Source organism: Grampus griseus (assembly GCF_964374135.1).
Source record: "Grampus griseus genome assembly, chromosome: 18".
NCBI lineage: Eukaryota > Metazoa > Chordata > Mammalia > Artiodactyla > Delphinidae > Grampus > Grampus griseus.
The window spans coordinates 7422100-7710457 of record NC_139012.1 but is presented as its reverse complement, the minus strand read 5'-3'; positions in this window follow the sequence as shown (position 1 = coordinate 7710457).

Here is a 288358-nt window from a genome sequence, read left to right as displayed (position 1 = left end):
CTTTAGTCTTTTCTCAAGAGGGGATTTGGACTTTGCACAGAGCGCACAGGGCCATGGAACACTATGAAACTGACGATTAACAGCAGCTTTAGCAAAGAGTGGATCATGGCTTTGTCCTCCTAGGACACCTTGAAATGATGAATTCGCATGTACTATGTATATTACACACACACTTTTTTATGGTTTGTTAGCTATAAACATTGATGGAGTGAAAGTAAGGAAGTAACGGAAGTTTTTTCAGTTTTTGTTCTCCAGTGGGGAGATCGCTTTAGCTAATATGTTTCATTTAGCTAAATTCATATCAACTGTTTATCTCGAGTTTAATTTTTGCTCAGCTTTTGTGTAGCTTCATTTGCTGTGGTTGTAGCATGTAACTCTCTAAGAGTTTGGGTATACGACTCACGTGTAATAAACAGTGTCCAATCCTGCTACATCTGTGAGGATGCTATATCAGTGAATTTTGAAGTGAAATAAAGATTGACGGGAAAAGCCACTCTTTGTATGATATCAAGTAGCTTGGCACAAACATCATGATAATCTGGCTGTAGGCAGAGATTCACCATCCTTTCCTGTCCAGTGATGCCCTTCTGTGCACTCAAGGAGAATCAGTGAAACAAACATTTGGCTTCTCTGTGCTTGCAAGGGCAACAGGATGGAAATTCTGATGAGAATAGCACAAACTGGTAGTAGTTGGAAATTGGTAGTTGCACTCACCACATTTTTGGGAAACACAGCAGCCATTTTATATTTAACCTCCATAGAGCTGGGGATAACAGATGCTTATCCACTAGGGTCTCGTAATGTTGTTTACCATTATTCTCTGGGCACTGAATTCACTTGGACAATATCCCACAAAAAGACTGATTCAACAGAGAAACGCCGTCCACTGGGAAAACACTTCCCCAATAGACCTTGGGACTTATTTTCTATCTCACACTTCACTTCTGCACTCAGATGAAATCCACATGACGTTGACTCTCTTATATGGGGTGGTTGGGTTCTAAAATCAGCATGGAAAGTGAGAGTGTATACCATCAAGATAACCTAACCAGTGAACTGAGGCCCTGGATCTGTGAGAGGCAGTCGGAAATGAAGACTGCCTGGGACGAGAGCACATCAAATATCTCCTTTCATCATCTCACGCTTCTCTGCAGGGCTTATCGAGCTGCTATTTATATGACACTTGATAATTTAAAAGTGCTGTTACACAGATCATTTTTTATAATTTATACGGGACCTACATGTGGCATTATCCCTATTTTAAAGATTAAAAAACATACTTGCCTAAAGACCTCCCTTAGGACTCATATTTCACAGTAGCTATATTTTGGTTCTAATTTCTTTTCACTAGGATGTTGTAGTTTTTTTCTTTTCTTTTCTTTTCTTAGCTAGACATACCCATGTGAACACACGCTGATTGTGGAGCTCTGAGCTCATGTTCATACTCGTTTGTTTCTTTGGGGTCTCCGTGTCCTTCACAGATCTTTCCTTCTTACTGATTCTAGAAATTGACCAGTCTGTTCCTCCAAGATGCTCCTCCCCATTGGGTAGACAGCAGATGTTTCAGGATTATAAGTCACCGTGCCCTGCTTCTGTGGCTATAAAATTGAAAGAGTTATACGGGTTACCCATTTATTCTCAGCTTGTTTGTTGCCATCAGTTTAAATGTCTGTCAGCCAGAATCAAAAATGTGAGGATAAACAACACTTCTAATCTCTTCTGGTACCATCACGCTGTCATTTCAGGCTTAAAACCCAGCATCATTTTTCTTCTCATTTCTTTCCCTCTTTAATAAATTCTTGACAGCTCAAGCATTGTGTTATGTAACATTGGAGATAGATTAAAAAATATCTATTCCCACTCAGCCTCTCCTAATCTTCATCTACATGTGGAATTGTCACTAACTTTTCTTAGCGTTCTTACTGTTCCTAATTTTTACATTAAAAAAACGCTTGACTACCTGAGTGTCCATTGACAGATGAACCGATAAAGAAGATGTGGCACATATATACAATGGAATATTACTCAGCCATAAAAAGAAATGAAACTTGAGTTATTTGTAGTGAGGTGGATGGACCTAGAGTCTGTCATACAGAGTGACGTAAGTCAGAAAGAGAAAAACAAATACCGTATGCTAACACCTATATATGGAATCTAAAAAAAAAGGTTCTGAAGAACCTAGGGGCAGGACAGGAATAAAGATGCAGACGTAGAGAATGGACTTGAAGACACGGGGAGGGGGAAGGGTAAGCTGGGACAAAGTGAGAGAGTGGCATGGACATTACACTCCCAAATGTAAAACAGATAGCTAGTGGGAAGCAGCCGCATAGCACAGGGAGATCAGCTCAGTGCTTTGTGACCACCTAGAGGGGTGGGATAGGGAGGGTGGGAGGGAGATGCAAGAGGGAGGGGACATGGGGACATATGTATATGTATAGCTGATTCACTTTGTTATACAGCAGCAACTGACACAACATTGTAAGCAATTATACTCCAATAAAGAAGTTTAAAAAAACAAAACAAAACAAAAAAACGCTTGAGACTTTATTTGAAGTACAATTCTATTTAAAATATTCTGATGAGGTACAACAGCATTTGACAAGTAATTTGCTAAAATGGATAGATAGCCTGATCTCAAATGGAGTGTTTCATAATCTTAACACTTAGAATGGAAAATCTTTGTTATTGCAAATATACATCAGATAAGGTCAAGTTACCTTAATTGTGAACAACTCATGTAATAGTAACATTTCTCAGGAGAAAATTGGCGAAACTGTGTGCTCAAAGTTTGATTGGATGGGGAAGGTAATGTAGAATAGAATATTCGTTTGTGGTTAAAAAGTTTGTGACAATATTTATGAAATGACTTTTATTACATTATGAATGATGGATTAAAAAGTATATTTTTATTTTTTTGAAGTACATGTGTTAATCTAACATAATTTTTATTATTTTCTTATTACATAATTGTGAAACATTAGAATATGAAAAATGTCTGAGATAGATTATCAAAGTAACATTTAACATTCTTTACAGTGTTGAAGTGCATCTATACAATTAGTAACACCCATGCTATAAATTCTTCCTCATAAATGTGAAGAAGAGGTATATACTTTTATTTGACAATGAAAGAAAAGCATTTCTGGATTTCTCTCTCTGCTGAAATTATTTTAATTTTTATAAATAAAGTGTGAATCTTCCCAATTGTTTTACTATCCCAATTGCTGCTTTTTAATTTATTCCTGATTTTAGGAACTAACACTAGGTTGTGAGTTTATATCTCAGTTGTTATTGCTAATTATTCCTTGGATGTAATTAATTCTTTCTTGGTCTACTCATAGTTGATAAAATCCGGAGGATTTAAACTGACCCTGATTTTAAAGTCCTTTTTTCTCAAAATTCTTGATTATTATAATTTCTTACTTGACTAAAGGGGAAATTTGTTAAGGAAATATAGATTCTCCATCATGGCTATTTATTGCCTCTAAGATTTTTTTTTGTAATTTTTATTGAAGTATAGTTGACTTACAATGTATTATTTTCAGGTGTACAGCAGTGTGATTTGGAGATATAGATATATATATATATAGATATATATATATATATTCTTTTTCAGATTCTTTTCCATTATAGATTATTATAAGATATTGAGTATAGTTCCCTGTGCTATAAGTGGGTCCTTGTTGGTTATCTGTTTTAGATATAGTGGTGTGTATATGTTCATCCCAGACTCCTAGTTTATCCCTCTCCCTTTTCCCTCTTGGTGACCATAAGTTTGTTTTCTATGTCTGTGAGTCTATGTCTGTTTTGTAAATAAGTTCATTTGTATCATCTTTTTAGATTCCTCATATAAGTGATATCATAAGGTATTTGTTTCTCTCTGCCAGACTTACTTCACTTAGTATGATAATCTCTAGGCCCATCCATGTTGCCACAAATGGCATTATTTCATTCTTTATTCATGGCTGAGTAATGCCTCTAAGATTTTAAATGTGAGGTGTATGTGTGCCTGTACCTGAGCCCCTATGAGCATATGAGATGCAAGAGGGTAAGAGAGAAATTTTATAAAAATGAATCTATATATTTCATGGCTATATAATTCAACAAATTTATACTTTTAACGTGAACCATGAAAAGAAACCTGCAGTATCAAAGAGCCTCAAACATGTTTCCTGAATCAAGATTGTATTATCTGTAATCTACCAACAGGGGAATTTTCCATGAACCTAAAGTACCTTAAGCTCCAGGGCCCTCCTCACTTGCACGGGCCTTTCTAAGACCCTGGACAAGTGACGTATTCCCATGTTCATATGTCTGTAAAATCTGCAAAAGCAAGATATTTTGTTAGGATCACTCTTTCTTTCCATTTAAATTTCCCCTCCGTCACGTTTTCCCTAGGGTGACTGGAGTAGATAGGAGTGGATACAGGCTTTTCTGGATCCTCTTACGGAGAAGCTGAGTGAGAATACATGTAATGGATATAGCTTTGTGGTTTATATCACTTAGGTGTACAGCTCACTTATTGCCAGCTGCTCTGGGGTGGAAATAATTTCCAAGAATATTCCTGCTTCTCCCTATCCGGCAATAAATACTCTGTGTCTCAACTCAAAGGTCCAGGGCCTGCAGTCAATGGATTTGAAGGTATTCTAGAACTATATCCTCAAAGCATGTAGGCCTAGGAGGAAAAACAAGGTCGACAATGTATGGAGCCAAAATCTAATCTGTAGAAGAATTCTCAAAACGTCATGTGGAGACTGTTGTTATTGTGCTCATGGGTAACTTGTCAACTGGAAGTTCTTTCTCGTCAGTGACATTCTTTTTTTTTTTTTTGCGGTACGCGGGCCTCTCACTGTTGTGGCCTCTTCCGTTGTGGAGCACAGGCTCCGGGCGCGCAGGCTCAGCGGCCGTGGCTCACGGGCCCAGCCGCTCCGCGGCATGTGGGATCTTCCCAGAACCGGGGCACGAACCCGCGTCCCCTGCATCGGCAGGCGGACACTCCACCACTGCGCCACCAGGGAAGCCCTAGTCAGTGACATTCTTAATAAGGCATTGAACAAAATAATATATTTGATGTACGTTTTATTTTTTCTTTGATGAGTATCATGCAAAATAGAATTTATCAGAATTCTTACGTCTGCAGAGCATAACCTGTGGCAGCATTACAAAAAGTGGATATATTTGGAACAGCTCAGGTACGGGAGAATCTGACTGAAATATCCCCAAATTAGATAAAAATCCTACAATTGTGAAGCTGAAAGCAACTTTTCTGAACTTTTTAAAATCAATAATGCAAAGCAAAATTTAATTAGTTGGGCTAAAAGGAAGACTGAATTATCTTTTTCTTGTCTCTACAGAAAATAGTGCAAATATTATTCTGTCATATGAAAGGTGATCTAAATATAAGTAACTGAAAGCTAAGGAAGTATTATAGTTTGTCAAGTAGTCAGTTAATGAAAATGCGTTTTTTTTCCTAGATTTTGTAATTTGAGATTTTTTCATTAATTTTTTGTTGCGATTTTTTTTCATTCTGATTGTGCTTATTTTTTAACAACTTTATTGAGATATCCTTGACATATAAAATTGTATATATCTAAGATGTACTTTTGATGATATGTCTACACTGTGAAAGGATCAACACACTCAAGCTAAACAATATACCCATCACCTCACATGATTACCAAGTATGTGTGTATGTTTTGAGATTTAATTTAAGAACTATCCTCTTAGCAAATTTCCAGTATACAATATGTATTGTTAGCTATCGTCATCATGCTGTACATGAGATCTGCTTTTTACACACAGTTTTATTCATGAGTTTGTGTCATCTTTCTTAAAATGGGACCCTAAATTGTGTAAGCAGCAGACCCCACTCAACTCTGATTGTACCTGCATTTATTCTTTGATTTTCACTCTCTTTCTCTTTTTTATTTGTAGTTATTTTGAAGATAAGTTTTATTTTTTTTTAACAAATAAAATTAGGAAATCATAAGATTCTTATGATTTCTTAAGCATCATAACATTCTTATGTTATTGTTGCCTGGTGAATAAGGACAATAAATTCATTTTTTGGAAAAAAATAATACAAAGTAACTAAAAAAGCTACTTGAGTAGAACAATGCATTAAATACTATAAAATATTTATTAAAATTATCTCATATTAAAAATTTATGAGGAGAAGCAATATATATATATTTTGTCTGTGTGAGGTAATAAGTTCCAAATAAAATGAAAATCCTCAAGTAATTTTTAATACATTTTAAAGTATATCTTATCATTTAAGGAAAAGCATAATATTGGAAAAGGTACAAAAATTATAAAAACAAATATGTCATGTATATATAATGGCATACATTACATATTAAAACATGATTTTTATAAAACTTTCATTAAATTTAAAATAATTAAATAATGCCCACTTTTGATTTTTTAGTAGGTAAATAGTATTGATCACTGGTTAAATATGTATTCATTGAATTGTCATGATTATCCAATTAAAATACAATAAGCTAATTTTATTTTCATGGTGTGTTTGTGTAAAATTCTAAAAACTTTAAATCATTGTCATTTCAAGGAATTCTGAATGCATGCTATTATAGAACATATCTCGAGTTCTTTAACACATTTTATTAGATTATACATGATTTGGGTGCATGTTCTGTGAAGGAATGAAACATGTTAAAATGAGATTATTTAGTAAAATGAATCCAAGGATTTGAAGAAAGATGAGAACTTAAGAACATTTTCAGTTAAAAGAATCCAGTCTTCGTCCAGATCATTGTTTCAGATTTAAGAACCCACCACTTATTTCAACAGGGAAAGTAGTATTGGGAAAACAGGCATTGGAAAGAAATCTAACAAATTTCCGTATAATTCTTACCATATAAAAGATAGGCAAACGGTCAATTCTTTCATGTAGGTATGCTTTGTACAAATTCAACTACATTGTTGCAAAATGCCATTGGAATTGTACATACACATTTAGAAATAAAACTTGTGGAGTTCTCTGTTGAAACCATCTGAACTGTCAGTTTAGCTAACCTTTGTTTGCCTGTCACTGAGTTCCCATGATTAAATATGAAGATTATAATCATTAACCATGCCAGGGGTTCTCTGTGGGTGGAATTTGATGTGTGGATGACATTCTGTTTATATGATGAAGTCAAAATCAGACTTCGTTTTTTCTAGCTCGGCACCCAGAGGTCTCTAGGTTAGCTATCAAGGGCCTGCAGCACTTACATTTCCTGACTTTATATTAAATATTGTATTCATATTGGCTGGGGAATATTCCCCTACATCCTGTAATCGCTGCCTCCCCTTTAACTGGGGCACATAGCATATTTGACATCACAGGGGAAACAATTTAATAATTTTCAGTCATTTAAAAATATTAACTTATAAACATTTTTTAGCCAATAAGCAACTTTAATGAATACGCATCTGCAACTTGATGTCTCATGTTAGTTTATCATTATACAGGGTAGTAATAACAAGAATGTTAAATATGGCTGAAATTATTCAGCTACAAATGAAAATAGAGCATACATAGTTTTAATAGACTAAGTGATAAAGTGATTTTTCCAAGAGTATGCTAGTCTTTAACACCTTTCTCTAGCTGTTGTTATTCGAAATAACTCTGAATATGTTTCTTCACGATGTGTGAAAGAAATTTTACTTAGCAATTAAAGTGCTTAGTAATTTGAATTCAAATAAAAGTTTGTTTTTGTTCTTTTATATTGACTTAAACTCTGTTGAAGAGAACAAAGCCATTCTGCATTTTGGTTAAGACTTCATATTTGAAAGAATACTAAATTGAAGGGATATAATATTTTCATATTTATATTCTTTTACTATTTATAACTTTTACTTTTTTTTTTGCTTATTTTAAATTGAGAACAGATTTGTAATTTGTAGTTCTAAGTCTCTATAATAGATGAAAGCTTTATCCTAAATATCTGAATTTCCCAGTCAGCTTCCTTCAAAAGTTATATCTTTTGTCCCTGATAGAAATGGTTAGATCCATTGATTTACTGACTATCTAAATTTGTAAGCCCCAAGGTACATAATCACTAATTTAGTCATGTTTCAAGGAGAATAAGTCAATCTTCTCTATAAGCTACCTCTCATTTAAAATCACTTTCCTAGATTCCAGTAAGTTTCAGTAATTGATACAGGAAATAGCCAAAATCAAATTACACATTAATAACTTTCCTAAAAAACAAAAAAACCACAAAACTTTCCTTTTGATTGTTAATCAGTGAAAACAATTATTATTTACCATCAAATCCTAACTTATCCACAGCAAATAACATCCTAAACATTTCTGGAAATATGAATTTCATGTGAAAAGTAACCACAACTTTAGGCTATATGAATTCAAAGAACTGTAGATATAGTTCTCATAAGAGAAACCTGAGACCCTTTATCACATATACGCTGATCTTTATTAAAATTCAGATGAGATTTTTAAAAATATCTGGAATGATGACTTACTAAGTCAGACTACAAGGGTGTTCAATTAAAATGTAATCTGTTTATTGTGAGTTCGGGTACCCATCAAGGCAAAAGCCCTTGAAGAAATACTGATAATACTTGAAATCGGGTAAATTATGGAGCCACACATTAATTAAAGCCTGCAGATGAATCGTAAGATAAGACAACTTGAACACAGCATTTAGTGGGCTTATTTGCCAATGCCTTGTGGGGCTGTCCGGCTGCTAAGTATCCTCCAACGTTCTTTGTTGTTTTCATTAATGTTATAGCGATTTTTCCATTGGACGCCTGCAGTGGGACTGCCTTCTTCCCTCTACTCATCCGCAGCGTAGGGAGGGGGGCGAGGAGGCGGGTTGCAGGCCCCATAAGGGCTCCGCAGGTGCTCCCCAATACTGCCCTTTTGGGTAAACTCGCGAGTGGAGTTAGGGTCAAGGGAGACCTAGTGCAAAATGCCTATAACCAAGACGGGTGCTCTCTTATGAAATGAAACTCTGACCTGTGACATCATCTCATGGGGCCACGATTATTCCAACAAAACTTTGATGGACAAAGATACCACACCCTTCTCACCCCACCACCTGAACGTATATGGTACATCATAAAAGAGATCCTTGGGTACTTCAGGGACATACAAACATAGCCAAGGTCAAGTGGGAGTTACACACGGTTCTAGAGTGAAGAATGGAATAGTAATAACTCTGGTAAATACAATAATAGCAGTAAACAAAAAATGAGGGTTTTGGGCTTCCCTGGTGGCGCAGTGGTTGAGAGTCTGCCTGCCGATGCAGGGGACACGGGTTCGTGCCCCGGTCCGGGAAGATCCCACATGCTGCGGAGCGGCTGCACCCGTGAGCCATGGCCGCTGAGCCTGCGCGACTGGAGCCTGTGCTCCGCAACGGGGAGAGGCCACAACAGTGAGAGGCCCGCGTACCACAAAAAAAAAAAAAAAAAAAAAAAAAAATGAGGGTTTTGTTTCGTTTTTTCCTGCATTGAGTACCAAGCATAATTCAAATCGCTTTACATGTATTAACCAGTGTAATTCCCAAACCGCTCCATAACCTTTTATTTTTACCCTTATTTTTAGATGATGAAACTGAAACACAGAGAGGTTAAGTAACTGCTCAGCATCACACAGCTAGAAATAAAAAAGAATAATCAGGACACAAATGCAAACAGGTTATCTCTGGAGCCAGCCTTCAGAGTCACTCCAACATACTGTCACTCTAATGCATTTGAACATAGTATCAAATATTACAATCAAATGTTATTTGTCTGCCCCAGGTTATTTTCATTTTATTTTTGTTATTTCTATCTGATAAAGACAAAAATTGTTTGGCCTGAAAATCTAACTTTCTCAACTAATATTTTGAAATTTTCAGTGCAAAACTTCTTAGAAAGCAGACCCATCTGGTTGTTACCGTTGCTTGTAGGGCCTTGGGTGTTGGTATAAGGAGTGGATGAGGGGATAACAAGGTAAATAAAAATAAAACAAGCAGAACACAGCTAATAAGAACACTTTTAACTGTGCTGTAGTGACAGCCTATGCACGATAGGTTTCCATGTTCTTGCAAGAGATATGGGGAAAGATTGTTGCAGATCAACAGTGGCTGTTTCAGAATGATTGGAAGTCTGGTGGACATTTTTAAATATATTTCTTTCCTTTGACTTTTGGGTTTTACAAAGGCCCTTAAGCCATACAAAGAGCCCATATATTAGCTTGGAAACCCTAGTCTAGATGGCTCAACTAGAAAATCTAGATCCAGATCCTGCAAAGTAGATCTGAGCAAATATTGGGGCTCGAATACTAGCGGCATGGCTTCTTAGGTTGGAACCACACGCCCAAACGTAAAGAAGACTCAGTACTTAATTGGCTTGGCGTGATTCCTACCCTATGTTAACTGCATAAGTCCACAGATTTCATGAATACAAATGGCTCCCTAAGGGAGGAGTAAAGTCATTCCTTACCATGAGTGTTTCCTTTGTCCTATTTAGCTGAGCTCCAAATTAAGCAAACATTTGCCAATAATTTCAGCAGGACTTGTATTCAGAGAATAACGCTTGTATGGCCATATTGGTTGTCTATAGATATATATTTTTTCTCATAGGTTGGAACACCTGCCACAGAGGGTTTTCAGTGTGTTGAATGTCACCCTTCACATGTCTCTTACATGTCTAGTTTCTTATTTCTGTTGATTGTAACTGCTAATTTACAACTGACCTGACTTCAGTTGGCTGGGGTTCCCATTCATACCCTGAGGATAACTTCTACTTTTTGCTATTCATTACTTAATCCCCCTATTTTCCTATTATATAGACCCAAATATTAAATTTAGCTCCTCCTAAATTTAATACATATACAGATACTTGGCATACAGATACATTGACGTAGTAGAACTTTCACATCAGCCTTTGTATGTAAAGCAAGCTTAACAAGAGACATCTGTGATCCTAAAAATGGAACCGTCCAGTATTCCATGTTGCTGTACCTTTACTCATTTTCTCCGGCTCCCCCCTCTCCTCTTTGCACTGCCTCGCCATGATTTTCCTGACCATTTCTAAAGCAGAGCAAACACTTCCTTTTTTTTAAATTCACATGCTCAGGGTCTTACTTCCCATTCAAATTCAAGTATCTTACTAAATTTTTTTCCAAGGCTCCCCTCAACCCAGGTGAATGTTTAATTTATTTTTTTTTTTTGCTCCAATGCCCAAACATGCACACTAATCTCAGATAACATACTTGATGCAAAACGACATTAAATCACCATATGTTTTCTTAATTCCAGTTCCCATCAAGTCTGTCCTCTCTTAATCGATTCCCTTGGTGTAATGTAGCCCCCGAACACCAGCACTAGAACGGTCTTTCAAAACTGCCGGAGTGATCACTTTATTCCCTCCTTCCAGGGCTCCACCATCATCTGAAGAGCAAAGTCCAACCTCCTGGACATCAGACATGTAGGCTCATTTCTCAACAAAATCCAGTTCACAACTTACACAGTAGTAGTTCATCCTGAACTACTTGTATGTTTGTCAAAGATATTCCTGCCTTTTAGCCCATCCCTTTGTTTACCGTGGTGCCTTCCCCTGGGATTTATTCCAACCAGCTTTTTCACATAGTAACCATCTACTCTATTCATCTGAAGCTTCATACCTTGTTTGAAGGATTCAACCTCATTGCAAGTTGAATTGAATCTCTCTTTTTGTGTCCATTGAATCTTCTGTGCTTCTAAAATACAGCTAACAATGAACCTTGATACTTTTTATCTTCATGCCTCTGTTTTCTGAGCCAAATCAGAGGCATGATAATACAACTAACAATGAACTTCTAAAATACAGCTAACAGTGAACCTTGATACTCTTTATCTTCATGCCTCTGTTTACTGAGCCACATCAGAGGCCTTTTTAAACCCTATAACTAAAATAATATCTAGCATCTCTTAAACACTCAATAAACATTAATAAATGAATAACTAAAACTTAGCAATAATGTAAACATGCTGAAATTCAAGATTATTAATAAACATGAAAAAGTGACATCAATTTAACAACTTTCATATAAACCATATAAACATAAATCAATAGATTTTTGCTTTGCCCTAATACTGAATTTATATAACATCGTAATGCTAGTATTAGAGCATTCAGCCTAGATTTATCAAAATTGCTAGCAAATCAACACTTTGAAAACGTAAGCTTTATATATCCAAGTATTTCATTACATTGATATGTGTGGTCTAATCATTATCCAATATGTGAAATCAGAGGTATCCTGAAAAACGCAGGATATATGATTTCATTTGCGGGGAGCTAATAGCACTTCCTTTTCTGAAGGCGTGACTCGGGTCTGGCGAGTAGGAGTCAGTTCTGGTTTCAGTCTACCTTGCATAAGTCAGCACCTGAAGTGGAAAATGAGGGGTTGGGAGCAGATAATTCGTAAAGCTATTTCAGTTCACATTTTGATATGGGTTGGTTTTTGTTTTTGATTCCTAATTTGGCCACAGTCTGGCCATGTCTGGGCAACTTAATCCTCTGCCTCTGTCCAAGACAGCAGGTAGCCAGCCTTCCCATCACAGACCCCCAGCAGGTGCTCTGTGATAGAGGCGGCAACTCTCTTTGTATTTGCGTACTTTCTGGCTCATTCCACGTCTGGAGTGCCCGTCATTGGTTCTGCTTATCGTCTTGTGTTGCTTCACGAGACGGTTTTAGTTTGGTGCTCTTCAAACTTTAACGTAGATGAGAATCACCTGGAGATCTTGTTACAATGCAGATTCTGCTTCTGTGGTTCTGGCGGGGGGTGTGAACCTTTCATTTCCAACGAGCTCCCACATGAAGACACTGCTGGTCCCAAGACACAGATCAGTCTGTGGAGGAAGAATTTAGTTGACAAACCACGGATTATTGAGTGAGTTTGTTTGCATTTTGGACTCTGGTTTCACTACTTACTGGCAGGGGAACCTTGGATAACCTATATAAATGCTCTCAGATTCAAGGAACTTTTCCTATAAAATGGGCCATTAATACTTCATAAGGTTCATGGGAGGACATGGGATAATAAACTTTACAGTCCAGTGCCTTTCAAATGGGAGGTGGCTCCGTAATGGAAGCGCTTTCCTTGCCTCTCCCTCTTCCCTTGAACTTTCAACCTGATTCACTTATTGAAAGAGTCACTCACTTTAGCCTGCCACCAGGTGCCCCTTTTCTGGCTTTTAGTTTCATCTCTGTGGTCTGTCCATTAACTAACTGATCATTCATGGCCATCTTTCACACCCACGTCTTTGCTCACAGGCAGACCCTCCTAAGACCCCAAGGACCCACAGTGGTGAAGCCTTCATCATTTTAGCACTCTGTTGGTGAAATAAAATGTTTTCCCCTAAATCTATAGTTAGCATTCCTCCAGCACATTTTGTGAAATTCATTGAAGTTGATGAAATTCAATAAGAGTCTCTATTGGGCTGTTTAATTTCAATATAGTACGTGCTCAGTAAAGGTCAACACCTTCCTTCCCCACGTAAATTTCTTTCCTAATAAATTGGTATGTAATAAAGGGCTGTTTGGCTAATGTGCTTAATTACATATGTGGCTTCCCTGAATTGAGTTTGATGGAAATGTTTAATTTCAATAAAACGAGGTTTTTTAAATTATTTATATGATCCAGAATAATCAGTTTTCAGAAAGATCCATTTTAGCTGATTTAAAAAGCTTTTTTTCAACAACTGTTTAATGTCAATTAAAAGGCGACATAGAGCACAAACTAGAAATTACCATCATCATTGTGGCATTGGGTATATAAACAATTAGATGCATTTGATCCCCAAATTAAACAAGTGGGGAAATATTAGATCAAATCTACTGCAAACCAAAATAACATGACAGGTATGATTTATACATGAAGGTTATGGGAGGTGACATATTTTTAAAATTGTCTGTTATTGATGCTATATTAAATAAAAACGTGTTATTTGTGGTATTTTAATCTTTTATACATTTTATTCCAACTATTGTTTTGACATTCAATTTTTTAATTTTTTAAAATATTTGTTGAAATATAGTGGATTTAAAATATTTTGTTATCACTGGTGAATTCTATCAAACAATTAGAGAAGAGCTAACACCCATCCTTCTCAAGCTCTTCCCAAAAATTGCAGAGGAAGACACACGCCCAAACTCATTCTACGAGGCCACCATCACCCTGATACCAAAACCAGACAAAGATACTACAAAAAAGGAAAAGTACAGACCAATATCACTGATGAATACAGATGCAAAAATCCTCAACAAAATACTAGGAAACAGAATCCAACAACACATTAAAAGAATCATACACCATGATCAAGTGGGATTTACCCCAGGGATGCAAGGATTCTTCAATATATGCAAATCAATCAATGTGATACACCATATTAACAAATGGAAGAAGAAAAACCATATGATCATCTCAATAGATGCAGGAAAAGCTTTTGACAAAATTCAACACCCATTTATGATAAAAACTCTCCAGAAACTGGGCATAGAGGGAACCTACCTCAACATAATAAAGGGCATATATGACAAACCCACAGCCAACATTGTTCTCAACGGTGAAAAACTGAAAGCATTTCCTCTAAGATCAGCAAGAAGACAAGGATGGCCACTCTTGCCACTATTATTCAACATACTTTTGGAAGTCCTAGCCAGGGCAATCAGAGATAAAAAAGAAATAAAAGGAATACAAGTTGGAAAAGAAGAAGTAAAACTGTTACTGTTTGCAGATGACGATACTATACATAGAGAATCCTAAAGAGACCACCAGAAAACTACTAGAGCTAATCAATGGATTTGGTAAAGTTGCAGGATACAAAATTAATGCACAGAAATCTCTTGTGTTCCTATACACTAACAACGAAAGATCAGAAAGAGAAATTAAGGAAACAATCCCATTCACCATTGCAACAAAAAGAATAAAATACCTAGGAATAAACCTGCCTAAGGAGGTAAAAGACCTGTACTCAGAAACTATAAGACACTGATGAAAGAAATCAAAGATGACACAAACAGATGGAGAGATATACCATGTTCTCGGGTTGGAAGAATCAATATTGTGAAAATGACTATACTACCCAAAGCAATCTACAGATTCAATGCAATCCGTGTCAAATTACCAGTGGCATTTTTTACAGAACTAGAACAAAAAATCTTAGAATTTGTATGATCTTTCAGATCTTACAGATCTTTCTGTATTCATTCTTATTAAATGAAATGCTGTGTTTCCTTCCAGGAATTAATACTTACCTGAACTAGCCTCTGTCAAGTAACTAATCAGAGAAGAAACACATTTGTTATGTCTTTTCTTTCTCTCTGTCCAGATTCCAGAGGTGAAATGGAAACAGAGCTGGGTATATAGGTGGGTAGATAAATGTCAGTCTTAAAATAATGAGATTAATAGTGTTACATGAATAGATTCATTACCCCAAATTTACATTTTTTTATAATTATTTGGAGAAATAGATCCAATCTCAATTCCTATTCTTCTTGGAATTACATATCAGCCTTTCCAATCTCATTCTATTTCCTTCTCAAGGAGGAAAAGTCACCCAAATTCAGTGACCTAACATTCTAGATATTCTAATAGCCACATTTACACTCAGTGATCTAAATAAAAGCGTTCAAATTAAAATGTATTAGCAACTACCATCCCTTAATCTGGATGTGTAGGCTAAAATTTAATCACATAGAGTTAATAAACATGTCTACTTTTGTTTCCTAACTTTGCATTTCATGGAAAAATCCAAAAACCAGCACAGTGTTTTAATTTCAATTATTTTATCCAAACTTCCAGCAATGAAATGTATCAAAAATAAAATCATGCCATAATTAACACATTTTATGACCACATAAAATATGAACAAATGTGGCACACCTATATAAATCAATATTTCGATTAGTTATATACCTATGATATTTCTATTGAATTAATGTCCACATATCATTAAATTTATATTTAACCAACTAATACTCATGAAGAAGTCAACTCAATTAAATGCCAATTGCAATATGAGTGTATAGAATAAGACAATTTTGTTGAGTGAATTAAATGTAATATAAACTCCTAACCCATTATTTTCTCTCTAAAGATTGTCTCAATCCAGATTTCTTGTAGTAAAGTCTCTACCCAGAAAACTTATCTAATAATGAATATACTTATCAAGATTCATAGTAGGCCTTACTGTAAAATATTTAGAACTATGACCACTAGCATTCTTATTCAATACACAAATCTGTAATGAAACAGTGTAGATAATTTATAATATAAATATCAATTCAATAATCCCTAGATTTTAAAAAATACTTAATTTCAGAGTAAGTAGCTTTATTACTTTTCTTTGTATTGAAACTATTTTTTAATTTCTGACTTTCCAGAACAAATTCTAGAGCCTCGAATATGTTTAAATGTAATGTTACTCAAAGCATACCTAAATACTGTTACTACACACACACACACACACACACACACACACACACATACACACACACTCTTCAAGTTGAACTTAGCCCGTAATGAGCTATTGTACCTATTGTCAAAATTAAGGCAACCATCCATATTAGCATACATCTGTATAGTTCCTTACCATTTTTTAAAAATAGAGAAATATTTTGAACTAAATGTCTTTTTCAGTGTTTTCTGCTCTTTTTAACAAAGCTAGTTCTTAGGATTGATATAATTATTCAATTTCTCATCTACAATAGTTACTTAAAATTTCTGAATCTAGATAATGCTTTCAGTAACTGCAAAACTCAATTTCAGCATCCTTAACAAGTGTGCCCCTCTCTTTCCAGGGTTATATGCCTCTTCAGAATTCACATGGCATTTTGCATTTCTAATCCATTCATAATATAAGCTATACACTACAAACTGTAAGTTATAATTAAACTTTTTCTTCCTAGATCCAAAGACCTAAACATGAATTGTTGCCTGTAGACCTCACTTCCTTTGCAGCTCTCTCATTGCTGTTCTAAACCATTTATTCATTTCTTTATTCACAAATCTCAATACCGTTGAAGTACCTTCCATGGGATCATTCTTGCCATTACCTGTGATAGTGAGCATTACCGAATGGCCTCCCAGATACTAGTTCTTTTGAGCTATCAGCTTTAGCACAAGGGTACTCTCCTCCTTCCTCTTCCCTGCAGCTTTGCATCCTTCTTGGAAACCTCAACATCCACAAGGATCATCCACCAACAGGTGTCACTGGCTCATCAGTTTCTTGACCTACTTTGCTCTATCTTTTTTCTCAAATTCGCTCTAGTCATTCTACTGTATATCTTCTCATGACCACTATCTATGTCACCTTTAAATCGTGATTTGAAATGTTTGTTTTTATTAATCTGTCTCTGTTTATTTCCCGCTGACTTACTTTACTGCCCATAACAACCTCCAATGAATGCATCAAACCCTACCTCATTTTTACTCTATCCTCACCCTCTTATTGTCCCAACCTCCTTTGTATTTTCCCACTTAGCACTGTAATCACTCTCTTACAAATATCATTAACTTGCTTGTCCTTCCGGGGTTTTTTTTGTTGGCGGGGTGGGGGGGTCAGGGGGCATACTCACATGTCAAAATACCACTGCTTCAGAAGCTCCACCCACTGCACAGACTCAAGCAGCTGAACGTTGATGGAGAAAAAAATCCCACAAACTTGCTGGATGGACTCAGTTCACATTTATGATCACTGATCTCAAATAGGCTCTCAACACTCTAGGATAATGCGACTCCATTTCTCTGCTAAATGACCTTTTCTGCTTTCTGGGATGACAATCTCACTTCAATATGTCATTCTGACAATGAAAATCATAAGGCAGTGTTACAATAAAGTATCACAAAATAATAGGGCAAATACTTGCCAATTTAGAAACTCATAAATAAAAAGATTTATATCAATACTTTAAATTGCAATATGTACATGTGAAAATTTATAAATTCTGAGAAATAAACATTTCAATCATTGAATCATTTACATATTAATCTAGAAAAATACTGTCATATTGCAACTTGAATCAATTGTAATGATATTTCTGTATTTTATTATCTTTATTTTACCTCTTACCATTTGTGTGTAAATACTATATGTTTAAATATATGTAACTTTAGGTATTCCAGCTAATATATAATTAACCTTCTTTTAATTATGGAAATATAATTTTTTCTTAACAATACAGAATGAATTTTACTCAAGTGTTAAACTGTTCAACTACAATAATGGAAATGTAAATATACAGAGGCCAAAATGCCTATAATTATTGTTCCATCTATTTTGCTTGTAGCTAATATGTAACATTTGGTAGGCATTGCAGGAGAAAAATTATTTTAAGAGAATTATGTCCATATGTAAAACTCTTGAAGTTAGAGATTTTTTTCTTCTAATATCCCAAGTATTATTTAAGTGCATAAAGAATTATAAAACCTATATAGATGCTAAGAGAAAATGGTTTTGTAACTGACAAATTTCTTATTTGGTAAGATTTTTATTGTTATTATTACTGCTTAGTTTCAGCTTGTTCGAGAACAGTATTCTCCCACTTTTTTGATATTTGGGTATTTTATTAAATTCATTCAGGTGAATTTAAGGAGACTTTCTCCATATAGTACTTTTAATCCCATGTATTTTGTTTAACTGAAATACGTTGGGAAAAGATAACTGGTTTTATTAACATATTGAGTGAAAATGACCTTAGGTAAATTATTTCAAGATTTAATTTAAAGTAACAGTTCTATCTAATCTGAGAATTAACCAAAAATGACTTCACAACTGTAGCTGTGTTTCATAACCATCTCCTGTTATCACTGGTGGAATTTACAGTCTGAGATGTGTAACTGTGGGTAGACATGCATATGTATGATTATGTGTGGAGTAATTTTTAAATGTATCAAGAAAAAAACAAGTTCAGATGCAAATGCAAGGTTCCAGAAATGCCCTCTTGCCTCTCATGATAGCAGAATCAGAAAGGACCAGCAGATGTAGTCATCAAAGAGATAGATCATCAAGTCAGCCAAAGCTCCTGATTCCTGGATCCTCTGAACTCCAGCTCAGGAAACACATTCCTCAAGCCCTACCCTCTGGGAAGCCCCTGAGGGTCTCCTCAACCCAAGTTTCTATTATAAATGTAACCACAAAAGTAATGAAATCATAACAACAAGTTATGAGAACTTGTTTTTTCCTATCCATGTACACCATATAAAGATTTTGGGTGATCCTGAGTGCCCTGACCACATCTAGAAGTGCTAAGAAAAAACATTCTTTCTTTCCTGCAGTATCAGACATTATGCAGAGGAAGAAAACCCCAAACCAGCCCACACACATGTGGTCTGTGACGTACACGTAATAGAAAGAGCAATCTGGTTTTTGAGGTTAAGTTATTCTATCACACTGACATTTCACAGTGACCATCAGACTAGTCCAGGCCGAGGTTATCAATTGTAAGAATCTCTAAATACTAACGATAAAACACAGGTTTTGTTCAATCTTTTTTTTCAAATTTTAGAAATCTGGAACAATCTCAAACCCTCCCTGAACTGTCTGAACTTGAAAAGCTACAAAAGACGTCAAGGAAAAATAACAATTTCATGAACAATTGTTTTTGTATGTTACATTCTGTTTGGCATTAGCACATCACTCAAATATCTGAAAAATGTCTAAGATCAGCTACTTCTATCACCTGCCCTGGGAAGGTGGCAAATAGAACTCAGAACAGAGGGTCCCTCCTGTGAGTACAGCACAGACTGGTGGCTTGTGGGCCACACAGGCTGCAGAGAGATTAACACTGGCATTTTGAGGGAGGAGGTCAGGGCCAGGGAACTCTGCTTACATAAAACTTGACCTCACATCAAATCCATCTCTTCTCTATAATCTAAACTTCAACCTGTTGAACTGAGATGCAAAAAGATGCTACATGCAACTAACCGATGGCTTAAAAACCCATTACTTCCTAACTAGTATTCTTTATATTATCCTCTTCCTAAGGTGAATTACTATCTCAAGCAAATAAGACTGCTGAAAAGGTATTAGTTTCAGGATTCCAGATAAAAACATGAGAGTAACCTTAGAAAATTCTCTAGAGTCGGAAAAAGAAAGTATAACACATTTGCATAAAAAGCAATAATGATGTGTTTAAAGGTAAGCATCTTTGGGGGAATATTTGCTCAAAACTTTGAGTAAATTCCTGATAAATGTCCTGGATTTATCGTGATGGGTAAATGTATATACACACATGAATGGATCCAGGAAGTATATGAGAATTTATGCTAATATGATAGCAATCATCCTCTTATAAAATGATTAGTAGTTTTTTTAATAGTGTTCATCTGTGACAGATACTAAACAATAGTCTTAGTTATATTTACAAAGATGGTTTTATTGAAAAAATACTTCAGAACGTTTCACACATATTGTATACTTTATTGGTCATTTGCCTTGCTATTTCTCACACAATAATATTTTAAAACACCCTCCAATGGTAATTTTTCATGTTTCTTAGCTGATTTGTTTAGTGTCTAGTTGGCAAGAACCTGGGTTTCAAGGTGCCAAGAAAAAACACTGCATCCAATATGTTTAGAAATCAAATATTTATGATTGCAGTCATGGTAATTTCACTCTTGCAAAAGTTTTCTCCCCTAAATTCAAATGAAACAAAGTTCCACGCGTGGTTAGAAAGAATGGCAAAGCTAGAACCAGGTCCCCTGAAACAATAGAGTCATCAGGCAACTTTGTAGCCCGGTCTAATTCGATGTGTCAGACCCTAATCAGCTCTGTTTCACAGCGCTTTGCTCCATAAAAGCAGATTTGTTTAAAGGCAACCTGTGTATTTCAGCATGACTGGGGCCAAAGAATAACGGCTGAAAGCTGGCAGATCTCGTGGGTTAGATGGTGGGGATAAAGTGAATCCATCATGTGCTGGAGAGGCAGAGAAAAAGTGACAGGCTCATTCATGCCTTCGAGACATTTTTAGGTCTACTGAAAATTTTAATCTGTGCACTCTAGATGAGCCCCTGCACTCCCTAATTTAGAACATGTAGCCATGTGCGGAATCTGTCCGCCTCAGATAGGGCAGGTGGGATGCTGTAGGACAGCCAGCCCTCCAAGCGGTTTTCTCCTCTAAATGCATCCTGCCTTGAACTTTACACACAACGCATAAGTTCCATTTACAGGAGGATTTCAGAGTTAATTAAACGCGGAATTTGTTTCTTTAGAAATCATGTACGCCTAGGGGTTAAGTAATAGCATTTCAGCAACTACTTTAATTTAGGATTAAGCCTACTGTACGTTTTCCAAGGGAGTTTTATTTTTATAAGGACACATCTATAGAGATGGGGAAATTTGGCTCTTCTGTTACTATAAAAGGTTTTAAAAATAGCTTTTAAAAAAGACACCACACACTAAGAGATGCTGCAAATCAGCAAATTCAAAATCATCCCTTGCGTAAAAAGCACTGGAAACAGACAAATAAAGGAGGGTGCTGGTAAAATTGTTGCTTTGCTGATAAGGCCGTCAAATGACTTCCACCAAAGGCTGCCAGGTTTGAGTTCTCTTTGCTCTGGATTTGCTCTTTGCACGCCACAGTAATAATCCCAGAAGCATAATATTTACAAATATTTGGGTCAAAGATGACAGGTCAGATTTTTATGATCAAACTAGCAAGTCAGTGCCAATATATATCATCATTTAGTAGGAACTCCGACTAAAGTTCCTACATAGAATAGTACATATTATCATTCTTAATTTTCTTAAAGGTGGAGCCTTAACAGGGGACAAAATGTGAGCAAATGAAGAACAGAGCAATCTAGGAAGTTAGTATTTTCTTCAGTGGATTTACTTTGGAAACACCATGCAATAAAAGCTTCACAGTAAATGTAGGACTTGAGTTCATGTTCATTGATGTTTTTGAGCATCGTTTGCAAGAATGTTGCACGTTAGCAAAATGCCCGATCTATTAGGTTGTAGATTTACAAGAAGCCAGAGAATATTTTTCAAAATAAAATTTAGAAAAATACAGAAAAATAAAGTGCATTTAAAGTTTGGGAACACCCACAACCTTTTTCTATTTCTGTTTAGTTTAAATTATTAATGAGACTTCGTGTGTTCTCAGCATACAGTGCTTCTTTCCTTTCCTGAGCTTTTGCACTGGCCATAAAGTTTGAGATGAAAATAACCGGTTACCGGTTTTAAGGTAGAAATACGATTAGGCAGCATTTGGCATTTTCTGTGGTCCACTGAGCGAGCATATGGACTCTTGGAGGTAAAAAGTTCAATTCATGAGGAAGAGCAGAGACAACGGAAGGCTAGAATGACTACAGTAAAATAAAACAGCCCCAAAGCCCCACCGAATAAGCACCCGTCCATAAATCTTGTTAATCCTCAAAATAAAGTGAGTAAGGGAGAGAAGTATGCCCTCCTTCAGACTGGCCCAGATTCTTTATTACTTAATGAAAGGCTTGAAAAAAATGATTAGGAGAATGAAAGAGGTAATTAGATCAAGAAAAATTGAAACTTTTGTAGTTTGTAGAATATAAGCCATGGATAGTACTGTGAGGAAGTATAAATATCCTGTATTGAATGTGTCAAAGTTGATATTGGCATCTGTGCAGATTTCTGTTGGTTGTGTGAAAGATTCTCATTTTAAAGCGATGCATCTATATGGCATGTGATCTCCATTGTTTGACCTGTTAAAATAATAATCATATTGTTCTAAATGTATCCCCTGTCCAAATACCCTGTCCAGAGTTTTAATTCTGGAACACTTCCTGTTTCAGTTCTTATTCATTTGAACAATAATTATATATTCCTGAGTTCTAAAAATAGACATTGGAAAAGGAAGTTAAATAAAGCAAACAGAGATCATCTAACCGTGACTAAAGGCCTCAGCAAGAATTGTAATTTGGAAACTTTATCTTAATGTCTGTGGGGAATCTGCTATTAAAATAAACCTTTGGTCTTGAGAAAAATAATGCAGATATAATAATGCAAACATTTAAGATAACTTAATTAGCCCATTTTTGGATACAAGATAATGAATTTAATTGATTTGCATGATTATTGTTTGGTAATTATAAAACAACAATTTTATAAAGCTTCAAATCTATGTAGTAAAAATGATTTTTTAATGATTTTTACTTTCAAATAATTTGTTAATTATAAAACGGCATAATGATTTTCTAAAAAGACAATTCTACATACATACGTAGTAAAGAAGGAAAAATAATCCTATCACAGGCTACTTATAGATCCTAACGTTTTGCTGTGTATCTTTCCGAGTTGGATTGCTGTCAGTGAACCACATAGTATAGACACAGTTATATAGACAGCGGTAAATACAAATGGGAGATTTTGCTGCTTATTTTTGAATCTGTTTTATGCTATCACATAAGATCATATCTTGAATATTTACCATGTCAGCTAGTACCCTTTGGAAAGTCTCCATGTTATAGATACAGCACAGTCTAGTTGATCGATAAGGGTTTTTGAGTATTTAGGTTATTTCCTTTATCCTCTTAATACAACAGCCCTAAGCTGTTTATTTATTTATTCTGTTTATAAAGTTGATGCATGGTAATTTTTTAATCTGTCCATTTCACAGAATCTAATACAAATGTCTTAAATAAAATTTCTCAAATTATAAGAAAAATGTATTTTCAATGTTTTAAATTGCATTTTTGGACTCTTCTAAGAATAACAATCATAAATAAATATTTATATGATTTTTAAGCATAAATTCTATTTTTATGTTTTTTCCAATTAAGAAAATTCTGTTTTTATGTTTTTTTCCAATTAAGATTACTATCTTTTATATAATCACTCATCATATATTACCAATATTTTTCTTTTTATATTTTTAGCAAGCTTAAAAGATTCATTTTTTGCATATGTATAATTCCAAATGTATAAAATTAAATGTAACATTCTGTTATAGTTTATGCCTTTGTGTGAGTGCTTACAAAATCTCTTTAAGTTATGGAAATATCTACCTGTATTTTTTGTTCTCTTTGTTTTGAATATTATCTCATATTATCTATATGTAATATGTTTGAACACATGGTAGGGTAGAAGAACTAATTTTATTTTATTTTTTTAGTAAACAGTTACCCTGGAACTATTATTAAATAATGTCTCTCTTCCATTGATTTCAGAGTGTCATCTTTAGCATGTATGTACTAAAAACTAGACACTAAAGTCTATTTCTGTTCTTTGGCTCTGTTTGATTAAATTCTGTCTTTCCAACTCAAGAGGACACCGTTTCAATCACATGGCTATTTAAAATGTATTTTAATTTTTAGCACAGCAAGTTCTCTCGTTATAATTTAATTAAATTAAAAGAAATTGACAAATTTTCTCCCAGTATTGCTTCCCAAACCATTCATCATACTTCTGTTAAGTAGCCCAAAGTAATATCGTTATTTACATTTATATTTTACTTAGGGATAAGTTGCATTTAAAAATATTTTTATGTTTATTCATACAACTTTAGAAAAATTGTCTCTCTCTCTCTAGAGATAGATACATACATACATACATACTTACATAGATACATAGATGCATACGTAGATGCATAGATAGATAGAGATATACATACATACCAAGTTAATTTTTAGATGATGTGCATTTTTATGGTAGGTGTAAATGAAGGCTTTGCATCCATATGCTTCTTAGTTACTATTGCTAGATTTTGGAAATTTTGGAATTTGATTTCTATGATTCTTAATATATATTAATTGTATTCCCTTGGCTTATCTACGTAGTAAATTAAATCTGCAAAGATAATTTTTTCACAGGCTTTTATATCAGTTAAAGAAAATCTACAATCAAAATAGAGTTTTCACTAAACTCTAATCACATCACTTTTCAAAGTGCCGGAGAAACAGCACTAAAACACCACATCCGCATCATAGAGTACATGGTCTTATTTTATACCATATTTATTCCTATGTTTGATAGTTCTGATTTAGTCTTTTATTCTTTAAAAAATCTATTAAATATTATTTTAGAGGATGAATTTTATTGTTTATAGTTTTTATTTTTTCAGTTACCTATATCAATATGAGTCTTATTCTTTATTAATTTATTTTTCTGTTGTTGGGATGTTGTAGGCCTTTTCATTCTTACTTACTGATTTTACGCCTAGTTTATTTTAATTCTGTCCAGATGGCTTTGCTGTATGTAGATCGAGATCTTTCTGGGGGGGCTTCAAGATTGTGTTAAATATTATGCTTTGAATTTTAATTTTTTTCCATAACTATCTATCTATCTATATTTATATCTTGTATTAATAGATATAAATTGATTTTATATAACTATATCAAGATATAGAGAGAGATATTGGTAGATACAGATACTGATACTGGTACAGATACAGATATAGAATAAATAGATCAGAAGCAACCTGAATCTGTTTTGACGTCTTTCCTCGGACAATGCAATTAATTCCTCTCCTCCACTCCCTCCTTTTATTTATTTTTGGGGCCAGTGGCTTGAGGTCAACTTGTTAAAATAAGAAGTTAACAAGGTGTTGAATGAAGGGCCTCCAGCCTGTCCTCCCCAAGTTCCCCTAGTGTCATGTGAGCAGGCTTCTGTCGCGCTAAAGCCCTGGAGGCCGCCCTTCGGTCCCAGAACCCTGGTAAAGGACGGCGTGACTTTAAGGGTCAGACATGTGAGCCTCTGGATGCAGCCAAGTGAGAAATCGGCTCCAGTGGATGACCTTGGACAGACCAACTGAGTAATCTCCTTCCAAACTGGTCTGGGAATTTGTGCTCATGAATTCTTCCAAGTTTGAAGGAGGAGAGAATGGGTGCTTAAAAGGTAAGGGGCGCCTTCATTCCTGTCCTGCCCCTAGGTTCTTCAGAAAGCAGAAACTTAACACAGCATTGTAAAACAACTATACCCCAATACAAAATTTTTTTAAAAAAAAAGAAGGGAAGGGCAGAAACAAACAAAAAACCCCTGAAACCCCCAGGCATCAGATATTTCCAGTTGTGGACAAATGCTCTATTTCTGGATAACAAGTTTGATTAATTTAAACATGGTTAGATGAATTTAAGGTTGGAGTTGAGCTTCCTGTCTTCCAGAGCAACATAGAGGAAAGCAGTGATCCCAGGAGCTGTACCATCTCTCATCAGGATTAGCATGGGTGTACCAACTCACATTCCCACCAGCAGTGCAAGAGTGTTCCCTTTTCTCCACACCCTCTCCAGCATTTATTGTTTGTAGGTTTTTTGATGATGGCCATTCTGACAGGTGTGAGATGATATCTCATTGTAGTTTTGATTTGCATTTCTCTAATGATTAGTGATGTTGAGCATTCTTTCATGTGTTTGTTGGCAGTCTGTATATCTTCTTTGGAGAAATGTCTATTTAGGTCTTCTGCCCATTTTTGGATTGGGTTGTTTGATTTTTTGTTTTTGAGCTGCATGAGCTGCTTATAAATTTTGGAGATTAATCCTTTGTCAGTTGCTTCATTTGCAAATATTTTCTCCCATTCTGAGGGCTGTCTTTTGGTCTTGTTTATGGTTTCCTTTGCTGTGCAAATCTTTGAAGTTTCATTAGGTCCCATTTGTTTATTTTCGTTTTTATTTCCATTTCTCTAGGAGGTGGGTCAAAAAGGATCTTGCTGTGATTTATGTCATAGAGTTGTGGAGAACAGTATAGAGGTTCCTTAAAAAACTACAAATAGAACTACCATATGACCCAGCAATCCCACTACTGGGCAAATACCCTGAGAAAACCATAATTCAAAAAGAGTCATGTACCAAAATGTTCACTGCAGCTCTATTGACAATAGCCAGAAGATGGAAACAACCTAAGTGTCCATCATCGGATGAATGGATAAAGAAGATGTTGCACATATATACAATGGAATATTACTCAGCCATAAAAAGAAACAAAATTGAGTTATTTGTAGTGAGGTGGATGGACCTAGAGTCTGTCATACAGAGTGAAGTAAGTCAGAAAGAGAAAGACAAATACCGTATGCTAACACATGTATATGGAATCTAAGAAAAAAAAAGTCATGAAGAACCTAGGGGTAAGACAGGAATAAAGACACAGACCTACTAGAGAATGGACTTGAGGATATGGGGAGGGGGAAGGGTAAGCTGTGACAAAGTGAGAGAGTGGCATGGACATATATACACTACCAAACGTAGAATAGATAGCTAGTGGGAAGCAGTCGCATAGCACAGGGAGATAAGCTCGGTGCTTTGTGACCACCTAGAGAGGTGGGATAGGGAGGGTGGGAGGCAGGGAGATGCAAGAGGGAAGATATATGGGAACATATGTATATGTATAACTGACTCACTTTGTTAAAAAGCAGAAACTGGGCTTCCCTGGTGGCGCAGTGGTTGAGAGTCCACCTGCCGATGCAGGGGACAAGGGTTCGTGCCCCGGTCCGGGAAGATCCCATATGCCGTGGAGCGGCTGGGCCCGTGAGCCGTGGCCGCAGAGCCTGCCCGTCCGGAGCCTGTGCTCCGCAACGGGAGAGGCCACAGCAGTGAGAGGCCCGCGTAGGGCAAAATAAATAAGTAAAATAAAAACCAACTACTGGAATATGGCATATTTATCTGGAACTGGAGTGAATGTCTTCTTTGTGCAGGAGTGCAGGGTACAGAGAGCATGCATCCCTGACAGCATTCCTTAGCAGAGCTCTGGAAGCCAGAATTCTAAACACAGCTGGGTTATGATGTTGTCCTATAGGGAAAAAAAAAGGCTCATCTTTATTTTGAATGTGTTGTGCTTCTATAAATAACAAGTTGAACTAAGCATTGTTTCTGCTTCACTTTACAAAACCTAACTGGTGGATTTGTTTTTTGGTGCTTCATTACTGTGGCTAATTAAGTGGTTAAGGACACGAAAAGTTCACTCCCAGCCTGCAGGTCTTTAAGCATTTATTTCCTTGTCAGTATTATTATGTCAGCAAGTATATGGGGGGGGGGGGGGTAAGAGGCGCTCTGGAAACTGTTCACCCAATTAAAATAAAATACTGCAAAAATTATATAAATGAAGATATGAAGGTGTTATCAATGAATCCCAATATTCTGGCTTTAAAAATTAAAGGGTTTTTTTCATAAAATAATCCAGTAATACATACATAAATGTGTATGGCCGAGTTTGTCACATTTTCCACAGGGAGAGTTAAAGCAATGTAATGCCTTATCTTTGAATATGCTTTGATCTGGTGGAACCAACAGGCTGGGCTATCGAGAGAGGAAACACAGACATCTACGGCTGGCTGCCTCTTACATGAGTAGTTGTAAGTAGCATATTAAGTGAGTTGACTCCAAAGAACGGATTGTGTTTTGTAAGCATTTGGTAAACAGAATTGGCGAAACCCATTGAAAAATAGTAATCCCTGAGAACTGGAGTGATGTATGTGTCCACTCAAGAGGAATGTGGTGTCAGCCCTGTGGTTCTGGAACATCGTGACCTGTTTTCTAGGAAGCATAACTTTAGGATCAGGCTATGATTTATAAAATCATCTCCCAGGTGAAGGTTTAAGATGGATAAAACAGGGCCATTTGATGTTAATGAAATGTTTAAGGGGAAGCCAACCTAATGATGTGTTTCTGTTTGAGTGTTCTTGTGCCTTCATTCATATTTTCTAAAGAAAGCAGAACAATGTGGGGAGTACATTAATCATGTTACTACTCTGGTCGGAATAACTTATTTAACAGTATCATAGTTTCCTGGAAGATTTACTAAGGCTCTTCAATTACTTAAGTCTTGTAGGATAATTTTCATAGTGACAAGAGCTGATGAGAAAAAAATACATGAATGAGGTCATTAGCCTAGAATGTTTCAGAAGCACCTGGATGAATAAAATGTTTTCATTCCTCAGTTTATCAGGAAATAATGTTTTCTATGTATCAACTTTTCAAAAAACCTTTATTTTACTTCATCTTTTTCAATATTGTGGATAAATGGCAAATATTTACTAATGAAGAAACTAAGTAAATATTTTGACATCAGTTTGCTTGCTTGTGGAATAAATGTCCTACTCCAATTTTCTGAGAGGTCAGACACCAGTCAAAATTGCATGAATCTTTTTTCATAAGGACCTCTGTACTTCCTCTTAGTATTTTCCATTTCCTCCCAATATTCTAAGCATTACTTGTGTGTACCTGCTTGCAGAAGCCTTTAGGTCAATCCAGTGAAGTATTTTCTTATACAACTTACATTGAACAAAGCGCTTAAAAGTCTAAATAATGGAATTGCAGGCTGTGTGGTAGATATAAAAAGATATTGTTTTCACTCAAATCCGACAAGCCATTGATTATTAAATGTACTTAAACGTACCGCTGTTTTATGTACCACTCAGACAGAAAATAAAATTATAAACTATAATGCATGCTTAGGAATAATTTACACAGCATATATATTCATCACACTAGCCTTTGGAAACTTGAAAATATCTTTAATATGTTTCAAGGAAGATGTCATCTTTTTTCTTTTTTATTGTTTGCAGGTGATGGGCAATCATTTTGCACATAACTCACTTGCAAAATGGAACACATGGTGATCTACCTGTGGGTTTTTCCCATTCTTAGGTACAATAAAGCACTTTATTTTTGCTTTGCAAGAAAATCAATGGAATTGCAGTCATTCCTCCAATGGCTAACATTTGCTGGCAGAGATTGAAAGATGCCATCAATTCCTAGATGATGTGTCTTGAACTTAGAGTTGATATACTGGGGGAAATGTGCTTCTAGAATAGCTGAAATGTAGTACTTGGGGAAGGATTCCATTCCTAAAGCCATTTAATTTGTTTGCTCAGAAGAATGAACTGTCTGCCACTGTTATCCATCTATGGTTATCAATCCTAGAACTTCAGTGGCATTAGTAGTGTATTTATTAAGAGATGGACCATGTAGAGGTATACTATGAAATATAGCCTATGTTTTCGTTAACTATTCTCTGTATTAAAATTCAACAATTAGTTATTAATATCCTTAATTTACCTTAATCATTAAAGTATATATTTATAAATAAACAAATATTTATTCTTGGAAATATTACAAACTAGTTGACAGAGAATGCAAGCATATATGAAATGAAGTTAAAATCATTTCAAAATGGAGCTTTAAAAATTAGATAATTTTGTACACCCTGATGTACACATATTACACCAAGATGTTTATTGACACATTATATGTTTAAATTTGTAATGCAATTTTCAGAACAGTTAATAGTTTCCTCCTTGATATTTTGCTAAAATTTTGAACATGCTCCTAGCAGGTAAAAAATGGCCCAGGGTCTTATCTGAATAATTAAATGTATGGGAGTGGTTACTTGAGAGTAGCATATTTTTTCACTTTATTTATTGAAAACTATTAAAACTATAGGCATACATTTCCTGTGTTATGAAGCGCTGAATTTAAGAAAATATCTGTATGCAGCTAGATGGTACAGAAACAAATACCTAGATAGTTATTTATATTTACACACTAATGTGCAGCAGCTTTCAAATTTTTTACTTTATCACTTCAAAATTTAAAGAAATAACATTTTATTATTTTTCTCATTTTAAAATATTCTTCTGATAAAAATCTTCATTACACATGACATCTTTAGAGTTTCAATTTCTCTTTTTAATATTAAAATGCAAACATATTCAAACCTATGGCTATGTGACCTAAGAGTCTCTTTTTGAAATGCTGAAAGGAAAAATATACAGGCTTTTGGGTTTGACAGAACTAGGGAGAAAATATTTGCAAATGATGTGACTGACAAGGGGTTAATATCCAAAATATACTAACAGCTCATACAACTCAATATCAAAAACAAACAACCCAATCAAAAAATGGGCAGAAGAGTTAAGTAGACATTTTTCCAAAGAAAACAAACAGATGACCAAAAAAAAAGGACATGAAAAGATGTTCAACATCGCTAATTATTAGAGAAATGTAATTCAAAACTATAGTAAGGTATCACCTCAAGCCAGTCAGAATGGCCATCATCAAAAAGTCTACAAATAATACATTCTGGAGGGAGTGCAGAAAGAAGGGAACCCTTGTACACTGTTGGTAAGAAGGTAAATTGGTGCAGCTTCTATAGAAAACAGTATGGAGTTTCTCAAAAACTAAAATTAGAGCTACCATATGATCTAGCAATCCCACTCTTGGATATATATCTGGAAAAAATGAAAACTTTAATTCAAAAAGATACATGCACCACAATATTTCATATAGAGGCCTAGAGAATATTATACTTAGTGAAGTAAATCAGAGAAATACAGGTATTTTATGATATCACTTATATGTGAAATCTAAGAAATAATGCAAATGAATCTATGTACAAAACAGAAACAGACTCACAGACATAAAAACAAGCTTACATTACCAAAGGGGAGAGAGGGAGGGAAAATTAGGAATATGGGATTAACAGATACAAACTACTATACATAAAATAGATAAGCAAGAAGGATTTACTATATGGCACAGGGAAATTTATTCAATACCTTGTAATAACCTACGATGGAATATAATCTGAAAAAATATATAATGGAATCACTTTGCTGTACACCTGAAATTAACACAATATTGTAAATCAACTATACTTCAATAAAAAAATGTAGAGTAAAAAAAAAAACACTAGGTCCCAATTCCAGCACTGACCCTGATCACATACATTTCCCATTCTGTAAAATGGGGCAATAAGACATGATTATTGTGAAATTTGCCTGGGCTGTTACATACAGATCATGGTGCATGGTTTATAAGAGATAATCAACTATTTAACCCTCCTTAACCACAGTTATATACAATAAAGGGAAAACAATATGAAAATACTTATTAAAATATGAATAGCCATAACATTTATACAAATTAACATCTTGAATACAAATATCTGATGCCCAGAACGTTTTGTAAACTGAAAAGAAATTGAAGAAGAAGGAAAAAGAGTAGAAAAGGAAGACAAGGAGCAGTAAGGAGAGATTGAAAAAAAGAGGATGGGAGGAAGGAAGGATGGAGGGAGGAGAGAGGGGAGGAGGCAGGAAGGAAGGAAGGAAGGAAGGAAGAAAGGATGGAAGGAAGGAAGGAGGAAGGAAGGAAGGAGGAAGGAAGGATGGAAGGAAGGAAGGGAGGAAGGAAGGAAGGAAGAAGGAAGGAAGGAGGAAGGAAGGGAGGAAGGAAGGAAGGATGGAAGAAAGGAAGGAGGAAGGAAGGAAGGAGGAAGGAAGGGAGGAAGGAAGGAAGGGAGGAAGGAAGGAGGAAGGAACTAGTCTTCTTTCATTAAGTAAAATAGTTGATGTAGTATCAATCAGTGTTTAGGATTTTTATTCCATTTTTATTTATCAGTTTGCTACATTAAGTATAATTGTCAATCTTAACATCATTCATAAACGAAAGGCTATTGTTATTTTATAACTATTAAAGTTATGAAATGCCTACTACATTTCATTCCCTGAGCTATGCTTGTGGACAGTGTCTTATTCAAATATGAAGCAAACCCAATGAGTTTGGCTTAATTATTTTTATTTTACTGGTGAGATGACAGAAGTTGCGATTTACTGACCAAACTAAAGTTACTTGAAAACACAAACTTACTTGTTAATGTAGACCTGAACCCATATTGTAAACCATAACATTTCCTTTCAAAAATATGCAAGTTACAGGTTATTTCTCAGGAGCCTAGAACCAAAAACAGAAAGTAAAACCATACTAGTTGTTAATAAATTCCCTTGAGGAAACATTGTGGAATAAGAAATAACAGTGCATGAGCACCTCTATTAATGCTACCAAGTCCAAGCTCATACTGCTTCTCACACGACAGGTCAATAAAGCAGGAGACAAGATGTAGGGGCAAGGACTAGGGACTTTATTTGGAAAGCCGGGAGACCGAGAAGATGGCGTACTAGCGTCCTAAAGAACCATCTTGTCAAGGTCTGGATGCTAATTTCTTTTACAGAACAAAGAGGATATAATGTAAAAGGACCATAAATTGTTGCCAGTATTTCCTGGTTTTGGCCAGTCTCTGGATAGGATATGTTAATTTCTTTTCTCCTGCAGCCATTCACAGGTGGGCTGGGTCAGGATGTTTCCTGTGAGCTGAACAAAGGTATTTAATATTCAGGTATGGGAGGCAGGGTTCTAGGATATGGGCCACTATGTACCCTTGAAGTTATAGGCAACATCCCTTTAGTGATTAACTTGTAGCAAAAGCAGTAGAATACAAAGGTTAAAGTAAAAGAAACAGATCCAATATGGAGTCAGATTTGTTCTTTCCTATTACATTAATGGAGAATCCGAAACACCTGGGCTGTCCATTTGCTAGCTGGGTATAATCTTTGGCAAATCCCTTAATATCTTGAACTTAAAATTTTTCTTGTGCATAAAATGGAAATAATAACACCAAATCATAAATTTTATAAGGAGATTAAATGAGATACTGTGTACAGTATGTAGTCCAACTGCAAGTAAAATTGTTTTTGATTGTGATCACCAAAAGGATAACTGTTTTGATTATATAATCATTTGAAAATGTTTCTCATAACATTGTTATGTCCACAAAGAGATCACAGAACCATACTTTATTTTTTCAACTCTGGAAAACTCTAAGCAGTAAGAGAGACTATAAAGAAATGAAAATGTCTTCAGTGGCATATTGTTATTGAACACTTTAATTTTTTATAAATGTTACTTAATAAAATATACACAATTATGATGTTTCAAGAGAGATTATAAAATGGCTTGTCACAAGGAACTATTTAATATATGAGTCATGAACAAGGTGTGCAAACTTACCAAGGAAGTCATTCAAATAAGGTTAAATGGCCTGAATCCTGAAAACGTATACATAATATGACATCTTTGGATAAAGAGCCAACTTTAGTGTGAATTTGCTTTAACTTTGGAGGAGCAACATATAGTCTGATTTCTCCTAAAACTGAGAGCACAGAATTGCTGCAACAGAAAAAAAGGATTCAAATATTACTTGATCATTTGTCCACAGAGAATGTGAAACTTTATTCTAAGAGTTTGAATTAAACACAGTGTGAAAATGTGAACACTTTTTTGGGGGGTGGGGGACTTGGTGAACAAGGGAGAGGCAGGATGAAAATGGTGCTAGCCTTTTGTCCTAATAGGTAGATTACACATTTGAGAAAAGCAGAAGTGAGAGCAGTTGTTTTCATGCATGTTCTTACATCACAGTGAGTTAGGCTAGAGACTAGAAATAAAGGGAAAAAAGTTGATCCTGCAAAAGGCTACATATCAGCATCAAAGGAAAAAATGAGATTAAAACGTAACTCAGCTGGCCCATTAGAAGGATGTTAATACCGTCAGTAGTACTTCAGTGTGATGTACATTTTTAATTTGGGAGGAGTGGAGAGTTATAAAGGTTCCCTTTCATCTTAAATATCCGTTTTCAGCAGTGATCAAAGAGAAGGTTGATATTTCTTGGTCAGTCACACATATACTCACATTTATATTTATGACACAAAACACACTGCTGACACCTCCCCTAAAATACACCCAAATGTGCACACTATCTGTATATGTATATATTAATGACATAAATACTGTGTTATTTAGGCCCTGACTTAACCTATATAAGGAATGCAAATCTAAGGAAATGCCTCATAATGCATCATAAAATTCTATGATATTATATTAAAAGCCCTTATTAAAAACTTATAAAAACCTATATTCAATATATTCAATAAGAATATGTTGAACCTATATGAACCTATATTCAATAAGAAACCTATACTAAAACTTTAAACTTTTCCTCCTACCAACTATCTTAGAGTTAGGTTTTATTTTTATTTCTAAAACCCAATTATTTATATATATATATATGTGTGTGTGTACACAGGCATATATGTGTAGAAATATATGCATACATATACATATATTATATATATATATAGAGAGAGAGAGAGAGAGAGAGAGTGACAGAGAGACAAAAAGACAGATTTTCAATTGCATATGTGAAATTGCTTTAAGATTCTCATATAGTATCAACTCAAACATTTACTCTGTTAGAGTTAAATAAAATTAGAAATTGTCCTTGTGCTACGTAGATGTAATAGAAATCAGATCATATTATAATGATTATGTTATTCAGGAGGCAAGAAGATGTGACTAAAAGAATCTAACAAACTTACAAAAATCGTATAATCAGAGGGACATATGGACAAGACCTAGATCTTCTGGTTTTCAGCTTGGGTATCTTTCTTTCTGCTTTGTAAGAGGCAAAAATATTAATCTATTTGTATGAGTCTTCCAAAAATGAAGGTATTGATAGTATATCCTGTGGCTTATTGTGTCATTGAAACATAAAAATAAGATATTGCTGTGTGACTTTTGAAATCGAAAACCTTTTAAAAAGTGTTTCGTTTTATATTATGCTTACCAAAATTTTTAAAAATACATTTTTTTCAAAAATCAACTTAAACTCCATATTTTCTTGAAAACTTAAAATACTGTGTAATGAATTTGAGCTTTTATATTAAAGAAACTACTTGTTTTATTTCACTTTGCCAAGATTTATAAGAACTGGTATTTATTACCATGAGGTTCAAAGTATATACCTTTATAACAAGTTGTATATCTTAGGTATTATAGGGTATTTACTTATCTCTCTCTTATTCTAGGCTATGAGATGTGATATATCTGCTCATTAAGATTACAATCTATTTGGAGCAAAAAAATAGGCACGTAAGACAAGATAAGAATCATTACAAAGTTTTTGTACATCAAAATAGCAGAACTGTCAATACACTGTATGCCTAAGTATTGAGGGTGTAATATTTATTGCTATCTTATAGGTTTGATGTCAGAAAATATGTACAATTGAAAATATGTTCAGAATATAAACTCATGTGATTTTATTGCCATTTTACTTGGAATAATTTTATCTTCTGCTTATTGAACATTTTCTCAGAAGAAATGACGGTCTGAATGAAGATGTCTAGTTCTCCTTGATCATATAGATTCTGCTTTGGAAATTTTGAGAAAAATCAACTGAACACGTTGTGTTTCTTTCAAAAATTAGGTTGGCAGAAATAAGTGAAACAAAATACCTGAGCATCTCTGCATTATTTTTCTGCTAAAGTGTGAAAGCACATGCACTGCAATTCCTCATCTGTATCAGCTTCACGGATGCCATATTGAGTTGGGTTTCATCTGTCATATTGTGTCATGTCAAGTTGCATGGTGCCTTATAATGGATGCTGACACGGGGTAGCAAGCTGCCCTCACACCTATGAAAACACATTCAGAATGAAAGCAGATGGTAAATTGTTTGCTGCACTAACTATTGTGGCAGGTAAAATATTCTGCCCCAATCGTGGAAAAGGATATCATATTGCTAAACCTTACAGTCTGAACTGCATACATGTCCTGATATAAAGGATAAATGTTATTTGACCTAATAGATGCTTTCTCTTGAGTCATGGGATAAAAGAGAAATCAGGCTAAAAAAATGTTTTCTTAATATTGCACTGAATATTAAACTAGAAATTATAATGCCACCATGCTCCACGCTATCATGATTAATTTAAAAATTTTTTTTCAGAAACACTATCACTAGAGCTTTTGTGGTTATATGCAGGAACACTGAAGCTAAAATGATTTAATAGTCAATTCTTGTTTTGAAGAAAGTGATAGTAACCATTTTTTTTTTTTGCCACTGATCACTTCAGCTTCCTAAACTGTGGCAAAGTGTTGCCGATGCAGATGTCAGCAAAAGTTTCAGGGCTGATAACCATCCTAATAGGACACAGAGCGAACAACTGCTTCTAAGTAAGGCCAAGTGTAGCTAAACTCTTCCTGTATTACCTTAAATTTCAGGCCAGGTCAGTGAACACTGAAAATAAAACCTAATTATTCTCAGTTGAAAAGTTCAGTATCACCATTATGATCTGACCTATTTCAGAAGCTCTTGAAGTTTTTTTGCTACAACGAGTAGCAGGTCATCTAAACTATTTTGAAACATTCAGCTGCTGTGAGCTACATCATAGCTATGATTAGAAGCCTGATATTTTATATTATGAAATTAATTATGAGAACAGAGAATTTATAATTTGGTAAATCTCTGTAATTGTAGGTTTAAAGGTATTCTGTTACAATCAATATAATATTTCAAGAGAAATACAATTAAATAGATCAATTAACCTAATGAATTAAAATGAACACGTCACTAATTTCTTAGTTTATATAGACTTTTAAGATGTTGTTATTTCATATAAATGTTTATTTCATACTAGGCCTCATGAGAATATGTGTTTATTTTGGTTTTAATTTAAAAAGTCGTTATATGAAAAATTAGTTTTATTACATAGGTCGGTTGATCAGTTCAAAATTTAAACCATAAAAATAAATGAACTGATGCAGTATGTTCAAAAACTCGTTCTCCTGGATGCTTGACTGAAATATCTCAATATTATCTTTTTTTATAACAAAATACATCCATATTCAAGCGGTTTTGTTTTTCTATGTGAAAGTGTCCTGTAAAATGAACGAAGAAGAAGATGATATGTTAATGTCTTTTAGGAATACAGTAATTAAATTGAATATATATATATATATATACACACACACACATATATACACAACACACTTATCTCAGGCACTAGTCTGTCTAGTATGAGATCGCAGAGGTCCAGGTTGCATAATATTAGGTTATTTTCCTGGTTTGAACTTTAGCTGTAAAAGAACATTCATTCTCAGTATATCGTTTAGGTTTTTTTTTTTTTTTAGTTTTTTGGCCACGCCTGTGCAGCATGTGGGATCTTAGTTCCCTGACCAGGGATCGAACCCCTGCCCCCTGCATTGGGAGTGCAGAGCCCTAACCACTGGATGGCCAGGGAATTCCCAGTTTGGGTTATTTTAATTGTCTCTGTCCCTGTGTATATCCTATAAATGCTTCATAAAAAGAGCAAGGAGTACTAAACTAACTACATAAATAGATGATTAGATAAATGATAGAGAGGTAAATAGATAGATAATCTGCTATTCTTGCTACAGAACTGCCAGTGCTTTGCTCACCCTAGTTATCACCTTTCAACCATGATTTCTGTCTTTATTGCTTCTTTAAACAAACTCAGCCTTTTCTCAGTCTTCATCCTCTAGATCTCCCCTCAACATCTGAAACCCTTAACCAACTCCTTTCCCATTGAAATTCTCGTCTATCTCCTTGGGTGCCACTCAAATATCTCTCTTAATTAACAACCTATCTTCAGGATACCTGATTGATAATTACAACCGCCTAATGGGTAATGTTGGTTCAACTAATCATTCATTTATTCATTCAACAAACATTATTCTTTCCTAGCTACAGGGGCTATTGGACTAGAAAACCAAATGCAATACAGTATCTACCCTGTATTGAGGGAAACACCGGTGAAAACATTGAATTCAACTCTGTTATGAGAAAAACATATAGGGGATGTATTCAGAACATGTAAAATTAATTTGTGATTTGATCTTGAGGGTGGGGATGCTTGGGAGAAAGAAAAAAATTTAAAACTTCAGAGTAAGAGTAAGTGACTGTTAGTGTGAATCCTGATAAATAAGGGTTCAGCCTACCTGAGGTGAGTACTTTTCTTGTAGAAGAAGCAACTTTGCAAAAGGAGATATGAAATAAACAAGGCAGAACATTTAGGTATGGCTAAAGGAAGTCATGAAGATAGGCCGTTGATGCTCACAGAGAGATGAGAGTGCGGTCATATTTAGAGACTGTTAGCACATACGCTGGACTTTGAGAACAATGGAAAGATTAATAATGGTTTTTTTTCCTGGGAAGTATGATGACCAGGTATTCATCTATAAAATGGTTATTCTTCAGAGCAGCCAGTATGTCCTGTAGATACCCTATCTGTCCAAAGCATGATATTTACTTTCTAACTTTGTTTCTTGTAATTTCTTTCAGCATATTTCTCTCTGGCTGTCTCCACAATGGAAACCCCAGTAGTCTTGGAGTTTAGCCACTACTTCTCCCCCATCTACATTGCTTACCATAGTTAAGTCAGTTCTACCTCAAAATGTCTCTTTAATCTATGCCTTCCTCTCTAGTCCCAGTGAAATTTTCCTATCTCAGCCTCTCAAAAATCCCTTACCCAGAAGATTGTACTATTTTTTTTAACTTCACTCATGTCTTAATCCCTTCTAATTTATCACCTACCTTGTCACCAAGGTTGCTGTTTTAAATTAATTTTATCAGGACAGCTCCCTGTTGGCTCATTACTGGACAAAATCCAAACTCATCAGCATGGAGTCAAAATTTGTTTTCTATCTGACCCCAACATTCCGGTTCTTGAACCACAGTGTTGGCCTTGCTGCAAAACGTTCTGTGATACAAGCAGGTAGAAATGGGATTTGGCACTTTATTTGTGCCTGATATATAAAAAAAATCTATGCAAGTCTATGGTATTTGCTATTATAATTATGGAAATCCACAGATGTTGAAACCCAGAGAGTAAATTAAATGGAGATTCAAACACAAAGCTAAGGTTAATGAACTGGAAAATAGATTCAGAACACATCTACAGGACTGAGGTTTCTGAAACACATAAAGACACAGGATGCATATACAAAAATTAGGAATCCCAGAAGAATGTAATGTATGGAGCAATGGATAGCACTAGAATATGGCAATAATGCAACTGTTTGGAATCCTTTGCCCACAAGCAATTTTGATAGCTGAGTCCTGAAACAGGTTAAATTCCATTTAAGCTACCCTATCACTATCTTATTGTCTTCCCCCTTTTCATGGGCAACCCATATTTAAGACTAAGTTTATTTAGTTGAGGTTGGTGAGAAACAGCCTACTCCCCCATAAATAGTGCAGTGATACTTCTTCAGCATATTATCCTGATTAGCAATGAAAAGAGAAACCCTTGATTTACACACAAGGAGAAGTCAAACAGGTTATATCCTCAAGATGTAATGACAATTTCACTTGTCTTAATTTTTATCTGTTGCCAGCTTATCCAATTTGAATTTCCACTCACCTGTGTCCAGTGAAGTCTTGCTTTACCAGCTCAAGCAAGAGCTGAGTGGCAGCTTTTCCCCGGCAGATGTAAGAGTCTTTAATAGAGAGCAAATACATTAAGTCTCAGACCTTCCAATCTGAGTCTTCTCAACCACAACTAAGCGCTTGGCACTGGGTTGCTCTCTATCCTGGGTAAATATGGTTTGTTTTGGAACAAAATCTTACTTAGCTGTTTCCAAGTTCTGGTCAGCAAACCAGTCTTCCTCCATAATGAGATTTTATTGGGCCATGTCAAAATGTAAGAAACAAGGTTAATGCAGTAAAATTTTCCTAAAGCCAAATTTCTTCATTGTTAAGGATTTTAAATTGAGTTGAGGTTATTTCTTTCCTAATTTTTGGTATTGAAATACTGTTCCTTTCATGAAATGACTTGAGGAAAAGTTCTACTTTGGGTGGTAAAGTCTAGTTTTGTTTTGACTTTTTATACCCTTATTAGAAAAAAAAATGACAACCCAATTACAATTCTCCTATATATATTTTGAATTGTACTGTTCTGTGAAATCCAAATATATATGAATTCTTCCAGTATACGTTAACAATGACCCTGACCCTATTATTTTAGAGAAGCATTTTAACATTAACCCTAGCCTGCAGAGGACAGCAGTCTCTGAACTTGGGTATCTTTCTCACCACAGCATTCTTTCTGGCCTTGATGAATGGTACATTCTCTTTGTGGCTCTAGGGAACATAATCCTCGAGTGGGTCCTCTGGCATCACATAATATATCTATTCCATCATGTCCCCCTCTGTCAGCCTCTATCTACCTTCCACTACCATCTGTTACAACAACTCGGATTTGTATATCTTACTAAGCATTGGCCCCCACTTTCACCAAGTTTCTAATAGCCATGCTACCAGTGTGTCAGGCTCATCCTTAGGGCCTTTGTCAGGTTGTAAAATCCTGTGTCCTAAGAAACTGCCACCAGGTCAATGAATTGTTACTTTTCGAGTCTTCAGTTTCAGACCTCTTAAGCATACTCAAAATTTAACCCCAATGATTCTCCTGCAAGTACACGCTCAATAGTTCTTGTAGCTCCTTTTGTTGTATAATTTTATTCCTCTTTTAGCAGTCCCAGCATGCCCCTAGCCAGATTATACTTGCTGGGGTTAAATCATGGTTATCAGCTTGTGGGCTCCTGCGGTGGGGTTCCGTTCCCTTGTACATTATCTTTCATCACAGGGGAAGGATTTGCTAAGGAGAGGTGGGCCACTTCTGTAAGCCATGACAGCTCAGGGGATCTGCAAAGACAACCCACTGGGGCATCCATCCAGATGGCCTACTCCATGTTTCCAGTTCTCAGGTTTTTCTAAGCAGGGTCCTAAACTTAGTCCAAAGACTGGCTTTGACTGAATATTTAAATATCTCTTGGAGATCTATGAATTTTAGGTTCTAAGTCTGCTCTTCATCTTCCCCCCCCCACCCCCGTCTCACTAAAGGAGATAAGGGTCTCTTAATGAATTTCCAAAGAGGACTTCTAGTTTTCAAGGTCAGGCTTTAAGTACTTGGTAATGGCACTCAGTTTCTCATTGTCTCTCTCTAGAGAGACCACATTCAGTCTTTTGGATGGAATGTTTGTGTCTTTCCCCTTGCTCAAATTCACTTGTTGAAGCCCTAATATTTGAAGGTAGGGTCTATGAGATGATGGAGGTTAAATGAGGTCATAAGGATGACACCCTAATCCAGTAGGGCTGGTACTCTTCTAAGAAGAGGAAGGGATACCAGAGCTCTCTCTAACTCTGTCATGTGATGACACAGCAAGAAGGAGGTCATTTGCGAACCAGGAAGGAAGTTTTCATCAGGAACAATATCAGCTGGCACCTTGATCTTGGACTTCCCAGCTTCCAGAGCTGTGAGACAGAAATTTCTGTGCAAGTCACCCAGTCCATGGTGTTCTGTTGTGACAGCCTGAGCTGACTAAGATAGGAGGTTACCACACTTTTTCAATACCCAGTCAACTCCTTGGATACATTGTTTCTTGCATAGATTTCAAATGCCTAAATCACCTGTTTCTCTCCACCAAAATGTTTCCCAGGTCACTATAAGTGAAATATTCATTAGTAAGGCTGCCATCGTATGCCAGCAACTATCTCTTCCCGGACATCCCTCAACATGTGGTCCTCTTTGCTTACCAAGTGACCAGCTGACAGGTGTGCCACATCTTACCTCCTGTTTTATTACTCTTGATTTCACACATGTTTGTGTTCTCTGAGAACACACCAAGAAGGGATTAGACATTCGAAGGAAGTGCGAGTGACTCATTGTCACGGCCTTCATAGAGCTTATGTGCCACTTTCCTAATACTACAGGAAGATCATGGAGGGTAGGAATTTTTTTTTTTTTAACATCTTTATTGGAGTATAATTGCTTTACAATGGTGTGTTAGTTTCTGCTTTATAACAAAGTGAATCAGTTATACATATACATATGTTCCCATATCTCTTCCCTCTTGCATCTCCCTCCCTCCCACCCTCCCTATCCCACCACTCCAGGCGGTCACACATAGCTCCCTGTGCTATGTGGCTGCTTCCCACTAGCTATCTACCTTACGTTTGGTAGTGTATATATGTCCATGCCTCTCTCTTGCTTTGTCACAGCTTACCCTTCTGCCTCCCCATATCCTCAAGTCCATTCTCTAGTAGGTCTGTGTCTTTATTCCTGTCTAACCCCTAGGATCTTCATGACATTTTTTTTCTTAGATTCCATATATATGTGTTAGCATACGGTATTTGTCTTTCTCTTTCTGACTTACTTCACTCTGTATGACAGACTCTAGGTCTATCCACCTCATTACAAATAGCTCAATTTCGTTTCTTTTTATGGCTGAGTAATATTCCATTGTATATATGTGCCACATCTTCTTTATCCATTCATCTGATGATGGACACTTAGGTTGTTTCCATCTCCGGGCTATTGTAAATAGAGCTGCAATGAATATTTTGGTACATGACTCTTTTTGAATTATGGTTTTCTCAGGGTATATGCCCAGTAGTGGGATTGCTGGGTCATATGGTAGTTCTATTTGTAGTTTTTTAAGGAACCTCCATACTGTTCTCCACAGTGGCTGTATCAATTTACATTCCCACCAGCAGTGCAAGAGTGTTCCCTTTTCTCCACACCCTCTCCAGCATTTATTGTTTCTAGATTTTTTGATGATGGCCATTCTGACCGGTGTGAGATGATATCTCATTGTAGTTTTGATTTGCATTTCTCTAATGATTAATGATGTTGAGCATTCTTTCATGTGTTTGTTGGCAGTCTGTATATCTTCTTTGAAGAAATGTCTGTTTAGGTCTTCTGCCCATTTTTGGATTGGGTTGTTGTTTTTTTGTTTTTGAGCTGCATGAGCTGCTTATAAATTTTGGAGATTAATCCTTTGTCAGTTGCTTCATTTGCAAATATTTTCTCCCATTCTGAGGGTTGTCTTTTGGTCTTGTTTATGGTTTCCTTTGCTGTGCAAAAGCTTTGAAGTTTCATTAGGTCCCATTTGTTTATTTTTGGAGGGTAGGAATTATGTCTAATATTGATCTTGGATTATCAATGACACAGAGGGGCTCCAAATGAGTGAATAAAATTGTATGCTGGATTGAATTGCTATACATTGAAAATGCCCTCATTTGTTTGGACACTCCACGGACTACTTCAGAGGTCAATAGCACTAAGGAATATAAAGAGGGCTACAGATATTGATCAAGAAACTCCAGTTATCTTCCTAAGTAACATGGTCTAAAATCAATGTCATGTTATCTCTACTATTTTTCCCAGATCAAATACTCTATAGCTCTCCTATATTTTCTTAAACTCACCAAACATCATTATAAGGTAATGCTTTGTGATCTCGTTTTCCTTATAATATTTTGTCTCCACTTCCCCCATTTTGTTTGCTGAATGAAAATAAATTGGTGTCATTCTGTTCAACTAATAATGGCCTTGGGGGAAGGGTGGGCAGATTAGAGAAGTGGGTGTCATCCAAGCCCTAAATATTTAGCTGAATTGGATATTTCATAAGGGTAATTGGCCACTTAGAGAAATAGAAGAGATATCAGGATCAATATCTGACACCTTGAAGCAAGGAGTCACCAGAGAGTATAATAAATTATTTCTTTTAAATCTAAAAATTTTAAATGATTAAAATTTATTTAGAGAAAATGGGAAGAAACTCACTTTGTATTGATACGTATTACTTCTAATTTATTTTTTAATCATTATATTATTTTCTATCACTACTTATTTATGAATTATTACATTATATACTATATTTTAATTCCAAATAAAACCAGATTTCTTTACACTAACAAAAGTAGACAATGATAAAAAAAAATTGATAAGTCTTTCTCCATTTTACCTAATTGTAATTCTGTTCAGTTTGTTTTACTTTTTCTTTTTTTTTCTAAAATGGACAAATTGTTATGAGATCTTTGAAGGATTTAAAGTTTAAATTAAATATAACTTATTCTGGGAAATAGCATTAGGCCCTGCATTCCTCTGTTACAGAATTTTCAACCACTGAGACTGCATTATGTAAATGGAAAAGTATTCCATAAATATAGATGTGTATACATGAGAGTGCTTGTTTGGGACTGATTTATATTACACCGATGTATTTGGTATAATGTTTCAGGCCTCCTTACAAATTGACTGCCTGCTCTTATATCTCTTGATGTGATGCTCTATTATCTTGGTTGTGGAGAAAGAGGGAGAAGAAGCTTTCATTGGGAGTAGGAGAGGGTATTATAAAATGTTGTAAAGGAATAGAGGTTTTTGTCTTCTCTTTCTTATAAAATATAAAATGTCACTTTTTGAAACTAAGACAAGGAAAAAAATAAAAGAAAACCTCCATGACCTAGCTTCCAGGATGTGGCAGGCAGAGTGAGATTAATAAAATATTTTTAAGATACTTTTAGCAAAAGCCACAAAACAAGAGAGGGTAGCCGTTATTGAAAATTAGACTTTGGAAAAGTCCCACAAGAACTGACACGCCAGAAGTTTAGAGACAGAAAATTAGCTTGCTGAATTTTCAAAGTCCAAAATAAATACTAATAGTTTGGTTTAATTGCATAAAGAAGTTCAAAGGAGAGAACTTTTTACATTGGATTTCATATGGACAAGTTACAGTGGTCTCAGTGTATAAGAAAGGAGTACTAGGAGGTAGAATAATTCTGTTATATATAAGGCTTTAATGTCATGAAATCCAATAATGAATGCATTTCAGATGACTTTCATTGATTTATTTTTTAATCCCCTGATTGTGTTCATTTGCTCGACTGAAATTTTAGTCTTATGCTCCTAATTTCACAGCCGAAATTTAACCCCATCTTTGTCACTTATGTGACTGAAACACTAGAGGTCATCAGAAATGACATCCTCCAACTTACTGCAGTTTCAAAAGTTCCCAGGATCCGTATTTGTCTTTGCTACTTCCTGCTGATCTCAGAGTAAGAGATGCTCCTCTTTCTGTCCATAGAAAAACCCTTAATCTATGCTCTCGATCTGGTGCCCTCTCCCCTTCTCTCATTAACTAAAGAGGGAAGGAAGGAAGGAAAAAAGGAAGGAAGGAAGGATGGAAGGAAGGAAGGAAGGGAGGAAGGAAGGAAAGAAAAAAATCCATTCTTCTTTGGATATTTTCCCAGAGAAAATATGCTTCCTCCCTTTCATTCTCAGTTCACCTACTTAATGGATGATGCTAGAATGACCCTCTCTACTTTATCATTCCTTATTTCATCCACAGTCAACTAAAATCTTGCCCACAGCAAAGGTCACCAGTGATTGCCCACTGATGCTTGCCCAAATTAAAAACTAAATCCAACCAATATTTTTAAGCATTATTTTTCTGGATTCCATGAAACATTTTGACAATATTGACTGTGCACGAACACATAGGACCTTATTGTCAAATCAGACTAATAGGATCAGGTATTTTCCTGATAATGTTTAGTATTACCAGTAATATCAGTGCTTAGTTGAAGTAGAGAGGAGTCTGGGACTTCAAGGGCAGCTCCTTGGGGTCCTGTCTTCCTGCATCAGTCATGCACCTCTGATTCAGAGTAATAGATGAGGTCTCTAATGAGGTCCGTGGTCACCTAGCAGAGTGGGATTATTTAAATTATAAATATCTCCATTTTATAACCAGTTAAGTGTTGTGCAGCTTATGTCACATTCTCTAGGCTGCTATTCCTCCTAGATACTGGATCCAATTGCCTATAGGTTATCTTAGCCATCAACATCCTGCTAAGGGTATCTCAGAGATGAGGTCTTCCTCAGGGCAGATATCAGAGGACCAGGTGACAAAGAGAGTAGACCAGGCCACCTGCCCATCTGCATCCTTTTCTTTCTCCCGAGTTGAATCTCTGATGAAAGGAATGACTAGGTTACAAGCCAACTTTAACATTTCCCTCCCATCCCTTCACTTTCCTTTGTCTCTTCCTTTGCTTCCATAGCATCGTTCTCTCAGAGATCTCCTTCTAACCTCTGGATACATCTCCAATGTCCTTTATTGAAACTTTTCCTTTACCTTTCCTCAAATGTCAATCCATAGCATCTGTTCATTCTTTTCTGTGCTTTTCTCTTCTCACTCAATATTCTCTTCATATATGACTTTTACTTTGTCTTATGTTTTTAATTATTACCCTATATTGTGACTCAAAATACATTTTTAAAAGCTAGATCCCACATGTACGCTACAACTAAAAGTTCACATGCCCCAACTAAGGAACCTGCGAGTTGCAACTAAGACCTGGCACAACCAAATAAATAAATAAAATAACTATTAAAAAATAAATAAGTAAAACATAAAAACAGAGAGTCATGAGCAGGAAGATGTCAAGACTTCAAAAGTCTGGGCTCTGGAACTTCTTACAGGTCTGCGTATTTTGAAAGTTTGGAGTAAGCAACAGGGAGTTATGAGGTGGAAATGTTACCAAGGTACCTCGTGACCAGGGAGAAAAACAGGCAAGATTGGTCTAGGTGACCACTCTATAATTAATCTAGTAGTTAGGGTTCAAAGTAAGAATCCTTTAGGTCTTCAAACAAAAGAAGCTCAAAATCCAATGAATTAAACAAAATGGAAGTTTACTACTCTCTCAGGTTTATTCCCAAACTGTTCAGGAGGGCAGGATTTCTCTGCCATTCTCAATATAATGGCTTTCACCTCTGGGTCCATGTTAGCGACTCCAGTTTTGCCATTTTCTAGTTAACAGGAATAAGAAAAAAAGATGAAGGGAAGGCAACTTTCTTTTTAAGAATATAAACAAAGAGTGCACAAATTACCTTTACTCACATGACATCTCAACAAATTTAATCACTTATTTTTAATGAAAGGAAATAATCAACCCAGAAATACAAACTCATTTGCTCAGACACAATTATAGACCCAGGTGTATGGGCCACTCAAACAATACGTGTGTCCTTGACAAGCTTGCCTTTCATATCTCACCCTAAGAAAACCTACCCAGAGAACACAGACTGAACACACTACATCTCCAAACCCATAAGCAGACTTGGTTCCAGGCTTACTCTTTATTGGCACGGGTTTGGTTCTGTTCATGGTCACCAATTAGATCTCTGTATAACAATAATGCCTAACACACTGACCATCCCATATGCATTTCTTCTTGAAATTTATCTGGGCATGACCCATATATGACATGTACATGCATCTAGACATCTTGTATAAACCATGATTGTTGTTTTAGAGATGTTGAAATTGACAGGTAATCAGGTATTTGAGACAATTTACAAGAATTGTATAAACTTATGACCACTTGTTTACATAATACATTTCCATCCATCTTGTATAAATTGCTGTGTAAAAAATTAACAAAACTTAGTAGCTTAAAGCAACAAACATTTATTTTCTCGTTTCTGTGGGAGAGCAGTTGGGCATATGCTCAGGGTCTCACAGGCTATAATCTAAACGTAGGTTAGGTGGCATTTGTGTTTGGGAGCCTGTCTGGTGAAGAATCAGCTTTTAAGCTTATTCAGGTTGTTGGCAGAATTTATTTCCTGAGGTTATATGACCAAAGTCCCCCCCTCCTTTTTTTTTGCCAGCTGTTGGTTAACAACTGAACTCCGCTCATAGAAGCTGCCCATGTGTCCTTTCAAAACATGGTGGCTTCTCCAAGTCCAGCAGGAGAGTCTCTCTTTCTCAAGACCGCTAAGACAAAGTGTTACATATAATATATTCTGTGAGTAATTATTCCATCACCTTTGCCATATAAGATAAGGAAGAAAGTAACTACTCCTTACCTTTCCATACTCTATTGGCTAGGATCAAGGTTCTACCCACACTCAAGGGGAGCAGTTTATTCAAGAGTGTGGGATGCAGGTCATCTTAGAATTCTGCCTAGTGTAAATCTTAAAATTTTACTTCATAAGATTTAGTATAGTGATAAAGTACATAAAACTGATTGTAATAATATTATGAGCTTGTGGGCATGTGACAAAATCAGTCTTCCAAGGGAATCTGGTTATACATTTTGATACCTGTACTGAATCATATGTACGTACATATATGTATGTCTGGCATACATATGTGTGTATACTTATATACACTCTTCTTGTCCCCAAACTATATGGTTTTAATTGTTTTAGTATGCTTCATTATTCACATATGTTACATAGAATATCCAGATATGGCATAAAATAAATGTAAATGATTAATCATTTTTGTAAGTGGAAATTAATATCAATCCAAGAACAACTGGGAACCAAGTACTCCTATCTCCTTTTGCATATTTTTCTTTCATTTCTCAGTACTTCAAGAAATTCCTTGGTCTACTGATATAAAATTTCTATGCAAAAAGCAATAAATAAATACATGAGTGAAACTTGAAGCAGAAATAAGCATACAATGTCCAAAGAGAAAACTTAGAAAAAAAGCAAAATAATACAATTAATTCTCCTGAAGGGATATTTCATCTCTGCCTGCCTCTGTCATGTTCAGATGGTACCTGGACCAGTGTGAGTGCAGCATCCTATAATATCAGTGAGAGGATCTGTCTGTGCCTGGTGCACAGCAGGGTGGAGGTGATGTCAACCCTGGGCTGGGAACTGGCTACCTAATCCTTACCCTTTTTGGCTAGTCCATAGGTAGACATTACGCTCTGACTCTTGGTTATATTCTAGACTCACTCAAAGACATATGGATGGACAAGGACACAGGTGTGTCATGGGCAAAACTATTTCGAGGACGTGCTGGGGTTCTGATTTGTTCATAATCTCTCCTGTGGCAGAAATGGCAGATATTTTAAAAAATACACTTAGGGAATATAGCCAGTATTTTCTAATAATTCCAATGGAGTGTAGCCTTTAAAATTAGATTAAAAATTTAAAGACTACACTTACAGATGTTCTCTTGAGGCTTGAGAAGAAAGGGTGTGTGTGTCCTTCGCTTTCTATTTTTTAATAGAAACATCAAGATACTAAGCATACAAAATTTCTGGATAGAGAAAGATATCATAGGAATTTTGCAAAGTAGTACTGGTTTCTGGCACCTTTCCTTCTTGTCATCAGATGGAATGTTATAGCCTTGTACTACAAAGCTTCGGGAAAAAATGGTGATGGTTCATCAAAGTCATCTCTTCCCAGGAGAGGAAAACATTCCACATGACTGATACTATCTGGCCTCAAAGAACACTTTATTAGTCCTTACCTCCTTTTGCAATTGACTTTTTTTTTCTTTACGATACGCGGGCCTCTCACTGCTGTGGCCTCTCCCGTTGCGGAGCACAGACTCCGGACGCGCAGGCTCAGCGGCCATGGCTCACGGGCCCAGCCGCCTCGCGGCATGTGGGATCTTCCCGGACCGGGGACCGGGCCACGAACCCGCGTCCCCTGCATCGGCAGGCGGACTCTCAACCACTGCGCCACAAGGGAAGCCCTGCAATTGACTTTTTAATGAACCAATCCACATAAGTTTGTGTACATTTTCCTTTGATTTCCTTAACTTTTAAGAATTTATTTTAAAATATGTATCAATTGTATAGGTATGTCATAGGGAAAGGGAAAGGAATAATGAAACCAATGAGAGGAAGAGCAGTAAAAGGAGGAGAGAAGACAGGAAGGAAGGCAGAGAAGGAAAGAAGAGTGAACAGTAAGAGGGGAATTCTTAGGAAGAGACACATTAGGGGGAGAGACATTGTTTGACTTTTCAGATTAACCCAGGACTTGAATTCAGGTTGGAATGTTTATGCACGTGCATACAAATGAATTTTAGTCGTTGACACTTCTGACATTTGTCCTTTAATACATCATTATTTGCAGTATTCTCTGAGGGCAGTTGAGTTTCTCTTCTAGCCTCATCATCTTTTTCAAAATTACTCTTAAATACAGTCTGTCCTCACTGACTCAATTTCTGGTCTACCGTCTATGCTTTGAAATTTGACTCCTGCCCACAGCACGCTACTAAAACTGCCTTTTCTCATTTGGCCCCCTACTTGTTGGGTGCAATGGCTTTTTCAGTTTCTTTTTCTTTCTTTTTTTCTTCAGTCTATCCTTTGTTAAAGATCTCTGGGTGGGAAGGAGATGCAAGAGGGAGGAGATGTTGGGATATATGTCATCTGTTTTGTAAACTGTATTGTAAAGCTCTGTTCCTTGGGTTTCCTCAGAAGCGTTCTGGTCATATTTAGGACTTTATCACTGTTTCTTTCAGACTAGTTCCTGAGTGACTCCCTTTAGCTGCTTCAGGAATTCACAAGGTGGTGTCCTAATTTTCCACTCTTTCCTCCTGACCCATCATCTCTCAATCATCCCATCTGTTTATACCTTTCAATCAACCACTTTTATGCTAGAGACTGGCAAGTCTCTGTTTCCAAGCTAAGCAGCTTATTTGAGCTTCTGAATCATGTACTTGACCACCTGTTGAATACAGCCCTTGATGTTCCACGAACATCTCAAGTTCCATATGTCAAAACCCAAATCCATCCTTTTCTTGTATAAACCTGCTCATCGTTTTTTCTCTGTCTGATACCTCCATTTAGCATTTGTCACCTTACCCCCTACCTCCAGGCAATTTCTAAATTTTGTGTTACTTCCTAAGGTTTAACAAATTGGCCCTTATTCTCTACCCTTGCTAATGACAGCTGTAGCACCCACATTCTCTTATCATCTTATTTCTGTGCTACTGTTATAAAGTACTGAACAGCCATCCTGCATGCATTGACAAGTCTCTTGAGTCAACCACTTGCACATATACTCGAGATTTATGGAAGATATGAAGCTCACCCCATTAACTACCTGTAGAACGCTTTCACAGCTTCTTATGACCAGGAGAACACAGTCTAAGCTTCGTAAAATGGCATCTGGTATCTGGGACTATCTCCCTTTCCAGAATTACTTCTAGGCACTTCTTTCCTTCTGAATTTAAGCTGTAATGATCCCAATCTGTTTACGGTTCCCTTTATCACAAAATGTGGTTTCCATGTGCAGACCTTCTTCTCGGGAATTCTCCTTTTCTGGAATCCCATTTTTTCCTTTTAAAATCAATTCCTAGAGTTTTCCCTGAGTGCTGGAGACTGGGGTGAATGTCCCTTCTCTGTGCTACCATCAACCCATTCTTGCTATTAAAAGGTTGTATTATAGTTGTGTACCTGTGCCTGCCACAGACTGAAAGATTGGGAATATGAAGAGCAGGAAAGTATTGCCCATCCCGTTACCACAGGAAAAATGGGGGGGGGGCAAGCTTTAAGGAATCAACAAGTTGTAATTAAGTAATTCTTAATTAAGTAATCAACTTTCCTTGAAACCAACAAATAATTGAGATCTCAGGGCAATCAAATATCCCTAAATCTTGAGAGTCACACTCCTGCAGGGAGAAGCAAGACCTGAGCATTTGCTTATCTGGGAGAGACACCCCTGAACACCATAAAAGCTGGTAAGATTCAGCTAGAAAGTTACAGTGCACTGTAGAAGGCCAACTATGGGCTAGAGAGAGAGGATGAAACCCTTGAGGGCCGCAGACCTAGGGAGCTTGGCACCCTATTGTAGATTTTACACCAGATGCTCAAAGGGAAGATCAGGGAGAATTCTGAAAGCTCACGCTTTGTAGTGCCTGGGGTTGGGGAACAGCTGCCTCTGCCTAAATCTGCCCAGACATATTTTCCCTGTCTGCCCTATGGGGAAAAAAAAGACTTAAATAAAACATAAGAATAAGAAAAATTGCCGCCTAAGGGCATAAATGGATTGTCACATCACTCAAGTTGATTCTGTTAAAAAATGGAGAAGGAAAACCTTGAGGATGCATTCCAGATATTTGTACGTAAGAGAAAACATGGTCTCGAAAAAGCAAAGGAATTGAAATCTAAAGACTGAAACTGCAATTTACGTATAATTAGTTGTAGAATTTTTCGAGTTATTGCATCATAAATGGAACGCGCATTGATTATGAACCTATGTTAAATGGGTAGGTGGTTGAACATGTTGCATTACTTGGAATACTGAGATCATAAAAGAAGAATTTGTTTTCCCCTGGGATCTACCTCTTCCAGAAGTGACTGGGACCAAGACAGTATTTCAAAATCACAGTGTGTCTTTACTTCCTTTCACTCTTCATTTAGCATAAGAAAGCATTTTCCTGAATGTAGTGGGAAGTTGCTACATGGTGTCCAAGGAAGTGAACATCTAGGCAATTGCTCCAACATTGGCAGTCTTACCTCAAATATATTCTTATTTGCACAGTCTAAATGATAGTCCATAGCTGACAACAACTAAAATTAGGAGAGCAGAAAGGAGTAACAAACTACACATCTCTATTAGGATGGTCAAGTAGCAGGGTGGCTTTGGAACTAGTTATTTCTGGTCTCCAAATGTGACTTTGCTTTGATTAATCCTGTGACTCTTTCAAAAGTAATTAATTTCCTTGAAATTTAGTCTCCACAATTGTAAGAAGGGAAATAATACCTACACAGAGAGTTACTGTGAGGTTTAGTGTCTTGAAGTACGCCAGTCTTCCGTTTAACGTAAGTATTCCATAAGGACACCTGCTACTGCTACTACTACTGGTCCTACTACTACTATATTTTAAAATAAATACCACTGACTTTATGTTTTTATGCTTTATTTGATTGAATGGATTTTTATATTGGATGTCTATAAATATATAATAAGGGTTTGATATAAGTGCTACTGTTTTATTTTAATTTTCTGTGATCTTTAAATTAGAAGAGGAAATACATTTGTTTTGACTAGGAGAGCCTTGTCCTAGGTGAAATAGTTCATAGTTTATCAAATGCTAATGCTAAAAACCCATTAAGAGTTTTTTCAAAGAGTAACTGTCTAGACTTGAAAACTACAGATGCAAGAGTTGATGTGCTTATAATGGACTCTCAGTATATGACATTTCATCAGGCATTCAATGAGCTAAATTTAGAGCAGCAGCTAGTGTAATGGTACTATGGAGTCAAATAAAATCTGTGCTATCATGGCAACCTGCAACATTCAGAGACGTTTGCAGTGTTAATGCATTTGATTTATTAATCTTTACCACTCAGCATCTTATTAGGTTTTAAATGGTCAATATTTAGCATCACATTTCTGGAGAGAAACTGAATCCCTGTCATATACTAAATTTAAGATAAAAGGCTTATACTTGGTGACTAGAACTGACCCAGTTTGCATTCGTTATGGACGAAGAAAATGCAGTACAGAGACCATTTTCTCTGTCATTGAATTCACTTGAGATGGAGACATTTTTAGATGTGTTTGTGTCTGTAGAATTCAGCCACATAAATATGGTCTGGTAAGAACTAGATAATACATGGGACAGAAAGACTGTACATTCCAAAGTCTCACCTTACACACACACACACACACACACACACACACACACACACCTCAAGTAATTACAGATGGTTGTGCAAAAACTACCAGGAGGTATCTGAGTAAAATTAGCATGCAACTGAGAATCTTACATTCCGAATTTTCCTCCTGAACTTATAGGACTTGCCTTTCACCCCTTCCCTATCCTCCCATTCCACAATTTGTATAATAGGCATCAGAACAAAAAATCACAGTGCCTCTGAGGAAACTCCCTTAGTTCTGAGAAACAAGACTTGCAAATGAAAAGATCTGTATTATAATCAATTTGATATTTGACATCATCTGTCTGTGTTGTATTTTATGTATACATAAAGCTAATTACTGTATTTAAGAGCTCAGACTTTGTCCTCAGAGGATCTTTAGGTAAACCACTGTCAGAACCAATATTTTTAACCTAGATGTTGAATAAATGAGTAAAAAGAAAACGTCTTATTTAAGAAAATTGTTAATCTACAGTCTTTTTATCCCTTCTCGACTGTAGATAAAGCTGGTTTAATTGGACATGTGAAGAAGTAAACATTAATGTCTTTTAAATTTCAAACTTTTTCATTATTACTATATTTGTTAGAGTCATCTGTGATTGGTGATCTTTGACGTTACTATTGTAGTTGTTTTGGTGGGGGGACGTGCCAACTGAGTGCATCTAAGACAGCGAACTTAGTCAGTAAATGTGTGTGTTGTGATTGCTCCACCAACCTGCCTTTCCCCATTTCCATCTTTCTTCTTGGGCCTCCCTATTTCCTGAAACACAGCAATATTGAAATTAAGCCAATTAATAACCCTAAAATGACCTCCAAGTGTTCAAGTGAAAGGAGGAGCCACCTGATGTGCAAACTTTATTGCTGTCGTCTTTTAAGAAATTGCTACAGTCACCCCAAGCTTCAGCAGCCCCGACTAGTCAGCAGCCATCAGCAAAGAGGCAAGACCCTCCACCAGCTAAAGATTACAATGCACTGAAGGCTCAGATGATGAGAAGCAGTAAAGTATTTTTAAATTAAGGTATATACATTTTTTTAGACATAATGCTATCACACATGTAATAGTCTACAGTATAACGTAAACAGAACTTTTTTATGCCCTGGGAAAGCAAAAAATGCATGTGACTCATTTTATTGTGACGGTCTGGAACCAAGCTTTATTGCCAAGCTTTATCGCTTTATTGTCACGGTCTGGAACCAAGCTCAAAATACCTGCAAAATATGCCTCTGCCAATCCTGCTGTTCTGCAAGATTTGAATCCCAATCCACCTATTTCACCTCGTGTACCATTACCAGCTAGGCTTCGGAGGCAAGAATGCTTATTATTGGCAGTACAGCCACAACACAATTATTGGACTAATAAAACATGATAGTAGTTTTAGGTATTAATCCTGTAAACCAAGAATATAAATAAACTATATGGACTATTTGAACCTAGGGATGTTTTCTAAGCATGGACTTTTTGACAGGACCAAATATCAAGGACATTTGGACATGGATCAAATGTCTCAAAGGATGTTTGAACAGGACCAAATTCAACTAATCATTATATGGCTATATAGTACTTCCATATATCCTATCTCATTGAATTCTGGATATTTTAATTAGCTTTGTTTGCCTAAAGGTCACGACACATGAAGTTACTGTTGTTCCCTTTGGGTCAAACAGAGTTTTATTAATGATGTATTTACATGTAGTAGATCTTGTATTTTCCAAGACAATGAATGAGTCAATAATACCAACACAAATCACAATAGAAACATATTCATCTTCTGTTGAATGTCTTATGTTAACTCTTTCATTTTTGCCTATTAGTAAATGCGTTTTTAATATCAGTACTGAAACCTTTCATATTATCTGTATGTCAGTTGACCTCAGTCAATAGTCTCCTTTTAGGCTCAAACTGTCTCAAATTTGGCCTGTGGCAGGTTCTCGTAGATTGGCTTTTTTGTCAGTTTAATATGTACCATTAATCTTTGAAAGCTGACAAGTTTTCTGACTAAAGATGTTTCACATTTAGTTTGTATATTCCTCCCCAAGACATGAAACTAGCTATTTCTCCAAGGAACTCTTTTTCCTTTTGGTGAAAAATTATATTAGAGACCGGAATTTTGTTGCAAGAATAACATTGTGTAAGTGGCATTTCTTCTGTGCATTTCAGTGGATGAGGTTAGGCTATATATTTACTCTTGAATTATAAATCTTAAATCTATATTAATGACTTTAATCCAGATTTAACATGACAGTGATCCCACTTAAATTCTTGATTCAATCATTACATTTTTTTACTATTATATAAAACGTCTAGATTCCTCAAAATAAATATATGTTGCATCACAACATACTGACATATTATCAACACACAATACAATTATTGAGTAAAGCCAACTTATTTTAGACTACATCCGTCTAAGGGTATGCTGTAGAGTTAAATGGCAAAATTTAGATTATAAAATGGTATCATTCTCATATAGTAAGCCAGATGAATAGATAGAAAAAAGACAGATAGATAGATAGATAGATAAGAGACAGATGATAGATGATTGATTGATAGACTAGATAGATAGATGATAGATGCATAGATAGATAGATAAATGATAGATAGGCAGAGAGAAGTAGAGGGATATATAGAAAATATGCCCAGATACACACTGTAGTGGGATTATGATCACAATTAAATCTTTTCGCTAATCTGCATTCTTACTTACTTTTTAGAGCTAACATATATTGCCTTTCACACATGTAGGGGTAGAATTTCTGGTGATGTCTCCATTTTGAAAATACTAAATTATTAACCATACTAAACAATCTTTGAGCAATATTGTCTTCCTTAACTACTTAAAATATCTGTTTTCTCTTTAATAAACTTTAATCCTATTCCTCTTTTCAATTTAAAAAATCTTGAAAAAATATTTAAATTATTCAGAACACTCTCCGTGCTAATTTTCTACACTTTAGTGACTTAGTCAAATAAGCATCTGAAATTTAACAGCATAAGACTTCATAAGAGAAATCAAAGTTTAAGGCCCAAAGAAAAATAACAAACCATTGATCACAGGTTATTTTTATTTTATTTCTTTGCGGTACGCGGGCCTCTCACCGTTGTGGCCTCTTCCGTTGTGGAGCACAGGCTCCGGACGCGCAGGCTCAGCGGCCATGGCTCACGGGCCCAGCCGCTCCGTGGCATGTGGGATCTTCCCGGACTGGGGCACGAACCCGCGTCCCCGGCAACGGCAGGTGGACTCTCAACCACTGCGCCACCAGGGAAGCCCCACAGGTTATTTTTTAAATCCTATTTCTTGTTTGAAAATACAAAGCTCCTTTTTCTTCCCAACGTTCCATCATGCAGTGTTTGCTTCTAATGGGCCTTTGTAAACTTCCTGCTGAGCGTTTCAGAAAAGATTAGATGACAAATTCACCGAAGCTGAATTGAAAAAGATACGTACGCCACATCTGAGATTTTAAACTATTTGTTTTCTTTTTCGACTCACATCGTTTTTGATTGTTGCTTTTAGATGGGATTAAAATTATAGCAGTTGAAAGTCAGTGCTACTGAAATAAATATAAAATATTATCCACTATATGAATCTAAGAAGTTGCCTCAATTTCCATAGTAATTTTACAAAGTTCAAATATGAAACACAAAATAATATATTAGAAAGAGGAAAAATAGGTTCTAATTCTTGAAAATAATTTGCATGTGTCTGTAATTCAAATGATCAAAACTGCATACACACTAGAACAACCACTAAAAGGAAGCTATAAACAATATAGAATTAGTGAAAGAAGGGCAAATCTAATTTTATGGCATTGTAAGTAAAATATTAGGATTACTTTGGCCAGAAGGATGCGCATCGGCTTGCAGAAAGAGTTTAAAAGAATTCTTTTTCTTTTTTTATGTGATATTTTCGTATACATGTTAAGACTGAATTTGAACGGTGTTAGAAATGGCTAATGCCATTGAAATACCACATCTGACAGCATCATCTGTACTATTATGAGCCTTCCTAGGTAGAAAGATAGAATGGTATCGAAAGAATATAAGGAGAATTTTCATGCCATATGTTATTTCTGTAAGCTAAATAACAATAACTTTGATTATAGACTAAATCGTTTGTTTATCCAGGGGAATGTTCCAAAGTCACTGCGATCTCAGTGTAGATTGAGAATACATTAATATTTTAGAGAAACAGAATATTTATGTTCTGTTTCATATATATGTGAAACATAAATATATTATATATATATTTAACATATAAAACATATATTACATAAATATATATGATTTATGTCAGCTCACATATGATGAGAAATAAAGGAGAAAACTTTATTCACAGATGACACAGCATTGTAACCACAGCCAGCAAGCAACAGAGGGTTTCTCTCAACCAAGTTGGAGTGTGCTCCTTATTGGAGCATGGGAAGAAAATATTACACATTCTATTTATATACTTACATAATGATGAAAGAATTAATAGTCACTAATAGATATTTGAATTGGTGGCAATCTATTTGTAAGTGTGTAACTAAATATACAACGATTGTTCAAATTCTTATTTACTGATAGTGCAGGGACCACGTAAATTCTGTTTATGTCCTGCTGTGGTGACAGGACCAAGTTGTTTCTGGTTTTTTTTTTTTTTTGCGCTACGCGGGCCTCTCACTGCTGTGGTCTCTCCCGTTGCGGAGCACAGGCTCCGGACGTGCAGGCCCAGCGGCCATGGGTCACGGGCCCAGCCACTCTGCGGCATGTGGGATCTTCCCAGACCGGGGCACGAACCCGTGTCCCCTGCATCGGCAGGCAGACTCTCAACCACTGTGCCACCAGGGAAGCCCTGGGACCAAGTTGTTTTAAGACTACTTCTGTAAGCAATGGGAAGCGGCATATGTTAATATTTCACTGAGTACCCTGTCTTCAATTTCTTTTCAGTAACGTTTCTTAAGCTTGACTGCACTGTAGTACATCCCCTGCTGCCACATCTACTAGCAGAATTTTATTGCAGGAATGTTGCAGAACAAACACTAAGGAAAAAAAGCCCTTGTTCTGCACTCAAAAGATCTACAAAATTTGTGTGTCAACAAAAACAGATAAACAAACAAAGCAACCCACAGCAACAAAAGAAAGGACAGTAAAAAGTAATTTCAATTAAATAATAAAATATTTTGCAAAGAACCCAGTATTTTGCACCACCCAATGGTGGTGCTTGGTACATAGCGTATACAATCAATTCCCTTCCTTTTCCTGAAATTTAACATTTAAAATGCTTGGTAATAGAGCACAGCGGTCAGCTTGTGTAAACTGATGAGATACAAAGAAGGTTGCTGGCAGGGGACAGAAAAGATCAATGAGGAATGTGGTGATGGAAGAAAAGATTCTGCAAAAACTCAGAAGTATTTCTCCAGCCACACCCAGCAGAAAATTTTACCAGTGCTTATAACATTATAAACCTTGTGATACATGCTTATATAGTAGTATGTGTTATATATAAGTGATATGTAGCATATATCGCATGTTAAAATTGGTATTGGCTTGGTGGTACTGCATGGAACATCAGCTGAGACACCTCCCCTGAAGGCTGGAGGGTCCATTTCCAAGAGGGTCCATTTCTCACATGGCTGTAGAGTTTTGGCTGGCTGTTAGGCAGGAAAACAGCTAAAGGTGAGGGCTGAGAATTCAGTTCCTCCCCCCATGGGTTTCTCCATGTGTCTTAAACTTCACAAGGAATATAAGAGACAGAGAGAAAAGTTCTATCCCATTTTATTGTCTAGCTTCAATCACATAGCATCATTTCTTTCTTATTCTATTAGTTGTAGCAATCAGACTCACCACGTTCAAGAAGAGGAGACATAGATTCCACCACTTGATGGAGGAGTGACAAGGTTCTGGAAGTAAAGGAGGGATGACAAAATGCTGAGAACATTTAAAAAATATATATTCTTTCACAACTCGTTTGGGTTTGGAGGGTTTTGTTTTGTTGTGTTGTGTTTTTAGTTTTTTTGTTTCCTTTCATATGTGCCACTAGGTGAGTATTTGCTTACTGAACATGTGACAGAGGCTAAGTCAGCTTTTTGAATAGACAGGTGGTAAAATAAAATGACCCAATTAATTCAAGGAAGTCGAGAGTACACGTAACTTAAAAGTGTTACCTAATTAACTGGTGATTTTCAGGTTTGTGGCTTTAATACGATAAGAGTGAAATAGGAGACAAAGCTTAGATCCTACCATTTTTAGTTATAAATACAATATTGGAACCATCTCTTTATAATTTCATTAAAAACAACTCAATGATGTGGCATGAAAATAGTGCATGGGACGATTACTCCACACATCATATTTTATTTTAAAATTATGACTGCGCCTGTAAAAACTCAACAAACTACTTTAAGAGTGAAAACTGCAGTGACTCAAACTAACTGGATTTTGTTGTTGATTCATCATTAACTTATTGAAATCTTCCTCCTTATTCCTTATTAACTCTTGGGTGTGATGGTGAAGTTTGGTGCCACAGTGACCCAAATCAAGGTCTTGGGAATATGTTTGTCCCTTTAAAGTCTTACCATCAATGTATGAAGGAGCAGTGCTTACATAAACATTATGAGCTAATTAGTACGACTTTTAGATCCCACCTTTTATAACTATAGGAACTCAGTGGCAGTGACTCTTGGTGGTTCCGCATAATCTCTGAGAGTTGCTGGGGATACTTCCATGTGTTTCCAGTAATTTCCACACAGTTTCATCTGCTCTGGCTTCTTCATCGAGGTACCTTCCTCTGCCTCTCCTGGGAACATATATGAGCCCTCAGAGTACAGAAGTCCATGAAGCACAGTGGCAGTGTTTCTGAGATGGAGAAAAGAAGCATTGACCCCCCAACCTGAATTTAGATTTCACTTGTTCTTGTAATCTTGACCTAACATCTTCTGAAAAGGTTTTTCAGTTGTTAATTACAGCTATTAGAATGACTTCTTTAGCTTCTGATTCTAACACCACTGTGGTTAATTTTATGTGTCAACATAATTGGCCATGAAGTACACAGATTAAACATTATTTCTGGGTGTGCTTGTGAGGGATTTTTCTAGATTAGATTAGCATCTGCATCTGTGGACTCAGTAGATTGCCTTCTCCGATGTGGGTGGGTATCATTTAATCTGTTGAGAATATGAATGGAACAAAAGTTAGAGGAAGGCTGATTTAATCCCTTTTTGCTTCCTGCCTACCTGTTTTAATTGGGACATCTTGTCTCACCTTCTCTGGTTCTTGGACTTGGATGTAAACCATTGGCTTGCTGGCCCTTAGGACTTTGGACTCAGACTGAATCACAGCACTGGCTTCCCTGCGTCTTCATCTTGCAGACAGCAGTTCAGGGAACTTCGCAGTCTCCAAACTTGCAAGAGCCAATTCTCTGGAGAACCTTAATACATCAACTCTCACTGCTCAGCTCTCTCAAAAGGAATCTTCCATGTGGGCAGTCAAAAGCCATTTCATCACTTTCTTCTCTCTCTGCCTCTCTCTGTCTCTGCTTGGTTATCTCTCTGTTCTCCCACCCACTCTCATCTCCATCTGTTTCTACCCCTACATCCAACAAACACTCCTAAAAGCCCTCGAGAAAATCACAAAAACATATGCCAGATAGATGCACAGCCTACCAGTTTCACAAACATTCAAACGGAATCTTGGTTTGAGCTCAACTGGGATGCCCTGCCGCATTGACAGAAAGTAGAGGGGAGCCTAGAATTAAAGACTCATTCTTTTGAATCAGCGATGCTTCTTTAGGGCTGTTTGAATCTATCAAATGACAAATTAGGAACACGTAATGACAAGTGATCTTTAAAATATCAGAGGAGCGTACGTACATCATTTAAAAAGTCAGAATGAAATTCAAAGATGCTGAATGAATTATCCCTCTGTGCCGACTGTAGAGTTAGTTCTTCAGAGGCTCTTCTCTGATCAAAGGAAGACACAGTGCATTTATCTTTCACACAGCCAAAACGTGTATGTTCTTCCAAATGTGCAATTCCCATTTGATTTGCTTCTTAAAATTTATAGATCTTCTTATAAAAGCAGGACTCAATAAAGGAAAGTGTGTCCATGGAGTAGTGTAGAGGTCTGAAGAAACAGCAGCTTCTCGTTGCAGAATGTTCAATCGTGCCCTCTCAATGCAGGTGGGAGTGGGATATATAGAACTCTCTCTTTTCATTTTTAAATTCTGACCATCGAGTGAATGACTTGGAAGAATTTTGAATGAAGATAAGGGCATTTTGTATTTTAGCATGTGCTCTAAAACAGAACGATTCAAGGACCTAGCGTGTGGCAGGATGCTCATTTGGGTATTTATGTGGTTACTTACCTGTCACTTTCTGAGAGAGGCCTTCCCTGATTTTTTTTTTTTGGCGTTACGCGGGCCTCTCACTGTTGTGGCCTCTCCCGCTGCGGAGCACAGGCTCCGGACGCGCAGGCTCAGCGGCCATGGCTCACAGGCCCAGCCGCTCCGCGGCATGTGGGATCTTCCCGGACCAGGGCACGAACCCGTGTCCCCTGCATCGGCAGGCGGACTCTCAATCACTGCGCCACCAGGGAAGCCCCTTCCCTGATTTTTGAAACTACATTAAATGTTGTCCTTACTTCCAGCTTCACGTTCTCATTTTTGTTTTACTCAGAGTCCTTATGAAAATCAGAAATTATGTATTTGTTTATGCCCTGATTTCTTTATTTTTGTCTCTTCACTGAATTGTTACGGAAATCATGTCTATTTTGCACATTCAGCAAGTACCTGATACAGAGTAGGCATGTCATAAATATATATAAATTGAGTTAATTATCTGATATTATCCTTCAGAAATCATGCTTATTGAGAGACATTTCTCCGTTGAGGGCTCTTGCTCTCACACACCTTTCATGCCAAGAATGCAAGGCCCTTATCTCGGTTTGCCCCAACCATTTCTCAGGGTTGGATTCACAGCAAAGCCAACTCAAACCAAACCACTGCTTCTTCATGGTGGCACACACATGCAACAAGCTGAATTAGATAAAAAAATATATCCCTTTGCCAGTTAAGTCACCATCAGCAATGGAGCAAATCAGACCAGCAGAGTTCAGGCTAAAATTTCAGCAACGCATGATAAATCCAAGTATAGACAAAAAAGAGTCAGCTATTGCTAGGAGGAGATAATAATAATAGCTACCGTTATTTGAGGACTTACTAAGTCCTAGGCACTGTATTTTGTAGATGTAATTTTATTGAGATTTAACAGCAAACTTGTAAGACAGAGTCAGTGTAAGACAGAGTCAGTGATCAACTACATTTTCTAAAATACAGTGCTAGGAACCATACTAGAAAAAGGTCCATCAGTGGCAGTGACTCTTGGTGGTTCCACATAACCTTCTCTGAGAGTTGCTGGGGATACGTCAAGCAAGGGAAGCTTGTCTGAGATTACCTAAGCAAACTGCAGAACATAATGAAAGACCAAAGGCAGAGATGTTAGGTAAACTAAAAGATCTTGGGAACTTGGTGCTCTGGCCTTCTGGACTCTCCACAGAGAATTTCCAGATCAAACAGGATTCCTCTACTGGCCCCTACTCCATCAATTTTGTCCAAGATCCAAATAATAACAGATAACAAAGATAACAATGGCTTTTAAAGCTGGCTTGGAAATTGTGTGCTGCTTGTGTTAGCAAGGAGAAAGGCCCTGCCAATGTTTAATGTTTAAAAGCATCTTATCTCAAAGACAGGCTACCTAGTAGAGGTCAGTTCTCCCTTCTCCCCCTTGTTTTATTATCAGGGTGAAACGCAGTTCCTGGTGTCATGAGCCTAATCTGAGTCCCATTTTAAGGTGGTGTCTCTGCAGCTGTTGCCTCGTTCTGGCAGTTCTTTGTTTTGTCCAGGAGAGAGCCTGCTTGTCCAGGGTCACTTCCCCGAGCTGCACAAAAACAAGCCCAGCCGGAGTCTCCTGGGCCGAGCAAACCTGCTGGTCGGAGACTGCCCAACCACGCTCGATGGGGTCCCCACCTGCCGTCCCCTTGCCCTGATCACACACACTGCCCAGGCTGCCCTGCGTGGGCTCCAACATCTCCTGATTTCCCTACAGGAGGAATTTATAGGGAACCAGGCTTTTGCCTAATTCGCACATCTAAAAAGTAATAGTTATAGAATTCAAGACCAGGTATATCTTGATCAAAAACCCATGCCCATAACCATTGCCCACTGCAGCTTCCCAGGCAATGTTTACTGTAGACCCCAACAGACAGAATGTAAAATCCGGCAAAACGGAGGCAACATCAGTGGCTCTAGAGGTCAGAGGTGAAATTCCGTTATTTTCTCCCTGCTATGTTTAATGTAATCTGGTACGCATGGCAAAATGTAGCCCTATTGGTACTAACTGTGGCCCTCTGTCTTGCCAGTCTCCATGCAACTTCAACATGACTTTTTGTCGTTTCCAGTGCATGGCATTCCCCTACCTCCAGATCTTCAGTCTTTCCATTTCTACATTGGAGGTGATTTCATCATCTGACACCTCACTCCGCATTGGGTCTTGCTTCAGTTTTATTCCAAAAAATGTATGTACTTTCATGACTGCCACTTGGCTTGTATCACTCACTCTGCTGAAGCCATTCCTGCCTTTGCTGCTCGCACTGCATAGCTGCCACCAGGTGCCATCTCTCCTGTGACGTAGCCTTCACTACTACCCCCTACTTCCCTAAGCCAAGTTAGTTTCACCTGCCTTTCCAGGTTGCATTTATCCCAATGCATTATCATTTATCAGTATATACCTCCTGGACTATAGACTCAACTAGAATAAAGATGAGGACTAAAGTCATAATCCATGTGAAAAATCCCTGGTACATAGTATGTGCTTCAATAAACATTCCTTGTTATATAAGTGGGTGAAATATCTCTGTACCAAGGAATTAATTCCTATTGACACAGAAGACGGTCTCACATCTACTCTAGGGACATGTGAAAAGTAAAGTGAAACCTATTTAATTATAGCATTCAATTTCATGGATTTTGAATGGTTTTATATTGAGGACCAATTTTATAGTTCTAAGATAAATTATAAGTACATATTAGATTGCTTTTTGGATTCTGTTTTATGAAAAAATAATCTGCATATAATTTTGCATTTTTATTATATCTGGGCTCAGAAAACTACGCATGTTTTAACTATGTAAGTCAGTCTTCTCATCAGACCATCTTAGGGTGGTATTTGATTCGATAATTCAAAAGGATGATTAATGTCGTGAGTCATAAAAATACATAAATATACATTAAATATTTTATTTTAACTAAAAATATAAACACATAGGAGTTCTCTCATCAACTGATGTGTGAGCCAACAAAGAATCTGAAGCACAAACTGTGGATCCTGGTGTCCTGGGTTCAAACCTCATAATAAACCATGATATTATCAGCTCTGTGACTTAGAGAAATTTACTCATTTCTCTGTCTCTTAATGTTCCTCATGTGTAAAACTGGGAAGAAGAATTTTAAATGAGTTAGCTTTTTAAAAGTTTTCCTAGGGCTTCCCTGGTGGCGCAGTGGTTGAGAGTTCACCTGCCGATGCAGGGAACACGGGTTCGTGCCCCGGTCCGGGAAGATCCCACATGCCGCAGAGCAGCTGGGCCCGTGAGCCATGGCCGCTGAGCCTGCGCGTCCGGAAAAAAAGTTTTCCTAGAACCCTGCCTGGCTCATGTTACATAAATTTGTTAAAATAAATATGGCCATCACAGCCGCTCTGTGGCTATGAAAGGGGATTTTTGTGATGGAAACGCCCTGTATCTTGATTGCGATGGTTACCACAAAAATCTACACGTGATAAAATTGCATACAGCTAAGTGCACATACAAACAAGCATGTCTGCTTGCTTTTGAAATGTGAATCGGGTCAGTGCATTGTATCAATGTCATAATCCTCGTTATGATCGCGTGCTGTAGTTGTACAAAATGGCTGGGGGAAAATACGTGTTGGGCGCAGGGGGATCTCTCTGTATTATTTCATACACTGCATGTAAATTTCCAATTATCACAAAACATATAGTTTTAAAAAACATATGCAGGATTTTGCTAGTGGGGGATGCAGTGCACATGTGAGGACTGGGGCTATATGAGAAATATGTACTTTCAGCTCAATTTTGCTATGACTGCTAAAAACTAAACTGTATCATAAATGAATAAATAAATAACCAGCATAATCTGTTGGGGGCGGGGAATGCAACCAATTTACATTTTTAATACATTTATTTATGACTAATTTCCTGATGGTTTTAGTTGGATAAAATCTATAACACATACTCTGTAATTGTGTTTCTATTCTTTAGAGTAAGAATTTGATGACATTTGAAAAGCCAAGTGTGTGTAAAACCTATTCGATTATGATTTTTCCACATTTTTTACCGCCACCTTACATATACCTAATTCCCTGGTAGCTTCTGTTGTTAGTTTTAGAGATTCAACTTCAAATCTCAGCAAACATTGTCAACTCTCTTTTGAAAACATCTGTTTTCTTTCCTTTCGTATGTACATGTTATCAATTATTAAAGGTTTTTAAATTATATAATTAAAGTGACAACTGGCACAGCCTTAAACATTTGGAAAGCATAGGTGAAAGTACTCTGGCAGTGGGAATGGGTGTCCAATAGGGGGGCCACCTACCAGTGAGGAACTGGTTCCCCAGCATTCCCCAGAGTATGATTTAGAATAGGAATGGAAAGGATGGTTAATCCAGGGATTGGGCAAGTTGGGATAAGAGCCATCTTCATCCTGCCAGCTGCAATCCATTAAACTCAGTGACTTGATAACTCGGTATTGCTCTGACTGGTCAGACACTTTTCTGATCTCCTCTGGTCTCTGAATATATTTCTCTAGTTCTGTTTTAATAGATGTTGTACAAGCCCCAAAGACATAAAGACATAGAGTAAGCAGATACTTGTATGCATGAGAAAAGGAAAACTTGGAAGGATTAGAAAAGCTTCAGTAACCTAATGTTTTCCTACCATAAGAGTTAACACATACGTGTGATTTACTATGTACTAAGTACTGTTCTAATAACTTATATTCACTCACTAATCCTCACAGATACTCTTTGAAATAGGTATACTGTTACCATCACTTCATTTTATAAATGAGGAAAGGAGAAAATAGGCTAAATAATTTGCCCAAGGTTATACACCTAGCGTGTGACACAACTGAGTTTGTAACACAGGTAAACTGAGTAGACAGTGCAGTTAAGCTCTCTACTATATTGCTTCGTGCTCTGTTAAATTATCAAAATACACATATAGAGTATACGTATCAAGGGCATTATTAACCAGGGAGTTATTAAATGAATGTCAGTTCAATATCATTCAGTGTTTCCACTGTATTAAAATAGTCAATGTATTCAGTACCCCATTTCAAAATTAAAATAAGTTATCTTTTTGAAATTTCTAAACTTTTTCTTAAAATATTAAGTTATATGTTTTATAATTATAATTAGATTTATGACTAAGTATGTGCACTAATTGTAATTTATAATAGCGAGTTGGACATAAGTTAAACTTGAAGTAATAAGAAATTTTATAAATCATGAAGCATTTATATAAATATCATGCCACCATTAAGAATAAAGTTGAAGAACAGCCTCTGAAAACATGTGCAAATGGTTTTCATATATAGTTTCCACATACAGAAAGAGTTTCAGTGTGTAACCAGTAAAGGGAAAAGACCACAAGTAGCTTTGCTAATAAGTTGTTAGAATCTCTAGATGGTGGGAAATGTTTGTAATTTTTTCTACCACTACAAACATATTTTCCTATGGTGAGATCATATTAACTAATTAAAATGTTAACATTGCAAACATTTATGAACATTACATTTTAAAAAGAAAGAAAATTGGGCTTTATAATTTATTTATAATTATAATGATAGAGATTATCTGAGTTTGGGAGAGGGCAGGAAATCCTGCATTTTTTGTTGTAAGTTACTGATCACCAGAGCAAGTGTTTATAACCTGCAACACATGTTCCGTTTCTTCTGAGTGAAATTCTAATGAGGGATGCTTTAAACAATTATGTTTCCAGAAAAATAATCAAATAGAGAAGTAAACAGAGAGTGAAGCTTGTATGTATTTGCGTTAGCCTATTTCTGGACTCCATGTGTGGAGAATTAGAGTCCCTATTTAATTTTCTCCTGAAAATATCAAGTTTGAAAATATTAATAATTATCATGGGGTGTTACTCAGTGATCTTTCTTATTTAATTAAGAGATGGAATTTTGACCTGTGATATTGTTTTGCCTCAAACTGGATAACTGGTTCAAAATAATTTTTAAAACAGTGAAATATAAATTTATATATATATATATGTATATATATATAAAATATTGGTTTTGGCGCCTCCAAGTATTTTGGTATTTAGTTTTCTCCCGTGTTCGCAAAGGAATATATATAACTGAAGGTCTTGTTAGTAATCCATTGTGCAAATATTTATGCTTTGTGAGAGAATATCATAGGGTTTCTCCCAAAGTTTAGGTTAAAATTAGTACCATGCCCTTTTCCCTTCACTGGTAAAACATTTTGGTTGGAATATGAAAATGTTTAATAAATCCTCTGACATTTTGGTGACTGCCTTAAAGTACCAAGGGAATAATATAATAATAGAGAAATGAAAAAAACACGACAGCAAAACAGCTCATCTAAAGTTTTGCTTGGCTATAAAATTTATAATCCTGTAAGAACATATCTCTATTGGCAATCATAGGGACTTGGGAGAAACGTTTCCACAGAATGTGCCTAGTATAAGATCAATGCTTCTTTATACACACACACACACACACACACACACACACACACACACACACACAAACAAATGGTTTTCTTTATAATTATAACGGTTAACAGCATTTTTCAAACTGGAGCTTATACCAAATTGGACTTGTGGATTATACCTGCATTCACCTTCTTCTCTGGTGATGTCAATAGGAAGAACATCTTTACTTTTTTTAATGAAAAAATAAACTTAAAGCACAACTCTGTATGTTTTTTTAAATTTTTAATTTTTGTCCTATTTTCCAAAAACTTCAAGCCTAATTCTTTTTTATTCAATATCAGGGTTATTTATTTTAGACTACTGATTCTTAGGATGTGCATATATTTTTAAAAAATTCTTAATGTAGAGCACACAGCACTGTGACATACATAATTTATTGAATATTTTTGATGGCAAAGATAATTAACTTTATTTTCAATAAGCACATTTTTGTTTCCTTTATGTTGAAAGAATGCTGTTTAAAGGTCATTGTGAGAAAGGAGATTCCTCAATATATTGGTAGTTGTTGCAGGTGCTTCAAAGATATCACACCTAAGATGAAATACCATAATGTAGAATTTTAAAAAATAAGGAATGGGAAATCAGGCATCATACCCACATTGTACACTCTTAATTTGTCTGTGAATGTTGTTTCCTTATAGACAAAGTAAACAGGAAATTTCAAACATCTTTTCTTTCTTTCTTGTGTCTTTTCTTTAATCTTTTATTGTTTATTCCTTTCCCAAAACATTTACTGTGCGCACTGTCCTGCATTATACACTACACTTTAAAGAATAAACTTAATATATTTTAAATTATTATGACTTGATATCTATAGCAGCAGTGTTTGAATCTAGGCCAGGTGACAAGGAGGAAAGAAAGTTGTTATTTTAAACATTGTTCTTTGCATGTATATTGGTTTAATGTATGTCTTTAAGTTAATACCACTTTTAAAATAAGAAAAATCTAGTTTGTGCGGAAGTATGTTACTTTAATAAAATATAAATGGCATACTTGACCCCAAAGAAAGACTAGCTGGTAATGAGATGTAATCTGTGTCTGACCAAGCTACCTATTTTTACATTAATTGTTGGGGATTTCCATTATTCTGAGTGCCTTTGGATGAAATTGATTTAATTTCAAATCAAGGGAACTTGTTGGAACCTTGAAATATAGGTTTATGAAGAACTTTGTCAGTAGCAATTGTTCAAATTATGTACTGTCACTAATTAGCACTTTCTCCATGCGGTGAAGATCTGAGAAAAATCTTACATTAGCTCCTGTGCTTTTCCTGGAGTGATGTAATACATGTTCTTTAAACAAGGGCATGTTTAATAAAACATGCTTTGTTTCCTTGAAAAATGACTAAAGCCTCTTTGAGAGGATTCAAGGAGTCTCTAGGATACACAAGAAAAATCCAGTGACCATGCATTCCTCAAGGTATAATAAGTGTTAGGTGGAAGCATATGACATTGCCATTTTGAAGGTCATCATGGTTTTAAGTGTATGCAATTCTTACAGTTCAAACTATTATTACTTGATGTCATAAAACCAGTCTTTTTCTAATTTGACAAAATTATTTTCCTCAAGCCTTAAGCTTCAATGTACAGCATTTTTTTTTTCAAAAAGAGCTCTTCAAGGAAGTAAAAATAATTTCAAAACAACAATCTGTGCAAAATCATAAAAATGTGTATTGGCTAATGATACAAAACAAAAATAACACTTTGCCTTTCATGGATAATTCTTTTTAAGATTTAAATAAAGGGAACTTCTTTAGTAGTTTAGATTTTTCTACTTTAACCATAGACTCACTTTTTGACTATAAATTCACCATAATAGACTTTTTATTAATAATGAGTCTTTCTTAATATGATATGAGATAAAGACTTTTGGAGGTGATGGATATGTTTCTGGGATAGACTATAGTGATGATTATATGGGTATATACATATTTCCAAACCCATTAAGTTGTATACACTAAATATGTACAGCTTTTTGTATGTCAGTAGTACCTCAATATAGTGGTTTCAAAAGTAACACATGTGGCAAAGAACAAATCAAAAGGAAATTGGAAAATATTTAGAAATGAATAGAAATAAAATCATGGCATATTTGAATGAATGAGATGCAGATAAAGTGGTACTTAAATTTATAACATTATTGCCCATACTAGAAATGAAAATCAATGATCTCAGATTCCACCCTAAGAAATTAGAAAAAAAAAAGAAACAAACTAAACCAAAAGTAAGGGGAAAAAATAATAAGGATTAGATTGGAACTGGAATTGATGAAATAGAAAACAGGAAAATCAATAAATCTGGTTCTTTGAGAAGACTAATAAATTTTTAATCCTCTACCTATAATAATCATGAAAACTACAGACAGCACGCTACTCATAATTTCTATAACTTAGGATAAGCTGAACAAAAATGACCAAATCTCAAAAAGCATATGATCATTTTGATAGACTATAAAAGCATTTCTCAAAATCTAGCATCCATTACTAATAAAAACTCTTAAAAAACTAGGTATTAAAGTCAACTTCCTCATCCTGGAAATAGCATCTGCAAAATCCCTGCATCACAAATCATACATAATAGTGAAAAACTAAACGCTTTCTAAAATCAGGAACAAGATAATGATGTTAATTTCTCTGTATCTTTCAGCATTGGACTGTGTATCTAGCCAGTGAAATAAGGCAAGAAAATGAAATAAAAGTCAGCCAGATTGCAAATTAAGAGGTTCTCTGTAGTCACACAATATGATTATCTATTAGCAAATTCTATGAAGTGCACAAAAAAACCTTCCAGAACCAATAGAAGAGTTTACCAACAATGGAAGATAAAAGGTCAATACATGAAAATTAATTGCATTCTTATATGTTAGTGATAAGCAATCAAATATGTAAATAAAAATGTAATTTAGAGTAGCATCAAAACTAAATAATATTTAGGGACAACTCTGACAAAAGATGGGAATGCATCTATCCTGAAATCTGTAAAGCACTGATAATAGAAAGTACATATGTAAATAAATGGAGAAATGTATTGTGCTTATTTAATTGAGAAACTCAATATTGCTAACTTTCCCCATAATCATCTCTAAGCTCAATATAATCTCAGTCAAAATCCTAGCACAAATTTTTGTGAAAATTGACAAGCTCCTTCTAAAATACATATTAAGGGGGTGGACCTTCAAGATGGCAGAGGAGTAAGACGTGGAGATCACCTTCCTCCCCACAAATACATCAAAACTACATCTAAATGTGGAACTACTCCTACAGAACACCTACTGGAAGCTGGCAGAAGACCTCAGACCTCCCAAAAGGCAAGAAACTCCCCACGTACCTGGGTAGGGCAAAAGAAAAAATAGAGACAAAAGAATAGGGATGGGACCTGCACCTCTGGGAGGGAGCCGTGAAGGAGGAAAGGTTTCCACACACTAGGAAGCCCCTTCACTGGTGGAGACAGAAGGGTGGCAGAGGGGGAAGCTTCAGAGCCACAGAGGAGAGCACAGCAACAGGGATGCAGAGGGCAAAGCAGAGAGATTCCTGCAAAGAGGATTGGTGCTGACTGGCACTCACCAGCCTGAGAGGCTTGTCTGCTCACCCACTGGGGCGGGTGGGGACTGAGAGCTGAGGCTTGGGCTTCGGAGGTCAAATCCCAGGGATCGGACTAGGGTTGGCTGCATGAACACAGCCTGAAGGGGGCTAGTGCACCACAGCTAGCTGGGAGGGAGTCCAGGAAAAAGTCTGGAAATGCCGAAGAGACAAGAGACCATTGTTTCAGAGTGTGCGAGGAGAAGGGATTCCTTCCCCATCTGCCCACAGGAGACAGAGCACTGCCTAAACGAGCTCCAGAGATGGGTGCAAGCCGTGGCTATCAACTTGGATTCCAGAGACAGGCATAAAACGGTAATGCTGCTGCTGCAGCCACCAAGAACCCTGTGTGCAAGCACAGGTCACTATCCACACACCACCACCTCTGGGACCCTGTGCAGCCCGCCACTGCCGGGTTCCCGTGATGCAGGGACAACTTCCCCGGGAGAGCACAGGGCATGCCTCAGGCTGTTGCAACGTCACACTGGCCTCTGCTGCCACAGGCTGGCCCTGCATTCCAAGTATAAATACCATAATTCTCCCTCCCCGTGGCTCCCCTGAATCAGCCGCTGCTTTAACCCCCTCCTGTCTGGGACTTGATGTACCTGCATCTGTGGAATACCTGAATAGACAACGAATCATCCTAAATTGAGGAGGTGGACTTTGAGAGCAAGATTTATGATTTTTTTCCCCTTTTCCTCTTTTTGTGAGTGTGTATGTGTATGCTTCTCTGTGAGATTTTGTCTGTATAGCTTTGCTTCCACCATTTGTCCTAGGATTCTATCCGTCCATTTTTTTGTTTTTTAATTTTTTTTCTTAATAAGTATTTTTTTATTGTAATAACTTTATTATATTTTATCTTACTTTATTTTATTTTACTTTATCTTCTTTCTTTCTTTTTTTCCTTCCTTCCCTCCTTCCTCCCTCCCTCCCTCCCTCCCTTCTTTCTTTCTTTCTTTCTACTTCTACTAATTCTTTCTTTCTAATTTTTCTCCCTTTTATTCTGAGTTTGGAACACTCCCAAACTCATTCTACGAGGCCACCATCACCCTGATACCAAAAACAGAGATGTCACAAAGAAAGAAAACTACAGGCCAATATCACTGATGAACATAGATGCAAAAATCCTCAACAAAATACTAGAAAACAGAATCCAACAGCACATTAAAAGGATCATACACCATGATCAAGTGGGATTTATTCCAGGAATTCAAGGATTCTTCAATATATACTAATCAATCAATGTTATACACCATATTAACAAACTGAAGGATAAAAACCCTATGATATTCTCAATAGATACAGAAAAAGCTTTCAACAAAATTCAACACCCATTTATGATAAAAACCCACCAGAAAGTAGGCACAGATGGAACTTACCTCAACATAATAAAGGCCATATATGATAAACCCACAGCCAACATCGTTCTCAGTGGTGAAAAGCTGAAACCATTTCCTCTGAGATCAGGAATAAGACAAGGTTGCTCTCTCTCACCACTATTATTCAACATTGTTTTGGAAGTTTTAGTCGCAGCAATCAGAGAAGAAAAAGAAATAAAAGGAATCCAAATCAGAAAAGAAGAAGTAAATCTGTCACTGTTTGCAGATTGCAGATGGAAGCAACCTAAGTGTCCATCGACAGATGAATGGATAAAGAAGATGTGGCAGATATATACAATGGAATATTACTCAGCCATAAAAAGAAATGAAATTGTGTTATTTGTAGTGAGGTGGATGGACCTAGATAGAGTCTGTCATACAGAGCGAAGTAAGTCAGAAAGACAAAAACAAATACTGTATGCTAACACATATATATGGAATCTAAAAAAAAAAAAAAAGGTCACGGAAAACCTAGGGGCAAGATGGGTATAAAGATGCAGACCTACTAGAGAATGGACTTGAGGACATGGGGAGGGGAAAAGTTAAGGTGGGACAAAGTGAGAGAGTAGCATGGACATATATACACTACCAAATGTAAAATAGCTAGCTAGTGGGAAACAGTTGCATAGCACGGGGAGATCAGCTCAGTGCTTTGTGGCCACCTAGAGGGGTGGGATAGGGAGGCTGGGAGGGAGGGAGATGCACGATGGTAGAGATATGGGGATATATGTATATGTATAACTGATTCACTTTGTTATAAAGCAGAAACTAACACACCATTGTGAAGCAATTATACTCCAATAAAGATATTAAAAAAATAAAATACATGTTAAAATGCAACTAACCTAAAATGGTCAAAACAAATTCGAATATGAAGAATGAAGTTTGAGGAGTTGCAGGACCTGACTTCAGCACTACTATAAAGCTGCAGAATCACTAGAGTGAGGTGTCCAGAGAGGCCAGTTGGTGTCCAGAGAGGCCAATGGGTAATCGAAGTGTTTCTAGATGCAAACATATGTAGTCATTTGATTTTTGACAAACGTGTAAGGGCAATTCAGTGAATAGTCTTGTCAGTAAATGACACTGAAACAATGGTATATCTTATTTAAGAAAACAAAATTTTATCAATAGCATGTACCATGCACACACATGATCTCAATAAAATACAAAGAGCCAAGTATAAAGCTTAAAATTCTAAAATTTCTAGTGAAAGAAATCTCTAGGACTTTTGGTTAGGCAAATATTTCTTGGACATTTCCATCAAAAGAATGATCCATAAGAGAAGGTATTGATGAACTGATCTTCATTAAAATTAAAACCTTCTGCTCCTCAGAAGACACTAGTAAAATTATGGAAAGAAAATGAACAGAATGGGAGAAATTTTGCAAATAAAATATCTGATAAAGGGTTTTTTTCCAGGATATATAAAGAATTGTCAAAGTGTAATCCACTAAAAAAAAAAAAAAAAAGAAAGCGAAGAATTCAATAGAAATAAGTGGTTAAAAGATCCAGACACTTCCTCAAAGGTATTTGGATGGCGTATTAGCAAATGAAAACAAATGTTCTGGGGCGACGGACATTTTCTACTTTTATAGATACACATTTGTAAAAAATACTAACAAGGGAATGTTATGGTGTGGGTTGTGTGTGGTGGTATAATGAAACAGGAATGGCAGAACTTAAGAACAACTGTCCAAAATTAGTGTGGATCAATGAGGGATTAGTTATACTATTCTATTTAATTCGTATGCTTTTGAAAGCTTTCCTGATAAAAAGATTTGAAATACACGGGATTGGGTATGCTAGCTCTGGCACCTACTTCTTGAGTGTTTATGAGAAAGACATGTACTTATATACTTTAAACCAATGCTTTTAAAAATGCTGGCTTAATTTTGCTTTCTCTATCCAGCAAGAAATTATAATAATTAAATATATGTAATCATATAAAATTAAATGGAATATATTTTAAGTACACCCTCATAGTTAAACATATTTTCTGTTATTTTTAACAAACACAGATCTCTGCATCAAGATACCTTTAGCACTCTCTCTCTTTGCCAATAAATTTGAGACATTAAGAAAGCCTTTTTTCCCCTCTCTTTATCCCAATCCACTTCCCAATACTAGGGATTTGTTCACCTGGTTTATTAGCTTTGGACTTTTGTGAAGTTTTCTTTGCAGAATGTTGCTGTAAAAAAACTTAACTTAGCACTTACATAACAAGTTCCATTCATTCTATTTACTCTTCACTTAATATTCATGTATAATGCAGAAATATTATCTATAAAAAATATACGTGATATAAGTACAGTTTCATCTCAACCTTACTTTTCTTTTGTAAATTTACTCAACTAAATACAATCAACAAAACCTGTCAATACATTTACTTTATTTGTGTGTGGTTCATAGTTTTCAATTCTATCCCTCTAGAAACATTCTCCTTGGATTAGTGATCCTTAATTTCCTAATTTAATAACTCAACACTATATTGCTATTTCAAAAATGTTAATTGAATACTTTTAAAAAACATTCTATGTTAGAACACAAAAAGGAAAATAAACTATATATAAGGTATTGTATCAGTGAAAAAAATTGTATGAGTTTTGTTTTGAAAATCATACCCATAGTCTGAGTTTCTTCATTGTTTAGAATTTCACAAGAAATATTGATTGGTAGCAAAAATAATCTAGGCAAATGACCTTGATTATTATTTAATATGAGGGAAGACACACAGCCACTTTATGCCATGTATAGTTTCATCAGATGTCTCATGAGTTATGGAAAAAAATCATAAATGAGAAGAGAAGGAAACATTAAGTATTATAGTACGGATTTCCTGGAGTGAAAAATATTTTTTAAACTATGCTAGTAGTTTGTGAAGCAGATATTCAGTGACTGTTTATCCTCGTAGCATGCTCTTGTATAAAGAAAAAATAAAGACTTTTCTTGGCACTCTTCTTGCTTTATATAAATCATGTCACAATTAAATATGCTTTGAGATCCTCTGTTGGAAAGATCCTATATGCAAATAAATGTTTTTTTAATTTACAGCTTCAAAGATGATTTTTACTAATGAGACTCTTTAAATTCATATCTGTGCCTACTTGCTACACTTGGGAACTTTACAATTGCGTTTATAGACAGTTCAAGTGTATAAAATAGAAGTCAATAGAAAATACCATTCGTTAAATTTCCTAATTGTGTAGATACATTTTATCCATATTTGTGTGCCTCATTTCTGTTTTATGAATATGAGTTGTTTAGAATATTCTGTCGAAAGGGTGAAAGAAAATCTATAAGATAATGTGGAAAATACAGTTCCTTTTTATGCAATAATAAACCATTTAGCTTGAAAAGTTCTAATAATGTATGACAATCACATTACCAGAATGGTAATATATATTTCCAAGTTTTTTTTTTTATCTTCACAAAGAAAACCTTCACAAAGGAAGCATTAGAACAATGATGTATTTTTTTAATGTGTCTCTTCTTTCCCAGTTAATTTCTTATATCACATGTACCCATAGTATAGGAAAAGTATCTTTGTATCTATAATCGACTGTTAGGGGAATTCAGTGATTAAAAATCACCCAATAAAAGAAATCTGAACAGCAGAGGAAGGGCCTCCTGACTGCCACAGCACAGTCATACAATTGTTTAGATCGTTAAACTCCCAGGGGCCTCGCTTGTCTTATGTATAAAATACCATAGTTGGAAAGAATGATCCTTAAGGTCATTGCCAGATCTAATATACTCTGGTTAAATCTCAGTTTGAGGGTAACAAAAACACGTGTGGAGGCTATAGGACTAAAGGGACTTTGTAAAGTAGTGAGAATTACTACACAGATCCTCACTCCTGCTTATAGAACAAGAACAAGAATAGTATTCGTATCTTGTTTCAGTGTTGTTCAAACTTTGTTTCTCCTCTAGGTCCTAAAATTACAAAACTCCCTCATTAACAATCTTATTATTTGGCTCTAGAAAGATTGTTTTTCCACTCTACCAGACAAATATTTCTTTCTGTCTCTTTTCTTCCCATATCTCAATAAAAACATTCTCCCATTTCTGAAAACCTTGCTTATGAATCACTAGGATATAAAAATCAATCTTATAGGAACTCCATCAATATTTCACCCTTAAAACTCCAAACCTTCTGCAAACTCTGTTTGTATTCTAAGTCTTTTCTCAATGGTGCAACCGAAAGCACATCTTTGGTAAAATGTCATCCTCCCATGTACACTCCGGATTCTTTCTTATCTGGGTTACTCAATGCTGTTTCAGTTTTTTGCTATTATTTAACATATTTACCAATTGGTTATGACACAAGCATGGATCATAAAAGTGGACGCCAAACACTGAGTATCCGTCTTGCTTTTTCTTATCATCAATTTCTCTCTCTCTTTCTTTCATACCGTGTTATCTGTCTACAAACTCTACATGAACTCATTCTTTTCTTTGCTTTCAGAAAGGCTCCACACACTGACGATTACAGAATTTACATCCCTGACATTTATCTTTCCTCTAAACTCCAAAAGCATATATCCTTTTTGACATCTCCACTTGAGTGTTTCACATATATGTCAAATGCAACATGTCCGAAACTGACCTCTTGTTCTCCTGCTCTGTATTTGTTCTTCCTACATTCTTTCTAATCACAGTAAGTGACACTATTATTTACCCAATTCCTCAAACCAAAAATCTTTTACTCAGACTCTCTTTTTCTCATCCTCCATATTCAATCTATCAACAAATATAGCCAAGTCTTCTTGCCATATATTTTCAAGATTCACCCACCCATCTCATTCCTTAAGGCCATGTATACTATCATTTATAACTCTCACTGGTGTACGGCCTAGCTTCTTCTTATTCTACAGATCTCATCTCAAACTTCATCTTCTCAGAAGCTTCCCATGAGTACACTGTTTACAGTAACTGCACCCCATCAAACAGCTAATCCACTCAGTTATGTACTCCTCAGAAGGTCTGGTGACCATCATTGCACTTTTCACCATCAAGATACATCAGCTCTATTTGTGTGCTTGTCTATTGTCTATTTTGTGTGTGTGTGTGTGTGTGTGTGTGTGTGTGCTTGTCTATAATCTATTGTCTATTTTTATCCTTTAGAATGTTAGCTACTGGAAAGTAAGTATCTAATCAATAAAAACAATACTTAATAAGACAATCAGTAATTATAACTCACCTCTAGAGAACTCAATGGAGTGGTTAGGAGCTGGACTTCTGCCTTCCTGGTCGGTCAATTGTCAATTATTGATACTTTGTACATAGATAAATGCTTTAAAGTTTTAAAATCACTGTACTATTATTATTATTATTATATCTGATCATAAAACAATCCTTCAATGTCAGCAAGATCAGATATTACTGTACCCAATATATATATAGACAAAACTAATATCAGAAAATTTAAGTGACTTGTCGAACATCACATAAGAAACATTTGGTTTGAACAATACCAGAATTTGTCTCTAATCCTTCTTACTTAGTCATTGTTTACTCAAAGCACATATATACTCAAAAAAAGCCTGAAGATTGATTTATGAATCATGTACTATGTTCAGAAGTAAACTTATTTTCCTCCAACTTAATATACTAAATATGATTATCTAGAGTTTATTGATAATGTGCGTATTAAATATGTCTACCATTATCTTATTATCTTATTGAGCCACTCCTTAATTATTTATGGCCTGTCTGATCATACTCACTCTCTTTTAAAATTAAGATATGTTCATTTAAAATAATAACACAAAATATTTCAAAGAGTGCTCAATAAATTATATTATCTAGAATATACAGGATAATATTAGATTTATTTTTTCTAACTTCTGAAAAGGTACATTAGTTATAGATAGAGACTTTGGAGGTAGACACAGATATTTAGGAAAAGGAAACTATAAAAGGAACTATAAAAAATTGTCTTTAAATCATGACAGCTGAAAAAGCTATCTCATTTCCCATTTTAGAAGAAGTATTTTAAGCATCAAAAGCAACACACACACACAAAATGGTTTGAAGGAAATAGTGACATAATAATAGATCATGCCTAAAAAAAGCATTCAGCAATTTTTGCAGAATTTACTTTCATTTTATGGTTAATTATATAACGAAGTGGAAAATCCTAATAGCTTCTCTTGTAAATAATGTCACAGACTATATATTTTCTAAAAATAACTGAGTAAAAAATAAAAACAGCTCCTTTTTTTAAGTTTAATTTCTCAGTACTAACAAATTGATGACCTCTATTTCTGTTTGGGAAGTAACTTGTGTTAGCAAGTGTGATAATTTAAACTACTGGAGTCTAGTGTTATAGAGTTGTTGTTATTTAACAGTTCCATCTTGATCCATTTTTCCATTCCTTCCATATTTATGAAGTAGCTACTATGTGCTATGTAATCTGTTAGATGCCTGCCACCAAGGCAGCCTCCAAATGAAAGTTAAAGTCTGTAAGTCACTAGACGTCTATATGAAGTGGTCTAATTATAGACAGAAGAAGTGTGATGCTTTTAGGCAAACAGGTCTTTGGGGAGACCTCAGATGGCAACAACTTGGTTGCTTTTTTGGCCTGCCTGCACGCTTAGCTAGAAATGGAATTAAAGGTCGCCAAATAGACATTCTGGTTAATTCAAATGAGATTCCTGATAAACTGAGCTCTACTATATTTTAGAATAAGAGGATTAGGGTACTCTATAGTAAAGACCTGGGGACAACTTTTAATTTTTGTTTAACTTTATAGCTGAGAAATTTAAAGACTAAACAAACGAGAATCTAACTCAAGGCTCCAGATTCCTACAGCAAGCCTCCTCCTTGTTTGATGACAGCTGGTCAACCTGGACCACTTGCTAGGCCAGGAAAGCTACCAGTGTCCTGGTGTTGACTGAACACCTTCCCACTGGTGCTCCCTCTGCCAATAAAGGTAAATATACCATCAAACTAGTTAATGAAATATTTCAGAGGAGAATATCCAATTCTTACTAAAGAAAAACGCAAGTCAAAAATGTATATTTTCCTCTAAAACATCTGCTTGTCATTGTGTAGCTATGTACTAATGGCAAAATAAAATTTGGAGAAAAATTTGCAGCTTTGTGCCCATGAGATTCTTATCATCTAGAAGACGAAAAAGTAGTTTAGAAAGCACAGAATGAATGTTCTACCTCCCAAGAAATTTCAGGAAGTTAAACAATGATTTAGGAATAATATTGAAACATATTCTTAGGATTTATAATCCTATATTTATGTAGGAAGATTTAAATGAGCTACTGTATGCAACATGAGAAGACTCACAAGCCAAAAACCTTGATTATTAAGATGTATACAATATGGAATATAATATATATTACCTTTATATATGGTTACCTTTTTACCACCTTGGACATCGGAACGGCTGGAAAGAAAATTACAAATCTTTGATGGCAACCAACCTAGACTAAATGTTGGGGCAAACAATTGGCTAAAACTACAAAAATCCCAATGACTTGATATTTACAAAATTAATTTCTCTTGGGTGAGAAATGATGGTATTGACGGTGCTGCTGTTGGTGGTGGTGATGACAATGATAAGAGCTAAGCCACTTTTAGTTCTTATGATGTGCTAGGCATTGCTTTAAATGTGTGACAAGTACTTATTCATTCATTGCTCTCATCAACACAGCGAGGTCAGTATTTTAATACCTTCATTTTCTAAATGAAAACTGAGACATAGAGAGGTAAAGTCTCTTATAGTCAGGAAGCCCCAGTAAGTGCGAGAGCTGAATTAGAACACAGAGAGCTACTGAGGATCTACATGAATGCAAATAATTGTATGATAATAATCTGAACTCTGTTCAGTGATACGGGACTCTTGCCAATCCTAGACCCCATGAAGCACACTCCTGACACAGGAATTTTGCTCCAATCACTCCTTCTGAGAAATGTCTTTCACTAGCTATGTTTTTTAACTTCCTCATTCCATCAGTCTTTTTCTTTCCTCCAATCTTAACTTTTCAATAAAACCACCCTGAAGACCCTATTTAACACTGCCAACTGATCCTTCCTACTTGAATATGCTTGAACACTTCAGATGTTCTTTAAACTGCTCTACTTTTTATCTTCCTTTTAGTATGGGTCAAATTCTGACATACTCAAAGATTTGTGTATTCTATTTATTTTTTATTTTCTCTCTAGAGAAAATGTCTGTTGTGCTAGAATGGAAACTCCATGTGGCCAGAAATCTTTGACTCTGGTTCACTAAGAATATAGAACTGTGCCTGCCACAAGGGTGGCACCCAAACACAAATTTGCTTAATGAACAAATGGATAAATGAAAAATAAGTAAAATGTAAAGGAAAATAGGACAACATATATGACCCAAGAAGTAATAGGAAAATACTAGCGTGTTTCTAGTAGCTTTGAGAAAAATAGAGTTCTCTGAGAATTACTCCACATAATAGTAGTTTAGATAGGATTAAAGGTAATTAAACTATTTCAAACCTTCAGTAATCACATATTCTCTATAAGTAAAACATTACACATTATAGAAGAATGGATGTTACTGCATATTACTAAATATTATATTTAGAAAACCAGAATAATAATGACATCAATGTCAGTAATAATGATGTCATGACCTTTGTTACCTGTTTTAGCATATACCCTGTGTTTGTATATGTGTGTACATAAAACAAATTATTGCCCACAGTATGAAATATGGAAGTTTATTTTCATATTCGCTCCTGATAGAGAAGTTTGGCAATACATCAAATTTAAATGAGCAATGAGCATACCTTTTAACCCAGCAATCTTACTCTTATTATTGCAAGAAGCCCATTGGACAAGGTGCATAAAGATGTTAATGCAAAGTTATTAATTATACTGTCTTTAAAACTATTGAAATATTTAGAAACCATCTGTACTTCCATCATTAAGTAGCATTAAAATGTATGATACACTGGTGCATGAAACTACACTATATGTTAATGACCTGAATAAAAAATACACCTTGTGAGCATATTTTTTACATACACATATATATGAATGTGTGTGTGTATATATATATATATATAGAGAGAGAGAGAGAGAGAGAGAGAGAGAGGGAGAGAGTTTGACAATTACACCTGTGCGGAGATAGAGACAGACTGAAAGGTAATCAAAAGTTTTGTTTCTGGGGTTTGGGGCATTTGGAGGATATTCACTTTCATACTCTTTTTGAATTGGATTACATTTTCTACAGCAAGTAGTAAAAACCTTTGGACAAAATTTTAAAAGCCAAATTATAAGAAAGAGAGAGGGAGGGAAGTTAGAAGAGATGGAATAAGTGGGAAATGGAAGAGGCGAGAGGAGATATTTTAGCTGCCTAGAAGAAATCTAACTAACTCAGGTTTGAAAGATTATTTTTTTAAGACAAGCAGTGCTTTCACATATTCCTGCTTTCCATTGTAATTTTACTTAAATTTATAATTTTGTAATTCTGTCTTTCTGCAGAAGCCACTAGAACTAAGCTCATTTCTGATCACTTGGAATAGGGAACCCCTAGTCTACCCCACCCCAGGGAAGCATGGCAGTGACTATGGAAAAACTCCAGTGTTGGTTCCTACAGCAATAACTTTAGAAACAGACAGATCTGAATTCAAATCACTGTCTTTCCTTTACCAGCAATTTAAGCTTGGTTATGACTCTTAATTGCTCTGAAGTTATATCTTATCTTCAAGTAGAAAATGTAGTGCAGAGTGAAAGTGTTCATGGGAGGAATAAATGGGCTATGATTCCAGAGTCACATCACAGGCACTCAACAAATACCTGTTCTCTTTACACATCATTCTTTCCTCAGCATGATTCTAATTGAACTAGAATTTAAAAGAAATGACAACATTATTGCTATTTCTCTTCCAACAGCAGTTTTTGCCTTCATTTGTGAAATGATTCACCATGAACCTATATCCTGACACTGTAACTCTTTAATTCTACATTGTCAAAATATTTTTAATCTTCATTATACTTCTCCTTCAACCCAAGAGTCCTATTTCAACTTGCCATCACTTTTTTTCCCTCCTGACAACATCAGGTATTTGAACCACAACAAAAAATCCCTTTACTTTTGAATAACTAAAATAAGTGAACAAATTTTTAAAATGAGGAAAGGGAAATTAGGGTAGCCAACTCATGCCAATTTGCCTGGGGATTCCCAGATGTAGTCCCGCATCTTGGGAAAACTCTCATTTGGAGCAAACCCGAATAGTTGGTCAGCATTAATAGTGGCAAACATATGTGTAATACCAGAAAATACCCAATAGACAGTCTTAGGTTGTTACACATAGACTATTTTGTGTATTATTATCTGTATATTATTTTAACCCAGAGGCTCTATATGTTCATTTACAAACTAAGTATGATTTTTGGATTCTATTTCTGATACCATGGTGATAAGTATAAATAAATAAACAAAATGATGCCCAGTGCAGAGGTGAGTATACTGTGGTAGTATAACATGAAGATTATTGGATTTGGGTCTCATAGACTCGGGAAAATGCAAGGAGAAACAAAACAAAAACAAAATCAAAACAAAAAACTGTCTCGCCTTAACTCTTCTGCAAGGTCTTTTAGAACAGCAGAGTCAAGGTCACACTGAATTGTCACAGCTGAACTCAATGCCGCCATCACACCCATCTGGCCTTGGAGTCCTGTTATGCCAGGTCATTCAGTGAATGGTGCCTACCTGCCACTCTTGACAACCATTGCTCTCACTTTTAGAAAGCATCCCTCTCTCCTTTGCCTGGATTTCAAGGAACTGCAAAAATTACTCCATATTCCCTTTGTTGTTGGCTTTCATTTTATTTCCCCCAAAGTGAGCAGGGTCAAATAAAATAGGGTAATTTTTGTCAGCAGTTATTCACTGTTAACATGGCTAATGAGGAGACATTTTCCTCTGTGAAAAGGGGCCACAGGGCTTCCCTGGTGGCGCAGTGGTTGAGAGTCTGCCTGCCGATGCAGGGGACTCGGGTTCGTGCCCCGGTCCGGGAAGATCCCACATGCCGCGGAGCGGCTGGGCCCGTGAGCCATGGCCGCTGGGCCTGCGTGTTCGGAGCCTGTGCTCCGCAGCGGGAGAGGCCGCAACGGTGAGAGGTCCGCGTACCGCAAAAAAAAAAAAATTAAAAGGGGCCACAGACCGGCCAGTGTGAGCCTGCACAAGTAGACCAGTCACAGAAAGAACTGTGAACCCAGGGATCTCAGATTGCTGAGGTCAGGTTACAACTCAAACTGGGGCTAAACCTAATACTGTGATTTGTCTTATGATATCCTGACTGCTTCTGCTTAACACACATGCAATTTAGTTTTAATGGGTATTTTACTGTGATTAATAAATGTCCATTCATTGTGTTATCTCCACATTATAGCGTATTCAGAGACTTTATCTACACCAAGAGTATTTTTATTGGACTTTATGTTTGAGGGAATTGTAGCACTGTTGACAATAATTTCATGGTTTATGTATTCTGTAAGGCTCATTTTTAATGGAAATTCTTTGTGAACTTATGGACGTGGTTGGCTGATAATAAAAGAGTTAAGAAATATAGAAAGGGGTTCGGCAGTGCTGGTGTCATTTACTGGATAAATTAGTTTTCAGATTTGTCGCTAATAAAAATATCTTGATATTTTTTAATATCATGGGAGATGATTCAGGCTGCATAATTCAGTCAGACTTCTTTTTCTTTCAAATTCACATCCCCTTAACTTTATTCAGAACAACTTACACACAATGCTACAAAGCTTATGACTTCTAATAAGTAGATGATATTACTTCTAATAAATGTAGGAAAAAAAGGTTAATTTTTGACAAGTAGTTTTAACAATAAAAATTTCCCATGGTGACACAAGGCTTCTGTAGCTTTCACTTTATTTCATGACTTAAAGCCCAAGTTTAGAAATCTCACTTTACTTTTGCAGAGCTATTTCAATAATCTTTAAATTATGGTTATAGAAAAACAGGGTGCAGGCGGGAGACAGCAGACAGCGTTCCAAGGTACCCTCTTCACCCTCGTGTATCTTAAAATAGAGAGCTTAGTTTATATGTATATACACGCACACACACACCTATGTGTGTGTGTATACATATATATTTTAATACTGGGCTTCCTTTACAGCTATTATTTGAAGAAAGAGTTTCCAATTTAAGAATTGTATTTTTATTTATTTGTTTATTATTTTAAAATGAAATATAGTTGATTTACAACGTTGTGCTGGTTTCAGGTGTATGGCAAAGTGATTCAGATATAAATATATATATGTGTACATATATATATATTTTTTCAGATTCTTTTCCCTTATAGGTTATTAAAAAATATTGAGTATAGTTCCCTATACAGTAGGTCCTTGTTTGTTATCTATTTTATATATAGTAGTGTATATATATTAGTCCCAGGATTATGACACTGCAGTAAAAGCACTTGAATTTTAAAACTATGACATTTTTATAGGTGCATATGAATATGCATGGGATAAGTCTATCTGTGGCCTCAGGCTTTTTAAAAATGTAAGTTTTCATGCATTTTTTTTCTCTTATAATTACTTGTCTTAATTTATCTAGGAGATATCCTAAAATGCTATAGAAACTACTTATTTAACCTGATAATGTTGCCTTCTTTTTACCTGCCGGTTTTTGTATAAAAGCATCCATAACATGAAAAGAGAAGACAGGTATTTATAGTAGCAAAAAGGAAAGAAAGAAATAACGAGTCTGTGTCATTGTCCTTGATTTTCTTTAACTTGCTGAGTAGCGCCAGCAACTTGTGTATTCATTCCATCTAGGAAGACCAGGTGTGAGCCACCAAACAATGTTCTATGATGTTTTAGCATTAGTTTTTCATTCTACACGTTGAGGAAGAAGCCATTTTTTCAAGTGCTATCTCAGAAGACCTTTCCAACAACTTCTTATTCAAAATCTCAAGACCCAGGTGATTGGTGAGAATTTTTGTTCAGTCACTATTGGAGATCATGGCACTTGGTTCCTGTAGCACTCAGCTCTCTCCTTTACAGAAAGCTTCATACTTACAAAGTCCTTTTGCACATGTTGCACATGTATTATTTCCATCCCAAACATATAAGGTAGAGATTTTTTTCTCTCTTAGGGAATTTTAGGGATTCTTTTCACAGTTTTCCAACCATGAAAACTTTTTCTTTCTCCTTCTTTCTTCCTGTCCTTTTTCTCTCTTATTTCCTATAAATATGAATAAAAATGTTTAATTCCCTTTTAACGTATCTCGTAATGATTCTTGCTAGACATTAGTTTAATGTTACGTACTTAAAATTCCTTAGAAGTCAAATAGAGAAGTAAAATCAATGCAGAGTCACGTAACATAGGTCAGAAAGGGCTTTGATAATAGCTGGACAGGCTCTTTTTCTTCCCACTACCAAGTAAGAATGCTTCTGGTTTATGAGGACCAACTGAAAAATGCATTCCTTTTGTGATTTAAATCAAAGCGATTGAAACCATATCAGTGTTTTCCCAAAACATTAATGACATACAAATCACTCACAAAAAAATGAGACGGGTAGATAAAGCCCTTTTCATGAGTTCACTGGATTTCAATCCTCATCTGTTTAATCTGCTCATAAAAAAGTATTTACTATAATGATCTTTATTGCCCACCAAAAAAAAAGTACTTTTTAAAAAAATGTCATAAAATTCTGTAACCTGGTTAAACTATCACTGATAAACATTTTAATCAGAAAATCTTAAAATGGACCAAACAAGATAAAGATGTTGATTTTAAAAGAAGAGAAAAGAAAAAAGTGCCAACTCAGAGCTTTCAAGGCAGCTCAGTATGAATGCAGAAAAATCTTGACCTCGGTCATTACCTCAGGTGGCATTAAAACAAGCGCGTCAAGGAGCTCAGGTAATGAAAGAATTGTCAATATCAGTACCACACACTTTCTCATTCCCTGGTGACTAGTGTCACTGAGTAACAGTTAGAGAAAGGGCATCCTTTATAACCTTGTCCAGCTGATGCTTCTGCTATGCCCTGAAATGGTACCTACAGGCCCAGTCCTAACAGCCTCCACAGGGCATCCATAAAATGAAGCTACCTTAATTGAGGAGGAATAATTCCTTTCTAATGTATGATATTCATCTCTTCCAGTAATTTGTTTGCTAATATGCCAGCAATTGATAGATGACAGCAGAGAAGAAATTGGTTTTCAAAAGCACTCTTCATTAAATCACACTGGCCTCACACACTGCAACTGTAGTTAGTTTCATTACTCAAGACCACTTTCATATCCCATGTGTGTGGCTTTCATTATTACAGATCATTTTTCCTTAGGATGTGTGATTTAATTTTAATGCCTGAATCTAAATCAAAATCCTTTGCTACTTAGAAGCTCTCTGGTGTAATAAGAAAGTGAGGTTTATTCTGCTTTTGTGTTTGGGAGTGTTTGGCTCTGTTTCTAAATTATGATAAAAAATCAATATGAACAAATGGACAGTGAAAATGAGGCATCAAGTTTTCATTTCCTAGATAAATATGTGATTTAATCTCCTCCTAAAACAATGCTGATACCTCTGGGTAGCTTCCTAATTCTTGGTTGATACGATCACTTAAGTGATGTTTTCAGTGTGAGAGGTACGGTTATACTTCTCAAACATTTCCTTTTGGAATATTTCACACGCTTTGCAGTGGAGAGCCAGTGTGTTATTTGTCATTGTTCTTTTAATTCCTGAATCGCCCGTGCACACAGTACCGTCTTTCACTGATGATCTCTTCAGAATGCTGGCAGATATTAAGCTGGATTATTTCCAAGACAAGCCATGATCTAATCGAGCAAATTATTTTCTTTGTTTCCACTAGGAAGCCAGTCAGTTCAAAGCCATCTTCCCAGCCCACCTTCCCAGCTCCCGCAGGTGCGGGCTTTGGCAGCTGTGTCCCCACTCAAGGCCCACGTGTGCCACTGGAGGGAGAACCAGTTCATTCATCTCTGAGCGAGTTTTTGAATTAGTGTTCATAAGAGGCACGATGAAAACATTTCTCATTTCACAAAATTTACATTTTAAATATGGAGCTGGAGCAGAAGTGAAAATATTAGGTTAAACCATGAGCCTCAAAATACTGTTACAAGGCAAAATAATAATAATAATAATGTGTTTGAAATCAAGTAAGAAATCTTTACATTTAGAAAATAGTGTTATTATGGGTTCCATGTTTCACACATAGACTCCAAAATTTACTGTTTCCCTGCTTTTAAGGAATACCCCTCACTACATGGGGGGAAATGGACATGGAGTTGTTCCATATTGGCTCCTGGCTTGTCCAGTTCGTTGTTTCTCTACTTCGTCTGATACTCTTCTCAATCCCTCCATGGGCATCTCTTCCTATCCTGGGGGCTCCCCCCAGGGGTCCTGGATACAGGTCTTGAAAAGAGGTCCTGGCCATGGACATTAAGTGAGAGGGAGAGAGAGAGAGAGAGAGAAAGAAAGACAGAAAGAGAGGTCACCCTTTCTCCTTCTTTTCTTTTTTGTTTCCTACAATACCACCCACAAAACTATGTGAGTTTGTCAGATTTTACTTTTCAAAGTAAAAGATTATGAAGATGAAATGAAAGATGTTTATTCATTTGCTATGGAGAACTTTTCCCACACACCATGGAGGAAGCATCTATGGAAAGACATCCTTCAAATGGAATTCTCTGGGGAAACCACCAGTTTCTGACTGGACTACCCTGCCCTCTGCTCCCTAGCTCTTTGAGAAAACACTTTTTTTTCTCTTAAAGTCAATCATATGGCATTCAACCCACCTTTTTGGAAACCCACTAGGTCACCATACTTCATTTCCTGAGTCCCTGTAGGTGTGAGATGTGTATAGAGGTTACCTGGCTTTGGCAAGAAGGCCTGTAGGAGCCTTCAGCATCCCAAGTTCTGGAGAAGGGCACCTCTGTTGTTGGACCTGCAGTTCCTCGAAGCAGTCTAGTGAGTGTGGCCGCATTAGAAGTTCTCCATCAGTGTGTATATTGCAGACTCACTATTTTGTTATTTTGCCTGATGTGTAACTGTTGAATAAGATATGTACATGCATGCTTGCAAACACACAAACACACATACACACACCCTTTCTAAAATACCAACTTTCAGATACACAGTATGTACTATAAACGTAATAGGTAAACAACAAGGTCCTTCTGTAAAGCACCGGAAACTATATTCAATACCTTGTAATAACCTATAATGGAAAAGAATCCGAATATATATATATATATATATATATATATATATACACACACACGTGTATATATATACATATGCATATGTATAACTGAATTACTTTGCTGTACGCCTGAATCAACTATACTTCATATAAGAAAATAAATGAAAAGTAAAATAAAATACAAACCCTCAGTACTAGTACTGTCTAAATGGTTTGGAAAAATAGAATTTTTCCCCAATGCCATCACAATTTGAAAATCTGCAGTTAACACTTCAAACATACTTCCTTTCAACTATTCCCTCTCGAACTTTCAGGTTACACCCTCTCGGTCCTTCCAAAATGAAAAAATGGGTCCATTCCTGAGGCATAAATCTCTCAATGACTAGTTCACATTATTCAAAATTGTTCACAGTCCCTGCAAGAAAAAAATGTATTTATATAACATTATTACTTGTAAGAACATAATTTAATTATTAGGTTTTGTTGTTTTTCAGTTTGACTCACTTCTGAGAATAGTAACAAGGCATGGGAGGAGCCTCCCATAGCATTAAGGAAGCTACTTTGACTTTTGAGAAACTAGAGGCGATACACAGACAAGCTTTTCCAAATGAGTGATTTAAGAAAGGTCTTCACAGCTAACAGATATTTGTGATCCACGATCTGAGTAGTTTAAGGAACTTCTACGTGCGACCAAGAGCAGGCCTTTGAAACAGCTGAATGTTTCAAAGACACATCTCATATTGCAGGAGGAAAAATAAGGCAGACATCAGTGAATTCTGATCCATGTCAGTCAGGAGCTCTGTTTACATCTAGCTTCAGTCTATAGCCATCACTTTATATCCGTGAGGGATTGGTTCCAGGACCCTCCAGGGACACTCGAATCCTTGGATACGCAAGTTCCGTATTCAGCCTTGCATATTTTGGGTTCCAAATCCATGGATTCACTCAACCTCAGATCACGTAGTACTGTATTTATTGGAAAAAATCCACTGATAAGTGGACCTTCGCAGTTCAAACCCATGTTGTTCAGGGTCAACTGTACTCAGACGGAGAGGTGATCCAAAGGCATACGATCATCATGTAATGAGTCAGTACAGCCAGTAGTCTTTGTGGTGAAAATTTCAATTATGAGGGAGGAAAACAACATTTGATATAATAAAGATTGAAATAGATTAAAATCCATTGGCACAGAGGGCCATGGTGTCTAAGACAATATTTTCTGAAATCACTTGAAAAAATATTTAGTTGTGATATTTTAATGATTGATACTAGTGATTTCATAAGTCCATGATGCATGTTGAGTCTGCGCTCCCTCTTCAGAATTCTACATCAGTTTCATTCGAAAATGTTCAATTGTTGTGACTGGCTAAATAGAGCAGGAGTTCAGTATTGTCCCAAAGGAAAGTTTAATTAGAAATATTCTAATCTGTTGAGAGTATATTTCACGTGAATCCCATTTTTCTTCAGATAAAGACACTTTACATACTCTAACTTTCTGAGATTTAGAAACAAGATTTCTAATGCAAGCATTGTATGTAGGCATTTACACACAATTTTTGTGTTTATTTTTTGCTATCATAAATGTTTTAGGTATATCAAAACTACAGATCACAGCATAATAGACGTGTACATTATTATATTGATTGATATCAACAGATGAGACCCAGGTGTGTCTCTCCCTCCCTCATGTGCTCTACTTTTAAGATTATTTTTCAAATAAAGTTTAGAAATGCCAAAGGTAATCTTATTATTCATGAAATTGCCTGAAGCTTCTGATTCGAAACTGTTTCCTCCCAGAGTTTTAGAAATATATTTGTATTAAATATTTCTATCCTATAATGATTAATTATTATTATAACCAGATTATCACTTGGTGGATTTGAAGAGTGAAAAGGAGACAATAAGAGAGACTAGACACCGAAAAAGTTCAAATGTTTGAACTTGACATCCGCATATCTTATAATTACAGAATATCGATCTTTTTATGTTGCAACATAGAATATGGTAAAACTTTGGATATACCTAAAATTAGTATAAGCCTGGAGAGAATGGCCTTCATTAAACCTGTAAGCTTTGAATATTATGAAAGATTGACACAAGAAGAGGCCAGCTTAAGAAAATCTATGCTTTCCTTTTGTTCTCTTCAATTCCATTTATTTATTTATTTATTTTTGTCTGCTTTGGGTCTTCGTTGCTGTGCGCAGGTGTCTCATTGTGGTGGCTTCTCTTGGTGCGGAGCACGGGCTCTAGGCATGCGGACTTCAGTAGTTGTGGCACGCAGGGTCATTAGTTGTGGTGCATGGGCTTAGTTGCTCCGCGGCACGTGGGATCTTCTGGCACCACGGCTCGAACCCGTGTCCCCTTCATCGGCAGGCGGATTCTTAACCACTGCGCCACCAGGGAAGTCCCAATCTATGCTCCTCTGTAAACTACTTTTGACTACTCTGCAAACTACTATTTCCCACTAATTAATTAGTATCTAATATAGGGACCTATAGTGACAAATTCCTTTAGGAATTTAAATCCAGGAAAACCTAATCTGTTTTGATATAAACAGCATATTTGGTATTAATTAATGATACTCTATACAGTGTGATACTTTTGCTTTGTCTTTTTTTTACCTTGGGTAACAGAAGTCTCCAAGATAAATTTGATATTCGGTTGAATAATAATTGCAGAAACAAATTGTATTTTCGCTTCACCTTTGATACACGTTTTTAATTATTTAATCTTGAGACCCCTCTATTATGCTCATATAAAGCATAAGAAATCATTATTTCTGTTTAGAGTCCTTTTTTTCCCGTGGAGATGTTTTTGTAAATGGAGTCAGATGACATTAGACCTATAGGCATCATTCAGATACACATAGCGAAATCAAAATGAAATTTGGGTCAGTGAAAGGATTTTATTCCTGAATGATTAGCTTTAATGAAATATAGTATAAAAACGTTCACATTTCAGAAAACACATATAAACAAGGTTGACGTGACAGGACGCACAAAGTAAAGCCCCGAAAGAAAGATTCCTTTCATCCGTTTTTTGACAGACCCAATTCCCTCATCATTGCCTTGTTCTGTCTTTCTCTCACTTGCGTGCTCTGTCTCATTCTCCCTGCCCCCTAGCCCTTATCAGAGGAGTTATCATATAAAGTACCTCTTTACAAATCGTATGGATTTTATAGGCTATATTGAGTTCAGTACAAGGGCATTTTACTACCTACATCTTATCTGAGGCTTTGAGGAAGGGGTGGTATGAGAGCATTGAACTCTTCATGTTTTATTTTTGCAAGCTTTTGTCAGGGCTTTCAAAATACATCATATCTGCAAGGCAACACCCTGTCTACGTTTCTCCACATTGTTTGTGTACAAGACTCAGAACTGCCATTTCACATCACAGTACATTGGTTTTTAATGCTCTTCTAATTTAGGCTAAAGATGCAGAAACCTTAGCTCAGTTAGGCTGCATGCTGACCTGTGTTTGAACTTTCTCCCAGCTGCTCCTGGGTCCCTTCAGCATTGTTTTAAGCTGTCTAATTTGGATGAAGCAATCACAACACTAAAAATGCAGAGAGATTATGATTTCTTTTTAATCCCTGAGGGCAGTTGATAATAAAGATGAAATTCGGAGACGGCTGTTACTTTGCTGGATTTAAGCATATACGTACTGTTGGTCCCTGGTCTGAATGGCTCTTTGGAAATACTGCTATTATTTCTTCCCTAAGACATTGCAGTTGGTGTGTCTTTTTGGAATAGCACTGAACTTAGTGCACACTAAGTTCTGAGTAGCCCACATATATGGCAAAAACGCTACTCAGGGTTTTTTATGGGATTTGATTGGTGAAATTATTGTGGAAAAGTAGGGTAATGCAGCCTCCATTGACATAGGTATGTCCAAAGAGTTAATCTTGGAATTTTAAAAGAGGGGAGGGAAGTTTAGCAAGTTTACAGTAAGAACTTTTAGTAGAGATTGTAACAAGTGGGGAGGGAGAGATGCACTATATAGAAAGCATTTGTTGAGCATAGGAACAAATGGAATGACAAGTGTTTTGAACTTTCCTAAGTGTCTTATTTGAATTTCATAGGTGCTAATGTGGTAAATTTATTTTTTTCATTACTCTGCTGCTTCTCAAGCCAATTAGTTTGGTAAGGCAAGGTAGAATAAGAACGTTCGTAAGGTAAAACAATTCTACCCAGGATATAACATTTACATTGCATGAATAAGAACTTTTTAAAATTTCTATAAAGCTATCATTTCTTAAATTCTATTTTCATTTAGAATTTTCATTTCTTCAATTCTATTCTGTAGTTTGGAAGAGTAAAAAAAATAACGTGTTAAGTTTTTCTATCAATTTTTGTCTTCTTATTGGTATGCTATGTACTGCTTTGGTTCGTTTCCTACAAGACATTTAAAATAACCATAGGTTAGATATGAAATATTGTGTGATGATGGCACCTAGAGCAAAAAAATAATTCAAAGGAACTGTATTCACCCTTAAAGAATTAAAGTCCTGTACTATACAACATGAATATTTCTCATTTTTGGGATTTTTCATTACTATATAAACAAACCTTAGATATGAATTCATTGGCAAACAAACCTTAGATACGAATTCATTGGCAATGTGTAAATTTTTGGTGCTTGACTTAGACATTGAAAATATTCTTTTAAATATTATATTTTCTGTTTTAAGGTGTCATTTATATATAACAGAATCAAAATGTTCAATGAATTTTGATAAGTGAACACTCTCTGTGTAACCACCACCCCAGTCAAGATATACAACAGCAGCCAGAAAATTTGCCTTGGCCTTTTTCTCTGTCAGTCTCTCACCATTTATCATCTGTTCTGATTTCTATCACTCAAGATTGGTTTTGCTTTTTCTGGGATATTATAAAAATAGAATCATACTATATATATATATATATATATATATATTTTTTTTTTTTTCCGCGGTGCGCGGACTTCTCATTGTTGTGGCCTCTCCCTGGCAGAGCACAGGCTCCGGACGCACAGGCTCAGCGGCCATGGCTCACGGGCCCACCCGCTCCGCGGCATGTGGGATCTTCCCGGACCGGGGCACGAACCCGTGGCCCCTGCATCGGCAGGCAGACTCTCAACCACTGTGCCATCAGGGAAGCCCATATTTAGAGAGTCATTTTGCTCAGTATAATGCTTGTGAGATCATCCATGATTTTGGTTGGATTAGTAGCTATTTTTTTTAAAATTCTTTAGTGGTATTTCATTGTATAAAATATAGGACAATTTGATTATTCATTTATATATTGATGGACATTTGGGTTCTTTCCAGTCTGGGGCTAATATGCACTAGGCCACCAAGAACGTTCTTGTACAGACTTTATTTTAGAACATATGTTTTCATTTTTCTTGAATAAATACCTAGTAGTGAAGTCGTAGGGTCACAGGTAGATGTATGGTTAACTTTCCGCAAAACCACATACAGTTCTCCAAGGTTGATGTAATTTATTTTACAAACACATCACCAGTGTCTATGTCCTCACCAACATTTATTATTTTCAAACATTTTAAATTTAGTTATTCTAGCCATTGAAAAATTATATTTTATTTTGGTTTGAACTTACATTTCCCAGATGATAAAGATGTTGAGCATTGATATTTTTGTGTGCTGACCATTTGTATAACTTCTTTTTTGAGGTATCTGTTTGAGTCTTTTGCCCACTTTTAATTGGACTGTTATATTTCCTTTATATATTCTGGATGCAAGGTTTGCAGATACTTTTCCCCAGCTGATGGTTTGCCTATAATACTGATGTCATTTTCTAATAAGTAGAACATATGAGTTTTAATGAAGTTTAATCAATTTTTACATGGTTTGTGCTTTTTACAAACTCTAAAAAATCTTTGCCTACCTCAAGATCACAAAAATATTCTCCTATGTTTTCTTCTGGAATGTCTACAGTTTTATCTTTTATATTTATGTCTATGCTCCAGCTCAGATCAATTTATGAGTAAGGAAAGAGGTACTGTTTTTTTCATGTGGAGATGTCCAGTTGTTCTAGCATCACTTGATGAAAAGACAATTCTTTTTTTCCATTGAATTACTTTGGCACATTTTCAAAAATAATTGGCCTTATGTGTGTGAGTCTATTCTCAGGGATGTTTTATAATTTTTAGTGCAGATGTCTTACATGTCATTTGATATTTTTTCCTAAGAAAATTATGTTTTTATTGTAAGTGGTCATTTATTTTAGTGTCCCATTGTTTGCTTTCTGTATTTAGAAATGCTGTTGAGTTTTCTCCATAGACCTTGGATTGAACAGCTCTAGTAAATGCACTTATTAGCTCTAGAATTATTTCCTAGGTAGGTTCTTTAGGATCTTTGCCTAAGTAATCACGTCATTTGTGAATGGAGACAGTTTTATTTCTTACCTTTGATTCTTTTTTTATAGTTTTTGTATCAGCGCTGAAATTTCCCATGTGTTCAAACATGTTGTTTATCTTCTACATCAGATTTTTTAATATATTTATAATTATTACTTTAAAATATTTTTATTACTATTTTAATATCTTGGTGATCTCTGGCTTTGCTTGTAGTGACTTTTTTTTTTTTTTTTGATCATAGGTCACATTTCCTGCTTCTTCACTTGTATTTTTTTTTTTTAGTAGTACATACAAAACACTTTGGATAAAAGAACAGTAAAAGTACACAAAGTATTAAGAATCTGATATTTATACCAGAAGAGGCCCCAGGGCTCCTTCTGTTGTTATCCCAGGGGGGAATTGAGTGAATTCATTTTCCAGACGAGCTAGTTTGGAAGTTTGTTGCAGCATTTTTAGATTCAGCTCAGTAACAACTCCAAATATTCTGAAGGCAGAATCAGGACATTCTCTTCAACACTGCTTGAAACTGAAGCCCCAGCAAAACTGGAGATGCCATTGAGATGTAGAGGGCAGCTTTTCAAACCATTTGAGACTTTTCCTTAAAATAAGGCTGCCAGCATTTTGCATCATTGGGGAGTTCTCTTTGCTCTCTCGCTTTTTTTGCCTCAAGAAAGCTCTGCTTTCCCTGCCCTCATGCAGTCTTTCTTTTTTTAAAAAAATAATTAATTAATTAATTAATGGCTGTGTTGGGTCTTCGTTGCTGCTTACGGGCTTTCTCTAGTTGTGGCAAGCAGGGGCTACTCTTCCTTGCAGAGCGCGGGTTTCTCTTTGCGGTGGCTTCTTTTGTTGCGGAGCACTGGCTCCAGGCGCGCGGGCTTCAGTAGCTGTGGCACATGGGCTCAGTAGTTGTGGCGCACGGGCTGAGTTGCTCTGTGGCATGTGGGATCTTCCCGGGCCAGGGCTTGAACCCGTGTCCCCTGCATTGGCAGGCGGATTCGTAACCACTGAGCCACCAGGGAAGCCCCCTCATGCAGTCTTTGCAGTTACCCTGTGTCAACAAAGTCCTCAAAGAGATGTCCCACAGCCCCTGTTCCCTACGCCCAGGGTCAACAGCACTGCTTTACACATAGAGCACGTCCTAAGCAATCCTGACTCATCCTTAATTTTTTAGATTTTTTAGAAGAGTGCCCCAATACACTTGATGGAGGTCAGTGGTAAGATCTGGGTGTGGGTGTGAATGGATTGTGGTGGAACTAGCACTTCTCTGGGTATTAATCTCACAAGCCAGTCTTTGCAAGGCTGATAACTCTGTATTCCCAAAGATTCTGGTTCTCCTTCCTCTCATCTATGGCACATTCCTTGTCTAGCAGTGGTACAAACAGTGATGGGTCTTCTCTATCTGAAAAGGGCTCTTCACCGTCTGCATTATAGTTCATTTAGATTTCCGGTACTTGCTTCTCTCTGACGGGTTAAACAAATATATACATATATATAAAGCCTACCTAGATTTCCTGGTCTTGGAATGACGGTGGGAACAACAGTCCTTGTGATCTTTGTACCCTAACTGCAAGTGAAAGTCATCATGACTGACTTTTCAACAAATTCTTATTGTTTGTTTTTTGTATTTTGGGCTATAGAAAATTATATTTATCTGTATCAGGTAAAATGGTGTCTTGAAGGACAAATTAATTATAACTATAGCCAGAACCTAAGAAAGATAAGTATATTTTTCAACAGATGCTATACCATATGGCTAAATTTTAAGACAGAACACAGTCAAGGATAGAAAAAAAAATAGAGTTTAATAAATGCAATCTTCCATGTTATGTTCCATAGAAAAAGAATTATATGAATATGGACTGAAAAAAGTATAGATTCACTATAGAAGGAACCTCAAATTCATAATTTTGTAGTCTTCTAAAATTAGAAATCTGATTGTATTGCCCATATGTTTTTCCTTCTTTTCCTACATCCATTGGACTTTTAAAAATATAAAATTGGAAATAAAACTCTAAGGACAATAATATAAAATAAAAGAGCACAAGTCCAGAATGTTGAGCTAATTAGACTTGAACCTCTAATATTTGTGCAACTATAATAGTATTTATATTGTTAAATATATTGCAACTAGAAGCACAAAAACAATGTTTAAGTACTCCTGTAGCAACATAAGCATGCTACATGCCTTTTTAAGTTTTCTGATTTACTAAGGGATATTTGGAGTTCATCTATTTTTATGGTTACCTAGAAGGAAGCTCTGTTAATAAATATCAGGCTATGTTGACATACAGTACAGGGAGAATCACACCAGGTATATGAATTTCAGCAGAAGCTGAGCAGCAAAACCAATTTCCATAACGGCTTCTTCCCCTCCAGGCCTAGTCAATAGCATGATGACCAAAATGGGAGAAAACAAGTGTGACACTAAGTTTTCTATCCAACTGCTAGAACACCAGGAGGAAATCGCAATTGCCAACTAGACCCAGTGGGACAGTAGTGGCAAAACAGTAAATCAAGTGTCCTAACCCAGCTTTTCCCATAGAGTCACATGAAGGAAGTAGCAGAACCAAAGTGTGATCTTGTGTAACAAGATATATAGAAATAAATTATATCTGATTGGGTATTCATGGAATACCAATAACTTTCCTATGAGAGTATGTGAATACACATGCAAAAGGAACTCAAAACACTTTAAAAAATGAAATGTTATTAATATGAAGCATATAAAACATCAATTTAATGATAATAGCTTGATATTAGAGCAGATTGAGCCTGTTATTCTTATATCCAATGAAGTTATTTCTTCATTTTATTTTATTTTTCAAATAAGACAATATTTTAAAGGAAAGGAAAGGAAAAAAAAAATGGACTCAGGCTTTGGAAGTCCCAATCAGGCCTATTTTTTAATTCCCTGATTGCTTCATTTTGTCTTATAACATCTCCGGGCGGGTGGAGGATAGATATCTTTATTCTGTCCTACTGTATTTTATTGGTAGGATACCTTTGGCCCTGAAAAGCTGAGCAATCACGATTGTTGCAGGGTGCAGCTTGGACCCTATTCTAAGCCTTTCTACCTCATAGATTCAGCTGATAGTAGTACAGAATATGGCGGCCTTCTGATATAGATTCTAAAAAGAGGGAGAAATCCTATAAATTTCCCCAAAGGAATGAACATCTACTTAGAGAAGTGTACCAATTTCCAAATACAGTAAAGTAAAAAACACATTAACTAATTAAATTCAATATGACACTTAAAGGCTTTTCAGTATTTGTATTTACATATAGGAAATGATTCCTCCCTGCAAATGTCAGGATCGTCTTGCTATAAATGCCAACCACTTCCCAACCATCCTTTCCACATGGCCGACCTACCGAGATGATTTCAGCTGTATGAATGGTCATTTTCAGAGCCTCTCACTTAAGACTCTTGCAAGATCTAAATCAGTGTCTCTCCTGAATTTTACATGCCATTGTTATGGGCAGAAAAATCTCTAACCTTCTCTTCCTGCAAGACCTAATTAAAACATTAATTTTTTTCTATTAAACGTGAAATGTTTCTGAACTCCAGACTTCTCTCCATATTCATATTCTCTAGTATTTTCTTTATTTCATGTGTTATAGGTCTTATCATTTTCTATTGGAATTCTTTTTCACATGTATTTTACTAACTAGGCTTAGAAATTCTGGGTTAAACTAACTCATTAACTAAAAGCCAGCTAAATATCTGACACATAGGCATTGTTTATTTTAAGATTATTAAACAAGTGACTGAAAAAATGAATGGCCCTTTTAAATGAAGTATCTGGATACCATGATGTAGCAAATTTGAGTCTAAATGATCTCACAACTAATACTGAAATATTCTATGAGGTTCAGAGTGATTTTTAACGTGGGGTCTGTTGTTTTCAACCTTTGGCTCTCGACCACCAGCACTGAGGGTGACCTATATTTATTCTTTCTCTTACAAATAATCAATTTGCTCTGCTTTTGATATAGATATGGTGAGATTATTTGTACAGAGTCTTTAGTAATAAACCATCTCAGTTAAAGTGCAGCTTCATGTAATATAGTGGTGGATATAATTGAATAATAAATAATGTTGTGAAACCTATATTTTTATGTCACTGAGATAAAGTAAATAATTACCACATACCAAAAAGAAGGAAAGGAATATATAATGTTTGCCAGCAAAGTCAGGAAACATAAAGGAAAGTTTCTTTTTCCACACTAGAAATAAGACAGAATTTAAAAACTGGCAAATATTAACAGTAAAATATTAAGAAACCAATAGGATCATAAAAATGTTTATATACTTAGGTATATTAGAGCTTTTGTATATTAATTACCAGTATTTATACAATCTAGCTTAAGTTGACATGTGATATTTGGGTTTTGCTAAGTTTAAATGAGGATAATTAATATAAGCACTAGAGAATGCAAGTAAAAACATCAATTCACCCAAAATTATTACGATGAGATTATCAGAAAATTTAGTATTACAATATAGAAGAGGTCTTCACATTATTTTAACTTCCTAATAGCTATGAGATTAATAGTTAACAAAAATGCATAAGTAAGAAGAGTTTTGGGTAGATTGACCAAGATCTCATATTTGGTAACTGCTAGTACAGAATACAAATATTTTTAATTTAGTGCTCATGTCTCCATTACATTGATTAGTAATGCACTTTTTCAAGAACAGGGAGATTAGTATCCATATGAATTACATGATTTTTTGAAGTATATCATTAATTAAATAATAGAGCTGGGGACTTCCCTGGTAGCGCAGTGGTTAAGAATCCACCTGCCAACGCAGGAAACACGGGTTCGAGTCCTGGTCCAGGAAGATCCCACATGCCGCAGAGCAACTAAGCCTGTGCGCCACAACTACTGAGCCCACATGCCACAACTACTGAGGCCTGCTCGCCTAGAGCCCGTGCTCCGCAACGAGAGAAGCCACCGCAATGAGAAGCCAGCGCACCGCAACGAAGAGTAGCCCCTGCTCACCGCAGCTAGAGAAAGCCCGCATGCAGCAACGAAGACCCAACACAGCCAAAAGCAAATAAATTAATTAAAAAAATAATAATAATGCTAAGTGTCATATTCTGGTCTTCTATATCTTATTTCAGTCTACTACATAACCCAAGTGAGGATGTAACAAGTAATAATATTAAAATATCAAACTCCATCAGATCAATAATTAGTCAATCCAGTGTCTGGGTATCTTAGTGGTATCTGGAAAATTTTAGAAGAAAACAGTGACTTTCATTGGTTAATGTATTCACTATTGTATTACTTGATATCTATATCATAAATAAGTTCATAATTATAAGTAAAGCTCATGTTAGTTAATTTATGGGAAAATCACTTTGAAACTTACAAAGATTTGTATTAACATTAGTAATGTAATTGATGAGATGCGAGAGGTAGGTTAAGACCAGTGTCACAGAGAAATAGCTCAAGGAGGAGATGTAAAACTAAGAATCGCTCAAGCAGGATTCTGCAACATGGGGAAACAAGAAGTCCAGCACAGGGGAGAAGGGATAGTGTGATCAGTGGGTGGTGAATGTAAAGATTTTACTTCTACTAGAGCAAACAATATTTTCATACGGGAGTGGTAGGACACAGTATTTCATGTCTTTGTTTTAAGAAAAACAAATTGTCATACCTTAGATCTTGTCATTACAAGGGTTGCAAACCCTCCATAACCTTAATTTAAGGCCCCTACTCTCTACAGACTCACTCACAATTGCATGATGACTCTTCACGTATTTCATACCTAATAAGATCCACCATTTTTTCACTGCTCCTTACCTCCCTCTTGTCCTAACTTCCTTCCCTCTTCTACCCAACTTTAACTCAGTGGTCAATCATTATAATAACTCAGTTGCATTAGCTTTTACCCTGCTCTCACTTTGTCAAACTCCCCTGGTTAACAACCCTGGTTAAATAAAATTTCCACTACTTCATACTCTATACTCTGCGTTCTTCCAGCTCAACTTAACATGGCTGGAACGGGTCCTGGGGCTTGTCACCATCCTACTTGATAAACTAAGAGAAATTTTGCGCCTTATAGTGTTCAACCTCAGAATGTTTCAACAGTTATTTTTTTCAGAACCCATTAGGAACCTAATATTTTTCAGGTTATAAAAGTAGTATTGTATGCATAAACATACCATAACGATTATGGCAGTGAGATTCTATAGCCAGTTGTTATACTTAGAAAGTTGTTTCCCATTCTGTAAAGTTTGCCTAATGTTGACCATGTTAATCATAAAATTTTCAATGTCAAGCCAGTATAAAACATGTCAAATGACAAACACTCGAGAGCATACATATTTAACTAATAAATTATTCACATCATATATTAAACTATATTTGAAATATGTTTAGGTCTTTTGTTAACAATCTCCCAACTTGTTTTCATTGAGTATTTTCTCAAATCATAATTACCTGATAATTTCTCAAAAATGAAGGATAAATAAAAGCTGTTACTGCTCTCACTTGAGAGACTATTTTTCATGATGACATTATTTCAATACAAATTTTATTAAGATATTACTTAATAACTTACACTGTACAAATATTCCTAATATTGCTAGGCAATTGAAATTCTGTTTGAGAGTTTCTCTCTGCTACAAACCGTATGGGCACATCACATATTTCAGAAGCCCTCAATGTGTACATGATCTTAGCCAAGATGAACATGTGAGTTGAAAAGTTCAGGATTTGGACTAAGGCCTTTAGTGACATAACATGGAAATACCACTACATTAGCTTAGAGGGAAAATTCACCTTTTTTTTTAAAGTTGATAACATATCAGTTATATCCAGAGACAATATAACTTTTAAAGACAATAATCCTTGAAATATTTCTTTTATGAGTAAGTGGCTTTTTAAAGGCATTAATTTATAGCAGTATTGTACCAGTTTAGAGATAAGATTTCTTTTTTAAGAATTTTATAAATATGGTTTTAAATGATGGATTATTTTAATATTCAAGTACTGAATATATATATAAATTTATTTAATAAATTTATGTATTTATATATGTATTCATTTATTCATGTTATTTCTGCAGACTAGTATCTTCTAAATATAAAAAAGCATTAGGAGGTTTTATGCAAATATCTTAAATGTTATTTAACATTATATACTTCCCAAGACACTTGTAATTCTATGAAGCATACAATAAAGCTTTGTGTCAGATTCTGTATTATTTCATCAGAACTCTGTTGCAAAGCATAGAAGATTAGATTGTAATGAGATATAATATACTAGGACCACACCAAACAGATCTAATGTAAAAAATTATTCAGGAAAAAATTTTGTGACATGAGATAATTTTTATAATCATAAAATTGTTTTTTTTAACCTTAAAATTATTGAAACTCTGAAAAAGTCTACTGTCCATTGGAGCAATTTTTTCTACCTCTCTATATTGTATTCCTACTAATAATTTGGAAAATTTATTTCCTTTTTTTAAAATAACAATAACAATTTTTATAAAACCTGGAGAGAAGCATCTCTATATGTTCATCTAAACTAGCATTGACTGCTTCCCCTTCTGCCCAACTAAAAACCTATGGAAATAATGCATTAAAAATATATTTGTAGGGGCTTCCCTGGTGGCGCAGTGGTTGAGAGTCTGCCTGCCGATGCGGGGGACACGGGTTCGTGCCCCGGTCTGGGAGGATCCCACATGCCGCGGAGCGGCTGGGCCCGTGAGCCATGGCCGCTGAGCCTGCGCGTCCGGAGCCTGTGCTCCACGGCGGGAGAGGCTACAACAGTGAGAAGCCCGTGTACTGCAAAAAAAAATATATATATATATACATATATATGTAAAGTTAAAAGAAAAAGTTTATAGTCCTTCTTGGAAACAAGTATGTTTCATGGTAGGGATCCTTTTTCAAAGCCTGAAATATGCAAGAATTTCTGTGTTTAGAAAAGTTCTGCCCATCAGCATAGAAAAGCTGCAAAGATGCTCACTTTCTGCCTAGGGTCATGGTTAGAGAAAAGAACAATAACAGTAAACATTCAACTACAAACAATGAAAACCCAAGCCCTGTTTCAGCCGTGCTCAGTGATTCTACTGATGCTTTATACATGTCTGCGACCTTAAACCAAGAAATCAACATGAGCAGGGAAATCCTTTGTCAACGGAGGCAGAAACAAACAAACAAAACCACAAAAAACCTTCTATTTAGATACTTTGACAATATAGGGCAAATGGTACACAATACTCTGGGGGGGAGAATACCCCCCCCACCGCCCCTGGAAAGAAAATGAAATTGCAGGAAAAAGGATACTCAAGAGGTTTAATTATAAGATGTAACAGAATATTTTGCATTCCCATAAGTGGAGATAAAAAAATAATAACAAGAAGAATATAATATAAGTAAATTCAAAATTATCAAAGGGATAAAAGAAGACAAAGAAACAATAATTTAAAAAACCCTGTATTTAGAGAAAAAAAAGATGCCATCATCCAATCAAAAACAGAATTTAAGGAACTGCCTTTTTTGTATTACATGGTGCTCGATGCTGTGAGAAATACAGACATTTGAGACAACGTTTAATATATTATCAAAACTTAGTATATTATCAAGACATTTTCATAAACGTAAAAGGAGAGGGTTGATTTACAAACAAGAGCTTCTATAAAGCTGTATTGTCTGACAAATTCAATGGTGCACAGCATTCAGAAATCTTTGGTATAAGAGGAATTTCATACTTCAGAAGTCCAGTGTGTTCTTACGAAAGAGGGTGTCATTCTTCCTTAAAAATCAGATCTAATTATGTTGGCACCGTTAGTTTGCTTTTACTTTATCGTGGCATTAATACTATCCCAAATACCTGAACACAGATATAATCTGTAAAACCATATTATATTATCCACAGAGTAGAATTCCTGCTCTTTGACAACATTTTTTAAAGTAAAGTAACTTAAGTCCATTCTCTTGTTTTTATTGTACATGATGAAAATGATCTGGATAACACTGAAGATTTCAGTAAGTGCAAACACATTCAAAATGTAGTCTGAGAAGTTTTGCCTGAGGCTTCCGTGAAATAAAATTGATTTCTTCTGAGAATAAAGTACAAAAATATTTATATAATACCGTTTTTTTACAAAGCATTGTCTTGTGATATCCCATCTCATTTTTACAACAGGGCAGTGTTCGTTGGTTCAAATTAGATGGTAAAATAATGCTATTATTGAAAATAAATGGCGGATTGTATGGAGATAAGGGGAAAGCCAGGAGGCCTGTTAGAAACTCCAGTAGCATGCTACTGGAGTAGCATCTGGTACCATGGTGGCAAATTGAGTAAGTAGAGAAGACCAGAAGTAGATAGTTAAGAAAATTTGGGGGTTAGAGTCTTAACTCTTAGAATACATTAGATATGGCAGCTAGGTGACTGAAATACTTAAAGATTACTCCAGACTTTCATCTTGAGCAACTCATTGCCTAGTTCATGTTATTCTTTATCCTCCCTGTTCTTTCTTCACCCATGCTACACAATACTGTGACTCACCAAAAGGAACGTGTCATCATGTCATTCAAGACAGGGGTCTCTGAGGAACCACAATATCATGAAAAGGAACGTGCACGGAAGCGTGTAGGATGTTATGCCTTGACATTCTCCCTATAACCTCATGTAGAGATTTTTTATTAACTACCAAAGGGAAAATAGGCACATGGGTCTAATTTCAATAGGATTAGAGAACACGAATGTCAAGTATGGAGACTCATTCTTTCTTTAGCACCATAGAGAAAGTAAAAGAAGAAAGAAGGATTATGTATAGAGTCAAAAAACTCTGAGTATATGTGTATAAAGTGAATAACCCATTGTGGAAATATTGATAAATCAAGGATATATGACTCACTTGAAATTTTTTTTAATTAATTTTTATTGCAATATAGGTGATTTACAATGTTGTGTTAGTTTCAGGTGTACAACAAAGTGAATCAGTTATACATATACAAATACCCACTCTTTAGATTCTTTTCCCATATAGGTCATTACAGAGTATTGAATAGAGTTCCCTGTGCTACACAGTAGGTTCTTATTAGTTATCTATTTTATATATAGTAGTGTGTATATGTCAATCCCAATCTCCCAGTTTATCTCTCCATCCCCTTCCCCTGGTAACCATGTTTGTTTTCTACATCTCTAGCTCTGTTTCTGTCTTGTAAATAAGTTCATTTGTACCACTTTTTCAGATTCCACATATAAGCAATATCATATGATATTTGTCTTTTTCTGTCTGATTTACTTCACTCGGTAGGACAATCTCTAGGTCCATCCATGTTGCTGTAAATGGCATTAGACTCACTTGAAATTGACAATAAAAATTCTTTAGTAGCTGGAACCCAACTGAATTTAAAATGTAACTCAAGCTCACATAATTAATTGAAATAAATATTCAGGGGCTTATTTAGGTATGTTCCATGAGCAATGTTAGTGAGAGCTCACAAAAACACAGAATTATAGTCCCTGTTTAATCTCTTTGCTGATGGAAATATTACACGTGGGATTAAATTTTCAAATTGTTGCAAAACCCAAGTTTTGAAGTGAATGGATGGAAAGTGAAAATTGGTAGTTTCAGACAGCTCTAAACATTGGGGTTTTCATTGAGGGCAAAGGACAAGAAACAGGTTCCCGCTCTGTGATCATCTGCACATTCATCATCTGTCTTGTCTGCATCTTCCTCAAAGCACCCTACAGAGGACTGTATAACTAAAAGCTTTTCCACTGTATGTAATTTTAAAGAGCACAAATGGTATGTAATCATATACAATGTGAGAAAAATTATGACCATCACCATCTTGTCTCCAGAGAGATTCACACTTAGCCTCAATTTTCTCCCAGAAAGCCCGGGACAGATATTCTCGGCAGTTTTCTGAGGGTCATGGGTGGAGAGAGGGCAAGCTTCCCACTACTCCAACGGGATTATGTCAGTCTTCTGCTGACGGCACATGTTTCATGCCCACACATGGTAGATGTAACTGGCAGGGAAGCAAAGCACCAATAATACAAAGACCTTGCTTATCTTCCTATTATATTGTCCCCTGCTTATCTTAGATTTCTAGACATTTCTGAATTTCTAGACATTTTCTGGCTTCCATTTGCAGGGAGATATATGAATGGGCTTAAAAAGTGAGCCATTCACAGGAAGCCTAGTGTTTTAGAAAAGTTTTCTGGGTGCAAGGAAGAGAGACACACTCAGGATGTTCTAAGAGAAACGTGGATGGAGGATTTAGTTTAAAGAGACAGCATTGTTTATTACCAGACTCTTGAGAAACTTGCTTTCTCTTTTGGGTTTTCTCATGGTATCTATGTCAGCCTCACAGGCCAAAATACTACCTCTTCCTGCAATTTCACTGTCCCTGCTGGTCTTGTGGGTGGGGCTTCTTTTGTTATTGAGCTGACATTGAGGCTGCTGTGGGCAGAAAGGTCAGTCTGGAAGGTCAGTGGGAGGAGAGTTCCTGGGAAGCTCTAGACACATGGCTCTGGTCTCTGACTTTCTCTTTCAGTTTTCCTGTCCTTGCCATTTGTCTTCTCATTTCCTCCTGGGATGTAGGCAGTCCTGAAAGTTAACTTTACATGTCTCAGTCTCAAGACAGCAAACTTTTTGAGTGGATCCCTTGCTTTCTAACCTGCTTTCTTCCTGTGGCTTTCGAGGCTTCAGTTAATTTCCACTCAGAAATTATTATTAGGCATAATCCATCATTGTGTATTCAGTATTGGTTGTGTGCCTGTCACTGTTTGAGGCACTGGGAAACAGTAGTGAACATGACAGATGAAACCCTGCCTTGTTGGACCTAAATTTCTAACAGATGATAATTAATAAGTAACATGTATCATTTCAGGCAGTGATTAATATAAAAGGGAAAAGCACTCATGTGAGCGCAGGGAATCTATCCTGCATAATGAAGACAAAATGTCCCTGTATGTTTAAAATATGTTTTGGTGGTATTTAATAGTCAGTCTAATATTTCAGTAAGCTTGAGCTTTTAGTTGGAAAATCCATATGATAACTGTCAAATCTCTACTAGAGAAGAGGATGCAAAATGCAAATGAGTGGGGTTTCCCTGGTGGCGCAGTGGTTGAGAGTCCGCCTGCCGATGCAGGGGACGCGGGTTCGTGCCCTGGTCCGGGAGGATCCCACATGCCGTGGAGCGGCTGGGCCCGTGAGCCATGGCCGCTGAGCCTGCGCGTCCGGAGCCTGTGCTCCGCAACGGGAGAGGCCACAAGAGTGAGAGGCCCGCGTACCGCAAAAAAAAAAAAATGCAAATGAGTTCCTGATCAGGAAGGAGAGGTGTGGCCCTGAAACCCAGACACCTCAGGTCCCAAGGTAACAGAGCATTTTCTGTTGGGTTTTGTGAAAAAAATGGCTAAAGCAGTTATGATGGGCTGTATTGTTTTCTATTGGTGTGAAATAATTTCCTAGAAAGCTAGTGACTTAAAACAGCACCTGCTTATGATTTCATAGTTCCTGTGTATCAGCGGGACATGGCTTAGCTGCGTGCTCTGCTTGGTGTCTCCCAAGGCTGCAGTCACGTTATTGCCAGTCCACATTCTCGTCTAGCACTAGGGTCCTCTTCCAAACTCTGGTTCTTTTATCAGAATTCAGTTCCACGTGGCAGCTGTAAGGCTGAGGCCCTCAGCCCATGGAGGCTGCCTGCTCAGAGCTCCTTACCATGAGGGACTCTCCATGGGCAGTCACATCACAGCAGTTTGATCATGAGGTCAACAAAGGAATCTTTCATGCTAGTCCAAAGTCTGCAGTCTAAGAGGATGGAATCATGTAAGGAGCCTCTCTTAACTGTTTCCGTATAACGTACCATACGTACGCTCCATATAATGTACCTCATCAAAGGGGTGATACCCATCACCTTTTGCCAAGTTCTATTAGAAGCAGATCACAGGTCCCACCTGCAATCCAGAAGAGGGGATGCCACAGAAGCCTGAACACTTGGGGCGGGAATTATTGGAGGTCACTCTTGCGTCTTTCTGCCACATGGCGTATCTGGGAAAAATAGAGGAAAGTGATCTTTCTTTTTGTAATTATAACTCAACTGAACCCATGCAGTTAGATGCTAAAATACCACAGTTCTTCAGTCTGTGTCCAGTTGTTCTAGCTCACATGTTACAGAGCAGATGCTGCATGAAAGATCCTTAGCTTAGCTTGAGTGTTTGTTTCTTTTCCTTCCCTAGACCTCATTAAAAAATATGAAGTGAGGAATCACAGCCAAGGAAAAGAGAGGGGACCTTGTGGTTAACAAAGAGGTTTCAACAGACATCTGAGTGAGCATGAGAGCTTATGGGTGGATGGTACAGATCATGAAGTGGGGGCCTGGAATGTAAAGATGTGGGCGGACATGGACCTGAGGGCTCAAAAGTGTTTCTAGGCTGTGTGTGCACAGGTCAGAGATGCCAAGGAAACAGTGGGTCCATCAACAGAGGCAGGAGACTGCTGTCAATGGGAATCCTGTTTGTAGAGGGGTGCAAACTCCACCAGGGCGGGAATTGCTGCTTGTTTGGGATTGTTGATTGATATCATGGTAAGGTACTAGAACTGCGCCCACATGATAAGTGGTCCATCAGTATTTCTGGGACACACATATGAATTTAAACACTGACAAATGATGTGTAATCGATTCACAGTTCTCTGTAATATAGGGGCTGCATGGAGTATACCGCCTGTTCGGTGGTAATGGGCGCTGGAAACTTTTGTTAGTGAAGAAATGAATCTACAAGTGAATGAAGGTTTTTGGATACACCTCTGATTCCCCTGATGATGGCGTTCATTACCTAGGCCTTTACCCTAATAACCCAAGACTATCTGGTGTTTGTTACAACAATTTCAAGTACAAGTTACCTAGAAATAATAAACTGCTTATCCTGGCTATACGTTTCCAACTGAATAAAATGAAAAGTACCTCCAAATGTCAGAAACATAGCAGAAAAAATTAAACACTTTTTTCACTGAAATTTCCTGACTTACATTTTCATTTAAAAAACTTTCATGTCAAATGGGAATCTTTTGCATACTCGGTTTACTATTTTTTTCATTAAAAAGAAAACGTGCAAACACATTTCAAAAGTGAAGTAGGAAGATGATGTCCTTGGGCTGCCGGTGGGGAGGCCTCTGGGCTATGACCATGTGCCTGCAAAGAAAGACAATCAATTTGCAGATTTGTTCCTGCAGAACCTCGAGAATTTATTTCGAGAGCTGAGCAAGCCGGCTTCGCCATTCCAGCAGTTCTGTTTCCAGTTCTGACTTTCTCAAGTCAAGATTCTGCAGATTTGCTACCCCAGGATGTGCAAGTCTTATGCTACTTGGGGTTTGATGTGAAAAAGAATCCTACTATTCAGAAGCGAAGGCCTGTCAGAACAGGACCGGCATGTTTTTCCATCTTTCTCTGTAGAATAACTAAGACTGGGGGGGGAAAGCTACTTTTTCCTCATGAGGAAAAAAAGCAATCAAAGCACTCGAAATTCCTCAGTGATATTTGGAGCTCTGGCAGCATTTCGGGGCTTCCACGCTGCTGCTACTTGCTTTTCTTGATCGAGGTTGCATTTCCTAATACCCTCTGCATTGCCAGAGCCATACCTTCTGAAAATTCAATAGAGATGGAGGAGGTGATTCTTTCTAACACTTAAGTAGTAAACAATTCAAATTGTCATCATAAAGGCACGTTTATATGTGCCTTTAGGTCATTCTCAGGAACGTTTTGTACATCCTTGTAGTAAAGTTAAGACTCTAGGGGACTTATGAAAACTATGAGTGTGCTACAGCCCTTATCTGCAGAAAGTTGCCTTCTTCTAAGACAATTTTTTCTTCCTTGGTGGCCAGCCTCTTCATGGGTGTACACACGTGTGCATGTGTGTGCATGTGTGTGCGTGCCCAGTGACAAAGCAATCCGATAGATCTGGTAGATACAGCAAAAAGAAAGAGTCGTTCCTCTTTAGAGTTTGACTATGCAAAACAAGGTGTAAGGCAATTATTAAGTCATCTCAGAAACAAGATAACGGGTGCCTTAAAACAGAGAGGAAACTTCTCTTTCTCATAATTTATTATAATTAGTTAGAAAAATAATAACACCTTCTATGTTTATTTCAGCTGAGTGCATGTGGTCCTCATAGCAAGCTATTGCCTTGAAAAAAGCTACTGGGAAAGTAGGAGACCAGAGGTTCATCATTCTCATTATGGGTTATGTCCTCTTAAAAGTGTTATTTGTGTAAAGTGAGAAAACTTCCACTTTTTGCATAGTGTGTGTTTACTTCTTTTCATAGAGAGGACTCAGAGCCCTAACGAAAGAGCCTGCGTGAGCCCTCACATTTCCTGCCTAGGCTGCTCAGTGGCATCTCGAGCCCATATCCTGCCACTGGGCTCCATGGGGAACACTTCAATATTACTTTCCACCCCTTAGTAACACTAGGCAACCACCTGGTGTGAAATGTTTCCGAAAAATCTTACACAGGAAGAAAAATTTAAGGCTCCTTCTAGTCTTTTCTTACCTATGGATGTATTAGAAACAAATATTTTGGCAAATATCTCTTTAAAAACTGAAATGAAAGAATCTCTGCTCTCCTTGCTTTGGGGAGCGTATTTGTTTGACAGTGACATTTGCTGCAAGGTTTTCCCAAAATGGATGCGAATAATCATAGATGTGGCTAAATATAGATGTTAACCAGCTTAATAGTAGTTGGTGAATCTGGATTCTCCCAGAATATACAGATGTAAGCTGAAATAGCATAGAATAAAAGAAAACAATCTAACTATATAAAGCATCTGCCAACATTCTATCAACTTGGTAAAACCAAGATAAATTGACTTATAATTACTCATACGTTGAATAAAGCATTTCCTTTTTAAAGCTTCAGTGAAATCCTGCAAAGAGTAGCACAATTTCCAGGATCATTTTTTATCTTGCTTCTCTTGCTAAAGCACTTCTTTTTTTTTTTTAACATCTTTATTGGAGTATAATTGCTTTACAATGGTGTGTTAGTTTCTGCTTTGTAACAAAGTGAACCAGCTATACATATATATACATCCCCATTTCCCCTTCCTCTTGTGTCTCTCTCCCACCGTCCCTATCCCACCCCTCTAGGTGGTCACAAAGCACCGAGCTGATCTCCCTGTGCTATGCGGCTGCTTCCCACTAGCTATCTGTTTTCCATTTGGTAGTGTATATATGTCCATGCCACTCTCTCACTTCGTCCCAGCTTCCCCTTCCCCCTCCCCGTGTCCTCAAGTCCATTCTCTACATCTGTGTCTTTATTCCTGTTGTTCCCCTAGGCTCTTCAGAACCTTTGTTTTTTTTTTTTAGATTCCATATATATATGTTGGCATATGGTATTAGTTTTTCCCTTTCTGACTTACTTCACTCTGTATGACAGACTCTAGGTCCATCTGCCTCATTACAAATACCTCAATTTCATTTCTTTTTATGGCTGAGTAATATTCCATTGTATATATGTGCCACATCTTTATCCATTCATCCGATGATGGACACTGGGGTTGTTTCCATCTCTGGGCTATTGTAAATAGAGCTGCAATGAACATTGAGGTACATGACTCTTTTGGAATTATGGTTTTCTCAGGGTATATGACCAGTAGTGGGATTGCTGGGTCGTATGGTAGTTCTATTTTTAGTTTTATAAGGAAACTCCATACTGTTCTCCATAGTGGCTGCATCAATTTACATTCCCACCAACAGTGCAAGAGGGTTCCCTTTTCTCCACACCCTCTCCAGCATTTATTGTTTGTAGATTTTTTTGATGATGGCCATTCTGACTGGTGTGAGGTGATACCTCATTGTAGTTTTGATTTGCATTTCTCTAATGATTAGTGATGTTGAGCATTCTTTCATGTGTTTGTTGGCAATCTGTATATCTTCTTTGGAAAAATGTCTATTTAGGTCTTCTGCCCATTTTTGGATTGGGTTTTTTGTTTTCTTGAGCGGCATGTGCTGCTTGTAAATTTTGGAGGTTAATCCTTTGTCAGTTGCTTCATTTGCAAATATTTTCTCCCATTCTGAGGGTTGTCTTTTCATCTTGTTAATGGTTTCCTTTGCTGTGCAAAAGCTTTGACGTTTCATTAGGTCCCATTTGTTTATTTTTGGTTTTATTTCCATTTCTCTAGGAAGTGGGTCAAAAAGGATCTTGCTGTGATTTATGTCAAAGAGTGTTCTGCCTATGTTTTCCTCTAAGGGTTTTGTAGTGTCTGGCCTTACATTTAGGTCTTTAAGCCATTTTGAGTTTATTTTTTGTACGGTGTTAGGGAGTGTTCTAATTTCATTCCTTTACGTGTAGCTGTCCAGTTTTCCCAGCACCACTTACTGAAGAGGCTGTCTTTTCTCCATTGTCTATTCTTGCCTCCTCTATCAAAAATAAGGTGACCATATGTTCATGGGTTTATCTCTGGGCTTTCTATCCTTTTCCATTGATCTATATGTCTGTTTTTGTGCCAGTACCATACTATCTTGATTACTGTAGCTTTGTAGTATAGTCTGAAGTCTGGAGCCATATTCCTCCAGCTCCGTTTTTCTTTCTCAAGATTGCTTTGGCTGTTCAGGGTCTTTTGTGTTTCCCTACAAATTGTGAAATTTTTTGTTCTAGCTCTGTGAAAAATGCAATTGGTAGTTTGATAGGGATTGCATTGAATCTGTAGATTGCTTCGGATAGTGTAGTCATTTTCACGGTGTTGATTCTACCAATCCAAGAACATGGTATATCTCTCCATCTGTTTTTATCATCTTTAACTTCTTTCATCAGTGTCTTAAAATTTTCTGCCTATAGGTCTTTTGTCTCCTTAGGTAGGTTTATTCCTAGGTATTTTATTCTTTTTGTTGCAATGGTAAATGGGAGTGTTTCCTTAATTTCTCTTTCATATTTTTCATCATTAGTGTATAGGAATGCAAGAGAGTTCTGTGCATTAATTTTGTATCCTGCTACTTTACCAAATTCGTTGATTAGCTCTAGTATTTTTCTGGTAGCCTCTTTAGCATTCTCTATGTACAGTATCACATCATCTGCAAAGAGTGACAGCTTTACTTTTTCTTTTCCGATTTAGAATCCTTTTGTTTCTTTTTCTTCTCTGATTGCATTTGCTAAAACTTCCAAAACTATGTTGAATAACAGTGGTGAGAGTGGACAACCTTGTCTCGTTCCTGATCTTAGTGGAAATGCTTTCAGTTTTTCACCATTGAGAATGGTGTTGGCTGTGGGTTTGGCATATATGGCCTTTATTATGTTGAGGTAAGTTCCCTCTATGCCTACTTCTGGAAGATTTTTATCATAAATGGGTGATAAAATTTGTCAAAAGCTTTTTCGGCATTTACTGAGATGGTCATATGGTTTTTCTCCGTCAATTTGTTAATTTGGTTTATCACATAGATCGATTTGCATATATTGAAGAATCCTTGCATTCCTGGGATAAACCCCACTTGATCTTGGTGTATGATCCTTTTAATGTGCTGTTGGATTCTGTTTGCCAGTATTTTGTTGAGGATATTTGCATGTATGTTCATCAGTGATATTTGTCTGTAGTTTTCTTTCATTGTGACACCTTTGTCTGGTTTTGGTATCAGGGTGATGGTGGCCTCATAGAATGAGTTTGGGAGTGTTCCTCCGTCTGCTATATTTTGGAAGAGTTTGAGAAGGATAGGTATTAAATCTTCTCTAAATATTTGATAGAATTCGCATGTGAAGCCATCTGGTCCTGGGCTTTTGTTTGAAGATTTTTAATCACAGTCTCAATTTCAGTGCTTGTGATTGCTCTGTTTATATTTTCTATCCTGGTTCGTTCTTGGAACATTGTGTTTTTCTAAGAATTTGTCCACTTCTTCCAGGTTGTCCATTTTATTGGCATAGAGTTGCTTGAGGTAATCTCTCATAAGCCTTTGTATTTCTGCAGTGTCAGTTGTTACTTCTCCTTTTTCATTGCTAGTTCTATTGATTTGAGTCTCCTTTTTTTTCTTATGAGTCTGGCTAATGGTTAGTCAATTTTGTTTATCTTCTCAAAGAACCAGCTTTTAGTTTTATTCATCTTTGTTATTGTTTCCTTCATTTCTTTTTCATTTTTTTCTGATCTGATCTTTATGATTTCTTTCCTTCTGCTAACTTTGGGGTGTTTTTGTTCTTCTTTCTCTAATTGCTTTAGGTATAAGGTTAGGTTGTTTATTTGGGATGTTTCTTGTTTCTTGAGGTAGGATTGTATTGCTATAAACTTCCCTCTTACAACTGCTTTTGCTGCATCCCATAGTTTTTGGGTCGTCGTATTTTCATTGTTATTTGTTTCTAGGTAATTTTTGATTTCCTCTTTGATTTCTTCAGTGATCTCTTGGTTACTAAGTAGTGTACTGTTTAGCCTCCCTATTTTTGTATTTTTTACAGATTTTTTTCCTGTAGCTGATATCTAGTGTCATAGCGTTGTGGTCGGAAAAGATACTTGATACGATTTCAGTTTTCTTAAATTTACCAAGGCTTTATTTGTGACCCAAGATATGATCTATCCTGGAGAATGATCCATGAGCACTTGAGAAGAAAGTGTATTCTGTTGTTTTTGGATGGAATATCCTATAAATATCAATGAAGTCCTTTTTGTTTATCATTTAAAGGTTGTGTTTCCTTATTTATTTTCATTTTGGATGATCTGTCCAATGGTGAAGTGGGGTGTTGAAGTCCCCTACTTTGTGTTACTGTTAACTTTCCCTATTATGGCTGTTAGCATTTGCCTTATGTATTGAGGTGCTCCTATGTTGGATACATAAATATTTACAATTGTTATATCGTTTTCTTGGATTGATTCCTTGATCATTATGTAGTGTCTTTCTTTGTCTCTTGTAATTGTCTTTATTTTAAAGTGTATTTTGTCTGATATGAGAATTGTTACTCCTGCTTTCTTTTGATTTCCATTTGCCTGGAATATCTTTTTCCATCCTCTAACTTTCAGTCTGTATGTGTCACTAGGTCTGAAGTGGTTCTCTTGTAGACAGCATATATAGGATCTTGTTTTTGTATCCATTCAGCCAGTCTGTGTCTTTTGGTGGGAGCATTTAGTCCATTTACATTTAAGGTAGTTATTGATATGTATGTTCCTATTACCATTTTCTTAATTGTTTTGGGTTTGTTATTGTAGGTCTTTTGCTTCTCTTGTGTTTCCTGCCTGGAGAACTTCCTTTAGCATTTGTTGTAAAGCTGGTTTGGTGGTGCTGGATGCTCTTAGCTTTGGCTTGTCTGTGAAGTTTTATTTTCTCCATCAAATCCTTGCTGGATCGAGTAAGATTCATTGTAGGTTTTTTCCTTTCATCGCTTTACATATGTCCTGTCACTCTCTTCTGCCTTGCAGAGTTTCTGCTGCAAGATCAGCTGTTAACCTTATGGGGATTCCCTTGTTTGTAATTTGTTGTTTTTCCCTTACTGCTTTTAATATCTTTTCTTTGTATTTAATTTTTGATAGTTTGAGTAATATGTGTCTTGCTGTGTTTCTACTTGGATTTATCCTGTATGGGACTCTCTGCACTTCCTGGACTTTATTGACTATTTCCTTTCCCATATTAGAGAAGTTTTCAGCTATAATCTTTTCTAATAGTTTCTCAGTCCCTTTCTTTTTCTCTTCTTCTTCTAGGACCCCTATAATTCGAATGTTTGTGCGTTTAATGTTGTCCCAGAGGTCTCTGAGACTGTTCTCAATCCTTTTCATTCTTTTTTCCTTATTCTGCTCTGCAGTAGTTATTTCCACTATTTTATCTTCCAGGTCCCTTATCCGTTCTTCTGTCTCAGTTATTCTGCTATTGATTCCTTCTAGAGAATTTTAAATTTCATTTATTGTGTTGTTCATCATTGTTTGTTTCCTTTTTCGTTCTTCTAGCTCCTTGTTAAACGTTTCTTGTATTTTTTCCATTCTATTTCCAAGATTTTGGATCATCTTTACTATTATTACTCTGAATTCTTTTTCAGGTAGACTGCCTATTTCCTCTTCATTTGTTTGGTCTGGTGGGTTTTTATCTTGCTCCTTCATCTGCTGTGTGTTTCTCTGTCTTCTCATTTTCTTAACTTACTGTGCTTGGGGTTTCCTTTTCGCAGGCTGCAGGTTCGTAGCTCCCGTTGTTTTTGGTGTCTGTCCCCAGTGTGTAAGGTTGGTTCAGTGGGTTGTGTAGGCTTCCTGGTGGATGGGACTGGTGCCTGTGTTCTGGTGGATGAGGCTGGATCTTGTTTTTCTGGTGGGCAGGACCACATCCGGTGGTGTGTTTTGGGGTGTTTGTGACCTTATTATGATTTTAGAATAGAATGTTGTGAATTGTGATTCTTTCTAAATTAAATCACAGTGTATATTTCGTATATTTGTGGGGAGGAAGGTGATCTCCATGTCTGACTCCTCTGCCATCTTGAAGATCTCCCCCGGCACTTTCTTTTAAAAGGATTGACTTCAGTTTTCTTGTAAAAGTTTAATTTTATTTTGACATTTTGGATTGAATTCAAGGGTTTTAAATGGTAATTGTTTCTTGTGGTGTTATTTTTGGAAGAAATATAGAAAAAGTAACAATTCTTGCGTTAATTGCAGGATGTAGTGAGAGAGTTATTAATTGTAAATGTTACAAATCTGAAGAGACACATCTACCGATGAAAGCTGGACAAAAACTATTCATGTCTGATTTAACACTTAAAATTATGTCTTAAAATTGATAGTGTTATAATTAATCACAACCTTACCTTGCCATAAGGACTTCTATATTCGTAGAGGAAAAATATGTAAAAATTTTTTAAAAAATTTATGCAAGCTAATTATTTATTTTCTTTCTAAATTAGTGGTATATTTGGAGAGAACTGTAATGTTTACTCCATTATGGCTTTTAAAGAGATTATTTTATTTTTGGTCTGATCATACTAGTTCTCTTCTTGTGATACCTCTCATAGATAAATCAAATTGACTCTCTTATTATTAAATATTCCCATTTATGTTCCATTTTGAATTAGTTATTGGACATGGAATTAAAGAATAAAATGTTGTGAATTGTGATTCTTTCTAAATTAAATCACAATATGATGAAGACTATTAAATATCAATGAGCTATATCTGATATCAGTAGGGGACATGATATCAGTAGGGGACAGCTTCGGAATGGTGTCAGTGATTTCAGCCCAATGGGCAATATATTTCATTTTGTTGTATTACAAAGAACACTAATTAGGCATGAGTATTTAAGCCATTAGATCAATGTTTTCAATTGTTTTCCACTGCTCAGTGATTAACTTAATACGCAATTCAGATAATTGTAAAAAATCTAATATAGATTACTTTTATCAAACCTCAGGAGTCAGCCAGTATCATTTTAAAACTCTGCTAAAGCATTTTCAAATATTGCTCAAAGTAATTTAAAGCCCTGAAGAGGATTTCTTCAGAAATGTCATCTGCCCATAATTTTTCCCATTGATATTAAACTTAATTTTTACATGTGTACACCATGAGAGGCCTACGTGTATATTTATGAAATCATTGCCTGTGGATAGTGTGTGCGGCATATTCAACAGCTTAAAGTTCAAAGTTCTCTTACCTGAATCTGATATACTTGTTTGCTCTCCTATGCTTCAGCCTCTTTTAGGTGGAAATCAAAAAATGTCTTCATTCTGCTCTTTCCTATTTGTGCTGGAAGCAGATGTTAATATTTAATACACAATTTTCGTTAACCAGTAATTGGTAATAAAGACAAAATAATTTACTGTTTCAGGATTCCTCAGTGTTAACTAATTAAACCAGCCGCAGACCTGGAGCACAGGACAATGGCAAACTTTCAGATGAATTAATTTTATGGGAGACCAGCTGAGTAATTGGACTCCAATTACAGGCAGTTTAGTTCCATCATCACCTTCATATATAATTAAATTCAATTGGTTGATACAGCTTCTATTTTTATGAGGCCACTTACCAGCTTTTTGAACCCCACTGTGACTTTGGATTCAGGCCAATCAATTATTAGTCATTTCTCTTTCAGATGGAAATGCTCTGGATTAGTCATATCTTCCATTATGGCCACATTTAAAATATCTCTCTTTTAGTACATTGTGGTATATTTGGATCTCTCTTTTTGTTTCTACACCAAAAGGATATTCATTTATGCTGAAATGTAATAAGATGAACACCCATAGGGCACGGCCATATGAATTTGAAGCCTGGCTGACATAACATCCTGTATCATCTTGTTTGCAAATGAATCTTGACCTTTTGGAAAACAGCAGGACAGGTCTCTCTCTCTCTCTTTATATATATATGTATATATATATATTTCTTTTTTCTTTGCCAAAACTCATCTGGAAATCACTTTCGCTTAGTATTCCAAAGCTCAGGTTATTTAATTCTCTTGAAAGTGACTTTTCTTGTGTTTTAGGAAATATATACCAATGCTACAACAAAACTGTTAAACATTTCTGTAAAAAATCCATGTATATATTCTGATAGATGGATTGGTCATAAGGTTTTGATGTGTGTGTGTGTAAATTTCCAATGTTTATGATTGTAAATGTTGAAAGCATTTTTTAGGACAATGATTCTTGAGGACATATTTATTGGCACTTATTAATTATTCTAAAAGTTTAGATTTGCTTTATTTGTCTAGAAACAAATTCTTGGTAAAATGGAAAACACTTCTTTAAAAATCAGAATTATTTATGGGGAATAGTTTTGTTCATTCTAATCTAATCTGTTAAAATGATATAATTTATTGAACGAACAAGAAATGAATTATTTCTAAGATCTTATTATCAATCATAATTAAGTACACATTACTACACTGATAAGGCAGTTCTGACTACACTATGGATCGTGTACTTGTCCTTCCATAGTGATTTTTAAACATAGTAATATATTATCAGTGGTGAAATAAAATTTAGCAGTTGTGAGGTGGTACCAGTAATAACCCTTCAAAATTAACTAAGATGACAAAATTACTTCCATTTCCATCTATGCAAAAGGAAGGCCATCACTTCACAAGAAAATAAATTGGAGAATCAAGGGAATGGTCTGAGATCAATTAAAGAAAACAATTTATTTTGACCAAACAACGCAAATAATGGAAATAGAAGCACTTCATTTTGTTGCCTTGTGTTTAGTTTGAAAGATTTTGAGTATTACTTGAAGTTTCCTTTTCTACCCTCTCTTTCTGGCTTCAAATTTATGAGCAAGATGCAGAGATCATACAGGCTCTACATGACCCCAAACAGGTAGATTTATGGTTGACCTATAATAAACTTTCTGAAAACTGGAGTATCAATAACAAGGGAAATGATTAAGCATCCCTCAATTTTTAATATGAAGTTAATTTTAACTTTTACTTCCTGAATTATATTATAAATCTTGTCTTTGTTGCATTGTGTTGCATGGGTTAAACAGGGCATTAGAAGTGATATAGTTAAACCATTTTACAAATAAGAAAACTGCACACTCAAAAGGTAAAGAACACATCGATATTTAGTCAGAAAACAGTCTCATTCAGATTTTTACAAACGGTAGTGTTCATTCTACCATATTTTGTGTGACTCCAAATCTCATGAGTATTTTCTGCTTTGTGTTCATATCTGCATTGCAATGCATAATATTCATATATCTAGTTAAATATTAGCCTATTATGGTAAAGACTTTTACATAGAATTTTAAAAAATAACTGGGAACTCCATTTTGAAGATATCCTTGTTTTCTTTAAATCTGTCTTTTTTCGTGGGGGGCATAAAATAGTGAAAATGCCAAAGGACATTTTCACGTAGTCAGCAATGCTATCTAAATTTTTCTAAAATACGTAATCAATTTCCACTTTGATATTTGTTTTTTTTTTCCTATGAGAAACCAAAAAGGATGACTGGATAAATGCCTGTTCAATCTAAACAAAACTAAGAGCAATATTTATCATTATGTAAGACAGGAAACACAATTAATAATGTAAATTTTCATTTGCTGTTTAATCAAGGCAGAGTTGTTTTTACTTTGGGAGTCGTCTTAAGTCACCAGTCTCATATTATAATATATAAAAAGGGCTCCTGATCATAGGCAAGCATTGACCTTTGCCTTCCCTCAGAACAGAATCAGCTTTCAGGTATCATCTGAATAAAGAGAATGTGTAATAAGACGTCTGTCTGTCTCTCTCGCTTCTCTAAGAAGAGTTTAACTGTGCTAATCAGCATCCCCCTCCAAACAGTACAACAAAAGCCTGTGTGTGCCCTGGTGTCAGCTTAACAAAGGGCTTTGAGAGCGCTGGCCTCCTGGGCAAAGAAGCACATCAATAACCCAGTGGGAAGTGGCACCGACAGAAGGTAAACATGGGTCAGTCCGGGAAAGCCTGGTGGGTGGTGGAGCACAGTTCTGCAGACACAATAAAGAGAATGACATCAGAGGGATCCGTCCTTCTTTTCAACCTGAATTCTCCGTTATTAACTACGGCATAACATCATACAGGCACAACAAAGGAAGACTCAGCCACTTTCAGCTGCACACAGATGGCAGACTCAGGGCTCCTGTGAGAACGGTTCAGTGCCCATTGTGTTGTGAGTTATTCAGCTCGGGGGGAAAAAAGGGACACATAAATGTTCTGGTTTAAGTAAATATTATTCAGTCATGTATACCACTAGGTTTGCCCAATTCTCTGTCATTATTTATTAGGGACATGTGAACCCCAGGCGAGATTTCCAAAATTCTGGGCATAATTTTTCTGTCAAGAGTTGGCAAAAGAAAATAATATTATGTAGACATTGCATGTATGTCAAGGCATTTTTTTTTTTAACAGCTTAGCAGGAAATCATTAGTTTTTACTTCAACTGGATTTAATAAGACTCTATTGCAAGATAGTTCTTTTGATATTCATATTAAGTCAAAGAAATACACCTTTATTATTTTCCTATGTTAACTATAAAATAGAGGAAAACATAATTGGGAAATGATGATTCAATAGGTTGAATGACATTCCATGACATCAGCAAAGTATCATATGGGGAATCATTTCTGTGAGAATTCCAGCCTCTTTTTTTTTTTTTGGATTTTACTTAGCCAGGCAAGTGGTGTAACTCTTTAGACATTTGTGGATAATAAACAAAAGGTTTGGGGTAATGTCATCATACACAAAGCATCATTGTACCACATAAATTGAAAGCTCCACCCTGAGTATTAATTTGAATGTTTAAAACACATAAACATTTACTTTGAAGTGTTTATTAAAATTGTATATTTTAGTAACATAATTTAGTAACCTAATCAAATACATTTACCTCCGTGAAATCTACAAATTTAATATATTCCATTTTTGCCACTTCTATTCACTTAACAGGTAAAGAATAAACCAACTGACCTCCCTATACATCTAATAAATATTTTTTATTTTAAAAAATTTTTATTGGCGTTTACTCACTTTACAACAACTGTACATCTAATAAATTATTTTTTTTAATTTAATTTAAAAAAATTTTTATTGGAGTATAGTTGCTTTACAATATTGTGTTAGTTTCTACTGTACCGCAAAGTGAATCAGCTATATGTATACATATATCCCCTCTTTCTGGATTTCCTTCCCATTTAGGTCACCACAGAGCATTGAGTAGAGTTCCCTGTGCTATACAGTATGTTCTCATTAGTTATCTATTTTATACATAGTATCAATAGTGTATATATGTCAATCCCAATCTCCCAGTTCATCCCAACCCCCTTTCCCCCTTGGTATCCATACGCTTGTTCTCTATATATTTTTAATGAAATCATGCTTGACTGCATGTTTATTTTCTTTATACTGAAATAAATATCATTTTGGTTCCTATTGTATTTTTAAATATAGTGAAGTATTATAGTCATACTATGTTTTCAGGGCATCATGGCTATTATTTGATAGAACAATCTTGTCCCATCAATTTTTGTTTACTGTGGCAAGTGAATAAAATATCCCATGTTATATTTAAATGCATATCACAGCATAAATCTTAATAACCTAGCTCTACCTTGTAAAATCTACATAGGATATTTGAAAAATAGAATTTCAGAAGTGAGAAATAAATTCACGGCAGGTTTTAAGGAAACTGTGAGTAGTTATCATTGTTAAATTTAAGTAATAAAATGAAACTTATGGAAATGTATGAATATGTTCAGAAGTATAGAAATATGAATATGTATTGAGATTTCCTACCAATTCAATTACTCTTTCCACCTCATCAATTAGGTAAAAGCTTAACTAAACAAATTAATATTGAGTAGTTTCCCGAAGGCCAAGGACCTTAGCTTTGTTGTAATGAAGAGGAAATGAGTTCCAGATAAGTGTGTCCTTTGGGGAAAACGGCAGAAGTTCAACTCTGAGATCAGACAGGAGTGCCCTATTGATCTCTTTCCTCCAAAGGTGGATATCATGAAGGTAAGTAAGTAGTCTCTGAAGTAACTAGGGATTTAACTATCTTACAGGCCAAAATCAATATCTTTGAATTCTATAGTCAAGCAAATATGAGGTTCAACAGTAATATACAGATGCAGTCAGCTCATTAAGTAGAAAAAGAAGAATTATCTTAAAGTTTCAGTGAGAGACAGGGAGAAATGTTTTTTCCAATTATAATTTATGAGATATTTTGAAAACATAATTACTGTCATGTAGAAATTGTTCAAAGCAGATGCTAGACTTCAAGGTAATGAGAAAGTGTCATTCTGTATTTTTACCATTGCCTCCTTTAAAGGTCTTCTTAAAAACGAAAGCAGCACCATTAACTCACCGCTGCACTCCCCTTGCTTATTGCAACTGGAGAAAATGGTTGTCTACAATTTTGAGAAATCCAATTAGTGGAATGTTTTCAGTTTGAAAACCTTTGAGACCTATTACTTTCATTTCTTTATTTGTTCATTCATTTATTCATTAAATATTTATAGGAGTGAATAATATTTGCCAAGAATTGCCCAGACAATAGGAGTACAATATTGAATAAAATAAGAAATCCTCCATTTATGTGAAGAGGCAATTAGACGTGATACAAGATGAGCTTTTAACAAGTAAACAAATACATAATGTTAGTTATTAATTAGTGCTATGAAGGAAATCTGAAGGAAGTGAGGAAGGTTACATGTATATAGGGAGGAGAAGTGGGTTCCAGGCAAAGAAAACAGTGAGGGCAAAGGCCCTGTGGCAGGAATTGCCTGGAGAAGTCAGGAAGCAGTGAGATGGCTGGAGTAACATGAAAACAAAGGAAGCCAGGGAAGACGGTGATTAAAGGGATGGGGTCAAAGAGATGACAAGAGGCTAAGGCTAGATTGTGTAGGACTTTGAAGGTCAGATAAGGACTTTAGCACTTACTCAGAGACGGAAATCCTTTAGAAGGTTCAGAAGGTCTGCATTTTAAATGGATCATTCAATTCTGTGAATAAAGCTACAGAGTGAGCTACAGAGGACAGAGGAGGTGATGAAAGATTGCTTTGAAATGTTATTGGAATGTGGATGAGCAGAGATAATTAAGAAAATATCAGGGAATTCCTTGGTGGTGCAGTGGTTAAGAATCCGCCTGCCAATGCAGGGGACACGGGTTCAAGCCCTGGTCTGGGAGGATCCCACATGCCGCGGAGCAACTAAGCTCGTGCGCCACAACTACTGAGCCTGCACTCTAGGGCCCACAAGCCACAACTACTGAAGCCGGTGCACCTAGAGCCCTGTGCTCTGCAACAAGAGAAGCCACTGAAATGAGAAACCCACACACCGCAATGAAGAGTAACCTCCACTCTCTGCAACTAGAGAAAGCCCATGCACGGCAACAAAGACCCAAGGCAGCCAAAATAAATAAATAAATTTAAAAAAAAGAGAGAGAATATCAGAAAATGACATTTAAAATAAATAAATGAAATTAACAAAGTCAAGTTGTTTCTCTGACCAGGGAAGGAACCTGTGCCCCTGCAGTAGAAGCATGGAGTCTTAACCACTGGACCACCGGGGAAGTCCAACATTTCATCTATAGTCTCATAACTTTTCATAATTTCCACCTATTTGACTTCCTGTCATTTGGGGGATAATTTCTTATGTTCTCTTTTCCAATTCACTAAACTTTTATCTAGCAGTATTTATCTGCTCTTAAACTGTTCCAATTTGTATATAATTATAGTTATTACATTTTTCATTTCTAGAAGTATTTATGAGCCCTCTTCTAAATTTATCTTGAAGAATAACAAATGACCAAGACTTACACTTTTAATCTCTTTGCTAATTGATTTAAACATGCTAAATATTCAAATGTCAATATTTTATTTTTATTAATTCCAAATAATTTCATAATTGAGGTTTAGTTTCTGCTAGATCTCACCCATGGTAACTTGATTCTTGTGTTTCTGCCTGACTCATAGCTTTTCTCATATTTCTTGGCTCCTCTTTGAATTATACTTTTATATCTGAATATCTGTCAAATTCTTACCAGGTCATTTTTACACTTTTATCCAACACTTTAAACAGGTTCAGCCAGAAGGTTTTGCTGGGTACTTATCTGCCATATTGGTCTAAACGGAAGACTTTATGTAACATCTACATTTCATTTCAGAAAATAATTGGCAAGTGTCCAATTCTGCATAATTGATAGATATTCACATAACTCTCACTAACAAAATTTGAGAAATATTTTCCTGTTAATAGAATCAACTTCAGACACATTATGGAATCAACAAAGCAAAATCTTCTTTTTCTACATTTTCCTATCTTTTCAGTCATTTTTCTTGATTCTGGCTCAAATTTTTTTATCCAGTTCGTCTTCTTGCATGGACAATATAGTCTCTCCTGATCACACCTGTGTTAAATGAACTGCTGTCATAAAAGGATTTGGTGCTTCCATTCACGTGAAGTTAAACACAGTTACTGATTTTTCCATGTCTTGCTTAGTTACAGGAAGTTTAGTACAGGGGACATGTTGTACTTTGTCAAATTGAGTAACTGAGAACTACATTTCCCAGAATGCCCTTGCCTGTGATAGAGCCAAGACCGTATGAAGCTCTGGGGCTGCTTCAGGTCCTGCGGCTGCTGTAGCTCATGTACTTTGTTCTGTCCTGTGGCTCACCTGGTTGGTGTGGGGAAGCAGCTGGGCCTCCTCTGTGATGGTTAATTTTATGTGTGAACATGACTGTTGCTAACTTGCTAAGGGAGGCCCAGACAACTGGTAAAACATTATTTCTTGGTGTGCCTGTGAGAATGTTTCTGGAAGAGACTAACATTTAAATTGATAGACTAAGTAAAGAAGATCACCCTCAGCAATGCAGGGGTGCCTCGTCCAGTTCATTGAGGGCTTAAATAGAACAAAAAGGCAGAGGAAGGGAGAATTTGTTCTTTTTGCTTGAGTTGGGACATCCATGTTCTCCTGCCCGCAGACATTGGCTTTCTCGGTTCTCAGGCCATTGGACTCGAACAGGATTTATACCATTACCACCCCACCCTCATTCTTAAGCCTTTGAACTTGGACTGAGACTTACACCATTGACTTCCCTAGTTCTTAAGCCTTCAGACTAAGATTGAATTGTACCCCTGGCTTCCCTGGTTCTCCAGCTTACAGACACGGACTCTGGACTTCTCTGCCTCCATAATCCCAAGAGTCAATTCCTATAATAAATCTCCTCTTAACTATATCTATTTCTATCCTATTGATTCTATTGCTCTTGAGAACCCTAATGTCCTCCTTCAATCTTCCAAATCCTGGAATAAGCTTGTGCCTGTATCTTCTTGTGAAGGACACCAGCTTATTCTGTGGGTCATCCACATCTTCAGGGCTGAAGTCACAGAGACAGACATGGGCGCCATTTTTTCCGTGCTCTCCTTTACTTCCCTTCCTGATCTTGGTCCTGCCAACTTCAGGTCCAATGCTAGTTGCAAAAGCCACAACCATACATAGACTGTTTAACCAGCTGCCACAATGTGATAAGGGCTAATTATTTTAATGTGTCCTTTATCCTGTATCACTCATAGTGATTCTACCTTGCTGATCAAACTGTAACTAATATCAATACAATGACAAGAGAGCACCAGATTGCCAGGGTTTGAACTTTATATCTCTTCTGCTTAGCAGCTGTGTGACATTTTGCCAAAATTACTTTATCTCTCTGGGCCTCGAATTTCTGCATCAGGAGAGTTGAGATAAAAATAATATTTGCCTCCTTTGTTGTAAATTAGGTGCCCATATATGTGTGGGTTTACCTCTGGGCATTCTATCCTGTAACATTGACCTATATTTCTGTTTTTGTGCCAGTACCATACTGTCTTGATTACTGTAGCCTTGTGGTATAGTTTGAAGTCAGGGAGACTGATTCACATATATACAATGGAATATTACTCAGCCATAAAAAAGAAAAGAAATTAAATTATTTGTAGTGAGGTGGATGGACCTAGAGTCTGTCATACAGAGTGAAGTAAGTCAGAAAGAGAAAAACAAATACCATTTGCTAACGCATATATATGGAATCTAAAAAAAAAAAAAAAGTTGTGCTGACAAACCTAGTTACAGGGCAGGAATAAAGAGGTAGACATACAAAATAGACTTGAGGACATGCGGGTGGGAGGGCGAAGCTGGGGTGAAGTGCGAGTAGCATATTTTACACTACCGAATATAAAATAGTTCGCTGGTGGGAAGCAGCAGCATAGCACAGGGAGATCGGCTCGGTACTTTGAGATGACCTAGAGGGGTGGGATAGGGAGACTCAAGAGAGAGGGGATATGGGGACACGTGTAGGCACATGGCTGATTCATTTTGTTGTGCAACAGAAACTAACACTAATGTGAAGCAATTGTACTCCAATAAAGAGCTATTAGAAGAAAAAAAAAAGAAGAAAAATAATACTTGCTTCCTAGGGTGTCTGTGATGATTAAATATGTTATTACATGTAAAACACTTTGACCAGTGCCTGCTTGTGATAAGATCTCAATAAATGATGATGTTAGCATGACTAATAATTTTAAAACTAGTTGGAATAGTATTAATGGTGTACTAATGGGAGTAGTACACTTAACTGCATTTTATCTGAAGTTTAATAGGCAAAACCCTTTAAGATAAGACTTGAAAATATGAGACATAAGAAATCAATGTTTGTTTTAAGAGAAAGCTCCACAAACAGTAACAGTTCTATGCTGTGTTTAAATATAGGCCTTCCCTCTTCCAAAATAAAATCTCTCTTCCTGCTTGTTTTGTTTTTTTAATGGACTGTAGATGTGATATTTGGAATATGTATGTAAGTGATATAAAGTTTCAAAAATGCATATAAATATTTATTTCCCTTTTACATGATCTCATATTAGAAACAGTGGTAAAATTTTTAGCATTTTAAGAAAGGGCTTTAAAAATGAAGGGTCATGTGGATTACCAAAACCAGTATCTCCACGAAAGATATCTATATTTCTAACACACACTAGCAATGAGCTGTTAAATTTTGAAAATATTAAAAAGCAAAAATACTTTAGAAGCTTAATTTGTGACTATAACCAAGTTGTAGATTTTAATTCAATATTCCTTAATAATCATATTCTGCTGAAGAATGAAGGTGTAAGTGGAAATGATCTCTGTAGAAGGCAACGTGAGATATTGAAAACAGAGCAAACCAATGCACAAGAACAGTAGACTCTAAATCAGGGGCATTAAGTTCCATTCACACAGTCATTCATTGGTTCATTCAAATGGTTGTTTCTTGAAGGCCTGTCTTGTGTTACCCCAGCTCTTTTGCTGGCTAGCCTGGACTCCTTCAAAACCTATCTCAACCCTAACTCGACCTCTTGGAATCTGTTTCCTCAGGTAAATTTTAGGAGTTGAATTAAATAATTCACCATGGTCCCTTTCTGCTCTAACATCTTATGATTCTACACAATCTTAAGAAGGTGTCTGTAATGTTAAATTTCACATGTAGCAAACTCTTATAATGAGGTCCCAGGACAAATGCCTATAGATAAGTTTGAGTTGATAAACAGGACGTGCTATCTCCAAATTATATTTTAAAATAAAACTTTAGGATTCACCAAATCCCTTCAAGGAAAAGGAGGGGATATTCTGGGCTGCGTATAGTCAGTGAAAACTTGACAAATTCTTAGACCTCATCAGGTTACAAAGGAACAGTGAGAGAAAACAGAGCTCCCCACTGTTCTCTTATTGGTTTTCAAATATGAGGTACTTTTCCCCTTCTCTGGGTTACAATGCAAAACTCTGGTGTGTTTGGCAGAGTCACACACACACACACACAAAAAGCATTAAACCATATGGATTGAGGAGGACTATTCTACCTCAACATTTCACTGACATGAACGCCCATGACTTTTAGTCCTTAGGTGCTTCAAGGAGGCAGAAAACAACTGACTCAGGGTGGGTTTTTTCCCTTTCTTTTTTTCAATCTTTGTGCAACTGATGGAGGGGGGTCACTAGGTATTGGGTAACTCTTGGAACAGAAGTTAAAATTCTTTCTTATGTAATGTAAAAAAAGCAGTTGAAAAAAAAAGTAATTTTCTGGATATTTGAATGTTTTACAAATAAGTGAGTGGGATTTCTTCTCTGTTCGTTTTAAAGACACGACTAGCTTGTTTGGGGGTCTTTCTCCATTTATCTCTGCACTTCATTTACTTAAATGGAGTTTGACTTTTGCCAGGGAAAGAACTTGGTTTATCTAAACAATTGTCAGATTTTACAAAAGATATTTACCAAAGCTGTTCTAGCACTTACCATTTTCTTTAAGAAACCAGCATTGAAAGATGAGAAAACCTTTGGATCTCCAGCTGGAAATGGATACAATTTTTAATTACTTTCAAATTATGACTAATTTAATTTGAAATCTTTACCCCCCAGGTATGAATTAGGGAAAAAAGTTAACCATTATAGCTTGTTAATAATGGTAACCCGTACACAAGCTTTAAAACTACCATTTGGCACATAAGAATCACTGCTGAGAATTTAAGTTTTACATAGAAGCACAAGAAATAAAGTTAAATTATTACCAAAAACTTCCTTTTTCTTTCTTTTTTTTTTTAAAGATTTATTTATTATTTATTTAATTTATTTTTGGCTGCATCAGGTCTTAGTTGTGGCATGTGGGATCTTTGTTGTGGTGCGCAGGGTTTTCTCTAGTGACATGCAGGTTTTCTCTCTCTAGTCGTGGCACACAGGTTCCAGGGCACATGGGCTCTGTAGTTGTGGTGCATGGGCTCTAGCTGAGGCATGCGAGCTCAGTGGTTGTGGCACATGGGCTTAGTTGCCCTGCGGCATGTAGGATCTTAGTTCCCAGACCAGGGATCGAACCCGCGTCCCCTGCATTGTAAGGTGGATTCTTTACCACTGGACCACCAGGGAAGTCCCCAAACTTCCTTTTTTTTTTTTTTTTGCGTTTTTTTTTTTTTGCGGTACGCGGGCCTCTCACTGTTGTGGCCTCTCCCGTTGCGAAGCGGACGCGCAGGCTCAGCAGCCATGGCTCACGGGCCCAGCCGCTCCTCGGCAGGTGGGATCCTCCCAGACCGGGGCACAAACCCGCGTCCCCTGCATCGGCAGGCAGACTCTCAACCACTGCGCCACCAGGGAAGCCCCAAACTTCCTTTTTTGAATGACTGTTTCTATGCTACTCATATAGTTTAAGTGAAAACTGTCAAACTGCACACATCCTGAAACAGTGAAAAAAATAGAGTCAACATTTTGTGGCTTATAATATAGATTTTGGCAAGGAAAATAGAGTTACACCTAAAAAATAAATTAAAATAACATTTACACATTATCATAATCATACAAAATCAGATGCTAAAAGGACACCTAAACCTGTATTAGATGCTATATTCATTAACAGTTATCCCAAATATATAAATGCAATTGCCCTTAAACACAAATAAGAGCATTTTTGAACAAAAGAAAGTAAAATGGATGCAGAAAACTGCTGTGAAAAAAACCAATGATTTATTGACACATATTTGAAAATAGAATATGTTTTTATTTCTATATTATTAATACCATTGTTATGCTATGCTTTTTCAGTAGTTTTTCTAAGATTTATGCAAATTAGATTTGATGGTTTAACCGCATTTTTGTACACGAAAAACTCGATCTGGTGTTAAGCATATCAAATACGACTGGGTTAAGCACTCCGTTGCTTGTCAATTGATGTCCTTTTAAAAAATTTAATAAGCAACATCTAGTTGAAAACACATATGCCAATGAGAATGGAAAAAGTCAGCAAAAGTGAGAGATGAAGCAGGCTAGAAAATATAGAAACAGTGTTTCAAATTCAGGGAGGTAGAATTAAAATAACTACCCTGAACATTTGATTCAACCATCAATTCTGGAATTTTATGACTTGAGGAAGTGTGCTGAGAGATAAAAATATTGTTAAAACAGCAGAATTATGAAGGCATAGGTATTTTCCACATTCATTCTATGATTTTATGAATTTCAGAAAGGAAAGTTGAATTTAGGGTAGAGCTGTATCAGTCAGGGGTATATATATATATATATATATATATATATATATATATATATATATATATGTGTGTGTGTGTGTGTGTGTATATATATAGGCTACAAAGTTCGTTGGCCACAAATTTCGTTTGGGCTTTTCTGTAAGATATAAGGGAAAAACCCAAACGAACTTTTTGGCCAATGCAATATTTTTTATACACACACACATCCTGAGAGAGAGAGATTGATTTTAAGGAATTGACTTACATGACTGCGGGATGGGCAAGTCCAAAATCTTCAGGGTAGGCCATGAGCCTGGAGACCCAGGGAGGAAGAGATGTTACAGCTTGAATCCAAGGCAGTCTGCTGGCAGAATCTGCTCTTTTTCTGGGGAACATCAGTGTTTTTCTTAAGGTCTTCAAGCGTTTGCATGAAGACCCACATCATGGAAGACAATCTGTTTTCTCAAAGTCTAATGATTTAAATGTTAAGCTCACCTTAAAATTTCTTCACAGTGACATCCAGACGTGATTGACCAAATATCTGGGTACCGTTGGCCTAGTCAAGGTGACACATAAAATTAATCATCCTGGGAGCCATTTTGGAAATCTTTAGAGAAAACATGTGTCATGGCTCTGATTTTTAAAGATAGTAAGAAGAGTAAATGGAACGAAAATCAACAAAGTAAGGTTCTTGCAAAAAGACAGACTATATACCATAATAAAACATCTAAAAAATGCTGGGTAAACTTTAATAAATGATCCTTTAAAGGATTAACTGAGCTGACACAAAAAACGAGGAAAATCCCTAAGGGACAAAAATGAAAAGGAAACTGTAAAAAGAGTGTTAAGATGGATCTCTGTTTGGCTATTCTCAGGATATTTAAACATTCAAAGGTTTTTGGAATGAGAAATAGAGAGAAGGTCTTTAACCCCCAAAGGAGGGAGAGTGAAGTGGTCACTAGCATTTCTAAAAAAGTCCCGCCACTGAACAGGGACAAAGCAAGGAACATGTCTTTCCTGCTGTAGGCACAAGAGATGATATGAAATAAAATACACTTCTCAAAAATATATTTCCCCAGGCTTGACTTTGGACTTGGCGATTATAGTATCTGAGTAGTCCAGGAAATGTCAAGCAGAGCAATTAGCATAAAAATATGTAACACATGGGAACCCAACAGAAACTAACACAGATATCTCTCCAGTAAAAGGCTCTTAGCTAACACACGAGGAGAAAAAATCCACCATGAGCAAATATCAGTGGAAAAAAATCAAAATTACTATTAAAAATTAATATAGTAGATTTTTCCATTACTGCGTATAAATACGTATATACACAATATTAAGTAAGTTAAAAAACAGAAATTGGAATCAAAACACTTTACCAATAAAAAATTGGAGACAATTCTAGACACTGACTTAATAAGATAATAATAAATATGATAATGACTAATTCTGGGAGTTAAAAAAGAATATTTGACTAAAATATTAAGACAACACCTATGAGGCCAGGGAACATTTGTGAAAATTGTATTGTTTAGGCATATAGTAGAAATATTTACCACATTCTCTAACCGTAATAATATTATTACAAGTAATAAAAAGTTTACTAAAGATAACTTATATAGTTGGATTTTTAAATACACAGCATCATGAACAATGAAGATCTGACAACATATCAGAAAATACAATTGAACAAAAACAAAATACTGAAAAGTTTAGTTTATTTGATATATAAGGTATTAATGGGGAGAAAATTTCTAGCAAAAAGGAGTATACTGGAAAAGAATTAGCTAATTTTATTTTATTTTTTATTGAAGTATAGTTGATTTACAATATTGTGTTAATTACTGCTGTACAACAAAGTGATTCAGTTATACATATATATATATATATATATATATATATACACATTCGTTTTTATCTATTCTTTTCCATTTATGGTTTAACATAGGATATTAGCTAATTTTAGATTAAGAAATCCTTGAAAGGACAAGAGTCACTCAAAGGATGTAGAAGAAAATAAATAATAAATACAAAATTTGCGATTACCAAAATTAATACAAGTAAAATTGAAAAATATTAATGTTTCTAAGATTGTTTAAAAACTGTTATCTTGAGCAAAAAACCTACCCTTGAAATTCATCAGACTCACTTCTCATTTTGTTGGTCTAGTGTTACCTTCACATCAACACCTGACAAGGACAGAACCAGAAGGAAAAATTACACACCAATAACATCAGTTAACAGTCATTAGACCTAAGTAAAATATTAATGGACGAATCCTGTATTATAGTTAAAAAATACATATGATTATGTTGGATTGAATCACTCAAGAGTAAGGAAGACTGACCCTTAGAAAAATCTATCAATGTAACTCACTTCATTAACTGATTAATCCAAGAAGATAAAAGATTTTATCATAAATGCAAAAAGAAAGAATTTTATAAGACCTCCATACCCATTCACATAAAAAGATATTCAGCAAATAAGAATTTCTTCAATATTAAACTTTCTAGTAGCCATATTAAAAAAACTTAAAAAGAGAAACAGATGAAATTAATATGATAATATATTTTATTCAATCCAAATACAAAATATTATTATTTCAACAAATTGTCAAAAAAAGATCTCTCATGAGATATTCTGCATTCTTTTTCATACTCTTTTACTTCTAGTATACTTGGTGATACACATCAGTTTGCAGCCGCCATATTTCAAGTGATCGATAACAACACGTGATTAGTGGATGGCACTGCTCCAAAGCCTTCCAATAAACATTCCCAATTATCATACTGAAGGGTGAAATAAAAGCAGTGAAACATAATGCCTCTCCTTGGTACTTTTATTCCACACTGCAATGAAGAGCCTCAGTCCAACCTGAAGTAATTGGGACTACAGAGAAGTTAATCTGGGAAGCCGATTTACCAACCAGCCTGGCCATTCTCACAAAGAAATCCGGAGGCAGAATGATCCTCCAAAGTTCTTCCCCATGAGGTTGAAATGGCCAGCTCTTAATACCCGTCACACTCTAATGACCCAAACAAGGTGGCCACATGAGGACCAGCAATGCCATGAAGGGACTCATAGCCGAAGACTCTCCACACAGTGTAATCCCAGCAACTACAACACGTTATTCATGGCAAGACCTTGGATGATGCCTTCCACCAGCCCAAGCACAGGGCTGGGTCTTTTCTTCATGGCGGAAAATAAATTCAGAATAGTAGTGACCTCTGGGTTGGGCGAGAGGCAAAGACGGAGAGAAATACCATCAGGGAGGGATAAACAAAGGATTTCTGAGATATTTGTAACATTATAGTTCTTAAAATTTGTGATGAGTAATGTGCAAGTTCTACTATTTTGGATACTTTTTAATGTATGAAACATTTCATCAAAAAATAAGTGACTGATGCCTGAAGGGAAGGAGGAAGGGGGCAGTGAGAGACAGAAAGCAGGAGTAGAAAGAAAGGCAGGAATTACAGATGAGTTGCACCCTGAGGGAAAGTAAAAGAGGCTCTAACAAAGGAAGACATATTTTCAAGAGAAAATGAGTAAACAAACCAATGTATTCTAGACTTTTCTGTAGATAAATAGAAGTAGACATAGTTGAATAAACACATTTAGATCCAAGCTGGGTTAGCTACTCTGTTCTTAGCTAAGGAGTATGGCTTTATCTCGTAGGCTGTGTGCGTGTGTGGTCGGTGGGCACTGAAGGAATTTTGTCCATAAAAGACCTATTTGTGGTGATCCAATCTTGAAAAAAATATAGTAAATCGAATACATAAAACTTGCGTGATATGAAACCTATGGTTTTAGAATGGAACCTCTTTTAGTGTGACTTGAGGTGTGGAATTGACGTTGATCTAGCAAAAAATATTCCACAGTCCTACTACATTTTTCATAAAAAGGAAAAGCAATTCTGTGCTCCTTCAAGTGTCCTCTGAGCTTTTATACAATCAGTGATTACGATTGTCTCCGTTGGAAATATAGCATCAATCTGAAGTGGAGTATCTTGTGACAAGTCATTCATGGAATGCATCTTATATGCATTAGTAAAAACAAAACAAAAAAACCCAAAAATAAACAAGTGTAAAGAAGCCATAAAAATACAAAACACTACTGTACTTTTAATATATATTAGCCCTTTGAAAAATATTTGAAGTGTGCCCTAGTACCACTGCTGAACTAACATCTAATTTGGCCTTAAGTAATGAGGATAGTCAGTCTTTAGTGGGACAAGACATGCTTTTTATAGGGTGTCTGTTCCGTTTCTGTAACAATCATGCTTCTATAGGATGTCTGTTCTCTTTTTTTCAGCCTTGATGATAATCTTAGATTCCTTCTCTCTACCATTCAAAGTTTTACCTTGGGAGTGATCCTTGTTAGTGGACTATATAAGGGAATAACTATGTCAAGGTGGGTCTGCCCTCACTAAACTGCATGACCCTACAGGTGAGGTTGTTGAAACCTGTCACTATGTGTCTCCTTTTCAGGCTCCAGAGATTGAGGGGGTGTCGTGACAGGACCAAACATCAAGTAACTCATGGAGTCTATTTGTCCTCCCGTCACCAATCCTCAAGGATACTATCAAAAATCAACTGTCCTCTGTCCTCACCAGGGTCTTTGCTCTGAGGTGGAAAAATGCTAAATAGATACAGTTTACTGTGTTCATGACTGTTAACAAGTTATCCTCTCCCCATAATACGTTTACATTTTAACTCTGGTTTTTGTCAAATACTGTCTTATAAAAACATTTTTCATACTCATCATTTATTCCATCTCCAGACAGAGACTGTGCTGCATTATTCCACTTGATTTTCACAATCCTGGGAGGAAGGAATTATTCAAATCGTTTTACAAATTAATGAGCTGAAGTCAAGTAACTTGACTGAGGCCACAATGATAGTAAAAGAGTGATGCTGGATTGGAACCTGGCTTCTTCAGATTCAAAAGTTTTATTTATTTAATGACTGTTAAACTTTTTTTTTTTTTTGTATTTGAGTGACTTTAGTTCCATCACTGTAACAAGTAAATAGGATTTTTTTAAAGAAGTAATGTCATTTTACTTTTTAAAGTTTATGTTTTATTTTATAACTCTACACAGAACCAGCTCAGGTTCAAGTTATTCTTTGTATTATTGAGACTTAACCAAAAATAAGATTAATATGTCAGATCTTTTTATTGTAGCAGAAAAAAATTTTATTTCTATCAAACTGAAGAATGGGAGTCATTCTTCAGGCAAACTATGTCTCAAACATCAATAATACATTTAATACTTAAGTTAACATATGGAGATGAGAATATATGTTCAGATACTTGGAATTAAGCAAGTATAGTCATCCCCCCTTTAACCTTGGTATCACTTTCTGCAGTTTCAGTTACCCATGGTCAACTGCAGTTCAAAAGTATTAAATGGAAAGTCCAATAAATAAACAATTCATAAACTTTAAATTGTGAGCCATTCTGTGTAGTGTGATGAAATCTTGCGTTACCTGCTCCTTTTTGTACAGGATGTCAGTCAACACTTTGTCCAGCACATCCTGCCTCATAGTCACTTAGTAGTTGCTCGATAAATCAGCGGATCAACTGTTGCAGTGCTAGTGTTCAAGTGAACTTATTTTATTACTTAATAATGGCTCCAAAGTGCAAGAGTAGTGATGCCAGCAATTCAGATATGCCAAAGAGAAGCTGTAAAATGCTTCCTTTAAGTGAAAAGTTGAAAGTTCTAGACTTCACAGGAATAAAAAAAGAAGTATGTTGAGGTTGCTAATATCTACTGTAAGAATTAATCTTCTATCCATGAAATTGTGAAGAAGGAAAAAAATTTGTTCTAGTTTTGGTGTCCCATCTAAACTGCAAAAGTTATGGCCACAGTGCTTGATAAGTGCTTAGTTAAGATGGACAAGGCATTAAATTTGTAGAACAAGATATTTTGCATTCACATAACTTTTATTACAGTATATTGTTATAATTGTTCTATTTTATTATTTGTTATTGTTGTGAGTCTCTTACAGTGCCTAATTTATAAATTCAACTTTACCATAGGTATGTACGTATAGGAAAAAACATAGTGTATATAGGGTTTGGTACTATCCCTGGTTTCAGGCATCCACTGGGGGTCTTGGAACACATGCCCCACAGATAAGGGGTGACAACTGTCCACCAAAACAAGATGGTTGACAACAGGTGCACAGGAAAAGCGCTCTGACTCACAGCAAACAAACAAATGCCTTCTAAGAAATTTGATCTGACATTTCAAAGAACAGTAAGCCTAGGGGACAAGCTGTTGTTGAGATAGAAATCTGATTTCAGTTTAAAAGATTTCACAGTGAACTAGATTAAACCTTTTTTAAGACCACTTTTAGAAGATTATTTCTGTTTTCTGTGTAAAATTTCTCTTCTCTGGTTAAATCCAGATACTTTCACTCATTCCTTTATTTGTCCATTCATAAATCTATACACACATATCTGCGTAGATCCCACTGTCAGCTCAAGGGAACCTTATTACCAACACTACGCTTCTTACGGAGCAACTACTAGGTGCTAATACTGTGAAATTAGAAAAGATTAACACGTGGTTGGGGTTGAGGAGCTCCAAGTCTTATATACAAATAAGTTATAAATGCAATGATGAAATAATATTCTGTGTCTCGAGTTATTCATTCATAGAGAAATCGATGGGTTAGAATTAGATACATATCGTGCCCAGATTTAAAGGGCACGGAAGTTCTCTAAAGTGATGTACATGAAGGAAATACCGTCTGGTGACCTGTGGCTTAGAGAGCAAATGTAAATGAAAAACAGGGTTGAAAATTGATCTTAAAAGCAGTCTTAGAACAGGCAAAATTAGCCTGTGTAGATTAGTAAGAAATATTTCATTTAAAAAATTTTAAAGAAATGTTAATCTTCATAGCTATTAGTTTTAATTGATAAATTAATAGAATATTTAGTCTCATTCTCGTGTGTGTGTGTATATACATATAATTATATAATTTTTGGTAAAGAAGAAATGTGCTAGGTAACAAATTTATCTGTAAGTTCTTCCACAAATAAAAGCAATTTGAAAGGACTAGTTAATAGTTTTTTTAAATAAACCTAATCCAAGTGGAAAGATAATTCTGAATAATTTAAATTACAAATAGTCTACTTTTCCCTGAACCATAACATTTATTTCTTCCCTAAATGTTACATTTTCTTATTTCTTTCAAAGATGTACGTATTTGCAAAGCAGAAATAGAGTCACAGATGTAGAGAACAAACTTATGGTTACCAAGGGGAGAAGAGGTAGGAGTGGGATGAATTGGGAGATTGGGATTGACATATATACACTATTGATACTATGTATAAAATAGACAAGTAATGAGAACCTACTGTATAGTACAGGGAACTCTACTCAATGCTCTATGGTGACCTAAAAGGGAAGGAAATCCAAAAAAGAGGGGATATACGTATACATATAGCTGATTCACTTTGCTGTACAGTAGAAACTAACACAACATTGTAAAGCAACTGTACTCCAATTAAAAAACAAAAAGAAGAAGGAAAGGGAAAAAGCAGCCCGGAGAGAATATTATTTCTTTAATTATTAATTAAGTAAATAATAATTATTTACTTGTCAAGTAAACATTCTTTTTAAAATAAATAAAAACAAAACAAAACAAACATGAAGCAACCAAAAAACTGACACACAATGAAAGGCCCATTTTTATATTTTATATAAATTATTTTCAAAACGTACTCATCAGTTTCATCAAAACCAGCCTAGTAACTGGATTGATCTTAAATCCAATATTTTCACAGCTGAAAAGTGAATGAATGACCATAAATATTACACTAGCTACTAAAGAAATAAATCCTTTTTATACTTGAAAGCTTCATAGCCGCAGGATTGTAAAATAGGAGGAAATTGTGGACCAAAGAAGGAATTTCCATTTATTTACTGTAATGTTGAGAACTTGGAGAGAAAAAGCTTCAAATTTTCAGTCCTTAAAGGCTGTGAATAACAGCCCAGGGTAAGGAACAGTGAATAATAGTGAACTTAGGGGCTAAACTATAATTGTTGCTGTCCATCAAAACAGTGTGTAAAAGGTTTGTCCCTGAAAATAATCATATGTTTAAATATTTTAATGCAAATAAAATGCATGCTGACTATTTATAAAACATAATACATCTGAAATATTTTAAAGACTTGTGTCCTTTGTACCAATGACTAAAACAATCTTACTCATTTATCAAAAATCTTTCTTTGTTGAAATTTAGTATGTACTTTCTTCCTTAGTTATATTATGTGAGTAATTACTTTTCAAGATATTAAATCATGAATGATAAATAAGCCAATTTTAAGTATTTTCAAAAATTGTGAGATTCTTGGAAATAATCTGTAATACTATATATGTTGCACTGGGAAATTCAGTAGTCACTTTATTGAAGACCTTGACCTTACATGTTTTCTTATCAACAAATCAGCGTAAAATTGAACATTTCCATCAGACATTGAATTTTTTAAAAATGTTGTTTCTGCGGCTTGGAGTCTTTTGCTACATTTTCCTATCTTAAATTCCCCTGTCTTCCTAGTGACTTGTCTCTGCTCTCGCATAGCCTATGTTTATTTTAAGGAGTGGCTTAAGGAAACAGATCTTCTTGGGACATGGTCCTGACTAGAGCAGGAAGACCATTTCAGAAGGAATATTGTCCTCCTAGGTATCATGATGTCTGTAGTCCAATTTTGCTTAGGGAAAAAAATGCATGTTTAAAGATGTTTTATTATGACCTATGAATATTGGCTTTTATCCATAAAGATCAACACAAATTAGTATTAACACATGGCTCTTTATACCAATTTTGTGGGGAACTTGACCCTCACATCTGAGTTGTAGATATCCCAAGATCCCCTTATCGTTCAAAAACTAACCCTGATTCAAGTCTAGCGTTAAGGTTTTCATCTGCGGGCAGGGATGAGGGGACACTGACAGCCTTTATCCTGCTGAAGACCCTAGATCAGCTCTCTGGTTACAACTTTGGTGGCCCAGCACAGGAGTGAGTCACATTTGACCACTTGGTGTAGCAAAAATAATTTATTTCCACTAAGAATATCCATCTCCTTTTAACTTCTTAAAATAATTGCAGTAAATGTAAGGTTATCCCTACCAAAATATCAACTCATTTTCATTCTGATGTATTTTTTTCTGAGAGGTAGGGACGAGTTGCAGTTAGAGCTAGTATAGAGAATTCTGCTTATACTAGAGCTGGGAGCGACTGGAGTGTGTCAAGTAGATGACATCACCTGTCATGTCTGTAATGCAGAAAACAGCTGAATGCATCTGTAATCATGCACATTTGGAGTATTGCACAGCCCGGAGACGTATGAAATAGAATTAGCATTGGAAGGGAGCAGAATAAGGGAACATTTCCCTTTCCTGTCTCCTAAGGATTTGGGCACACGCACATGTTCTGTGGGCTCATAACACACTCAGAAAGTCTGCTTTCCCAGTTCCTCCAAGAAATTCTCAACATTGATACTTACACGCAGTTTCTTTATAATGTATTTACGGTGTATAATGAATTTGCTTCAGAATAGACACCTCTATGAGTTTTGAGTTCCACTTTAGTTCTTTACCATTTTTGCCTTTTGATTTGTTTACTTACCCAATCAATGTTCCTATAAAATGTGTTATACTGATTTTCTAAAACTGTCTTACTTGAATATATTTTAAAGTCTACTTGGATATACATGATTCATTATACTTGGGAAAGAAATACTGGTTACCCCCCCCCCCCACCAAAGAAAAGAATATAAAAGTCTTTTTGCTAACATGAAGACGAGCTGTTAGCTGTGTGTATGTTGACTTTTCACCCCTAATTTAGTGCATTTTCTCAATGCTATTCGAACTTACGCTTGAAAGTAATGAATAGTTTCTTTCATTTTACAGGTTGGTCCTTCCCCGAGTGCTTTTAGCAAACTACGCCTTTAGAGGAAGTGGACTTGATTTAATATAAATGGAGGCAGGGTACACAGAGACGTTAGAGAAAAGGTTTCTGAAAAAGAGGCTGCAATTTACCATTTTGATGTTTATCTGAAAAACTACTTCACTTTAGTACCAGGGGAAAGAAAACACTTAGAGAGAGGCCCTTATGGTCCAAGCATTTTAACTAATAAAATCCCATCGGTATTTTTAATTTTTAAAATTTATGGTGCCTAGCCAAATTTATAGCATCAGTAAGTCAATTAGAAAGCATGAAATATAAAATTAATGGTCTTACTAAATGTCTCAGATTGCAACCAGCCTTTCAGTGCTGGTATTCTCAGGTTTAAAAAGACTCATCCTGTTATGCGTCAATGTAATAGAGAAGTTATTTTTTCCTCTTTTCTTGTATTTCTCTCCCTTGCCCGTAAAAAGTTATCTATCACCTTCGTCTTTCATGGAAAGAACAGTAAGTGACACTATTTTATAAACCCAAATCTTTAAACCATTGCTCTAAGATAGGGTCTAATGTCACTGTGACAGCTTTTATGCAAGGGTTAAGCATTATCATTTTCTACCTCATTTCTTCCTCCAGGACACCTTGACATTAGAAAATAAGTTCATCCAGCAAGTTAATTCATTTAAGTACTTGGCAGGCCATAGGCAATCGACTCTTCTCGGAAGGCCCATTAACAGGGAGAGGTGCTCTAAATCAGACTTTCTATGGGGACCACACTGAAGTTAGTTTATGACCCAAGATGCTGACGGTTTAATACCTGTCCCTAAAAGTTTCCAAGCAAGAATCAGCCTATCTATGGGCTGGGCTACAGGACGTTTTGAGTCTCAAAGACGTAGGCAGGAAGCCGTTTTGCAAAACTGTGAAAGCAGGGGCATTGCGACTAGGCAAATCCAGATCTGAGTCTTGATTCTGTCTGTTCCTTTCTCTGTAAAGTGTGACTCATCCTTTGACAAACTTCATTAGAAGTGTGACATGAGTTAATGTATGGAAACTTTTAGTAAAATGTTTGACAATAAGGAACTAAGTTGTAACTTTTATTGATGTTTTCATTACAACTGCAATCATCCAACTGTGGGAAAGTCACTTAATTCATCCAAGCTTCAGTTCCACATGTACAAAATGAAATCACTACACCACGTTCATAAGTTATGGTTGTGAGTGAAGATTAAATGAGGCAACAGTTGTACTTATAGTTCCTAAGCCTCAAGAGTAGATATGTGTATTTTTAAATACTGAAAAGGACACATGATCGCAAAAGTTTAAAGAAGTTATTTAAAGGGCTGAATATTGACATTTATAACAATAACAAGTTACCCTGAGAATTCATTAGCACAGGCTTGGAAATAATACAGACTTAGCTTCAAATCCCAACTCTGTTATTTTTTTGCTCTATGTTCCTGAGTAAAATGCTTGGTCTCTTTACACCTCAATTTTCTCATCTTGAAATGGGGAAAAAATTACTTTTCTATAGAAAGTCAGTGAGAATTAATGACAGTGTACATAAGGAATATGGCTTAGTGCTCAACCCATAATTATAATAAGAACAAGGATAGCTAACATGTATTAAGCACACAGTATTTCCCAGATACTAGACTAACTACTTTTCGTGAATCAAATAATTTAACCTTAACCATAACATGACTATTAACTCTATTTTATCTATGAGAAAACTGAGACCCAGAGAGGTTTGTTTTCTTGCCCAAGACCACAGAGCAAATGAGTGATTGCATACAGATTGAGAAGGTACCCAGAAAAGAAGATACTGTTATAGTACTCCCAGTGAAAAGTCGATTACTTCCTGGTCGATTGGGGGTGCTCCAGCAACTGTGGTGTATTTTTTTCACCACTGGTTGGAATCTGTCTTGTTCCCACCACTAGTGACCTAGCTAATTGTTATTTAACCTTTCCTTTTCTTTTAAAACATTCCTGATGAGTGATGAATGGTAACGACAGTGATTGCTTATTGACATTTCATGAGCTGGATAATTTCTATGCATACATTCTCTCTGTTCTAGACAATGTCCTTACTGGAAACTGCAATGTCCTCCTTCTTCCAAATACTGATAATCAGATTCAAGGAGCCCAGGTTACTTCTCCAGATTTATGTACCAAGGTATTCAAGGAGGTATGAAGAAAAGTTAGGCTTTTCTGAATGTAAAGCCTAAATTTGTTCCATCACCATATGTTTCCTTTTTGAAGGATCTTATACATATCTACAAACCCTAGAAACTTCACAGAGCCAACAATATGCCTAAAAAATTATACTAAGAAATGTCTAAAGGATGTAGAATAATTTGGTTTATATCCACAAAATATTAGTGATCCTTTAAGAAAGAATAATCGTAAATAAGCAACTCTTTAGTACCACATATGACATTTATGTAAGTACTGTAAACATGGGCATAGTATTCATTAGTATACTTATTAAAAACCCTTTATCATATACATTTCTGTATTCTATTTTACATATAAAATATATGAATAAGCTGTGCCTTTACATTGTGGTTGCAAAGACGGTTCATTTTCAGAAATTCTAGAATATGAAATAACAATATCATTTATAGATAAAAGATAGGAAGTAAACAGAGAAAATTAGACAAGGAATAAATTTAAATTTAAATAAATGATGGGGAAATAAGAGAGTAGCAGAATATAGTTTCCATAAAACAAACAGAAACGTGTTTTTGAAAGGAGACATTGTCAAAACTATGACATGCCTTGAGAGGTTTCATGAGGAGATGTCAATTGGATTCAAAAAATTTAAGAACAAGTGCCCTGTTGTGAGCTTGACTAGAGGATTTCAATAGAGCAGTGAAGTCAGAAATCAAACTAGAATTGATTAACAGTGAGTGGAATGTGAGAAAAGGGACCAACCTGGGAAGACAGTCCTTCAAGAATGTTTTCATTTTCCTTTGAAAGAGAACAAAGAAATGCTAGCAGGTGGAGGAAGATATATGGGGTCAACAGAGAGCTGCTGAGTTTTCTTGGTTGTTGTATGTATTTTGACTCATTTTAAGAGGAAAAATATTAAAACAGTGTTCCTCAATATTGTTATTCTGTTAATTCATGCTTGAAATGGAATGTCCTAAGCCCTTCTAAAATGCAGGCTCATGAGTCCAACCCTTATTTTTTACTGAAACCGTGGGAAAGGAGGCTCAGATATCTGCGAGTGCCTCTGGAGATACACATGAACAGTGCAACATAAGAATCACCCAGTTCAACAACACAAACGTCTTCTCTATTAAAGGTGTCAGATGCATAGATTTAACTGCATACTGTATATATCAAAACGATTTGAGAGTCATCATCATCAATTTATTCTTACTGAATATCTCTTCCCAAGAGATTTTAAAGGTCAGTGGATTTATCTAGTTCTAGAGTGGAAAGCTTCAATCTTTTCCACTCATGCTCTCAACCACCAAGTGAGCAAAGATGGCACAGGGGATGGAATCTACTTCTCATCTCTGAACGTGTTCTCCTGCTAAGGAAGTTACCAGAGGAATGGCTTCATTTCCTGTTTGTTCTAGATAAGAAAACCTCCCTTATGAATGTAATCTGCTTTCTTTATTTACAATACCAGACTTTTCATGGACTCAGGGTAGAGGCAAGTGCTATTCTACGTACTCCTTTCTCCTAGATGGTCTCCATGCCTCCTTGTCTTGGCATTTCTGAGAAAGTTCACACTTCAGTTGCAGGTGCCTCAACTTTCTATGTAATCTTCTTAGATCCTCTCTTCTTGGAGTTCTCTGCCCAGCACTTCCCCATGACCTCTTATTTTTTATTACCCTAATAAAGTCCTTTGGGTTTGTGTAAGTGATTAAGACAGGTATAATCACAATGTCCTTACATCCAAATTCCACCTTTTCTGCATGAATCCGATTCTGTTACTTTGCTTTCAAAACTTCAGTTTCCCCTTCTGTAAAATGGAATCAACGACACCTATTCTGTAGTGTTAAGAGTCAATCTGGGAAGAAATAAGCATGCGATAAGCAGTCTTATTTCTCTTCTAGTCCAAAACACCAGCACAAAGGGGAAAACTACTAATATGTTTTTCAGTTATTGTCTCTCTTGCTTAGTGTCTCTGAGAATCTATCCTAATGAAAGTGTTTCAAAGATTTTGCTTTCCTAAAGATTTATAATTTCCTAGAAGTTCAATGGCAGTAAATTAATTAAAGCTTCACTAGTCTTTTACAGTGAGACAAAAAGAATGCTGCTCATCTTTGGCTAATCACATACAATAATTTGGGGAATCTGTCTGTTGCCCTAAGAGGTTTCTCTTTCCTGAACTTAAGCAAAAATATGGTGGCTGGATTTAATGATTGTTGATACTGCTTCATTCTTCCTCTCAAATTAAAATAACCATAGAAGTATAAATTGTGAAGAAAGAATGTCATATGAATGCAAAAATATATTCTTGGAAGTAATAATAAACACCACTGTGCATAGCATCCTATTAAAGCCTCCACTAAAATTGTTTAAAAAGATTTATATTGTTAGAGAGAAAAGGGAACTTAACATTATAAGTACATGCATTTAAACTTAAATAATTTTTAGTGGATAAACATATATGAATTTTCTTTAACACAGATTTTCCATATCTTATTCTGTAATAACACACATCTGACTTTTTCAAGAATTAAAAGGTAAGAAATAACACAACATTGTAAATCAACTATACTTCAATAAAATTTTTTAAAAAGGTAAGAAGATATGAGCTGAAGGTAATAATATATTCAAATACACTGAGCCCATGCCTCATATAGGCCCTTAAAAGAGAATGAGTATTTTTGAGACTCTTAAGTATATTTGTACCTCCAGAGCTTTTTCAAGTTATATCGGGTAGAATGTTTCCACCTGAATCTTGTAACACTAGGACTTTTTATAAATCACATGGATTGAATAGAATCACATACTTGGGTACTTATGCATTTGTGAACGATGGAATTGAAAAAAGTAATTACATTTGAAAACCAGTGAAAGGTTTTGAACACCGTGTAAAATTCCCAATAGGCAGCACAATATAGTTTAGCACCATCCATTTTTCCCCCTGGTTGTCATTCTTTTACTGAAAACCCAAACAATGGTACACGTACGACCAGCGTTATGATGTAATTGGTAGTATTTACACATCACCGCCATACGATTAGAAATACTGGCTAAATATGTGCTTCTATAAGGAACAAACACATACTTATTAGCGATATCGACATTTTCGGGTCTCTTAACCGTATCGTAATTTATTCCATAAGATATGGTACATGCATAATTTTAGATTTTTTGCTTTGTTTTATTTTGTGGGCAAAATACTATATTACAAATAGTGAAAAAGGGCGTTATCATGTTAAAGATTTATTCTTCATTTTTCCACCTGTAAACTCAAATAGCACGTTTTCCTACTCTAAAAAATTCTTGTGTAATGATGTCACCTTGTATTATTAACACTAAGCATGTGTCTTGATTTCCCTACAAGCCTCCAAACTCACTGAAATCAGGGGCCATTTCATACACCTCTACTTATACTTCACCTTGACTAGAGAATTGCCTTCAATTTTGTAAAGGTCAACAATTTGCAAGGGATTGAGTAAGTGATTGAGGGCACACCTGTGACTCCCGTACATGACTGTGAGTACACTGTTGGATAGAAAGTGTTCTTCCCTCCATTAAAGTACTCAACTCTAAAGGAGCTTTTCCTCTTTTCTATTTCCTACAATGCTGCTTCATTGCCCCTCTGATAGTCCTTGAATTTGGCACAGATACTAGCTCATGGAGATGCAGAATACACTTCTCCCCTTCGCAGCATTAATTTTTAAGTTTGTTTGAGTTGGGAGTGTGATCGTTGCTTCAGTTCTAGCTTGGAGTCTGTACACAGGCAGTATAACATATGCGCTGTAATGGCGTGTGTCGGGTATGAAGAGCCGAGCCATTAGGCAGTGCATTAAGAAGGCCTCTCTAGCTAGTGCACTGAGCATGTCTGGATCTTAGAGAGGCCAGACCTCTGCAAACAGAGCCCTTGAGATGCATTTGCCTGCACTTTCTTTGTTTGTATTCTCTGATGTTTGTAGATGCTATGTGAGTCTTTTGATTGATTCCATTTGTTGGTTCCATGAGCACGCCCAAGTGGGTTTTGTTCTCTGTGAGTTCAGATAGCAAGGAAGTATAATGAAATGTGTCCACCTGCGCATAAAGATCTTATCATATGTCACAGCAAGCTTTATCACACTCAGTGCCGATGGATTTTCTGAGACTCGTTAACTATTAACAAAATGTTTTCTTAAATCCTCTACAAAGTCCATAAGCATCAAATGTCCATTGTCAAATATCTATAATCTTTCCCCCACCAAAAAAATCAGTCTTTTATATCTTGCATTAAATTATCCAGATGCAGCAAATATATTTTCATTAACAATTATCTGAACAATTGCCTCATTTTTGCATGTAATTTTTATGCTGAATGGTTCGTGGCGTATGACACATTTCAAAAGACTGATCAGGCTAAGGATAACTTCTACATTTTACAGATAGACTTAAACAATTTATATGGTATTTGCATGCTTATTTGCCTACTACCAGAGGAGAGTTTTCTATAATTTAAATTACAAGTGAAGTAAAAACAAAATTCCATTTCATCAATTTTATATACTTAAAATTGTTCTTCTCTACCAAACTCTTTCCCAGTTAGATTTTCTTAATTATGTTGCTTCTTTACCTAAAATCATTTCTTCAAGATTTTGGTGCTTTTTTTTAACTACTATTGAGATTTTTTCTAATCTATTGGTTAGACTTTCCTCAATCTAGTTTTTAGTAATTTATTATTAGAATGTCTTTAACCATCATTACAATTTTTTTTTGTAAAAAGTCATTTTGTAAATTTTCTTTTTAGTGGTAGTTGAATAGACAGGCACAAATACATCAGAGTTGTCCTGATTTATAGAGATGGTGCATTAAGATATTTATTGAAAAAGTTTCTTATAGATGCTATAACTGTACAGACACTTCACCAAAGATGAAATAAAATAAGTAAACAGTTGTGTGCCAGACATACAAAATTATAGTGAGAAAGTGTAAATGACCAAAGCGGTTGGCTCACTATGTTTTGCTTATTAAATTAATAAACACATAAAATACGTATGAGGCAGGTAAGACAGATCAGGAGTCTGTGAAATAATTTTTAATATGCCTGCTTAAGGATTATACAGGAAAGGTTATGTGTAAGAGCAGGTTTTCAAAGTTGGTGAGACTGGCTCGTCTTACAAGGAAATTGACAAGCAAACCTATAGAACACAAATGGGGTTTCACTTATAAAACTTTGTTCTCAGAGGGTTGCAGGAACCTAACCTTACATTTCCCTTAGGGGCAATAGGTTAGTATACACTAATTCAGTGTTCACAGGAACTTTATAGAACATACCTACCACGGATGATGAGAATCAACTCTGTGTGTGTGTGTGTGTGTGTGTGTGTGTGTGTGTGTGTGTACATAAATTAAAGGAAATGTTGACAATATTAAGTTAAATGTGTTTTCCTTCTCTTCTCATACCTATCTTATTCATTTCAAGTAGATGTAAGATTCTAATTACTTCCTATGGCCGTTAGGATAGGAGGGCTGAAGCACTGAAATATAGATATATATATGTATATATATAATTATATATATAATTATATATATACATATATAATTTTAATATGAGTCTATTTTTTCATTTATATTAGAATTTTATCAGTTTATTGATTTTTAAAAAATATGTGTGTAGTAGGTTATATTAAATATTGCTTTCATTCCAGGATTGTAAAGGGAATATTACAAGAAACAATTTGATCTGGTAAGATTAAGTACCACTGAGGTAGAATACTCACATATTTTACAGAGGTCAGAAGCTTGCTAAATTATAATTAAGAATTTAAAATACGATGCTAGTGAGACAAGTAGGCCATTAGAGAAAGATTATTTAAGAAAAGACAATGGAACAACCATTAATCATTTGGAACTAGCATACTTAAATTCCTAATATATATCTGACATCAAAATAAGTTCCACAGGAAATTGGTGTACATGTAAAATCTGAAATAATGTAACACAAATGTAGGGATTTTTCAAAAATGTTTTTTGAGATGACAAAACTTCTAAAACCACAACATCTCTAAAGGAAGACATTGACTTTATAAAAAGTTTAAAGCTGTGACAAAAATCACTGTAAATAAAGCTGAAAGATAAAATGGGACGTGATAAGAGTTTTCATGATTAGATTAAGAAAAAGTAGATGGAGGGTTCAGGACAAGAATTGAAAAGTCAATAAGAGATTTGTACTCCTATGATGGTGGTAGAGTATGCTGTCACAGCATTTCTGAAAGAGCAGTTAGCCATTTACAACAAAAACTCTAAAAATTTTCACTTCGCAATTCCACATTTAGGGATGTAACTCAAGTAGAGAATTAAGTCCATACTATACACCCCCCCACCCCCCCCACATGTTATATATATGACATCCTTTACACCTTTGTTTATTATACTGCATTATCAGAGGCAACCTAAGCCTTTAGCAATCAAGAAGTTACTAAATAAAATTATTGAAACATTTTATTTTAGGAAAGCTAAAAGAAAAGATTGAAATCTTAGCAAGGAAGAAAAAGGAGGGGAAGGAGAAAGAGAGGAAGAAGAAAAAGAAGCAGCAGCATTCATCTGCAGTTTAGTAACCATTTAGAACAGACACTGACAGGTTTTATTAATAGGTGTAATGGAAATTGAGAGAAGAAATATAGGTAGTTAATTAGTATAGTTACCTAATTCAGGAAACTTTTTTAAAAATTAAAATTCCAGAAATTATATAAATTAATCTAATTTGTGATCCTTCTAGTATTTGACATGTATATTATAGGTTTTCACCTTTATATGTAATTCTTTAATGAAGCTTATCCAGTAACTATTGATCTGCATTTCAATTTTAATTAGGATGCATTTCTAGATTTGTATCGCTTTAAAAATATATAAGGCAATTATTTTTGCAACAAATATATCAAAATACCCTTCTAAGGAGAGTGTGTAACACATTCATCTTCATCATCACTGAGTATTAAAATTTTTATAAGTTGCACGTATTTAATACTCAAAATACATCTAAATTTTGCTCTAGATTTTCAAATTAAAAAAAAATTAAAGTGTGTGAGTCCATGATGTTATCAAGAAAGTGCCAATAATTCCCCTTTTTCCTCTTCTTTCTATTTTTGGAGTAACAAATTTAAATCTGGGGAGCAACTAAGACACAGAGAAAATAAGTTTCAAACTATCTTGTTTTGACAGAGGTTTTATTTTTATTCTGCCTTTGCTGGGGCTCAATGATGCGCTATTGAATCTTACATATTATTTTGTATCACTGAGAAATAAAATGTATCAGATGGCCTATAAGTGCAGTTTTATGAGGAAAAGAAACTATATGAAATTGACACTTTCATTCTCAATGTATCTGTTATTGGTGTTATTTTGCGTCATTAAGTCTACACAAGAACAAGCTGTTCTGCGTGACAGACTCTAGGTCCCTCCACCTCACTACAAATAACTCAATTTCCTTTCTTTTTATGGCTGAGTAATATTCCATTGGATACATGTGTCACATCTTCTTTATCCATAGTAGCAGTGACATATATACACTACCAAATGTAAAATAGGTACCTAGTGGGAAGCAGCTGCATAGCACAGGGAGATCAGCTCAGTGCTTTGTGATCACCTAGAGGGTGGAAGGGAGATGCAAGAGGGAGGGGATATGAGGATATATGTATACATAGAGCTGATTGTTATACAGCAGAAACTAACATAGCATTGTAAAGCAATTATACTCCAATAAAGAGGTTAAAAAAAAAACAAGCTGTTTTTGCTGCTGCAAAACTCGAGTCAATATAGTTACAGCAGAGTGAGTTGAATTGTACCCCTCTTTGCACATCGTGAACTAAATTGTCAATGAAGTAATTCCTCAGAAGCTTTACTGTTATTCCCTGTGTGAGAAGCAGAAAGAACAGCTTGATTTTAGGGACCCAGACTGAGTCTAGCGCTCGCAGTTGTTGAAATCACCTTTTTTTTCTATACAAATGTAAAACATTACTGTAAAAGTCATTGAAAAATAATCAGTACAGACCCTCACAATCATATTTTCACTGGAGTACTTTCTTGGCTCTAACTGAACTTGGAGAAATACTTCTTTTTCCTTCCTTCATACTGATATTCTGTGTGTCTCTCACGGTTTTTTCTTCAGTTCTTGCACTGGCACAATTGTTGAATCCTAACGGCAAGGAATCCGTGTTGCAACTCCAAACACTTTTCAAGGTAATAGATGTGGGTGTTCTCCGTCCCTCCATCCATCACATACTTTTTCAAGTAAAAATTAGTAAAGCTCTTTCAGAGTTTTTTACCAGGTTGATCATATGGAATGACTGAGTTACTGAATTTTCCTTCCATCTGCTAGAAATGGCAATGGATTTATTCAGTCGATTTCAATCCCCTAAAGGAGGCTCTTTATTGTCATGTAAATACTTAGTGTTTAAAGTTCAGAACTACTCTAAGCACCTGTCCTTAATCATACAAAAATCTTGACTATGATTAAAATAAATTTAACTTATATTTGTGTTATTGTATTCCATAAAAATACCAATGAATATTTTGAGAAAAATTTAGATTCTCAGTGCTTTTATGATTTATCCATTCATTTAATGTTCTTATTTTTAAGATTTTTATGAACTATTCCTTGAGCCATAGTCTAAGTTACATGTTGAAAGTCAAGACAAAGCTATTTCTTATCTACCTGATCATCAAGTTATTTCGATTACACTGAGCATTGTCTTCAAGCTACCGTCATTGGGAAACGAGTGTCTCTAATGCTTAAAAAACAATGGAGTGGAGGGAAAAGACATACATAAAATGTCACAGTTCTAAAAAAGAAAATTGTAATAATAATAATAAAAGAGCAATGACTTTTAGCTTTATCTCCACAAGAAGATCATGACAGATAATGAACTTCTATAGAGCTAAATGCAAGGTAACCTTGGATTTGCTGGATGAGAGCTTTGACAGTGTAGTAAAGATGAATGTCCTTATGCTGTGCACTACAGGAGTGCCCTGACTTGACCAAGCCCAATATATACTAGTGCCAAATGTTCATGACAAAGGATCTTTGTCCTTGAATAAGTCCTTGACAGAATATTCCCATTCCTTCCTCCCTCCTGCCCCAGTACCTCTGGTTTGTAATTCCAGGAGGCTACTTGCTATTCCTCAAACACACAATGAAGTTTTATGCCAACATGCTGTACCTGGCACAAGAGTTAGACATGAAGAATCCCCCAAGCACCAGTAAAAGAGGGACATAAAATTGTCCTGGGAGATTGAACTGTAAAATCAACATGTAGAGAAGACAATTCAATTTAAAGAGACTGAAAGCCCCCAGGGCCAGCAGGCTTTAACTCTAAATTATTAAATATATTAGCATATCTAAAGAAAGAATATAGGAATTCAGGGAAATCTGAGCAAGATGGGAATTGGGGAGGAGTACGAACTAACCTGCAAATTATCAGAAAAGGATGGTCAAGGGAGATAATTATTCAGAGCACCTATCAAACAAACGATCTACTGTACAAACTACATGTATGTATATATGTATGTACGCATACGTATACACACGTCGATCTCTAAACATGTATGTAGGTATGTATAGTGGACGAGGAAAAAAAAGACTCAAAAAGAGTTGTGAGTTGAGTTTTATTCAATGTCATACTGAGGACTGTAGTCTGGGAGACAGCCTCTCAGCTCTGAAGAGGCAGGGGGCCAGGCCAGTATACATGCGGTGCTGGCTAAGAAGCACGTGCAAGCTCAGTAGAAGGTTACTGCCAGTCAGGAGGAATAGATACCTCAGTTAATGATTTTAGTGCTTTTCTAAGTATGGGAAGATGCTAGAATCCGGGTTCATTAGAAATTTCCCCTGAAATATATCAAACTATCTATGTTTCTGTTTTACCTGTTTTCCCAGAGCACAGAGTGCCTTATCTCTTCTTCATCCTCAGTTCCTTTCAGGGTATAACTGTAGGTCAGCAACTGCAGTGGTTAATGACTTAATCCTTATAGAACCAGATGGCAAGTGAAGTTTCTTGTTTTATAGTATCTATCATCTATCTATCTATCTATCTATCCTTGTATACACACATGTACATAAGGTTGCTAGATATTCCCCTCTAAATTTATACCAGTTGCCATTCTGAAATGAGCAGAATAGAAATTAAATTTAAGACTAAATTTTAAAATGCAGAGGTAAAATATTCTATTTCTAATTCATAATTTAAAAATATAAGTATATATATCCCTCAAATTTTTAAATTTCAAATTTCTTCATTCTTTAATTCATGCATGCATGCAGACATTTATTAACGTATGTTTCTTAGTGTGTTTTCTCAATATTAAATGTTAAAGAAAAAGTATTATTTTTTTCATTGTACCACATATATTGTTTCACTACTGAGTTCAAGCACTGTTCAAAACACTAAAATTCCTTCATGTCCTTGCATTCATGAAAGAAGTCTGTATATAATTCTGAAATAATTTTGACAAATGTAAAATTAATAAGCGTCATAATGTTTTGCAAAATTTGTATCGCTTTCATACTAATGCATGATTTTATATATATATATATATATATACACACATAGATATGTGAATTTTATTTTTCAATCAGGATTTTTCAAATGATAATATAGAATTTTATGTCTTCAGTTCTGTGGTTCTTTTGTTTTTATTTGTTTTCAGTAATTGCTTTTATTTCCCTGGACTAGGATTTTTTTTTTTTTAATATCTGCAGGTCATCTGATATTTGTCTGTTAGAGTTTTACTACTTTAGGTCAATATCCCAGAGTCTTAGGGACTGACAAAAATTTGTCTGAGCCCAGCACTCTGGGAAAACAGCAAAGTTAAGAAAGCTACCCCCTCTATTTTGTGTTCCTGGGCTAACCACAGAAGATCACCCTCCCCTGTGTGGGATAAATCCCAAATCCACTCTTCCTCGATGACTCTCTTGTTTTACAAAATCCCAATTTTCTCCCTCTTCTTTGACTGGTTCCTCAATGTAAAATTCTCCAGCACAATGGCTTAGATAAAAATCACAGACATAGAGCAAGGGAGTTCATTTTATGGACTTGGACATTGATGAATTCATCAAAGAACTTGCATGCCTGCTCTTCCAGTATGCCTCACCTGCAGAGCCTCTGCAGATGTTAGTACCTTAGTGGAATTCCTTTCTCACACATCCTTGCTGACAACCTACTCAAATTTCACAAGGTTCGGCAAAATGTCATCATTTTATGAAGACTTTTCTGAACCATTCAGTTCTCGTTATTTGTTTCCTTATAATACCATACATTTCTCCTAAATCCTATCACAATTTGTTATAATTCATTGCTTCTATGTGTGTCTCCGAAGCATGTTGACAAACACACAACAAGCGCTTATTGTAGAAAATCAATAAGCGCTTGTTGACTGCCCAGTTTGAATGAATGATGCATATACACAATGAATGAATGCATCAGAAACATTTCTTTTTTACTACTTGCAATGGCCTTTCCTTTACCTGTATAAATCCTACAAGGCAATTTAATCTACATTCAGTGACAGTAACATAATTTGGGATCAGCTCAGAATTACTCTTTCTACCATAAAACATACCCCATATTAATATACTTTTAATAACATTCATTAAATGGTCTAGTTCTCCTACCTATCACTGGAAAGACAGAAAATCAGTAATTTTGGAATTTGAGAGCTTTTTTGAAGAATAGAATCACTTCCTATGCCTGCTAGTATATATACTACTGCCCAACAGTAACTAAGGTATGCCACTTTCCAGAGTACTTGTGTATCTTGGAGTGAACTATTTTACTAAATGAACCAGAGATCCCTGAAATATTTTATGGATGTCCCAAGGAGCCTAACATCCCAGACAGTAATTTATTTATGGGGAAAATTTGGGTAAATATTTACTATTTAAACAGCCAAATCTTTATAATAATTAGACTGTAGTGTACATAGGCATTATACAAGTTGTAAAGGTAAGATCCTGAGGGAGATCCCTACCGTTGATTGGCAAGATTATGTCCTGTAGTTACAGAGGAATGTGCGGTATGGAGCCCATGTGAAATCATGAAATCCATGTTTTCAACTAGCTTGGACCATGCAGATTTCAAGTTGTTTTTACACCTGGTTAAAATGTTATTTCTGGATTCTTTTAAATGCCTAATTTAAAAGCTGAACAGCAATTTGACCTATAAAATAGCACTGTTATTATAACATTGTGATGAGATAAGATTAAATGAATCAGAAATGAGACGTTAATTCCATATTACAATATGCCTGGGTCTAGACATTAGGAGGGTGATTGTTCTTGGTCTTAATCAAGGATTTGCTATTTCCAAACATTTAAAAAATGGCTGATGTTTTCCAGGAAAATAACTGATGCTAGGCTCACTCATCTCTATTCATTATTCTATGAGTGCAGGGTACGAAGCTGGGCTTAAGCTTTGCCAGTTAATATGCCCACAGGACCTTGCACACTGCTTACCACAGCCAGCCAGTGGCTGGACTGAAAAATGGATGAGTTTTTATTTCTGTGATATCCAGCACACATCCCAAATATCCAGTCCACGGCAGCTCACAGCTCCCGCTTTTTAACTGCCTCTGCCCAGCCTTAGCCCATGCCTGAATTTCTAGGTATGCGGCACATGCAATCACTATTCAGACTTGCTTATTAAATTGTTTGGGTTCCTATGGAAAAAAAGTACTAAAAATCATATAAACAATTAAAATGTGGGAAATATATCTCTCCTTATGCTCAGGTAATATGATTGTCGTATATACAGGGCTTTTGTAGTGATACAGTGCTGAATTAATGTAAGTTAACAATTTTCAGCTTTGGAGATAAGCAGGATGGAGACTGACATGAGAGACCTTTAGCCAAAGACTTGCTTTCAGTTTTTTCTGTGGCTCTTTTCCTGGTTATGTTTTCCATGCAAAAGCTTCAAAAAAAAATTTTTTTGGAAAAGGTTAAATTTGAAATTCATTTTTCTCATGCATTAATCCATATTATTAAAACAAATATGTAAAAATTTATATTACAACAAAAGTGAAAACTTGTAAATGCATAATGATAACTCGTAAATGCTTAATGTTTATAGTACTTTCAATTACCTTGTGTTTCATTACATCTCTTGAGTTGACGTTAAGCCTCTGTTTTGGGACTTCCCCCAATTTTTGTCAGTCTATCCCACGCCCTTCCCTACCCTGCATCGCTCTGAGACCCTGCTTCATCTTGACGTTGCCCACCTCTGGGATGGGGATATGACTTAGGGTAACTGAAGTAACCTATCTTTTCAGGAAAGTTCATTAGTCCAGGGGCAGTTAAACTGGTCCATTCAGGGTTCTTTTTTTTTTTTTGAACCCTCTGTCTTCCACTCCCCACTCCCCGGCCAGATCTGTTCTCTGTGGGGAAAGAGACCTGCCAGAAAATAAAGCTGGTAAGACATGAAAGTTAAGAAAGATAAGTAGTCAATCCTGTCACATAAATGTAGATGCTCTAATACCTGTTGTATCTTAGACTCACGTAATGGGCCCTTCATGACCATAGCGTTAGGGGGCTGGGTAAAAAGGGAAAAAAATTGGGACGTTGAAATGTGCTGCCTACTATTTCCAGCCTTAGGTGAGATCCAACGAGAAAATGAGCATTAGCCAAAGAGGCCACCAGAAATAAGAGAAGAAAGAAAATACTTCCAGAAGCACTTTTGGCCAGTAGTCAGCAACCAGTACATCTAAAAACCATAATAATGTACCTTGCAGCTTTAGAAAAGTGTGTGAAACTCTCTGCCCCAAGCAGAGACATGGAAGCAACAATCACAGGAGACAAAAGATTTCAGTGTAGGTGGAGACACAAAAAAGCTGGGAAGCCTGATGCCACAATTATTCTGGGTACTTCTTGCTTGATGAAGGCTAAAATTTTCTCTTTTTGAACTTCTCTTTTTGAAGGACTATCAAATCACTCATGTTGGGTTGTCATCCATCTGACACGAAAGATTCAGTTAAGCTCATACACATCCTCAAAATGTGATTCTGCTCGCACTTCAGGAAGTCTGAATAGGGTCCTCACCATCAAACGTGTTCTCATTCAACACTGTCTCTGCTGTTTGTATCTTCACACTGGGTTTTTGTTTTATTTGCACACCATCTTGAACTAATACTTTGTTAAATATAAGAAAAATTTGGTAAAACTGCCATTTAAAACCATGAAATATATGCCTAAACAATTTGTTGTAGGATTTAACAGATGTAAATTACTCTGCCAAACTACAACAGAAATTAAGATGCACTCTCAATTTCCATACGTATTTCTTTGTAGATGGGTAACAGGCCGTTTGCAGATCACACGTCAATTACACTGGTTTGTGTTACTGTGGTCCAGCACCTCATAAGGCTGCCTTTACTCAGCTTGAGATTCAGGCCAGCCAGCAGATTGATTGGTACTCAGTGAATCTCTGATAAATATTTTGTTAATTTCTAATAAAGGATTGAATGAATATATAGGGAGCTCATTAAATTAATGTGTCAGAAAGTTTTAATTCCCTATCCCAATACCCATTTTCTCTCTTCTTTTAATGCAATCCCTACATTTCATTTAATTCACTTTTCAATTAGAGAAGTTGCAGCAGCATGAAAACGAAAAACCCCACATAAGAAAAACTGAGCAATATAAAACTTCAATTTTTTTTCCAGTAAAATAATCCAGAAGCGGCAACCCAGTTCTGCTATGGCTTCTTCATGGTCTCCAGGAACCCCATGACAGCTTCCTACTTGGCCAAAGGGTAGCATGTCATTCTCATTAGCTTCATCCAGAATTGCTCTAGAACCTCAATCAGTATCTCCATGTTCCAAACGGCAGAGCAGAAGAAAGACATAAGAAGATTGTTTGTACTTTTTTTCTGGAAACTTTACCGAAGTTCCACAATATGCTCGTCCCACCTCTGGGGAGGAGCTTAGTCACTTGGCTACACGGATGTCTGGGGGAAGCTATGAAAAAATCATCCTTTAGCTGAGCAGTAATGTGCCCAGTTAAAACGTTAAGGGGCTCTATTGAAAGGTATTATCATAAAAATCACAATACCAATCTTCTCTCTAGGATCATGGTATCTTGTAAAAGAATCCACAGATGAAAATGGAAAAGTTAGGGAAGTGAGGGCAAGATTCAGTTTCCAATCTCATCTCTGAGTGACTTTAGGCAAGTCACGTTTCTTGCCTCTCTCTCTTTAATTTCGAATGTGGAAATTGTATCAGGCAATCTCTTATGTCTACTGCTACTTCTAGTACCTTCCATGTAATCACATTTATTATTTGTCTCTCTCGTTTACAAGCACTTTCATTCACTTAATCTCAATCATTCCTCAAAAGAACCAAGTAAAGTAGTTTCATTTTTCAATATTAAAAGTAAAAAGCCAGTAACATCCAAAGACAAGCATCTGGAAAAAGATGGAGACAGAATTGCATTCCTTTATTCTGTAATGATTCCATGAAATTGTGCTTGATATTCATAGCAAAATTAACATTGGTAAAATTATCTTAAACTTACACTCCGTTTTGAATGCCTGCTTATAGCCTAATAGTTCATTTTCATGAATATTTCCATTTCAAGTTGATTTCCTGCAGGTAATTACATAGAATATAGGCATTTAATATCTGAGTTTTTGACCAAAGTTCAGGGTTCAAGGATGTTGAAGAGCAAAAACGTATCAATATCATTTAATTTAAAAATACGTATTTTTCAAACTGTTCATATCTAGTTCCTGGCCTTTCATTGAAGTGGTTTTACACCTAAAAAAGTTTACTCTGCATTTTGTGAAATAGGAGGGCTGCTGTCTGTTGCAGTAAATGTAGGTTACAGAGAGCTAAGAATATTTTTATGATGTGACTTTTGCTGTTTTGGACTATATAATATCCTTCATAGTTACATAAAACAGCGCTTTGTGACACTCATTAAAACCTTACTTTTTAAGTACAAATAATATTGCTTCATGGCTTATTTGGGAAAGAAAAAGAATGAGGCTTTAACTAATTACATTTTCCATACAGTTTCTGATAACTAAATATTGGATTTGTTTCACATGAGAGTTTATGTTCTCCATGTGCTCCACTGAAACTGTTATTTAAATAAAACTTGGGCCTCCACGTGAGGTCCAGTGTACATGACATTCACACCCAGTTTGCACGTGATAAATGAAATACTGAGTGCCTATTATCTCTACTTGGTAAAATCTGCCTTCGTTTCTCATTGAGGGCTTAGCAGGATGCTCAGAACTCAGCATTGGGAGAAGGTCATGCGCTCCCTGCTGGCTGAGGTGCCAAAACACTCTGTGTGTCAATGTCCCAGCCTCTTGGCTGGTGGCCTTGGTGATGCTCTGCTCCAAGACAGCAATGCAGTGCTCTCTTGCCTGGGCGGTGACTCACTCCTTTGAGCCATAGCCTGGAGAACAAGAGAGTCATCGGCCATTTGGGTCACTTGAAAAAAAAATCCCCTCTATCCCATCCCTAGAAAAGAGCCATCCATTTCCACCATCGGATTCTCCACTGGATCTTCAACCTATCAGACACAAAGGACTGCTGCTTTGTTTGGAATAAAATCCTCCTTGATAAACTACTATGCAAACTTGATCATAGCAGTAGCTATCTGAACAGCTGTCATGCCATAGAGCTTGTCATGGAGGGAATCATACTGTGCCTTTCTCCCATTTAGCAATTCCTCTCATTATAAAGAAGTAGGAAGAACATTTTGCTGATGACCTTCTCTATTCAATTATGTTTTTATGCACAAGGAAGTATCTTTACTCATACCAGCTCTAGTATATCTGAACACAAAATAATGGTCATAGATTGAAATATGATACATCTTGAATACTCAAAAATTATTCAGAGGTAGCACAATCTATATTTCTGAAATAAATTATAATTATGAATTACATTTTTAATTAAAAATCTGCCTGAGTTTTAAGTTTAAAATGCATCCGATTTTTTACTTGCTTTATTAATGCAATGTTAATGATAGATCTGTAGTTATAAAATGCAAGATTTCTCAGCTCAATATGTCCTTCATAGTGTTCCATTCAAATTTCTTACCCTTCTTACCAGTATGTATTTATGCTTTATCAACCTAAATCTTAAATTAACAAGTATTTGCCTTAATTGTTATGTTTTCTCCAAAAAAACTCATCCCAGTCTCATGAACTTATACGTGGTAGTATGAACAAAAAATTTAATACTTCTGTCCAGGATGGAGTTCAAAGTGTATTTTTGCCCACCTTCATTGAGATATTTCACACTCACCCAAAATAAAGGGACATAACCATCTATATAAACAAATCATGGTATATAGAAAATGTCCAGTAGATACTTTAGAATAGATGAATGGAAGTCTAAAAGTGAACTCATAAATATATTCCACAAACACACTAGACATAAAGCCTCACTTGACAGCCAATATTTGCTTTCTTTGAGAATTCCACTAAGATGCACATGGTTGCCTTTGCCAGACTCCCGAGGGCTTTCTTCTTCACCTTCTTTATCCCCTTGGTCATCACATTCTGTTGGACTAAAGAGCTTTCAAATCTATCCAATCCTTTCTCTTCAATGTTACCACTTCAATTTTCCAGTCTTAATTTATTCTCCAAACTGATAATGTATATTTTCTCTTAAAATTGTTTTCTTATTTTAAAAAATAACTCAATGGATCCACTGCCTGAAAAATGACTAGACTTTTTTACCTCGCCCTAGAAGCGTCTTTATGACCTGTCTCCTGCCTATTTTAGCGATATCACTTTTTCCCCCAAACACAAAATTTCACCTCAAATGAATAACTTGCAGTTATTTGAAAACACCATGGTCTCTTATGCCCAGGTGTCATATGATCCTGATTGCCTTTTCACACTCTACCTTCTTCAGAACTTGCGTCAATCCATCTTCCACATTTCAGTTCTGATATCATCACCTCTACCATTCCCAGTTCCCTGGTCTCTGCTGGGCAAAATGCCCCCTTAATTATACATTGTTTTGTGATTATATGTCTATCTGTCTGCCACAAAAAATGAATTTACCCAGTGTCCACCTCATTTCAGATGATCACTAAGTGGTTTTGTATGTCTAAGTTATTGTCATATCAACTTTGTAGCATCAAAGTTAAAAAAACTACAAAGAGTAAAACAGACTTCAAAAACACTTGTGTTATAATTTAAAAAAAATTAAAATAGCTTTGCCTTACTGCTGGCTGAAATATAGTGCCTATTTTCTGGTAATAATAGATAATTATTTCCTAGCCTTCCACATAGTGAGAACAGTTGAAGATTATTTTTCTGTGAGTAAGGCTCAGTGATAAATTGGCAATAATTTCCTGAAATGTCAAGTGTTTAGGCTGTTACATATTTTTTTGTTGTGAATCACATTATTCTTTTAAAATGCCAAATGCACTTTTGAACGTTGCATTTTTAGTCTAATAATTTTTTATTCTTTATTGTTTGTGCATACAGCAAAAGGTATCCAGGCACCAATCTCTTATGCTAGAAGAGTGTTAGCTTTAGAATATCAGGGGTGAGCGGACATTCTGTCTCTCACTGCTTCTCGTCATGGGTCCACTTGCATGTTATTTAACCTTTGTGATTCTCATTTTTATTTTTATCTGACCTACTTTTTATCAAGATAACAAATTGACATACTTTTAAAAAAGCTAAAAGATACTAAAATCAATGTAATTATAATAACTGGAAAAAAACAGCAGCTCACCATCACCTTCCTCTTTTCTAAGAATTGCATGGGGGGGAATTGCCTGGCAGTCCAGTGGTTAGGACTCAGAGCTTTCACTTCCAGTTCCAGGTTCAATCCCTGGTTGGGGGATTGAACTAAGATCCTGCAAGTCTCAAGGTGCAGCCAAAAAAAAGAAAAAAAAAAAAAAGAATTGTGTGGTGATCAAGCTGACAGCAACGGATTCATTTGGAAACTTTCAATGTCTTCGGATAAGGCTCTTCCAAACATTTGCATGGAACAACTTGCAATTGGGCAGTTGGGGTTCAGAAAACAGGATGGCGCAGGGGGTTTCGCCCTTCAGAATGTAGGGTTTCTCTAATTCCACCTCCCACTCCCTGTTTTCAATAGTGCTGACCCATCCCATTTCTTCAGCGATGACTCTTCGGGCTTCCGTGAAGGTGTAAACCTCAGTCTGTCCAGGGTGGCCATGATGACCCCACAGTCCCTCAGGTAGACTTCTGGCAAACAGCACTCTCTTTCTGTCACTTCTAGAGTAGCTGGTCCTTGTCTTTTGTGGCCTCCGTATTTGGTTTTAGACCTTGATTTCTTCCCCTCATTGCATCAGTCATCTTCCCTCTGCATGCTCTCTGCCTATATGATGTGTGAGATTGAAGATCTCTTCTCCTGAAGATAGAAATTGCACACTGATGCTCATTCTATGTGCAGTTTAAGGGATATTTGCCAGAGAATAGGGGTCAGAAAATTCTTTGTTGCACTATCTTGCAATTGGAAGTTGGCTTCATCATTTTTATCATGAGGATAACACCTGCCTCATAGCATTGCTGTGAAGGCTAAATGGAAAAATGTGCAAAGCTTCTAAAACTTTTAAAGTTTGAGAATGAGTTGTGATTTGGTTCATCTCCAAGACCTTTAATAATAGTTTTACTGGCTAAAATTGCATGTGCATGCAAGAGCTTCTCCTTGCTCAGAGGACGTGTGATGCATTTATTTTTTCCCTTTAATTTGGTGGATATTTTTACATAGAAATACAATTACAACTCTGTATAATTTCATTGTCTATATTTTAATTATCAAAATTAAGTGGAATGCATTCAAGTTTTAATTCTTTCAGAATCAATATTCAATCATAACTTTTACTGCTGGTTTGAATTAGCCTTCGAACAAGTGAAGGGAAACAATGTCTACATAACCTGGTAATATTTTAAAGCTTTCAGAGAATTAATGATATTTAAAGACATCTTACTGTTTATTTCACACTTAAGTCTATTTAAAGCTAGAACAGGATGAATAGTATTCTAGCATATTAAACAGAAAAAAGAGAAAATACTTCCTAAGCCATCAAATGTCCACAATTTATTAAAGAAAATATTGAAGATTTTTAAACTTGGCATTCTCCACCGAAGACCGAGATGATCTAACTTTAATATCTGAAGGCTATCAGCAGTGAGCTTCTCTATTATGACAACTTCAACTAATTAGAGGAGATAAACAAAGTTATATTTCTTTTTATCTTTTTCTCCTTACAACGTAGTAATGATCAGATTTCTGCACATAAATATAGCAGTGAGTTTAATGCCCATTAAAGATGTTCACGAATAAAATAATTTAAAAATGAGTCCACCACATTATTGAAACATATGTGTAAATCATATGTGTCAGGCGGAAGCTAAATGAAGTCAGTCAGAATGAAAAACAAAGGCAAACACAGGAGTCACAGCTAACTTGGAAGTAAACAGAGGTAGTAGGAAAAAAGTAGTTTAAAATGAACTTCAAAACGTGTAGAAGGCAGAGCACGGTGGTGAAGAGAAAAAGCAAATATACACTGATGGACTAGCTTTGGTTGTGTCTCTTTGTCTTTCCTTTTGCTAATACTTCTGTCCTCAGATATTTGCACAACACACACACACACAAATCAGGGTAATCAGAGACATCACACTTTTGATCTACTGCTCTGGCATTCCTGTATTTGGGTCAGATGTTTCTCTTGGCATTACAGTGAGAGAGGAAATGAAGACCAAGAGAAGAAGGAGTGATGGATTCTGGGTGAGGGGCAAATGGAGCCTTTGTCCCTCAGCTTGTGCCCTAGGCTTTTCTCCCTGGGTGAACTTGACCTTAAACATATTATGGGATGCAGTTTGGAGTTTCTACATAGTAAACATTTCCATTTCTAAACAGCTGCATTTGTGTTGGCACAATTCTAAATCAATTTGATACACTATCCAGTTGGGTAGAGAATGCAGAATTTTCTCCAGACGGAAAATAACATTTTCAAATGGTTCTCTGTTTTTGATATTTTTAAAATGGAATCAGTGGATTAGGTTAAACCTGCCACCAAAATGCTCTCGGGGTAGCACTATCCTGTGGCTTAATAACGCTACCGGTTTTCACATAGAAATAGTTTTGATGCTTCCGTGTAGAAACAGATTTAAATATAATGAGCAAAGCTAGCAACGTGAGGCTCAACAAGAATCCTAATCAGGTTAAACACAGATTCATTAAATTGGATTAGTTTAAATCACTTATGCTTTGAATCACTTATCACTGAAAGTATTTCCAAAGTATGTAAAGAAATATTTAATAAAACTGACAGACACTTACGATTACTTTAACAAAAGTCTTTAACACATATGACTGGATTTCTGGTAATTGAATGCAGTCACACAGAGATCTTATTAGAAAATATGGACATTAAAAGTTACCAGCAGTTTGAAGAATACACACAATTGAAAGTTTCTAGCTCTGTCCAATGTAGTGCAAACCTTATGTGTAATGTAAAAATATCTTCTTTTAAAGTCTGTTCTGAATTCCACTCTTAAATCACATCTAGTTTTGGATGCTCAGTTTTCATGGGAAATACTTGATCTCTATTTAGCTTTCATTAAATTTACTGTCAGAAAGCAGATTCGTACACACCAGGTATTCCAAACATACTTAAAAGTTTTCAAATAACCAAATTGACCATTCGTTTTTTTTACGTTCTCATTAATTAAAGTTCAATAAAATTAAAAATTCAGTTGCTCATTTGTACTAGCCACATTCAAAATTCATAACAATGGGATTAATGGCTACCGTATTCAACAGATGATTAATCTGGTACACCCCTTTCAAAAATCTATTTTCAAAGCCAAGGAGAAACAGCACTGAGGATTAGCTAGCACAAGTTTCCAAAATTAATATTTTCAAATTAGTGTTTAAGGTTAAATAAATCAAAGCACAAGTGAGTTTGGACATTTTTAGTTGGGTAGCATCATATATGAAGCTTTACAATACAAATTCATATTCTCCATTTGGTGAGGGGGAAATTCTTAAACTGAAACATTATTCAGATCAATAGAGCAAACGTGTACAAAATTAAGTCTAAAGAACTTTTTTTGGTATTAATGCAAAAGTAAATCTTAGTAAAGCAAGAGAGGAAGTAATTCTAACATTAATCAAGGCGATATAAAAAGCAAAGGGCATTTGAGATTTGGGGAACAGGTGAATAAAAGTATAAGCTGTGAAGAAATAATCTTACTGGTCATCTGTTTACTCCTCCTGCATTTTGTAGGAAACTACAAGATTCTCAGTTGTCTGCAGACAGAACTGTTTTTCTAACAGTGGTTTTTTTGACTCACAGTCAGCCTATCTGTTAGGGGTTGAGCAGCATTACATCATTTATGTAAGAAGAAAAGGGGACTAACAAGTCAGAATTAAACCAAGTGAATTTTCTGGTCTCAGGCGCACTTTGGCAACCTTACTTTGGACACCTGGGAAGCCTTTGGGGAGTTTTCAGTAGTCTGTTGGGAAACTGTTCTTTATAAGTTTTTAACATTTCTGCATTCTTATGAACAGAGGCACCGACTGCCCTGGTATAGAGTGTCTTTTCAATGGCGTGTGCATAGTCAATACCCCTGGAGTATAGAGATGGGGTCTTCCTCTTAGCACCAGTCAGGCAATCTACTGCCTATAATAAAATATGTGGGTGCCCTAAGCTCAGGGTTGCTCTGCTTTCACATAATGCACCACATGTGAAGGTGTTACTTGGGCCTCTGTGCATCACCTCATGGGAATTAGAGCTCAAGGAACTGGAGCAAAAATGATGATTTGGGGCTACCGTGAATAATAAAATATGCTTTTTCTCTTACTCAGGAGCCTCGTCTTCTATAGCACTCATGAAGCTATGGCAGGTTAAATTGTTATCTTTCAACAACAGTAAAATCTCACACCCTTCACAACAATTGACAAAGTTTACTTTGACATTGGTTGTAAATAATTTGCCCAATGACCCTTTTATTTTGTAGAAATTTTATTCTCTGCTTTATCCAATGGGACACAAAGTTTTGTAATAAAAATAAAACCATGTAGATTTAAGTTTGAATTATCTGTTCAAAATTAGACGTTATCATAATTGGCACTTTTCCATTTTAATGTGAATTTTAAATCTATTGGCTATTTAAGGTTTTAATTACCTTTTTGTTTAATCCTAAATATTGCTACAATTTCAAATTAGAATACCATATAACCCAGTAAGAATAACATTTAGTCTGATCAAATAAGATATTCCACTTGATAGAAATATCCTACTAGAATGAGTTACACAACTATGATATATAAGGTTTTGAAGACTGCTTTAGATAAGGAAGAAATAGATTGTCATTTGGTCTTAGAGTATGTTAGACAAAATATGAGCCAACTCACTTCCTAATAGGACTTTTGAGAAGTGTTTATCATAATAATGTGGGAATACAACCTGATATTTGGAGGAAAATAATGCATAGTCACTTGTAAAATATTTTCATTTATCAATTTAGAATGAAAGGTCCAAGTTCTGAAAAATACTTCCTTTATGTATTCAAAATATTTTCTTTCCACTTTTCAGTCACGATAGATGGATTTTAATGTGAATGTAAAATTTACAAAGTATAAATAAAATAATTTAGTTCAATGTTAGCATTACAAATTTCGTTTTCTTGAGCTGGACTAGAGAAAAATTGTAAAATATTGTGGAAAATGTTTTTGACAACAGTTTTTTTCCTTTTATCTACTTAGCTGTTAAACAAATATTATCAGTGCTTATGATAGACACAAATTGGAGTGACTAACCAGCACCCATCAGTTTCTCCAAAGACTGTGCTACTTGTCCTTTTCCTCAGGCATGACTGATTGTTACCAAGACAGAAAACATGATGCAAACTAGAACTATCCTATTCAACTCCCCCATAACACAGACACTGAACATGGTTGGTGCTATTCTGGTTTTTGTAGTTTCCGTGAGGCTGGGTTGTTTAGTTCTTCTTTAAATTATATGGGGCTCAGTGATCCCCATCAGTAAAGCCTACAACCCCAGTTTTTCTCATGTTAGAATTTGTTTCTATTGCTTCTAATTAAAAGGGTTATTGTTTATTATGTGCTAGGAAATGGGCATGTTAAAAAATGAGTAAGAGAGTCAGTATGATCAAGGATCATGCAATTCAGTGGAGACAAGTCAATCATCATTTGCAAAAACATGAGAAAATTAATTGCTAAGGCAAGAATAAATCTTGGGTTCCCTGGGAGTCATCTGGGCAGACTTTTTAACCAGTCTCGTTTGACAGGAAACAAGGGTACGAGGGAACTAAATTCTTCTACTTTCCTTTCTTTGTCACATCATTAAACATGATGAAATTGACCTGAAATGTTACTTCATTTTAAACTGCACATCTAGGGACTTCCCTGGTGGTCCAGTGGTAAAGAATCGCCCTCCACTGCAGGGGATGCAGGTTCGATCCCTGGTCATGCCACTAAGATCCCACATGCCTCAGGGCAGCTAAGTCCTCGCGCCACAACTACTGAGCTCGCGTGCCCAAACGAGAGAGCCTGAGTGCTGCAAACTACAGAGCCCACGTGCCCTGGAGCCCATGTGCCACAACTAGAGAGAAACCCATGCTGCAACAAAAGATCCCACATGCCATAACTAACCAACTAGCCAAAAAAACAAAGAAAATAAATAAATAAAATTTTTTTTTAAAGTTGCACATCTCATCTCACCACTCTTGGTTATCTCCACCATCAAAGTTACCCTGAGGAAGCCAAAGCCCACTTAGGACCATGCTTACCATAGAAAGGAGGTCCCAGTTCCCCCTTTTTTAATAATAAAAATTGTTCTGTAATGGCCCCTTTAATATCCAGAAAATAATTTTATAGATAATATCTTACCTTTTTAGAAAAATTTAAAACAAAATCAATAATACTTTGTGGTATAAAGGAGGAACTAGGTTAAGTAATTTAGAAAACAGTAATATGTATATTGATATGAACAGGCTGAGGTATGACTGCACTAGAACATGATAAATTTATTAGATGTTTACAAATCCACACAGAATCAAGATGAATATGGCAGCTAAAAAGACAGAATTATACACATGCATTTTAATGGCAACTCCAAATACATTAAACAACTTCCACTGATGTGATTTTCCAAAGTGGTGACAATCTTAGTGAAAGATCCAAATAAAACAAAGTAAAATATCCCTTCAATTTACATAGTAGTTACATTCCTAAAAAAATGATGTTTATTTAAATCTTGCAAAAATACTGGTTTCTCTGTGAAAGAGCATTAGGTTCTAGGCTCAGATGATTTAAACAAGTTTTTAGCCAAAATAAATGTCTAATAGGATTTTACCAAGACGGAAGGGACATAGGACAATGACATGGGCTAACTCTCACACGTATTACAGAATAACTAGTATCCTTTGACTACATCTAGTAAATGACAGTACATCTCAACCACCAAAGCTGTCGTGACCGACAAGATCATCTCCTCTATTTTCCAGTGTTCCCCTAGGGAACAGTGCCACCTTCATTGAGAACCACAGTCATAAAGACATTAGATTTGGTTTAGTTGCCTAGAACTATTGAACAAAAGCTTTTCTTTTATCCCTAATCATTCTTTAGCCTAGGTTATATAGAAATAAATCAAAGAAAGTTGGTTCATGGGAGGTAGAGACAACATAAAAGAATAAAGACACATTCACTTCAAGCGGCGATTTGATAGAAACTGGAGATGTTTGAGAGGAGTTACAGTGAAGAAGAGTGGTCCTAAAGTGAAAATTAATAGTACACATTGTGCAAATAGTGAGTTAATCTCTTTGGAATCCATGCTAAATAAAACGACTGGGAAAAAAGGTTGGAGCAACGGCAGTTAAGCAGAGATTGACTATGGACAATTGACAGTAGACCAGATCTGGCTAGCAAACCCTTTATTGCTTGACTCATACAAATAGTTTTAAAAAAAATAAAGGCCAAACTTATCAAATCAGGAGATTTACCACATTTGCCAAGTTTGGATTTCTGGATTCTTTTAATAGACTGAAGATCTTGAATCAATGAACCACATTTCCACAGGGAGCATCATGATGACGCTGAGTAGCAGCTGCTTCCTCTACACGGGGTGTGTAACCTCCATGGGGTACATTTCAGCTTCTACCCAATCTCCCTCACCCTGGGAGGAGTCTGCATTTGTGATTCTTGGTGTAAACTCTTCAAGAGAAGATTAAAGAAGTGAGGTTCATTTCAGTAGGCCATAGACATTTTTGGTAGTGGGTGGTAGGTAGCTTCAAGATTCCATTATTTGTCATTTATGGAATTAATTTTAGGTTACTGGGATAGTGTATATGGGAAATAATGAGTTTGTGGCTGTAGTAATGATAAAATAAGGAGAGAAAAAGCAATTCAAGTATAATTTAAAGGTAATGTAGACTTATCTGGTTCTCCTATTTAGATGAGGTTGAGAGGAAACGGAAAGTTTCTAAATGCCATTGATATTTTGAGCCCAAATGAGGGGAAAATGGAAGTGCTGTGAGTAGACTTTGAGTATCAAAGGGGTTGCTAGTTTTGGAGGAAAGATGAAATTATATTTCCACACCCAAGCTGTTGAAACATGTCAGAATATTTCCATGAAAGATTGACAGGTGTGAAATTGAGGTGATCACTGAAACAACAGAACTGAGTAAAACTGGAAATAGGATACTGTTTTGCATAATGCCTACATTTAGTGGGGAAAACAGAAAGAGAGAAGTGAGAAGAGCTGAAAAGAATGGGTCTGATTGAACAGAGAATCCATCCAAGGAGAGGATGGTGAAGCCAATGAAGTTCAAAGATTAAATAGTATCAGATGTTACAGAGACCTCCAGGAGGATGAGCACAGAGATGCGGTGGAGGACGCAGCCACGCTTGACACAGAAATTAACATGGGATGGTCTAGCTTGAATTCAAACTGTAAGATAAGGCATAAGTAAAAAGTGAGAATGGAGACCATTAGAACAAACTACTTTTATGCATCAGGGTATGAAGGAAAGTAGTGACTTAGGACGTTAGGTTGGGTCCGTAGGAGGTTTCCGGGGAGGATTTAGTAGGAACCTCATAGTATCCAATCTTTCTTGCAACAATCCTACAGGCATAGTTTCTAATGTTCCCTCAGAGATTATGCCCAATTATTATATTCCACCACAGTCAAGGAAGCTATATCTCCCCATCAAATATTTATAGTTTATTTTTAGTTCTTTATAGGCGTCCCTCTCTAAGTAACATTGCCTAGTACCATAGTTGACATATTCCATCTTACCAGGTTAGAAGGAGAACAAAACTAGGAAGTTAATCAAAAGCCAAATTCTCATGCAGAAAGGCAAAAGGTCTTGTTAACTTTTGCCCACACTATGTGTGTCATGATATCTATAATGATGTGTAGATAACGTTAACAATGGTTTTACTGGGTGACTGTTTTTACTTCATTCTTTACATATTATATTCCTTTATTTATAATGAATGTAGACCTTTTTTATCAAAAGAGTAAAGCATATTTATACATAACAACTCATGGAGAATCCTTGTCAGACACAATTTTCTATAAGTTCTGGCCACAGTGCTAATGCAACAAAGAGAAATACTACATGCAGTTTTTAATGAGATACAGAAATAGTAACTATTTCCAGATGATTTATTTATATGCATAACATTATAAACCTGCAACCTTACAATTAATAAAGCCCTGTGAATCTGATTGAGGAGCTATGAGAGAGAATTTAGATTAAAAAAGAGGCCGAGAACTGAAACTTGAGCCACTGAAGGGGCAAAAATTCAGGAAACAAAGGAAGCCTCTGCAAAACTGACTAAAGTGGCCAGGCAGTTAGAATGAAAACAAGTGAAGTGGGGTTTTTGCCAAGGAAGTAAAAAAAATAAATAAATATTTCCAAGAGGAAGGAATGATTACCTGTGTCAAAGATGAGGACGGTAAATTGATCACTGCAGTTAGCAACAGGAATGTCAATGGTGACCTTAATGAATTCTTTTTCGTGGGATTTTAGAAGAAACAGCCTAATTCAAATAAGGTTAAAAAGTTTGGACATCTTGAGTATGGAAAAATTTTGCGAATATAAACCCCTTTTGTGAATGTAAACCTGGGACCACCAGAGGGATGAGCCTTTTGGCTGTGGAGGCAGAAGATCCAACTGATGTCCAAGAATACACTTGAATTACTGCATAAGGAAGAAATACCCTTTAATTTTTAGATAGCTAAAGTAGACATTTATTTATCAATGACACAAGGCAAAAATAAAAAGCAAAATAAGATGGTAAGATTAAATTCAGAATTATAAGGTTTTACAATAACTGTGTCAGGATAGATTTAAAAGATTATGCTGCCTAAAATTTGAGCTGCAACCTATCAAAGAAAATAATTGAAAATAAGTGGCTGTATATAAATGTACCAGAAAATATTAATTAAAAATGTTATATAGCAATGTTACTCTGAGACAAAATGAAATTTAAGTCAAACCATTACAAAAGAAAACAGAGTTGTTTTATTTTTTGAAAGGAAAATAACTTGTTGTATTTAAACAACTAAGAACCTCCAAATATTTATGGCAAAAGACTGATAAAACTACCAGGAGTATTGACACATGTCTAAAAAATGTTTAGAAATTTTTAATATACTTTGGAAGAAAATGGAAAGTTCCCCAGGCAGAAAATAAATAACTCTAAGGAAGAAATAGATAAAACAATTAACAAACTTGAACTAAATATGTGTAAAATCTATTTTTAAAACAGTGAATATATACAGTGAACTGTTATAAAAATAACTATGCAGTAAATCACAAGGGAAATTTCAGGAAATTTCTTAGTTTTATATTATTAAAACCATAATTATTGACCTCAATTCAATTAACTTTGAAAGTAACAACAAATAACACATAGAAATTTAAAAAACAACATTTTTCATAAACATGAGGAAATAGAGAAGAAACAAATTAAACTTTAAAAATAATTTGAATCAAATGACAACAACACTAAATATGTGAATATAGATAAAACAACACAAAACAGTTATATTTCAAATGCATTTACTGTCAACATAAAAGTTTTTAAATAAATGAAGTAAGTTTTAGCTCAAGTAGACTACATGAAGAAAACAAGAACAAACAGCAAAATAAAACTAAAAACCAAGATTAATAAAAGAAGAAAAGAATTAATAAGAAATACAGTAGAGGGGCTTCCCTGGTGGCGTAGTGGTTGAGAGTCCGCCTGCCAATGCAGGGGACACGGGTTCGTGCCCCGGTCCGGGAAGATCCCACATGCCGCGGAGCGGCTGGGCCCGTGAGCCATGGCCGCTGAGCCTGCGTGTACGAAGCCTGTGCTCGGCAACGGGAGAGGCCACAGCAGTGAGAGGCCCGCGTAGCGCAAAAAAAAAAAGGAATACAGTAGAAATTACAAAATCCATCACCAACAAATTAGTACTGATTAATAAAACCTAAAATGTTCACTAAGAAGTCTAATAAATTAAGAGCTATCACAAATACAGTAATAGAGAGGGACAAGAGCATAAAGAGGACGTACCTAACATAATTTTAAAATTATACACGTGTCCAATAGTGAGCTGCTCTGATTGCTGCAGGACTAGGCTGAATTACACAGAGGGACTCAGGAGGGGGCTTCAGCTTCTTCCCAGTCCAAGGATTCTTCCAGGCAGTGATGCCAAACCAGGGGAAAAGGTGACAGATTAGATGTGCAACTACTGAATCTATTATCTGTACTGACTCTGATGAAATTCAATGGAAGGAATAATTTATTAGTACTGTGCATGTCCAAAAATATATCTAAAATCTCTTGAGCACTATACCTTTAAATGACTTATGACTTGACTCTTTTCCTATGGTAAATATATAAATAAAATAAATAAATAAAATGTAAATGTGTCCTCAAATACCTGCCAAGATGGAACACCATCTCTAAATACTATTTATTGGAGTTGGGGTTATTTTTCTCCTTATGGTGCTCTTTCCATTACCATAAGATGTGGGTTCTGTGCCAGAGTGGGTGTGTTTCCACTTTTAGTGAGAGTTAGGCTCTGCTTGGCTAAACTCCCACTGTTTCAACTCTTCTCCATGTTGTGGCCCTAAGAATATAAACCATTCTTCAGCTCTGTTGAATTATTTGCTCTTTTGTTTTCACAAGATAAAATACCAGAGATCTTTACACTCTTGCTGGTTTATGGGATTACTTCACTTTATATCTATAAATTATCCCTGCTGTCTTTCCCTCATCATACACAATTGGATAAATTCTTGCCTTATTTAACCCAATGCCTACCCAATGGATTTAGCAGTGAGGATCAAAGGGGACTTTTATTTTATCTATAATAATTATTTTATAATACCATTAGTTTCATGTATTATTTTTGTAAACTACAAAAACTTGGTAAATTAAAAAATTACTTCTAAAAAATTAAAATACAAAGCCAATAGACACCAATATAAATTTATATCTGTCTCAGTTTTAGAATGGGCAAAGGCTTACTTATCATAGAAACAGACAAAAACACAGTTCACCTTTGGTTAAATACAGTGTAAAATACGTGGCATGTCAAAATGTCACAAATACAATTAACAAGATACTACCTTTTAGCAAATTATTATTATCCTAACATATAAATAGCTTTTTATTGGATAAGGAAATATTAATACATCAGTATAATTAGAAATGGCTCTAAAAGACAATTTATAGAAATAATATAAATTTCCAATAAATTAAAAAAGTTGAACCATGCAAGAAGTCAAATTTATAAAAATTAGAGAAATAATTTTTAAAGATCTTTATTAAATTTACAAAGAATAAGCCTCACAGTTGTAAATGCTTGGGAAAGCATTGTAGAAGTGATTTTATACTCAGCTTGGGTAATGTAAAATGATAAAAGCTTTTTTGAAAGATTTTCTGGTACTTCCTAGTGTTTGAAACAATACTTTTACTTGCATAAAATTATCTTAGGGAAGAATCTAAGAGGCATTAAAAATTTATATATAATGATATTAATAACTCTTTGATTTCATAAAGTAAAAACGCAGTAATCTCAAGGTTCCACATTCATTTTTCACTGAAGTGGTTATCAAGACTGATGGTAGTTTCTGGGGATAAAATGGAGACTGAATCATACATTGTCATTCTCCACAAGAAGTTTAGAATCTAATGGGAGAAACTGGTGTTTATAAATACTTCCACCGAAGTCTATATAATTATAAACCACATGTAAAAATAGTACAAGGCACTCTGACAACATACACCAGGGAGTAAGGAGAAGTGAACAGAAATGATCAGGTTTCAGAGACATTTGGGGAAAAAAAAATGGAAAGTTTGGTGCCTGACTGATTACAGCGTGTGATGGATAGGAGGGCATTGTGGATGATTTTAAATTTATTTCTTACATGAGTAACTGTGTAATAATGTTGTTTATTAAAATAGGACACCCTTGAAGTGCCTTTGATATATGGGTCTAGAACTTCGAGGTGAGCTCTGGATAGAAATTTACATTTGGACTTGGTGGCCATCCAGAAGTGAGTAGTAGCATTAGTGTGCATGAAAACAGTGGGAAAGAATGTAGGACAGGCCTGCAAACTGAGATGTTTGTGGTTAATATAAACTCTTGAAGGGGCCAAGAAATAAAATTAGACACTTTAAAGTTTGCATAGAGACCGGTCTTGTTACATTGGGTTTTTTTTGTTTTGTTTTTGTTTTTTTTTTGCGGTACACGGGCCCCTCACTGTTTTGGCCTCTCCCGTTGCGGAGCACAGGCTCCGGACGCACAGGCTCAGTGGCCATGGCTCACGGGCCCAGCCGCTCTGCGGCATGTGGGATCTTCCCGTACCGGGGCACGAACCTGTGTCCCCTGCATAGGCAGGTGGACTCTCAACCACTGCGCCACCAGGGAAGCCCGTTACATTGGTTTTTAAAACACAGTGGGCCTAAGCTACACTAAATGTATCTGTGGACTTTATATAGCCTGGAGAAGAACCTTTTTGTGAACTATGCTTAGAAAAGAGTTTAAAACTCAACCTTGATGAATTTGGGCAATAGGTAAATGGCGGAATATATTTTATTCCAAATACTGAAAATTTTATACTGATTAAAAATCACTTTAAAATACATTCAAAAATATAATTTAGATAACTTCTCAAGATAGTCGGCCAGCAGTTAGGCTTAATAATGTCAGGTGGCTACTGGTATTTCTTCTGTCTTACCTGGAAATGTATAAAATACTAACCAGTATCTCAAACCACAAGGCAGGCAGTTGATTTTTTGTGTGTATAATTTTCTACCACCTCTGCAGCTACTTTTTGCCTTTGCTCTTCAATTCCTCAAACTACATTTTAAAATATGAAAATAGACTTGGTGTGTGCTTATGCATTATTGAAGCACCCAATCACTTAAATGTAAAACTGATCGTTTGCTACTGAGCAAATGAAACATTTAGATGGTAAATTTATCTAATATTTTGATGCCGTCTAAATATAACCATAACCCTAGAGAGGTGTATAGACTTACAGCATAGCTATCCGTGTATGGAAATGTGACTGAAAATTCTATGTGTGAGAAGGAATTTCAGATCCACCTGGCATGACGCTTAAGCGAGTAAGTTTGGTAGTCTCATGGACCTGGCTTAAAATTTTCTACCATTTTTCAATTCCATAGGTAAATTGAGCCTCACTGGCCTTCATGCTCTACAGCTACAAAATGGGGAAAATACTATTTACCTAAGAAAGACTGGCGTAATTGAGCGAAAAAACTTGTACAAATGCCTGTCATACTCTGGTACTTGGTAGAGACAGAACTTATCTTGTTTTCCTAGTTTTCTTAGTGTAAAACAATAGGATAAGGTGTCAATAGATTTTGTGGAAACTGTGAAACGTTGAATGTTTAAGCCAGGATAAATCCTCCTGCATTGAGACTGGAAAAAAAAATTTTTTTTAAATACTTGCATTGGCAGAACCTAACCTAGTAAAATGATGGCAGTGAATATAAAACGGAAACATAATTACACATAAGTTATAAAGAATCCAAGTGTGTTAGACAAGACAGACCATTAGAACAATTGATGCTCCCCGGTGGGTTTCAGTCTTTTAAGCTGTTCTATCAATATTGACATATACAATAGGCAGGGACAGATCAAGTTTTATGAGAGCTGAAACTTTTATAATTTTATATTTTTTTATGATTTGCAAAGACCTCCTATAGAAATGAATAAAATTTATAAATCCAAAATTAGGTAAGAAATTGAGTGTTTAAATTGAGAAAAAACTGGCAAATATCACAAACATAAAATCTAGAAAGAAAAAAAAAAGCAAGCTATCTTGATTAATTAGCTGCCTGACACATTTGTATATTTCTTTCAGTTACTGGTTTGATTAATATTTCTCAAAAAATACACAAAAGTAAACTGAAATTAAGGCATACACAAGATCAATTCAAACACATTTTAAATCTCTGCTCTGTACATTGAGTTACATTTTTATGTAATCAAATTAGTCTCATCTTACACTGATCTATTGATTAATACGTGTAGGTGCTCTGTTACCATTGTACTTGTTTCTTCATTCTATTTGCTGAATTGGTAGAAATTTTGAGCGCTATTTGGTATGGCACTGCCAGTTTTCATCAGGAAAAATGCATCAGATACACTAAGACATAATTTGGTAGGTTGGAAAATATAGAACCTGTAACTGCCCACACAGGTACTCCAGAGCTTTGCAGTGCCCCGTAGATACAGGAATGTGCATCAATTCTATCCCAAGCAATTCCCATCAAAAAAGAAATAAAATCTATGTTCCCTTTATGGTTACTATGATATGTGTGTGTATATAAATATATATTATATATATATATATATACATACACATATATATGCATAAACATACACACACAGACACACACACACATATTTGTGTGTATCCCTAGCAGGAGGTGTTGAATTTCCATTTTGATTAAGTGTCAAAGAAAAATGAATCTTCCTCTCTCAATTCGCATTTACAGCAAAAGCAAAACTAGTCCTCACCTATCCCATGCCTTTTGTGGCCACTACACTTCTCTCATCAGGGCTGATGTGAGGGCTTTGATGTCAAGGTTATGGTACCTGTTTATCACGCGACACGACTTCTGGCCCTGTATCAGAATCTTCAGACTGGACAGGTCAGCACGAAGGACAGTGGATGTTTTCCTGAAAGTCCTTCCTGTTCTGTGGGTGGGCCCGCAAAACCTTACCATGGGAGTGATGACAAAGGATAAAATAAACCTGAATCACCAAATCCAAATGAAAATAATTCCCAAAACAACTTACCTAATCACAAGAGCATCTTAATGGTCAACTAAAATAAGGAGTGTTGTAACAGAGGGAAAATCAGGGCAGAAAGAGACAGTGATCTTCAAGAATCATAGTCAAAATAATTTAATTTTTCAAATTTTAAAAATACATAAAACCATGTGAACACTTTACTAACCCCCTTCCCAGGACTTTGAGGTAGTTCATTATAAACCTGCCCATGTAAAGAAGCCGTTGTCCTGACGTACATGACTGTGGGTTATCAGTCCTTTAGCGTTTCCCTTTACCACTCAATTTGAAATGTACAACCATCATATCTGTTATAGAGAAAGATGTCTGAAGTAGAATCCACTTTGAGGATGGGTTCCAGCCAGAGAGGTCCTCAAGCCTGCTAGTTATTCCCTTTAACACTATCAGCAATGCCCTCAAGAAAGTCCAAAATTTGTACCTGAGCCCAAATTAGGTAATCACAGAAAGTTAAGTAACATGGATCACAAGATCATATAATATTAAAGAAACTTAGAGCTCGCTGCCTTCCAAGGCCGGCTTTTCAGACAAGCAGCTTAGGGCCAATGACACCTAGTGATTTTGTCTCTCCGTTATCTACTAGAAGAATTAGGTACGTACACCTCACCTTTTTGACTACTAAGTTGTTTTTTTTTGTTTGTTTGTTTGTTTGTTTTTGCTGTACGCGGGCCTCTCACTGTTGTGGCCTCTCCCGTTGCGGAGCACAGGCTCCGGACGCGCAGGCTCAGCGGCCATGGCTCACGGGCCCAGCCGCTCCATGGCATGTGGGATCCTCCCGGACCGGGACACGAACCAGTGTCCCCTGCATCGGCAGGTGGACTCTCAACCACTGCGCCACCAGGGAAGCCCTACTACTAAGTTTTTAAATTGCTTTGACAAGACTCTCCTGTATATTCAACACTATACTCACTACACATTGAGAAAGGAAATAATAATACGTACAATATTTTATGTAGTACATATAGGACATTAATATTTTATGTAGTATAGGCTTTTTTCTACACTGCAATTTTACATTATCTAATAGACAATATATGTTCTACTAAATCAGTTGATTTTTCTTAATGTATAATGGTTTTGAAATAAATAGTTTGGAACTAATGTACCTTCAAGTGTATGCATTTTCTGCAAACTCCAAATGGGAGAGCAATGGCTTTAATTTATGTCAAACAATCTGTTTGGGAAGCAGATTTTATATTAAATCTGGGTTTAATCAATATTCAATACTTCATGTTGTATTTTTCACAACACAAAGTAAAATTATTTTTGAAAAGAGCCAGAGGGTACTTGAATTGAATCATCTCCCTTTCCTTACTGTCAGTTATTTGTACAGTCTTCAAATATTTTTCGTAGAGTTTGCTTTTTTTTTTTTAATTAATCATTATGTTTTGTGGTAAGGCTACTTAGAGATCATAGGGTATTACATATAACTTGTTTGATCTTTGGCTGCAGAAAATTTTATTATGTACAAAAGCAAATTAAATAATGAAAGATAGTGTTGGCATAATATAACTAAATGAAACTCTTGGTTCCCATATTTTAGATAATTTAACTACATTATTTTTCAGCCAAAATCATGTGGGCAGTTACCTCAGTTCTGTGGATCAATTTTATGTCTTGAGATACACAATAAGAAGATTGTCATCTTTTTAAACCTTTATTGAAGAACACAAACTGTATAGCAGAAATGGTGGTTTCCAATATTCTGAATGTGGCTGAAGCTACAAGCATCCTTAATAAAAATGATGATTTCCACTAGAAAGCAAAATCTTGGAAATCACTAATAAAAATTTAAGGTGGACTTATAGGTTAAACTGATTCTTAAATTATATTTTTAAACACCAAAGACATATAATTTTTCTAAATTTTATATTATTAGTGTACTTTTTCTCAAATCTGTTTTTCCAATAGATGAATTCTACTTGCAAATAAAATAATTCAGTAAAATAATAGTTAATTTTACTGAGAATTTTAAAGACCATTCTACCCTGAATGTAGCCTTTCTTTGCCACTTCCAGTGTGTTTACTTTTTGATGCTTCTTAGATGCTAGAACAATTTAAGGACAATTGGTATCACCTTTACGAGAGACAGGAAGTATCTGATTTTGTTTTCTAATCTTTCTGACAAAGTGGCATGCGGTTGTTCAAAATCAAAGAATATTCAGTAGAGTATGAGTTATATTATAGTTAAACTTCAAAATAGCATATTTAGCTTTCATTAATTAATTAACAACAAATCTCTTGTTTATTTTAAAATATTTTCCTAAAACTTCTGGAATGAGAATGTGGGGTTAGATTTCACCTCAACAACCCATTGATGATCTAGGCCCATATGGGTCAAATTATGTAAAATGTTGCCATTATTGAAAAAAAAGTAGTTATTTGATTTTGAATGGTTTAGTTTTTTAGTTTGAAGCCATTGTTTTCCTGTTGATGTTGGATGTCCAAGTTGGATGCTGATAGAATGATTGCCCTATTTGACTTTAGAAAATGTGGTCAATGGAATAAAACTATGACACTTGTCTAAACAAAGCAACTGTCAACTCACATCACAGACTCCTTCTAAATAAAGGACTCAAGTACATTAAATTTGTTTTTCTTTAATGAAACTAAGCCTTTTCACTGTCATTACTCATTCCTTCTAAAAACAGTGGAAAATGCAATACGTTACTCAACTGAGACCATTTGTCTTGAGGTGCATATTTTATTGATGTAAATAAATGAGATTTTGGCCCACTCAGCTACCAATGTTTTGATTTTATAGAAATTCTGTATATATATCGAAAGTTGTCATTTTTGAAATTACTCCATCCCCTTCCCAGAAACTCTAGTTATGATGTGCAGGAGGCTTAGGGTAAGACTGTTTGAAAATTATTATCAAAAAAGCTTGCTATGTGAGAAATACATGTTGATTAAGATTCTTGACTCCTATGTATAACAGATATACATAATCAAGAACCATAATATTATAATATCCCAGCTGTTTGCCAGCCTCCATGTATTAAACACATTGTTCAATTTACTGCTATTGCTTTTTGTTCAATTCTCTTTTCCTTTGTGACTATTTCCAGGTTAGAGTACAGCCTTCTCAATACAATTATATAATTATTGCTGATAAACAGTGTTTCTGAGTTATGACATTTCCACTAGCAGCTACAATGAATTGGATCTTTATGACAGAATCATGTGTTCAAAAATTTCCCTGCCTGCAATTCAAGGCTTTTGACATTTAAACTTCCAAAATATTGCACACTATTGACATCTTCCATCTCTTGGTATAGAGAGCGAATAAGCCACATACTAAACTTTTTGCAGAGGGATTCTTTATTGCAATGGCCTGTCTGCCTTGGAGATGCAATGGGCTGCTTCTCTTTGGTGGCAAAGAAATCACATGTCTAGAGTACGGCACAACCCTTAAATGAATGCATAGGTTTAGAGGGAAAACTTCGTGGCAGAATGAGTGTCTTTGAGTGTTACAAACTTCTCTCTTCTTAAATACTTGGTGGATACTTTCCCATAGGTGTGATATTGATATAAGTCTTCTGTAAACTATCCTGCATATAATTTATCTCTCCAGTGAAAAAGCCAATGAAGTAGTCCATTAGTCAGTTCATAAAAAAAAAAAAAGACTAAGTAGAATTTTGCTTCTTATAGTTAAAACAAATTGCCAGACAACTTTTAGTTAAAGCAAAGTTCCCCTTAAAACACTTGACATTACTAAAGCTAAAAAAATTAAAATAGACTTTTATAATATCTCATTAGAAAAAATACTGTTCTTTTCTTTGAAACTTAAAGTGACATTTTCCTTCTTTTGATTTTCTGGTATATCAATTTAGTAAAGTTAATGCACGTGAAAATTAGATTTCCTTTGCCATTGCCTTTAAGTGGTGAGGCATTATTATGTCACCAACATAAATTCTATTTTTAAGGTTATTGATTTAATGGAATACTATAGATGTTCATTCTTTTATTCAGGAAAATAAATTAGCTTCTATTAGGTATTCATTAGTACAAATTGCACAGGACTGAAAACAGAGTAGTTAATCATATGAGAGAAAACTCATAAAAAATATTGATTTAATATTTGCTTCTGAGAAAAGAAAAATCATGCCAGTTTGAAATGAGCAATCTTAAATAAAAATATCAGGAAAAAATGAGAACTTAGAATCATCAATTCCTCTTATTATTTGCCACTTACATGAACAAAATAAGGACTATACTATAGCATTTATTCAATGTGTATAAATATACAACCCATCCACCTTTTCTCTGCATCATGAAATTGTTATATGCAAATCAAGATTTACATTCACACTTGCAAAACATGCTCTTTCCATTATGAAATGAGATAATCCTTACTTAGGACAGAAATTGAATTTTAACCTTTTGAAGTTATTGTATTTCTACCAAGGGTTGATTTTCCTACGTGGTTATTAACTTCATTTCTCTCAATATGACAAGATACTTGAAATAAAGGAAAATAAGTGAAGGATTAAATTTCAAAATTAACGTTTTAGTGCTCAAATGTATCATATTTTAAATTAACTTTAGCCTAATTGATTTAGAAGAATCATAAATGTTCCTATAGAATCTCTCTATTGAAAGACAGTATTAATACACACATGTAATAGTTTGCCATTTTATTTCAGCCTTCAAATTTGTGTTTATTGAAAATAGATTGCATTTGGAATATGTGGTTTAATATTTTTGTCCACTCATGTATAATACTGGGTAGTGTTATTAAAGGTAAGAAGAATTACGTTGATTCACAAAATTAAATAAAATTTCTGAGTTTTAATTTTAAGTAACTGTAATATGTCCATATCTTCTTCCAGAAGGATAATTATGTAATTATTTTGTTTTAATTGAGCTAAGTTTTGTGAAGAGTAAGGGTAGAGTAGAAACGGAACATATTTATGAATGAAGGTTAGTTGAGTAATTTTCTTGTCATTGAAGCTTCTTGTTTCGAGAATGGATGCATGTAATCTGTAAATCTTTATTTTAGTGCAGTCACCTGGCACTTAGTTTGGCCCATATTTCTATAGTAAAGTTTGCAATACTTATATTCCTGTCATGTTGATTATCATGTGGTATTTCTTTCACAAATGTATAAAAATTCACCATTTAAAAAATTTTAACAGGCAAAAATTGGGCAGGATGTTGTAGTTATTGTTTAAATATTGCTTATTTATTCAAGCAGATTGAAGTAATGATTAGATATGGCCATGGTATAAGACAAGATGTTTCTCAGTTGCTTTTTTAGGAAAATAGGAAATCACCGCTAATCCTAAACAGCTGTATAAAATACGTGCAACATACAGGTGATTCCTGATGTTTTTCAGTTTTGTAAAAAACTATAAAGTTTATAGCTAAATTTAAAGTCTGCATGGAAAAATAAGTGGAAAATATGTATAACTTGTAGTACTGTATTTTTTCTCTTAAGTCATGGTGAAAAATGATGATTTCATAAAGAGAAATTCTTAATAGCTAGAATATGATGATATTCCCAAAGCAAGGCATTTTAATGTAGCTAATTTGATATTGCCTCTCAGGAGTGGACACACTTTTTCTATAAAGTGGCGGATAGTAAACATTTTTGGCTTTGAGAGCCTTGGGGTCTCCATCAAATTAGTCAACAGTGTCATAATGCGAAAGCAGGCAATATGTAATCAAGTGAAGGTGGCTGTGTACCAGTAAAACTAATTTGTGGGCACTGAGATTTGAATTTTATATGATTTCACGTGTCAGGAAATATAATTCTTTTCTCAATTTTCCAACCTCTTAAATAGGTAAAACTCATTCTTAGCTCGCTGCTCATACAAAAACAAGGGTGAGCCCTAGATTGCTGACGTCTGAGGTAAACATTTTGATAGAGCAGGGCCAGAACTTATGCACCAAATTGTAACAGCACAGAGTCCCATGACCCTCTACTTTACCCTATACCTTTGCTTTAGGACAAAGGATAAGTTGTTCCTCAGTGATGGGATGGGACACGAATCTGAGATCACTGATGGGGTGACAGGTAGGCACTCAGTACCTCAAGTCTGAAGTAAAGATGTCTATGGCATGCATTACTTGGTAATAATTAACCAACATGGAAAATTTATCCTTATTATGTTTCAAAACAGCTGCTCTTCAGAATTGCATTGTCAAAATGGTCTTGTCAAATTAGGATCTGTTCATACACATTACTTATTTATTCAGCCCCTATGCAGGAAAGTTGAAATCAAATATTTAAAAGCAACTCCATTAGGGCTTTAACAGTAGGGCTATCATTCCTTCCTCTAACTCACCAGATATTGGCATACTTGTCAAATAGCCTGCTCGTCTGATGGGCTGTGGTGGATGGCAAAATCGAGTCTGGGGAAACTTGCCTTAGGAGTTGCTGAGGATGACAAGGGGAACTCTCCCCCTTAACAAAATCGTTTCACTTTCGTTAGTGGTCCATTTGGTTTTCCAACAAGAATCATTTAAAGAATTGGTACACTTTGCTGGTATAGATTTTTTTTTTTTTTTTTTTTTTTGTGGTACGCGGGCCCCTCTCATTGTTGTGGCCTCTCCCGTTGCGGAGCACATGCTCCGTTCGCACAGGCTCAGCGGCCACGGCCCACAGGCCCAGCCACTCCGCGGCATGTGGGATCTTCCCGGACCGGGGCACGAACCCGCGTCCCCTGCATCGGCAGGCGGACTCTCAACCACTGCGCCACCAGGGAAGCCCGCTGGTATAGATTTTTGAAAATCAGTGCGCTAGAGCTTTAGCACCTTTGTTAGAACAACGTTTCAACTGAAATGAACAAACTCAAACTTCATTATTGTTTACTCGTCAACCGAAATCTTCTCTCACCTACATGACAAGGTCATCCAGAATCTACTATCATTTTGCTTTCCAAAATTTCCCAATATCCTCCCCTATTGGGCTGTACTCCTCATATGTATCTGAAAACCTGAATTTTGTATGACCTTCTGTCTATGTTAATTTCCACCTATTTTAAACTCTCTTCTCATTTTTTCTACCCAATCTCAAAAAGCCAGCTTTTGTTTCCGGACTGGTATAATTTGGTTATATTTCCTAATTGTTACTTGTATAATTATTTTATTTTCCACAGATACAATTAAATTTTTGAGTGTAATTTTTTTCACTTATTATTTTAAAAAAGTATGTTCTAGATAGTTTTGAATAAAAGCCTGTATTCGATGAATATTTTCTTATGATTGCATATCATTTTTGTCATTAGAAAAATGTTGAATGTTATTAAATATGTCAAAGAAACTTCTAGAAAAGCTGGCACAACCCTCAGTGATGCTTATATACGCTGTTATATAGAATCTCTTAATTTAAGGTAACCTCTGTATTATTATTAGTTTATATCTGGTCTTTCAAAACTAGCAAAAGCAAACCAACCAAAATATTTACTTTTCTTTTGAGTTTCACAAACTTTAGGGGAAGTAGGTTATTGAAACAAGCTATTTAAATTATTTCAGAACACCAAAGACAATATTTGATTTCTTCATGAAGTGCTGTATTAGTGTATTTAGATCTCAACATCTAAAAAGTGTGACATCTCCATTTTTTTTTCTTCTTCTTGGTATAGAGTAGTAAAAACTTCATGGAGAAAATAATGTCAAGCCCATTTGCAGTAAGAACAATGAAATGAAAGCCTGGAGAGCAGTGGTATTCTGGATATCAGCAAGAGATACCAGTTACCCTTGAGTCATTCCAAAGGGCACAATTAATTCTTGAGTTCTGTGTGCTGTTTACATTACTTATTCAATAACATCATGGCTTGAGATTTATCTAATTAGTTTACATCCGTTTCATCAATGAGAGTTGCTTAGTATGCAACGAAACGTGTGAGCTGTCTGAAGCGGAGGGTCACTTTGCCAGGCCAGATCTGGAAGTTGGAACCTGAGGGAGCTCCTCTATGACATTTCTCCTCACCAACATCCACTGTACCAGCTTCCTGTGCTCTATCAGGTAGACCACTGAACCCTTTCTTTCTACCACACCCTGGTGACTGCATGGGCTCCCTCCACATCTGGAATCAGGCAGTTCATGGTTTTCTCAAGCCTCCTCACTGTACGAGAGTGGTTGCCTTCTTCAAAGAGCCCTGAATCAGCTCATATGTCCACTCCCACTGAAACCCAAAGCCCCTACAAAGCGGGGCACAGCTAATTGTGAAAATGCAACCAAGGGGAAAAGGGGTGAAGGGGTAAACTGGGAGATTCGGATTGACATATACACACTACAATATATAAAACAGATAACTACTAAGAACCTACTGTATAGCACAGGGAACTCTACTAAGTACTCTGTAATGACCTATATGGGAAAAGAATCTGAAAAAGAGTGGATATATGTATATGGATAACTGATTCACTTTACTGCACAGCAGATACTAACACAACATTGTAAATCAGCTGTGCTCTACTCAATGCTCTGTGGTGACCTAAATGAGAAGGACATACAAAAAAGAGGGGATATAGGTATACGTAGAGCTGATTCACTTTGTTGTGCAGCATAAACTAACACAATATTGTAAATCAACTGTACTCCAATAAAAATTAATATAAGGGCTTCCCTCGTGGCGCAGTGGTTGAGAGTCCGCCTGCCGATGCAGGGGACACGGGTTCGTGCCCCGGTCCGGGGGGATCCCACATGCCGCAGAGCGGCTGGGCCCGTGAGCCATGGCCGCTGGGCCTGCGCGTCCGGAGCCTCTGCTCCGCAACGGGAGAGGCCACAACAGTGAGAGGCCCGCGTACCGCAAAAAAAAAAAAAAAAGAAAATTAATATAAAATGCAATGGAAAGATTAACTGTTTAACGACTTAATCACTAAATCCCTGCACTTTTGCCATACTCTAAAAGCAAATCACAGGGTCCTTGGATTACACAAAGGGAAGAGAGTATAGGTTGTGAACAGCAAGGAAGTGAAACCCGTGGGGCCACCCTGGGTATACCACACATTAATATTAGAGTATTAATATATCTATATGTGTGACAATCATTGTCAAATGCTATTCATAAGTCAATACATATTTGTATATTTTATTCTATACTGTTTCTTTCCTCTCTCTTAGTTTTTAAATAAAATATCAGATACAAAATCAGATCAAAGGTGATTTTTAGCGATTTCATTGTTGGCTCAGTTTTAATCCTTTCTCAACTGTGAAGAATAAGAAGTTCCCTCTCAACACTGAAAGATGAAAACTTTAGGAAACTGGCTGATATCGCAAGTATTCTGAGCACTAAGACCATAAAAAAATATCAGAAATAGAACAACATTGCTTTTTAAATAATAAGCTAATGTCATCAACTGCATAAACATTTTCTCAGAGCAGTATACATAGAAAACACATCTGACAAAGATACATTGAAAATGTAGAAACGGTCATTGTAAGAGGTTACTGCTACTGTATGTTTCTGTAACAAACTGTAAATGATTGAAAACATTAATGCAAATCATTGTCCCATGTGTATTAACTATATGTGTGTGATGATTAACATTGATCTCATTGCATACTAACTGTGCGTGTGGGGGGGGGGAGGGGAGGTTGTATGAGAGAGACAGAGAGAGAGAGAGAGAGAGAGGATAGTTATTAAAGATAGCCAGATGACAGTCGAGTGGAGAGGATGGATCTTCTGAAGATAAATGAGTGTGGAAGCCGCTGACCTTCACAAGATCGTGACTGGAACTAGATCTGTGGCTTCTGTTTGGAACTAATTTCTTTGTTTAGAGCATTTATTTGGCATGTGCAAAGCAACTTGCCTACATTCTATTTTATCTATCACCAAAGGGTCCTGTGGTCACTACTAATATAATACCTATTTTTCTCAAAAGAAGACAGAGGCTTAGAGAAATTAAGAAACTTGATAAAATCATATTGCTAGTAAATGAGTGGATCCAGAGTTAGAATAAGATATTTAACGTCAGAATCTGCACTTAGGTTACTAATTCAGGCTTGTCGATTTCAAAGGCATAATTGAGTCTAGGAAGGAGAAAATAAGAGACCCTTGGAGGTGAATTAATTTCAACTGCATTGACTTCATTCCCATTATGGCACACTTATTGCCCAAATAGTCAGTGTATTTTCACTTTTTTTAATGAGAAGCTGCTTTTTTGATCTATTAGAACTTTTAATAAATAGTGTTCATATCTGTATGGAAACAGCATGAGCCCTGTCTAAATATATCTTGCCTCTAGGTTTCTTTTCACTGTTTAATAACTTCTCACTATCATGTTCTCGCATGTGGTTTTTTCTTCCTTTTACACCTACATACTCTCACTTCTTTTTGTTTATCCATGTTTATTATGAAAAAGGGAGACAAAACTTTTCTGTTAAGGGAAACAACATAAACATGAATGCATTCATGTAAAAGAGACAAATTCAAAGAACCCCCTGAAGTTTTGGAAGAGTGTGGAGTTGTTCTTGACTTTGGGTATGAACCCTGTAAGAAGAGCCACCTGCTATGGCTCTACTGTGAAGTAGAGGCAGGAGTAGACCGCCTGCCTCCTGATCCAGTTCCTGACTAATGCGACGTGATGTGTCCTGACACTAACAGTCACACGTTAGGCTGCAAGCTGTGTGCTTGTGTATGTCTTCTCTTTTTCTCTCCCATATTCACAGCACTGGAATTCATCATCTCAACTGAGGTTTTGATGATCAGAATTTCCATAGATTTGGTGGAACCCACCAACCGTCTACAATCCATTGAAGGATATATGCTCCTTAGATGGTTCTCTTAGAGACAAGTTTATTTACCTGAATGGATGACCCCCAATCTCACTTCACTGAAACCTGGGAAGCTCAGGTGAGGGGAATAATTCCGCGAGATCTTTGGACCCCGGAAGCATTTGGACCAGGAAGCATTTCTACACTGTGGCTAATGCCTTCGTTGCTTTTTTCTTACTACTTATCTTGAGCAGCGTTCTAGTCTGGGTATGACCTCAGTAGAGCTTCCTTAGATCTATCAGCACAAATGATTGGATGATGACAGGACCAGAGAGGTTAAGTGACTCAGATACCTCTGGGAGGTATATTAGTGATGGCTATTATCTCAAGGCTGCTGAAAACTCTACCTCGGGGGACTCGAGGGAGAGGTTACCTATTACCAACATATTGTAGATAAAGTAAACCATGGCTAACCACGTTGTGTCCAGTCCAGTGCTGGACTCAGTAGCCCTTTAATTGCTGGTTGGGAAGAACTACTTGGGAGGAACGTAAACCCCAGAAGACCTCTTGATTCTTCTCACCACGCCTTCATCTCCCTTTAGCCTTTCCCTTTAGCTATTGGCAGCACTGAGCTTCAAGCTAGGAGTGAGCTGTGTAGGCAGGGAAGAGCATCCAGACTTACTGAGGGTCTGATGGGCTAGTCTCTGTAAGTAAAATGGTGAATAAGAAGTAAACTCCATTTTGCACCTTGGAGTCTGAAGGGTTGACAGAAATAAAAAGAGAAATATATTTGCAATGCAATGGAGCAAGCAAATGACAAAGCCTGTACAAACTATGATGGTGGTGGGAAGCAAAGCATGCTTAACTGTCTGGGGGGCTTCAAGAGAAGTCTTGAATGAGTACATGACACTTCAATCTTTTAATATGGTTGGGAATTCAAAGCTATTGCTGATAAAAATCTATCCTACCTTTATGAATAACAGAAAAGAAGCACTTCCATCTTTGAATCTCTTTTTCTCTTTCTTGTAGAGTCATTTGACATTAATGTCCCAAATTATAAAATTTACCAAACTGTAGAGGCAGGCTTGCCCAACAGTACTTGCTTAAGTGTACGTAATATCTGCTCGGCCTCATGACTACCATCGCAAAATGCAGATACACATCAACAGTGCAGATCTAATTTAGACTGAAGGGGATAACTCTGGAAAACTCTGACATTCTGTACAATTAAATGAACACTCCATGGGTTTTGTTGTTTTTAAATGAAACTTCTTATGCTTGTCCCCGAGACCATAAAATGTGGAACAGTGCTGGAGGTCCCTGCTATTTTTATCTGAAGTGCGCAGAAAGTATGAGTCTTTTTTTTAAAGGAAATGTCATTTTGGTGATGTGTTGCCAGCTACTATCACATGCACAAGGTGACTTTTAGAACAGTACTTTAAAGTGCCCAAAGTCAGAAACTCAGAATTTTCAGCACCCTGAAAGAATCTTAATGATTAAGACAATATTTCTTCAGATGCTAGACCACACAGCATTGTTTTTCACGCACAGCTGTACAATTCTAATAAATGCTCAGCAGAGCCAGCTGAGTATCTATCTGTAAGTGTGTATCAATGAAACAGGGTGTATAAATTCTGAACAAGGCACGAAATGACTTAGGATCCCAAAATCTAAACATAGAAGCATAGGAAACGCTGATGTCAGTTGGGGGAAAAGATCGATCACTTCAGAGTAGTATAGGTTCAGCTCTATCTGTGTCAGAAAATCAAACTCAGATTATTTTTATGTTTGGAAATAGATGGACTATTTTAGCATGGTAATTCTATTTTTAAGAGTTGAAATATTAGTAAACAGGCCTTGCCAAAATTGATAAAATGTTCTTGTTTTGTTTTCTTTTAAATTCAATCTTACCTATAATGTTTGTGTGATCAATAACCTTCAAATGCAGACATTCAAATGGAATTTTGCAATAAGAAGATTAGAATGTACCTCCTCAGATAAAGGGTAATGTATGGATTTCAAAGTCAGGGTTAGCAAAAATATGGAACCTAGAAGGGCCTCCTCGCAATACACGTAGACATCCAAATTGTGACCCATAAACTGAACCTCAAAAAATGTGATTCATCAGAAAAACATAAATCATGGAAGTGTCTCATTCTGGCATTTCTAGGTGATTTTAAAGTTGAAAAAATCCCCAGGTATTTGATACCTTAATATGTATAAGCTTATATTACTTTGTAATCCACTGCTTAATATCTGTAACCTCAAGAATGCCATCTAATACTTTTTAGTGATTTCCCCACGTAAAATATAAATAAAATCTCAAAATATTTGGGGGTTAAAAAGAATATAATATATAAAATCGCTAGAGGTTTCGTCTAGCTCTGGTGTCTATGATTCTATTGGTTTTTAGAACAATGGCATATAAATAATGCCGAACCTCAAACTCTCCAGTGAAATAATTTTTGTTTTATAATATAAAAAGATTATAAAAATAATACTTATATAATTATAAAAAAGTATTTCAGACCTTTAAGATTATCCTGAGTTTTCAAGATTGTCTGATTGACAACAAACCTCATGTTTCTAATATGTGACCCACTTCTTTTTCTTCCTCCCCTTTGTGCTGCCCTGTTACTTCTTCCCTACTTACCTGAAATTCCAACAATGGTTATTCTTAATCTTCTTGTCAGAGGCTACATAAATAACGCTAGTGCCTGTCTGGGTTGAATGTGCCCTCTGGGGTCAATGGAGAAATTTTTTTCATGTGAAAATTTGAACTTTCTCTTGGATAAAGGCCTGTATTATTTTCATAATTCACCCACAATTATGTCATCAGTGCTTTCTTTTTCAGGACTGCTAGGCATAGAGTAATTGATAACAGAACAGCTATACCGTAGAGTGACTTATCTTTATGAAAATAAACCACAGTTATAGTTTGAAACTTACATGAAAGAAAAATTAATGGGTTAGAGGAGAAAGCATTCTATAAATCACCCCAACTCACTTATCCATTACCAATTGCAGTGATTGGTGAGTGAGTCTAGATATTTTATGCTTTCAGTGATCATTAAAGGAGAGTATATTGGATGTATGGAACTAGTTTATTAGTTGTCTTGGTCAGTTTATTCAAGGTTCTGTACATCTTACTTCATATTAGGAGACAAAATGAAAAGTGAAGAAGGCTGCCGCGGCACCCTGACTCATTTTGATCTGCCCAAATCTCTATAACTCTCAGTGCAACCATTTCAACAACGGAAACATGGGAATTATGATCCTGGGAGATGATGTAAGATGATTTGAAAAGTGCATTGTACTATTCAGATGCACATTGTTCCATAAGTAGAAAATATTTTAAGTAATGCTACATAAATGACTCTGAATTTCTTAGCAAAGGGAGATATTATTTTGAAGATGAATTTGAGAATTAAGCACTTAATGAAGAGTCACCTTATGAATATAAATTGGTTCTTGGGATCCGGGCATCAGCTTGAAGTTTAAGCAAAATGGAAAAGCTGTGAACAGGGGTTTATTGTTAAGAAGCAACTTGAACAGCTCCTTTAATTCAATGTGTCATTTGAGTTGTTGTTAAATAGCCTTAGCTTATTTTGAAATACAAATTAATTATCTATTACAAGCATGCCATTGCTTATCGCCTTCAAACTCTCATTAGTATGCAAATGACTCTAATTAGGTCACTGTCAGACAGTATTAGTGCAGAGTCACTTTCCATGGTTTAGAATGAAAGGTTTTGGCTCCTAAATATTTATAAAACTGTTTCTGAAATCAGCTTTACTTAATTGGGATTATTCTGGAAGTCTTATTGGTTCAGAGGAAATAATCTCAGACAACAGAGGAAACAAAATCATCCTTTAAAAAGCACCAAGTTTTAATGGACGCACATACAATTAGAATATTAAAGAATATTCATGTCTGTAATATAAATGTTCTTTTAAACACTTAAATCACTACATATGTTTCTATATATTTTTATCATCTGTTTTTTATATATCAGCATGAAAACACGCGCGGGCCTCTCACTCTTGTGGCCTCTCCCGTTGCGGAGCACAGGCTCCGGACGCGCAGGCTCAGCGGCCGTGGCTCGTGGGCCCAGCCACTCCGAGGCATGTGGGATCTTCCCAGACCGGAGCACGAACCCGTGTCCCCTGCATCGGCAGGCGGACTCTCAACCATTGCGCCACCAGGGAAGCCCCATACAGTGGATTTTGATTAAGCATAAAAGGATCTCTTTTCATGTGCTCCCCGTCTTTGTGATCTACTCAGATCACAGTAGTTTTCTTTATTTGAACACCCACAGTAAAACATGTCATTTAGTCTTCCCTTGATGCAAATAAATCATTCATGTGCTGTGTCAACGTGATTTATGTCTGATTAGCCCATAACATTAAACATAACATTATGTGTTGCAATGATGGACAATGAAATTTTGAGATAGAATTAGATAAGTATGATCGCCCATTTCATCAGAATATGCTTATATCCTGTTTTTCATAGATCATCATCAAAGTATAAAGCACATATTTAAATATTTGTATTTCTACACTGTGGCATGCTAGATATCCTAAAAACTCTACACTGAAAAGTCTCTAGAACTTCCCTGTAAATTATTTAGTGAGCTCCTGAGAGAATGTGGAGGTCAGAGAGCCTGCAAGGAGCATGAAACTGGCATTGTAGACAGTCACTGAAGCGTCGTGTTCCGGGCGTGTGTGCCACATGTGCTCACCCCAGTGCTTGCAGGAAAATACCAGTATGGGAGGCAAGAGACAGGAGTCTATGCTCCTGCAGTTGAATTCCTCCCCCCGCCACACACAAAAGTCTGGAACACTCACGGTACTATACCCTTGGTAAAAAGGAGCAATAGGAAAAAAATAGGTTTTCTATTAAAAGGGGAATTTTTATCTGCAGAAGCCTAGGATCTCAAAATGGGAAACCTCTCTACAGATACTTAGAGTGCTTTCATTTCTTTCCGATAGGTTCAGGATTTGTATCTGTATTATTTATACTATGGTCACCGTCCAGGAGATGCTAGAGTTGAGAAATTAAGATAACAGATCCCAAGTTGATAGCTCCGAGCTGGGCCTGGCAGAAGCAAGTGCAGGTCTCTGCTGGAGAGATTTGGTTTCTGCCAGGCATCTCAGAGGCCCTATTCCATGTCCAGTGTCTTTTGATCACTCAGTTTATATTATACCATCTGTTTTGCTGTGTTCTGTGTCATTTCTATGTCTTTACCTCTCCCTCAAGTTGTGCCTAATCCATCTATTGAATTTTAAACTTACAAGATTTTTCTTTTATCCCCAGAAGTTCCTTTTGTTTTTCTCTCTCTTTGATAAACTTTTCTGGCTCCACTTTATTTGGGTACCCAGAAAGCGTGGAAAAGTGTGTCTGGGGAAATACCAACGAGAATTCATGAAACATTTCATATATAGTTGTTGTGTGTTTTATCTGATTATTGCAGTCTAAGTTACTTGGCTATCTGAATTAGTTATTTTATTATTGCTCATGGTGACTCGTTTCCTTGTGTATGAATATTAAAGTTCTAATTTATAAAACTGTCCCCTTAGAAGAATTTATATTTGCCTTTATAATGTGCTGCTGGGAAGTAGCAACCTAGAACATGCATTTAATTTCTTGCCTTTTGGGTTTCTATAACCAGGAAATATTAATTTTAACTCAAGAAAGGTAAGAACAACCTTATTATAAATTCTCAGGTGGCCAGGGCTTCTTTAATGAAATTTTCTAAACTAAAAACTTCCTCACGTACTTAAATTTGTTCACTCAAATAAGGAAAAATACAAGTGTTGCACACCTGCAACTCATACAGTGATGAATATCAATTATGTCTCAATAGAACTGACAAAAATAAATTGAACAAATAAGCTTGTGTCACTTACTACAAATATTTAGTAGAAAAAAATTAGGTTATTGCTTCAAATTGGGACATGAAAATAATAATTAATATCTATTATTGCTTATACCCAAAGAATCTACAAGTCTTTAAGATGAGTAGCTAGATATTATACATATTTTAAAAATCAATTATATTCCTATATGCTAGTCACAGATTGATTTTTTTAGAAGTAATTAAAAGGAAGTTACTAATTATAATAGCAATAACGGGGGTGCACGGGATGAATTGGAAGACTGGGATTGACATATATACACTAATATATATAAAATAGATAACTAATAAGAACCTGCTGTATAAAAATAAATAAAATAAAATTCAAAGATAAAAACAAAAACAAACAAAACAAAATAGCAATAACAAAAAATATTCAGGTACAAATCTAACAAATGATAAAGTCTTTTGTGTGGAGACACATAAACTTTATTAAGAGATATTAAGGATATATCACATTTGTAGGTTAAGTCTCACTAATATAAAGGTATCATTTCCCCAAAATTACTGTATGAATTTAATTTAATGTTTTCTACATAATTTACTAGAAAACTTGACTATCTTAAATTGTATTTAAAAGAGAGAGTTGCCAAGAATAGCTAGGACTATTAAAGATTAATGTGGGGAAATTTTTCCGACCGGATCTAAGGCCTATAAGCTATAGTTACTGATGCAGAGATAATTAAACATATTTATTTATGCAATAGCAAACAGAGTCCTGAAAAAGAACTTCACATAAGAAAATGTGCAAAATATCATAAAGTCAGCATTGGTCTTTAGTGCACCTATGGTATCAATAGGAATCATTAGTAATACATTCAGAAAAAGTAAAATGTATTTATTTTTTATTGAAGTACAGTTGATTTAGAATGTTGTGCTAATCACTGCTGTACAGCAAAGTGATTCAGTTATATATATATATATACATATATATATATGTATATATATATATACTCTTTTTTTGTATTCTTTTCCATTATGGTCTATCACAGGATGCTAAATATAGTTCTCTGTGCTCTACAGGAGGACCCTGCTCTCCATCCACTCCATACATAAAACCTCACATATGCCAACCCTAACCTCCCATGCCCTCAACCCCCTTCCCTTGGCAACCATCAGCCTGCTCTCCATGTCCGTGACTCCGTTTCTACTTCATAGATAGGTTCACCTGCGTCACATTTTAGATTCCACATATAAGTGATATCTTATGGTATTTGTTCTTCTCCTTCTGACCCACTTCACTCTGAATGACAATCTCTAGCTACATCCATGTTGCTACAAATGGCATTATTCCATTCTTTTTTATGGCTGAGTAGTATTCTATTGTATATATGTACCACATATATACAATATGTACCACATTTTCTTTATTCATCTGTTGATGGGCATCTGTCTAGGTTGCTTCCATGCCCTGGCCACTGTAAACAGTGCTGCCATGAACACTGGGGTGCATGCATCCCCTTGAATTAGAGTTTATCCAGGATATATGCCCAGGAGTGGGACTGCTAGATCATATGGCAACTCTACTTTAGTTTAGAAAAAGTAAGATTGGCTCTCTACACCAAACACAGAAATTAATTCCAGGCAATTTAAGAGATTTACACGTGGAGGAAAAATAACTGTAAAAATTTAGAAGATTATATGGAAGTGTGCAGGTTATTTGTCAAATTTCTCCCTACTGTATTCCAACCTTCTATGGTTTTTCTCTGTAAGGCAGAGAGCTAGAAGTCTGAAAACGGTATTTCCCAGATTTCATTACCTGCTAGTTTCCATTTTTCCTTTATCGTGTTTCTTTCTTCCATGGCAGTAGCCAAAATTCAGTAGCTGCATAGCAGCTCGCGTCCGTGGCCTGTTTCTCCGAGGGAAGTGTCATCATCAGGAGACTCCAACCTCCTGGGCTCCTCCTAAGACGCAGGCAGGGATACAGGCTTTGCACATCAGCCGTTCTTACAAGAGCCGTGGCAGCAGCTTCCACGTTAAAGCGTTAAAGCTCTCGTGACTCTGGGTTAAGAGTTGTTGTCTGTTTTTACTTCCTCATCTTTCCAATATTTTCTAAATAATGCCCTGCATTACTTTCACTCCATTTGAAATACTTAAAGTTCTGTTTTCCTGACACACTGTTAACTGATGAAAGGGAAATACACTTATATTCTTAGATCTGCTTGGGAAAAATGTGAAATACGGAGCAATTGTAGAACCATAAACGTATGATAGCGATGGTATCTAGGATGAGGAAGAAGAAATTGTGGTAATTGAGGTGAGACAGGGCAATCTTTAAAGCCAATTCCAGCTATGTCGGCTATTTTGTTTGTTTGTTTTTGCGGTACGCGGGCCTCTCATTGCTGTGGTCTCTCCCGTTGCGGAGCACAGGCTCCGGACGCGCAGGCCCAGCGGCCATGGCCCACGGGCCCAGCTGCTTCGTGGCATGTGGGATCTTCCCGGACCGGGGCACGAACCCGTGTCCCCTGCATCGGCAGGCAGACTCCCAACCACTGCGCCACCAGGGAAGCCCTATGTCAGCTATTCTTGATTACCTTACCTAATTTGTAGGGGCGTGGGTAATTTTTACAGACTATTTTATACAATGTTGCATATCTGAAATTAACACAATAACATATTATTATTACTTAGGATATATAAAAATACATAATGTAGAGTTCTTCAGAATACATCTTCAAGCAACAAAAGATTGATGTTTTCTGACTTAAGAATCATATGGAAAACAATTTGAATCAGCCCTACTTCTGGCCTTGCTTCCTGTAGAGTCTCCTTGAAACAGCGATTGGAGGAATCCTGTTAATGTTCAAGTGAAACCCTCCAATGGCTTCTATCTCATTCCCAGCAAAAGCCAAAACCCCTCCTATGCCCTCTCAGACTCAACATAGGCTGGCTTCTCATTACTGCCTGACATCTAGTATCCCTTTCTTTGTTCTCTTTGGTCCGCCGCACAGAGCTCTGGTGTGTTTCTTGAATACATCAGGCAGGCCCTCATCCAAGCAACAGGAAATTCCTTCTGCTAGTATCGGCTAACTTGCTCCCTCAACACTTTATTCAAAATCCACCCTCTCTGAGGGCCTTCCGATGGATAGCCCTCCCTCAGGCATTTCCAGTCTCACTAAGCAACATGTTTTTTCCCTTTCTAGTACTTAGCATTTAACGTGCTATTTTTCTTATTTTTGTTACTACTCGCTTCTCCACTAGATCATGAAGTACATACAAGGGAAAGATTTTTTGCAGGAAACCTTGCTTGGCATTATAAAGCATTTAACACGTATTTGTTGAAGGAATAAATAAACAAATGAATATCATATCTTCCCACTCCAGACAGGTTATATTGCAGTCAAATTTTTCTGCATCCTTTGTCAATATTCTTTAAAGATATGGAGTATTTTAAAAAGGATGGATGGAGGATTTGAAAAACTAACTGTAGAAAAACACTTTTTTGAAACATTAAACTATTATATGAAAGGTTAGGAACTGAATGTGAATTATCTTTGTACTTAGCACTGATTTGAATGATTCTCTTTTTATTTTTAAAATCAGTGTGATTAGTAATGTTACTTTTGTGTATTCATAGACTTAACCTCCATTAAACTAAATTTTTGGTGAGTTCTTTTATTCTTGTAGCTCAATTGCTTATAGCACATAAAAAAATTAGGACAAAATCTACCTCTTGGAACTTTTATGAGTGTTTTATAACTATAGAAACAGATTCTCATGTATATGAGTATCTCTAGGATGGTTTATTAGAACATACCAGGACCATTGCATTTCTGAGATATTATTTTTAACTGAGTGCTTGATGGAAAATTTCACATATCTCATAACCAAATGCTTCTAGTGGAGGTGATTTGCAGCCAAGCAGTTTCCTGATGACAAAAATTAGAATATTATCATGTCATCTATTAATAAAGTGCTATTTTTGCAAATTTTGACACATTGAAGTAGGCTATCTGTGTGCATTATTCTGGTAATCACTCATGTGTTCAGTATTTATAATCAGAACATTCATCCTAAATGAGACCCTTCACAGAATCTTACTATTCATTTTTATTTAGTTTTTTTTCATATTGAGTATTATAAACCGAAACTACCATAACTACTGAAACAAAGATATTATCATGTTTTTCTCAGCTGAATGCACAGACATTTTAATGCTATTTTTCTGAATATAGAGGGATTTTCCTCACACTTCATACATAGAGACATTTATTTTGTTGTTATTGGTGATGATAATGACTATTAGTAATACATATTTAAAATCCCCCACTAAAGTTTTATACTATATAGGAAGCATTTTTCTGGGTTATAAACAGATATTATTAAAGAAACTATGTATGGTAATTTCACTTTCTTTTTCCTTTCAGTGATTTTAACAAATTGTAACTATCAAGTTCTCAGTAATGAGACATTCATGTGCTGTTCCTGTTTTCTATTGTTTGTCCCAGGGTCCATCTAGAAGATGAGATAATTAAATTACTAAATTTGAAAATGCAGCATTACTTAAATCCCAGGGATAAAAATGAACTAAAGCCCTGGCATTGCAGTCACAAGTCCCAAGGTCAAGTACTACCTACTCATAAATTAGGGTCTTGAGCAAATTTTTTTTTTTTTAAATTTCCGTTTTCTTTCCTGTAAAATTCTTCCCTGAACGCTCATGGTTCTGCAGAAGTGTCTCAAAGAAGTCAGGCCCAAATAATACGAGGAACAAACCATCTCCATTTCATCTGGAGAAGCTCTGCTTTTCACATACTTTATATCTATAGTTCCTAAGATTTCCCCATGTTATGTTTCTATTACGTTTATACTCATATTTCATGATCGTCAGTCAGTCAACATATACTATGAATCTGATAGTTGCTAAACACATTTTTACGATTGATTTGTAAGTTTTGTTTGAGTATTTTTTTGTTTGATGATTTGCTTATTCTTGTGATTGTGTTCCAACAATCATTTAAGAACGTAGCTCAATGATATGGAATTTTCTGTTTAAAAATGTTGACTTCAATAAAGTCAATATAACATTAAAACTGGTCACACAGAGTTTGAGATTTCCACATATAGCCCACATAAAACCTGCAAAAAAAGCAAGTTCATTTCACTAAATCAATAAATTCCAAACACCCTTCTGTCGCAATACCTTTGAGTGATAGGCTACATTTTCATCAGTAAGAGTGGCACTTTGTAATATTGTTTCTGATGTAAGAAATGGTCAGATTTGCGATTCCTAATTGGTTGGATTAGTCTTCAAGACCTGCTTAACGCTAAGGTACAGAGACGTGTGCAGTAGTCAACCTATGGCACATAATTCCTGGCCATGGAAAGATCTATTTTCATAATTAGAAATTTTTATTTATGAAATTATAACACTGAATTTGATGTTAAAATGACCATATTTCTACATAATCATGAGTACTGAAGAAATGGAAGAGAAATGAAATACTTTGTCTCTTAATTCCAAGCGATATCACTCTTTTTTGCAACTATAGAGATTTGATCATCTCAGAGCATTTTTTCCTAAATCTTCAAGGAGCAAAATAGTTATACTAGTCATGTAAAATTTTACGGAGGCATCTAAGAACAGATATTTATAAAGAAGAGTGTTTGAGAGTACTGGATAGGAACCACTAGATATCTCTTTTCTTAAGTTTTTTTTTTTTTTTTTTTTTTTCGGTACGTGGGCCTCTCACTGTTGTGGCCTCTCCCGTGCAGGCTCAGCGGCCATGACTCACGGGCCCAGCTGCTTCGCGGCATGTGGGATTTTCCCGGACCGGGGCACGAACCCGTGTTCCCTGCCTCGGCAGGCGGACTCTCAACCACTGCGCCACCAGGGAAGCCCCTTAAGTATTTTTAATACCTCAAAAACTAACTGATAACTTATTTGGATAATAGATTACACATTTCTCTATGCTCTACAGTGAAAATGTGTGCCAAAAAGAATCAGAAAACAGACTGTGAGATGCTAAAATGTAAATTTATTGGTAGGATCACATAATATTTCCAGCATCTTCTCCATCTGATTGCAAGTGGTAAAGCCCTTGATTCAACACAGCATTGCATAATCGGTTATTCAGTCTGTGTTGTTTGAATTAGGATGTTTTAAAAATATTGGATAGGTTGTTTTTTTAAGTTAAAAGGGGAGCAGACATCGTCTAGTCCAATTCTAGGCACAGAGAATGAGCTCAGTTCTTATTTCTTGATACAAGAGTTTATGAATAATTGGATACGTGAATTAATGAATGAGTATTTGAGGCTGTTTAGTGCCTTAAGTCTAAAGACCAAGGACTCTGGAATGAGATCGCATGCGTGACTATCCCTCAGGTTCTGAGTTCCTAAAATGGAAAGTATCTGCTTAATTTATTTTCCCAAAGAGGTAGGAGCCCAGAATATTAATGGCAGGAATTCGTATAACAGCACTTGGCAGGAGAGGGGAGCAAAGGCTTTTGCAGGGGGCTGTTGTGCCTGAATGAAGGAAGGCAGCAACCTGTAGCAAAACTGAGTGAAAACTTGGGCATTTAGACAAAGTAAATGTCGTTCTCCAGTGGCTAGGGGGAGAGCAAGCTCCTCTGGAGAGTCCAATGGATGACGTGACAGAAGGCCACAGGACAACTGCAGATCTTTTTGAGCAAATTAGTTCTCATACTATCCCAAGGAAAAACGCTTCAATATTTAAAAAAAAAAAAAAGGGTTGCATGGTTACATGAAAAAACACCCTTTTGAGTCCAGACCGAAAAGATGAAGCTATTGATATAAAAGCTCTGTGTAGCCAGGAAGGCATGGCTTGTCAAAGAAAATAGAAACTCATTTTTTCCACCTTTAAGATACTTTACAGTAAATGAATTAGTTTTAAAGTACCTTGAAAGTGTAAAAAAAAAAAAAGTGTAGCTAAAAAAGAATCATCATTTCTACCACATGGGGAAGAATTCTGACTGAATTTAAAATGTTTCGCTGGCACTTACGCATGCATACAATGGAAGAGGCCCACGCACAGTAAAAACCATGATGTTCGTTTCTCTGTTGTTTGGAGTGTAGCCATCAGTGAAACTGGGAAAAATGAATCAAAGGAAAAAGGAGCATGTTATTTTGTTCATTTAATTATTGATTGATTGATTGATTCATTCATTCATTCATTAGTGTTGCTTATGTGTAACTTATATATATTTGAAATGAGGTTTTGTTGCTTTGATTTGTTCCTGTTTTTGTTTTGTCTTAGAGAAAAATTGTCAGAGATAAATGTTCTGAAATGTTTCTTCCTTATTTCCTTCCCCCTTCTTTCTTCCCTCTACCCCTTCCTCCCTTTTTTCCTTCTTCCCTTCCTTTCTAGAAACATCTTCTTGTTTACTTCTTCCTTATAGAAATATGTTTTTTACTACAAGCAAATAACATTAAAACAAAACCTTTGGGATTTTATTTTTATTTGGAATTTTTCCCCCATTGGATTGCTTACTGTGATACTTCCTTAAACATGTAAACAAATGATTTATTTTCTTATTCTTATCCCTTCTCCATCTATAAACAGTAATTTGCATCTTTGTGTGTGTGTGTGTGTGGTGGCAAGTGAAAGCAGTCGTCACTGAATCCAACTGGGCTCTGGTTTCTTAAATTCCATATCTATTCCTCAGTGATATCAATAGATCCTTGAATATTACATTTTAAATCATGTTTGCATGTTTAATCATATTGTTTAATCAATTGTTTAATCAATTATCCACGATAATTGTGGATTTGTATAGTTGGTTCTCAAAAATTAACAAACCTAACAAAACTATTTTTATTATTCTTAACTTGCACATATTAAAATTTTTCAGGGACTTCCCTGGGGATCCAGTGGTTAAGACTCCACACTCCCAATGCAGGGGGCCCGGGTTCCATCTCTGGTCGGGGAACTAGATCCCACATACCGCAACTAAGACCTGGCACAGCCAAAAACAAATAAATAAATATTTTAAAAAATAAATTAAAATAAAATAAAATTTGTCAGCACCTATGGATTTTGTTTTTTGCATTTGCCACCCAAATCTACATATAATTTTATACTCTGAATTTAAAAATATTTTAATATTTTTTTTAGAGCAGATTCACATCAAAATTGAGCAGAAGCTACATTCAGCATATATAGCATTTTTTAATATAACCATATAATTAATTTTAATTTGGGATAATTCAGTAGATAGAGCAGTCTTTTTAAGTGCTTCTCAATTTTTATCTCTTTAATAATTCATTCAGAGAAACAATATTCCAAATGTTACCTTGTTTAAATTAAAAAAAAAATTACTGAAAAACCAAGCAAATAAGCTATACCATCAGAGATTTTAAAAGTAATTAAATTCTGTGCATACATAAGTGAGTCTGCTATACTCTTAAATAATACAGACTATTTGTACAACATATAAGTCTAAATATCAGATGAGAGCCAATGTGGAAATTGTAGTAAAGATAAAAGAGAGCTAAACATATGATGCAGGATTAACTGTGGTCTACTGAAGAGAGAAAGGAACCTTGATCTCAATAAAAGATTTATATTTACTAAAAGATTCAAGGTAGTTACTAAAATATTGATAATTAATTCAATCTTGCACACTTTTTCATGACTTTTCCTTCACATTTGCCTGCTTTCCTGAATCTCTGGGTCACTTTATATTTGCTCTATCTTTGTGTACATCCTGATTTTACCCACGTGGATTTTCACTAAGTGGCCTCCCAATTAACGTAGAAATAGTACCGTCAAGCTTAAGAAAAAATAAATCCAAAGCCTTATTTTCAACTATGTAAGAAATGCTTCCGACTAGGAAGCTCTTTTATAATGAGTCAGTGACACAAAAACAGCTGCATAGTCGTATAATTTCTTGAAGCATTATTTATAAATTTTGCAGTGATAATTATAGTGGTAATTGAGAAAAAAAAGAGTACAGCACAGGCAATGAAAGTGACAAAGGTAACGTCAGAAAAAATGGAATTGATAATCCTTAATAATTTCAGAAAAGAAAACTATTGAATTTATTTATTAGTATATATTTATTTATTAGTATATATTATAAAATTGAATGGGATCTTAAAGTATTTTACCGGAGGTTTGTTTTCTTCCCAAAAGAACATTGATTCTAGAAGTCTGTTTAATTATCCAGACTTTATGTAAGATAAGAAATAACTTAAATTTTAATTATCAAAATATATGTTTTTCTTGACTTTTGATAATAAAAAAAATACTGACATTGATTTTCGTTGCCAATATGTTACAAAATTATCAAAACAAAGCTTAAACAACAAAGCCAGTCTCACAACAGGACTCAACACACCAATCAAGAAAAGACTAAACTAAAATCGATTCTTCTTGAACCTGCTCTGAGGTTCACTGAACTAATATTTTGGTGGAGTCAGGGAAAGAGAGAATTATGAGACTCATGGAATTTTGGGTTAATGAATTCCTTTTACCATCCTGGGTTTTGCACTTGGCATCATTATCCAAAATGATTCAGTTAATGTCAGGAGTTAAGGGGCAAGAGAAAAAGATCATGGACGGGTGATTTAATACGGGGTTATATGCTTATATTATTTGTCAAACTCTTAAGTAAGTAAATATAGAACATAGGCATGAATAATGTCTAATATCTTACTGTATCACTTTATTCTAAAGTATCAGATATGTTTATTTTTTCTCCTAATTATATGCTCAAGCTTGATAGATTATGATGTAACTACTGTTTCAAATTTTCAAAGAAACAGTCCAGGCTAACTGCTTAAGCACAAACCTAATTTGTGGGTAAAATTTTATCTTTTTCAGGGAGCCCTATAATCTACCTTGGACATTACACAACTACAGAGAGGATTGTTTAAGACAAGACAAGCATATCCAGGGATGAGATGGTAGAGAGAAGCAGATGATCAAGGACCATATCCTGGAAAGCACACATGGTTAAGAAACAGAGAAGGTAAAAGGAATGTAAGATAAATGAGTTAGAAAATTATATAGAAAAGGGAAAGAAATATAATTATTTATTCTAGTGAAGATAGAGGTAAAGAGCAGGAAAATCAGTGTACGATGCTCTTTAAGAATTGAAAGCGTTATCTAACAGAGGATGATGACTTGATATATAAGAATAAAAAGGCTCTTAGCCCTCTGAGGGCATGATTGCTAGACCCACAGGATCAGGGCCACAAAGTAAGTTTCAGTGGTTATGTCACAAGGTGGAGTTTAAAAAGGTAGAAGGAAGTAAACAAGTCTACAGTCTTTATGGCTAAAGGCTACCTGAAACAAGACTGAATGCAGAAATGCGGAGAAATTTCAAATAGGTATAAATAAGATGGCCAACTCTATTTATTATTCTTTGTCTTCTTCCCTGTTATAAATACACATTGCAGACTCATCTTTACAGAAGATGAATTAATTGCACGACTGTTTCAGATTTAAACATATCTGGGAAAATCAAAATTATCTGTAAAAAGCTTTTATAATTAATTGATATAGTATGAATTAAAAAGAAAGTCAACATTATTTTTTTTCTATTCCTTTGATGGAGAGAGGAAAAAAAATGGAAGAAGGCTTTGACAAAGAAATGCTTTTACTGTTCAAAGGGAACTTGTTTAGGAAACGGAACACATTAGCATCTGATGCTAGAGCTTTCCTTTCAAAGTGAAATTAAGCTGAGTAATAATAACCTCCTCCCTTCTGCCTTCTTTAAATAAATACATTCGAACATAAAACCTTGCATTGTGGCATGAGGCTTACAGCTTCTTTTACCTTTAATGACACCAGGCAAACCACGGGTTAAGAATGATATGTTAATGAGAGAAGGGAGAAGAGGCAGCGCCAGGATGTAAAGAACTTTTATTCTTCATGATTGTGCGGAGAGTTTCCTTCACTTGTTAGCCTCCATGCATTTTTGTAACACATAAAAAAGACCATATGGACTTCCAATTGTAAAGGCACTTTGACTTGGGTGTTTATATTGCTTTGCCAAGAATTTACATTTCCTTAATGGTAGATTCAGCCTTCAGGGACTACTTCCTCTTTCCTCAGCCTACAAACCCAAAGACATTCTTTGATCATCTCCTATCCCTCTGACCCCTGAGCTCCTCTGCACACCCCTCTTTCTTGTTCCCTAAAAACTCTTGTTTATCCCCCTAGTTTAATTGAGAAATTGACCACTTAGATTTAAGTATTCTTCTCCAACCCATGTTCTGCTTTATTCCAATCTCTCAAACTAGATATCACCTATTATAGTTATATAGAACTAGTGTTCATTTATATTTACCCATATAGTTAAATCACACTTTTAACCAGTGTTTTTATGCATCAAATCTACACTCTAAAATCATTTTCCTCATTCCTGAAATGTGTCTTTCACAATTTGCTTAGTGAAAGTATGTTGGTGATAAAAACTTCTGAGTTTTAGATGTCAAAAATTGTAAAATTTCATTCTTGATTGGAATTTTGAATTTTAAGTTCTATTTTCTCTTAGAACATGACAATTATTATCTCAGTGCTTTCTGGCTTTCTATCATTGTTGGCGTCACTTAGTCAACGGTCAGCCTAATGGCTCTTCGCATTTGTCTTTTCTCCCTGAATGGTTTAAATTTATTTTTTCTTCAAAGTCCCTTCCCTTCAGTGTGAAATGTCTAGGTGTGGATTACCTTTTGCTTGTAATTTCTATGCTTCCTGGATCTGAAGTTTACTGTCTACTAGCTGGAAAACTTTCAGACACTATTTCTTTGAATAGTGCCTCTTAAAGTTGGTTTCCCCTTCTTTCCTTTTGGAAAATTAACTAAATGTATGTTAAAATGTTTCTATTTTCTACACAGTTTTTAACATTTCTTTCACAGTTCCATGTCTTTTTCTCTCTGGACTGTATTCCGATATGTCTTTTTCTCTCTGGACTGTATTCCGATAGCTTTGAGGATATCTCTCCATCTATGTCTAATCCATTGAGTTGCAATTTTTCAATTGTAGTTTTCATTTCCAGGTATTCTTTTCATTATTTTTAAAACCTGTTGGTTTATTTCTTAAATGTTGCTCATGTTTTCATAATTGCCTTCCTAAAAGCATATTAAACATACTTATTCTATATTTTGTGAGTGATAACTCCAAAACCTGAAGTCTCTGTATTGTGTGTGTCAGTGCTCATTCATGGTACCAAGCTGCCCTGGGTATTTTATGATCTGTCACTGTGAGTCCCAAATTCTTTGAGGCCTAGGTTGAAGTTTGTTTGTTTTTCTTTAAAGGTTTGCGTTTTCTTCTGAAAATGCCTGAGGATAATAACAATCTTAGTCAACTATAAATTAAATACTTTTCTTGAGGATTTTGGGGATATATAGGTTTAACGAATATATACATCAAAACCACATGAGGCATGATTTGTAACTGAATTTTCAGGGAAAATTTTCCCCTTCTATCTAGAACTGAGGTTTAAAAGAATCAGGAATATTTTTTGACTCTTTACTTAGTGGAATATTTGTACACTTTTTACCTTTAAATATGGGTATAGCTTATAGGATCTCAGTTTCATGCAACAAAATTCATTGTCTTTTTCCCTATAAATTCCATCACCATTTCCCCCTAGTTAGGAATCTTCACTGCCCTTGACCCCTGTAATTCCCTCACTTTCGCACATCTATTGATGGTGATATGGCTTGCATTTTAGTCCCTGGACGTAGGGTTCTATCTCAATTTACCAAATGCAGACGAGCCCATAACACTGCTGATTTTCTTCTAGATGATCTGGTCCTGTGCGTATGCTTATTTTAAAAATCTGTGTTATACACAAAATGTTCTCAATCCTTATTTTGAAATGAATAGATAAATGAATAGTGCAGTCCAATAAACAAAAGGTTTTCAAAGTCTACAACAAACAACAGTGGCTTGTTCATGATAAAATATAAGATTGTATCCTGTGCCAAATATAATATAAACTAATTATATGGTCACTGAAGGAATAAGTGCCCCATCATCATTTCTAAAACTTTTATTATTGTTATGGTATACTTGTCATTAGGATAAAAGTTATGTTGCAATTATGCAACCATTACGCTATTAAGTTATTCCCTCTCCCTCCTAGCTTTCGCTATCTCAAACCATAAAACCATCTGGGAATCTCTTCTGGCACAAAACATACATTTGGGAAGAGCATGCAATTTTATTTTTGCTCATAAGCCATATAAATTCTATTCAGAGCATCTTCTATAACATCTCTACAGTTAGATTTCAACCTAAAAATAAATTCTTAAATATTAAACAGATCTGGTTGTTACTGTTTCTTAATGAATTAGTAACCAAACCCCCCTTTTATGACCAAAGGCACTATAATATCCTTGGGTTTTTAGGGTCAGACACAAATACACTGCAACATATTTTGTTTATATTGGCAGTGCACATTTTTTGATACAATTAAACCCTGGAGTCGGCCACCCTCTCTGCTCTCAGGTGGAGTGTCCCTCTCTGTATTCTTTGGATCCTAAGTGTTTGAAGAGCACCTTATCTCTGAGAACATGGGTTTCAGGAATACATTGCCTGGATCTCCCACCCATTAGTTTTGCCCCATTATGATTCACCACCTGCAACATGGGATGATAAAGAAACGTATCACATAAGGTAATTATCATTTTTAACTGAATCAATACACATAAGGTGCTTAGAAGTGTGTCTAGCGCTGAACAAATTCCTTAATGTATGACTCGTAGTAGCAGCAGGAGTAATGTCTTAATTCCCGTGGATTTTAATACAGTTAGGGGCTCAATGTTTCAAGTCTAAATAGTTCCACAAGCTTCAAAATGTACAACTTTCCTCTGACTCTTCTACTGTTAGAAGAATGACACACCAACTTGATATTACTTGTGCAATCTTTTTCTCTGCTGAACACTGTTGTTATCCTTTGTCTATCATCTCAAATTCACATTTTGTTATTAATCTATTGCTGCTGTGTAATGTGTGGCATAAAATGACACATCTTTAATATCTCACGGTTTCAAAGGGTCAGGGTTCTGGACACAGCTTAGCTGGGTCCCCTGCTCCAGAATCTCTCACAAGGTTGCAAACAAGGTGTTTTTTGGTACCTTATTGAAGTATCGTTGATTTACAATGGTGTGTTACTTTCAAGTGTATAGCAAAGTGATTCAGTTATATATAGAGAGATATACATTCTTTTTCAGATTCTTTTCCCTTATAGGTTATTACAAGATATTGAGTATAGTTCCTTGTGCTATAGGTCCTTGTTGGTTATCTCTTTTATATAAAGTAGTGTGTGTATTTTAATCCCAAACTCCTAATTTATCCCTCCCCCTTTTCCCTTTGGCAATGATAAGTTTGTTTTCTGTCTGTGAGTCTGTTTCTGTTTTGTAAATAAGTTCATTTGTATCATATTTTAGATTCCACATAAAAGCCATATTACATGATATTTGTCTTTGTCTGACTTACTTCACTTAGTATGATCACCTCTAGGTCCATCCATGTTGCTGCAAATGGCATTATTTTATTCTTTTTAATGGCTGAGTAATATTCCATTGTATATGTACCACATCTTCTTCATCCATTCATCTGCTGATGGACAGTTCCGTTGCTTCCATGTCTTGGCTATTGCAAATAGTGCTGCAATGAATATTGGGGTGCATGTATCCTTTCAAATTATGGTTTTCTCTGGATACATGCCCAGTAGTGTGATTGCAAGATCATATCGTAGCTCTATTTTTAGTTTTTTAAGGAACTTCCATACCATTTTGACCAGGACTGGAGTCTGATTTGAAAGCCTGCCTGGAGAATTGTGTCTTCTCACTGTTCAACAACACATAGCATTTGTTTCAATTGGACATGCTTCATAGCCCTCTCAGAAATGAATTCCCATTTCAATATCCCTTTATTCAGTAATCAATTCCCAAATACCTACTCTGTTCTTGTATGAGATGTTACGAAGTCATTCTGCCAGCTTGACTTGGAAAGCATCTTGCCACTTCTGGAACATGACCCTACCCCCCAAGTCTTAGCCATTCCTCCACCCCTCACAGAACGTCTTGTCTGCATTCTCCAGACAACAGTACTTGTTCCTTCTTCTTACCTCTCATCTTACGTTTAGAACCACACATTTTGGCAGTGAGATTTTCTCCGATTTGTTCATATTGGTCATATGGAAATAGGTATTAATGGAATAACAAATAACTTGAATGTAAAATCCATGCCTTATTTTTGACTTGCACAACCCCCAGCACAGATCTTGGAAATTTGGTACAAATAATAATAACTATTATTAGTAAGTGATTATCTAATTGAATCATTTTTCAACATGGAGATCTTGTTATTTAGTATTAGAAAAGTAATGCTGTGTTCTGGTAGGAGCTTGGAAAACACCGATAGGATTTTTATTTTAAATTGTGGTTTCCTGAATGCACCTTTAGAACAAGTGCCTTTTTTATTCTTTATTCTGGAAGAAATACTACCAATTATAAGTTATCACTGCAATTACAGATTCAAGGCTTGAGTTTACAAATAACACTGAGCAGAAATATTTCCTTCTAAAATACTTTAAGGACAGGTTTTATTTAGCATTGTGTATATGTTACAAAATGGTGTGATGAAGTTTTAGCAAATTTAACTAGTTTGGTTAAACAATAATACACATGGTCAGGAAAAGGAAACAAAATCTCTAGTTCCTCAATGTGGCCAAAGCCCATTTTAACATACTGCACAGTGTATTTAAAGCTTCAGTCGACAGTCATGCATAAGAAAGATTTATGGTACTATACCATGGAATGTTCACTTAGAAGAAGTGCTCACTGAGGTTCCAAGATTCTACAACAGAAACGCAGAAGGCTTTATTCAGTGTAATGTTGAACACTTTATGTCTCCATTCACTCATGTTTTTCCTCCTAGAGTTTTATAATTTTTCCTTTGGATCTTCATGTTTGTATGCCTCACTGTTTCCTTTAGTCTAATCGCAGGCAAGGTAGATCGCTGTCTGTAAACACAACCATGTGGATGAAGATGGTAAACAAGGTATTCTAACACATACACTGCTGTGGAGTCAACATAGTGAAGATAAACTGCAAGTTCAAAACAGCAAACAGGACCCTCTACAGGAGGATAATAGGTGTAGCCCCAGCACCAAAAGTTTCTGGTGAGATAAACTTTCAGTGGTGTTCTGGTCCAAAAGATGGAAAATTTCTTTTCCAGTGGGGTCCTTAGAATCCCTGCTTCTACATTCGTGATTTCCATGTGTCTCCCCAGGGCTGTGTCCCAGGGAAGAACTGTGTGTACATCTGTCTGTCTTGGCTGCATCAACACATTTCAACGCTCCTTTGCTTGGTGCATCTCCTGCTTCTTCACTCATGTAGCCCTACCTTATATAGGGCTTAAGTCTTCTCCCTAAGTGTATGGGTTCTTCAGGGTTAGTCTGCCAGAAGCCATCTCAGGTTCTCTTGTATGACACAAGCATCGTCACCTGATGTCAAGAACCAATCAGTATCTTCTAGACAAAGCTCAGGAATGCACTGAGAAGCTTTCATTTTTTCCCAGTAGAATTGGTCCCTGCCTTCTTTGGTGTTTAATCCCACAGTAAGGAAGTCTTTATTTCCTTCTGCTCATGAACAACACTTTAGTCCAATGCCGGACCCAAGTAGATGTGACATGTTTGGTTCTTTTCTTTAGATTTTTGAAGCCAGGTCATCATAACCCAGCAAAGATTTTTAACCCTCCAACAAGAGTTGTTCAGCTCTGTCTGCGTTCTCACCTGCACGCCAACTGGCACCTGTGTTAAAGCCCATCTCTCTTTCTAGATGCTTGCGCCCCTTATCATGAAGCTCATTGTGAAGAGTAGGCTGTGGGTCACCCCACTCTCCCGAAATCATATTAAATAGCTGAGAATATAAGGGAAAGCTGACTGCTGACCCACAGAGGAAGGAGAAGACACTTAGCCAAGACCTGGAGGCCATTCCCAAAGGCGTGTCTCCTAAAATCTGCAAAGGAAGTCAAGGGACCATGAAAATACACGGTGCTTATCCTTTATCCCATCTCTTCCGGATAGGGCCCCCTCCTGAAAAGCAGGCGCAGGAGACGGGCAGGAGGCTGGAAGCACTCGGTTCACCTGCTCCCTGGAAACTGACAGCACAGGGCCCTATCTTGCCCTCTGGGGGCGACATTGCCCTCCCAGTGTCACTCCTCCTGGCAGCGGAGAATGAGGTGGAGGTTGACTCAGGGATGCCTGGTCACTTGTGGCCTGTTTCAGCTTCAGCAGCAACTCTCCAAGGGCTTCGCCATCCACGCGCTCGGATGGACAGGTGCGTGGTCCACAGGGCTCCCTCCCCAGCATCCTCGCAGTGAGCTCCCCACCCCGTGCCCATCGCGCCCAGCCAGACCACAGAGCAGCCGCCCCGGGTAGGGACTCTAATGAGAAATCTCGACACCGATTCTGATAACATGTTCCTTGGATGTATAGTGCATTTGGAACAGAGGATGAATACATACATCTCTTTTTTTGCTCCCTCTTGAAACTGCTCGAAAGCTACAGTGAAGAGATATTTTAAAAGAAATAAACAGAATTATTAAGGAAAAAAAATGTTAGAAGAGAAAAGAGCAACACCGTTTTCGAAGATGTAAGGCAAATAGTGAAAAGTTTTCTTAATAGACCCAAGATGACAAAATACTGTTGGGGGTGGAGGTGGGGAGTGGAGTGGCAGTGGGTTGAGAGCCAAAATGAAATAGAATGAAACATTTCCAGCAGGTTTTCGAATTTCCAAGACTACTAGTATTAGCTGGTCACTCCACAGAGAGAGAAGGGTGATTATGTAGAATGAGATCGAAAGGGGAGAAATAAAACTAAAGTTGTGGAGGAAACTTTCTGATGTCCTGAATCTCTTCTTCCACTGAACTCCCAGACACTTATCCTCCATGCAGGATGTCAGAGGAATTTTTTTTGCAAAAGAAAACGACTCTAAGAGAAGACTCCTGAGGATACTGATTGTCAGTTCCCCATCAAATGGCCTGGCTGAATCACCACTTGGAGAAGATGGTAGGGGACATACACTTGGAACCTCTAAACAGCTTCTTACTTTGCCTTCTTACAAGGAGCAGAATCAACGGAGTCAACCAGAGCCTCTCAAACAAGAGGTTTGAAGTAAAGGGAAAACAAAACAAAGAAAGAAAAAAGAAAGAAAGAAAGAAAGAGAGAGAAGGAAGAAAGAGAGAAAGAAAGAAAAAGAAAGAAAGAAAAAGAGAGAAATGGAGAAAGAATTTAGAGGAAATAGGGACTCACCAGGGAGTAGAAAACTTCAAAAATACTAAAACACTACCCTGGATATCCTCAGACAGATAAGAAAATATACTGAAAGCTTGAAGTAAGAAAAATATACTAGAAAAAAAGAGCAATCTGAAAGCTACACACACACATTCATACATCACACACACACACACACACACACACACACTAAATATCTTGGGGAAATTAACTCAAGAGAGCAGAAGTAAAACTCAGTAGAAGTTTTGGAAGATAAAGTTGAAAAAAAAAATCTCCAGTAAGTAGGGCAGAAAGACAAAGATGGAAAACACGAGAAAATATTAAAATAAAAATTATTCTAATTTAAGTTCTAGAAATTCACAAAGAGTAACAGAGAGAACAGACATGAGAGCACCATGAGTCAGATAATTCATGGAAACTTGCTAAAGAGAAAGGGCATGAGTCTAGATTAGAATGGCTTTCTAAGTGCCCTGTGTACTGACTGGAGGGTACGTGCCTCCTAGGTCCTGGGAACAGTCAGCCAGTGTTCCCTGAGTGCCATGTGCAAGGAAGACCATGTTCAAAGTTGAACACAGAGAGGAAAGAGTCAAATCTTTCAGTAATTGATAGGCATCAGTGATGGCTCAGGCTTTTACTGGGGTAGATGGGAAACGACTGCTGTGTTTTGAGTAGAGAAATGACATCGTCTGTTAGTTTAACTTGATCAATCCGAGAACAACAGAAAAGAAGGCAAAGAGAGAGCAAACCTATCCATTTGTAGCACTTGTGATAAGGTAGAGATGAGGAAAGGAAGGGGTTTTGACCTGGGTGGTAGCAGCAAAGGTGAAGAGAGTGGTGGGAACCTGTATTTAAATTTAATATTTAAATATAATTTGGAGGTAAAGCTAATAGGATTTGCTGCTAGATTGAATGCAAGGTAACCCTACGACAAAATTTTTACTAGTGGTAGAAACAGAGTTGGTTTTTCTTTCCTTTCTTTTCTCTTTTTTTTTGGGGGGGGGTGGGGGTGGGGGTGAGGGTGTTGTTTTCAACATGGTGAGCTCGAAATGTAGATTAGACATCCGGGAAGAAACGTTCAACAGGCAGTTGAATCTAACACTCTGGGATTCAGAGGAAGAACTCAGACAGTAGATATAAACGGGAAGCATGCGATGAGGTGACATCATGAGGGGTTTGAGTGCGAATAGAAGACAGCCCTGGGCTTACCAGCATTTAGAGGTCAGAGAGAGGAGTCAAGTTCATGAAAGCAGACTGAGAAAAAAAAGGCTAGAACACCAGGTGTTTCCTGGAATCCAAGCGAAGAAAATGTTTCAGGGTGCAATTATGTCAAATGTTGATATTCAAGTCAGATGGAGAACAGGAATTAGTCTTCTTGTTAATGGCTTGCAAGCAGGGTGAGAATGCAGTCCTGATTGAGGAGGGTTCAAGAGAAAACGTGAAGAGTTCAGTTGAAGAGAGTGAGTCTGTTCAGACAATACTTGGTGTAGATTTGCCTTAATGGTGGGTTGCGGGGGAGGGAAGGGGGGAGGAGTAGAGAATTGCAGAAGAAATGTGGGAACGGATGCTAAATGTATTAAGAGAGGGATTTTTCTTTTTGAAAATGATAGAAAAAGTGTTTGATGCTAATACTGATTCAGTAGAAATGCAGGGAAGGGAGAAGAGCTACAGCAAATGCCAAGTGTGGGCCAGAAGGATGTGTCAGCAGGAGGAAAGCAGGAAGTACTAGGAACCCAGGTGGCACATCTGTCTTTACAGGAGACGAGGTGGAGGCATGGCAGACGTGGGGTCGATGTGTCATATCTGAGAGCTGGGGGAAGGCCTCTCTCCTACTTGTGTCAATTTTCTCAGGAAAATAGAAGCAAGGTGGGGAGAAGATGTTAGAAGCTTGGAGCAGGGGAACATTTGAAATGGTGGTTGCATGGGCGTGGGAAAGTGAGTGGGCCAAGTCACCTTGACCTGAGTTTTGGGTAGAATGTAGAGTAATAGAGACACCAGCACTGAGTACTGATCAGACCCAAAGTAGACTCTAAGCTCATCAGGAGAAAACGTCGAAGAGGAAGGTCCATGTGTGTGAGAGAAGGCAAGGAGAGAAAACAGAGCTAAGTAGAAAAGAACCATAGCAGAAGGTTAATAGATACTATCGCACATGCAATTTGTATAAAAAGAGGTGCATTCTCAACGAACCAGATTCAAGAGCTAAGTGGTTTCCTGTTAAAAGGACTGCATTTTATTTCTAGAGCTGGTGGAACTACTTAATTCTTTATATGCATGAATAGCTTTCATATAAATCACATTTGAAAATATTTACTATTTGAAATATTGAAGAAGGAATAGGAAAAGGGAGAAAAAAGTACATGCCCATTTGTGTGTGTGTATGTATATATGTATAGATAAGCTGTACAGTTAGCTGCTTGAATAAATAACGCATGTATTTATTTGTTTACACTTCATGGCCTTCTTAATGCCAAAAAGGATCTGCGATGTAAACAGATTTGCCGTCTCCATAATGAAGCATCGTCACAATTAATAGTGTGTAGCTGTGCATTTCAGGGAACAGTAGTTTCAGCTAGACTAACCCACTTAATTATTAAAACATGGCATTAAAACTAAGATTTTTTTCCTTGTGAAAGTCATCTGACAACTCATGAATCAAATAGTTAGAGCTGAAAAACAGCAGTGACAAATGCAGAGAACAACGCAGTTTTCTCGTCTCTCATTTACGAAATCTTACATGTTGTCAACAAATTTCCCCTGATTAACATATCAAGGCCTTAGTTATTATCATCTTTTAACAAGAAGGTTATACACGTGAAGTTGTATGAATTAAACCCCACCTCCCAACCCCCATCAAACCATTGTTCATGCCCAAGAAAGTAAAATTTGAAAACCATTACGTTTGTTGGAAAATGGTTATCGAATGTGCCATGATCTTTGGGAGAACAGAGGTCTGCACTTATAAATCAAGCTTCAGCCCTGACTTTGACTTTGGTATCCTGGTCAGGTCCAGCCTTGGGGTGGACTCCCCAGGTCTCCAATGTTCCTACAGACATGGGTTCCTGGGACCATCACCTCATGCTTAGGACTGGGGAGAATGTCCAGCGTTTCTGCACATGCCTAGAACACGATTAAGAGTAGATTGCTAAATATTGTCATGGGCCACAACTGTTTTTACTTTGCAAGCATTCTGAGAGTACGAAAAAAGAGCTGATTTAATCTTCATAGCATTCACTGTGGTTTATTGTCTACCCAGAGTCTCAGTTATAACTTCAAACCAACAACAAGGTCCTCGTGCACGTGACATCCAATGAGCCGTGAAAGGAACGAAGTACATTCACTGCCCTGGAGAGATTCCAGCAGCTTCTCCACATGAGATCCGTATATAACAGATGGGACCAGGGTGACTGATTTAATTAGAATATTTTAATAGCAGGATGGTGAACATTGTACAGCTCTATCACTTAGGAGAAGGGCCATTAAATTCACCGAAGTAATTGTTTCATTGGGAGGATATGTCAAATAAAAAAATATCTACATGTAATATATATATTTAATTTGAAGGGAATTTCAGATGATTATGAAAATGAAGTCATTATATAACATATGATGGTTATCTAAATCTTTATGAGAAGTGAACCTTTAAAGCTGCTCAAATATTTATCTTGTCTTATTAATTGAAGTATCCTGCTGCTTTAAGGTCCTTTTGACCTCGTTACTGTTGTCTTACAGACTTTACCATGATACGTGAGAAGGGGAAGTAGCCTTTTCAGTGTGTTCAGAAAATAGACAGTTTTGAGACATAAAAGGCCGTTTACACAGTATACAGCATTTGTCTAAAGTTAGTGAACTCTCTAAAGGAATTAGTAACACAAAAACACAATTCTTAGAGGAAGATAGCATCCTGAACTATGCTCTGAATAAATTCTACAGAAGCAGAAAACAAATTAATGTCTTTTAATTACTGTTAGTTAAACATAAAATTTTTGAAGGTTTTTATTGAAAAAAATTACTATTAGTCTAAATTTATATTTACATCACTAAGGATATGCACATTCAAAAAATTTTTATCTTCTAAACCTGGTGGATAATGTATTACATATTAACTCCCAGATAGTATCTATCATTCTATTTTGAAAAAATCCTATATTTCATTTAATATAATATAGCAAGTCTTCCTGTGGTAATGAGCGGTTGGTGTAACACAAGGCTTAGCACCATGGCGCTTAATGAAAATTGAATTAAAGTGATAATAGAACTGATGTCACTTAGCCTTAGTAGAATCTATTGTTCAGTTTCTGTTCAAGCAGCAATGAGAAAAATGCCCCTTTTTATTTAAAAGGTCTCAGTCTTATGTATACCTGATAGAATTTTTAAAATTTTGTTTGCAAATCAAAATAATCAATTAGGTTTAAGGGGAAGATAAAATGAGATATCTACTATGCCTATATGTTTGTCTATCTATGCATCTCAATATTTATGTAGCAAAGAACAGTTTTCTTTTGATAAAAAGAGGAATAGCATATTTATTTGCATAGTAATAATGTTTCATACTTTATCTTCTTGAAATAATCTATTTAATTCATGCATTTATTTTTTAAATAACTGGTATATTCATTCATCACTCTTTTATTTAAGACATAATGGTAAATGCTTAGTATTAAATACCAGAGACAAGTGAGAATGAAACAGTTAAAGAGAAAACTCCTAGACACTTTGCCTGCAGTAGCCAGGAGAGGTATTTGCTGCTAGGATCCAGAAAGTATCATAGCGTCAAAGATGCTGTGGGGTGACTTGATCAGGATGTAAACCTGGCACTCGTTTTCTTCAGACCCCAAACTCAAGTGAACTATAAAATCTCTCTTACTGCCCCAGCCCAAATCAGATTTCAGTCGAGGAAACAAAACTTAGGGAGCTATGACAGTGGTACATTTCTCAGTTAAAGAAGCAGGCAACTGTGCCATGAATTCATAGGAAACCTATCGAAGGAGCATACATGCTCCTATGTTATTGTATCGCACAGACCAGTGCAGTAGATAGTAGTAACAGGCTTAGCTAGCCTTATGTAAAAAACTGAAAAATAGGCTCATCTTTTTTGAACTTTGAACCTTAGCAAATAGTATAAATCGAGCCCTCTGCAGTTTGTATTGATATCAATCTTTATAAAGCTAACAATTTGGGATATGGACAGTGTACACACAAGAGAGCATGAGAAAATAAAAGAAAGCAGGGTGTGTGAAGGAGCGGATCGCATACTGGCTGGTCATGATACACTAAGAACTGCATCCATTTCCAAGTGAGAAGGACCAAAGGTTAATCAGAATCGCTTTATATGTTACCTGTGTTTTGATGTATAAATAATTCTGATTCTGTTAATCATTTAATAAACTGCATGTAGTTCTAATATCATGTTTTAGTCATTCCCAAGGAAAGCTTTTGTTGCTGTTTTAAGACCTCAGTCCTGGCTTGAAGAACCCTTTCCAGTTTTATCAAAGGGTGCAATTGACAACCGTAGTCTAACCTTCTGTTAACAAGAATGATCAGAAAAGATAGGTGTCACCTATACAGCACGCAACTTTCTTCACACCCATTCCTGCAGGAGTCCACTCTGCACCACACCCACACGACACCAAGGAATGGCTCTTCACTTTTCACTTCTTCCCCTCATCAGTGGCTTCCCTACCTCTGAAAATGTTTCCCCAGATGTGCATGTAGCAGCCCAGAATCTGAACAAAAGCCCCATCTTTATTTTTCCCCTCATTACAAATGCAGAGACATAGAGAAAAATTTTATAAGGCATGTCAAAGATAGGAAAACAATTGGATCATTTCTAAATTCCCTTCTTAAAACTGATTCTGTGCTAATGCAGTAATAGACCACTAAAAAGAAACGTGTCTATGTTAAAATCACTTTTCCATTTTCCCCTTTATAAAATATGGCAAATAGAATAGTTATTTATATTGCCAACAACTGAAACAGTGTCAGATGTTTGAGATCTTCTGGAAATGTTTATTGAATTAGTGAAAGAATTAAGTCAACCAAATATTCTGTACCTTGTGAGAACGCTGCTAATATCTGGTTGATAAGAAAGTCGACGCTTCAGGCTACAATTATTGAGGAACAGATATTAGTTTCATCGTGATATATCTTGTCTCTCCTTCTGCCTCTGATGGAACGGATACATTGTATTCTGGCTTGTACTGTGTAGGAAATTAACTAGAACATATGAAAATTAAGCCTACTAACATAGAGTCAATAATACATTAAAGCAATCTGATAAAAATAAATGTCTGGGGAGCTAGTACCTAATATGTGCAGAGTTGATATGTGCAGTTAAAACTGTATACTCTAGATGGGAGAAAAGACATATAATTTTGAAAAAGAAAAGTAAATTAAAAAGTGTCATTAGATGACAAAATAATATTCAAATGAGGAGATGTATTAAACGGATGCCATGAATCTGGAGAAATGAGAGGTTATAGTGGTCCACAGTTGTGTTCAAAGGCTATAAAGAGGCAAGTACTTGAGTGGATTATATTTGGCTACTAAATTGTTTAGCTAATTATATACTTGCAGCATACTTTGTAATTGCCAGGTGATGTCTTATTGATTCTATGTCAAGACTGTAGAAGCTTAGGGGATCGTTCAAGAAACAATTGATTGCCATTTCTGATAGAATTGGAAGTGGCTTCTTAATGAACATTCCACATTCTTATCCTGGAAATTGTTATCTATTGCCCTGGTTACTGGATATTTACCCACCCTATTCAGAAATCACAATGTTAGCATGACATTGAGATTTTCGTTTCTAAGGGAGAAAAATATCTATTCAACACAGTTATGACATGATGAATGCTTGGCTCCAATAAGTGAACTTCTTCTTAGATTGAATATAGAGGTCAATGGATAGAACCTGATGTAAAGGGCCTCAGCCTTTTGTTGGTTTCAGATTCTTACCATCCAACTCAGAAGCCTAAATGTGATCTTAATTTTGCCAAGGGAATCCCAAAAGCATCCAAACAACTCACTTTTCTGGAAAAATATTTTTCATATCCTGCATTGTTGAAACAAAACTATTGAAATGGCAGAACAATTTGCTATAGTGGGCAGTGTGTGGCATTGATGTAATCAACAGGGCTGTAAGTGGCCAGGTGGGGTACCAGGCAGGCCATCGACCCAATACAGCAGGACAGGTGGACACCAATGGCCATTGCAGTGTCTCAACAACTACCAGGGCAATGAAAGAGCTTTTTCTTGGACACTTAATGTAGTTTAGCGGGAATAATAGTGGTGATCATACTAATAACAGTAATAACTAATGTTTTCAGAGTGAATACTATGTGCTAAGTGCTGTTCTTAGCATTTTATGTACATTTAATTTAATTTATTTTATTATTTCCACTAATCTTATGAGGTAGTATTAGTAGTTCTAATTTCAAGAAAACTGTGGTACAGAGGAAGTAGTTAGCTTTCAACGTCCCAGAATTAGAAAAGCCAAGGGTCTTGAGGTAGGCAGTGTGACGTCTGTTACACACACACACACACACACATACATGCGTCCTGCACATTATCAGAGTATCTCTCTTTTCATGTCTATTCTCCTTGTGCCATTTTAAAATCTAGATATAGCATTAACCAGAAAAGATCATATAGCAACTATTAAGAAATCATTGATATTCCAAAGCGAATGTGATGAGTAGTGCATTTTATTAAAACAAACTATCAGTATCATGTAGGAAGAGTTTTAAACATGAGATATTTAGTGATTTTTAAGGTTTTGCTGATATTTCATAACATTTTAGTGTAAATGCTTAATAAAGTACTGGAAAAAATACAAGTCCTCAACTCTCTTCCCAAGGGTCTTTGTGAAGGTGGGAGATGAGAGTTCTGTGTGAGAACTGTACTTCTACACATGGTGATTCAATATGTATTTACTTGGTTCAATACTATGGCTCATATGGCAAGCAGAGGGAGGAAAACGTGTAAAAATTGGATGTAAAAAAATAGATAATTGACGTATTAGTTTCCTATAGTACTGAAGAAAATTACAACAAATCAAGCGGGTTAAATCAACACATATTCAGTTTGTAGGTAGACACCCTAAAACCAAGGAGTCAGCAGAGTCATGTTCCCTCTGGAGGCTCTAGGGGAGAACTGGCTTCCTTGCCTTTTCCAGCTTCTGTAGGCCACCTGTGTCCCTTGTCTCTTGGCCTCTCCTCCAACTTAAGTGGTAGCATAGCATCTTCAAATCTCAATCTCTCTCTCTCTTCCCCCAACACCTCTGTTCCCTTTGTCACATGTCCATCTGTGACTCACCTTCCAGCCTTCCTCTTATAAAAGGACTTCTGTGATCACATTGAGGCTCTTGGATAATCCAGGATAATCTGTCCATCTCAAGATACACCTCTAATTTAATCACCTCTGCAAAACCCCTCTTGCCATGTAAGGTAACATATTCACAGGTCCCAGGGATCAGTACTTGGATGTCTTGAGGGGTGGGAGACGCATCATTCTGTGTACCGCACGCAGGTAGATAACAGCAAGTTCAAATTAACCTAGACCTTAAATTCCCCTCACATCTACCCTCTACCATCCGAGCACTCTGAGTTTTAGCTTTTAGCTTAGAATGTCTCTTGTTTGTGTCACACTCTTTATCCCTATTGCCTTACCATGGAAATAAGTTGGAATTTGGAGGAATTCTCTTGCTTGGGACCCCAGTGTAGATGTTTTCAAATAATAGTTTTAACTGGCAGGAACCTGCTTTAAAAAGCTGAAAGTGATGTGCTCTATCCTATTAGTCTGACAAGTCACCCTTATCGAATTATTTTGTAGGTATGAGACAAGAGGCCCAACTGCTGTGCTCTGGAAGGGACCACAGGTGGCTTACAGATGTGCTGAGGTGAGTGTCACCACTGGGCAGGACTGAGGCAGGGGTGAGGGTGCCATGATTATATACTGCAGCATTTCTGAAGTAAGCAATTTAGAGAGATATTGGTAGTTTTACTTTTCTGTAACATGCAAACATTTTGTAGCCCAATGTGCATAGTACTTTCAATAACAAGCGTTCATTTGAAAGCAATAATTGGGATTTCATATACATGGGACAGGCATTTCTGCTTCAAGTGTATTAGAGTCTGGGCATGAAGTCACCTTATTTAGTGCTTTCAATGTGCCTTATAGAAATATTATGTTATCTTATTTGATCCTCATAGCTCTATAATGAGCCAGGTCTCAATTTTCTTTCTTTTTTCTTTTAAAGAATTTTTTTTTTCTGATGTGGCCCATTTTTAACGCCTTTATTGAATTTGCTACAATATTGCTTTTGTTTTATGTTTATGGTTTTGGTTTTTGGCATGTGGGATCTTAGCTCCCTGACCAGGGATCAAACCTGCACACCCTACGTTGGAGGGCGACGTCTCAGCCCCTCAGTCTTAACCTGAGTCCCAGGTCTCAACTCTCTTAAATCAAATTTTATTCAATAATATTACAGTAGGCATTTTAACTAATGTTTAACTTCTTCAAAACATTCTCTTTCCACTAAAGTCCACCGAAAGGATCATTTCGCTTAACCCATTTATTTTACACAAGAGAAAACCGAGGAGCTGAATGTTTAAGTAACTTGCCCTTTCCTCTGTAATTGGCAGAGCTAAACTTACACAGAAAATTAACCAGAGAAGAAACTTCACTTGGAGGACCAGTAGAAAAAGAATATATGATTAAACACAGATGGTATCTTGCTCTCCTGATATGTCTACACATTTTCTTCACTTGTGTTTAACTCTAATCAAAAATGGAATCACCCTAAGCTTAATATGACACATTTTCCAAAATCCTTTTGAAGTCTTCTGCGTACAGCATTTTATCTCTTGAGACCAAGCCAGGCTATGGTTGCTGGCTTACTCCTGGTGAATACAGGTAGAACTTTTTGTTCTTTCTGTTCTTTTGTTTTGATTTTGGACTTTAGCTGGAACTTTATGGTAAACAACCTTTCTTGACATTAATAAGAAACCTGTAGCAATTCGTTCCACGGTAGCGTAAAGTTGTAGCCTAATCTTAACTCAGGTGTTCCTAAGCTCGGCTGCACTGAACCCTAAGGGATTTGTGGATAGACTTTGGGGGGTTCATGGACTTGGATGAGATGTTAACTTTGTCACCAATAGAAATCAAAAACTTTCATTTTACATTCAAGTTATTTGAATATATCAAAAAAACACTGTGTACACTCACCACTACTTTGAAATTATGGAAGTTATTAATATGTTAACTACGTTTCAATAATGCGTTTTCCTTTGTTATCCTATTTGGTTATTTTACATGTATAAAAATCTTAGAAGTCTGTGAACTCCACTGGGTTGTCAAAGGGATCCATGGCTCGAAAAACTACTAAAATGAAATATTTGGAATTCTCCATGCATGTTTATTTCTTTCTAGACTTACTAAAAATGAACCCAAAGTGTGATCAGTGCCCTGAACTTGACCAAATATTCTTTCAAAGTTGGATAGGAAACAGAAATGTGAACTGCTATCTCTCGCTCTTCTTTTCTCTAAGAACTGAACTCAAGCAATCATTAATAATTCATTCATCACAAAATAGAGAAGGTGTGTATTAACTACTTGAATAGCTAATATTGAGTCTTTACCTACATTTTTATAAGCCACTGAACTGAACTTCCATCGTATTGTCTACAAAGCAATAAATGCTACCGTATCTGCTCAGAACGTGTATACTTCCTCCAAAGGTCCAGGTTCTTTAGAGTTCTACATAGCTGATGGTTTTGTACACCATCAGGTTAAATCTCCCACTTGTTTTTCTTTCACTGGTCGCACAACTCCAGTCTGAGAAACACTGATGCCACAGAAACCGAAACCCCGAATCCCACACTTTTGATTACACAAATCTGAAGTTTTATAAATTTTAGTCAGGAAAGCTCCCCTGATAATATTTTATTATCTGATTGTGTAAGATCTATTGAGCTTCTTAGAACATGTGGCTGTGGATTCATCTCCCATTCAGGCCAGTTAACTCCATTCTGGAATGAGGCCACAGATGCATCTCAATTAAGGCCATTTATCTTACAAAATGTACCACAAGCCTCCAAAAGTATTCATGAGGGGAGTCTGATTAGTTGGGTGTCGGCCAATTATCACTGGCAGAAACTTAGAGCATGTCATTATGAACAATACTTAATGTTCGTAAGATCCCTCTTTGAAAATTTATATTAGAGAGGTCTTTAGACCTCTAGACACGTCTAAAGGACAGAATGCATCATTGAAAATGGAAACAGAAACTATGAATTGTACAGTTAAAATCAGTTAAGAAAATCAATTTTATGTTACTTTTATTTTACTACAGTTAATCCAAACTAAACTAAAAAGAGTGACATCAGAAAGAGCTGTTAATTTCTGTTCAAAGTAACTCCATGATGACATGAAGGTTTGGTTTCAAACTGCCAACTTTCACAAGTTTCCAGTTGAAATTTAAAACTTTGCAAAGGGATATGTGATAATATATATGTCATCTGCTCAGAGCAATGTCCGTTTCTACAAGCATGTCTGAAGAAATAGTTAGCCATCACTTTGGACATTTTATAAAGTTAATATTCAAGATAGGTAAAATGGGACTTGGTTTCTCTTTGACTAAATTTAAAATAATCCAGAAGTGGCAGAGGAAGTCTAAATCATCCCGATTCAGATATGTGATTTCAATGTTGGGTGTTTGAGGATGAAGCTTGGCCAATTCATGATTCTTCCCATGTCACAATTTCCTTTCATTCTTCCGTGGTTTCTCTAAGTTCCTAGGAAACTGTGCTAGTGTCATGGCATTCCAGGAAGAGGTGTCCGTTCCATTGCCAGCTTTTGTCTCTGACGACACTTACTGAGATGTCATTTAATTTAGCCAAGCCTTGGGGCACCTGACATGGAATCTGGTCCTGATGCCGAAGAACTGTGCCACGGCTTCTGGGCGTGGGGCCTCGGCCCTCGGACACTACGCTTAGTTCTCCTAAGAGCAGATGCTTCTACTCCACGGGCCCCCTTAGATCTACTCCTCGTTTCCCCTCCCCACCGTTGCAGTTATCTAGCCTTCATGACAAACCACATTTAGTGGCGTAACAACTATTTTATCAGATTCTTGGATTCTGAGGAGAAGGAATCCAGAAAAGGCCCAGTGGGGACAGCTTGTTTCTACGCTGAGCTATTTTGGGCTTCATCTGGAACACATGACGTCTGGAGACATCTGAGTCATCTAAAGGCACGTTTCCTTCACTCACGTGTCTGAAGGGTGGTGCTAGCTGTTGGTTGCAACCTCAGCTGGGCCCTGTTGGCCCAAAACCTACGTGCAGCTTATCTCGGCTGCTTGGGCTTCTTCATAGCATGGATGGCTGGGTTCCAAGAAGAAAAGAAAATCCAGAAATGGGCACTGGAATCACGTAATGTCACTTCTACTGTTTGTAAGCCCACCGGATTCAGGGAGAAACACAAACCCACCTCTTGATGGTAGGACTGTCAAAGTCATGTAGCAAAAATAGCACACGGAATAAGAGTAATTGTTGCAGTTGTCTTTTGAAAGTACCACCTGTCACACCCACCTTATGGGGAACTTTATTCCTTATCTGCACCAGGCCAAGATTATCAGAATTTTCTGAAGCTGCCTTCAAGCCCACAGCCTGTATCTCTTTTACTGGTTCAGCACCATGATATGTTCTACAAGGTCTGAACATCCACGGGCTACACGTGGGAATAGAGAAGGCTTCTCCTCTACTCTCAGATTTCCCTTCAACTTAAATGGGGACTAGCTCTTTCCCCTGGACAGAGCAGAGGGGTGGGTGTGTTGGACTCCTTCTCAGGTTCCAACAGCCTCTAAAGACCAGTAACTTCTCTAGCTTTCCTCTACCTGCTTAACTATTGAGACCTTTATTCATCTGTTTGGGAAAATGACTAATGTATCTTCATAATTGCCTTTCTTACCCTAATACCCCTTAGTTACCTTTTTTCTGTGTTGTAAATGTTTACTGTTTGGATCGTTGGAATCTTTAAGTCATTTTGCTTTCCTCCGAATCTACACTTACCTAAATCAAGAGTACCTGCGAGGCTTATCTAGCTTTGGATTTTTAAGGCTTATTTTGGAAGTCGAAGCCAATTATTTGACTACTTCTTCATATTCTATTCTGTGTGGCTTCCCTTCCCAGGGCAATAACTCAGTATTATTATTATTATTTTTTTTTTTTTTTTTTTGCGGTACACGGGCCTCTCACTGTTGCGGCCTCTCCCGTTGTGGAGCACAGGCTCTGGACATGCAGGCTTAGCGGCCACGGCTCACGGGCCCACCTGCTCCGCAGCATGTGGGATCTTCCCGGACCGGGGCACGAACCCCTGTCCCCTGCATCGGCAGGCGGACTCTCAACCACCGCGCCACCAGGGAAGCCCAACTCGGTATTATTTTAATGATAGAGGTAACTCAGAGTAAAACAGAACTAAGAAAGGGAAAAAAAATCAGCTGGATAGTATTTCAAAATACCATTCTGCAACATTTGCAAAGACCATAATCTAGATTGACCATTATATTTCCAATCCTATTTGGTAATGGGTAAGCTTCCTAATGTAATATTCATTATGAGTAAGTCATTCTAAAATATATTAATCTAATCCTGAGACATGTAAAATTTCCAATTATCCTTTATATTTTTAATTGTTTATTATGTAATAAAATAATCTCTAACTTGTGTAAATATAGGTTGTACCAGATTCCAAGGAAACCCAAAAATATTTCGTAAGGTTTGCTTTTTGCCTTAACTCAACTTTTTACACTCTAATTTGATGCAACTTCTTTTTGTTTTGTTTTTTTGCGGTACGCGGGCCTCTCACTGCTGTGGCCTCTCCCGTTGCGGAGCACAGGCTCCAGACGCGCAGGCTCAGCGGCCATGGCTCACGGGCCCAGCCGCTCCGCGGCATGTGGGATCTTCCCGGACCGGGGCACGAACCCGCGTCCCCTGCATCGACAGGCGGACTCTCAAACCCTGCACCACCAAGGAAGCCCGCAACTTCTATTTGTTGTGTTACTATATGTTATGGCATTTTCTAACTATGTGAAAATGTAATGTTTAAATCCAACTAATAGATATAATGTATGCCTTGCCAATTGGATGTGTTTATACTAAAAAATAAATGTCAATTAGTTGTCAAGTTCTCATAGTAGAAAATTATGAGACTTATCCTGGCTTTGTTAATTGATTATTTTGCCCCTCTCTAAAATAATGGCATAAAAATGATTAGATGATATGCATGCATGAAGTTTCTGTAATAATTTTAAGTAGATAATTAAACACAGGGAAGATAGTTATAGCTATAGACTTTGAGAGTGTTGTTTAGTATAATCAGAAACTGAGAAGTTTTTAGAAGATTTTTCTCTAAAGCAGAGGAGAAACATACTCAAAAATATTCTATTAACGACTTCAGGTTTCTGGTTCCACATGTAAGGAGATTGAAATTCACTATTCCTTCCTAACCACATATAAAAAGATGAACAGATTGAAACATCAACAACTTTTTTTTAATCTATAAAAAAAAGAATGACACAGGACAAACCACTATCTCCAAGACTGGAGAGACAGGTGAATAAAGAGAGTCACAGCTTCTTGGAGCCTCAAAAGAGAGCCCATAATATAAGCTACGGACTTTGGTTGATGATGTTATGCAGTGTAAGTTCATTGCTTGTAACACATGTACTATTTGATGGGGGATGTTGAGAATAGGCTGCTTTACATGTGTGGGGAGAACCTTCACCTCAGTCATGCTGTGAATCTAAAACTGCTCTAAAATATGAAGTCTTAACACAGATTTTAAAAAAAACTACTCTACTGAGCTTCCCTGGTGGCACAGTGGTTGAGAGTCCGCCTGCCGATGCAGGGGACACGGGTTCGTGCCCCGGTCCGGGATGATCCCACATGCCGCGGAGCGGCTGGGCCCGTGAGCCATGGCCGCTGAGCCTGCGCGTCCGGAGCCTGTGCTCCGCAACGGGAGAGGCCACAACAGTGAGAGGCCCGCGTACCACACACACACACACAAAAACAAACAAACCTACTCTACTGATCTAAAGAAAAAACAAACAAAAAAACTATTGAAAAAGACAAGGAATTTCTGAAAATATTCTGCAATAAGAAAATGAAGTATTTCTTCAATTTGTAATTAGACTCTAAATAGTCAGTGGTAGAACTCCCATATGCGTGTGTACACGTGCGAATGTGCACACACGTACACACACAGAGGGAAAGGATGAAAACAGAGAGGTTAAAATAAACATAAAAAACAAACAAACAGAAAACTAGATTAGTAATTGAAGGAAGGAAGAGACCACAGCCTTTACTTCATTTTTGAAAGTAGCAGTTGAAAATCTAGTTTTCAGACTCTTGGGGTCCCCTAGATACATTCATTGTAATAGTCAAACTATTTTCATAATAGTACTGAGATGTTATTTGTCTTTCTTATGGTGTTGACATATGCACTAACCTTGTAAACCAGTTTGGGTAAAACTGCTGGTTTCTTGGCACAAATCAAGGGAGTGGCCCCACACCACAGGTAACCATGGATTTAGCCAGGACCTTGGTAAGGAAAAGAAAAAAAGAAAATGTATACAACACTTTCCTAGGTGAACCATAAATATTGTTACTTTTGTTAAATCTTAACTCTCCAGTAATGCTGTTTTAATTTACTGAGTGATGAAATGGAAGCGTTTATAAAGCATTCCCACTGCATATCAAAGTATGGTGATGGCTCCCTAGCTTGTGTAATTGTCTGCATTGCAAGCCAAACTAGTTCATTTTTTTTCATGAAGCACCATTTTTATTTTACTTGAAAGACTGACAAAAAAGCTGTGTTTATTTAGAGCTGAGTGTTTGGTGGACATTTCTTTGACGGTGAACAAAGACATTGAACCTGCCTCTTTAAGAAAAACATCTGATAGCATTTGTTGCCACTGATGAAATTTGAGCTTTCAAATGAAAATTAGAAATTTGGAAAACTTGTATTAACCATTGTAACACTGACACTACTTAATTCTTAAATGCTTTTCTAGTGGACTGGTGATGAAATTAATGTGACACTTAATATTATAAAATAAGATGTGTCAATATTTGAAAGATTAGCATAATTTAATAAAACAATACTTTCCAAATGATCTGTGCATGCATGATGTCACATAATCGTGTATGATTAAAAGACCCATTTAGAATGCAAGACAGACCAATCAATTTGAATGTAAAAGGGCAAAAAAATGATGTTTTCTGATTTCAATTTATATTTTAAAATGACCACTTGTCAAATTTTGGTATAGTATTAAAGAAGAATATCCCCAATTATCTGAAAAAGGTAATTCATACCATCGCCCCTTTTACCAACTACACATGTTTTTGAGAAGAATTTTGTCCATAGGCTTTAGTCTAAACAATCTATGGCAAAACAAAGAATACAGAACCAGGTATAAAAATTAACCTATCTAAAGGCAGACATTACATAGATTTGCAAAAATATAAAACAATGTTCTTATTATTGTTTAGTTTTAGAAAATTTAGTAATTTTAGTAATTTTTTTCATAAAACAAGTAATTGTTATTTCAAAAGACTTAATTCATAAATATTTAAAATTTTTCTCACACTCAATTAAAAATATTTTTTATTATATATGTTATATATTTCTTCCCAATTTGTTCCTTTTATATATATATATATATATACATTTCTTGTTGTTTCTTTATCTTTTGCGCACGCCGCGCGGCATGTGGGATCTTACTTCCCAGATCAGGGATCAAACCCACACCCCCGGCATTGGCAGTGCAGAGTCTTAACCACTGGACCGCCAGGGATGTTCCTCACCCTCACCTTTTAATACAGTAGTAACTATTGATGGATGTAAGTCACGTAAGCAAAAGCTCTTAGATCATCAAATCTATTTAATGGTATAAAACCATATTGAGACAAAAACATCTGCACACCACTGCTTCAAACAATTCTCTGTTGTATATTTGTAGGGAAGATTGTGGACATATCTGACCTGTATGTCACTGTTCCCTCCTGTATATTCTTTTCATCCTTATCTCTTGTTACATTTTTTTCTTCTGACTTTTCCCCCGTTCCTCTTATTACTCCTTTCTAGTCTCTTCCAAATATTTTTAAATATTGGTGTTTCTTACAGTTTGCTCCTAGGCATTTATTTTTCCTCCATAACTTCTCCCTGGGTGACTGTTGAGAAAGAGGCATCTGCCGTGGATTGCACTGTGTATTCTTACTAAGTATGTCAGGAGTGTAAAGCGATGACCACTCTTTCCCCAGGGAATTTCTTTGGGTTGTGTTTTCAATGAGAGACTCTGAAGGATGAAGGAAATATTCCCCCAAACAATGGGCCAACTGACTTCTCGTTTGATAAAAGCAGTAGATTCCTCAAGGTCAGTGTTGCTCTTCTCAATGCAACCTGCTGCTGCGTGTACCAGCATCCATCATGGACCGCCTGTATCACCCCCTAGGATCTGAGTGACATGGAAAGCTGACAGAAACAGACAGGAACCTCTGGCTTTGCTGTTTGCCTCGTAATCAGGTGCCAGGTGTCTTCTGCCAGCACCTAAGAAATGGTGGCAGGCAAACTTGTTAACTTTCGAATAGAATAAATTCTTTGATCTTGCACAGTTCTTGAGTGTGACTTTTTCTCACCTGTGGTTCCCCCTAAAATTCAGAAAGAGCAGTGACTTTAAAGTACATGACTTTACCCTGGATTATGGTCCCAGCTCCAGATGGTCTACTAGAACAATATGAAAAAGACACAGTTCATGCCCTAATTGCTCAAAGTTTAATTTTGTAAGGTAATTCATTTCCTCAATGGGTATAAAATCCTTGAAGTAGGGATCATACCTTATAGATCTTCTGTATTCTTTGCAGCCCTAAATTTTATATTAGGTCATAGTTACACTTCAGTAAGGTCCTCATTTAAAGTTAGTTATCAGTGGTAATATTTCCTTCTTTGATGCTCTAGTATCAGCTAAGAATTCCCAAGAAATAATTCAAAAGTAAATGACTTCCCCAGATCTCACACTTTGTTGCTCTTTTTTCTTTCCTTCCATAATTTCCAGGAGTATAATTAATTTAGCCTGAGAGGTTTTTCACAAGTTGCAGCCCTAGCCCATGGCCTTTCAAACAGTGTACCTCTGAGAGTGTCTGGAAACTTAGCTGAGTAGGGAGCTATAGCCAAGCCTTTTGTTCAGATGTACCAAATACAACACGTTGGCTCCAAGAGGGCAGTGTCCATTCGCGGCTGGTGGGACCATGGCCCAAAGCCAATCCTTGGTGTGGACACAGTACCTCTTAGAGAGGAAGGAAAAATATCCCTGATAATGACGTTTTAGTTATGGTTTCAGAATCCAAATTACCAACAAATTTTTCCTTAGTGAGAAATAAAACAATGTAAGCTTTAATATCATAATTAAGGCTAGGGTAGTGTTTCAGGAGGGCTTCAACAGGACATTTGCACAGAGGAGAGGAAACTCCCAGAGGTGGCTGCAAAAAACTAAAGGTTGTTCTGAATGATGACCAAATATTATCAGTGAGGGGTTCCTCCAGGTCAATGAGGTCACGTGATTTCTTACTAAATTTTTGCAGAATCAAGTTTTAGGTCCTTCACAGCAGGATTCTTGTAGCCCTCATGATATCTACAGATTGTTTGAGCAGTTTCCATGAATATGCATTCTGTTTTCTACCTCTGCCAACTGTGACTAGTGAATAACCATCTTCAGGATGAGGCATATTCTAGAATTTAAAAACAACCCTTGATTTTGTTATGACACTGATAGAGAGTCCTTTAAAATTGGCCACCAGATAAACAGATTCACCTATTATTCCAACTTCAAGCTTTGTTTGAAATAAAACAGACAGAAAAGAACATATCATGCATACATATATACCTAAAATACAAATACAGGCATACCTCAGAGATCTTGCATGTTCTGTTCCATACTACTGCAATAGTGAAAATATCACAATAAAGGAAGTCACATAAATTTTTGGTTTCCCAGTGCATATAAAATTATGTTTACACTACATTATAGTCTATTAAATGTGCCACAGCATATGTCTAGAAATAATTTACATACCTTTAATTTACAAAATTTTTATTCCTAAAAATTGCTAACCATCATCTGAGCCTTTAGTGACACATAATCTTTTTGCTGAGGGTAAGTCTTGTCTCAGTGTTGATGGCTGCTGACTGCACAGGGTGGTGTTTGTTGAAGATCGGGGTGGCTAAGGCCATTTCTTAAAATAAGACAACACTGAAGTTTGCCACATGGATTAAATCTTCCTTTCATGTACAATTCCTCTGTAGAATGCAATGCAGTTTGATAGCATTTTCCCACAGTGAAATGTCGTTCAAAATTTGAGTCAACCTTCTCAAAACTTGCCTTTGCTGTATCAATCAAGTTTATGTAATATTCTAAATCCTCTGTTGTCATTTCAACAATCTTCCCAGCATCGTCAGTGGTAGATTCCATCTCCAGAAACCACTTTCTGTGCGCAAGCATAAGAAATGACTCCTGACCCGTGAAAGTTTGATCATGAGATTGCAGCAATTCAGTCACATCTTCAGGCTCCATTTCTAATTCTAGTTCTTTCTATTTCCACCACATCTGCTGTTACTTCCTCCACTGAAGTCTTAAAAACTTCAAAGTCATCCATGAGGGCTGGAATCAACTTCTTCTAAACTCCTGTTAATTTTGATATTTTTACCTCTTCCCATGAATCATGAATGTTGTAAATGGTATCTAGAGTGGTGAATTCTTTCTAGAAGGTTTTCAATTTATTTTGCCCAGTTCCCTCAGGGGAATACTATCTATGGCAGCTATAGCCTTATGAAATGCATTTCTTAAGTAGTGAGACTTGAAAGTTGAAATTACTTGTTGACCCATGGGCTGCAGAATGGATGCTGTGCTAACAGGCATGAAAACAACATTAATCTCATTGTACATCTCCATCAGAGCTCTTGGGTGACAAGGTGTGTTGCCAAAGAGCACCGATATTTTGGAAGGAATTTTTTTTCTGAGCAGTAGTTCTCAACACTGGGCTTAAAATATATTCGCAAACCATGTTGTAAATAGATGTGCGGTCATCCAGGGTTTGTTATTCCGTTTATAGAGCACAGGCAGAGTAGATTTAGCATAATTCTTAAGGGCTCTTGGTTTTTTGGAATGGTAAATGAACATCGGCTTCAACTATAAATCACCAACTGCATTAGCCCCTAACAAAAGAGTCATCCTGTCCTTTGAAGCTTTGAAGCCAGGCATTGACTTCTCCTCTCTAGCTATGAAATTGCTAGCTGGTATCTTCTCCAATATAAGGCTGTTTCTTCTACACTGAAAATATGTTGTTTAATGTAGCCATCTTCATTAATTATCTTAGCTAAATGTTCTGGGTAACTTGTTGCATTTTCTACATCAGCACTCAGTCCTTTACCTTGCACTTTTATGTTATGGAGGGTGGCTTCTTTGCTTAAACCTCATGAACCAACTTCTGCTAGGTTTGAACGCTTCCCCTGCAGCTTTCTTACCTCTCTCAGGCTCAACAGATTAAAGGAGTTAGGGCTTTGCTCTGGATTAGGCTTTGATTTAAGGGAACGTTGTGGCTGATTGGATCTTCTATCCAGGCTACTAAAATGTTCTCCATATCAGTAAGAAGTCTGTTTTGCGTTCTTATCATTTGTGTGTTCACTGGAGTAACACTCTTAATTTCCTTCAAGAACTCTTCCTCTGCATTCACAACTTGGCTGTTTGTTACAAGGGACCTAGTTTTCTTGGAAGCAAACAAGATGTCCTTCAGTAGGTCAGTGGATAAATAAACTGTGGCACATCCAGACAAGGGAATATTATTCAGGGTTATCAAGCCATGAAAAAACATGGAGGAACCGTAAATGCATATTACTGAGGGAAAGAAGCCTATCGGATAAGTCTACGAACTAGACTACAAACTACAGTATGATATGTTTTTGAAGCAAATTTCATGAGTTCTAGATAGAGCGAATCATCATGAGCACTAGATAAGCCACAATATTTTAAATAATGTGGCTGCACAAATAGCACATTTATACGGGTGCTTTCCTGTCTCTGCTGTATTGAATTCTCCAACTTGGCTTGACTCTAACTTTAGAGAAATATAGTGCAGTGACAGTCCACGTGGAGCAGCTGTATATAAAGTATCAACAGAGATATAAAGTTTTAGGAAAGATGGGCTCTTTCAGAACCCTTTGCACCTGTTGAAAATGGACCAGTTCTCCTTTGCCCCTCCCCACCGTGGATGCCTAGTGCCTGCTGCAAAGCTTCTTCCTACCTCTGGGCCTCGTTGTCTTGCCAAGTGCGGAAGCTGACATTTTTCCTCTTGTTTGCATGAGCATTTAGAAAAGGTTCTTGAACGGGCACCTGAGGGAAAGGCAGCACAGCAGATCCAGTGAGAGAAAGAAGGGAAAAAAAAGCCACAAAGACAGAAAGAACACTCCCCCCAACCAAAACCACGAAGTTAACAAAAAAATAATAAATGGAAAATTATAAGAGGGATGAAGCTTTTGGAAGCAATCGAAATAGCTTTGTCACATTGATTTAAGAGAATTATTTTAAGTAAAGGGTTTGCAATAGAACTGAGAGCTATACCTTGAAGAAAGCTGGAGTTTGGAAAGGTTATCGAATATCTCTCTTTGTCCGGTTCTTAAAATAAAATAGACCAGCAGGCTAAAAAACTTTTGAAATAGGTACTGGATAATTTTCATTACAATCTATATTTACAAAGCACTGACAAATAATATAGGGCATGTGAATGGCCTTAATACGTATGCACATATAAAATAAACACATAAGATACACATATAAACATATGCATTATTATATAAATAATACTTATACTATTAATTAATGCAATGATTATATACATGTAGACACCATCTATGTATATAGACCCACATAATTTTTAATTGAACATTTGTGTTCCATTTGGTGTTAATTTTTATTTATAAAATTGCATTTTAAATTAAATGTGCCGCTGTTTTAGAAATACTTAAAATGTACTATTTTTGTAATACAGGTAACTGATATTAGAGGACTGAACTTGAAATTTTTGAATTACTGTTATACAGTGTGTTTTCAACAATACATTAGAACGTTAGAAAATCCCATGATATTTTGATGACCTGGAGTTGTGCTCTAGTGGAAGTGCTGGCTTCAGGTGGATCTTTGCCCTCTTTTCTCCCAGATAAATTATCAGACCTATATCACCATCTTGCAAATTACTCCTCTAAGTAAAGAAATTCTTTTCAAAGAGATCTTATTAAAAGACACATTTCTCCTCTGCTTAGGATGACCGCGTGAGCTCAATCTGCAATAAATAGTTCCAGTTTACAAGTACTTGTTTCTTGTATTCCGGAGAAGGCAGGGCTGTACCAGCTCATTGTCAATTTGGTTCTTTGTGACGCCGTTGCGTGACAGGGCAGAAATCCACTAGCTTGATTCAAGAGAGTGGAATCATTCCAAGTGGGGATACTTACAGCAGGAGAAAGAAGCGGATACAGAGTCAGTTTTAAAAACTGATGAAAGGAAAACACGTGAATGGAGAAGAAAACTGAGCTGCTACAATAAAAAGAAGTAGAAATAGTAGCTCGTATTAGATCATCTAGGAAGAAGGACAGTGACTTCAGTTGCCTGGAGCCGGCTGTGATCTTCCGTCAGTCTTGCCAGAGATAGCGATCTGCCCCAATTAGGGACAGGGCACAAGGCCATCGTCTTTTTTTTTTGTTATTTTTTTTTTTTACATCTTTATTGGAGTATAATTGCTTTACAATGGTGTGTTAGTTTCTGCTTTATAACGAAGTGAATCAGTTATACATATACATATGTTCCCATATCTCTTCCCTCTTGCGTCTCCCTCCCTCCCATCCTCCCTATCCCACCCCTGAGGATATGGGGAGGGGGAAGGGGAAGCTGTGACAAAGCGGGAGAGAGGCATGGACATATATACACTACCAGACGTAAGGTAGATAGCTAGTGGGAAGCAGCCGCATAGCACAGGGAGATCAGCTCGGCCATCGTCCTTTAGGAAGAGCACTCAGTGCCAGATGAAAGACATTGCCAGTGGGGAGAGAGTCCAAACAGGGCGTGTCCCTTGCAATGGTTATGCCTCGCTCTGGGTCTGATAAACAATTTAGCAAAGAAACATCACTGCCTTGTGGTAATAACACAGAGGATGCCACAATGAGAAGTTATTTCAATTAGCTTGAAGGCTGAATGCTACATACTTAACTATGGTCAGCCTCTGTCTTCTCATTTCCTAAATGGGTACATTACAGTTACATCTGCAGTATTAGAACAGCATATAACTCTCGCCTATTTTTAATGTTATTTTTTTTACTGCTATTGATAGAAACATCCCCATACTGCCGCCTTCTGAGCTGGGCATGTGGCCTCACTGCATAAGGAGTGCTTTGAAGGGAACTATAGAAAGATATTGATTTCAGGAATCAACATCTGTATCTTTGAGAAGTGGCAGCAGATATAATCAGAGGAGGATGAATTGAAGCTTCTGCATTAGGAGGACCCAGATGCTTTATCTTACTACTTCTTTATACAATGTTGACTTATTTGATAAGCAGAGAGAAGGATCCTAAGGAGAGGAAAATAGCTCAGATAAATTTTAATATGGTAAACAGGAAATATGTGGAAATAAGGAAGGTATGAAATACAGGATCAGGTGAAGTGGGCCAGGACAGACTTCGGACAGTGGGAGGGAGGGCATTGGCTGATCTGGTTTAGGGAACAGTGTTTATTTCAAAGCACTTGTGGGATATTTGAAGGAAGGCAGTCTTAAAAATGCCAAATGCATACTTCATGATTTTTCAAAGGCTGGCAGTTGAAGCAGATGTAAGAAACATCTGTTTAAAGTTTACAAATAGCGTTAACTCAAGGATACAATGGCTGATACAATGTATTTGCGTCTGGAATGCTAGCATCCATGGGCAGCATGAATCAGAACCACCCAAGTTCTGTGCATTTCTGAGAATGCATCAAAGGCAGTTGAAGATTTTCTACAGTTTTAAAATATTGTTCTAAATGTGATGTGGTATCCTAGATTGGATCCTGAAACAAACAAAATACATTAGTGGAAAAACTGGTGAATTCTGAGTAAAATCTAGAGTTTAGTTGATGGTATTGTTCTAATAGTGCCTCTGAGGTACTGTACTAATTAGTACAGTAGCATTATGTCAATATTAATTTCTTAGTTTGGGCCAATGCATCATGACTTCTCACAGTGTTAACCTTAGGAAAAATGGGGTTAAGTGTATGTGAGACCTCTCTGTGCTATGTTTGCAAGTTTTTGTATATCTACAGTTACTCCACAATATGGGCAGTTTTAACAGCTGGGATTTTTGAAGTCTCTGAAAAAGTGAATAAAAACATAAAACCATTGTTTTTCGATGTGCCAGAGAGGTACATTTCAATCTTTATTTTTTTTTACTAATTTTTTCTTGTTGTTCTGTATTTTAAGCTACTGGGTATTGAATAATGAAATAGCATAAGAAAAGAATCTCAAAATTTATATGAATGTCTGCTTTGGGGTCATGTCCACCTTTGGATCTTTTGTGTCAATGGTAAGGAATCTTACACAGAGTTTTTAAATTCACTTTTCATTAAATCTGTCTGAACCTAATTTTTCCCCCAAAAATAGTTTATGGTGAAAAGTTATAACTTATACATGCAAAGAAAACTTGAACTTTTGAGAGATTTTACTTTAGTTAGAAAAATTTAGCCTAAGGGAACCAGCTTATAAGAATGCTGATGAAACTGAACACTCAACACCAGAAAATAAGTGGATTCTTCTAAGCAGTGAAAAAAATCTGCCCTTTAACTTCTATCACATTGTCCCAAGTTAAGTTATTCTTGTGGATCCTGGCGTTATTTTTCTTGCAAAATATCTTGTCCAGCTTGACATCAAGAACAATTTTTAAAGTGTTAAAGCTGTAGCTTTGGAAGTATGATATGTATTCTAATCTCTAATTTTTTAACGAGTCTCTGCAAATCTATTCTCAGTTTTCTTTAATGGTGCTTGTATCTTTAATGGTGCTTGTATCTTCATTGCTAGATTGTAATATAATCATTACAACCATAAACCATTTTGCAGTTTAGTGATCTCACATCAAAATGCCTTATTTAATTCTTACAGCAGCAAAAATTTATAACCCCCATACAATACATTAGACATTAGGTGACTTCTTAAACGAGAACCAGCTAACTCAAGGTTCTAACTAACTCATATTATGATTTCAAACCTAGTGATTTAGTTTCTGTTTTACTATTTGTGAGAGCTAACATTTTGATTTGGTGATATATTTGATATTATTTTATTTTGTTTGTTGGAAGGTTGGGGAGTTTTTCAGTTTGGCATACAAGTGTTGTATTTTGATGTAGTCTCTTAATTTGCTAAACTATTTCAGGTTAAAATTGGACATAAGTATATTTAAAAGAGGTGCGATTTTCCCTGGATTATGTAATTTGCCTCACAAGAAGATATAGTAGCTCTAATAAAAAAGTACACACACACACTCACACACATACACACATACATACACATTTTACTTGCTGCTTTTTGGCTGTAGCTGTTCTATTTTTCAAAACATACTTTCATTTTGGTGGGTTTGCTATGGAAATTCATACAACTTTGAACAAAATAATTAAATCATATGTGAGAAATTTATGCCAAAAGTAGTATTCATAATGCTTTATTCATGTTTAGGGCTGTATGATATTTTAAAGAAATAATGATTAAAATACTACCCCCAAATACCCTCCATGTTTCAAAAGGTTCCAGGGGTTTGGGGGTTCAGTGACAAATTCGTGTGTGGCCTTCACATTTGCCCAGAATAAAAGGAGAGAAATATATTAATTTGAGTTTATAACTTATCTTGTATAAATTTTAACTCTTTTTAGAAAAATATAGAAATAAGTTTTATATTTTTGATAAATTCATTATGAAGTAATACACAATGAACTTGCACAATTTTCTTTTTTTCTTCATTTTTCTTTATGGCTGTCCCCCACAGCCATGGCCTTTTCTCTGACATTCTCTTAATAAGGCTGAGAAACCGCCACATTTTTTCCGTTACATTTTTTTTTTTAACAAATTCTTTCTACACACAACTGAGGAGTTTAAGTTTAATTTGGTTTCTTTGCTTGCTCTCTCCTCTGATTGATAGATTTATTGACTGATTTTTGTGGTAATATCACTTACTATGAGTTCTACCCTCTTTAACAAAATTTTAAGTGTAAATACCACATCGTTACCTATGGGCACAGTGTTGTGCAGCAGATCTTTAGAACTTAATCATCTTGCATCACTGAAACTTTATAGCCCTTGGACAGCTCTTCCTCTGTCCTTCCCATGAGCCCCTGGCCACAGCTGTTCTACTCTGTGTTTATATGTTTTTGACTATTTTCGATTCTTCATGTAAATGGAATCAGGCAGTAATTGTCCTGCAGCAAAGTGGGTGGATATTGAGAATATCATCCTCTGGTTTCTCTCTAACGATGCTCGTAGGGTAGATATTACTGCTTTGCTGTACCCATAAGTAACAGCGCTGCGATGGGGTTGTTTCCTCCGTGTCCACACACAGAGTGCAGGACCTTCTACTTCTCCCTCCATGAACAAGATTTCATCATCCCTGCTGTACTGGTTTTCTATTTCTGCTGCCACAAATAACCACAGACTAGTGGTTTAACACAACAGAAATGTATTATCTTACTGTTCCAGGGTAAGAAGTCTAAAATGAGTTGTCAGGGATGCTTTCTGAAGGCTCTAGAGGGAAAAGCATCTCCTTTTCTTCTCCAGCTTCTAGAGGCGGCCCTCATCCCTTAGCTCATGGTCCTGCATCATTCTGGCCTCTACTTCCATCATTACATCTCCTTCTCTGACTTCTCCTTTCCCTCTTATAAGGACTCTTGTGATTACATTGGTCCCATCCAGAAAATCCAGGGAAATTCCCCTATTACAGTATCCTTAACTTAATCCCATCTGCAAAATCTCTTTTGTCATATAATGTCACATATTCCCAGGTTCTGGGATTAGCAGGTGAGCGCCTTTGGGAGACCGTTATTCTGCCTACCACACTGGTCCATAGGAAGAAGTCCAGATTTGATAGAATAATACCCAAGACCCTTTTATTATCAAACTCTAATCTACTTTATCCATCTCTGTCATCCCCGAATTCGTTACCGGCGTTTTAGAACAAAGCCACGCCAAATTGTTGGCAGTTCTCTGAAGCCATCTTCGCCTTTTAGAGTTTTTTAATTCCTTTGCTTCCTTCTGCCTGCAATGCATTTTCAGTCCTTTTCTACCAGACTAACTCCTACTCATCCGTGTTTATTTTAATTACAAACCACTTTAAACATATGGAAAGAAACGGAAAATAACAGAACAGACCCCTGTACTCCAACTCCCAAGATTAACCAGATGTCAACATTGCGCTGTATTTGTTTTTAGTTTCTCTTTTCATTTTTTAGAGAAATGAAACATTACAGACCCTACTAGAGCGCCATCGTCTTCTATCTCTGCCAGCATCCCCAGATGAGCACCTAAGTTGATATTTATTCTTTATAAACTGTATAGATCATAGCTTTTATCTCTATTAGTATAAAATAGAGACTAAGATACAGATTCATTTACAATTTGATTTTTTCACTCAACATTGTGTTGTTGTTAGATCCTATGCATATTGACACATATCATTTTTTAATTTAACTCCTCTGGAATCTTCTAGATCATTAAAAAAATTCATTTACCCAAAATCTATTTAGAATTAGTTAAGGAATTTCTACGTTTTTGGTTATTATAAGGGATGCTGCAATAAACAACAGTGTGAAACTCTCCCCTTGCTGACAGGCAGTTTCCCTAGCAGAGGCACCTGTAAGTAGGGTGTTTTATGCTACTTAATACCGTCAAACTGTTTTCCAGTGTGGTTGGGCTAACTCGTACTCCTGTATTCTCTCACAATTTGGTATTATTTGAGTATTTAAAAGAAATCATCTGATTCCTATGGAAAACTATGGCTTTGATATTTGTTTATCATATTTGTCTCCCAGTGAGTTTAAAAAGATTTTCATATGTCAAGTTACCATTCAGTTTCCTTGGTCTATAAATTGAAATCAATGTGGGCGGGGTTTTTTTGTTTTTTGTTTTATGTTGTTTGTGCATAGCCAAACTGAGCTGAAAATACAGAGTTCCCGCATGCCCCCTGGACCGACACTCATAGACTTCAGCACTGTCAACATCCTCCGCCAAAGTAGTGCATTTGTTACAAAGGATGAGCCTATATTGACATATCATTGTCACCCGAAGTCCTTAGTTTATGTTAGGATTCACTCTTGGAGTTGTACATTCTATGGGTATTGACTAATGTTTAGGGACATGTCTCCACCATTGCAGTATCATACAGAAAATGTCACTACCCTAAAAATCCTCTGTGCTTTACCTATTCATCCCTCTTTCTCCAGACCTCCTGGAAACCGCTGATCTGTCCACACAGTTTTGTCTTTTCCAGACGTTTATATATTTGGAATCATAAAGCATATAGCCTTTCAGATTGGCTTCTTTCACTTAGTAATATGCATTTAAGTTTTCTTCATGGCTTGATAGCTCAATTCTCTTTAGTGCTTGATAGAATTTCATTGTCTGGATGGACCAGTTTATCTATTCACCTACTGAAGGACATTTTGGCTGCTTCCCAACTTGGCAATAATGAAAAAAAGCTGCTGTAAACTTCCATGTACAGGTTTTTTTATGGACATAAATCTTCCAATCATTTGAAGGGATGTCGTTGGATGGTAAGAGTATGTTTAGTTTTGTAAGACTCTGCCAGACTGTCTTCCAAAGCGGCTGTAGCATTCTGCATTCCCAGCGATGCATGAAAGTTCCTGTTGTTCTGTATTCTTGCCAGGATTTGGTGTTGTCAATGTTTTAGATTTTGGCTGCTCTGATAGTTGTATCGTGGTCTCTCATTGTTTTCATTTGCAATTCCCTAATGACGTATGATGCTGAGTAACTTTTTGACTTATTCTTTTTCATTCACTTTCAGAATTCTCTGTGCTATTCTTGGCCCTTTACTTGAACTTTTTAACGTGCCGTATTGAATTTTCTAATTAGCCTTTAATTTTTCATTTCTACAAATTCCGCTTCTTTTTCGTATATGCCTATTCATTTTTTCCATAGCATCTCTTCTGTTCTTATACATGTGATTCTTTCTTTTACATTTTCAATTATTTTCAATATCTATATTTTATAATTTTTTCAGATTGTCTATTATTTAAGAATGTGGATTCACATTCTTGTAGTAGTTGTACCTGTTAAATATTTCTCAAATTCAACATAGATCAAGATAGATCATAAATATTTCTCAGATTCAACCTATTTCCTCTACGGGAGTGGCTTTGTGAATTTCTAGCTTGCATTCCTTATTTGGGAGTTTTTGAACCATGCAAGTAATATAACTTTAAACTCCAAAACAAAAAGATGATAGTAACCCAAATTTTAAATTTATCATAGGAGATTTTTTTCCCCACCTGGGTTTCAATCGGTACCAATTAGTCTTTTGATTTTCTTACTTGTGAGGTTATTTTTTTCTGGCCTATTATTTCTAGAAAGGTGTAACATTTAAGGACCAGTATTTATGTGGAGATTTCTGCAACTCACCATCTCATGTAACTTCAAGGTCTTAATTTCTGTTCATTTATTCCTGTTAAAACCCAAGCCCTTCATTGCTGAGACTTACCCACATCACTAACTACAGCCACACACACATGCGCTCACACACATACACACACATCTAGGGCAGCCACAGTATACACTCACATGCACTCTTTTTCAGCTAAGATACTTCTGCTTTTGTGGCACTTTGGACTTCCTTTATGCCTTCGGTATGTTTTTTTATTCTCCACGAGTATCTCTTGTTAGACATACAACTATTTCAGTTTATGTATTTTATCACATTACCAGAATAAAGAGAGATCTCATTTATAGTTTATGATTTATTTCACATATTTCATTTTTGAATCCATATTTATTTTTAAAATTAGGGTATGACCAACTGTCAAAATTCCCTACTTGGATAGGCATCATATTGGATTACGAAACTGGTTAGTTTGAACAACGTAAGGCACCGTTTTACCAAAGCATTCATGTGACATGATTAGGAGTCTATCTTTTCCTTTGTTATTTTGTCTCTTCTCTCTGAGTTGGTGTCTTAGTATGGTTTTTCCCTATTTGGTGTCACATTTTCACAAGTGACACTATACACCCATTTTCTTTATAAATAATGATCACAGGTATAAACAATTAAAACAAAATCACATCGTTCCGCGTGCTCTTGGCTAACGTTCTAGGTCAGGTTCTGACGACTTTTGGATGAGATGAGGTTGTTGAAGATTGACCAGGCTTGGATTATGTGCCCACCCTGGGTTGGGGTGTGGGAGATGCGGTCGACCTCACCTGAACTAAATGAGGTAAGGACTGAACATCCCACACGAAAGACATATTTGTTACAAGAAGAGAAAAGGAAGTGGTTACATTTTGGACTGGGAAAAACCACAGTAATTATCACAGTTCTCTAGAGCTCCTCTGATTCTGTAGACAGACTTTATAATGTAATGATTCCCTGAGCTCCCACAGCACTTTACCAGACTGAAGACTGTAGTACTGGTAACGTTGCTTTATTAAATTGTCTATTTGGATGTCACTTTTACTCTTCTGTAAGCCCTTTAAGATCAGAAGGCGGTTTCTTTTATACTTGAAATCTCGGCTCATAGCCCTTTGTAATTGCATCAAAAATGGTTATAGAAGAAAGAAAAGAAAGGAAAAGGACAGGAAGAAATAGGGAGAAAAGAAACCTATGCCAAAAAAGAGGTTAAATAAATTTCTAGCATTGCCACAAATTCATGATAGAGGTGGAAGTAGAACCCAATTTCTATAAACACAGTCAACTGAACATTTTTGTTATGTGTGTATCCCTGAGTGACATCATAGGACGATGTATAATGCTGGTGAAGAAAAAATCAAAGAATCTAATAAAACTGAAAAATGAAAAAAGGAATTTACTGTCTCTTTTATTTAAATAGTTCATGGAGAGTATTCGTTTTACTTTTCTTTTCAGAACTTCCAGTTATATCATTTGGATGTAAGCTCCAGTTTTGCAGTCTTCTATTTTTGCCTTTGTATGGTTCAAGGCCATCTTCAGGTTTTCCTCCTCAAAGGAACCACATGGGTGTGCAAATCCCTGATCTCAGGTGCTCCCATCATAATGTCCAGGATAAGAGTGAGCATCTCCTTCAGGAGCTGCTTTGGGAGAAAGAGTAAGGTTAACTTTCAGAGTCACTGATAAGTATCCTGCGGTACTTCATTGACCGTGACTGCAGCTGTCCTACACATAAATTCTCCTGTTCAAACGATGAATTTTATGAATGACTTATTCAATTAGGGCCATTCTGAGAAGTCTTTGGGTTAACCCCTCAAAGAACATATAGCTAAAATTATGAAGGTTTGGTCTTGACAGGGAAATCTTGGAGGGCTCTTAACCAGGAGGTGAGCAAATGAATGTTGAACAGTAAAAACCAGCACCATCAAACATCTTTTTCTCCCTCAGAATAGATTATAATCTCTGTAAGGATGGTGACAATGGCTTAATCATTTGATGCCCAGTAGCGATTTGTATTTGCCACTGAATAATTGTTTGCTGCTGCTGCTGTTAATTTTCTCATGACAAGTCAGAATTACTTTCTTTGTTAACCTTTTCCTTCTGAAAGTATATTCTCCTCCCAAACTTCGTAAGACCACCCACATTGTATTGGAATCCCACATGATGAAGCTCTAATGTTTTAATTGCCGGATCTAGTTACATATTTACTTTGTGTAGGAGAATAATACCCAATTAACTAATATTAAAGTGATTACTAAAACTTGATTCATATATTGTGTTTTACAGATCTGAAGATCCAGTCTGTGTCATCCAATTATTAGCTTCCACTCAGCACGTTCTGTGCTCGTGAATTCCCCTTATTTTCCCTTCCACTAATGCAGTGAGTCTGTCCGAATTACAAGAGGTCTGCCTTGGTGTACACACCTTCTCAGAGAAAGGAAGTAATTAATAAACTTAAAAGTTCCTTTTTTCCCCCTTGCTAGCTCCTGCTGGGCCAGTGTAAACTATAGCACTGTTCATGTCAACGAAGTATAATCAGCAAAAGGGTAATCCACATGCTATTATCCAGACTTAGCTGCAACAGATTCATTTCTGTTCCATAGTTTTGAAAACTTGTCAATATACTGCAGCCACAAGAGCCACTGAACTTAACCAGACGTGAGAGTTTGGCTGGCCTGTCAGTCCCTGAGGAAGCCTTGGCCAAGGTTTGACCTTATTCTCACCCTCCAAGAGTAGAAGCAATAATCCGAAGTGCTTTATCTTTCTTGTATTTTGGCCTTTTTTCCTGCAGATGTGCATTTACTCTTTTAAAAATATATTTTTTCTTCACTTTTTCTCTCTTTTATAACTTTATTTCTTGAATCTTGGTAAAAGAAGAGAAATTATTTTCCTTTAATCCCTGAGGGAAAGTAGGTTCAGAAGATACGATATCATCTTGGCAGGTTGAAGGAACTCAGAAGTGTATTATAATACATTACAGATGTATAAAACTTTGGTTTACAAATCTCTTTTATGTGCATTAGCTCAAATCCCAGAAAGTCCAGTAGGATAGGAGGCTCAGAAAGTTGAAATGATGTGTCCAATATCACGCACAGGGTGATATAAGGATGACCACACAAATCTAGTTCCAATTGCAATGTCCTTTTCACAGCTGTCTACCTCCATGGTGGTTAGAACTTGTGGAACAGGGGAGACGTGTTCATTTACTCACCTTTTTTATTTGCTCTTCTTTTTCTTTGACTTGCTCTCATGTTTTCTGTACTATTGAACTAAAATATTGTATTACATAATTTTTCTGTGTTCCAATAGTTTTGCTTCACAATCATAGTTCTAATTGCTTTATAGCCAAATAATTAAGCAATTCCAAAAGCATATAGTGAATCTGCTTGGCATAAGGGACTGACTAATCAATGTTAGCAGAGAGTGAAATGATGGTTACTGAAGGCTGGGGAGTGGGAGGGCAGAAAGGTTGGTCAAAGGGTAGGCAGGGGCTTCCCTGATGGCGCAGTGGTTGAGAGTCCGCCTGCCGATGCAGGGGACATGGGTTCGTGCCCCGGTCCAAGAAGATCCCACATGCTGCGGAGCGGCTGGGCCCATGAGCCATGGCCGCTGAGCCTGAGCGTCCAGAGCCTGTGCTCTGCAACGGGAGAGGCCACAATAGTGAGAGGCACGCGTACCGCAAAAAAAAAAAAAAAAAAGGCAGGGATGATGTATCTCAGGAAGTGTATTCAGATCCATGACCCAGGTTAAACATGGCAGAATAAACGTGAATTTATCTCTGTTCCCTCCAGAAACCCAGTTAAAATATTAGTACAAGAAGTGAATAGTGATGACCAGCAACAAAACAGTTATGTCTATGTCTTTTACACTTACTCCATTCCACAATAGAGGATAACAAATCAAAGATATGTTTCTCAGACTCTTATGTTGATAGGTTTGGCCATGTGACCCAGTTCTGGCCTCGCAGGTAACTGGAGTAAATTGCATCTGCAGGATGCGTTCTAGGAAACATTTCCTCCTTGAGAAATAATAGATGTCGCTCTGACCTGAAGGGGAATATAAAGGAGATATGTGTATTTTTGTAGTCAAATCATAAAACAGCAACTGGATATCTATTGATAGCATTCGTCATTCTTCTGCACGTCAGGTTCGCATTCCAACTTACATGATGTTCTTTTACAACAGCAGTGCTTTCCCAACCATACCTCTTCCACATATATTTGTTACGAGATCTTAATTTTTGTCGTTGCTAATGACCTTGTAGTCATCAGCAAAATAACTTGAAATAATTTCTACAGTGTCACACGGTATGGATTAAGAAACAAGCTACATTAGAAAACATAACGAAAAAAGGGCCAGCAAGAGGAGACAAGGTATAGGTCCTTGCCTCATTTCTCATTTTATCAATGGAGGGGCACACTCAGATCTTGACACTCAGCTGTATATGTCACCCCATTGCTTTCTGCACTCACGAGGAAATCATGGGAGCGACCTGCCAGTAGGAATTTGAAAGGACTCTTTCACCAGTAGATGGCTTGGCTTTTCATGACCGTTGTTCACTTGTATTGTCACAGAAAGCAATCTTCCAGCACCTGGGAAACATGGAGCTCATGGGGAAACCTCCTCCCCCACAACAGACGATTAAAGCCACTATCCTGTAGGATGTCGGCTTTGGGTGCTGGCCCTTATGCTGGGAGAAGGTGGAAGCCCCTAGTTCTTGTTGGTTCATGGTCTAGGCAACCCAGAGTGATTTTTAGACAATCCTGCCTCTTTCATTATGGCCCAGCAATGGTCATAACTAGTGGACAGCCCTAGAATATTTGTCTTTAATGTAATAATATTAGACATTGTCCAATACTCAGGGGTTAACTCTATTCTAGGAAAGAATATTTTCATTTTTATTAATTTTTTAAAATATATATTTGCTTATTTTGTTTAAATACACATGTCTTTTTTTTGGCCCTGTCATGCAGCATGTGAGATCTTAGTTCCCCGACCAGGGATCAAACCCGTGCCCCCTGCATTGGGAGTATCGAGTGTTAACCACTAGACTGCCAGGGAAGTCCCAAGAATATTTTCATTTAAAAAAAATCATTATAGATTCTTGGGAGCAAGAGATGGAAATGAGGCAGTGTTCTAATTTTAGTCCGGCAACAATTATGCCCAGATTTAGAGTTATAAGCTTCATCCCTTGGAGTAAAAAAGATATACTTTGTTTCCCACCCATGAAGATCAATTAATCCAAAAGGATTCCAGAATCTTCTAGAAAGCATGATGGCGCACACATAATTGAACATAACTCAAGTTTTGATTGGACATTATGAAAGTATTAGCTTAAATAGAGTGATGATGATACTTCAAAAACACATCCCTAATTGTAGAGAGTTGAGTTTTGTGTAACACTGTTGGAAAAGGTGCCCAGGGACATGTAAGAAGTGAGATCAGTTGGCCTGGTAATATTATGAATATGTTAAATACCCATTTAATGCATCCAAATTAGTAAAATGTCTATAGTTTATGAGAAAAATGAATTTCTAGGGGTCTTCATTTACATTTACAAATTTTGCTAGTTCTTGCCCTTTCCTATTCTAATATAATACTGGCATATGTCAAACATATTCATAAGTCATCATTTTGTCATTATATATATATATACTCTTTTCTCATTGTGCTGTTTAATTTATACATTCATCTATAAGAAATATATATATCTAATTGTATAATTAGATAAATATACTCATGTTTACTATAAACATCATGAGTACTCAAAAGATCAGTAATATATTTTCTATGGCAATGTCACAAATTAGAACCTAAATTATGATTTATTTTATATAAAATTGCAATGATCCTTTTTATCTATACACAGTTTTCCTAAAAGAATGATTTTGTGCATTACACAAACCACTTCGTTTACTTTCATTCTTTTACAAAGAATGCACCAATATATGCACCAATATATGCACCAATATACTTCCATATTCTGTGTCTATTTTGAAAATTAATACATTTTCAATTAGGGAGAAAATAATCTCAAGGGTAGCCAGGATTCAAACTAGAGTGTGTGTGTTTGTGTGTGCATTTGTATGTGCTTATGTGTGTGTGTTTCTGGTGTGTGTGTTGTGTGTTTCTGTATTTGTGTGCTTGAGTGTTTGTGTAGTGTTTGCCTGTGTATATTTGTGTTTGTGCATGTTTGCGCGTGTTTGTGTGCATGTGTGTGTATATCTTAATTCCTCTGATTTCCCTGAGCAACTATTAGTTCAGCAGGACATACATAGATTCAGAGGTACAATAACTCTTAGACAATGGATATAAGTGCAGTAGATTGTTTAGTTCAAATTAATGCTTCCAGATAGACTCAAGGGTCAATCATTGAATAGCTCATTGTAAATGAGTGACACACTTGTAATGAAATCATCCATTTAAAAGCCAATCTATACCCAAATGGTAGAATTTGTATTTCATTTCAGCTGCTCCTTCAACTTGCATACATATTTAATTCTAATTTTTCTAAATAATAATAAAAAGCGTAAAGAATGGAGATAATGTCTTCAAATTAACTTATTTCCTACAAAACCTAACACAACCAGGAGTATAAGAAATAAAAACGGTTGCACCACTGTGCTTGGTTTGTGGAGAAATATAGAGTAAATAAAATTACGTTCTCCACAGGGGCGGGGGAGAGCGAGGTATGATAATAGGTATAATGTAGAAAAGTAAGTATATATATGATCTCTAGTAATGTTATAAAAGTAACGTTTATTTATTTTGTTTTATAGTGATTATGATTATTTTCATATTTAAATCACTTAATCACTGTATATGTTTTTGTGAGTTATTTCAATAGCATAATACTCATTAATTTTTTTCTATAAAGCAAACTTTAAACACATATATGAATTGCTGTAAAATTTTTAATTTCTACTAATTTTTAAAATACATTGGTACCTTAATAACACGAATAATCTTATGTGAATATGTTTTCAGGAATTACACATTTATGTGAATAAACATGATAATAATACTCATATTTTAATAGATACATATTAATTTGCAAGAAGTTTGTGTAATTACAATACCGAATCATGATTTGTTTGGGGTAAAGAAAGGTGTAAAAAAAGAAGAAAATACCCTCCTTCTTTTGAAAAATAATAATGTCTCTCTACACATATTGTGTTCATCTATATGTGTTAGAATTTTATCTTTATAAAGTATTTTTCTGAAGCACTCTGGTTCATTTGAACAGCATAGAAAGCCATCTCGGTGCACATAATGATGCAATTTCAGTACTTCTCAAATATTGCTGATGATAAATGTATAGCAGCTATAAATTCACGAAGGCTGTCTCACATTTAAATATCCCAAAGAGTTTGTTTTTCCATTTTCCCTAAGAGACAATTCCTGCTGAAAGGCCTTAAGTATCACCAAATTTTGGATGGCAGTCAACCTAAATTTTTTCTTTATTAGCTTGTAGTGATTCGGGCTTTCTGATCTCAGCCTGAACGTGTCTGCTCCAGCCTTGATGTTTACATCCTATAAGTACTTGTAAACAATTACCATATCCCCTACTTAGTTGTCTGTTAGCCAAGCTAAACAGATTGAGCTCTTTTAATCTTTTCTCATAAATCAATCTCTCCATCCCCTTAATTACTCCTGGTGTTCAGTTTTGAACATACTCCAATATGATCGTATTTCTAATACTCAGTTTTCCAGAACTGAAGTAGTTTTTTAATGGATTCATGTCAAAATTGTGCCTATTCAATTGAAATAAATACAGCAAAAGATGTTTTTCTACTGTGTTCAGTTCCCTATGGTTACACAGAGCAGAATCATCACCATCAGAAGGCTCTTCATCAAATGTATTCTTTTTTAACTCTTCCTGGATTTGCGCCAAAACACAGGGCTAGCCTATGATATGTGAAGGGTAATGGCTTTAAGATTGTATGGGATGAGTGCAAAGACTGCTTAGAAAAAAAAAAAAAAAACTGTTTCACGATGTGAATAGGAGAGTGAGTTCATTTCCACACCTTAGCTCGGCAAAGAATTTTTCTATAGAAAATGTAGTCCAAAAATTAGGTAGCTCCTTACCAAGTCAGTTCATATTTAAACCAAAGCTCTGTTATCGCTTTTGGCTCCTGTTTGAATAAATCCTCTCTTAGAAATTGAGAGCTATGATTCAATATTCAAACTAAGATCTTGTAAAATGATCACAAATATTTAGTATCAAGAAAGGAAGGATAAGGGGAAAAGTCGAACTTGGATGCAGATCTGTGTGCTGTAGCAGCCAGTGTACTGGGGGCATCTGTGAGCTCAGTCCTCCTGGTAACCACAGGGCGGATAAGCTGACCAAGACCAAGACCAGGATGAGGTTACAAAGCAAGAAAGTCACTGGGCTGGGATGACAGCTTGCCTCCAAGGATACAGGAGTGACGAGAATGTGTTCTAGAGTTATCTTACAAGTATAACCATTTCATGAAGTTTTTATTCTTTATCATTAAACTCTGTTTTAGAAGTGCTTTGAAGCCCTGAAAGAAAGAGGATTAAATCCATTTAAAGAATTCAGGGGCACAACTAGGGAATCCAAGCACATGAGAAATGAATGGAGGGTACATGGCAACAGTGTGAACAAAATTTCACAAAACATCGGAGCCAGATAGATGTGCCAATGCCTGCACTATTTCTATAAATCTGAAGAGGTCTTCTTCCTACCTTGTCTCCCAAGCTTCTTTGATTTTGCTGGAACTTTACAGCTTTTTGAAATATTTTCAGAAACTTCTGATCATTGACTCAGTTAATCAATATTTGTAAAAAGTATATTAAATATTAATTATTTTAAGGTCTTGGTATAACTAGGAATTCAGGCCAGAAAGCAGGTAACTGTAATAGAGGGTTATAGTTGCCTCACTTGGGTTGAAGGTGGTTATGGGAACACGTCGCTGACGTTTTTTGTTTTTTTCAAAATGAGGTTTTCAGATTCACATGTATCCATCCTCAGTTCCTTACTCTTCTTTGCTGATCCTGTGGCTTCTTTAGTTTTGGTCCCATCAGAAGCAGACCCTGAGACAAGGATTCAAAAGGAAGTAGTTGATTTTAGAAGTGATCCCAGGTAACAGCAGTTAGTGAAGTTAAAGGGTTGTTAGTGAGACAGGGAAGGAAAAGAAGCCCCAAATGGGTTTCTTTTAAGCAAAGCTTTATCCCAGTGGGTAAAGGAGCTTTGAATCCTTGTAGGGAATTCAGAAGTCAGCATGAAACCGAGTAAAACGTGCACTTCAAAGTTATCCCCTTCTTAACCACCTGCTTCTTCTAATGGGAGAACTCATTCCCACATTGTATTCCCCAAACCCTGTCACCTATTTCGTCAAGAGTCAGTCAGGTTTAAAAAACACACTTATGGCAGGAACTTTTGTGACACAAATGACAGTCCCTGTTACCGTAGTTGATACTCACCATCTTCCTCCCTTGCTTTCCACCCTAGACCCACCTGTGTCCAGAATTTCAGCTGTTCTAGCTCTCTGTGGTTTTTCCTTGGGAGGCTGAGGACATGAATGTATCATACTATCTATTCCGAGGGGATAGAAACTGCTTCTGGCTCTCCTCTTGATCGAGATTAGAGAGAATACATTTGCCAGATCAATAGCTACATCCTAAGTACAGTGGTCGTGTGGATCCAGTGTGGTCAAGAGAGTGCATCTTGCTAGTAGCGCTTCTTCAGGCCACCACGTTGTTGAATTTACGGTTACTCCCTGGCATCTGACATCATCCATTTGGTGTCACCAGGGACCAGACAGTGAATTACCCAGGGCTGTGATGGGGATCACCTGAGCCCTGTGAGTCTGTGAGGGGCTATAAATCTCTGCCATTGCATCCAGTATTCAGATTGATTCCAATTTATTTTCTTGCCCAGGGACAGAATCTCCGGTTTCAAGGGTTTCTACTCAGCCTTTCCTATCATTTTGACTCTCAATTCACAGGTAGAGAAATCAATATGAAAAAAATATACTTGTGAATGAAGGATTTCCCCCTTTGAGTTAATTAACACACCCATGACTTTGCATACTTACCTTTTTTTTTGGTGATTGTCAAATGATTTTTAACAGCTATGGCAAAGAAATTCAGTGAAGAAAGGAGGTTTTTTTTTCCAACAAATGGTATTGGAGCAATTGAATAATTATCTGAAGAAAGGAAACATAATCCTCACTGCCCCATAACCAAATGTATTTTGAGGGAGATCATTAAGTTAAGAACTAAAACTATGGAGTGTCTAGATGAAAAAATAGAATGTCTTCATGAAAATTGATGAAGAGAGTTGCTCTAGTGAGTAGGCAAAGGACCCATGCGGAGCTAACTATAAGAGAGAAAGTTAAAAAAATTGGATTTCATCAAAATCAGAAAATTATGCTCATCATAGATGACTTTTTAATGAGAGTTTTTAAAAAACTTTTTACTTTTTTGGCCACGCCATGTGGGATGTGGGATCTTAGTTCCCCGACCAGGGATCAAAACTGCACCCCCTGCATTGGAAGCTCAGAGCCTTAACCATTGGACCACTGGACGGCCAGGGAAGTCCCCAAAGAATATTAAGGAACTAAAAAGGCAAGCCAGACTCCTTAATATAATTTTCATATTTCACATTAACCCCAAACACAGGAAAATATTTGAGAGATTCAGATCAATTTATGGAAGAACTAATAATAAAAAACCATTACAAAATATAATAAGAAAAAAATTATTCTTTAATCATACTTATAAGTACACATGTAAAAAATAAAAAACTACCATCGTTAGTCTTTAAAATACAGCATAATTTAATACATTTCACTGCAGCGATGCAAAAAGTAAACATTAGATTATCTATCACTATAATTCATTATGTTCAAGGAAAGCTCTTTAAAAAAACCTCTTTAACCGTGCTTAACACCAAGTAAACATTTCATAAATATTTGTTGATTATACTGACAATAAAGATTAAATTTATTACCCCTTCATGATAATCCTCTGAGCAATGGAATAAAACTGATACAATTGTACAACAGTTAACTACCAGAAACAAACAGTAAATACTTTATGTTAGATGGCATTCCAGTGAAAAATTTTTACATAAAAATTAGGGGTGTCTACTACTGTCACTGCTAATCTTTGTTTTACCAGAATTATTTTAAAGCATAAACTAAGAGAAAGGGAGAAAATATATAAGAATTGCATAGTATCATAAGCATTAGAAAGGCATAGACAAGAATTTTCAACCCCAAAATTCTAAGACTATAAATTCTTAGAACAAAAACTGAACTTAAAATATTCGTTTGTTCAAGACTAACATATAAACTGTCTATTCTTTTCAACAATAAACAGATGGAAAATTAAGTAAACAATGCACTGATTTGTAATGGCAAGAAAACATAGAGAAATAGGAAATAATTCTAACAAGAAACGTTCAAGGACAGTATAGTAAAATCAGTGAAACTTTAGTAAAGGACACTAGGGAAGCCCTATATTATCAGAGACTTTATTGTATAAAGTAATGGAAAGACAAAATATAGTAGACGTGAAAATTCTCAAGTCAAGCTATAAATTAAATTTGAAACCAAACTAAAACCTGGATTTTTTTCCCATAAATTTGAGGTGCTGATTTTATCAGTAGTAATATACAAAAATTGAGTAACTTTTAAAAATAACAAGGGAGAGTTTACATGACTTTGGAAATATCAAAACATGCTATTAAAGTGGGTAATTACAGAGCTATTATTTTGTGGACTAATAGATTAATGAAAGAGAATACAGATTCTATGTGAGACTTAGAAACTATTGGAATTTATTATATGATAAGGTTAAATTTTCAAATCGTAGAAAAGGATAAATTAGTCAATGGTTGTTAAAACCATCAGTCATCTACGTCTACTGCATTTACTAAGAAAAATAAATAATGGACATTTATTTTTAATAAATTGCTCACATTATAAGAATGTTTAATTATGAACGTACTTTTTCTTTAATTTTATTTAGCTAAAATGCCCTCATTTTTTCTTTAATTTTGAGCACAGTTTCTTCTCTCACACTAAATTTTCCTTAATTATCTACTTATTTCAGGATTTTAAAATTCAATTAATTGGCTCTGTCTGTACTGGGTTCCTGTTTAGGCAACCACCTATTTTTCATAAACATGAAGTTCATTTGCTTTTTTTTTTTTTAATTCTACTGCTATACTCTCCAAATTACTTAATTACTAAGAAAGCATCTATCTCTGTTAAATGCACTATATCTGTGTTTCGCTGCATAGATTTTTCTTAGTGCTGCCAAGGATAATTGTGTGGTTTTGTTCCCCTAGGCTTTCCATTTGAAGCTATAGTTTATGTTCTGTGAAATGTGTAGGGCCTTTATTTAGTTTGATCTCTATAATTTAAAGAAAAATTAAATTTTGTTTATTTGAAAATAATGACATTTTTATTCGGAATAGAGACTGAGTATGGGAAAGAAAACACTGCTTTCCCACCTTACTATCCACTCATTCTTTCTCAATGTCAGATAAACTGTAAATTATAAACAGATAAAACTGTTTGGATCATTACCTTTTTTTTTTTTTTTTTTTGGTTCTCAGCCTTTGTACATATTATTTATTTATTTATTTATTTTAACATCTTTATTGGGGTATAATTGCTTTACAATGGTGTGTTAGTTTCTGCTTTATAACAAAGTGAATCAGTCATACATAAACATATGTTCCCATATGTCTTCCCTGTTGCGTCTCCCTCCCTCCCACCCTCCCTATCCCACCCCTCCAGGCTGTCACAAAGCACCGAGCCAATATCCCTGTGCCATGCGGCTGCTTCCCACTAGCTATCTACCTTACTACGTTTGTTAGTGTGTATATGCCCATGACTCTCTCTCGCCCTGTCACAGCTCACCCTTCCCCCTCCCCATAACCTCAAGTCCGTTCTCTAGGAGGTCTGCGTCTTTATTCCTGCTTTACCCCTAGGTTCTTCATGACATTTTTTTCCTTAAATTCCATATATATGTGTTAGCATACGGTATTTGTCTTTTTCTTTCTGACTTACTTCACTCTGTATGACAGACTCTAGGTCTATCCACCTCATTACAAATAGCTCAAGTTCGTTTCTTTTTATGGCTGAGTAATATTCCATTGTATATATGTGCCACATCTTCTTTATCCATTCATCCAATGATGGACACTTAGGTTGTTTCCATCTCCGGGCTATTGTAAATAGAGCTGCAATGAACATTTTGGTACATGACTCTTTTGGAATTATGGTTTTCTCAGGGTATATGCCCAGTAGTGGGATTGCTGGGTCATATGGTAGTTCTATTTGTAGTTTTTTAAGGAACCTCCATACTGTTCTCCATAGTGGCTGAACCAATTCACATTCCCACCAGCAGTGTAAGAGGGTTCCCTTTTCTCCACACCCTCTCCAGCATTTATTGTTTCTAGACTGTTTGATGATGGCCGTTCTGACCGGTGTGAGGTGATACCTCATTGTAGCTTTGATTTGCATTTCTCTAATGCTTAGTGACGTTGAGCATCCTTTCATGTGTCTGCTGGCAGTCTGTGTGTCTTCTTGGGAGAAATGTCTGTTTAGGTCTTCTGCCCATTTCATTACCTTTTTTAACTTAAAAAAATTTTAGTGGAGTATAGTTGATTTACAATGTTTTGTTAGTTTCTGCTGTACAGCAGAGCGAATCAGTTATACATATACATATATTCACGCTTTTTTAGATTTTCCCATATAGGCCATTACAGAGTATTGAGTAGAGTTCCCTGTGCTATACAATAGGTCCTTATTAGTTATCTCTTTTATATATAGTAGTGGATCATTCCCCTTTAAGAAGGTTTTGGTTGTTGCTGTTTTACTTTTTTTTTTTTTTAACTGTAAGCGGGCCTCTCACTGTTGTGGCCTCTCCCGCTGCGGAGCACAGGCTCCAGATGCGCAGGCTCAGCGGCCATGGCTCACGGGCCCAGCCGCTCCGCGGCATGTGGGATCCTCCTGGACCGGGGCACGAACCCGTGTCCCCTGCATCGGCAGGTGGACTCTCAACCACTGCGCCACCAGGGAAGCCCCTGTTTTACTTTTTAATAACATTTTTTCTACAATATATGACCATTTCATTTTGTAAATAAGGTACGTAGTAAACATAAGATTCATGCATATATGTAAGACCAGTCTCAGTAGGATAGCAATGACATCCATTAACTTGTTGAAAGCACCTTAGCTTTGTCTAATATACGATGAACAATTTAGAGTTCAAAGATACAGTGTACTAATGTAATCAAATTCAGATCCATCTCAAAACATGTATTTTTATTTATTTATTTGATCATTCATTCATTCACTTATTTGGCTGCGTCAGGTCTTAGTTGCGGCATGGGGGATCCTTCGTTGCGGCGTGCGGGCTTCTGTCTAGCTGTGGCGTGTGGACTCCAGAGCGCTCAGGCTCAGTAGTTGCAGTGCAAGGGCCTAGGTGCCCCACGGCATGTGGGATCCCAGTTCCCTTACCAGGGACTGAAGCCGCGTCCTCTGCATTGGAAGGCAGGTTCTCAACCACTGGACCACCACGGAAGTCCCAAAGCATGTATTTTTTTAAGTATGCAGGACCAAGGTACATTGATCTAGGCTGCTGGATGAGAAAAACTTGTTCTTTCTTCTATTTCTACCTAATATTTAAACTTCTCCCTGTGCCACCCTGGAATAAAATATTGTTCAGACAGATTTTACAGGAATAACATTATGTTTTGGGAGGGAAGAATTTGAGAAGAATTGATGTAAAAGTGACCAGTGAAGCCATCTAGTCCTAGGTTTTTATTTTTGGGAACATTTTTAATTACTGATTTCATCTCCTTACTAGTAATTGATTTATTCAAGTTTTCTATTTCTTCCTGATTCAGTCTTGGTAAGTTGTATGTTTCTAAGAATTTTCCCATGTCTTCTAGGTTGTCCTGTTCATTGGCGTATGATTATTCATCGTAGCCTTTTACGATCCATTGCCTTTCTGTGGTATCAGCTGTAACGTCCCCTTTTTTATTTATAATTGTGTCGATTTGGTTGCTTTCTCCTTTTTTCTTGGTTAGGTCTAATTAAGAGTTTGTCAATTTTGCTTATTTTTTCAAAGAACCAATTCTTAGTTTTGTTAATCTTCTCTATTGTTTTATCTGTTCACTATTTCATTTATTTCTGCTCTGATCCTTATTATTTCCTTTCTTCTGCTAACCTTGGGTTCAGTTGTTTCACATTTTTCTAGTTCCTCAAGGTGTAGAGTTAGGTTGTTTATTTGGGATCTTTCTTGCTTTTTTATGTAGGTCTTATTGCTATAAACTTACCTCTTAGAACTGATTTTGCTGCATCACACACACTCAGGTATGTTGTGTTTCCATTTTTGTTTGTCTCAAGAAACTTGTTTATTTCCCCTTTAATTTCTTCTTTGATCCATTGGTTGTTCAGGAGAGTATTGTTTAATTTTCATGTGTTTGCAAATTTTCCAGTTTTCCTCTTGTTATTAATTTCTAGTTTTGTAACACTGTGCTCAGAGAAGATACTTGGTATTATTTCAATCTTCTTGAATTTGTTAAGACTTGTTTTGTGGCCTAAAATATGGTTTATCTTAGGAAATGTTCCATGTGCACCTGAGAATAATGTTTCTGCTCATTGTTGGATAGAACATTCTGCTGTTGTTGACTAGAACATTCAGTGTATGTCTGTTGGGCCCATTTGACCTATAATGCTATTCAAATCTGATGTTCCCTTATTGATTCTTGGTCTGGATGATCTATCCATGGTTGATAGTGGGATAGGAATGACATGATGTTAATGTTAAGTCACCCAAAGGACAATAAAAAATCTATTTACTATTGTGAAATAAGATGTTATCTGAGATATGACAGATGTATGAGAATAATTTGAGTGAGTGTGTGTGTGCATGTGTATGTAGCTTATGACACATTTTAGAGAGAATTTGAAGAGAAGAGTTCCAAAGAATTATTAACATTAAGTAGCTTAATAAATTCAGAGCATTACAAGGTGATGACTTCTGGCCTAGTAATTCATAGAAGAAAGAGCACAAATTTCAGTGACTTATATCATATTAAATTCCTGTTGTACAGGACTCAAGTGGGTTGACTTTGGCCATATGATACATACAACCTCCTTGTGCCTCCAGTTACACGTTTATAAAATGAGAAAAAAATACTAAGTACAGGATGATGTATGGCAATTTAACATTAGTACATATTAGATTGTTTCTTCATTTACTCCCCAAATTTCACCCTAAACAGAAGAGTCAAGTCTTAATTCATTGGTTAAAACTCTTAGTCTCACTCATTTTTTCCCACTTCATTTAAATATTCAGATTCTCCCTGATACCTAAGTTACTCAGAGGATAAAAATAAAATGTCATTAAACCTACATTATATTTCTAGCTCCTCTAAGCATATAAACACTACAGTTAAAATCTGATTTACAAAGATGTTGTTATTCATCTCTTGTAAGTCAAGCTTATGTTTCACTCTCAACAGTACGATATAAGGATAATGAAAGGCATTATGAACTTCCTTCTAGCATTGAGAGAAAAGATTATATAGTTTGAGCTCACACAGATGATACTCGTGGATCTTGGATTAGAGCCCAGGTACCTTCAGTCCAAATATGTGTACCTGCCACAGGAGCTCTGGGGGCTTTCTATCCATTCTCTCTCATCTGAGACCACCATAGCCATAGGATGGGCTAATTAAACATAAGTCTTATTTTATCCATAAGTATTAGACCCAATGATCTACAGCAGAATCATGTAGAAAACTCTGCACACTAATTACTATTTTTTTCTGCCATACCACACCAAAGAATTTTCATTCTTTTTGTGTTCTTATGTGTGTATGGGACATATATCAGCAATAATAATCTTCTTAGAGTATGAAAAATTTGAACCATCTTAACTTTGCTCTAAACTATGGCTTAGCTATATCATTTGAAATCACCATGAGCACTAGGATTCTCTCTCATGCTCTTTAAAATATATTTTACATGATGTACATTTTATACGAATCACAAAGCAAGTGCTCAATAAAAATGGATGGTCAATTTTGAAATGAACAGCAGGTCATATTCTTATACAGTAACCAAATACTTCCAAAATTTCCCCCAAATGTTTCCATACACTGGAAGTTAGACTGTAGCTCATACCGAAAGTGCTGTTGGCAAGAATTTGGAAATCTTTGTTATACAGGGAATGTTTTAAAATTTGTCGTAATGGTATTTACACAGGAATGCACTTTTAGAATATTACTAGCTTTGGGCTTTCTCTAAGCCTGAACAGACTCAATTCCCAAACTCCCTGAGCAATTTGTAAGCAGAAAGGGAGAAGGTAGACCTGGAGCCAAATGTAGTAGTGATCTCACACTAGGTGGAAATCAGAATTGAATATGGTAGGAGTCAAACACAGTTTAATATTTGTGGCACAATATACTGACTGCTATTGCTTTGACATGCTGGGGTGGAGGGCAAACAAGACCATAGTCGTGGAAAGAGTACTGTTATTATGATGATATTCCAAAGTCAAAGACAGAAATTGCATCATAGCAATCTTAATAATAAGAACACAATATTTATTAATCACTTACTATGTGCCTTTTATTGAGATAAATGTTTTACATGTATATTTTATTTAACTATTGGAAAGTCTGTTTCTTAATATTATTAATTTTTCCAGTCTTGCCCAAGATAATATAACTATTAATAGACAGATCTGGGACTGAAATACATTATAACTTCACAGTCATTAATTAATACGATATAGTATTTTTCATATAAAGTCCTAGTAATCATTTCTTGATGATCTAAATATAAGAGAGAATAATAATATAAATAATAAAAAACATAAAGAATAATACTTCTTATCAGCAACTTAAGGCTTATCTACATTTCTAGACTCCCAAAGTTACACAATCTGTTATAATTGAACTGTTTTTTTCACCTTGGGGTAGATCTTAGGAAACTCACTAACATTTGTTTTATGGAAATATCCTGAGTATAAGAAAACATTTGGATATTTTATTGTGTATTTATATAATCTAGCAGGAATGTCTAAAGTAATTTTAATTACCTAAAATTATTCTGCATTTTTGATTTTGTTAAAGTGGTTTTGTTACATTGTTAAGAACTTATAAATGACAAATTTAAAGTTAAAGAAGTTAAGTTGACTATTTCGCCTCTGGAAATATATAATCCATTGGGGAAACTGTTGCTAGTTCTACTGGAATTTTACAGGTCCTGATGGGACATAAGTCCCAAGGTCCTTTTTTTTTTTTTTCAATATTTAAGAGTTTTAATAGATTTTGCAGATAATAGCATGTGTTTCCCTCTAAATCTTGTAACTTTTCACTTATTATTGTGTGGTGCAGCACACACACTTTTCACATAGAGGGCAGCTTCATCCCTCTGAATTGCAGATTTTCTGCCACTTTTTCAGCATTTCCCCAGACAGACAAAACTGAGCAGAGCCCAAAACATTATAATAACATTTGTCTCCGATGTTGATGAGGGCCAACACATATTAATTTGTCATTTGCTGCATATTTATCAACCAGATTGCAGACTATTTCCAGACTGAGGCAGTTAAAAACCTTTATTAAAAGTGATGCGTTTGAAATCCAATTTATTTCAGCATGCATATATTTTTATTTAATTTTTTTTATGTCTTGCAAGCTAACAATGTTCCAAGTGTCAAACAGGAATATCAGGCTTTACAAGTCTATTATTTTTTATTAATTTATTTGGGTATGATGTTATTTTATGTCCTTATTTTGCTGTTTCAGTCCTGAATATTTTAAAGGAAACTGTCAGTGGCACTGGTACGTGACTGCTGGTAGTTACCATGACAATCACAATTTTAAGGAATTATACCTAAGACCTTTTAGTGGGATATTATCAGGCAAATAAGATGCAGAAATGAATCAAGGTAAGTAGTCAAATAAATGTTTGAATAGAGCTTCTTATATCACACACAAAGAAGCAAAAGGATAAGTGTGAAGTTTATGTTTACATATGGGGCTATACTAATATCTAGAATAATGTCAGTAACTGGGTTATTAAAAAAGATCTAAGGTATTATTATAAGGTTATATGCATGTGAGCTGCAAACACAGTTCAGACTCAATCTATATATGCACCTTAAAATCTGTTTGCAGGAAAATCTTTGTTGAAAAAGAATATAGGGCTTCCCTGGTGGTGCAGTGGTTGAGAGTCCGCCTGCCGATGCAGGGGACACGGGTTCGTGCCACGGCCCGGGAAGATCCCACATGCCACGGAGCGGCTGGGCCCGTGAGCCATGGCCGCTGAGCCTGCACGTCTGGAGCCTGTGCTCCACAACGGGAGAGGCCACAACAGTGAGAGGCCCGCATACCGCAAAAAAAAAAAAAAAAAAAAAGAATGTAAAAGAAAGAAAAAAGAAATCACATTAAGAAATTGAAGAGAAGTATGTTTGACAACATTTTTTACGATCAAACTAAATTAAAGCATCTTTACAGGGAGCCAAACCACATTCCTCACACATTTTCCTTGTGACGTGAATAACTTTGAACATCCTCATTATATTTTACCATGCCTTAAAATTGAGAAGGGTTTAATAAACATTACGTTGAACGCTTCTCAACTTTAAGTCATGGTTCCAGATTCTATAAGGGATATAAAGATTTAGAATGTAGTCTTTCGCTACTATGAGCTTAAAATATAATGAGGAAATAATACAAATAAAAGCAATTATGGAGGTATAAACTTTCCAAATTGATGGCACAAGCGGTAAGCATCGTAGGAATTCAGATGACTTTATCAAGCTAGAATCTTCATAGTAAAGGTCAGAGAGAATAGAAAAGGTTTTACATGTTTCATCTCAAGAATGGACTTGACTTCTGATTCTGCTACCTATTATCATTTTGTCATTTATAAAGTTCAGTTTTTTTCTCTAAGCTTAATTTATCTGGAGAGAAACTGTATTAGTTTTCTAGGCCTGTTCTAACAATGTACCACAGACTATGTGGCTTAAACAACAGAACATTATTTTCTCACAATTCTGGAGGCTGGAAGTCCAAGATCAAGGTATTGGCAGGATTGTCTTTTTCTTCTGTTCGAGGTGTTCATCTTCTCCTCCCTGTATCTTCACATACTCTTTCCTCTGTGTGTATCTAAGTCCTCTTCTCATTAAAAAAAACAGCTGTATTGGGTTAGAGCTCTCCCTAATGATCTCACTTTACCTAAATAACCTCTTTAAAGAGCTATCTCCAAATACAGTCACATTCTGATGTACTGGGGATTAGTGCTTCAACATATGAATTTTGGGGGGACAAAAATCAGTGCAAAATAGCAACTAATAATACCTGTGTCATGTGACTGTTATAATGTTAGAATATGATACTGTCTGTAAAGTACATTGTAAACTGAAAATGATTAACACAGGTTAAATGGTGGGTTAGGCAGTTTCTATAAAGACCAACTCCCAGAGCAAATAAATCTCAGGGGCTTCTTAAGACAATGAAGGTGTATTACAAAATCATGAAAAATCCAGTGTGGATGTCCACAGTCAGGCATGCTAAATTGAGGACACAGGTGCCTTCTATTACTTTCTAGTGTCTTGGTGACCTCCACTGGGATCTGTGCTTCCAGCCAAGAGATGAAGGAAGATAGTGTGAAATGCCTAGAGAAGAAATTTCTGGGATCAGGCATAAAACTGGCAGCTACCATTTCACCCACTTTCCATTGGTGAAGACTAGTCTAAAGGTCCTGACAAGATATGAGTAGGCTGGGTAATATTTACTGGTGAACTACAAAATGAGAACATAGATCTTTTTTAAAAAAAATTTGATTGGAGTATAGCTGATTTACAGTGTTGTGTTAGTTTCAGGTGTACAGCAAAGCGAATCAGTTCTATATATATGCTTTCCTTTTCATATTCTTTTCCCATACAGTTGGTTACAAATATTGAGTAGGGTCCCCGGTACTATACGGTAGGTTCATAGTAGTTATCTGTTTTATATATAGTAGTGTGTATATGTCATTCCCAATCTCCTAATTCATCACTTCCAACATAGATATTTTCTATGCTGGTTAACAATTAGTGAACAAGTTTTCACGAACAGTTAAAAAAAAATTAGCCAGCCTCTGCCACAAAAATTATCAGCATATTTATTTTAATTGGACTTTGAAACATAAGTAGGAATCTAATAAGTGAAAATGGGTCAGGGATCACATTCCAGTAAAGAGTATGGTGTGATCAATGAATAGAAAATATAAGACACTTTAGATGGAAGAAATTCAATGTAGAAGTGAGAAGTCTGGTACAGGGGGCCTGAGTTTATATCCTGACTCTCTCATATTTTAGCAGTGAAGCGATTGCTGTTATGCTATCTAACCTCGCTAAACCTCAATTCATTCCACAATAAATTATCCATAGTAGTACCTTATAGATACTATTGTATACTACCTTATATGTATTTTTTGTGAGAATTAAAATAGAAAATGTGAGTTTAGTAATCTGCACATTGTCTGTTGCATTATAAGCGCTTTTAAGATTCAATAATATTGACGGTCATTAAAGAGCATCTATGGGCACAGATCTACTTCCCAAACTAATACATTTTTTTATGTCTTCCTATTTCTTGATTTGGCCCAACTTAATATATGTATAAATCAAAACAAGTTGTAATGAAAACAATGAAGATGAAGGTGGTATAAATAGCATGAAATATCTTGTTAGCTACTCAGAAACAGTGGTTTGGTAACAGTGCTTGATTGGGTTTTCTGTTTTCAATAACTGTGGTAGTTTACAGTTCATAAGAACAAGGCCAATTTTTAGAGTAGATTATGCAAAATGGTTTCCCATTATGCATACGTGGTCATTTGGAGAGAAAACTGTCTTGGCCACAGTTTCCGGCCTCATCTTACTGAAAACCCACTTCAGTTCTCAGAAAGACTGACTGCTTAGTTAGACTCACAAAGAATTTCAGTTCAGCTCTCAGTTCACCTAGAGATCCAACAGCATCATTGACAAAATTCAAGCTCAAGATTGGTGTCTTTGCCTAAAAGTTTAGAATTGAACTATGATCACTGTTTGGCCTTAGAAATAACTGTTGTAGACAAGATCTTTCATCACATTTTTTGTTGTTGTTGTTGTGGTACGCAGGCCTCTCACTGTTGTGGCCTCTCCCGTTGCGGAGCACAGGCTCCGGAGGCGCAGGCTCAGAGGCCATGTCTCACGGGCCCAGCCGCTCTACGGCATGTGGGATCTTCCCGGACCGGGGCACGAACCCGTGTCCCCTGCATCGGCAGGCGGACTCTCAACCACTGCGCCACCAGGGAAGCCCCTCCTTGTCCTTTTAATGTTGCATTACCCCTGCACTCAGTCCTTGAGCGTCTCCTATCCTTACTCCCTAACTTACTTCACCCAGTCTCACGGGTGGATAAACCCTCCCCATGCTGATGATCCCCGAGTTGGTATTTCTAACCCAGATATTCCCCTGAATTCCACATTGGTTTGTCCATATCTACAGTGTCCAGTACTGAGTCCCTGAGTTTCACAGGTCAGCTCCTCCTGTAGTTTCCCTTTCTTAGTTATGTGCACCCACATTCTTGAAGGTTTTAAGGTCTCAAACTTGATGTCAGCATGACTTGCCTATTTTATCATCCCCAGTTACTTATTCCAATTTGTTTGTAAATTCTGGTAGCTTCAAGTATACAAAATTCAGGCACTTTTCACCTCCTATCTTACTGTCATCTCTCATCAAAATGCCATAGGCACCTCAATAACCTCCAATCTGGGTTCCTTGCAGTCTCTTCTCAAAAAAACAAAGAAAAAAAAAAAAGTAGCCAGAAGGATTCAACTAAAATGCCATTCCTCTACTCAGATGTCTTTTTTTTTTTTGCGGTACGCAGGCTTCTCACTGCTGTGGCCTCTCCCATTGTGGAGCACAGGCTCCGGACGCGCAGGCTCAGTGGCCATGGGTCACGGGCCCATCCCTCCGTGGCATGTGGGATCTTCCCGGATCAGGGCACGAACCCGCGTCCCCTGCATCTGCAGGCGGACTCTCAACCACTGCACCACCAGGGAAGCCTGGGACAATTCACATTTTTATTCATCAACTATGATTTCTAATAATGGTGTCCCTGCCTTTCTCCATTTTAATAGTTTTTTATAGAAACTCACAAAGTGACTTTCTGAAATAGTTGGGTTACTTTCCAGAGTTATAGTTTTGGGGATTTTTTCTTAAAGCAAACATTAAACATTCTGCTACACATGTTATTTTCTTTACATATATTTCAAAATAAAGGCAGTTCAGTCTTTTTTGCTCTATAGATCACTTTATTTACATGCCTTAAAATGATAACCCGCTATTGAAATATTCCAAAGTAAATTAATTGGTGCAAAATTTAAACATTAAAATACTACATCTATGGAGATGTCTTCAAAATATCTTCATAGGTTATTTGATAATAGTATAATGCCTGACATTCAGCGAGCTTCTATTGTGTTTTTCATCCTTTGTTGATGTAGAGATCCATACAGAGATGAGAAAAACAATCTAAATGGATTTCACTCTCAAATCAAAATGAGTTGTGTCTGAAATTTTGTTGTGTCTGAGGCAATTTAAATCCCTCCTGGAGGGCTTCCCTGGTGGCGCAGTGGTTAAGAATCTGCCTTCCAATGCAGGGGATATGTGCTCGAACCCTGGTCTGGGAAGATCCCACATGCCATGGAGCAACTAAGCCCATGCGCCACAACTACTGAGCCCACGCGCCCAGAGCCTGTGCTCCGCAACAAAAGAAGTCACCGCAATGAGCAGCCCGCACACTGCAACAAAGAGTAGCCCCCGCTAGCCACAACTAAAGAAAGCCCGTGCACAGCAATGAAGATCCAACACAGCCAAAAATAAATAAATAAATTTATAAATCCCTACTGGACATCCTTCACTTCTCCAGTTTTATCAAAAAAGAAACATTGCAAAAAAGTGAGAGCATTTTTACCTAATCGGACTATGCTAGTGAAATGGAGATAACAAGAAGCCTGAACCCACCAGGGACTGTGTTTTATTGCCCTGTGGGCCCCTCAGCATGTTTTGGAGGCAAGGGAGAGTGTCTCTGAGCACAGGTGGCTACCAGCTCGCCTTCAGTAGCAACCCAAGCATTTACTCTGAAAGGAGGCCAGGTGGCCCCTGAGGAATTAGAGAAGGAAACTGTGTAAAAGTTAAAATGAGAAAAATTGGGAGAATAAATACAAAAGCATGTGTTCGCAAGGGCGAGCACTCCAAGGAATGACACCTCAGCAGAATCTGGTAACTAGGCCAGGCAGAGAACAGTCTTCCTAGTTTAAATGAGTCTTGCAAAAACCTTCCCTCTTTCTTAACCTTCAATTCTGCTGTATATTCAAACGTGCACGAAAAAAAAATTAACTATAAATTTAGGAAACGGACTCAAATTCAGCAAATTTTATTTTGCATATTTATAGAGCCTTTAGCTGCAATTTCTTCAACTGGTAACTGTACAGTCTTCATGCTGATATGACAGGTAATTGATGTTTTCATTTTCAGTTTGATAATTTATCTTAGTGATAATTTATCTTAGTTTCTGTATAATTTAGACTATGCAATGATATAACTGCATTCACGAATGGTTTTGGAATAATATCTTAACTTTTTATGTTCTGATTTGCAAGAATGTCTGATTAAATATTCCATTTAAATGTGCTTAGATTTATGGACATGATATTATGTGTCAGTTGATGGAAAACAGCTCCCCAGGCTTGACCTATGCTTAAGGCCCTGTGATAATTAATCAAGAATAGACGCAGCTACTCCTGCTAATGACCTCATCAGCAGTGGGTGTATTTTTAAGATGGAAAAAATAAAAGGTGCAGCCTGATTATAATTCTTTTCAGTCTGATTTTCTCCTTAGCTACCATAGTGAGGCTCTGGAGAGAGACTGTCTGAGTTGAGTTTAATGATAACAATTCACATTTACTGAATCATTATTACCACTGGGCACTATATAGAACACTTTATAAATAAATCATGTAATTAAATTAGCACAACAGTACTAGGAGGTTGGTGCTGTTACTACCATTATTTTACAGACAAACAGATCAGATCTTAGAAAAGCTACCTAACTTGTTCAAAGCAATCTATCTAGTAAATGGCAGAACCAGGATTCAAACCCAGGCATCCTGGCTCTGGAGTCTATGGTCTGAAATCAGAAAGTTGGCACGTAATAAGCCATTGATAACTGTTTCTTTCTACTTGTACAGATTTTAAAAAATGCTTTTTAAAGCAAGATCCTTTTCCTTCCAAGGTTATTTTTAATGAAATAAAATGTTACAGGTACAGTTTAATTCTATTTGCTGTCTACCTGCACCTGTTTCTCACTGTCAATACACAGAAGTAATGTTATGTTAAATATGGTGCATTTCTTTCCAGGCCAATTTATTACAATTTGAGTATCATTGTTTATGACCATCCATAGTGCATTAGAAAACATATGTATTCTTCAAATTGCTTTTTTTCATTTATCATTACATCCTTAAGATTTACCCAAGTTGTTCTATATTTAGTTGTATAAATATATTAAAACATTCATTTGAGAATTAATATAAAATTAGATTGTTTCTATAGTTTACTGTCGCAACTGATTTTGTAATGAACACATATAAGATGAATAAGTTCTATACATTTGCTATACAAAATAGTGCCTATTTTTAACAATACTGTGTTATACACTTAAAATTTGCTAAGAGGGTAGATTTCACGTTAAGTGCTTTTCCCACACAAAAAAAGGGAGAGGCAGGAGAAAGCTTTTGGAAGGTATGGACATGTTTATTATTTTGATTGTGGTGATGTTTTCATGGGTGTATGCCTGTATCCAAACTCATCCAATTTTATACATTAGAAGTGTGAAGTTTTTTTGTATACCAATTATACTTCAACAAAGCTATTAAAAGAATAAATACGTTTTAGGCACAAGGTGTATGTAGTCACTTAGTACATCTTTCTGCTGGAACATTTCTCCAGAGTAGACAGGTGAAAGTGAGTCTGCTGTGTTAAAGTGTATGTGTATTTTCCAGTTGACCAGCTGTCCCCTGACTGCACGCCCCAGTATTAATAAAGGACCTCTTTGAGTTTCCTTTTCTTTATACTGACACCATCTCTTTATATGCCAGTTTACCTGCTTACTTTAAAAAAAAATTCTCTCACTGGAAAGGTTGTGACATGTAATATAATTAGTGATTTAATTTGTATCTTCCTGGTTACTATGAAAGTTGAGAATTTTTCCTATTAGTTGTTCAATATTCCTCTTCCATGAGCATATTCATTTATTTATTTAAGTTAAGGAGTCCTCTGAAAGGAGTCAAGAGAAAATGTTGAGTGAATAGTTCAATCAATGGGAAGTGAATTTGGATTCTGGTTAAAATCAGAAGAATTAATGTAGGCATCTTCAGCATATAGGAGGCATTTACTACAATACAAGCGATGTCACGCCAAGAATGAGTAGGGAGAAAAGAGAAGAGACACAAGGATTCAGCCTCAATACGTGAATATTTGGAAATCCCAGAAAAGGAGGAAGAGTCCACCAGGGGACAGAAATAGACCAGATAGTCAAAAAATGAGGAGAGTGTGATCTTAGAGAAGGCAAGACAGTGATTCAGGGATGAGGAACCAATCTTTCGGATAAGACCCTGCTGAGAGGATAAGAAAGACGAGAAGTAAAAGTTGACCATTGGAGCTGCCATTTTGAAGAACATTGAAAATTGACAGGATCAATTTTATGGAGGGATGGAGTTTAATGAGTGAATTTTCTTTTTAAGCAAGCCCAATTTATGCACACCTTTCAATTGCCTTTGCCTTACCTGTTTCTTGGGCTCTCGCCAGCTTGGTCTTCGATAACCCACACTGTGGTCACAGTCTCCTGGCTCATTTACCAGGGGTCAAGGCCATTAGGTCTTCTACCAGGGTAAGTGCCATGTATGGGAAAGGTTCTCTTCACCCCTGATGCAGAGGGAGCAGAGGCGATGCTGCCACCTGACTCTACCTGAAGGGACGGGCCGTGACCCTGACTCCTGCCATTACATTGGGATCCAGATGAAGTCCCCTAGTTCAGGAGTGATGTCTGATTCTCCAGCGGCTTCCCAAAGGTCCAAATGACATGACACAAACGTACATTGGCATTAATTCTCTGTGAGAACAATCTTGGTCATTGATGAGTAGAAGATGTAAGGGAACCCATAAATAAATCCCTCCCCCATCCTCCTTCTAATGGATGGTTCTCAGATAAGGTGTTTCTTTCTGGCCAGCTGGAGATATCCTATGCGACCAAAGAGTCAGCTATATCTCCTTAGGAAGCTGCTTTATAATCTATAATCTTCTATTTGTTTCCCTTTCTTTGCCACATTTCTTCCTCCCCTCCCTTGCCTGAGACTGCATCTCCCATGAAAACACTAACCTTTGAGTTTTGCTTCAGTTTCCATTTTCCGTCAGGTGATGGCATCTTTCAAAGAAAGCAGAGAAATAGAACATTAGCTTGAGAGAGAGGTGGGTCAAGATAATTTGTGTTGTTTTTTATCTGTGTATTGTGATGGTGAAGGATATTATAGTATCTTCGTGCACTTCTGTAACGATTCAGTAGCTACACGAGAAAGCTCATTTGCAGAAGCAAGTTTTTTGACTTTTGGTGCAAAAGTATGGGAGCCACTGCAAAAAGCAGAGACCTTAGCCTGAAATACGAGTAGAGAGACCCACTCAGAGTCAGAATACATGCGTGTACAACTGGGAGGGGGTCGTACTGGGGGAGGGTGGGGAAGTTCTTTTCTGATTTGTCCATAATCACACTTGAGAATTTTGATCTCAAATGGAATTCTTTTACCTCAGATTCCTACGGTTAATGTTTAGTCTGAAAGTAGTTCCTTTTCCAAGAGAAAGTTCATAGACAGAGATTCTAATCATCCTTCAGGTATAGGACACAAAGATTGGAAGACCCTCTCAGGCAAGAACCAGCCCTACCTAAAGGAATAAAAAGTATCACTTTTTGTGGATTATGGAGACATTTCCCATACCAGCAGAAACCTGCCAGTGTTTCCTCGGTAAAAATGAGGAATTGAACACTGACATTATTGCAAAAGAATATGTTGAGATATATAGTGATAGTAAATTAAAATTGAAAACAGGAATTTTCTTTTTTTCATTTTAAGTGTCTTTCTTTTTTCTCTGACCCCACTCCAGGGAAACATGACTATATTTCCTAAGCTAACAGGACACCTTTAGACTTTCATGTTTATTCAGGCTTAATAATCAGATTTTTTTCTGAGGCAGTGTGGACAGGTAATTATTGATATTTGCAGATTATGAATTGTTTATTAAAGTACTGAAAATGACTATTCTCAAAATAATTTTTCTGGCATATGTATTTTTTCATATCACAGTGTGGACAGGTAATTATTGATATTTGCAGATTATGAATTGTTTATTAAAGTACTGAAAATGACTATTCTCAAAATAATTTTTCTGGCATATGTATTTTTCAAATGAACATATCAGTGCCAATGAGTAGCCTAAGGGAAGGATATAGAAGTCCAGAAGGTACCAGTGATTATGTTCTGCCGCTTCTGGGTATACGGGAGTCTTCATTTTTCTATGCCAACAGCACTGACACAACCTTGCTTAAATGAATGGCTACAGATACCAAGACACTATATTCTTGCAGCATCAGCCCTCTGCTGACATACCTTATCATTACAATTTGTTTCACCTTTCCTTGTGTGTACTATCTTTCTGAAGTTTTATCTAGTCAACTACCATAAGCTGCTGTCCGCAAGCACATTTTTCAAATCTAATGAGAAAGGTGATTTTGGAAAAGAAAGCTAATGACCTCTGGTGCTATCGGCTTCTCTCCCTCAAATCTGCACAGCCATAGCATCAATTGTCTTGAGATAGATGTTGGTGATCTGATGTTTGCTTGGGAAACTTCGAGAGCTAGTTCAAAGTGCAAAACAGCCCTGGAGAGAAAGGAAAAATATATAATTATTGTCTGGAACTCAGGGGAGGAGGAATTACTGAACTCACAATGGAAAATATACAGTAACCCACACTTAGCTGTCCATTTGATGGAAGGAAGAAGATCTGGGGAATAATTGCATGGGAGGAAATTGTAGATCCTCTTGCTTTGAAGGCAAAGCACGGGTGGACAGACAAATGGACACCCACATACGTTCTCGCTGACTCATGTCTGTTTCCTCCCTACTAGGAAGCAGCGATGGAAGGTTAGAAAACAGAGAACACAGTCTAGGTGAGGGAGGTTACTCCCCTTCAAATCCTCTTTGGCGAGATATCTTTGAGGTGAAGAGCTACTTTGAAGCAGACACAGAAAATCATACCCAAATCTCTTCTCTAATTAATTGTTGTGTTGTGATGGTGAAGGATATTATAGCATCTGGGCTCATGCAGTGGTCCAGTAGGTACCTGAGAAAATTCATATGCAGAAGCAACAAAACAGACATTTGACACCTAACCCTCTCCTCTTATTTTCAAAAGCAATTCTCTTATCAAGTACTTTTCAACCCTGATGTCTCTGTGATTCATGTCCATTTTCTCAGGCAAAGATTGCATGGAAATGTGGTCACTTGTTCAGGATGTTTACTTATTAATTTCTTTTCCTGCTGATCTGTCCAAACCATACTGGTAGCATCCAGTTCCTAGACCTGAGAGTATAGCCTGCCACTCTTCACCATTCTTTACATCCCTGATGTTCTACTTCTTGATGTTACTGAAGCCAATTTGGTTGTGGGGTCAGCACCCAGAATCCCCAGCAGGACACAGGATTTGTGCAGGGAGACCCAGCCCCCTAGGCCATCTTGCAAACACTCAGCAGTTCTCACCCTCCTCTTGGCACCAGCTGTGATGGATAGGTGTAACTCCGAGTCTAGGCTTACTTCCCTCTTCGCACTGAGAATTCCTCAGTGAGATATCATATTGGAGCCTTTGTCTTAGATGCTTTATCTTCATGCCTTTATTCTCTCTATATGTCACTTATCTTTAATATTCTGACTAAACTCAAGGAAAAATGAATGGCTTTATTTGGCCTTCAAAGTGTTCCCCAGGGTCATGTAAACAGTGAATGAATCCTCTCACAAGGCAGTAAAGTAGATATTGAGTGTGGTTTATTTCCTGGAAGCACATTATTTTCCAGAGAAACCAGGATCCTTGTTATCCAGGATTAGGGTGTCTATCCACCAGGTTTTGATCTAGCTGTACAAAATATGAGAAAGATATTCAATTCTTGAGATTAGAGCTAATAATAAATTTCTTAACTGAAAGGTAACATGTTTTTGAGACAAGAATTTTAATCCAGCCAAATTGTTTAGGATCCACTTTGCTTAACTCATGTTGCAGTTTTAAAAATATTGGCAGCTTCATAAGAAGGAAGCCAAAGAGGAAGGCACTTTGGTTCAACTGAAGCACCAGCCTGCTCTACCCAGAGAAGCACACTTCGGGAGAACCAACGGAAAGGAGCCTGAACTGTTGGAGCCCATTCCCTATGAATTCATGGCATGATGGATGGAAAGAAAACAGAAGACCTGGACTGTAAAAAAATTAAATAAATTTTTAAAAAGTAGAAAATAAATTTAAAAAAAGTAAAAAAAAAAAAACAAAGGCAATGATGAACTTCCATAGTGAGGTATGTCAAGATATCGAGGGATCAGCTAGCCAAGCAGAGTCAGGCTATGAGGAGGGGTTTTTTGTGTAAAAGAAACAGGTTTATATTCTTCAGGTAAGATTCGCCAGCTCTTATGTTTTTGCCACTTTCCTGCTTCTTTATAGGATTCAGCCTAGTTAAGATGGACTCCTCAATTTCAGTTGATGCTCTGCCTAACAAATCTCAGAGCCATGTTGCTTATTTTGGGACAAACGTAAGGAGTCAATTTATGAGTGTTAGAGGGGCTATAGGTATGAATAACAGTGTAAATGTGTTGGAACTTGGGCAAGTCTGCTCGTGGTGTTTCTGGCACACAGATGAACCATTTTTTGCTAGTTTGTTTTAAAGAAGTCTACTTTCTTGACGCATGCAATAGCTCAACACACTGATTTGAGCTTTTATTCAGTGTAATTTTATTACTTTAAGCAAACAATTTTTTAGTCAAATTATTCTAATTTCCTTCCTTTCTTCCTTCTTTCTTTCTTTCCTTCCTTCTTTCTTTCTCTTTCTTTCTTTCTTTCTTTCTTTCTTTCTTTCTTTCTTTCTTTCTTCTTTCTTTCTTTCTTTCTTTCTTTCTTTCTTTGCATGGTCTAATTATTGCATGATCTAATTGTTTAACAGTCTGAGAATTCTATTCTCATTTCAGATTTACCGAAGTTTTCTTCAGTCATTGACTCCAATGTTAATTGGCTATTGCCACAATAATGCTGTGTAACAATCATCACAAATCTGAATGAAATAAGGCAACAGATATTTATCTCATGATCTTGCATCTGCAAATCAGCCATGGTTTAACTGATCTAGGCTGGGATCTATTTACTGGTGCTACTGCAGGTTGCAGGTCACCTACAAATTTCACCTGGGCTTGCCCTCAAATTTCACCTGGGCCTATGTGTGTGTGTGTGTGTGTGTGTGTGTATATATATATATATACATATATATATAATATATATATATGGCTTTACTATCTTTGATGGTCACATTTACATAAATTTAAAATGTACCATGCAACATGTAGGCCTTGAATATCAAGGAAATATTAAAGGGGGAAAGAACTCCAATAACTTAAGTTTGTTTCCAGTGCTAAGAGCAGGAGACATGTCAACAAACTTTAAACCAAAGTTTAAAGCAAAATTTCAATCTTGTAGCCACCTGTTGAAGTTTTGACCCTACTGTGTCACTTTTGAATGACATTGCCTTTAATGTTTTTTTTTTTTTGGCAGCATTTTGGACCCTGTTTCTCAGTTCGTATGAACAGAAGAGTTCATGCTAGGTAAGCTTGAAATATTTGTTTATTTATTTTATGACTAAAATTTACTAAAGAAAAAGAAATACATTGTTTCTTTCAGAGGCAAACCTACATGACCTTGGAAATGTGTGATAATTCTGTGCAATGCAATGATATAATGCCTGGAACATGAACTGTCCTAATGTTACTAAGTTCAACTTTCTTCTAGACCATTTACCCAACACGGCATTGGCTCTTATGAAACTTCTGAATGATCTGTGCTTCTAAATCCCACAACTCCAACTCTATAGTCAATTGGATAGATGCCAATTGAATTAACTCCTTAGGTATTGGTCAAATGTAGCAACTTCTCAGTACATTCCTCCTTTTGGAAATGCCTTATAATATATAGAGTTTGGCTCCATATATTCCAGCCAATGTCTGTTTAAAACAAATATTTTAACAGAGGTTGCAATCACTGGCCCATATAGTATTACTTCAAGCAAATATAACTGTAGTCATCTGTGGATTACTAGTTACCCTTCCAACTATTTATATGGCTTAAATAATATCATTCTGCTCAGCAAGACAGCAAACAAGACAGAATTATACATGAGTGTTCTCCTTAAGTTCACACATTCTGAGCTAAAAAGCAGAGCTCTGCCATCTCAAGCTTCCCTCAGCTACTTATTGTGTATAATTTCTCTTGAGAAAGGTCTTATAACTTTAAATCTTTCACAATCTCTCCCAAACCGTATCTCCTATTTCCTTTCAGCATTATGATTTCACTATGGCCACCTAGGATATTCTCTTCCTGCTTTCTAGATGTTTCATTTTCTAGGACGAACTGAATATTATCCAAATTCATGTGAAATGCAGCCTAATCCTGGAGGGTTCCTCTGTTCACATTAGTCCTCCATGACCGCTGCTCCCTTGACCTTCCCTGGCAACACGTCTCTCTCTGGTCTTCTCTGTTACTTTACTGTGTTTTGTGGTGGTGGTTACTTTGTTTTGTTTTGGTTACTCCTAGGGCAAAATCTTCATTTAATGTAGTGTGTGTGTGTGTGTGTGTGTGTGTGTGTGTGTCCATCAGAGCATGTAACGCATTTTTTGATTTTGATTACTGACAAACTATACCAAAAAGAATATTTTCATCCAAACTTTAAAGGCGATAATGACACAATTTTGGGAAAATATTTTCCTCTGGCAGGATGAGGAAATACTATGCAAAATTTTTCTTGAAGTATTCTTCTAAATATACATGGGTAACCACAGTTCTATATTTATAGCAAACTCTTTTCTCCTCAAACTACAAGTTCCATTGACAAATCCTTACTGGATATTACAAGTCCTTACCGGACATCTCCATTAGATGGTCCCTTGATAATTCAACTGAAGGGCCAAAGCTGAACTAACCTCTTATGATTCTCTCCCCCCCAGAGACAGTTAAGGAAATTTCTATTAATCTATGTGATAAAGGCAAGTTGTTGATCAATTTAAAAAAAAAAAAAACAGTCTTCATCAAGTCCATTAGATTCCGATTTCTGAATACTTCTTGAACCTATTCTTTCCTCTCCTAACTACCACTGCACTGATTCAGACCCTGATCAATTTTGAGACTATTTTAATCTCAATTCATGAGGTCTCCACCTCCTGTGTCCCTTAGTTCTAGAAAATTTCCCACTGATCATCCCACTTTTTCTATAAGTTAAATCTAATGTATCATCAGCTTTCATTTTTAAAATTAATATGATCTTATTTAGGGTAGATCTTGTTTTCATCTCTTGGGAAAGCACTTTGGTACTTGTACTAGTTCATTATAGCTAACTTCGCAAGATACCATGGAATGGTGACTTACATACACACATTAATTTTCTCACACTTTTGGAGGCTGGACGTCCAAGATCAAGATGCTAACAGCATTGGTTCCTTCTGACATCTCTCTTTGGCTTACAGATAGCCACCTTCCAGCTGTGTCTTCACATGAGTCTTCTCTCGTTCCTAGGATGAACACAAAATCTCCAAGGGCTTCACATTTGCTCTTTGCTGTCCTTGGAACATTCTTCCAATCACCCTTCACTTAACTAGATCTTATCTTATATTTAAGACCCTTTTTTCAATAGAATCTTCCTTCATGGTCCCAACATTGAGTCATTTCCTAATTATATTATCTTATAGCAACCTGAACTTTTCTATCATATTACTCAAGGCATTTAGTAGTTACAAAAGTATTATAGTTGTGTGTAATTATGTGTGTAAAATTTATTGTGTCCACTAGAGTCGTAGACCTAGAGGGAAAGTACTATCGTCTTTCTTCTACTCTACCTCATAGCGCCTGGCTATGGCACTCAGTAGATATTGTGGAATGAATGAACGCATGGTATGCCTCCTCATTACTACTCGGTGCATCAACAAATAATCTCCAAGTCTCAGGCCAAATGATTCCTGAGCAAAGCATTTCCTCATGGTCAAGGCAAATTAGATGCTTTCTCTATGTTTTGATGACTTTCACCCAGGCCATCCTGATATACCAGTCCCCTCGGAAAGAAAAGACTTCTACAAAGATGGGAGAATCACATTCCAGCAAACCAGACTTTTAATCACATCACTTTGTAGGAATAAATATCCATTTCTTAGCTCTGATATTTGATCATTTTCTGGCCTTTAATCCCAATGCTTGTCTCAAGAGGCAGTAAGAACAGTCTCACTGGGCCACTAGGACCCACCAAATTGTCTACTGATGTCCATGGTAAACAATGTTCTTGATGTTACCATTTCCCTTCCCATACCTTTCAGGCAGCTACTTGAGAACAATTATTTGGGACTGGGATTCCTGTAAATTTGGTGCATATAGAACCAGAAAATATCTATTCAGACTCTATTATCATCTTATTCTTACCACTAAGATGAAATGGCCTAGAACATACAAGCTGTAAAGGAATTTCTCTGTTGCAATTATTATAAATGTAACACAGATTTCAGCTGCATGGTATTCTTTAGAATTACTGCAAAATGTGGCTTCTGTTTTTGTTTAACGTCTGAAGGAAAATCACTAAATCCTGCATTCCAAATATTGTGGAAACACTGGCTCCTCTACTGCAAAAAAATCTCTGAAATTTTTGAGAAATCTCATATATTTCCTGGTCACTCTTGGTTCTGATCTCCTTCTGGTGGTGAATTATTTTTTTCTTTTAAGATATTTTTTTTGATGTGGGCCATTTTTAAAATCTTTATTGAATTTGTTACAATATTGCTTCTGTTTTTATGTTTTGATTTTTTGGCCATGAGCCATGTGGGATCTTAGCTCCCCAACCAGGGATCGACTCTGCACTCGTGCACTGGAAGGCAAAGTCTTAACCGCTGGACCACCAGGTAAGTCCCTGGGGGTGAATTATTGATCTCCGTTAATAATGAATTTACCTTTTCTCCACAGCATCAATCTTCACAGAATTTCTTCCTAATGTCTTTGTTCTATAAAGCTCTATGTACGAGGGTTGGAAATTGGAGAGAGGTGTGTTTGCACTGCAACACCATGCTAAATTTTAGAGCAAGGTATCTTTGTTCTGTAAAACCCCTTGATTACCTTTTAAAAATTTTTATTGGAATATAGTTAAAATGTTGTATTAGTTTCTGCTGTACAGCAAAGTGAATCAGTTATACATGTATACATATATCCTCCCTTTTTAAGATTCTTTTCCCGTATATATAGCCAGGACATGGAAGCAACCTAAATGTCCATTGGCAGAGGAATGGATAAAGAAGATGTGGTACATATATACAAGGGATATTATTCAGCCATAAAAAAACCCCAAAATAATGTCATTTGCAGCAACATAGGTGGACCTAGAGAAAGTTACTTGATTATTTCTTTTACTAGGAACTTTCTTTCTCTCTCTCTCTCTCCTGAATCATCCCAGGAGCAATTCATAAACTCTTTTACTGCAAGTACTCCAAGCATACATCTTTCTTTTTTTCTTACCCCTAATGAAAATGTTGGCTTCCCTTGGTGCTCTAAAATTTCATTAATATATATTGTCAAGGAAAACTTACTCATTTGGTACCTCAAAAGATGTGGCCACTGATTCAAAATGAGAACTTTTGTTTGTTTTAAAAGTATTGAATTATTAGGATCTGAATACCAGCCAGGCTTCTTAGTTGTGAGCATAGTTCAGGCTGATTTAAAAAAATGATGTTTGGACAGCACCATATCACAAGGAGAGCTGGAGAAGCAGGTCGAAAACAAGGAGGAGCATAGGGAATTTTTGCAGGCAGAAGCACAGCCAACGTCAAAGCCCCAAACTAGTTCAGTGAGAAAACTGCTGCTTTTTTCACTCACATCTGGGTGTCATAGCTTCACCACCACTGCCGCTGCCACAGGGCACTGGAACTAGACCTCCCTCTGAGTTCCTTGACATCACTTCCGCTGAGTCCCCACTTTTGTTATCATGTCTCCTGCAGTGTGTCACTAAATTCTGGTTTGAAACTCTAGGTAGAAGTCCAGGCTGAGCCGAGGTCATCTTCCAGCACCTTTGCTGCAAGAGATAGTGGGGAAGTAATGTCTGGTCTTTGATGTTACCCTTCTCTAGTGGGGTGCAGGCTCAGCACCCCCAAATGCTCAAAGTGGGGAAGCTCCCAGATATAGGAAATGGACTCAAAGTCCAAGGAGAAGAAGATGATGAAGATAACAATAGTAATAACAATAATAATAATGATAATAATGAAATCTCTGCATTCTATTAGAAACATTCTTCATAAGTGGACAGAAGCCATTTAGAGATTTCTTCTCCAAATTTAGGGAGTATGTCAAGCCCCTTGAAGAGAAGCAGGGGCTGTTACAATGAACATTTTGTGCCTCCGTTGGCTTTAAATAGCAAATGTCCTTCATCTTTCTTACCATTGACATTATTAGACATTTTGAGGTGAAACAAAACGAGTATTTTGGAGCAATGACTTTTTAAAAACAATTCTTATGTATCATTGTTTGTTTCGCTTTCATTTTCTTTTCTCTTTTCTCTGATTTTTCATATGTACATAGATTTTAAAAATGAACTATTTGATACTTTTAGATTTTCAGAGAGTGAGAGCAAGGGGGAGAGAAAGAGAGAATAAGTCTTTGCTCTTCTAAAAGAATTCAAGAGTTAAAAAAAAATAATTGATTTTTAAAGTATATTATGATTCATGTATATTATATCATGTATTTATATTTGTATGTAAAATAGGTTTGGAGACATTTTTCACTCTGGAAATAAACTATAAATATAGTATTTTTGGTTGTCATTAGAATGCTTGGTAAATTACTATTGGGTTGACATTCTCAGAGGAATTAAGCAATAGAATATTTTTCTATTAATACTAGGCTAAAATATTTATAATTTTATATTATCAGGCCTGAATAAATCAGCAATATGTAAATAGTAAATTCAATATTTAAGACATAATTTATGATTTGACTTTTCAAAATGATGAAGTATATTTACTCATTTATTTTTAAATTTGAACTCAATACCTTAATCCTGACAATGTTGATAAGTATAGGTTTGGATAAAATTCAAGCATGTAAGTTTGCAATGAACCACATGAAAATCGACCAGGTGAAATTATGTCACTTTCTAAAATTCAAAGAAAACTACCCAAAACAAAAATTTTTAAATATACTTTTAAAATGCTTTGATTGAGAAGACTTCTCATTTCAGCTCTGACTTGTAAAGAGCTTGGAAATCATCAATTGTGACCCTATAACAGGGAAAAAACACTGGACAATCTGAAAATTGACTTTCCTTAGCACATCAGAGAGCCGAGTTCTGAGGGCAGCCATTGTCCTGAAATCTGAATAGATGGACAAATCCAGAGTCACAGCAGGAGCGTATGCTGCCTCTGCAGTGACAAACTGGTAGGGACGTTAAATGGCAATTTTGACAAATTTCTGGAGGCTGAGTGTGGACTAGCGTGGGAGTGAGAAACTCTTCGAGGGGCATCTATATTTGCATGGTTTATATATAGAACCCCACCAGGTTCTTCTGGGGAGGGGCCAAACAAGATCCCTCTATGGATCTAGCATTAAAGATGGAAAGTAGCCAGTGGAAGAAACCATAATTTAATACGCCCGGTGATTCTCCATCACCAAGGACAATTCTCCAGGAGAAACAACTTTACCACAGCCTCAGCTCCCAGGGAAGGGCATTCCCCTCCTAACCTATTCCCCAACTGCAGCCTCTACTAGCCTTCTTGTCTCACATAAAGGGGGAAGGAATCATTGATACCAATCCCAGAAAAGAGAAAACATGTCCATCTTATTAAAGAATGGCTCCCGCTGAGGCAATAACAACAGTGATAGTTAGACCTGAGTTTATAGGAATCAATATTTTCCTGATTGAAGTAACCACTGCATTTGATCTCAACACCTCAAAGTGATAGTTACGATAAGAACACAGAATATCTTCATCCGCTCAACAACAACAAAAAAAATAGATTTTAAACAAATGCCTAATTTTTCCAAAATTCAGTTTGTATGGGAGAGACACAGAGAGACAGAGAGAGGCAGAGAGAATGAAAGAATGAGAATCGTATTTAGGGTCTAGGTCCAAAATCGAAATTCACGCAAGTGTTGCCATGAATGTTTTCTGTGGAGGAGAATACGTAAATCGGTGGGAAAGTCAAGACATTCTAATTGTAGGCTAGGGCAGGGGCTTTCGTGTCACATAGAGCAAGCACCCTGCACTTTTTTACATTGATGATTGTTTATGTTGCTAGAAGCATAAGTATTGAAGTGCCGCGCCTCATTCTATGAGGCTCAGGAAAAGAATGCAAACACCAACTTTATTATGAAAACAATGGCTCCATTTTATTGGAGTTTGCTATGTGCTGGTCCCTGTGCTGAATTCTGGGCGCTTTCCATGCACAGTTTTGTAGAAACTTGGCAAAATACAGAGGAGGCATGTGCAAGTTTAATCTCCAATTCACAGATAAGAAAACTTAGATAATTTATATTGACTGTACAGGCATATTCAGAAATTAAGGGAATGGGCCAAGACTCAACTCTGGTCTTCTGACTCCATGGAACATCCTCAAAATTTGCATAAGTAACAAAGAAAATGTAACACAGAAAGGAGTTTAGTTAAGTCTCTGGATTGATTCGGGCTTGGTGGAAATGGTATACGTGTGAGTTTGAATATGCTCACAAGTTAGAATTTGGACAAATTTCAAGTAGAAAGACTAGGTCTAGGATTCTTACCACTAATTGCTCACAATTCATATCCCAGTGAATTTTTAAGCAAGTAGGATCTGTTTACCAATAAAATGTAAAGAACCAAGGGATAAATTTTAATTACAAAAAACTGATAGTTAATATTGAGATTTTAATAAACTTGTGGACCTATGGTAAAATAATCCACAAGATTTGTACAATTTTATTATCATTTATCTGAATACAGTGAGGGAAAAAATGGCCCCTTCTGTGTTTCAGGAGAATCAACCTGTAGTATTTTATAACTGATCTAAAAGTTATAGATAGTACAAAATAGAATAACATACATTCCAGGAGAAAATTGTCAGCACATATATAAGGGTATGTGTGTCTGGTGTGTGTGTGTGTGTTTCAGACATTTCTAATTCTGATTTTTATTACTGAAATAGCAGGAAGAAGATATAGTTCTCCTTGCCTTAGCAGGAAAAGTAATCTATCCCTAAATATCTGATGTCAGTATGTTTCAACGTCTTAAGAAGTCACACTAAAATATACTTTAAACTTGTCTCATATTTCGAGTGACTGGATTTAATAGGCCTGTGATAGCTTTAAGAACTGGCTAGATCTTTAGACACATGTGTTTGAAAAGGAACTTTGCACTTAATTTTATATTAGCAAAATCTGTATAAATTATTGCCCATTTTGGATACATTGATAAAACACTGCCTTAAAATAAAATCCCAATCCTATATCTAAAGAATTGTTAAAAATTAAATATTTACTGTTGTCTCTGAGAAGATCACAGACACAAAGGAATGTTAATAAAATTTTTTGGAAAGCCCTCTTGCCTCCTCTGTCCTCCATCCTCCTCCCTCTTTGGCAAACCTTTGTTATCTCTTTCAACCTCCCTGACGCCCGCTTGCCCCTCTAAAGCACAGCAGGTCTGCTCTTATGTTGCTCTCCAGCTCCACTCTCTACGTGGTTTATTCTCTAGGAGTACTTCTCTACCTTTTCCAACACAATCAATTTGTGTTTGCCTTCTTTAATTTGTACCCTTCCAAATCACCGCCACCCCAATTTTGCCAATCTGCACATAAGACCCTGCATAAAACTGGCAAAAATAGAATTATCTTTAATGGGGAATGAAAGGGGAGAGTCTATGAAGCTCATATGTTAATGTTTTCGCTGTCACACTAGATTTCATTTTTCAAACCTTTGTAACACTGCCCTCGTAAATTGCTAAGTTGGTATCTGTCTGCTTTCTGTGCCAAAACACTGAGCCCTGAAAAGCTGGGGCCTTACATCATGCCAGAACACCGCAGGGCTGTCCCAGTGGGATGGAGAAAGATGCCTTCCTTTGAAAGATAAACTGAGCTCAGACGCTTTTTGAACTCTTATTTGGTTTCGATCCAGGCATTCCAGTAGAGAATGTCCCTCAGAACCTTGGAAAACTGAGGATGCACTTGTGTCTGTAAATATCCAGATGTATGCATCAGGTGTTAAGAAATTCCTCTGAGTTGCTGCCCTGTCTCTCAAGTGCTTAGAGATGGCTGTAGAAATGCGGGTAGAAAGAAAAAATCACACAACTCACATCTTCCCGTGAATTGCTAATATGACACTTTTACTTGCCAGCTCTCTATATATCATATGGCTTAACGTCCAGGTAAATATTATGTGGGATCTAAAATATGATGTAAATGAACCTATCTACAAAACATAAACATACTCACGGACACAGAGAATAAACTGGTGGTTGCCGAGGGAGAGGGTGGTGGAAGAGGGTTGGAGTGGGAGTTTGGGATTAGCAGATGCAAACTATTATTCATAGGATGGATAAACAACAAGGTCCCACTGTAGAGCGCAGGGAACTGTATTCAATATCCTGTGATAAAGTATAATGGAAAAGAATGTGAAAAAGAATGTATATATATGTATAACTGAGTCACTTTGCTGTACAGCAGTAATTAACACAACATTGTAATTCAACTGTACTTCAATAAAAAATAAATTAAAAAATAAAGCTCAAAGGAAAAAAAATGAAAAATAAAGCCTTCTATACTCAGTGAAACAATATATTTACGATAGAGTGTAAGTGAATAATTAGTATAATACTATAGGACTCAATAACCATTTGTTTGAATTTTCTCTGAGTTACAACAGTCCATGGCATCTGTTCAATGATTTATATTAAATTACTCTTCAGATGCAGCAGAATTAATTTAGCAATTTGTATTTTATAACAAAACCTGCAGGCTAGAGTTTGCTCATTCGAAAGTTTTCTTTCTTCCTTTTTTTTTGTTTCCACTAACTTTGATATTAATATAAATATGGAAAGAATATGGTGCAAATTTCTCTTAAATTAAAGCAGATTGAGCTTAAAACTGAGTGTTCGACTCTTCATTGCTGTTTTTTTGTACGGCCATCTCAGAGGCTGCACACGCAGGCATATGGATCTACTTACAAGGTCTCACACTAAATTTGTTCGTTGCTTGATCTCCCATCTCTCTAATGGCTCTTTCTCTTTTGTCACCAACACATTCATGGCCTACAGTTGACTGCTTTTATTGCTTTTAATTAAAGTCTGAAATAAAATGCGTCTATTAATCAGTGTGTGAAGCCAATCATGAGTAAGGGCTTTATAAACTCTGTACAAGATGGATAGTAGTTACATAAATTGTCCCACCTTTGTCATCGTGGCAGAAAGACAGTCATTTAAGTTAATTTTATCACGGGGAACACGTGTACTCTGGAAGTTTGAAAGGCAGCTCTTATTTTGACAAGCCAGCTATTTTTTTTTAAGGAGCAAGAGATATATTTAAAAATGTATCCTTTCACAGCGCAGTTGAGGAAAGAATGGGGAATGATTTTTTGCGAGTGCTTCTTAAATCAGAATATAGTCAGCTAATCACTGAAAATGAGCTGCACATCTTAACTGGTCTTTCCTCCTCCTTCTCCTAATAAATTTTAAATGGCTTGATTTTTTCACATTTCCCAATTCAGATTTACAGAATACGAACTTTGGATGATAAAACACTCAGCAACCTATTCCCTTCAGTTTCTAAGCTGGAGAGAAATGAGGCATTTCCCCTGATCTTTCTTTTATGTGCTGGCAAGTCTTTTCAAATTCAATTTAAATTTAAGTCAGAGATGAGACACTGCAGTTCACTGTGGTGTTGAGAGTGTCCAGTCTCACCAATACATATAGTTGTGTGGATTGAAATAAAAATATTGAATGACAGTTCAGTGAAATTTGTCTGAGGCCCTTGAGGAGTTCCACAGAGCTGAACACATTTTCAGCTGCTTAAGTGGAATGGTGGGATTTGAACGGGTGGTGGATTAGTTTTCCAAATTGTATATTTCCAATAATTGCATAAATAAACGCATCTCAGAGAGAGAAGTGTATATTATTCTTTACTGAAAGTCACTATTATTCAGAAATGGAGAAGAAAGGAATCTCTGGTCCTATTCTATGCGATGGAACTGACGAGGATCATGGTTGTTTTTTGATCAAAACAACAGTTGTGCTCAAAATCCTGACATCAACCTTGAAACTACTACCATCTTTAAAACTTTGTGTCTGTGTTTTTCATCCTTTTTTTAAAAAATTTCTTCATATGACAGATGAAAGGGTTGAAATAAATTACCCCAAATTCCTGTCTGCCTCTAAAATACACTAAATTCTGATGACTGTTTTCGCTCTTTCTTATTCTTCCTCTTTCTTTTCTCTCTTACCGGACCCCATCTCCAGAATCTCTGTGAAGTCAACTCTTGCTGGAAGTGGCCACTCCGTGTTAAAGAAGTGAGGAGACCATATGTGAGAAACAGTGTTTGGGGTCACTAATCAATTGCACAGTGAGATCCTGGGTACCAGGTCCAAGGTGACTGTTCACTACTTTGCACTTCCTCTGTTGCCATAGCAGTGAGCATCCTTGCCCTGGCCCAGCCATCTCCAGAGCTCCCCAGCCCTTGGTTAGAATGTACTTCCTGTCCATTGTCAACAATCGTCCCATAGCTTGTTTTGGGCAGTGGAATATGACAAATATCTCGTCTATGAAAAGATTTTAATGCAGTTTATTGGTTTTGCCTTGGCCTCTATCATAGGAGTTAATGCCCAGGCTGGAGACTGCTTTTTCAGCCTGGGTCAGTGAAAGAGAAGACATGTTGGAAAGAACCACAGCCTGAAGCATGGCCACGGTCACCCTACAGTTTACACACAGGGTTGGAGAGAAATGAAGGCTACTTTTTGTAAAACTCTGAGATTGGGGGTTGTTCATTACCACCTAAACTGACAATTATGTATTTTCCTTATAATATTTGTCGTGTTTTGTCTTCACGTGAGCCTCTTAGTGGCCAAAGGATATCAATAAACCAGGAAATTATTCAGGAAATCTGATCTTTTTGGCCCATTGCCCAAGTCATCTCAATCTTCTTACATATACTGGAAATATGTAGTCATCAGTCTCACAGGTGACTTGACAGTAATGAGGGTCTCAGCACACAATACCCTGGAGCCAGGGCTTGGGTGCATAGGTCTCATTTCAAAGAAATGAGCCATTAGATAATGGGTTCCTCTTTGGAGATGGGCTGAATACCACTTTGCTTTCATTTTGCTTACTCATAAAATGCTGAAACATTTGCACAGAAAGGAGTCTTAAAGGTTACCTAATCCTGTACCCAAACATCCATGCATCCAAATATCCCGACTCTCAACTCATTAGTTAATAAATGAGGAAGCTGGGACCCTGATAAACCATAATGGACCAAGTTATACAAAGAATTGATAGCAGAGGCAAGATTAAAATGTTTTACTACTTCCTATATAGATCAGACTTTTTTCCATTGAAATCCTTGCTCTTTAAAACCGATATCTTGACATCACCTGGGAAGTTCTTTTAAAAATGTGCCTGGGGGCTTCCCTGGTGGCGCAGTGGTTGAGAGTCCGCCTGCCAATGCAGGGGACACGGGTTCGTGCCCTGGTCCGGGAAGATCCCACATGCCGTGGAGCGGCTGGGCCCGTGAGCCATGGACGCTGAGCCTGCGCATCCGGAGCCTGTGCTCCGCAACAGGAGAGGCCACAGCAATGAGAGGCCTGCGTACTGCAAAAAAAAAAAAAAAAAATGTGCCTAAGCCCCATCTTATTCATTTTGTCTACTTGTATATACCTCCATCACTCCATGAAAGCCACTGCAATATGAAACAATCCATTACTGAAAAAAACAAACTTTTATGTTTTCCACTATTGACATAACCACCGACCAAGTCCTAGATCTATGCAAAGGTGGAGTCTGCTATTTCCTACAGTTGTAGTCTCAGGGAAAATAAAACACCAGTGTGCACCCCAAAACTTATTATATGCAAAACTTCCAGATTCTAATTCGTTTTTCTTGCTTAAAACATGTTAATCTTATGTGCAACTTTATTAGTCAATTAATTAAATTACATCCAAGAAGATTTTAAAGACCTACTATATACCAGTCGCTCTTTTAGCTATTGCCTATGCATAGGTATAGATGAATAAGGCTCAGAATCTTTCCTCGAGGAACAGAAAAATACATCAAACTAGTATATAAGTGGTGTTGACTCAACTCCCGGCTCCCTAAAGGGTCTATCCATGCAGAAGTCATAAAAGCCAGGACGTCAGCGTGGTGAAGGTAACCTACTTAGAACATTTACCTCCTTCATATTCACTCAGCCAGCACCAGGAGATTCACTCCAACACAGCAGTTTACCAGAGAAGTTTCCAAACGTGAATCCTCTGGTGTTCACGTGAGCCACGTCCAGCAATGCAAGCCCATTTGCCTTCTCTTGGTCTCACGCTTTAGTCCAATGCAAATCTCTTTCTAGTTCTTCAATTCTTGTTCCATACTCTACAAGGAGGATCTATTTGGACAACCAGGTACTTCTTTGATACTACTTACCTCATCTACTTGGCTTCTTTCCCTTTAATATCATTCTCGTGAGGATAAAGAATCCATCTACCAGGAGCAGGACATGTGCATTTTCATTTCAACTGTTCCCACTAGAGTATTTGGGCAAAACCAGCTTTGTGCCTGCCTCACCTGCACGCCTGATATTGACACAAATTTTGATTATTTTTTAGTCTCTACTCTTCTTTCCCTTATCTGATTTCTTACATCTTGATGACTGGTACAAGCTTAACGAATTTCCTCATTTCACATATTCTAGGTTTACTCAGACAAGGAGATGTGAAGGAGGTGTCACGCTGATGCATTTTACTTTCCAAGCTAATAAATATTCTTTTAATCAGTATTACTCATGTGCTTGCAACAACATCTTTCAAAATCTTGTAGTGAGAAAAGCTCACTGCTTATGTATCAGATATTCTTTTGTCTCTGCTCATGTGGAAGAAGAAAACAGAGGAACCACATCTGATTTTATCATATGACATAGGTCATCACTTAGCAAGGCTCTGAGACAATGGAGGACAGCACAAGCTAAGGGCTAGGGTTATGAAATGGTGTCAGAAGAATTATGAGTTTATGGTGGGAGAGGGGTGATAAGTGATCATTCTCGTGGCCTCCTGGGTAATGAGGTAAGAATGAGCAGGCATAGATGTTAGATTTCCATGGGACATTTTTTCTTTTTTTTCTAATTGGAACCCAATATAGGATTGTCAACTTTTATAGAGACACGGAGATAGATACAATGGTATTTTTCTCCTTTTGCTGCAAAATCGTGGAAATTTGTCATGGATAATCTGAAAATTTGGGAAATCCCTGGGCAGAACTCTCAGAATGAGGAGGTAAAAAAGATATTAAAGGCAAAGGTCTAAACATAA